Source organism: Anolis sagrei, chromosome 1, assembly GCF_037176765.1.
Source record: "Anolis sagrei isolate rAnoSag1 chromosome 1, rAnoSag1.mat, whole genome shotgun sequence".
NCBI lineage: Eukaryota > Metazoa > Chordata > Lepidosauria > Squamata > Dactyloidae > Anolis > Anolis sagrei.
Window position 1 is genome coordinate 59455700 of NC_090021.1, and position 274160 is coordinate 59729859.

General features: G+C 40.0%; 3 protein-coding genes across 10 annotated transcripts; 1 reads left to right on the plus strand and 2 right to left on the minus strand.

Moving 5' to 3' along the window:
* The first annotated feature begins 12612 nt into the window (after window positions 1-12612).
* On the plus strand, window positions 12613-54859 carry TARBP1 (TAR (HIV-1) RNA binding protein 1). The gene is made up of 30 exons (XM_060753840.2): window positions 12613-13487; window positions 18385-18482; window positions 19161-19230; window positions 19741-19889; window positions 21630-21682; window positions 22831-22928; window positions 26011-26146; window positions 27026-27122; window positions 27954-28043; window positions 36306-36441; window positions 37159-37258; window positions 38458-38633; window positions 39470-39567; window positions 40516-40677; window positions 41010-41188; window positions 42392-42641; window positions 42723-42911; window positions 43947-44146; window positions 44346-44417; window positions 46434-46554; window positions 46645-46755; window positions 48255-48404; window positions 48668-48754; window positions 49133-49329; window positions 50577-50658; window positions 51646-51817; window positions 52201-52392; window positions 52756-52880; window positions 54074-54210; window positions 54524-54859. The coding sequence occupies exons 1-30, from the start codon at window positions 12650-12652 to the stop codon at window positions 54687-54689; spliced, it is 4731 nt and encodes a 1576-aa protein (XP_060609823.2). The 5' UTR covers window positions 12613-12649; the 3' UTR covers window positions 54690-54859.
* Window positions 54860-55413: 554 nt separating this feature from the next.
* Window positions 55414-68837, minus strand: COA6 (cytochrome c oxidase assembly factor 6). 5 transcript variants are annotated; one of them, XM_060753841.2, is made up of 3 exons: window positions 68743-68837; window positions 56113-56264; window positions 55414-55762 (listed from the first exon to the last, which is right to left on the minus strand). In XM_060753841.2, exons 2-3 carry the CDS (start codon window positions 56254-56256, stop codon window positions 55670-55672), a joined length of 237 nt encoding a protein of 78 aa, XP_060609824.1. In that variant the 5' UTR covers window positions 56257-56264; window positions 68743-68837; the 3' UTR covers window positions 55414-55669. The 5 variants fall into 5 exon arrangements, with proteins under 5 accessions (XP_060609824.1, XP_067321243.1, XP_067321234.1 ...); XM_067465142.1 differs by lacking the exon at window positions 68743-68837 and adding an exon at window positions 68669-68727; XM_067465133.1 differs by lacking the exon at window positions 68743-68837 and adding an exon at window positions 68575-68662.
* A 9940-nt stretch (window positions 68838-78777) lies between these two features.
* SLC35F3 (solute carrier family 35 member F3) lies at window positions 78778-217721 on the minus strand. 4 transcript variants are annotated; one of them, XM_060753838.2, is made up of 8 exons: window positions 217326-217721; window positions 215465-215688; window positions 113003-113324; window positions 98344-98563; window positions 94408-94533; window positions 86837-87029; window positions 81559-81648; window positions 78778-80621 (listed from the first exon to the last, which is right to left on the minus strand). In XM_060753838.2, exons 1-8 carry the CDS (start codon window positions 217376-217378, stop codon window positions 80377-80379), a joined length of 1473 nt encoding a protein of 490 aa, XP_060609821.1. In that variant the 5' UTR covers window positions 217379-217721; the 3' UTR covers window positions 78778-80376. The 4 variants fall into 4 exon arrangements, with proteins under 4 accessions (XP_060609821.1, XP_067321270.1, XP_060609820.2 ...); XM_067465169.1 differs by lacking the exon at window positions 217326-217721 and adding an exon at window positions 216175-216438; XM_060753837.2 differs by lacking the exon at window positions 217326-217721 and having other exon boundaries at window positions 215465-215940.
* Between the last annotated feature and the right edge of the window lie 56439 nt (window positions 217722-274160).

Here is a 274160-nt window from a genome sequence, read left to right on the forward strand (position 1 = left end):
TCCAGTGTGCCTTCAATGAATGAACAACAATCCCCATCCTTGACCAAACCCTGCATAAAATGCCCTCGGATGCACTTTATTTCACCCTCCAGTGCAATTAAACCCCATTGTTTTGTCCCACCTAAACCTCCTTCCACACTACATTGCTCATCTCACCCAGTGTTTTAAACCCTTTAATCTTTGCAACTGGCCCTGTCCATTGTGTTCAATTATTATGGTTTTATATTGCAGTATGTGTTTACTTTGTATTGTTTTTTGTATTATTATTTTCATTATATTTTATTGCTGCATGTTTTATGTTGTATATTTGCTTTGTTGTAATTGTTGGGCTTGGCCTCATGTAAGCCTCCCCGAGTCCCCTTGGGGAGATGGTGGTGGGGTATAAATAAAGTATTATTATTATTATTATTATTATTATTATTATTATTATCTATTTTGTTGCTGTTATGGGCTATTAAATCAGCTTTGGCTCATGTAGACCCTCCAAAACATTATTATTAACTGCCTTGCTCAGGTCTTGCAAACATAAGGCTGTGTCTTTTTTTTCACAAATCAATCCAGCTGTATCCTTGGCTCTCTCTTTTCCTTGCACCTTCAGCTTCGTCTTTTCCAATCAGTTGTATTATTTTCACGAAACATCCAAAATACAATTAGCCTCAGTTCTGTCATTTTGCCTTCTATTGGGAGTGCAGACTTGACTTGCTCTAAATCTCATTCTTTTTTGCAGCCCATGCCATATGTAAAATTCCTCTCCAAATTATATTTCAGATGAGTTGATTTTTTTCTCTTATCAGCTTCTTTCTGTACATAGAAGTTGGAAATAAATACTGTGGTATGGATGAATCTGACTTTGATGTTCAATGACATATCTTTGCACTGAGGATCTTGTTCCTTCATTAATGCCCTGCCTAGTCTTATGCATTCTTGAGCATACTCTCCATTTCGATTGATTATAGATGCAAGATTGTGCCAGTGTTTACTCATTAAGATTATGGCATGAAAATTAGCCAGAGACCAGTATATTTCTGTCTATCACCAGTCTCTTCCTCATCTGTTTGTATACACAAAGTGACCTGTCCATCAGTGAGTGGATTGACATGTTCTCTATGCTCGGATGGCTATCTCTGCTACCAGAAGGTCATCTCTGAATCCATTGTTGAACTACCAACCAACCATCTAGGACTATCCACCAGAAACCAACATAACAAAAGGAATGGCTTGGCCAACTTCCATGAAGCCATTTATTTTAAAATGACAGAACAGCAAAAGCAGAAGAAAAGAAAAGAAAAGTGAGGAAAGGGAAAGGAAGGGAAGAAGAAGGAAAAGAAAGATTCTACATGAAACATAATTTGTTCCACTCAGGGATTGATTTATAAAATAGACTTTGGGAATACATAGTCCTGAATAATGCAGGTACTAACTTTTGCTTTGGGATTTAAACATTACTTTGGATTTGGTAAAAAAAAACAAACACCCTGGCATTAGTTAGCACTACAGATATCCCACCTGTGTAATACTTCTGCAACCAAGGCAGCATTTATCCACTCTACCTCTGCAATTGGGCAAAATGAGCATGTTCCTCACTTCAATATGTTGAGGTAAAAAAAAGAGCACCGTGGTTAGGAAAGAAGCTGGGTAGAGAAGCAAGGTTTTTATAGTCCTTTACAGATGTGGATTTGCTAAAGAGGCAGAAAGAAACTAATGTCTGGGTTGTAATCGAAACAGCTAATTTATCGATAGTCAACTATCATTAGAATATATTGGGATTCAGTATTGCACTAACGCCTGACCAATAGTGCAACAAGACTTACTTTCCTTGCCTTCTTCCCTACAATCCTCAGGGAGCTTCCAGATGGCCCTTTATCCCGGGAACATTTGATTTTAAAATGTAAAAGTTCCCGGGTCTCCATCCATTTTCTGGGGTGAGTGTCCAGATGTTCTCCCAAAACTTTCCAGGAGAACACTCTAACCATCTTCCCAAAAGCCCTTTAAAATAAAAGAATTTACCCGGCCTCCATTCGCGTGATGCCGGAGCTCTCCTAACATGTAGGAATGACGTGCCAGGAGAAGGGGGGGGGGGGGTAAAGGGATTTTCCTCCTCACCCCCCTTTCTTCTGGTGCATCATTCCTATGCACCAGGAGAATTCCAGTACCATGCAAATGGAGGCCAGGTAAGTTGTTTTATTTTGTAAAGGGCTTTGGGGGAGGGGGCTTGTGTTTTCATGATTTTCCAGACTAATTTAGGCTGGAAAATCATGGGACTACTGTCAACTGCCCCCTCCAAAGCCCAGAACTTTTGAGGGAGCTGCCCAGACAGTGAAAGTAATGGGTTTATCCCGCACCTTCCAAGAAGGAGTGGAATAAACCCACTAACAAATTAATTCACCACAAAACAGGGTTTTCTTAGTTTGTGGTGAATTAATTTGTGTTTCTCAGGAATGTCATCTGGACAGCCCCATTTTAATTGCAGGAACTCCCACATTAAAGGGACTGTCTTGATGGGCCCTCTCCAAACACCTTCTTTGGAAGGTTCTTCAGCAATCCATGAAGTTTACAGTCCAGTTTACAGAAGAAAGCTATTGCCTGCCAGGGAAAAGACTGCGGAGAGAGGGAGCAAATCAAACCTCCTTTGGGATGGTGTTCCAAAGCCTGGGAGCAGCCTCTGGGAAGAAATTGTGCCCCAAAGAGTGATGGGACTTAGGCAGACTTATATGGAGATATGGGTTTTCAGAAATTACCTGTTATATTTACATAATGCAACTCCCATTGAACCCTAATGTTCATGCACTGACCCAGCACACCGTGTTTCAAGAAATTCTTGAATAGCTTTTACAATATGACATCAAACTCCGGAGTGTAATGTGTAAGTCACCAAGGAGTTCTGGGAATCTTATCACACAATGCCAATATAACATTATTACTCCAGTTTAACTTTTATGGTAATATTCTGTGGAATGCTGGAGTTTGTAGCATAGTGAGAACAAAAAGCTCTCTGGTTGAGAATTCTAAATGTCCCTCCCTAAACTGCAAATCCCAGGATTCCATAGGATGTTGCCATAGTGTAATAACATTACTATGACAAGGTAACTTGATAAGACTCTATGTTATGATTTCCATAGAAATTGAAAAAAATGACATTTTAGTTTAGACAAGCATCCTAAACTCAAATTCTCAGAACGATTTAGTTACAAACAAGGTAACTGAACTTAGTTCCCACTGAAATCAATAGAACAAATCTATAATTGCTAAAGTCTCGTTGATTCCAAGGTGAACCAATTTCAACAAAGTCAGTCTGATATTATTTGGTAATTGCCATACCTGGGTTTGTCATGGATTTACAGCCTGCTGTTTATTGCCATTGCTTTACTGTATTAATGCTGTATCTTATTTTTAATAGATTATACATTAGTGAGAAGTGTAAAATGCAATTCTTTATATAGCATTTTTTCTTCAAATAGGAAATGTAGCTATTTCTATTAAAGAACTAAGAACTCCCCTTTGCCATGGAATGAAAAACATATTCCTGAACTCAAAAACATTTACTTTTAATATATGCATCAGATTGGTCAGCGTACTTTTGAATTCTGATGTAAAACAATGCACTTGCTGCAATCTTGAAGGTTATTACTTCCTGCGAAAAGGATCTGAATTATTCTTTGCTTCCTCCAGTAGATAATTCTCCTAAGGATGGGTTGAATTCACATAGCTTTGGAAATGCACATACCTAGGATTTCAGTTTTGACTTTCTACCTAGAAACAACCAGCCCAAGCAAAGCAAAAGGTCAAAAGAGAGTAGGAATTGTGTAAGAGGATATGGCACTGAAGGATGAGGTGAGACAAGTGTTTGGCCCTCCAGGAAGACATTGTGCAAAGGGATGAGTCTGGGGATCATGAAAACAATCTTTCAAACTTTGATCCTGTTTTAAATAACTGCATTCCTTTCTGTCTCTTCATATCTATCTATTTGCTGAGGATGATGACATTTTCCTGTTCCCCTTCATGGCATTTGCAGTCAAACTTGTGCATTGGTTTGAATTGCCTTATGTACGGGATGAAAGAGCTCTAGGTTGGCCCAATGTATCTTATTACACCTCATGCATGCAGATGTGAGTGACAGATGAGTATTACTTCCATGGGACATTAGTATTTGTAGTTAGGGACAGCAGGTGAGCTGCTTAGAAGTGTACAGGGTGAACTCAAGACATATAGCTAATCCTTCAACAACTATTGCCTGAGATGACTGCTTCCCTCTGCCTAATGGTGAAGTTAGCCCTGGCGCTATTGTGCCCTTTACTAATAACATAGAGTACATTTTAATGGCACAGTATACCTCCTATATCCACAGGGAATAAGTTCCTGGACTTTGCATAGACACACAAAACTGTGGATAATAGTGAACCCCATTGAACTGAAGGACTTCTGGACCAAGAATACTGTAGAGTTGTTTTGGTGGATCTAGGAAATGCCTAGAGGACATATTTTGCCAAATGTAGATATGTGAAAATGCAGATACTAGTTCCATGGATACAAGGGTTTCATTGCACATGATTTTTCTTCTGAAGAAAAGCTGAATGTGCTAAAAGGCACTTTCCTACACCCTTGGGAAAGAACTTGGAGAGTAAGCCTCATCCTACACCACTATTTCCCAATGTTTGGCCAAACCTGTGAGCGTGCCGTGACTAATCTATAACCAGTGCTGTCTTCCTAAGGTTTTTTTTTTTTTTTTGGAACGCCATCCATGAAGTTTCTTGTTGCAATACAAGTATTCAAAACAGGAATATTGTGCATATGAAGAAACTGGAGCACCCAAGAAATACTTTTTATAGCATCAAACAAAGACACATCTTTGATGCTAAAGCTATTCCATACTCAGTGAAGGAGGCTCTAAGTGATATTGGAATGAGTCAGAGGTTTGTAAGTTGGCAAGGCTCAATAGAAACTTTGCTGCTGTGTATAATGAGCCAACTGAGAGAATTAATCACTCGTTAAAGAGAAAGTGCTGCATTCCAGTCTGCTTTCTCAATGTGCATTGTAGGCAGATGTTTTTCAATGGCATAATCCTCTGTCAGACTGACACAAAACTCATGTATGCCTGCATCAATTAAAAAAATGCAGAGTAAAACTATTCATTGGGAGCAGAAGAAATGCAATGAATATTTGGGGCCTGCTATTTGAAGCATATAAGCCAAACTGATAATATGGAATTGATCCAATTTCAGTTCCCCACTGGGCTACTATAACTACATTATTCCTCATATATTACTGCCCCTCTGACAGATAATAATTGGAAGGGCAGGTGTCTGGCTCTCCACTGATTCCCAGAGCTTGTAAAAGTTACTTTTTTGGACTAAAACTCCTAAAATTCCTCAGCCTGCATGGCCAGTGATCCAGTCTACTTAGCAACCCTGGTCCATACTCTTTGGATACATCTACACTATAGAAGTAGTGTATATTGTTGTAGAACACAGAACACCCCCATCCTTATGATGTATAGTTCTCCAATGTAATGAATTATTTTCCTTCCTTTCTCTGCCAAACCTTTGCAACACCAGTAAAGGGAGAGATCAGCAGACAAACCAGCAGCCACAACCCTCTCTTTAAAACCCATTTTCATTTTATATCCCTTTATTAAAAATTTGCAGATGTGAGCTGATATGTATCAGTGCACGTTCAGACTGGATCAGACTGAGAGATGTCTGGCTGTAGCAACAGAGACTCAAAATGTGTACACTCATTCAAATTTCTTTATTTAACATCCAGGGCTTGATTACAGAAGATCACCACCTTTTGTCTCAAGACCTCTTGTCCTTGTTTTTTTCCAGGACCCTTCTTCATTGCCAAGGACTAAAACAATCAAGGACCCCAAGAGAGCTGCCGCTTCACAGCTGATGGGCATTACATCGTTTCTGGCCAGATTGCTAATGTGGCTTGCTTCACCTGGTGAGTGTGTTCTTCAATTGGGAACGTCAAGGTTTTGGCGTAATCACTCACCAGGCAGGGACACTCCATTTCCACGGTCCTAGTCTAAATTTGACCTCAGTATGATACCACTTTAACTGCCATGGCTCAATGCTATGGAATCCTCCAGCACTCTATAGCAGAGAAGGCTAAAGCACTTGTAAAGCTACAACTCACAGGATTCCATAGCATTGAGCCATGGCAGTTAATGTGGTTTCAAATTGCAGTAATTCTTACAGTATAGAGGCACCCTTAAATCCAGGGAAAGGACTCTGGCTGGTGGACGTACTTCTTTCATTCTTAAAGTTGAGCTAGCCTGGATCTAGCTTGAAGATAAAACAGTTTTGATCTGATAAAACATCAGAGAAAGAACAGGATATAAAAAGAGTAAAGAGACAATGTGCAGACATAAGATCTTGCTTAGTATTTAGGAACAGGCACATTGGAAACACACAGACAGTTTTATTTCTTTTAATGTCTTTACTTGTGCTTTGACTTTGACCCTTACTGAACATTTTCTTGGGTGGTCACAAATTTAACCAAATGACTAAAAATAGTTGTGCCTGTCAAGAGATTACTGCATACTTTGCTTTGGCATCAGGTTGCAAGCAACATTTATTCCAATTTCTCCTTATTTGTAAAAATGAAAGCCAAGTGAAGGCATGGGTAGACTAATATAGTATCATCACAGGGTGAGATCCTATCTATGTATGTGTGTATGTTTAGATATAGTGCAAAATAGTATTGAGACAGTGAAGTATGCACCATGGCTCTTCACCACTGTATGTCTTCATATGATGTTGTAACTGTATTGCATCTATTGCAAGCAAAAGGATCCAAATAGCAGACTGCTATAGTTACCAGTGCTTTGATGTTTATGAGCCCGAGCTAGTGATATTAAATGTACAAGCCAAAACTCACTGGGACAAGCCAAAACTCACTGTTCCTGCTTTATGAGCTATGAAGAACTTTAGGTGCTACTTCTTCCTCCGTCTTCCCATTCAAGTAGAAGACAGGGACAGCACAGATAAAATAGTAAGCCTACGTATAAAAAGAGCAAGTTATTTATTAAAGAAATTTCACATTATAAAAGCATGCCATGCATAACAAATAGAAAAACAGATTGTTGTTGGAGAAGATTCAGTTCCTGCTTCCCTGTATTTAAATAAAGTTATGTAGTAGTAGGGAGTGGAGGAAATAGACCGGGAGGTTTGTGTGTGTGTGTGCGCGCGCGCGCGAGCGTGCATGTGTTTTCTTCTCTTGCAACTGTGAAATGCAGAAGTGATAGCACCAACTGACTTTTTCTGTTGTTTACTAGGCATAACTGCAACAATATAAGGGGAGATGACATGCCCACATATATTACTATGTCTCCTTGGGCTAAAGGCATTAGGGGGCTGTGTTTTGCTCCACTGTAGTAGCACTTTATTTAGTACCCGAAACTAAAAATACGCAGACCTTGTTTTCTTTTTAAAAGTATTGTGTGCTTTCAAATAGATTTTCCCCAGAAGACAGAGTTCATGCAGAAAAGGTCATTTGCCAGGGAGTTTAGATTACAAATGGGACATTGAAAGAGGGCAACAATTTGAGATGATGAGAGTAATGGGTAAAATCCAGTATACTCTTGGCAGCAAAAAAATAAAAATAAAAAAATCCCCTCTCTTCCCCCAGACCTTTGTTTTTCCATTAAACTGGCTGCATGGATTTCCTGATCTGTCAGAGTTAGTTTTTTGGGTAACGACGAGTATTTCAACATTATTTCCTGCTGTTCTATCATAAAAATGGCACTAATACAAATATTGTACTGTCTGGAGGTCCATTATACAGACAAGTTTAAAAATTTTATATAGCCGGCTATCTTTGCAACTTCTTTTAAAAAGAGTATTTCAATATTACAGCCCATACAATAAGAATTTGATCTTGAAACCCATCTTGTCCAACCAGCTGCCATGCAGGAAAAACACAATCAAAGCATCCCCAAGAGATGGCCATCCAGCATCTGTTGGAAAGCTTCCAAAAGAGCTTTCGCCACACTCCTAGGTAGAGAGTTCCACTGTTGAAAAGCTCTCATGGTCAAGAAATTCTGCCTAATGTCCAGGTGGAATCTCTTTCTCTGTAATTTGAACCCATTACTCTAAGTTCTAGTTTCCATTGCAGCAGGAAGATAAGCCCACTCCCTCTTCTTTTCACGTCCTTTCAAATATTTAAACATGGCGATCGTGTCTCCTCTTAACCTTCTCTTCTGCAGGCTAAACATGTCCAGCTCTTTAAGCTGCTCCTCACAGAGATTCATAGTCTCCAGACCTTTGATCATTTTAATCGCCCTCCTTTGGACACGTTCCCGCTTGTCAATATCTCTCTGAAATTGTGGTGCCCAGAATGGGATTTGTCTTTATAAAGCATTTTTGAAGATTTCAAATACATTAGAATTCTGCTAGGTGGTCACGATGTCTTAGATCTTTTATTTTAAGGAACAGACATTTTTGAAAGGATTACTGCCAAACACTTAGTGTTGACTTTATATTGCTAAAGGGGGGGGGGGGGGGGGAATGAGAACAGAACAAATTTGATAGGAGCACCACCTGCTGTTCTGAGAGACACAGAACAAGCTCTTCTAATTTACACAAAAGAGACCTCAGAGGAAAATCGTGCCACAGATGTTTGGAGACAGATGCTGACCTCCTGTGCTTTTCTTTGAGGTCCCGCTGATCACTATGGAGTCATCTGGACCACATACTTAAAAAAACCTTTATGACAGAATTAATTCCCATTGGCAAGTGGAAAATCTCTTAATGTTGAAATTTATATAAGCAAAATTTAATTCTCTGTTTATACGTTTTCATAAAAAAAACACATCTATGCTTATGCCCAAACACTAATCAGGATCATATCTTCCCTAGATTACACTAGAATAATTGTACACTAAGGTTACTTTATCATATTACCAAATCAGCATTTATAATAATAAATCAGGACACTCAGAGGAAGTTAAATCCATCCAGAAAGAGGCAGACAACGGATATACACACAGTATTTCATAGAGGCAGATTCGGATTTGGATGTATATTTTTATCTCTATGATCCTCCTTGCACAATGTGGGAAATTCTAGAAGCCCCACACATGGTATATTATCTTCATTTCAGTTTTTGGTTCATTGAAATAGATATATTCTATCACATATCTCGACTTCTCAGGCTGGAATTTAAAGACAGAAATTCTGACAGTTCTACATGCCCAGTGATCATCAATTATCAAATAAACTCTGCTACCCTGATTAGGTTGTGATTATACCCCGATGGTCAGTGATCCTAAGAGGTCATGATCCATTATCCCCAATAGTTGGGTTGCTGTGAGTTTTCCAGGCTGTGCCCTGGGACCAATCCACACTGCCATTATACTTTGAAACTGCATTATACTGTTAGTATAGACTCGTATAATGTAGCCTCATATAATAGTCAACAAATAGTATGTTATGAGGAACTCTGAGTGTTTTGGACTAGTCGCCATGGCCAAATACAAGGAACTGTGGGAGTTCTTGTCCAGAATGTTGGCTGGGCAAAGACTTGCTCTATATAACCAACTTGGTGCAAAAAAATATAATTGGCTATATAGTATAGGCTTAGGCTAGGATCCTGGATCCCATTGGGACCTGTTCCTACTTTCATGCCAGTTATATTGATAACTACATGCCAGTGCACTGCGGTGGCTTGAGTGTTGGACTCTTTCAGCCTCAGAGGAAGATGAAGGCATGCCCCATCTGAACAAATCTTGCCAAGAGAATTCTGTGATGGAGTCACCTCAGAAATACCATAAATTAGAAGCAACTTGAAAGTGCAGAATAAATATGCATAACCGTTTGTAAAATGATAGTAACTCAAGAATCCTACTGGATTGGGGGAGGCGGGGAAGGCATCCTGTTTCCCATAGTGGCGTCTAGAGAATCCACAAGCAGTATAAGATGCCATCTGCCAGAAACTAACATTGTTTCTGCACAAATATTTAGAGCACAGCTATTCAAACTGTGTGTGGGGATACATTAATGTGTCAGCTACAGTCTGTGTGTCTTGTGAATGTAGCCGCCTTGGGTCTGCTGAGGGAAAGCCGGCATAGATATTCCTGAAATAAATAAAAATTTAAAAATCTTGGAAATGTCTATTATTATCATACAAAGCAACTCTTTTTCATGAGAGATGTTGTGTCCCTGTACATTTTATGTATGTATCCACATTTACGTTATGTGTCCATATCTCTTATAAGGGGTTGGTTGAACCTCTGGTTTGTTACTAAAACTGAATTACTGTGTTGCAAAATGATGCTTGTGTGTAAAGTGTGTCACTAACATGAAATGTTTGGAAAGCACAGATTTAAACTTCATTCTAAACAGTCACTGGACATGGAACATGGCTCCGGGTGCAATTCACTCAATTGTGGATGGTGGACTCTGTGGATATTGGAGATAGCAACCTTTTCAAGCCTCCTCTATTTAATGTTTTGTCTATTTATAATGTGTCGGTTTATTTCCTGAAGTGTATGTCTTTGGCTAGCCATTTTCTTAGTTCTATGTACTTCAAGCAGTGGGAGGGGCTGCAAACCATATGACTGGTTCAGTGACTGTTTAGAATACAGTTTAAAAGGATAACAGTTGAGGAATGACAGTTGAGGCTTGATACATAGTATAAAACCAAACAAAAGTAATAAAAACATAAGACATTTGTGTCTCCTAATTAAGAACATTATCCATCTTGTCGTCCAGTTGTTCTAAGTTCCTATGTCTTTTACATTGCATTTTCAAACAGCCAGGTCTTGTCTCTTTTCTGGAATGTTAAGAGGGAGGGGGCTGATCTAATGTCCCTAGGAAGGGTGTTCCATAGCTGAGGGACCACCATTGAGAAGGCCCCGTCTCTCATCCCTGCCAAACATATTTGTGACACAGGCGGGATCGAGAGCAGGGTCTCCCTGGATGATCTTAAAAGTCCTAGCAGGTTCATAAGGGAGATGTGTTCGGACAGGTAAGTTGGACCAGAACCCTTTACTTCCAATCTTTTACCTATTCCTTCTCTGGACAAGTATAGCTCCAACTAGTAAACAGTGCGATAGAATGGGAATGAGAAAAATCTGTCCTGCCAGATGCTGTTAAATTTATTTATTTATTTACCATATTTATATACCGGCTTTTTCAGCCCGAAGGTGACTCAAGGAGGTTTACAGTCAGCACAATTCGATGCCCCTAATAACATAAAATACAATTAAAACATTTAGCATATAATATAAAAACCATACAAAACCAATAAGCATAAATCCTCAGCATCTCCTTACTAAAATCATTTTCCAGTCACATCGTCCAGTCGTTCCGAAGATCTAGATTTGCCTGTTACACTGCTTGCTCAAAAAGCCAAGTTTTAACTTATTTACGAAATGTTAGGAGGGAGGGGGCTGATCTAAAGATGTCAACAGCTCATTCACTGCCACTTATGATTAAAACTAATAGGAGTTGCAGTCTAACCACACTCCTTCAGAAGCCACAAATCCCTCCTTCTCTTTATGGCCCCAAGAGAGATGCTGTGGGAGGAGATTGGCGATGCAGCTAAAGCAGGCCTGGGCAAACTTGGGCCCTCCCTCCAGGTCAGTGGTTCTCAACCTGGCTGCCAGAAATCCCAGCCAGTTTACCAGCTGTTAGGATTTCTGGGAGTTGAAGGCCAAAAACATCTGGAGACCCCAGGTTGAGAATCACTGCTCCAGTTGTTTTGGACTGCCAACTCCCACAATTTCTAAGAGGCAACCAGCTGTTAGGAATTGTGGGAATTGAAGTCCAAAACACCTGGAGGGAGGGCCCAAGGTGGTTCAGGCCTGGCCTACACCGAGCCTATAAGGCACTAGCTGTCCCCTGCCACGCGTTGCTGTGGCCCTGTCTGTTGATCTGGAAAATAAAGTAATGAGAAAGTGTTGGTTTCTAATATATGTAATTTCTTTATGTTTGTAGGTAAACAGTATTTTTTGCTGTTTCTTTGTCAGTGTTGATGTGGAGAGTGTCTGGTTTGCCCACCCTGGAACATGCAACATATCATTGTCCTTCTTTAAGGGTCCCTTTCAAATCTATTATACTATATCTCTCTGTGTGTGAATAATATCTATCTAACTGTCTGTCTATACCTATGGCTGGATGGCTATTTGTCAGGAGGACTTTGATTACGTTTTCTTGCCCTGATGAAGGGAGTTGGATTGGATGGGGTGTGGGTAGTCTGCCCCAATTCTGTCGTTTGTGGGGTTCAGAATGTTCTGTGAATGTTGTGGGGTTCAGGTGAACTGTGAATCTCAGTAACTACAACTCCCAAATGTCAAGGTCTATTTCCCCCAAACTCCATCTGTGTTCATATTTGGGCATATTGGTTGCTTGTGCCAAGTTTGGTGTGATTTCGTTCATTGGTTCTTTTGTTTTTAAGGTACTCATTATGCACAGAGCATAGATGGATGGATGGATTGATTACACGGCACTGTAGAAGAGGCACCAGCTTTCCCCGCGCTCTCTTTCGGGGGCAGAGGGAAGACACGGAAGAGCCGCCTAGCAACCGTCCGACCAATCACAGGGCTCCTACGTAAAGGGTGGGGTGGGAAGCGCGAGGCAGGAAGCAGATCGCGGCGGATGTTGACACTCGGCCACACGCTGGGCCCCGCCCCTTCCGGTCCCTCGCCATGGAGACGGTGCTGGCGGAGGCGCTGCTCTCGAAGTGCGCGGACTCGGGCGCCTTGCTGGCGGCGGTGTGCGGCCCAGGCGGGGCCTTGTCGGCTGAGCAGGCGGAGGCGCTGCGCTTCCTGCTCGAGCTCCGCGGAGGGGAAGGGCTCGCTCGGGAAGCAGCGCTGGGCCGATGCCTCCCGGCGCTGCTCGGCGATGGCGGGGAAGCCACGGAAGAGGAGCGCCGGCGGGTGGTGCGTGCCGCAGGCGGGGCCCTCCGGCGCTGCGCCTGCCTCTGCGGGGCCCCGTTGGCGGAGCAGCTGGCCCGTGAGGCCCTGGCGGCGGCGGGGGCGCAGGGAAGAGGCCGCCGGGGCGTGGAGGCCGTCGTGGAGGTCCTGTCCGCCGTGGCCGCTTCCCTGGAGGAGCCGGTGCTGCTGAGGGAGGCTGTGGAGGCCGCTCTGGGGCTTCTGTGGGGGCGAGGGGGCGAGGAGGAGTGGGAAGCCGCGCAGGTGGCCGGGCGGCTCCTGGCGGCCTTGGGGAGGAACGCCGCCGCGCTGGGCCTCGTGTGGGAAGGGCTGATGCAGCCGCCCCCGCAGGCCCCTCAACGGGCGAGGCGGGCCCTGCTGGCCCTGTGTGCCCTCTCCGACGCCGTGCTCCCGAAGGACGGAGCGGGGCCTACCCCCAGCCTCGACGCCCGGCGCTGCAGGGGCTTCTGGGAAGCGGTGCAGGAGGGGCTGACGGCCCGCGACGCCCTGGACAGGAAGAGGGCCCGCTACCTCCTCAAGCGCGCCGTGGACGCCTCCAGCCAAGGCCTCCTCCTCGGGGACTGCCCTGGCGCCCAGGAGCCCGAAGGAAGCGGTGGGTGGCCCTGCGGGCTTGCTTGAGGGGGCATCTGCACTGGAGAATTCACGCACCTTAATGCCTTCCTTTCCTTGTCTCCCTTCTCTAAAGAACTTAACATTACTACTTATGTGCCAGGCACAATGGGAAGTGGCTACCAATGTGAAATACCTCATGTGAAAGAAAGGAACCATGAAAATGACCAAAATCTGGCCAACAGTATTAAAAAAAACTCTCAAATTATAAAAGTAAATAAAGAATAACACTCAAAACACAGGGGAACTCCAGACAAGAAATAATCAGGGACAGCTAATCACCTCTCACCAAAGGATTCTTTGAGGCAGTAACAACCTACACCTAAAAACTGTCAGGGCATCAAATGCTAATCAAGGTGGCCAATTAAAGCATTCACACCTAGCTTAAACAGACAAGAGTTCTTTCTCCCACGTTGGACCTTCCACAGCTTTATAAATCCAATTTTCCAGTTTCCAACAAACCTTACAATCTCCTAAAAACTGTCAGGGCATCAAATGCTAATCAAGGTGGCCAATTAAAGCATTCACACCTAGCTTAAACAGACAAGAGTTCTTAATTGGCCATCTGTGGATGCTTGCCACAGATGCAGGAGAAACATCAGGAGAGAATGCTTCTAGAACATGGCCATTCAACCTGAGAAACCTACAGCAACCCAGTCATTCCGGCCATAAAAGCCTTCGACAATACATTTCAGTTGTGTTTATGCAAAAGAAAAGAAAAAGGCAGGGTGCTGCTTACAGTAGTTTGGCCACATGTAGTCCCATCAAAGGAATCACAGATATATAAACCTAATTTTCCTAGTTCCAACAGACCTCACAACCTCTGAGGATGCCTGCCATAGATGCAGGCGAAATGTCAGGAGATAATGCTTCTAGAACAGGGGTCCTCAAACTTTTAAACGAGGTTAGGTCACAGTCCCTCAAACTGTTGGAGGGGCCAGATTATAATTTAAAAAATAAACATGAATGAATGAATTCCTATGCACACTGCACATATCTTATTTGTAGTGCAAAAACACTTAATACAATACAATAATTAAAATAAGGAACAATTGTAACAAATATAAACTTATTAGTATTTCAATGGGAAGTGTGGGCCAGCTTTTAGCTGATGAGATAGGATGGTTGTTGTGTGCTTTCAAGTTGTTTCAGACCTAGATTGACCCTGAGCAAGTGCCAGGTAAATGACCTTGGAGGGCTGTATCTGGCCCTTAGTTTGAGGACCCCTGTTGTAGAACATGGCCATACAGCCCGAAAAACCTACAACAACCCAGCCCTCATATACAACTCACACAGTTAACCTACAGTCTGTCCTTCTCCCACATTGCCCATGATACAGGTTACATCCACATTATTATTACTGAAATAAGAGTCATCTAAAGCAAATTGAGACTAAAGACAAACCAAACATAATGTAATATAGTTTTACTGTATTATAGAAATAGCTTTTTAAGTCATAGAATCAATTGAGTTGGATGTGACCTCATAGGCCATCCTGTCCAACCCCTTGCCAAGAAGCAGGAAAATCACATTCAAAGCACCCCCAACAGAAGGAAGTACAGATGATTACAGATATTTGTAATCATCAAATTACAAATATCCAACTTACAAATGACTCTTAGTTAAGAACGAGGGTGAAACAATAGGAAGTGGGAGAAATCTACCCTTCAGAAGGGATATTTACTCCAGAAAGAGTTATCATGGGAAAAAGGTGTCATCACCAATGGGTGGAAAAAAGACTACATTTGGGGAGTCTAACCAGGTAGGTGCGGGAATACAGGTAGTCTCTAAGTTATGAGGAAAGAGTTATGGAGAAAAGGTGTCTCTGCTGAAATTTTATCACCAGTCATTATTTACACAGCAGGCCCAATTTTTCAAAATCCAATTATCACAGTGACAAAAAGTGTGAAATCTTCTGAGCAGGCACAGACAGCAAAACAAACACCACAGGGGTGTTAAACCTTCCCCATGCTATCAAAAGCTAAACCACATGTATGTATGTAGCTGGATATAGACTTTAAAATGTACATGTTCCAACTTACAAACAAATTCAACTTAAGAACAAACCTACAGAACCTATCTTGTTTATAATTTGGGGACTGCCTGTATGTAATTTTAGTTAAATGGCATTCCCTATAGTACACTTTTGTTACTTGCTTGGGAGTTTTAGTTAATTGAGGGTCTGTATTCAGTGGTCAAAATGTATTAGCAAGCAGAAATAAGCTGATCCCTCACCTCTCTTATATACGGCTACACTGTAATACTGCAGGTTGACGCCGCTTGAACTGCCACATCTCAAGGGTATGGAATCCCAAGAGTTATGTAGATTTAGGCAAATCTACACTCATTATATGGACAGTGTAGAGCAGGCATGGGCAAACTTTCTAACTTGGGGGCCACATGGCGGGCTGGAACAGGGTGCGTGGACCGGGAGGGAGGGGGTTCTACCCAAACCCCCTCCCTGCTCTTTCCTCCCATTCTATTTCTCTTTTGGAGGCAGAAAGTGAAGAAAAGATGGGACACATTTGGATCCCAAAAGGGTTAGCCTTCGTCAGGATGAGATATGGTGGATGGGGGAGAAAAAGTGTATAAATTAGACCTCATATTACCTACTTCTGATATATAATTCTAGAGCTGGATGAGACCCCCAAGGGCCATCCAGTTCAACCCCTTGCCATGCAGGAAGGCACAGTCAAAGCACTCCCGATAGCCTCTGTGGAAAAGCCTGCAGAGGAGACTCCACCACACTCCTAGGCAGCCTAGGCCACTCTCCAGCAGCTCTTACTCTCAGGAAGTTGTTAATCTTTTCACTGTAATCTCTTTCCCTGCCATTTGAACCCATTGCTCCCTTGTGCCCTGGTGTCTGGAGCATCAGAAAGTCAGTTTCCCCCTCCTCAATGGAACACCCTTTTAAATCTTGAAACATGGTTCTTGTCTTCCTTCTCTACCTTCTCTTCTCCCAGCTAAACATCCTCCAGGAGGAAGGAAAAATAGAAGGAAGGGAGGAAGAGATTGATGGATGGAAGGAGGGAAGGGAGAGGGAGGGAGGGACGGGAAGAATGACAAAAGGGAAGGACGGTAGCCAGAATTTCGATTCGGGGGGGGGGGGAGGCTGAGTGAAAGAGGGTCTACCCTAGCAAACCTTTTGTATCGTTACCCCAATACCCCCATGCATATGGGATATATTGAGTATTGTGATCAGATCATGATATGAATAAACATAACAGTTTAAATAATGCACCACTAAGGCCTTTTCGCGAACCACCATGAGAATTCCGGGGGGGGGGGGGGGCTGAAGCCCCTCATCCCCCCCCCCCCCACCCGGCTACATGCCTGGACAGAAGGAGAAAAGAGGGAAAAGGGGAAGGAAGGAAGGATGAAAGAGTGGAAGGGAAGGAGGAAAGAAAGAGAGAAGGCAGGAAGGATAGGATAGGATGGTGTGAGAGAAGAAGGCTTAAGAAAAGAGCCCAAGGGGCCACATCTAGTCCCCAGGCCTGGTTTTACCCATACCTGATGTAGAGCCATATATGAAACCGCATTATATGGTCAGTATAAAATCAAAGTACTGTCAGATTGCATTAATTTGATTATGTAGATACACTTAGTTATGAACTGGAAGCGAAATGTTTATCCAACAGGTCAGGGAATCAGGAATTTGAATTGGCTGAAAGTGGAACCCAGGTTATTTCATTTAGACTACTGAACAATGTAAATGGAGGCTCTCAGTTATCCAGAAATCTCAAGCAATCAGCAAAAGTTTATTGACTACCATTTAACTCTAATCACATACTGCATTCACAATGCTGCTTTTATAATACAGTACAACAGTAAAACTATTACATTAAATTAAGTTTATTTTGCTTTAATTTGCTTTTAATTACTCTTTTTTCAATAATAATAAAGTAGACATAACCTGCATTATGGGTGATGTGGGAGAAGAAGGTTTCATATTTGTAGTGGTTTCCCACTATGCTTGACATGAAAGCAATATGTCACATTGCCTGGGGAATGGGAGACGGAAATAAAGTAAGACCTCCATAGCCATAGGGGATAGAAGTTACTTGAAGTTATTTGAAGCTGTGAATATGACTGAACACCATTAAATTAATTGCTTGACTGCTGATCTCAGCATAACATAGTGTTGTGCTGGAGAATCTCAAGATTATTTCTCAAGGATTTGGCCCTACAGTGTGACTTTGTGGCAGTGTCCAGGCAGAGCATACTATAGAATTTTGCTGGAAAACGTAGCAAATGTATGGAGAAACAATTTTTCCAATGGGCATACGTAATTAAAATCATGGATATGGGTTCTGTGGTTACAGAGGTTTTACTATAATTGTTTCTGTATTTACAAAACCATGTGGGAGGGACAAGTTCATGCTGTTGTTCTTTTGAGGCGAACATTGTTTAGTCCTTCAAATGAGCATATTTATTTATTTATTTAAAACATTTATATTCCATGCTTCTCACTCCGAAAGGAGACTTGGGGCGGAGCACAGCATATACATGGCAAACATTCAATGCCGGGACATGAATTCATTATATGCATACATAAACATTAAAAACATTTGTCTCAATATTAATATACACATTAAAACTGCATGAAGTTCCCATGAGCTCCAGGCAGCATAACCTATGGTAAACAGTATTGGGAGCTGTCAAGGGCTGCACTTAGCCCAACTCTGACCTACATTAATACTTGCTGCCCACATGAGAGCAAGTATTTTGTCCATTAAAATTAGTTAAGTGTGGCTCGTGTTTTCAACATCTCATTCATGTTATGGTTTTGTTACTGTTCTCATGTTAGTGACCTTGTTATACATAGCATTTGTTACATTTTTCTAAGCATACAAAATTGTTTCTAATTTGCTGATCAACAGGACCTTATCTGTTTTGGTGGTGTACTGGAAAAAATGATCAACTTACTCAGTTTTGGGAAGATTACATTTTAATTTTGGAGATTCTGGAAGGAAACCAGGTAAAGATGCAACATTTTACAAATCGTAGCTAAAAGTCACTGCTGTTGACAGAAATACAGAAAATGAGAAGGCAGAAATCAGCAGGTGAAAATGCTGTTTTATTGCTGAACAGAAATTTTATCTGCTTTTAAATGTTTTGGCAGGCGCATAGTTACAGAGAGGGCAAAATTAGGGCTTTGCCCCCAGTGAGCATTTTGCCTTTCCCATGATATTTTTTTTCTTCAGCTCTCAAATTTCTAGAATTCTCAGAGAGTGAGGCAGGGAAACTTTTGAAAATTGTTCACATCTATAACTTTCATATTGGCATTCCTTTGGTAGTTGTTCCTGCTCTCTTTTTTGGATGCTCATTTCTGAATATATGGCTGAATATATTCAGAAATGCACGATGCTAGGAAGTTGATGACTGAAGTGAAATTTCATTGGGAGATGTTTGAATTCTTATTTTGAGGAGAGTGCACTTATTTTTAACTCATAACTACAGGCTTGTTTAATAGTATGCAAGTGGGGGGGGTCTCATTCTAAATGTAGACTTTTTGCACTTGATTGATACTAATAAAATAGATAGGCAAATTTGGAAATATGCCTATCTTTGTAACTCATTGTAGAGATCAATATATAGTTCATATGTTTTTATTTACAGAGTAAATTAATATACTTTTGTGTGTTTCCCTTTTTAGATTCATGTTATGAAACCAGTATTGCCTAAATTAAATAGTTTATATGAACATGCACTATCAGAACAAAAAGGTAAGTCTGTTTTGTTAGTTCCATTTAAGACATATATTTATTTTTTGGATTGCAAACTTTCTTTTTGGTTTGTTGTTTTTTTACCACAAGTAATCATTTACTAAGGAATGTTGGTGGTAGCATTTTGTGATATAAATATAAATTACATCAATGAATGGATTCCTAGAAAGTCTTGATGCCTGTTGACAACTAGTTTACACTGTTGCTAGCCAGATATTTGCTAGATTGTGGTGAATCATCAGGACTGCATTTTGTTAAACAACAAACATAATGCGTGCATCCAAGAATTGGTTTTCTTGCTATTCTTTTCTATAGAATTAGAGGTAATGGCACATGGCTACCACATGGAATGTGAAAATGTTTTTATATAATCACTAATTAAAATCTTGTGGTAATTGAATTATGATACATAGAGATAATATGTTCTTGCTTCTGTATTAAGTAAGAAACGTTGAGAGATAGCTAATACTCTGGTGCTAATGCACTTTTGCTCTTCTTTTTCTAACACAGATTGTTGGGTGTATCATCCATCATGGCACATGTGCATTTACAAACGGATGTTTGAGAGTGAAAACAAAACATTGGCAAAAGACGCTGTTGTTCACTTTCTTGAAATCTGGCAAACAAAATGTCTTCCCACATCACCAGGATTTTCAGAGGTACGATTTTCTTTCCCTTAATTTCTATTTGAACTCCTTTGTTTGCATACTGTGGAAGAAGAAGGGGAATTAAAATCTTTTTGACTTGATTTGACAAAGCCATTCAGACTTTAGGCCAAAATCACAAAAGTTATCCATGGGACAAATGAACAACATGCTCTGGAGACTTAAGGGGAACATGATGAAAATACACGAGTATTATTTGTCTTCATCTGGTGTGCATGCTGTCGCTTTTACTCTGATTATGAGGACAGGAGTGCACATAGTCTCCTGCTTATATTAAAATTTGCATATAAACTGGTATGAAGGGATTTTGGTAATGGATTGTCATTCATCTAGTAATACATATTTTTCCAATGAAGCTTATTGTATAGAGAATCATGGCAGCGCAAAAACCATTAATTGTGGAAAGAAGGTTAGGATTTGTTAATCACACACACCATCCTCATAAGGCTCATTCATTTTTGGAATGTGGGAAAATGAAGAGGGTTAGCATCTTACCTTTTATGATATTTGTAACTAACACTCACATTTTTAGAAGGTGGGAATAATCTGCTCAGTTTACCTCTATACAGAGTTGAGGAAATATATTTGCTTCTATTTATTTGGATACTCATAATTCGGTTAATTTTAAATTTTAAATCCCTTTATAACGTTTATAAACTTCATTCATAATTTAATCCATTCTTACTTTTTAGAAATACTTTTGCAGTTATTTTTAAATTATAGCTAAAGTTATTATTTTGTAAATGCAAACATACTGATCTATATAAATAAAAATGTAATGTTCGTTTGTGGGATTAACATCACTCAAAAACCACTGGACGAATTGCCGCCAAATTTGGCTACAAGACACCTACTAACTCAAGGAGTGACCATCACTAAAAAAAATTGATTTAGTCATTAGGGAGTTGTCATTGCTAGGATTTATAGTTCACCAAGACCATTTCGAACTCCACCAATGATGGAATTGAACTAAACATAGCACATAGGACTCCCATGACCAACAGAAAACACTAGAAGGGTTTGGTGGGCATTGGCCTTGAGCTTGGGAGTTGTAGTTCACCTATATCCAGAGGACTGTAGACTGAAACAATGATGGATCTGGACCAAATTGGCACAAATATTCCATATGCCCAAAAATGAACACAGATGGGGGGAATAAACCTTGACATTTGGGTGTTGTAGTTACTGGGATTTATAGTTCACCTACAATAAAAGAGCATTGTGAACCCCAACAACGACAGAATTGCAAACTTCCCACACAGAACCCCCATGACCAACAGAAAATACTTAAGGCCATTCAGTCCAACTCCCTTCATCAGGGCAAGAAAACATAATCAAAGCCCTTCTGACAAAGAGCCATCCAGCCATAGATATAGATAGATATATATGATTCACACACAAACACAGATATAGTATCATAGATTTGAAAGAGACCCCTAAAGAAGGACAATGATATGTTGCATGTTCCAGAGTAGGCAAACTAGACAAGCTCCACATCAACATTGACAAAGAAACAGCAAGAAATACTGTTTACCCACAAGCAGAAAGAAATTACATATATTAGAAACCAACATTTTATTTTCCAGCTCACCAGACTAGGCCACAGCAACGTGTGGCAGGGGATGGCTAGTACTTGATAAAAGATGAAAAGTGGGATAAAAATAAGACAAATATATAAATAAAATCATTATTGTCTACTGTTTTCTTTAATACAAATGCATTTTCTTTCTTTAGTTCGTTATTGGCCCTTTAATGGATGCCCTTTCTGAAAGTTCTCTTTATAACAGGTAATATATTATTTATTAAAAACAATGGATAGTTTCTTTAGATGTTAAAAGATAGCAGTCATAACTGCTGGTTGATGATAAAAAGAGAAAGGGTCCGAGTCATTTAATCTTGTATTCTGTTGGGGTAGAAGTCTTGATCATTAATTTAGGTAATCAGTGAACTTATTAGTTCAGGGTATGCTTGAGACTACCCTGGTTCTGATTCCCTGATACAGTGTTACATCCAGAAATAATTGTGTACAAGAAGGTTGATGGGAGAAAAGCAGGCTTCTGATCCTCTTCTTTAAAAGCTTTAATGTGCATTGAGAAGCCCTCGGTGCATAATTATATGGGAAAGCAAACTGACCAAAGTTAGAATGAAGACTTCTTCTCAGAAGGCCTCTTTTGAATACAGAAAGCATTTTTGGCTAATTTTTCAGTACTCCTCCTTGAACCTATTTCAGTCAGCTGGATCCTCTAACGTGGAAAAGGTTTATTTTGAAGGTGATGAGAAACTGCTGAGGAGAGGATAAGGCAGACCTTTGCATACATTTATTTCTAGATTCAAGATGTTAACGTTGTTGTTAATTATGTTAGCTTGCTTTGTAATACAAATATATGTATGAACACTATCTCTGATGTTTTACATCAGCTACTTAGTTACATATGCTATGTAATGTCATCTGGCCTGACCCCTCTCAAGCCCACCTTAAACAGCCAGCATCCACATCAGGCAAAGGAGATTGTTCGGCTGCTGATTGGAGTCCAAGGAGTATCATGTTTCTAGTCCTCTGCCACCAGCACACTATGCTGACATGACAAATTGTGACAGAGCCATGCTTCTGATTTTTGCTGGTGCTATGGGTGGGAAATGTAATTCACCTTGCACCTCAGTTGGAAGCTGAGCAGATCTTTGCCTAACACAGCTGCTGACTCTTAAGGTGGGCTTTGGAGGCAGTCATGTAGTCTTATTATAAGACTATAAAATCTGAACACAAGGGCAGTTGTAGATCTGTAACTCTGGATTCCAAGTCTGCTATTGCCTTTTTATAAAGTTGTTAGCAGCATACAGAATTATTTGTATGATTAACAATAAGCGGAACATTTTTAAACACTTGGGAGTCTCGGCTTCTAATTTTCACTACTGTTTTTTCTTTGGTTATTATCAGGTCACCAGGTCAAAATATAGGAACCTGTCCTCCATTAGGATTGAAACTGCAGGCATTCCTGGCTACATTCTTTACAAACCTTCCAGCAGAAGAAAAATGTATGTTAAGGATTTTGGTTTGAAATCACATGAAAACCCATTCTTCATGTTAGTCCTTATTCCATGCAATTTAAATGGGAAATTGGTCACAGGGAGGAAGCTGTCACTCGGATATCCATGTGGATTCTATATCTGCACCATGTGAAACCATCTCACTTAAGTTGTTAGTTTGTCTCAGTGTTATGTTTGACATTGAACATGTGTGCAGCAGGTGTTTATAACTGCTGTGTAGAAAGCTTTCTGGTTGCATTTCCCCCCAGAAAGATACTCTGCATTGATTGGACTGTCTGGACTCTGCTCCTGCTGTATAAACAGCTCCCCTGAATTCGGCATTGGTCTAAGACAGCAATGGTCTAAACCAGCCCTGAATTTAGTTGACTGTGTAAATGAATGCTCAATCTGACACTCTTGATACAGTGGTTGTTCCACCATACGCCTATAGCATCTGATTTGTTTTTCACTAGAACCATAACATTCACAACAGTTGAGAAAGGTAGGTATAGTATTTTGGAGCCAAGTAGAGCTGAGTACATGTTTAGCCCAATAATGTGTTTTCAGTACTGACACTCACTCACTCATAAAACTTTTCATGCATGTTCCAACTCTCAAGCAAGATTTATCTGGCTTGTAGAAAATAGTATTCTATAGGGCTGGGCAATTCGTTTCGTTAATTCGTAATTCGTTAAAAAATTCGTTATTTTTTGAATTACAAAACGATAACGAATCAGTCTGGAGCAATCTGGAGCAATTTTTAAAAAAAACGAATTTTTAAAGCTGTTTTGTAATTGTTTTGTAATTGTTTCGTTATTATTTCAGCTCCCAAAGCTCTGCGTATTGGTACTCCTTCTTGCCTCTAAGCCCAGCTGGCTGCATTTTTCTCGCTGGTTATAGAATGACATTCTGCTTATACTCAGAAATGATTTGGCATTTAAGGCTGCTTCACTTTTTTCTGCTCCTGCAAGAATAAATGCCCCTTAGGGATGGAGATCAAGATGCCCGCTCTGGGGAAGGGAGGAGGAAGGGTGGGGAGAAGCAGAGCCCCCGGGACTCGCCAGGAAGTTGAACCGGGGCCACTGGTTCCTCTCCTGCCTAGTTGCCCCTCTTTCGCCAGCATCGCCAGGAGGCACCAGAGACCCCCAGGGAAAGTGCTGGTCTTGACCTATAAAACCCTATACGGTTCCGGCCCAGTGTATTTAAAGTGCTGGTCTTGACCTATAAAACCCTATACGGTTCCGGCCCAGTGTATTTGTCCGAACGGATCTCCCTCTACATCCCACCTCGAAGTTTAAGATCTTCTGGGGAGGCCCTGCTCTCGACCCCGCCAGTCTCTCAAGCGAGGCTGGCGGGGACGAGGAGCAGGGCCTTCTCAGTGGCGGCCCCCCGCCTGTGGAACTCACTCCCTGGGGAGATTAGATCGGCGACCTCCCTCCTAACATTTAGGAAAAAACTAAAGACCTGGATGTGGGACCAAGCTTTTGGTCACTCTGACAATTAAATCAAGGACCTGGGAATAGACAAGACAAACGGAATAGAACGGACTTATGGACTCTGATATATGGACCCTGACATGAGATTGTTTTAGGTTTTAGGATTTTACTATGTACTGATGTTTTAATTTAAGTGTTGAATTGTTATTTTTTGTATTACTTGTTATGTGTTCGGGCATCTAATTGTGCCCTCCCCTGTAAGCCGCCCTGAGTCCCCCCCGGGGTGAGAAGGGCGGGGTATAAGTGAATGAAATAAATAAATAAAAAAAATAAAGCCTGGAAGAATCCCGAAAGCAAAACATGCCGTGAAGATGAGGGAGGAAGAGGAGGATGGGGAGGCGATGAACCTACCCGGAAAGCTTGGCGATCTTGACAAAGCTAAACACATCCATCCATGCAGCCGCCTGAGCTCTGCCCGCTCGCCTCGCTCGCCCTTCTCTCGCTCACTCCAGCAGCTCCATGCCTGGGAGAAGGCGGCTTGGCAGAGGGCAGCTCTCCTTCTCTTCCTTTCCCCAGCAGAAGAAGCAGAAGCAGCAGCAGCAAACCTTGGCGGGGACGGGAGCTGCTACCCCCCTCCGGCCAGTTGTTGGCCGTGCAACAACTCGCCGGAGGGGGGTAGCAGCTCCCGTCCCCGCCAAGGTTTGCTGCTGCTGCTTCTGCTTCTGCTTCTTCTGCTGGGGAAAGGAAGAGAAGGAGAGCTGCCCTCTGCCAAGCCGCCTTCTCCCAGGCATGGAGCTGCTGGAGTGAGCGAGAGAAGGGCGAGCGAGGCGAGCGGGCAGAGCTCAGGCGGCTGCATGGATGGATGTGTGTTTAGCTTTGTCAAGATCGCCAAGCTTTCCGGGTAGGTTCATCGCCTCTCCCGGCGGCCCCAAGAGAGGGGGAGAGAGAGGAAGAGAAGCCTGAAGCGTGGAGAGGAGGAGGAGGAGGAGGCAGCAGTAGAGGCAGCGACGACTCCTACCAGGGCTCCTGGTTTCAGGGCCGCGCGCGTGCGCGCTCCCGCTCTCCCTCTCTCTGCCAGGGCCAATTCGGGGTGACCCAAAGTGCCTGCCGGGCGAAGAAGGGAGCAAGTTGCACAACCGCGTCCGCCATTTTAACAAATTGATTCGTTAATAATAACGAATTTTCGTAAATACCGAACTTTTTGGGGGGAAAATTTTGTAATTATTTTAAATAACGAAACAAAAAAACACCCCAATTACAAAACGATTACAAAACCAAATTTTTGCGTTGTTACCCAGGCCTAGTATTCTAGTATTAGAAAATGATGGTAAAGTTGCATAACATAGTACCATTGTGAAGAATGTATTCTTCTGTCAGTATTGCAAGATAGTAACATAGCTCTTCCACTGGATGAGTTCATTGTCACAGTGTTTCTAGCAATTGTTTTCTGTACCATTTTTTCTCTGCTATTATGTACAGTTGTGTCAAACAAGTTGTCTGTTCAGGCCAGATTTAGTGAAAGGAACAGTTTGAGTTAAAGAATGTATTCCAAGTTTTTATTGGGGGGCATATTCTCTGCTATTTAATGTTTAAATTGTTTTATTTAATTGTTTTATATTTGTTATAAAATACATTTTTTAAAATTTCTTGTTAAGGTACTTTTTTGTTAAAGTTCATACAGAAGATGAGCAATAGACACTGGTGTGCTGTTCCCATTTTGTTTTTCTCCATGGCCTTGGCCCATATTCCACCATATAGAGCTCTGGATGTTGCAGGACTCTTAGCTCTGAGGTAACATTATCAGTTGTCTATATAAAATGTTCTAAGCCCTTGACTCATTATTTAATTTTTAAAAGTGTGTATTTGTAGGGATCTCTGCTCATATCTCACTGCTGCCTGCACTAAACATACGCTTAATGAATAATTCTGCCACTGCTACCAAATGTGAGGTTTCCACCATTTATGTGATTTTTCCACCATTGGAGAAACAAATCTGGGGCTTTCCATTGAAGCAATAACAAACATTACCCCAACTCTAGGGAATCTTCCTCAGCAATTCTAGCACTGTCGGATGTGTAAGTCTTGACAATTAACCCACCCAATGGCACAGCCTCATGGTGTTCTTTGCAAAAACTCAGTGTGAGGACTTTTTCTTCCTTGTCTTGTGTAGCACCAACTGTGGGTGTCAGTCAAGATGAGGATTTATACTACTTTAATCCCCAACACAGTCAGTGCTACCAATACTAACATCTTGTCTGAAACCAAACTCTCAGAATGATAATGATTCCAGAGGCCAGAAGTATATAAAAAGATTTTTTACAGAGATTAAACATAATGTAGCAAATTATTTATACATAACAATAAAAACATCATACTTGCTTCCTCAGACCCTTACTACTCACTTATCTCAACTGCTTTCTCTCACTACAACCCTAGTCTCCCGCAAAGTCCCCTTAAACTTTTTCAGCTGCATGATTCTCAAATCCATGATAAAAGGTGAACATACACCCCTCAAACTGACTGTCATTCACCAATTGTCCCTTGCAAATTTTAAAACACCCACCAATCAGCATTCCATTCACTTCATTTTCTCCCCCTCCTAACAGATCCTTATACAGCAATATGTTAATATGTAAACCCATAACATCTTAGTATTGTATCCATTTTCAGAGATGTTCTGCAGTGTACTATGATCACACATCAGATTCTCCTACGAGGAGCAGCCCAATGTTATCTCCTTCAAGCAGCCATACACTTGACAGATATAGTAAGTACTGTTATTTTGGACCATAATTAAATTATGTTTTAGAAAATGATTATATTCAATATAAATAATTTATTTTCTAAAGCTTTTATAAAAACGTTGCTATTTGTTACATTTAAAGATACAGAAATTTTAAAAAAGGGTCTAACCAGTGGAAGAGAGTTCCCCAGCCTGGGAGCAGCCATTGTGAAGGCTCCCTCCCATGTCCTCAGCAGATGTGTCTATGAAAGAAAGTCCTCCCTTGAAGATCTTAAACCTTGGACTAGCTGGTGTAGGGAGATATGGTCTCCTTATGCTGTGTTATTCTTATTGATCAATGGAAAGATCTCAGATTACTGCATTGTTCTTATCTTTTTGAAAATGAGTGTAGTGTGTGTCCTTATAATTGAGAATGAACGGAAGAATTGTGCCCTGAACATGTATAACAGCTTTCATTTCAGTATAGTCATTAAACAACTATTTTAGGTTCTCTTAGTTCTTTCAATAGAAAGAGAAATAGAAAACAAATACTCATGGTCAACTATCACTAGATTAGAAGGGGAAATACACACTGTTTTTTAAAAAGATTGAAATGGCCTTTCCCCCCATCTATGATGAAAAATTGATTAAGAAACATCTTTTTTCCACACTACAGTGCTTTACAAAATCTTAGTAATATACTTCAAAAATTAAGAATGACTGTGCTAACTTTAGACATTCACTCTACTTTCTCTGTGTTGGAAAAAGAAACAGACTTATACCTGATTTTTGTGAAATTTTTAAACTGACTATATGCTATGTTTAAGTGAAATACTGAAGACAATACTTGTTTTCTTGGTTTCTATTTTTTTTAAGGAGAAGGTGTCCCTTTCAGATATTTCAAATCTCATTGTATGTCTAAGACCAGAAGAATCATTAAGCAGAGGAACAACCCTGTGGAGAAAGGTAAGAGAAAAAATATAGAAGTTGACTAGAATCCTGTTGGTAATATGACTTGAGTATTACCAAGTCATATTACACACACACACGACTCGCACACACACGACTTCCGGTGAGCTGCGATGGAGGCAGGCTGGGCGTTTTGGGAGCTCCTGAAACGTCAACCTTTCAAGGCCGGCTGGTGGGCGTTGTAAGCCCCCCTCTCCTCGGCAAAGAAGCGGAGGGGAGCGCAGAGACCTCTTATACCCGGCAAACCCCAAATGGCACCCACCCCTCAAGGGTGAGGGTCAGTGGGTAGGCTGTGGTGAGGTCGTGCGAGCCGCGGGAAGGGGAGCAGGCTTGACGCTATTCAAGCCAGCATTCACTGCACATCCAGCTCGGATACCAGCGAAACAAGAGAAAAGAACAGAATGGCTGTGGTAAAAGACAGCCAAGAAAGTATGTGAGTACTCATTGCACCGCGGGGGTCATTTCCCTTGGGAAAGGCGCGTTTTTCATACAGAATACAATATAAAGGAGACCGCGACTCTCGGCCCATATTATCAAGATCTTTCCACCATCCATGGGAAAGTAAACTTCTTTGTTTTATCTCTTTATGTTGAAAGAAGGGGAACCGCAGTTAAAGTAATATAACTATATCCTCTCCGGCCGCACAGCCTTTGACGAGGTGGCGTATTACAGGATATCACATGTGGATTTCAAGGGAACAAAGAAAATAGTTTCTCAAGGGCTCAAAGGCTTAAGAGCCCACACGGAGCTAACGGGTTAACTTCTCCCCAAGCGGGAGTCAGCTGAAGGAGCAAACCTCACTCCTTGAACCAGTAACAATCTGTTAACAAATTGATCCCCAGTTAAAGTACCTTAGTGGGAATCCGCACAGGATTTTTAAAGAAACATCCAGCGCCGCTCGGGAAGCCGCCGGGAATACTCGCGCACACAACCCGGAAGCTCGGGAAGGGGGAGCGAAGGCGCATGCGCGGGAGGTAGGAAGTCAAGCAAAATACATCGCGAGACCCCAAGGCCCCGCAAACAGAGCTACCAAGGGGAGGAGGTGGTGAAGCGGAGAGAGGGAAAACCGCGGAAGGCCCCTCTCACCTCCCCGCCACAAATCCAGTACGTCAGACATCCCCGGACAACAGCGAACCCGAGGAGAAGAGAGATCTGGGCAAGAGTGTGAGAGGAAAGAAGTGGCGAAGAGCTGCAGCAAACAAGGATAAGAAGGAACGGGCGGAGGTGAAGCACTGCGTGAGGGAAAGGGGATAGGGGGAACGGAAGAAGGAGGGAAGAAGAAGGAGGGGGAGGAAGCAATAGGAGAGTAAACTGGGGTTTGTGAAGACCACTGCAAGTGAAAGAGACGGATTTTACGACATCTCCCGATACTTCCTCGACGAGAGGAATCGAAAGTGATCCAAAACCCCCACTCACCCCCCTCTTCAAAATCTTCCCCCGCCCTGACTCCACTTATCTTCCCTACTCTCATCCCTCCCCTCTCCCCAACCACCTTAGTGGAAAACAGTCCATACAGACGTAAAGAAGAACCCATTAAAGGACACCAAACAAGTAATAACAAAATAAAGCTAGATAAACAGGGGAAAAATTTAAGATTTAAAAATAATAATAATAATAATATTAATAACCCAAGCCAATCTGTGGGCCCTGTGCCACTCCAAGCCCATTCTAACAAAGACAGAGAAAGAAGCCCAATAACCGTGTCTAACCCAAAAATGATGACTCCTAAAACAAAGCTGGAGAAAACAGATAAGGAGAACAAAGAGAGTAAGGAAGTAAAAGATCTAAAAGAAATTAAAGACAACAAAGACTCCAAAAGCCAAGCAAGAAAGGGCTCATCAGCTGAAGATTCGATAAACAAAGAAATCTTGAAAGAGATCTTGAAGATTGCTGACAAACAAGACGAACTGAAGAAGGACCTTAAAAGAATCGAAACAAACCACGCAACGCAACAAAAAAACCTACAAGAAGAGCTACAACTGCTAAGGAAGGACCTCACCTCTGAAGTCTCCCTGATAAAAGATGAGATGAACAACATGGCCTCGGATATAAAAAAGATCAAAGAAGATAAGGGAAAAGCTGAGAAAGCCCACAAACAATTAGATGAGAAAATCAGTAAACTGGAATTGGAAATTACAAAGACTAAGGAACTGCAGGAAAGAATGGAGATGAAAGAACTAGAATCACAATTAAGATTCAGGAACATCACAGAAGAACCCAATGAAGATCTGAGGCAAATAATCGTCACTATGACTGCGGCCATGCTTAATAAAGACCAGAAGGAGGTAGATCTGGAGATCGATAGAACCTACCGAATCGCAACGAATTACTCAAAAAAAAATAAAACACCTAAAGACACAATAGTCCAGTTTACAAAGAAGAGGACTCGAGATGAAATATTGAAGATCAACAGCAATACGCCCCCTTACTACAAGGACAACAAAGTGACCATTATGAAAGAAGTTCCTCAATCAACGATAATCAAAAGAAAGAAATACTTCTTCTTAGTGGATGAATTAAGGAAAGCAAACATTAGGTTTAGATGGGAAAAACCAGAGGGATTGATGGTGTCTTACAAAGAACAAAAGTTTTGGTTGACAAGCGAGGAGAAAGCCTCCGACTTCTATAGAACCCTGATGAGCGACCAAGGAAGGACAGCTAGCGACCATAGACTGATTGGGGGCAGACAGATAAAACGACCTCTAAGCTCACCAGACAACGATAGACAACACGGACCCAAGGCAAAAGAATTTAAAACCAGGCAGACGGACAGTGGAAACGGATTTGGCGACTCAGGACTGAGCCATGAGGATCAAAATGGAAAAAATGATTGAATGTATGAAAGAAATAAAGATATTTTGTAACAATGTAAACGGTCTCAATTCGCCTGTTAAAAGGAAGAAACTGTTTAATAAAATTAAGAAAGGGAAATACGATCTGGTAGCCCTACAGGAGACCCATACGGCACAGAAACATTCAGTACACCTAGTAAACAGGGAACTAGGTAAAGAGTTTCACTCATTAGCAGGGGAAAAAAAAAGGGGAGTAATAATCTACGCAAGAGAGAGACTAGCCCCAGAACTAGCTTTTCGGGATTCAGACGGTAGGGTTGTCGGCATAAAAATAAAGCAGGGAAATAAAAATATCTTAGTTTGCAATCTATACGCCCCGAACGGCCCAAAAACAAAATTTTTAAAGAATTTGAACGAGCAACTCCAAGAATCACAGCATGATCATTTGATCCTGCTAGGTGACTTCAACGGAGTGGTCAACAATGCCTGGGATAAAAGCAAAGCGGTTAAAGACACCAAGGGGGATAAATGCAACTCGCTCCCATTAAAATTCTTACATCTTAAAGAAGAGTGGGACCTAGTGGATGCCTGGAGAACCCAAAACATAGAAGAGAGGGACTACACATTCTATTCTGGAAGGCATAATAGATGGTCCAGAATAGATATGGTTTGGGCCTCAAAAGCAATCAATCCACAGCTCTCTAGAATTAAAATTCTTCCTAGAGACCTATCTGATCACTGCGCCCTGGAATTTACTCTTAATCAGAGGGAAAAAACCTTCAGATGGCGTTTAGACGACAACCTACTTAAAGAAGAGAAAGACATAGATACAAATAAAAAACTGCTAAAAGAATACTTCGAACTAAATGATCTGCAAGACACTAATTCTATAACCCTGTGGGAAGCCTGTAAGGCCGTCATGAGGGGCCACCTCATTAAACAGAAGAGAAATATAAACAAAGTAAAAACCCAGAAACTCGAAGAGATCAACAGGGCGATAGAAAAAGCTGAACACCAACTCAAAAAAAATGTGGAAAACAAAAAAGCAAGAAAAGAACTAGACCAACTAAAGAAACAGAAATTCTCACTAGAAACAGAAGACCTGGCAAAACAACTACGGTCGATCAGACAGAAGGAATTCCTCCAAGCAAACAAACCAGGGAGATGGCTCGCCCGGAAGATCAGAAGGAAAAAACAAGAGAACTACGTTGTGAGAATTAAAACCAAAAAGGGCGAAGCCACATCGGATCCAGATATAATTAGAGAGTTCTACGACTACTATAATAATCTTTACAGCGAAGATAGAGTGAGCATGGATGAGATTACGTCATATTTGAGTGACCAGAAGCTGGAGAGGCTATCAGATCAGGAAAGAACGCTACTGAACAACGAAATATCAGAAGACGAAATCAAGAAAGCGATAAAAAGACTAAAATCATCAAAGGCACCTGGCCCGGACGGCTTTACGGCCGCTTTCTATAAGTCAATGTGCAACGAAATTACCCCTTACCTGAAGAAAGTCATGAATTTGGCCATGACGGACAAGGTGATCCCGGATTCCTGGAAAGCCGCGACAATCATAGTAATACCAAAGGAGAATACCGATCCAACGGAAGTGAAGAACTACAGACCCATATCTTTACTTAATCAAGATTATAAGATATTTACGTCAATTCTCAGCGAGAGACTGAAGACCTTTCTAAACAATTGGGTAGGAGAGGAACAATCGGGCTTCCTTCCAGGAAGACAAATGAAGGAAAATATAAGGAACATCATCGACCTAATTGAGTATTACGATTTCCACCACCAGAGGGAAGTAGCCTTCATGGCGGTCGACGCCGAGAAGGCGTTCGACAACGTACGCTGGGAGTTCTTTCAAGCGATTCTGAGGGAAATGGATTTTGGATATGGATTCACTAATGCGATCGAAGCTATATACAACACGCAGGAAGCTAGGCTTTGGATTAATGACTGTCCGTCCAACCATATAACAATAAGGAAGGGGACTAGACAGGGTTGCCCTCTCTCCCCCCTTATCTTTAATCTAACCCTGGAAATCCTGCTTAGGAATCTGAGAATAGACAAATCCCTGCCCCACTTGAGTGTAGGCAAAAAGGCTCTAAGGTTTAGAGCCTTCGCAGACGACTTGATCTGCGTAATAGAAGATCCAAGGAAACATGCCCAAACGTGGATATCAAAGATAGAGAGGTTCGGTAAACTGGCGGGCTTCAAGATCAACAGAGAAAAAACAAAAATCTTGACGAAAAACATAAACAAGAAGAACCAAGAAGAGCTTAAGAAAACTACAGGAATGACAATAGTCACAAAACTAAAGTATCTAGGCATTTACATCTCGGCAAACAATAGACAACTCTTCAAAAACAATTATGTTCCAGCCTGGGACAAAATGAAAAAGGACCTGAAGAACTGGTCCAACATCAACATCTCCTTGCTAGGTAGAATCAGCGTCATCAAAATGAATATTTTGCCCAGGTTTCTTTTCCTGTTCCAAAACCTACCGATAATTCAAAGTAAGACCCCATTCAATGAATGGAATAAAACGATTAGATCATTTATTTGGAAGGGGAAGAAACCCAGGATCAAACACCTTCATATGATTGACGCAACAAAAAGAGGGGGTCTTGGGTTACCCGACTTAAATTTGTACCATGATGCGTGTGGCATATCCTGGATCAAAGACTGGATTATGCTTGAAAAAGAGAAGATACTAGCCCTAGAGGGATTCAATTTGAGAAAAGGCTGGCATGCCTACCTATGGCTAGACCAAAGAAAAAAAGAAAAATCTTTTAACAATCATGCCATCAGGAGGCCCCTGCTGAAGATATGGGAAAAATACAAAAAAACCCTGTATCTGGGGAAAATTCCCATGTGGTTCTCGCCCTTAGAGGGCGAACAAAGGAGATTGCTCGGCTGGAGGAAATGGCCCACTTATAGAGCCGCAATCACCAAGAAGGAGGGCCTACTACAGCTGAGAACGAAAGAAGATCTAAGCAAGGAATTTAACTCATTTTCCTGGCTTCACTACCATCAGCTTAGAGACCACTACAACAGAGACCAAAAAATAGGCTTTATGGAAAAGGACCCGTTCTGGGAAAAAGTTTTAAGAAAAGAAAAGAAGACCACCACATCCATTTATAACCTACTCCTAGAATGGACAACAGAACAGGAAAAAGTCAAAGACTGCATGGTCAAATGGGCCAGGAACTTTGGAAGGACGATAAGTCTCCAGGAATGGGAACAGCTCTGGACGAAGAAGATCAAGTACACATACGCTATCGTATTAAAGGAGAATTGGTACAAAATGTTCCATCGCTGGTACATGACTCCCCAAAAAGTGGGCAAGATGTTCAAAACAGCGAACAACAAATGCTGGAAATGTGAAGAACAAGTCGGCACCTTCTTCCACCAATGGTGGTCATGCCCTGTTTCCCAGAAATTCTGGAAGAAAATAAATGGAATCTGTGAAAAAATACTCAATATCAAGATTAGAGAAAAAGCGGAATGTTATCTCCTGAGTTTATTTAAGGAAGAATGGAATCTGGGAGTCAACGAAGATATCCTACTTACCTTTCTCACAACCGCGGCAAGAATAGTCTTTGCCAGGAAGTGGAAATCGAAGGAGATCCCCACAGAACAGGAATGGTGGGAAAAAGTTCTGGAGATAAGAGATATGGACAGATTAACATATGCCCTGAGAGATGCAAATGGCCGCCCTCTAAAGAGGACGGACTGGCTCCCACTTGATAAATACCTAGGAATGGATTAGAACTCACGAGGGCCTGAGAGAAGAAATGCAATCAGGAATACAAAAGAGACAAAAGGGACTGACTACAGACAACAGTGTATAAAAAAGAAGAGATCCGGAAAACGCGGTGTAGATGGAGTCGGAAGTCATCCCCTCCCCCACACCCCCTGAACCCCCCCCCCCGCCCTCGCCTGCTTGTCCAATCATCTCTTCCTTCCCCCCCTCTCTTCCCACCCCCGTACTCCACCCTCCTATCCTTCCCCTTCTCCCTCCCCCCCTTTAGAAGCTTTTATAATATTGTATTGTATTGTAATATTGTATTGTACATTGTATTGTATCGTACTTTGTTCTTAATTCTTCTACTTCTCTTTCCCCCCTTCCTCTTTTTCCTACTTACCTTTTATACTTACAAGTGACTTTTTGTAACAACCTGAAAATTTAATAAAATTTATTAAAAAAAAAAAAATATTACACACACACACACACACCTTTTTTTTTATTATCTTGAACAAGGACATGGTCATTGTCTCTTTGATCAGTGTCCATATTATCTTTTAGAAGCTTTGTTTCAACTAACTGCTTAATTAAAATATATACCTTCCTTCATTATACTAGATTTAAGGACAGTATACAAAAAATAAAAATGCAGTACAGTTAAATCTGTGTAGCAGAATAGGTAGAGTAGTAATGCTTCCAGTCACACTGTATATTTTGCCTTTGTGTCAGGTGCTCAAAGGGAAAATATTGTAGTAATTGGATCCCCACTTTTCATGAGCGTGTTTCTTCATTGGGGATTCACAACAGAGGAGTCCCTTTAGGAAAAAAAAAAACTTGATGCATGTGGGTCATAAGCCATTTAGAGTTTTAAGGGAAACTACAATGGTCCCTCACTTATTGCGGGTGGACCGCCCACGATAAGTGAAATTCTACGATGTAGGGGTGCCCCCTCACCTTCCCTCCTCGCCCTCCTTACCTTCCTCTTCCTCATCGCCACATGGGGCTCTTGCCCTCGCTTATTTTTGCAATTTTTCGACACAAAATAGGAGGTTGAACCAATCCCTTATAAGAAATACGGGCACATTAAACTGCAATAACAAAATGTTTGAGTTCACAACATATTTTATGAAAATCTGTCATTTATATTTTTAAAATGCACATGATTTATTACTTATTTCACACACTCAGAGGTTTCTTGTCACATTCGTTTGACACACTTAAACACTTCAGATGGCACACCAATGTAGCGTGACACACTTTGGAAAGCTTTCTTGTAGAGGTTTTATATTGTACTTACTAAAATATCTGTACCATTTTCAGAGTCAACACACATGCTAATACAGCTAATTTATCACAATATTGGTCACAGAATCAAACTATATTGTGTTAGTAGAATTGTACTAGCTCATGTTTTGGTTTTCATGTCTCTTGCATCCTTTCCTAATGTCCTAGAAGAAAGGATGAGTTGAAATATTTATAATTAATAATATTAATAACATCATAGTAATGCACTTGGTTTTGAGCTGTGTACTGCCAAGTCAAATCTTAGTGCATATCTGAAAGAATTGCTGAATATTTGATTCAGAAGATTTTATTGTAATATGAAATGTTCTTTACTTGTAATTTGATAAATATAGCTGTCTCTGTTTTCTAAAATAAAACAGTATGGTGATGGATTGAAACATTCATTTTTTTCCCCTTTAGCTTTGCAATTGGTTGTGTGTAAATGACATGCATTTTCGAAAGCCTTTAAACTGTAGTCTGCCTCCAGACAAAACCAGATTGAGTGTTTATGTGCAATTTCTTTTGGAAGATTACCTTAAAACACCTGTGGCCGGTTGTAAGTAATACATAAGTATTATTATGTTGTAACTAATGATGTCTGTTAAAGCAGGAAATATATTCATAAAATAGTTGTTTTCCCATTTTTCAAAATTAAGTTATTTAAGCACTGCATGAAAAGTGTTTGTGAGTCTCTTTGACTGAGTGATACTGTATTGGAGTGATGTTTTGGGAATACTTTTATGTATGAAACTTACTTTGAAGTAAGGAGCCCCCGGTGGCGCAGTGGGTGAAATCCTTGTGCCAACAGGACTGCTAACCAACAGGTCAGCAGTTCGAATCCGGGAAGAGCAGGTTGAGCTCCCTCTGTCAGCTCCAGCTCCCCGTGCAGACACACGAGAGAAGCCTCTCACAAGGATGATAAATATGTTTTATCTCAGTTGCATTCATCCCATGGGATTACAGTTGTTTTTAACTCTTCGACTAGCAAAACCAATTTTGCAATTGCCAAGGTTTTTAAAACCCTTCATTCAATCAAATATAGAAATGATTTTGATTTTTCTCAAAATACTCCCATGTGGAGCTTAAAGGATTTTAATGTATTTAAAATATAGCACATAACTTGTAGGGTGAATAGTTGAGATGAATAACTGAGCCCCAGTCGAATTGGTGATGAAATAACAAAATGTATTATGAAATGGTGTATCTTAATCACATGTATTCAAACATAACCATGCAAATTTGCTTTTAACAACTAGTCTTTTTTTTTTTTTAGTAACAGAAAATTGCCTTCTGCCAGACTGGTCTGATGCAAAACTTATTGCTATAATGATTCTTCTGGCTGCAGATGTGGAAGATATGAAGAATGAATACAGGTAAATATAATTCAAAAACAGTTTACTCCACTCTTCAACCAAAGAGACTTTCAGATGCTCACTACTAAAGCCATAGAATTCAAAGACACAGCCATATTAACCCAGACGATCCAATGTTACAGCACCTTAACAACCTATTGAGCCAATGAATCACCAGCTTTTGTAGACTGTCTGCTTCCTCTAATAATGCATTGTAATAATGTGCTTCTGCCTTTAATCTTGCAGCCTAAGAGACACAATAGAGGGAAAAGGATTGGGTTGGAGGAGGTGTAAAGCAAACTTAAGTGATAGTTTATCATTCTGGAGTTCTTAATGGTGTTTTTCCTTCAAGGACAAAGGCTCCTTTCAGCTGTTGCTTCTCTTATCAGTGTAATGGGCCAGATTGATTTCTCCCTTGTCACAATGCTTTTCCTGGGTAGCAGGGAATGCATCCAGCCACAATCCTTGGTTCTTTAGTCATAAATGGGTATGTTTGTATGAATGTGCTTAAGATACTTTTATTTCTGTTGAATTCGTTACAGGATTCAGTCCACAAACCACATGAACAGACTTTCTGTATTATCCATGTGTATAAAGTATATAGAACAGTTAGAGCTCAATGACATCAGGCAAATGTTGCAAATAACAAAGAATCCTACATTATTTCCCCAGATTCTTATTGTATCATTTTTATAAAATCAGTATGTAAATAAGCTGGTTCTTAGCTTTGGAGTGGCACAATTTACAAACAGACTTATATGCAGGTATATAGATTTGAATGCTCTAAGAATCATTGGCATTTTGCATTTTTCATCAGTGTGTGTGTGTGTGGGGGGGGGGGGTATAAAGTAAATCATTTCGCAAGTACGTTTTATAACACAACAACTACATCCAACATGCAGTCAAATATATGCTGGGAGATGAGAATATTTTTGACCATATAGACTGGTGCTGATGGGACTTGAAAATATCTGAAGAGTATAACGTGTTGAGAAAAATTCTTGTAGATGAAATAAACAATTTTAATGGTGCCTCTGGGTTGCTTTTGCTTTAACAGATACACATTTTGCTTCCCCTCCCAAAATTTCTGTTGTAAACTTGGGAATGCCTTCTGCTTCATACTATATGGAAGGTACAAATGTGTATCCTCCATACTAATTTTAATGAACCCAGAAATCAAGATTTTAATGTCTCTGCTTTTAACATCTATTTTGTATTAGGGGCAATGTCAGAACAGAATGGGTTGAGTTGAAGTCCCTTCTAAATCCACTACTAGATGTCTTGCTCAAACTTGGCACTAATCCGTATATTTCAACACAAAAATCCGATAAAAGCTTACAGTTGCTATTGAAATTGCTACAGACTTGTTCAAGAAAACAATCCACTCTACAAATTGGTTAGTAGTACTTTCATTCTGCATGTTCAAAATTTCTTTCTGCAATTTTACTCCTCTCACTGGTAGAACAGAGCAGTGGGCAACTGAATAATGCAGCTAATTGTAACAATTGATATGGTAACAGTAATTCATGCTCAAGTCATAAGGTGGCAAAAGATTCCAGTAAGACATTAAACAGTCTTTAGCAAGCAGACATTTAGAGAGCTTTGGAATATGGGCAAGTAAATATGAATATTTCTCTTTACAATCAGGATGATTTAAAAAAATCAGTCTTTCTATTTTGACAGTAGACCCCAAAGCTGCTAGAGGTGTTAGATGTTGGGACTACAGAAATCATATTTCACTATTAATTTAAAAGTACACTATTAGAGAGTTTGGATGAAATCCTGCTTGCGCTGATGGAAGGCTAGTATCAGTCTGATTTGCAAAACAATCTTTCCAAATCTGCTCCAAGGGAGAATTGCTGGGGGTTTGGCAAGGGTGGGGGAAATCAATCGAGAATCAACCTTTGGATTCCATCAAATATGTTCTGGACTTAGTTTTGTATAATCTGCCAGATATATACTTTATTTTTTCAGTTCTAAGAAACAGTTTTTCCTATATAAACATCTCTAAAAATGATGTGTGTCTTTGTATTACAGGTGTATCTTACTGTTTTGTTGATGGTGGTATACTGAAATTAGGGTGTCTTACACTTGATGACATCTTACAATTGAAGAAATACAGTTTTTTTAACTATGCTTACTATTGTTCATTACATTCAGTGTGGTTTGCGTTTTGTAGCTTTGGGAGCAATATGCCCTTCTGGTATTTTAATACAATGTATTTTTGCACAGATGGGATAACAACATTTCTTCAAACAACATTTATGTCTGCCACAGAAAGTATTCTGCATTTTTTTCTCAGAAGACTTACTGCTCATGAATTAAACACAGTGAGTATTCACTTCAGACAAAAGCTATTGAAAAGCTATGCAGAACTTTGAGTTAATGTGTGGCAGCCTAAAAATAGGAGCTTGCAGTACTGAGTTGAAAATGGAGGGATTTTTTTAAATGTCAGGAGCAACTTGAGAAACCAAGTCACTTTTGGTGTGAGAGAATTGGCCATCTGCAAGGACATTGCCCAGGGGACTCCTCGGTGTTTTGATGTTTTACCATCCTTGTGGGAGGCTTCTTTCATGTCCCCGCATGGGGAGCTGGATCTGACAGAGGGATTCAGCTCCCCATGCTCTCCCCATGCTCAAACATCCGACCTATTGGTCTCCAGTCCTGCCAGCACAAGGGTTTAACCCATTGCGCCACCAGGGAATGGAGGGAATGAAGAGTTGTAATACTGGAGAGTCGTGCATATATTTTATCCCCAGATCACTTAGGCATGTTTTGTCAGAGCATCTGTGTTGGTCTACCAAAATAAAAGGAGTGGGGGAAAGCACCAGATCTTTGTTAGTAATCTATGAGGATTTCTGCAGAAGAGAACATTCAGAACTCCAGTGAAGTGCAGAGATATTTTTAATGACTCGGGGCTCATCTATACATACCTTAAAATGTGATGCCAGTCCTGAGTAGCAATACTCCAGACTGGCCCCTGGTACAGCTACACTGTCTCCATCCCATTGGGTGATTTGTTTATTCAGGTTTGACTTCTGGTCCATTTCAGAGTTTGGGGCCATTGTAGATAAGCCTTAAATGTGGTTTATCCTAAAAGGTGTCCATGTTATGTTTGAAGTGGAGGGTTGTCAGAAATCATTTTGATGTGACATGGATGCAGGCTGTTAATGGAGTCCATGGGGAGTCATGCATAAAGTGAGGGTTGTGTGTGTGTGTTGTTAGATTCTGGTTATAATAGTTTCATAAATATTTCGCTTTTGTACCTTCCTTTTCAGATTTCAGACCTGCAACGCTGTGATTTATATCTAGGAGTGTTGCTGGAGATAGCAAGCTTCTCTTCAGTCAATGGCTGGAGGAAAGGACCTTTTGTCTGCAGCTTTATCTCCTCTCTGATAAATGCCTCACTCTGCAATCTGCAGGAGATGTCCGATGAAAAGGTAATTATGAAAGTCCTAGTGCATGAAGTGCATGCTCAAATAACCTTTATGCACCATAGAAATAATTGCTTTGTGTAATGTATACTACTTTTGAAATGTTTATGTAACACTGGAATAAATGCAGTTTTCCTTTGTTAATAACCTGGCATTCTTCTATATAATGGAGAGAACCAAATAAATGTCATCATTGTTTCAGATTCGTTTACTAATTCTAATTTTGGGTGCGTGGATGTTCAGCTTATATGATTTTATTGATATACTTTCTAATTGTTTTTCTAATCATTTGAGGATACTCTACAAGGTTGAAATTATTTATATATCTTCAATTTTAGGACATAAAACTTGGAAAACAGATTCAGAAAGCAGTGAGCATTGCATCACTAAGCAAAGTTTGCGAAATTATTGATCAGAAGCCAGATCTTCAATTTCTACCATCTGTTAATGCCCTAAAAACAGCCATTTCCTGTATACAACTTGACTTAAAGAAACCTTCCTGTATGGAAAAAAGCAGGTATATATTTTCACATCTTTGGTCAACAAAGATTTAATGTATTTAAACATTCCAATATTCTAACTTTTTAACCTGCTGTCTTAAACTGCGACCGTACCTTGGGAAGTCTGACTTGGCCACGGTAGTCCACGCTCTGGTTACATCCCGCCTTGACTACTGCAACGCTCTCTACGTGGGGTTGCCTTTGAAGACGGCCCGGAAGCTCCAACTAGTCCAACGGGCGGCAGCCATGGTATTAACAGGAGCAGGACGCAGGGAGCATACAACTCCTCTGCTGTACCAGCTCCACTGGCTGCCGATTAGCTACCGAGCCCAATTCAAAGTGCTGGTTTTGACCTTTAAAGCCCTAAACGGTTCTGGCCGTGCATACCTATCCGAACGTATCTCGCCCTATCAGCCCACCAGGACCCTAAGATCTTCAGGAGAGGCCCTTCTCTCTATCCCACCTGCTTCACAGGTGCGGCTCGTGGGTACGAGAGATAGGGCCTTTTCTGTGGTGGCCCCCCGGCTTTGGAATGCCCTCCCTACTGAAATAAGATCAGCCACCTCGCTAATGGCATTTCGGAAAAAATTGAAAACTTGGATGTTCCAGCAAGTCTTTGGTTAACTTGACTTGACGATGTTTTGATCATGGATTAGCAATCTCGGACGACGAATTGGATTGTGATTTTAATCATGAGATGTTCTGGCCTGTATTGGTGGCCCAATACTATGTATGTATATGTATGTACTTTTAATATGTATTTTTATATTTTAACTTTATACCTAAATTGTGATATTGTAGTTTTAAATACGCTGTAAACCGCAATGAGTCGCCGTACAGGCTGAGATATTGGCGGTATATAAGTGTACCAAATAAATAAATAAATTAATTAATTATTACCTTAATCTTTTAAAATGCAGATTAACATAGACACTTCTTTATCTTTCTGACTTTCCAGTTCCTGATGTGTTCCTAGTAGGTAAGGACTTCAGTTAGGATTTAGCTACTGGTAATCCTGTGCTCAAAAAGACACTTATTTGGAATTTTACTTCCAGTAAATGTCTGTTGGCTTGTGCTGTAGATGATGTGCTGTTCATGGGTCTTATCTGTAATAAGATACTGAATTTAGTCTACTTTTCCTTTAGCATATTTTTAGTCTTCTTAATGTTTCTGTCAAAAATTATTTTCAGTGGACTAAAATAATTTTTTTACTTTTACAGTTCTCCAGAAGAGCCTGCACCTAATCAAGGATGGGGGAAAATAGTTGCACGATTTATACATGATCAATGGGCTTGTCTTAATTTTGTTCTGAATAATCAAAGCTTTTCTAAGGAACTGAATATGGAACAATTTTTGCACAGTGATGAAAAGTGTTTACAAATATTACAGTCTGCACTGGAAGCAATGACAGTTCTTCCTTCTGATCATGTTCTACCTGTATTTCATTGCATGAAAATACTAGTTCCCAAGGTAAATAGTGTAAATCTTGTATGATTTTATAATGTGGCTTTCGTTTTTTAAAATCTATTTTTCTTTTTTTCCTGTCTTTAGCTCCTGGAATCATCAGAATCTGTGTGCATACAGGCTTTTGATTTAGCATGGAAAATAATATTTTCTCTTAGCAACACACAGTTGATATTTTGGCCTAATTTAAAAGCTTTCGTTCAGTTTGTGTTTGATCCACAAGTTCTTGCTGTTGCTGCAAAGAATGCGAGCCAAGCATATTTAAAGATAAAAGAGGTAACAAAATTAAAACTTCTATTGTGTCTTTGTTTTTTTGTTTTTGTTTTTCTTGACAACATACAGAGGATTGTGGCTTAGTTTAGATGTACTATTTCTTTCCCTTACATGTAATTTATTTCCTTCACTCTGAAATGTGATTATATCAGGAATTATGATAATAGCTTCAAATCAAATCAGCCTATTAAGCAATATTTGAAAATTAGTTTAGTATCATGATTTATTCTGAAGCTGGAAAACAGATGAAAACTGATGCTTGATTAAATAGCTTGTGGTTTAATTGTGACTTGCCTTCATGGAAAAAGTGTATGGGAAAGGAGTTCCCTTATTTCTCCTCTCAACCTCTGAAAAAAATACCTGATTTTTTTTTCATAGTAATAATAAACCTTTGCATGGAAATGACTCCTAAGCTTCTAGATCCTATATTGTTTTTTTGGGCAGCTTTGGCTAAAAACTGAACTTGTCACAATTAGTAAAGAATTATATTTCACTTACTTGAAGCCAAGATAATTAGGCCCATATTGGAAGAAAGGCAGGATATAATAAATTAAACAATAAATATGTCCAAATGAATGAAATTCAAGGTTTTAAAAAAATAATACCTGAGAGAATACAGAAGGGAAATCTTGCACAGTGATAGTATGCAGCAAATGAAGTATTTATGTGATCTGTTTTTGTAGAACACTCACAATGTGTCTGCTGAAGGACCGCTTACTGATTAGTTTTTAAAGGTGCAAAAACTATCACAGATCCTCACTCATGCAACCAGAATACCCATTTTTCCCTTTCACGTTCTCCACATTCCCCAACTGTCTGGAATTGATGTGGATGTGATTTGATGTGGTACGAAAATATATACATAGCAGTGTGGTCCGAACCTGGACAGACACTGTCAGATACAACCCTTTAGCCACAATCCAAAGGAGCTTTTCAGTGGGAGAGAGGAGGGAGGAAGAACAGCCTTTTACATGATCTTGGATTGCAACTTGTACATTTGTCTTAGATGTCCATTATTTTTTCCACCTCTTCTCTCAGATCATGTTTCAGATAATCGAAATGTCTTCTACAAGAACTGGAGTCTTTAATGTGCTGATAAGTTATTGCTGTCACTCTTGGATATTTCCTACTTCTTGTGACACAAATGCTGCCGAAAATGCATTTTCCAATGCCAGCAATTATAATGAGCTTCTCATAGAGGCATGTCTGTTTGGAACAGTTTTCAGACGTGACCAAAGGTAAAAAACAACAACAACAAATAATCCCCAAAAACTCATATTTGTCTTATTTGTGTCATGTATGAACAATATTTGCTCTGGATTTTCATTGCTGAATTCTTGAACTATAACTGATGAATAATAATATCGGAGTGTGTGTAGTAAGGTCTTTAATTTTCCATCTTTCTCATTTCTCTTTTATACACAAATTAATATCAAGACTCATTCAGGAGGTGTCTGCTTTTGTAGAAAACCTGGGTGATGAATGTGCAGCAAATGTTGTTACAGAAAGGTCAGTGTTTTGTCACTTACTTGACATTAATTATACCTGCATCCTTTAGAGCATTCTATTTTGCAATTCCTCCCCTACATTTAATTGCATTCTACTTTGCTATTACCATTAGTATTCTACCTTGTAAATCCTATATTTACATATTTGGAAATATAGAATTTAAGCTTTGATCATTGTTAAATCCTGTCAGTGATATACATACATATTATTCTTTTATCCTTTTTATGTGGCTTTACATGTGCAATTGCTGCTTGGGATTGCTGGGGCAGTTGTTTATTTTTCCTTTTCCTTTTAGTCTATTGATCTTAACAATTTCAGATCCCACTACTTCTTGATTCAGCCTGTTGTACATTTGGTTCTTCTTTCATGGATGTAATCTTGGAGCATAAAATCCGCTAAATATTCAACTTCCCAATTTCTCTGGTCTTTTCAGCCCAACGCCACAGTTGCTTGGGTGCTGACTGTCACATATTTTATAATTTTATAATTTATGCCCTATTAATTCTTCGATTTCCTTCTTTACCCTGTTATAGCATTTTTGTACTTTATCCCAGTCCTACCACATATGCATATAGGAGTCAATTCCTTTACATCTGTGCCAGCATAATTTTTTTTATTGATTTAGTTAACGTGAGCGAATATAATTGGGGTTCTATACCATTTGGTCAATATTTTCTTAAACAACACATTTTCCTTTGTGTTTCTCAGGCCCTAATGCATTTAATTTTTTTGATTGAATTGATCCAGCGTTCAGTGTCTAATTTGTTCAAGTCCTCTTCCCATATCTCAGCCAATGTTTGTTTCAATTTAAATTGTTTTCCAACTAATTTCTTGTGTATGAAATTCACCAGGCCTTTCTCCTTTTCTAATTTCCACTTTAAATTGTGCTTTTCTAAATAAATATTTTTGGCTCCAAATTTATTTGCTTTCACAAAAGTGGAACTTGAGTTTTGTGCAGTACCATAATGCTTCTATTGTAAACTTACTTTAAAAAGAACAAAAGAGGAAAGTCACCTTTCCCCACCTTGCATGCTCTCCTCTGCAAGACAAAAGGCATTTGTGCCACTGTGGGCATATATGGACAAGGGAATAGCTTGAAATGGTGAATTGCGAGAAGTAGTGCCATAATGGAAAGAGCAGAGGAGATGATACTTCTTTTAGGTCCTTCCAAAATTGACTTTCTGATGGCTCCTTTTTTGTAAGAGTGAAGGTACAACACTCACATTGAGTTAACCCAGTTTTTTTAATTTTACTAACATGTTTAGGCTTATACTTGAGCATATAGGGTAGATGCCACCAGCCCCACTTTTCCTGAAATATTTAAAGGCATGTAATTGTCCTATACATCTAATTGGCACAGGGTGTCAAGTCATTTTTATTGAGGGCCTTATGATTGCCTTTAAAGGATTCAGCCCATGGGACTTGAGATTGACACACGTGTTCTAAAGTTGTGTGTATGTGCATGTGTAGACTAATTATACTAGAACCAGGATGTCTCACGCCCCTAAGTTCCCATTTAGTTTTCCATATAGGTACAGAAGAGGACCAGTTGGGAGACAGGAAAGTGCTCTGTTGGTGAATTCAGATGTAAAATATTCACATTCTTTGTGAAAGATTGGGAGCTGAATTTGTAATGTTCTTATCTACACTTAAAACACACACCATTTTTGCAGGTACATTTAATGAGTACCTGCAAAATGAGTATGCAAAATAAGTATGAATATGTTGTTTATATAAATGTATGCTGTTTGTTGTGGCACTATAGTATGCTTTTTGTGAGCTACCCCGAGTCTCTTCTGGGAGATGGTGGCGGGGTATAAATAAATAAATAAATAAATAAATAAATAATAATAATTAGTGCCTTATTCTGCAATTTTATGTATGTGTCATCCAATGAAAGCCCCACTGAATTCACTCTCGTATATGTGTTAGTATTGCAGCCTAAATCTTTAATGCTTAAGACCAAAAGCAGTGTAATATCTAATTCTTATGTATCAGTACTATAATGTATTACAGTATGAACAGAGATGACCATTATGTGAGAATTTGTGCCATCAAATTTCTCTGCTTGCTAGATGAGTCAAATACGCTGCACAAGGAATTCATAGAAGACTTTGTCATGAAGCTGCTTGATAAAGTAAGAGCAATAGTCCTCTTATTTTGATGGAAATTGAAACAATCCTATGTATCCTGAAGTATTCAACCTCAGTGTTTCTATTATCTGCAGGGTGAATTCATGTTGAAATCAAAAAGTCACTATTATGTGAATTCTTTACAACACAGAATTATAAACCGATTGTGGCAAACATTGCTGGTTCTATTTCCAAAACTCCATAAGGTACTGTCTTACATACAATTTGTTGTTAATTTTTAAGTTAAAATTGAGTATTTAGTGTCATAAAATGGAATACTTAATGCCATCAATATATGACAGCCCTTTTCATAATGTTCTTCTCTCTAATAACGAACTCAAGAGGATGAGTATCCCTCATTTCAAAAGCAAAATGTGGCCTGGGAAAGTGAGATAGTAGCTTCTATTGAGTTGTGGAACACATATTGTATATAGCAGTGGTTTTCAACCTGGGGTCTAAGAACCTCTGGGAATCACGATCCTGTTACCGGGGGGGAGGGGGGGGGGTGTCCAGGAAGGATTGAAGAAATATTGATTTTTTTTTTTGCTGTCAATCCTAAATAATATAAGTAGTAGTAGTAGTAGTGGAGCCCCCGGTGGCACAGGGGGTTAAACCGCTGAGCTGCTGAACTTGTTGACCAAAAGGTCGCAGGTCCAAATCCAGGGAGTGCCATGAACTTCCGCTGTCAGCACCAGCTTCTGCCAACCTAGCAGCTTGAAAACATGCAAATGTGAGTAGAGTAATAGGTACCGCTCCGGCAGGAAGGTAATGGTGCTCCATGCAGTCATGCCGGCCACATGACCTTGGAAGTGTATACGGACAACACTGGCTCTTCGACTTAGAAATGGAGATGAGCAGCAACCCCCAGAGTCGGACACGAATAGACTTAATGTCAAGGGAAAACCTTTACCTTTACCTTAGTAGTGTTAGTAATGTCATATGGAATCATTGTAATCAAAATATATATTACAATAGGAATGTGTGCATAAACACATTAATTTATATCCCCTTCTCTCAAAAATTGAAGGACCTTCATGAGAAAACTGAAGTAATTATTTTATGTAGTCCAGTGCCTTAAATCTTAAGTTAAGTTGTGGGGGTCTGCTGTCACAAAAGGCATTTAAAATGGGGTCTGTAGTGAAGAAAAGGTTGAGAACCACTGCTATATAGAACATGAAATCATGAATTACACTTTGTGTCTGTTCAGTGTCCCATCCTATACAGCACAATAGAAGGCCGCATTTGGAGTGTTGCCCACTTTTAGCAACTCTTCTCATCTCAAGAGGCTTGAGTGGCACTGTAGGGTTGTCTAGAACCATGAAATACACTTGTCTTTCAGGATAGAAATATAGTACAGTATTTTGTAGCAGATCCCACTTGCATGTCTGGAGTTTTGATCTGCCTTATCCTTTGAGCTTAGGATAGTGTGTATTTTCTAAAAACCCTGTGTTAAGGGGAAAAAGTATAGTGAAATTTTCAGCAGGTTTATTTTATCTAAATGTAAACCCAGTACAAGCCATTTATCAGACCTGGTTTTGCTACAGAATTAGATTTCTGATCTTACAATACTTCATTTGATTCAAGTTAGTAAAAAAGAAACCTCAAAATTAAATAGCATCTATAGCAGATTGTGTATTGTATGCATGTTTCCATACTGATGTCAATTTGCAGATTTCAACTGATTTGTAACCTGTGTTTTTTAAAGGACATTTTAACAAGCATTGTGGATAGGATTCTACAAGCTGGACATAGGAATAATCAAGCATCTGTAAAATATTTAATAGAATGGAATATCATTTTGATTCTGCACAAGTTTCCCCAGTTTCTTCAAAAATTCTGGGATTGCTTTAACCATGTGAGTAACTAATATGATTTTTAAAAGCATATCAGTTGCTTTAAAGATGCAAGTGATCAAGTTGCATTGATTTCTTTGCTTGAATGAGTAGCTTTAACTAATGTGCCTCCCTCCATTCAGTTTACATTGACACTGAGACTGTGCCATTAGAATTTTTGAGCTTCTGTATTTTGGAAACATAGATTATATCTAAATGTAATATTAAAAGTGTAATTAAAATAATTGAAATGACATACATGGGCCAATCTTGGTTTATTTTTCAGGGCGAAGACCAGCTTAAAACGAGCATTTGCACGTTTTTAGCAGTGCTGTCACATTTTGACATAATTCTCCAAAACGCACCTGAAAAGGCAAGTTCTTCTGCTTGAGTGTAATCTTATCTCCAGAAGTTACCAATATGTTGAATATAATTCTTTAAACAGAATAAGAAATACTTTTATTAAATAATAAATATGTTGTATAGCTTAACTTGTGTAAGCAAGTAGTTTGGGGGATTTTAATAGAAACTGTACTATAATAAAATACTGGCTTTGGGCAATAGGATGAAGGGTATATCTGATCTTTGACCTTAATATTGCTTCTTTGGTGATTGAGCATCTAGCTTTTCCATTGTTAAGTATATAAAATGCTTTATATTCAGAAATCAGCAGAATTCTACTTATCTGATTGCTTGTCTCATTTGTACAGATTAAGAATTATAGACTAAAGGATGCTTTTCTCTCTTTTAGACTCCAGCTTTGAAGAAAGCCCTTGTTGTTGTCCTACAGTGGTGTTTCCATCACAATTTTAGTGTTCGATTGTATGCTTTAATCGCTCTGAAGAAAATTTGGGGAATGTGCAAAGTATCATTTGTGAATGATTTCGAAGCTTTAGCTCCAGTTATTGAATGTAGTCTTAATCAGGCGGAAAGCATGCACGGATCAGGGTAAGTAGTACATATTTTGTTTAAAACGGGTCCTCAAACTAAGCCTGGGGGCCGGATACGGCCCTCCAAGGTCATTTACCCGGCCTTTGCTCAGGGTCAACCTAAGTCTTAAATGACTTGAAAGCACTCAACAACAACAACAATCCTATCTCATCAGCCAAAAGCAGGCCCACACTTTTCATTGAAATACTAATAAGCTTTATATGTATTAAAATAGTTCTTCATTTTAATTATCTTATTTGTTTTTGCACTACAAAAAAGATATGTGCAGTGTGCATAGGGATTGATTCGTGTTTTTTTCAAATTATAATCCGGCCCTCCAAAAGTTTGAGGGACTGTGACCTGGCCCTCTGTTTAAAAAGATTGTGGACCCCTGGTTTAAAATATAGTCATTACTTTTTGATGGTTATTAATATAGCAGTCATCCGACATTGGGGTGGGGGCAGTGTTCTAGACCACTAATGGATGAATCTAATAGTTTCAAAGAGTGCCTCTTTATTTCTGTGACCATTTTTGTCTTACCCGAGAGAGCATTTGAAAACAAGCTCAGCTCAGTAGCTACAGTTTAAGTTACTAAAATGTATGGGATTCTTTTAGCCAAGTGCATTCTTTTTCTGTAAATGAAGGAGTTGACTGTTTGCTGCTTGTTTTTAAATTTGGTTAAATTCTGTCATGATGGAAAAAGCAACCCTTCACTTCTGTGAATAAGGTGAGGAAGAAGCTTGATCCATTTGCCAGCAAGTCATTTACTACTAAGAACTACCAGCAGTAAAGTCTACCATTTTTCTGAAGAAATTAAACATGTTTTAAGACATTTCTACCTCTTGTCTTAATTATCAGTCAATTGGAGAGCAGCTAGGAAGGAACTAGATAAGATCCACAGGTGCAAAACTACATTGTTAAGTAGCAAAGTCAGGACCACCTACATTACAGTATTTCCAGGAAATCATATGTAGATCTTCAGCCTTTAATAATACATTATAGATACCTTTAACAGTAATGTTCTTACTTGGAGTGATATTATTATTTGTGTATGTGTGTGTTTGCTGTATGTATGTGTGTGTGTCTCTCTGTGTGTATATTTGTGTTCAAGTTCACTTTATTATGGTCAGTGACCTGCTCAAGACAAGAGGGACACAGTCCCATGCACACGCACACACACACACAATATTATATCATAATTGAACTTCAGCTTGTACTAATAGAGATTTTTTGGAAATGTTTCCTTATGACACTTCACTTTGCAGGAATGCTAAAAAGAATTGGCAACGTATCCAAAAGCACTTCTTCTTTGACAATTTCCATCCACTTAAGGACTACTGTCTTGAGGTATGTGCATAATATAGGAATTATTCAGAGTTTTTTAAAAGATGCTTTGAGATTGGTCCATTTATTTGTTATGTTGAGCATGCAGGTGTGATGATGGACTATACTTTAAAGTATTGATCCTGAGAGATCTGGCTTCAAATCTTCACTTAGTTATGAAGCTTATTGAGTCAGTTTCTGTCTCAAGCCTAACCTGTTTTATTTCAAAACATTGATTGCTGTGAAAGAAAAATGGAATAACCCTATTTAGTGATCTCTCTAAGGGAAAGTAGTAATGGTGGTGGTGGTTTTATAAAAATAAATCCCAAGAAAACTATAAAGGTAAATATTTTGTTGGAATTATTTTGTAGCTATTATGGATAGAAAGCTAAAGCTTTAAAATGAAATTCTTCAGATCTTATCATATGCCATGCCACATTTTCACTGCTTAAACTGAGGTACGTTGCCTTTGAATTAGCCTAATTAGGAGCATGCATGCTCTGCCAAAACATAAAACATTGTGACATTGCTGTATTCACTGTGTACTGTTGACAGTTGATTTTGTATCCTATGAACTTTAAAAAAGCTGCATTCTGTTTGTTGTGAATTATTTCTCAGATGAGTTCATCTTATTCTTATGTGGAGGATTTGAGGATTATACATCCCCTTAAATTTTCCTTCCTAAATCCTTGAACTCTGTTCCTATGCTTTTAAAGCCTGCTTCTACTTCTGGCTTTAAAAAAGAAAATGCACATCCATTGGTTGAAGTAGTATTTACTGCACGGAGTCTTTTGTAGTGTACACAGCTGAAATAATATTTTTCACAGGGAATGAAAAATTATGACTAAGACTATGCCTTGTAGGTATGTATTGTGAGCAAGCAGTTAAGATAAGATTAAATAGGCCCACCTGGCTACTACTAAATTCAGTGGGATCTAGGTTCATGTAAATATCAATTGAGAGAGATTTAGGCAAATACATTTCAATAGCAGTTGATGTTTTTCCTTGCAGACAATATTTTTCACCTTGCCACGTCTTTCAGAAATTGCTGAGGAGGAGTGGATCTCTCTCTCTAAGTTTAAAGCGTTCACAGACCTCCCACTGAGCTCAACCTTTCCATGTTCCAATTCTTGCACTGCACTTCTTGATCTAAAGCCAAGTGACTGGTGCCAGCAAGATAGAGGTAACTTCTGTTTATATTTTGTTCTTTGTTGTGTGCTGACTGTTTTACTGTTTCAATTTCATACATTCAGGCTAAAATGTTATATATTTTTTCAATGGTTTTATAATATCATGCTGAATGTTTTAATTGTATTTTTATGACTATATGGCATCAAATTGCTGCCAACTCTGTAAGCCGCCTTGAGTCGCCTCAGGGCTGAGAAAGGCGGACAACAAATACCATAAATAAAATAAACAGATAAATAAATAAATCTGTTGCATTTTTAAATTCTCATTCTTAAACAGAATAAAGAAAACATCTGTCCTAACCAATGTAAGTTCAGAAATTCTAGTGTTTTCAGGACACTATTTGTTATATTTAAATAACAAAGCTATCTCTTTCAGGTTTGAATTCATCCGAATCAAGTAATGAAAGAGAATGGACCGATGTTCAGAAAAAAATCATTCCCTGGAAGGACAGTACACCAGATTTGGATCTAGAGCTTGTATTTCAAGATCGGGCTTCTAAACTTTGCAAATCAAATAGTAAATTGATTGTAGTAGCTTCTCTCCTTGATAAACCCACCAATTTGGGAGGTAAGATTTTTAAAATATGTGTGTATGTGCCTTCAAGTCGCCTGATGACTTATGGCAGCCTCATACATTTCACAGAGTTTTCTTAGGGAAGGTATACTTGGGGGTGGTTTTCCCGGTTCCTTCTTCTGAAATTTCGCATACAGCACCTGGTATTCATTGAGAGTCTCCCATGTTGGCCTGATTTCATTTTCACAATCAGATTGGCTCTAGAGTCCTTTTAGGTGTTTAGATTTTGGCTTACAATCTTTTAAATACTGAACAGGATGCTAACCAATAGTAAATCATGCTGGGGGATTTGTGAATAATCTAGTTTTTAAGATAGTCATAGATCGAACATACTGAAAGTGTTCTGCTCATTTATAGGCTTGTGTCGTACATGTGAAATATTTGGTGTCTCTGCTCTAATCGTTGGCAGCATTCATTACATAAATGACAAACAATTTCAGTACCTCAGTGTTTCTGCTGAACAATGGCTTTCACTTCTTGAGGTGAGTAAATAAATGTTAATTAAATTGATTGCTATAGATACCTCAAATATCTGTTGCTAATTTCCATAAACATACCTGTCTGCTTTTTCGGTGAGGCTTTCTAATACTTTAATTTGATTATTTAAGTAGCATTAAATGTAATACAGTTCAAGTTAGCATTTTCCAATAGAATTCGAATTGTAACCAACCCTGTGCCCCTTATTGGGAGAAAGGCAAGATATGAAATAAATAAATAAATAAATAAATAGTTAAGATTCTCAGGTGTACATCTGAAGAAAAACATTGTGCTTAGGCCTAGCAGCAGATGAAAGGCCTACCTTCCATTCCAGCTGCCACTGCTGTACCTTTAGAGCAATTGTTCCCAACTTTTTTTTGTCCAGGAACCACTCTCAAACATTAGTACCAAAAGGGTTACAAATCAGTTTTTAATCAACTTTAGATTTGGTTTGGTTATTTGGGGTGCTGATTCAGAAAAGTGCATTGGATAGAGCACATCAGCTCTAGTTCCTGATACAGAACATATGCCATCCAGTAGTTGCCATCTGCTCGCCCACAGAAAACTATATTTAATAATCTAGCGCCTCGGATCTTATTTTAGGTCTCACGGCCCACAGGTTGGGAACCACTGCTTTAAAGGAAGTATAAAAGAGGCAGGCACATGGGTCCATTGGCCCTCAGTACCAGCAACAAATGAAAGACTGGTTTCTGCTGGACTTCATCTTTTTCCCCTCCACCCCCATTCCTTATGTTTTTGTGTCTTATTTAGGTTATAATCTTGAGGGCAGGAATCTGTGAAATCAACAATACATAAGCCTTAGGCTATTCTGAGAGCCTTTTGGGCTAAAGGGCAGGGTATAAAACTTTTTTAAAAAATAGCTGGGTGCTGTGGCTTATCAGGGGAAAGGGGCAGTGAGAGAAGGAAGGTTACTGGTTCATGCCTTGATTTGAGGTTTTAGAAATATTTCACTGACCTTTCTCAGAAGTTGAAGACATAGATCACCAGCTGATCCAGAATGATTTTTCTTTTGTTCATATTGATAAAATATAGTGGTGTGGCTGAATCAGTCTTCGCAAGGATTTAACTTATCAGCCTTTTGAAGAATCAAATCATGTTCTGATGTATGACACATCTGCAATATATTGATTTTTTAATTTTTAAAACATCTATACTCATCTCACTTTTTAATATGCAGGTTAAGCCATTTCAGCTTGTTGATTACTTGGAGCAGAAGAAAATTGAAGGCTACACTATAATAGGTGTTGAGCAAACAGCCAAGAGTTGCGATCTAACAGAATACAGCTTTCCAGAGAAATCTCTGCTGCTGCTTGGGTAAATGAGAAGAGCTTTCTTAGTCACGTTTTCCCAAATATCTGTTTCATAGTCAAAGCTGAGAACTGCACAGCTGGAACATGGAAAATGCTCGTTATGATACCCCAATTTGCTATAAGGCAAAAGGTTGCAATATTTTCTTTGGAGACGTTTCTTTTTGGTTAATGGAAAGACTGGGGGGAGTGTCTGCTTGCAGTAATGGAACCAGGTTCTTTCTGTACACAGTTATATTCTCTATATGGAATACTGTTACTTATTTGTGTGGTTCCTTAATGCTAACTGGAATGCGTATTTGTGGTTTTCTTCTGATCAGAAATGAACATGAAGGAATTCCTGCAAACCTGATCCAGCAGTTGGACACTTGCGTGGAAATTCCACAACAAGGAGTTATTCGGTCACTTAATGTCCATGTAAGTGGAGCTCTGCTTATTTGGGAATATACTCGGCAGCAGATTCTCAAAGAGAAGGAATCAAGATGAATGCCACAGTTCTTGTTAAAACTGCTGCTCTGATGGTGCTACAAAATCCAAGCAGTGATTATAAATATCACTCTTCATGCTTTATATTTTGTAAAACCCTTTTTAAAATAATGTAAATGCCTTAAATCATGACTGATTAAAATTATTCAATAAATGCCTTTTCAGTATGAGTTTCTTGGTGCTTCTCCTAATCTCATTCATGATGCTTCAAATCATAACCACTAGTTTTTCTGTGAGTGAGCTCAAATGACTGTAACACAGCAGCCTTTCACTCACTGGTGCAGAATTAATATGGAACTGAGGCAAGTGGTACTGTTCCTCTGCCTCTGCTGTGGTCTCACTCTGAACATAGTCAAAGATGTATTGGTTCCACATGGTTGCAGATGCCATATGAGGAGTTCATAAGAAGCCATCAGCTTAATATGATCTTGGACCTGAGATTTTAATGTTTGCATATGCCCAATTAATGAATCCCCCCCCCCCAACACACACAAATACATAAAATACTGGCTCAAGCTATATACATAAACTGTCAAAACAATACTGTAACCATAACAGCTGCTGTTTGATGAAGATTAAATTCAGTGGGTAAGTGTGCACACTCATTTGCTGTCTAGCAGAATTGTACAAACTATTCAGCTTTCTCTTTAAGAAAGTAATATCCAAGATGCACGAGAAAGCTCCAATAAGAGGGAAAGCAGTACAAAAGAAGAAAAGTAGTGGATTCTGAGCATTACTTAGTTTAATCGGCACACCTATTTATGCTGTATTCGTGGTGGCGAATTTTCAGTCATTATAGTGGGTGTGCCTCTTCGGCAAGCACTTTCAAGAAAGGTGAGCTTGAGCCTTCGTATCAATACCAGATAAACACATTGGCTTGCACTTTATTTAGATGCTGTCACTGTCCTTTACTGCTGTTGACACTCGAGGTTTCATGCTGCTGCTGCTGCTGCTTCTGCAACCTCCTTTGTGTCGAAGAGCTATGTCTTGGTTGTCTCTGAAGGCTGAAATTCTCCTGTTTCCAACTGTGCTTTATATTTTAAATAATCTCTTCTTCTATCAAAGTATTTAACCTGTTTTGAATAAGATCATTGTTAGAAAACCAGACTAAGCAGAATTCTAGTGTAACAAGAAAAACTGAAACCATCTTTGACTATTGTTTCATTAATAATTATATTAGTTATGTCTATATTGAACAGTTTACATGACTTCCTTAATTGTGAGATTACACATATATCAGAGGATTAAATCTACTATTTTATTTTTATTTTATTTATTTATATCCTGCTTGATCTCTCCCGAAAGTGGCTGAATTGCAATTGTGGCCAGTATCCTGTTCAGTTAGTACATGTGTCCTTCTATTCCATCCAAAAACCTCCCATATCTGGCAATTGTCACGCTTCAGGGTTCAAGTCCTACTTACCCACTGCTGTGGACATGCTTTTACAAAAGAGCACCTAAGCTTCTCACACTTAAATGCATCCTCCATACTTTCATCTAAGCACTTCCAATATTCATCCCGGGCTTCCCAGCACACCTTCCTTTCCTTCATTGATGGTGCTGACATTTCTGTCACTAGGAACAAAAAAAATATGCTTCCATTGACAATGATTTTTTTAGTATCTAGGAATATGTCTTCTAATAGTCTTTTTTAAACATTTGAAAACAATTTTGGACAATATGTTAGTGTCATCGTTCATTAATAAGAAAAGGTGCCTGACTGCTTAAAAATTACTGAGTTATAATACGTTATTAACAAATAAATTATTCATAAACAATTGGAAAAACAAATGTCAGAGGGTTTCATCAGAAATCAGAATCCTGAACTACTTTTTTCAGGTCCTGGCTTTTTGATTTAGAGGAGAACAGCTGGAGTTGGGTAAGTTGGCCTATCAGCAAAAAAAGTGGCAATACTAGAAAGACTAATAACCTCCAGTTTATTTTCTAACAGCAGCCTGTTCAGCATCTGCATTGAAATACACTGTACAAACTCTGCAGCAAGTGGCAAGAATCCATAAATGCTCTAAGGAATTCTGACCATGTCTGTCTGTTCTTGATCCCTGATTTGAAGCTTTGAGTTTTTCAGCTAAATTGGAGATACAACAACTCTTAAAGGATGCAATGCTCGTCTGTTTCACCTGCCACTATATTATTGCTTATTAATACATGGAGGGGCTAGGACTGGTGTGGAAATTATGCAATCCGCAGGGTGCTGACCTCTAGCTCCCATTACTCATCACAATTGGCTTTACTAGTCTACTGGGATCTGCAATCCAACATCTGGAAAGCCACATGATTCCTGCTGTTTGTCTTCATTTCACAGATTTTTAGGTCAATTAGAAATACTGATGTTTGAAGGATTCAAATTTTAATTAAAAATACAATTCAACTTTCCACATTTTTTAGTATTTTCTGCCTAAGATAACAAGGGCCCACAAAATGTTGATGAATTGGTGACTGGAATTTTAAGACTGCTCCCATTTAATACTTAACATTGCATTAGCAAACAGCATACTAAGCTGCACTGAAAAACAGAATCTCTACAAAAGCTTACAATCCATATTAAGCACCCAAGATAACATCAGATTGTCAGATATGTTTGTAAGAAGCTTGTAGGCATCTAATGCTAGGGATTTGCTACATTCTCCTTCCTTTTTAGCATTACTAGTCTGACAGATTATTTTACATGTGATCAATGTGAACTACTCAACTCTATAATTGAAAAAAAAGTGAATTTATATCCCTTCACTTAGGAAAAAAATAGGGAAGTACAAAAACTTCACTTGTTGCTGAACATACATCAGTGCTAGGTTCTACAGTGAATGGTGGTGGATACTGGGGACTCCAAAATCTGGAAGACTCCATGTTCCTTAGCCATTGCAGATTTATCCTGTCACAGAGAGCAAAATGAGGACCTGCAAAACATGAAGGGCCCACGCCATGGATGTCAGAGGCTGCCCCCCCCCCCCAATCTAGGTCAATCAGCTTGATAGGCTCAAAAGACACAGGTGTTTCTTGATCAAGCAGAGAAGAATATTTATTACAAGAAGTTTAGAGAAAACAAAGGACAACGGAAAATCCACACAGATGTGAGATGCCTTCTACTATCTATTATAGGTGGGAACATGGCTGACACGAGAACAATGGCTTATCTCAAGTAGCTGCTAGTATCATCTCATGATCTTTCTGCCTAAGGAGAAATTGACGCCTCTCTTTGATATAATTGCTCAAAGGGCAGGGATGTGGCTCAGTCTGCAGTTTCCTATTGACTAAATAAGGAGATATCACACAAAAGGCATCTTCTGTCCATGTGTTGATGACCCATCCCAGAAGAAAGTGCTCTTTGGGGTTGGAAACCTGCACAATCTTTTCTTAACTAGGCTAAGTCAAGCAAAATAGATGCCAAAAGGGTCAATTTTTTTATTAAGGTTCACACCTTGAAAAATGGAGGGTTTCCAACATATAACAGGGCAGAAGTTATAATTAATGATTTGGGTACCAAACCTTTTAGTATTAAGCAAGTAGTAAAATAGGGTTGCCCTCTTCCCCTGTACTATTTATATGCAACCAGGGAAGATGAGATATAAGGATTGGATGTGGACAACAAAATCAAAATCAGCCTATTTGAGGATGATATGCTTTTGACTGTCAGGAATCCAGATATTGTACTAGATCGGATTAAAGTACATAAAACAGTTTGAAAAATAACAAGTTTAAATATTAATTGTAAGAAAATGGGGGTACTGATAATAAACCTGGAAGGAAAGGATAAAGAGAAAATAGTGAATCAATCTAAGGTCAAGATTGAAAGCAATATTAGGTACTTGGGAGTCATGGTATCTATTAACTACTTAGAGTTTATAAAATTTAAATTTTGAAAGGTTATTCAGGGAAACTAAATCTTTCATTGACATTTTTTGAATGAAAGTATTATCTAAATTCAACTTTCTTTGTAATGTTACCCATTAAATTACCAATGTTTATTTTAAAAAATGGCAGAAAATAGTCAACCACCCCAGGAGTAATGGAACAAGAAGATGTACGCTAACGAGAGGCTTATGATAACATTTCTCAGAAATTAGGGGGATTGGGAATACCAGAGTTAAAAACTTACTATCAGACACATACAATAAAGGGAGTGTTTAGGTCCCTCTCAGAACCTAAATTAATCTGGCGGGAATTTAAAGGCATATGCTGTCCAGGAAATTATGGGGAAATGTTTTTAATATCAAAAATAGGTAAAGTTATTAAGGGATGTAAGAATAACCTGGCTAAAGATATTATGGAGATATTGATTGGTTTTAAAAATAAGCTATGGCCAGGAGTTTCTCCGCTAACTCCAATAGTTTTATTGGAGCATTTCCCAGAGTTAAAGTTAAAAAAAATTAGTGGAAAGTAAGGTTGCTTACCTGTAATCATGTTTCTTCTAGTGGTAACTGTGAAATTCACACCTGTGGTATTTCCCTGCGTACACGCAGCTGACTCGGATCTTTCTTGAAAGCTTTTCCTAATTAGGGACTCCAGCCCCGCCCATCTACTCCTAATAAAGCCAGGCAGCGGGGCTTGGAGCCTTAATTCCGTACCGCGAAAGACAGTCAGAGATAAAAGGCATGACAAAATGTGGGGAGGATGGGCGGGTTGTGTGAATTTCACAGTTACCACTAGAAGAAACATGATTACAGGTAAGCAACCTTACTTTCTTCTGCGTGGTACTGTGAAATCCACACCTGTGGTAGACTAGCGAGCAGTCCCACGGATGGCGGGTGTCATGCTAGTGCAGAAAAAAGTACCGCTCTCCCAAAAGCCGTCTCCTTCTTGGCAGCTAAATCCAATTTATAATGGGAGACAAAAGTATGCGGTGTTGACCATATGGCCACTCGACAGATATCATGCAGAGGCACACTGTGCAAAAAAAACCATGGAGGGTGCCAATGCTCTAGTGGAATGAGCATGGATCTGAACAGGTAAGTCCAGTCCTGCCATTTCGCAAACTAGCCGGATAGCTGCAACTATCCAGGTCGCCACCTCTGGGTAGAAACAGGAAGGCCCACAGTATCCCTACGGTACTTAACAAAAAGTCGTAGGGACTTCCGTAATGGAGCTGTGCGGTGGACATAAAAAGCAAGAGCCCTCCGCACATCAAGAAGGTGCAAAGACTGCTCCAGGGGAGTAGAAGGATTTGGAAATAAGGTTGGAAGGACAATGTCCTGAGACATATGAAACTATGATGCTGCCTTAGGGAAGAAGGAAATGTCTGTGCCCAGCATGACATCCTTATGAAATTTCAGGTAAGGACTATCGACTCAAGAGCCATAAGCTCGCTAGTGCGACAAGCAAAAGTAATAGGCACTAAAAATGCCGTTTTCCATGATAGATGGAACATGTCAGAAGTGACAATTGGCTCAAATGGTGGTTTCGTAAGGGCGGAAAGAACAATTTCCAACCTCCAAGGGGGGCACAGGCCTACTTGGGGCCAGAAATTTGTAAAGCCTTGCAGAAATCTCTTTACAAGAGGATCGGATAAAGGAGAGGGAAGAGAATGCTCGCTTCTAAACGAATCTATATTTGCCAGATTGACCTTCAAGAATGATAATGAGAGTCCTGAATCTGACAGAGAGATCAAAAAATCCAGGAGGAGGGAAGTGGAAGCAGACAGAGGCTGAACCCCTTGCTTTTGTGAAAAAATGCAAAAATGACACCACTTACAAATGTAACAATGTTTAGTGGCAGGGCTCAGGGCAAGGTCCAAAATGCCCTTTACTGGTTGAGAGAGGGCTGAGGCTGGAGCTGCCACGCCGTCAACCGGAACTGAGTGACCTGGGAGTACGGGACTGGGCTGTTGCCCATAGCCAGCAAGTCTGGTCTGAGTGGCAACTGAATGTAACAGCTGCCTGCAAGTTGGAGCAGAATGACAAACCATGGCTGGCGGGGCCACCATGGTGTGATGAGAATGCAATCTACTTGCTCTGCTTGAAGACGAGAGACCACGCTGGACAGCACTGGCAATAGTGGAAAGATGTACAGGAGGGTGGATGTCCAATCCAGGAGGAAGGCATCTCCCAACAGCCTGTCTGGTGGAGGTAAGACGTGCTCCAAAGAATTGGCACTTCATGTTGGCGGGAGAGGCAAACAAGTCCAGAAGGGGAGTTTGCCATCTGACAAAGAGTTCCCATGCCTGGGAAGGATGAAGGGACCATTAGTGGTCAGTATAAACTGTCTGACTAAGGGAGCCAGCAAGAGAGTTCTTGATGAATGGCACTGATGGTTATGGTATACCAGTCCCAGATTCTGATGATGAGGGCAAGCAAATCACAATCGTGGTGGTGGTGGTAAGCTGGACAATACTGTCCATGAGCAAATGACAGATAAGGTGCAGTGCCATTTCTACTGCGAGTAACTCCAAATAGTTGATGTGCTCCATGTCCTCTATGGCCGCCTAAGGACCATGGATGGTGTGACCCTTGAGGTGAGCTCACCACACTGAGAGGGAAGTGTCGGTTGCTAACATCGCCCACACAGAGATTGGAGCGATGAGTCCACTAGTTGAGAGACCTGTGGATGGCTAAAGGGACAATGACACATTCATTGGGCTCATCCTGCATGGGATGAAGTGCCCGAAGAAACCAATTCTGGAGAGGCCGAAGGTGCAAACAGGAGAAAGGAGTGGCAGCTGTGGTGAATGCCATGTGTCCCAAAAAGCACTGGACATCCTTGGCATGGATGTATGGCGTCTGCCAGACTCAAAGAGCTAATGAATGCAGATTCAGAAACCTGTCTTCTAGCAAGTAGGTCCTTGCATGCCAAGAGTCCAATACAGGCCCCATGAATTGGTTGTTTGGATAGGCTGAAGAAGAGATTTTACCTTGTTGATAAAAAGACCAAGCGTCTGCTATAAAAACAGAGTAAAGTGAATGTTCCTCTGTAGATACTCACAGGACTGTGCACCAGCAACCAGCCATAAATATAGGGGGAAACTACTACCCCGTGCACCCAGGGATGAGCCGGCATACAGCCATCTCCTTAGTAACACCTGTGGAGCTGTGGAGATACCAGAATGAAGAACTTGAAATGAAAAAACCTGACTGCTAGTAAAAAGTGACAAAAATCTACCGTCTTGTGGTCTAATACCACATGAAAAAAGGCATCCTTCAAATCAATGCTACTGAACCATGTCTTGCTGGATAACAGAGGAGGGATGGTTGGTAATGACAATACCTGAAATTTGCAATATGCAATATATGCATAAAATCCTGTAAGGTCCAAACCTGGCCAAAGCCCACTGCCTTTATTGGAAACCAAAAAACAGCTGGGGAAAAAGAAAAAGAAGGAAACATAGAAAGATGTAAAGAAGCTACTGCTCCTTTGAAACAAGTAATTACCTCCTGCTATAACACAGGAGGAGGAGTGGCCCGTAGAGTCCCTACTGGGGACAGTTTGAAAAATTCAATTGCATAAACATGCTCTGTAATCTCCAACACCCATGAGTGAGAAGAGATCTAATGCCATGCACCTAAAAATGATGAGGTGGAGCTCCAAAAACTGGAGCTGAAGGGTTGGAGGCTATGAAAGAAGAGAAAATGCATGCGAAAAAACTATTGGCCCTGATCTTCTTCTTTCCCTTTAGTTTGTTGTCACCCCTGGATAATTAAGCTGAGGGGCTGGCCACCACAATCTAGGCTAGATTGTGGTAAAAAGCCAAACTTAGAAGCAGGCTATGTTCTGCCATGGGCAGTTATCCTGCCATTGGTCTGCCTACTTTGGAGAGGGTAGAGGATCTACACATGCTGGTGGATGGCTGCTGCAACAGCAGCAAACACCTTAGTACTGTATCGGTGCTGTGCTTAGCCGTAGCGTTGTGATGAGAAGCTAAGGTGAGATACTACTGACAGAAAGCCCTTGGGATCTGTTGATGTTGTAGGGGAAGAAGATCCAAATAAGGTGCTGAGCTATGCCACAAGAGCACCTGAGAGGCTGCCAGACAAGCATGGTAATGAATCATGCAAGTAAATAGGCTAGCAGTGGGGTGGATCTTCTTATCACAGTGGATTAAACAACTTTGACCACAATAAAGTTCAGTTTAGTAGGCTTAACTAACCACTCTGCTGAAAAGGTGCGTATGCAGTAAAGTGCAGTTACAAACTTAGAAATTCCAGACACAGATACAGGAGTTGCCCTTTGTTTTTCTCCAAGCTTAAGCGAATATGGAAGTGCTGGGAGAACTGGGAGAACTGTACTTGGAGCTTGTTTCTGCTGTTGCTCAACTGAGAAAAGCAGATCCTCTAAGCAATCAAGGAGGAAAAATTAGGTAACACATCCCCTAAGGAAGCTGGGATGGAAAAGTCCTCCTCAAGAGTAGGAGAAATCTGCTACTCATAGGAGTCAGAATCTACATCAGACTCATTGACTGGTTGCAGCTGAAGGAAGCACCAGAATGAGCTTAGGAAAAAGTTTTAATAAACTCCTGAAAACCAAAAGAAGGGACTACAAATCCTTGAAAAGGAAAGGAGGGTGCAGTTTGCCTATGCAAAAGAGTAGCAACCTACCTGTTGAGGCATGGGCCAAGTGGAGATGGGGTCCAAAGACACAGTACTTACATTCTGAGCCGTCACTGAAGCTCCCAGCCAGCATGACGCAGAGGGAGGATAGTAGCCCGAAGGCCCCTCCAAGGAGTTATATTCCATGGGCTTAGACCCAAAGCCTTGGCAGCCATCACTCACACAGGTGGCGTGGCTGCCTTGAGCCTCCCCTCCCCTGAGGGGGGCAAAAACATGGCAGGAATTGTTGCAACCCAAAGGCCCCTCCAAGGCGTTATATGCCATGGGCGTGGAGGCAAAGCCTTGGCTAGCCATCACTCACACAGGTGGCGTGGCTGCCTTGAGCCTCCCCTCCCCTGAGGGGGGCAAATGCATGGCAGGAATTGTTGCAACCCAAAGGCCCCTCCAAGGCGTTATATGCCATGGGCGTGGAGGCAAGCCTTGGCTAGCCATCACTCACACAGGTGGCGTGGCTGCCTTGAGCCTCCCCTCCCCTGAGGGGGGCAAAAGCATGGCAGGGATCGTTGCAGCGTCCACTGCCTGCTGGGGTAAATGGGGCAGAGAAAGCACGGGCAGTGAGAGCAAGCTGTCCTTAAAAAAACAGAGACAGCTGAGAGGCGTGGCTGCAACCCAAAACAAAGTTATTGGCACAAAGCCACAGTGGCAGTTTGTTGCCACAAGCTCTACCAGTTCCTGGGTCTGGAAAGGGTGGTAGGCTGGTAAAAATCTTCTTCCCTCCTGCTTTCTGAGCGAGGGGAACAGAAGAAAAAGAAGGTAAGTTACTGCCCATTGCCAAAGGCAAAAAAGTCTGCGCCTCAGAGGACACGGCATTTTTTTTTTTTTTTTAGAGGGAGGGAGTGGGTTTGTCCTCCCACTAGCCTAAATAGGATAAACAAAGGTCCCAGAACAAAAGTTGGAATTGCTGTCTGTTAGAGTAGTCAAACTGGAGTCCTTGAGTCAAACCAATAGTTGTTTTAGGAGAGAACACCGAGTTGTTGCTGCTTTCGCGGACAAAAGGAATTAAGGCCCCAAGCCCCGCTGCCTGGCTTTATTAGGAGTAGATGGGCGGGGCTGGAGTCCCTAATTAGGAAAAGCTTTCAAGAAAGATCCGAGTCAGCTGCATGGACGCAGGGAAATACCACAGGTGTGGATTTCACAGTACCACGCAGAAGAAGCAGAAACTGCTCTTTCTTGGAAGGAATGGATACCAAATTCAAAGGGTAAATTTGACAAGTTGGCAGCAGCTATATAAATGGAAAAAGGACTCGTTAGGTAAAAACCTATGAAAAAAGGTAAAGGTAGTCCCCTGACATTAAGTCCAGTCATGTCTGACACTGGGGTGTGGTGCTCATCTCCATTTCTAAGCCGAAGAGCCAGTGTTGTCCGTAGTCACCTCCAAGGTCATGTGGCCGGCATGACTGCATGGAGCGCCGTTACCTTCCCGCCAGAGCGGTACCTATTGATCTACTCACATTTGCATGTTTTTGAACTGCTAGGTTGGCAGAAGCTAGGGCTGACAGCGGAAGCTCACGCCGCTCCCCGGAATCGAACCTGCGACCTTTCAATCAACAAGCTCAGCAGCTCAGTGCTTTAACCCACTGCGCCACCGGGGGTCCCGCAAAAAACTTATGTAGAGCTAAATAATTATGAAGAATGGCTATGTAAATTTAAAAAGCAAGAATTATCTGTGAAAGGGCTAATTAATATACAATGGGTTAGTTGATGAGGAAATAGGGTTGAACTTGTTAGAAAACGCATATGGGAAGGAGATCTAGGACCATTAATGAATCTTGACTGGAAAAGTGTACTAAAGTGAAGAGTGGTTAAGAATCTGTTGATAAGATTAAAATAAAATGTATATAAAGTCATACGGAGATGATATACCACACTTGTTAAATTACATCAGTTCTATAAGCACAGTATCCACTGCTGGAGATGTGGTATGCATGAAGGGACAGCTTTTCATTTATGGCGAGGATGTCCCCAGCTGAGGAATTTTTTGAACAAGATATTTAAGGAAATTGGTAATATTAAAAGACTAAAGATTGTCCCGATTGCTAGGTTAGCATTACAATTGGATGCCACAAAACTGAATTTAGAAATCGAAAAGTAAGAATTGGTGATTATTCTACTTACAGTGGTGAGGCTTATAACTGTAAGGAATTGAAAGATGGTAATCAATCTCAGGTTGGAAGCATGATATGGAACATAGCTTTAAATGACAAATTATCAATGGAAATGAGGATGCTTAGAGGGGAAATTAAAAGATCAGAATTTGATTAATATTGGCCAATTTTCATAGAATCATAGAATCAAAGAGTTGGAAGAGACCTCATGGGCCATCCAGTCCAACCCCCTGCCAAGAAGCAGGAATATTGCATTCAAATCACCCTTGACAGATGGCCACCCAGCCTCTGCTTAAAAGCTTCCAAAGAAGGAGCCTCCACCACACTCCGGGGCAGAGAGTTCCACTGTTGAACGGCTCTCACAGTCAGGAAGTTCTTCCTAATGTTCAGATGGAATCTCCTCTCTTGTAGTTTGAAGCCATTGTTCCGCGTCCTAGTCTCCAAGGAAGCAGAAAACAAGCTTGCTCCCTCCTCCCTGTGGCTTCATCTCACATATTTATACATGGCTATCATATCTCCTCTCAGCCTTCTCTTCTTCAGGCTAAACATGCCCAGTTCCCTAAGCCGCTCCTCATAGGGCTTGTTCTCCAGATCCTTGATCATTTTAGTCGCCCTCCTCTGGACACATTCCAGCTTGTCAATATCTCTCTTGAATTGTGGTGCCCAGAATTGGACACAATATTCCAGATGTGGTCTAACCAAAGCAGAATAGAGGGGTAGCATTACTTCCTTAGATCTAGACACTATGCTCCTATTGATGCAGGCCAAAATCCTTTCATTAAATACATCTTAGAGCGTGACAAGGGAAAACAATACAACCTCGTTGGACAGGAATTCTGGATATGGCATTTGTTTGTTTATGTATATATTGAAGGTGAAGGAAATGATACTTGTTCAGGCCTAGGTGGTGGGTCTAAGTGTTTGTAAAATAAACATTATTTTGTATATTGTTTATACAGAATGTTGTTAATCTAAGTGAGAAAAAGAAAGAAGGAAAAATTGAGGCATTTGGGTCAGAAATCAGTAGGTATATTTTGTATTTGCATAATACGTTCTAGGAAAGGAGTCCCACTCTACTCCCTGTATTTAAAATGTGTCAGGAAATAGATTACACTTTGTAACACGATTTTTGTTCCTGGGTCATAAATGTAATTTCCTAAACCATAGAAAAGGTTTATTAAACTGCAAAATCTTTGTTTCTGCAGGTCATCATGCAGCACATTTGGCTACAGTTTTCCAATGAATATCTCACAGAGTCTCAACCAATTCAATAACTCTTATAGAAGGCTTTCACTTGGTTGCTGTGAGTTTTCCGGGCTCTATGTTCCAGAAGCATTCTCTCCTGGAATTCCCCTGTTTTCTGAGTGTTGTTCTTTATTTACTGGTTTTAGAGTTTTTCAATATTAGTAGCCAGATTTTGTTCATTTTCATAGTTTCCTCCTTTCTGTTGAAATTGTTCACATGCTTAAATAAAGAACACTCAAAAATCAGGGGAATGCCAAACAAGAAACAATCAGTGCCAGCTAACACATTGCAACAAAGGATTCCCCCAGCCAGGCTTTATTTATTTATGATGTTTATATCCCATCCTTCTCACCCTGAAGGGGACTCAGAGCGGCTTACAAGTTATATGTACATACAACATATAATATTATTAGCATAGCACAATATTAGTATTATATATTACTATATATTTATCACTTTCTTTCCATTTTTATCCATGGGCCTCACTCTAATTAGATTACCATTTTATCATTTGTTTTTTTATTATGATTTTGTTATTTTCATTTCATTACTATGTTATTATTAAGTATTTTATTTGATGTTGTTTTGTTTATATGTACTTTTGCTCTATTGTCATTCATTTGGGCTTGGCCTCATATTAGCCGCCCTGAGTCCCTTCGGGGAGATGGTGGCAGGGTATAAATAAAGATTATTATTATTATTATTATTATTATTATTATATTGTACTATACCACTATAAAAGGTAAAGGTTGTCCCCTGACATTAAGTCCAGTCATGTCTGACTCTGGGGGTTGGTGCTCATCTCCATTTCTAAGCCGAAGAGCCAGTGTTGTCCATAGACAACTCCAAGGTCATGTGGCCAGCATAACTGCATGGAGCGCTGTTACCTTCCCACCAGAGCGGTACCTATTGATCTACTCACATTTGCATGTTTTCGAACTGCTAGGTTCACTATGCTGCAATATTATTAGTAATATTACATGTAATATATAATATACAATTGTTATATTGTATTATTACTAGTATTGTGATGGCACACCAGGAAGATCTAATGAGAAACCTAAATGTGTCTGGCTATTTTCCCAGTGACCATCGATATGCCCTAATTACTATAATTCCCCCAAAATAAAACTCTACAAACAAGAATAAGTTTAACAATTTTTTACTAAATAATCAAGGTGAATTACAACAATGTACAAAGGTGTGAATCTGAGGTAAAAAAACAACTATAATTTCTATGAGGTAAATACTCTATAAACTCTGGGGTATGTACTATCTAAACTATCTATCTATAACTATCTATCTATAGGGCAAATACAAACTATCTATCTATAAACTCTAAGGCAAATACTATCTATAAGGCAAATACGTGATTAGGATGGCCTGTTCAAATTGCTAGGCCAGACCAGACACTATCTGGCAACTATCTATAAGCTAAGACTAACAAAGAATGGGAAACGAAGTTCTATAACCAGCCCATTCTGGCTCTGAGTCAGAATGGGCTGCACCAACCGAACTCGGCCTCTAGGGGGAACCTAAGCTCTCCCCTAAACTTGGTAAAATGGAACAGTCCAACTGAGAAATAAACAGGCCGAGACATCACAAGTATTATATTGTATTATATTACATTATTATCAATATATGTATGTACAATATATTATTAGCACAGCACAATAATAGTATATTTTTATTTATATTATAGGCTTTGAAGCTGCCAGACTATTCAATGCTAATCAAGGTGACCAATTGTAATATTCACACTTGCCTCAAACAGACAAGAGTTCTTTCTCCCACCCTGGACATTCCACAGACATATAAACCCCTTTTTCCTAGTTTCCAACAGACCCTAAAACATCTGAGGATGCCTGCCATAGATGTGGGCGAAACGTCAGGAGAGAATGCTTCTGGAACATGGCCAGACAGCCCGGAAAACTCACAGCAACCCAATACAACATAGTTTGTGGCAGCCATAATAACTACCTTTATGGAGTAAGCACTGCACAATCAAAAAGGAAATAACTTTCAAACCAGAAACAGAAACTTTCCCCCCACATTTTGTTACATGGCGTTATACAATCTGAATGCAGAGTGCTCAATGGTGCTGCTGCCTCCGAAAGAGGGTCTCCCTCGACTGCCGCGTTCACTTACCGTCACACTTCCGCCTCCGCTTGCAATGCCCGGATGTAAGGCAAGCTGACCCATACCGGAAGCGTGCGGCTGCTCGAGCGGAAGCGTAAGTGCGAGGGGAAGAGAGAAGAGGACTCTGCGTTGCTCATTGCGCCTGCGCACCTCCTCAGCGGAAGCGTCGCTTGGTTGCTAAGAGACGCGCCAGCCTCCTCGTGCCCCTGTGATCCAATGGAAAAGGTTCAGGGAGTTCCTTAGGGCAATCCTTCCCTTCTCCAACCTCTCTCTTTGTGATCCTGCGCGGTCCTCTGACCCACCTGCTTGGAGAGAGGGTGTTAACTTCCATATAAGGCAATATCACGAATGAGAAGGTGTGTCTACACCAGGCCTGGGCAAACTTAGGGCCTTCAGGTGTTCCCAAGAGCCTCAGGCCCCTTCCTTTCCCCCCCTCAGCCACTTAAGCCTTTTGGACTGCGACTCCCACCATTCCTAACAACCCCAGGCCCTTCCTTCCCCCCTCAGCCACTTAAGCCTTTTGGACTCCAACTCCCATCATTCCTAACAGCCTGAGGCCCTTCCTTTCCTCCCTCAGACACTTAAGCCTTTTGGACTGCAACTCCCACCATTCCTAACAGCCTCAGGCCCCTTCCTTTTCCCCCTCAGCCATTTAAGCCTTTTGGACTGCAACTCCCATCATTCCTAACAGCCTCAGGCCCTTCCTTTCCTCCCTCAGCCACTTAAGCCTTTTGGACTGCAACTCCCATCATTCCTAACAGCCTCAGGCCCTTCCTTTTCCCCCTCAGCCCTTAAGCCTTTTGGATTTCAACTCCCACCATTCCTGACAGCCTCAGGCCCTTCCTTTCCCCCCTCAGCCACTTAAGCCTTTTGGACTGCAACTCCCATCATTCCTAACAGCCTCAGGCCCTCCCTTTCCCCCCTCAGCCCTTAAGCCTTTTGGACTGCAACTCCCACCATTCCTGACAGCCTCAGGCCCTTCCTTTCCCCCCTCAGCCACTTAAGCCTTTTGGACTGCAACTCCCATCATTCCTAACAGCCTCAGGCCCTTCCTTCCCCCCCTCAGCCACTTAAGCCTTTTGGACTGCAACTCCCACCATGCCTAACAGCCTCAGGCCCTTCCTTTTCCCCCTCAGCCCTTAAGCCTTTTGGACTGCAACTCCCATCATTCCTAACAGCCTCAGGCCCTTCCTTTTCCCCCTCAGCCCTTAAGCCTTTTGGATTTCAGCTCCCACCATTCCTGACAGCCTCAGGCCTTCCTTTCCCCCCTCAGCCACTTAAGCCTTTTGGACTGCAACTCCCACCATTCCTAACAGCCCCAGGCCCCATCCTTTCCCCCTCAGCCATTTAAGCCTTTTGGACTGCAACTCCCATCATTCCTAACAGCCTCAGGCCCTTCCTTTTCCCGCTCGGCCACTTAAGCCTTTTGGACTTCAACTCCCACCATTCCTAACAGTCTCAGGCCCCTTCCTTTTCTCCCTCAGCCATTTAAGTGGCTGAGTGGGAAAAGGAAAAGGCTTGAGACTTTTAGGAATGGTGGCAGTTGAAGTCCAAAACACCAGAAGGCCCCAAGTTTGCCCAGGCCCGGTGTATATGCATTTCAGTTCAAAATAGATGTCCCACACAGCAGCTGTTTATTAAGAATAGAAATTGTTATTTAGCTTCCTCAGTTTGGTCACAGATTCATATATCTATGGCTATCAAAAAGTCACGGTTTACACGATTGACAGATATCTTGACAGACTTGCAAGAAGCTAAGTGATTAAGTTTATTTCTGTGTCGCATGCATACTCTAGCCTGAGAACTACTGCTCTCATTACCTCTTCCATGTAAATAAGCATATGCTCCCAAAGGTAAAGATATTAAAGCAGGGGATCTTTTTAAGCTGAAGGTCTGACAAAATGGGAAGGCATGGGAGGGATCCCCTGACACTCCAATTTTATCTATACAGTGCCTTATTTGTGGAGGTTGTTTCCAAAAGGTACCAAATGTTAAAAACATTGAAAAATTACTTACAGGTGGTCGTGCAGTGTTGGCTTGGAATATTATATACAGGTCAAGGCTATCAAAATGTATCAAAACACTCTGGTACGCAGCTTGGAAAATGACATTTTATAGCAAAAGAATGTCTTTCCTCAGCACGTTTTTTCCTGGTTCCTGTAAAATTTGTTCAGGTCGATTTGTTAGCTTTTGGAAGCAAGCTTCACATTTAGAGATCATCTATGTAGAGTTAATGCGGTTTGATGCCACTTGAACTCCAATGACTTTGAAACCCTGGGAGCTGTAGTTTGGTGAGGCACTAATACTCTGGTAGAGAAGGCTAAAGACCTTGAAAACCTACAACTCCTGTGACCCCATAGCATTGAGCCTGGGCAGTTAACGTAATGCCAATCTGCATTAACACTACAGTGTAGATGCACCTTTAACCATTTAATACCAGCCATTTAATGCTGGTATTCAAAGCTCAAAGCTAGATTCTACCTGCAGCAGCCAGACAATATACTTCCACAAAAGTGGGAGTACTTAATGTGTATCAGTATTCTGGTTTGTGTATTCGCCATCTGGGCCTCAAACTGGTTCCAGATTTCCTATGTAAGCATCCCCTCATCAAAACCATTTTCTTCAATAGCTATTTGAAATACATTAAATGCTCAGTGTAGTTGGAGCCTAAAACACACATCTGCTCTAGTCATCCTAGTAATCATTTTTTCTTGCTGCATCCTCCTTGTATTTCAGACTCAATTATATCACTTAAAGAGAGAGCATGCTGTTGTTACGTTCTTACCTTGAAGCAGGTTGTTGAGTATTTGACAGTCTCAGGTGGCAGATATTAGAATAGCAGCTGTTCCTGGTCCATTCCCCCCTTTTGGATGATAAGAAGGGCATGTGCCACAAGATACCACCCAAACTAACCTAGTCCTCTCAGGTGTAGAGGAGGTATTAAAATAGAATGAATTGGTCAGGCTAGGCCAGTCCAATTCTGTATGAATTTGTTATTTGCCTCAGATAACAAAACATCTGGAGTTCAGCTTGGACATGATAACCTTTTGGTCTGTTTGGAAATCAAAGGGACTGATGCCTGGTATTGATTTGACATAAAAGGCTAATTTTGACATAGGTTAGTTTTGGGGCATGCAAGAATGGTAGATTTGCTCTCTAGAAGAGCAAGCTATGAACCTCGGGTATCTTTACTTTCTACTGGTGGCAAAATAAGAAGTAGTGACTTGTGTTTCTATGGGAACCAAGGCACTGCAGTTTTGAATTATCTCGAGTTCTCATAATATTTAAGTGAGGGCTTCTCTTACATGTTTGTGCCTCACTTTGGTAAGATGCTACATTTTGACTTTAGCTGATGCTAATATATTGCCCCTAATATATCTTTGAGTTTGAAAACATAATAAACAGGCAAAAATTAATCTAGGATAAGTAGCTGTATTTGACATTAACTACTTGCCAGTAGTTGTAATCTAGAGGATTGAAAAGAGGTATGACATAATCCCTTGGATATCTCAACCAATGTTTCCGGTTCTGCAGAATTGGCAAAGAACCAAGAATTGGTAAGGATTTTGTCAGAATTAGAAGAGAAAATTCTATTGGAATATTATTGCTATGAACCCCCACCAATGCCCACCCCGATTATACGTGTAAACAAATTTTGTGTCCTATAAATGCCATAAGCATCCAATGACTCATTCAAAATAAACCAAACCCAGGTAAAAATCCTTGAGCTCCCTGTAGTTCTTTCCACCACTGGGCTGTTTGGTGGTAACAATACATATTCTGACTGCAGCAGTGAAAAACAGAACGTGCGTCATGTATTGTTTTCAACAAAGATGTTCATATTTTAGTAAAGCTGAATGCAGAATATAACTGATTTAGCTTTTCATTACATGTAGCAAACCTCTCTCATTTTTCAGTAGTCATTGTGTTTCATTAGTATGAAAAGTGTTTCATTTGAGGGCAGCTTTGTTCTCATGTGTTTTTTGTGCGTAGTTCCTTTTGTAAAGTTGCATGCTGAGTTGCCAGTCTTCATGCTGAGCATTGCCTGTAGACAAAGATGTTCTTTAGATCCAATATCTTCTACAATCAGCACAAAGTGGAAAGGCTAGCCAAATACTTACAGGAAAACAAAGACGATAAGGTGGCTAACTTGAATCCTATGCAGGTTTGCTCAAAGGTAACTTGACCAGTTTCACTGAAAAATGGGTATTTTGTTCCCTTTGCAATTTTTGGTTTATCAAATAGATTTTTTGATGCTGATCACATAAATCACTTCAAAATTGTCACACCATGTAAGGTTTTTGAGAAACAGCCAATTTTCTGTTACAGTTATTGCAAAATTATGAAACATTTTATTTCTCAGCAGTAATTTGCATGATTTTTAAAAAGATTGCTCATATTTTTGACAGCCATATAACCAACATCATGTAACATGTAACAGAGACTCAGTCTGCTGAGATACCATCAAAATACATTTCAGATCATGTAGAAACGCTCGGGCATGTCAACTGCATGGACACTAGAAGATGAGAAGGTAGGTAATGATGGTGATCAGATGCAGTTGGAAGCTGATGCTGATCCTAACTTTGTGCTACCAACATCCAGCGATCCTTATTTAATATCTCAGGCAGAGCTGAACGATCTGGTCAGAGATTTATCGGTTTATCGAAGAGTCAGACAGAGCTGCTTGGATCAAGGCTGCAAGGACAGAATCATTTGTTATCTGGTATGAAAATCTCAACATTTCTCCACTGTGATGAAGATTTGACAAAATATTTTAGCCAAGTTGACAGTGTGACCTTTTGCTGTGACATCAATTGATTATTTTATGCTCTCTGACCAACAGAATGGTTTGTTGACTCATTCATCATAGAGCTGGAAGAGACCACATGGACCAGCTAATCCAACCCCCTGCCATGCAGGAAAAGCACAAAGTACTCCTGAGCGATCAATTTGAAGGCTCTTTTGCTATACAATGGCAATATTTACCTTTCTATACCTGTCAGACATGCTGTTCATATGAAAGAATCAGATGAGAATATGCAACTTCTGCTGAACTGCCTTCAATACTCAAAGCACAATTGAAATTTGTGTGATGACCTTAAGATAGTTGCAATTCTACTGGATCAGCAGCTTGGTTGCACAAAGTATTGCTGTTTCCTTTGCGAGTTGGATAGTCGAGCAAGAGATTTGCATTATATCAGCAAAGACTGGCCTCCCCACAATAAATTGATTCCATGGCAGAATGTTGCACATGGTTGATCCAAAGTAGATATTCCTTGCATTGAACTCGGACTAATAAGAATTTTTCTTAAGGCAATGAAAAGCAAAGTGAAGCCTTAATTTATCTGCAGCAGATAAGTGATGCAAAGATAAAAGAAGGTGCTTTCATTGGCCCACAGATTTGAGATGTGATGGAAGATAGCCACTTTGATGGTCTCCTACAGGATGCAGAACATGTTTTAAATGCAGAAATGTTTTAAATAAATAAATAAATAATGTTTGTAACTTTCTAGTTATGGGTTTTATATAATTATTTGAGAAAAGAGCACCTATATACCACTATCAATATTTTAGGTTATTTGCATGCAGGATTTGGGAACTGAATAACACGTTGCTGTGGTGGCAAGCAATGAATACACCCTAACCCCTGTGACACTCTTGTACTATATGTCAATGAGGAAAAAAGGAACTCTGCTCCACAGTTTCAAAGATAAGGACTGAAGTGCCTCACTGCATTGGTGCTACAACTGTTTTCTATATTTATTGAAATACAGTAAAATCCAAAATGGGCTAACAATTACAGTCATAAAGTCTGTGTGACTTATAAGGATAATGCAAGTTTTCTGCCTAAGGCCGGGAGTGAAGATAAGAGTTTCTGATTGAAGTGAAATATCCATGAGGGTGATGGGCTGCTGCAGAGAAGTGCTTGACTACTGTATATATTTTCCTAAAAGGTTTTACAAACCTCATTTTCTTTAGTGTAAACAAGAACAAGATAAGTGCCTAGTCCCGTCTACATCTAAACACTTTGAGGGAGCTGAAATGTGAACAGTTTTCCTTTGATCCTTGTGTGCACTTCATTTGGATTTATGTACACTTCAATAAGCAAATGGTTCACAGATTTCATCTGAACTATGCAGATTAATTCTGGCAGTTATCCTAGAAGGGTGGCTAAGCATTAGCTTAATTTGCATCCTAATAAGAATAAGAATAATATATGTGCACACTGGTCCATGTTGTTAGCTTGCTTTTTGGAATAAATGTCCAAGCTTTGAAATAGGAGCAAATAGAAAATCCACATTCAGCCTTTTTGTCTGTCATTGAGATCTTGCTGACTAATAGGATGTTACATAACTCATTTTTTCACATGGCTGAGTTAAATGTCCTGAGCAAGTCTATTTGTCTATGTGTGTTTTTCATGCATGCACATATTCCATCTAGCTTTTAATGTAAGGCATACCTAAGGGGAAAAGGAAGGGAATGAAACCTGTAGAAAAAATATTATGGTTATGGGATGATTGAGAGAGCATGCAATTTTCATGAGAGAGGCCCACACTCCACATAGATCTTACAATGATGGTGCTGCTTAAAAAGGAATCATCTTACTTTGCAAAATGTCAGCTCGGTCCTTTCCTTTGGGGTATATTACTGCAATGAGAAGTCACACAAGGTTTGGTCATTATGTTACTTGGACACCTCTGCATAATGGCACACATTGCAGAAGTACTAGATGAGGAGACTGGATACATCTCTGATGACAGAGACAAGATATCTTGGCTCCATGTTATCAAACCTGGGTTTGATCTCTGAAAACTTGTGATTTTTTAAATACTTTGCTTAGCGGGAAAGGCCAGTATAATATGTGAAAAACGCAGTCACCTGCACATTAATTTCATAGTGGACCTTATATTGAAGCCACTTAGCTAATGATAAAAGATATGCAAGAGAGAATTATATCCTTTAGACCAGAGCTAATAAAACTTTTCTACTCAGGGCCCCTCTTGTCACAAGATTTTTTTACGTGATCCCTGGCATATAAAATAGGTATAAAACCCAACCATTTACTGATACAAATCAGCATTCGGAAGACTTGCTAAACAGGCCGATTTTCCTTTTCCTTTCTGTGAAGTACAGCCGAAGTCCACTGTAAAGTCTGCACAACAGATTAGTGTAAATGTCTAAAACAGTCACTAGGTGATGTCCTTACCTTTGCCAATTTTTTCAGGACCTCAACATTGAGTTAAGGGAAGCCCATTTGTGGGTCAGGAACCACATCTTAAGAAGCAGCGCTAAAGACCACTTCTTCACAGTCTGATAAGGGGTAAACAGTTTTGGTCCTATCTGCCAAGACCTAGCACCATATTTGTGTGTATTGACTTCACCTGTTTGTTTATTTTGAGGAAAACAAGATTGTCACACAGAAGATGGAGCAGATCTAGATTTTGTGGCTCTAGAGGGCAGAATCAGATCACTGGATGTAAATTTTAGAGATTTTTTTTACAGAAACAACAGGAGAAACTCCCATTTCTATAGTGTAGACTGCCTTGAGAGCTTCTCTGCAGTACAGACTGGTTTAAAAAGCAACTGGTTCTCATTTGCTGGGAATATTTAAATAGAAATGGGATAGGCATCTCTCGTGGATGTGACAGTATTTGCCAGTGCATATTCTGCACTTAACATGCAGTTGGATGAGATGACCTCCAAGCTCCCAACTAATATTTCACAATCACCATATCTTATGTTAAGTTTCTGTGAAGTGTATACAGCATATTTTTACATAACCTTTTAAACATTAATTTCTACAGTTTTGCACATGGAACCTTTGGACTGTGTTTAAACCTTTCCATTATCGCTCTCCCATGGTTTTGAATCAAAATAGGTAGCTGTCAAAACAATGAATATTATTTAACATTTAGAATTTGGTGTGTGAGGTTGTGATCAATGCTCAACCATTACAGCCAGTGAAGCAGATCATAGTTAATTTTGACTGGATTGTACTCAGTCAGGTTTTAAATTTCTTTGGAAGTCCCCAGTGGATTGTAAGAATCACAAAACTAAAGAATGATATTGATAAAATGTGTACAGCCAGCTATGAACATTAGGAATCACTAAAACAACCTAGGAATATGAGGACAGATGAAGAGAGAATTTAATTAACTATATAATAATTATCATTTCATCATTCTCTAACTATCAAGTATCTAATGAGAGACTCAAGATAATTTATGTTAATTCATAATTTGATACTTTACTAAAGCTTTTAATTAATTACTTTTTAGATTGGCCACTCATTTCATCTTAGGCTGGCTATGAAATGGAAGGATTAGAGCTGTGTCAAGAAGAGAGTTTTCTTCTTTTGTTAACAGTGATCTATAGTGATCTGTAGAAAGCCTTAAATTAACAAAGGACATGCATAAATAAGGGTTCACGGCTATACTGTTTTCCTCCATGAGTGGGATGAAAGCCCCACTGACTTCAGTTTTGCACATCTGTACCGCCTAGGTTATTGAAACCACAGGTTGGTATTAGCCTTTAGAAGGCTAGATGTACAAGTTGAAAGTTTTATTTGAAGCATAAGAAGTTATGCTTATTATGGTTATAATGTGAGGAAATGACCTGAAGCATCAAAACATACAGGCGTCCCCCGGGGCAATGTCCTTGCAGACGGCCAATTCTCTCACACCAGAAGTGACTTGCAGTTTCTCAAGTCACTCCTGACACACACACAAAAACTTTGAAGCAAACAAAATCATGTGGACTAGGAGAAAAAAATGAGAACTGAAAATAGGTGCTAAAGCAGGGGTCCTCAAACTTTAAACAGAGGGCCAGGTCACACTCCCTCAAACTGTTGGAGGGCCAGGTTATAATTTGTGAAAAAATAGGAATGAATTCCTATGCACACAGCACATATCTTATTTGTAGTGCACAAAACACTTAAAAACAATACAATAATTAAAATGAAGAACCATTTTAACAAATATAAACTTATTAGTATTTCGGTGGGAAGTGTGGGCCTGCTTTTGCCTGATGAAATAGGATTGTTGTTGTTGTTGTGTGCTTTCAAGTAGTTTCAGACTTAGATTGACCCTGAGTGAGGGCTGAGTAAATGACCATGGAGGGCCGTATCCAGTCCCCAGGCCTTGTTTTGAGGACCCCTGTGTGAAACACATAGCACATTAGATGAATAGAGAGCTTCCGAAACAGGTAAGAGCAAAAACAGTAAGAGGGAGGAGTTACTTTAAAAATACAGTTAATACTCTGTATTCTCCTCTTTTCAGGGAGAGCATGGGGTGGGGAGTGATTCAATAGCACAATTTTAATGTACTTACTAGTCAGACAAACCAGAAGTTTCTGCGAAAGTTTAGAGAGTAAGAAGGAGTAAATATACTCAGGTTTTACTATTAATATACAAAAATAGAACTAAGTAAATGGTAGTTCCCCGGGGAAATCACAGAAAAAAAAGGGGGAAGTGGCATGGCATGTGTTCATGTTCCCAATCTGTATGGGAATGGGGGTGTTACATGACGAACATTATTTAATTGTGCAATTGAACAATTGTGTTATTATATAATTCTTTTTTTAAATCTCATTTATGGAGCAACAGGTGGAATAAATAGGATGGTGTTTCAAATGCAGAAAGCAAACACAGGAGTCACTAATACAACTGAAATTCTAATGTAGTAATGGTGCAAAAAATTATCCAGTTATTCTATTACTTCTCTGAGCAAGGAGAAATGGCCTGAATCAACTGATCAACACACCTCAGTGGCACTTTCCTCTACCCTGCATTTAATAACAACTTGGCCAGCAGATATATAAACCCTTTTTCCAACAGACCTCACCTCTGAGGATGCTTGCCATAGATGCAGGCGAAACGTCAGGAGAAATGCCTCTAGAACATGGCCATATAGCCCGAAAAAACCCACAAGAACTTGGCCAGTGGACGTTTTTCTATCTCTCATTGGTCGTTTTGCACAAGAAGGAAGATTCTCAAGTACAATGTTCATGTGACGACAGGAAGGCAGAGCAGAAGCCACTGACTTGGTATGAACTTTCTGTATTTTTATTAGTTTTGTCAAGCAGATAATTGAATCCAAAACTGATTCAATAAAAAGTCAAGAAGTGAACGCCACCCCCATCTGACACACAAAAATGCCACGGAGACAGCAGGTACCATTGGGATTATGGCAACATTTCAAAATAACTTTTTCTTTTTTTATGCAGCAATGTAAACTTCAAAAATAGTAAACTATAACATTTGCCATTTTCTTTGTACATTTCACATGGTCTATCACAGATAGAAATTTAATGGCAAACCTAAGTTGTAGAAGTAAACAGCTTGGTGCTTACAAGTTTTGTAAAAAGTGTTAGACAGATGGAAATCTCTTGTAAATGTCCTTTTAAAAAAAGGCTAACAGCAATGGAATAAAAGCAAGTGGCAATTCACCTCTTGGTCCTTAATATTCTTGCTATAGTACATATCATAAATTGTGTTCCTCTGTAAGTGGCTGCTAGCTTTTATTATGAATTTTTAAACAAGAATCTTAAAAAGAGGATGCGATTCTCCCCTCACTGACAGTAAGACAGTTCAGGAGGAGTTGAATCCACCTGAAAAGCCCATAGGAATGGGAAGCAAATCTCACTGTTGAAAAAGACCTTGTACTCTGCCCAAGTGTTCAGCACTCCCATTAATCTGTGGCTTAAAGCAGGCACTCATTGATTTCTTTGGGAGTTTCAAGAGCACTGTATCTGCAGAACACTCTCTTCACGTTGTAAGACCAACACAAGCAACTTGCAGTGTGACCTACTTCTACACAGACAGTGGACTAGAATTCTGTAAAAGGCACTATATATTTTCCCTTGCATGAGATTAAGCATGAATTGCAGTCATGCACAATTAAAGATTTGATGCACAATCCCCTGAGAACTTTCCCAGCACAAGCTCCATTGAGACGGATGGGAGGTGTACAGGAGCATCACTTGGACAGCTGCCATTCATGTCAATGGAGCTTTCACAAGAGAAATTCCTGGCTGATAGTGCCCTTGGTACCCTTGACTGCTTCCCCTCTCGTGCTTTAAGTGCAATACTTAGCATTTTGTCCTTGCTTTTGCTCTGGCACCAAGTGCAGTTAGCTTAACTAATCAATTTCCCTCCACCCCTCTCCTTTCTCCATTAATATCTTCTTTTGGTTTATTTGAAAACATTTATAATACAGCTCTGTTAAAAAATAAGCTTATAATAGCATAGCATCTCCCCCCCCTCTATTTTTATATATATATTTATATTATATATATCTGTAAATCACAGTGTGCGATGTGTCATTCATGTACCTAATGTTCAAAATATATGCTCTGCTTCTCATGATGACTAATCATTAAAACTCATATATGCAAATATTGTTCATTTATACATTACATTCATTTAAAAAGAGGGTTTTTTGCCTTTTCAAAGTGAAAGATTTGATGTGAAACAGTGCAAGCAATTTTGGACATGCTGAAACCCAGTGCTATGGGCTCAATTGTTATTATTATCAAAACTGTACATCTATGTACACTATGTATTGAACATATGTGCTTTGCAAGAAAAGACCTGTGAATCATAGCATTCAATGTTAAAAGTTTCCTTTAAAAAAGATAACATTAATGTGAAAATGATGACATGGATGGACGTGTTCTCCTGCTTTTATTTTGTAATCCAGAAACAATGTCTCCATTTCCTTCTGGGATCTCTTCCTTCTTTCGAACTTTGAGGCGTGTGAGGAGCTTTATTAACCATTCATCCCACTCTTCTGGTAAAAGGAGCAGGAGGAAACCCAGGCCAATGATGACTATGGCAATCACGCGGAAACTGTTGAAGTCAATGCCACTTGAGTAGTGATCCACAACTGTATGAAACATTAAACAGATATCATTAGTGGGAAGAAAGCCTATACTACAAAACACAATATCTGACAGCGAAAGTCCCCAAGCAAAACTAATGAAATTGAAGACCACTAGTTATACTCAAGTCTGATCATAAGCTTGAATGGACAGCTAGTTCCGGGATGGCCAAAGGATTTTTGAACAGTTAATGCCTCATATTTCAACCCCCCTTTAGTTTCAGAAGTAATTTGCTTGCAGGGCAACATAGTGGAGAGAATGTTGCTCATCTTAAGCCTGGCGAGTTATAGTCTAGTCAGTGTCCATTTGGATGCTTCAATTAAGTGGCAGCAATATTATTTCCAATGAGAACATGCGATTATAGTTTTAGTATACTATCAGTGTTGTCAAGATGTCTTAATCTATTATTAATATTTCAGTATACTATTAATTTTCTGCCTGGATTCTAAAACATTAAGGAGAGAAGCTCTTGAGAACACCATCCTAAAATTAGGATATGGTCCCTTATATCTTGTCTAGCTCAAAAACATGTATTTATTCGATCCATCTTACATTCATAAATAATTAAAGATGAGATTTTATTACTTAAAGGCTTTGCATACAGCCCAATGTATGGAGAAATTTCCCTGTTCTCTTTGCATTTAAGCAAGCAGAAATTGCACAGAAGGTTCTGTAATGGGCTCATAGATAATGAGAAAATAATGTTTGAAATAAAAGCACTTTAAAATGCTGTTTTTAAAGCATGTGTATAGACCAATGGTTTAATATTGTATAAACCAAGACAAATAAATTACTGTAATGATTATTATCACAAACCCTTTGTTGTTTAAAATACTATTAATCATCTGAAGGTATAATGTATCTCAATGTATACATTATTTGTATCTTAGTTTTAATATACACATACATGCCATTTAAATTCAAAAATAAAATAATTCCTACCAGCATTTACAGGTACACTTAGCACAATTCCAAGAGATATCAAAGTAGGATATGTAACTGCAATCCCAAAATTTAATAAAATATTGAATGCTGCAAAAAAGAAAAAAAATGGAATTAGCACTGCTGTGAAATTAAACTGTTTTGTCATGCAGTATATTCAGTGTAAGCAAAGAAGTTTGCTATCTCTAAGAGCAAGATTAAAATGTTACTGGAAATTTTCATTGAGAGTCCATAAAAGAGTAGACCTTTGTGTAGACCTTTGTGCTGGCCTAATATTGTGTAGACCTCTTGTGCCGGCCTTAATACTGTGTAGACCTCTGTGCTGGCCTCAATATTGTGTAGACCTCAATATTGTGTAGACCTCTTGTGCCGGCCTTAATATTGTGTAGACCTCTTGAGCTGGCCTCCTTTGGATTGATAGATATACAATAGACCAACGGTGCGGACCGCCGCTGTGTATACCACCTCCGGATGTCCCATCCGCTCTCAGACCAACCGTCTAGAGGAACATCTGAATCATAACAATTTTATTTAATTGCTGTTACCATCATCCTCGTAAGAGTGTGACTATATACCACTATCTCAACACACTCCTTGGTTGTCCTTACTGCTAAGTTGATATAAGAACGCAATAGCACTTTAAGGCGCCTGCTACTTGCTGCTAATTAACACTTGGCACTTACGCCCCCTTCCTTATCCCTCTATGCCGCACCTTAGCGAATGCTGAGACCCAGTTCCAGGTACCTACTGCACTTTAGATCTTGCACTTTATGTATGTGCCCAACGGCACGCAGTTGTGTTGTTAACTGAGTGGTACTACTGACTGTATCGCACTTAAGACTCTCGCACTCTCGCACTTTACAAACTGTCTAATGGGTGTGGCTGAAACGCCTCTACCATCTGAAGCTATTGTCATCCATGTGGCCCCCCACCCCCCTGTTGATACTGTCCCTGTTACTACTGGCTAGCGGAAAGGACAGGGGAGGAGCTGGGCTGGAGCCTACGGACAAAAACGGGGCCGGGAGGAGGGAGGAAGGGGAGAAAGGGTGTTGGCAGGGTCCAACAAATCAAACAACTGATGAAGCAGAAAATAAGACCTTGATATTGGATCGCGGCATGGAGGGGGGGAGGTGTTCCACTAGCCGAGGGGCCCCCATAGAGGTCGTGGTGGGAAGGAGGAGATGCGGAAGAAGGAGACCTCGAATTTGGCCTAATTCGGACCGCTTATCTAAATTAACAATTCCCAACCGGTCTCCTAAGGTAAATTGGTGTAACCAGGTGTGCGGGCCCTCGGGATTGAAGGTGGTGCTGCTGAACGCCAGATCTGTCAACGGAAAAACGACCTGGATTCAGGACCTAATCCTGGAGGAGCGGGCAGATCTGGCGTGCATTACGGAGACCTGGTTGGATGAAGCTGGAGGCGTAAATCTGACCCAGCTTTGCCCTCCAGGCTTCTCCGTACAGCACCAACCGAGATCCGGAGGACGGGGAGGCGGGGTCGCAGTAGTCTATAGAGATTCCATCCATCTGACCAGGAGCCCCATCCCGCAGACCACAAACTTTGAATGCGTCCACCTGAGGGTGGGTGACCGGGACAGAATAGGGATCCTGTTAGTGTACCGTCCACCTCGCTGCACTACAGTCTCCCTACCTGAGCTAGCGGGGGTGGTCTCGAGCCTGGCGTTGGAGTCCCAACGGCTTCTCGTGCTGGGGGACTTCAACATCCTTGCCGAGGCGACCCTCACGGGAGCGGCTCAGGACTTCATGTCCGCCATGGCAACCATGGGGCTGTCCCAACGAATAACTGGCCCCACCCACTGTGCTGGACATACATTGGACTTGGTTTTCTGCCAGGGATGGGAGCAGGGTGGCGGTGTGGAGGAGTTGTCCATCTCTCCGTTGCCATGGACTGACCACTTCCTGATCAGATTTAGACTCACTGCGCCCCCCAACCTCCGCAAAGGTGGAGGACCCATTAAGATGGTCCGCCCCAGGAGGCTTATGGATCCGAATGGATTCCTGACGGCTCTTGGGGACTTTCCCGCCACCTCGGCAGGTGACCATGTCGAGGCCTTGGTCGCTCTCTGGAATGGGGAGATGGCCAGGGCAATTGACATGATCGCTCCGGAACGTCCCCTCTCAAGTAACCGAGCTAAACCTTCTCCTTGGTTCACTGAGGAGTTGGCAGCGATGAAGCGAAGGAAGAGGGAACTAGAGAGCGTGTGGCGCTCGGACCCAAGCGAGCCAAATCGAGCACGGTTTGTGTCCTTTTTAAGGGCATATGCCGCGGCAATAAAAGCCGCAAAGAAAACTTTCTTTGCGGCCACTATTGCGTCTGCAAAAAACCGTCCGGCGGAGTTGTTTCGGATTGTCAGAGGTCTTTTGACTCCCACCACCCTAGGTGGGAGCCCTGACAATTCGGCCACGCGCTGTGAAGCATTTGCTCGGTTCTTTGCAGACAAAGTCGCTTTGATCCGTTCTGGGCTGGACACCACATTAAATGCAGTCTCTGTGGATGTGACACGAGCGCCTGCTTGTCCTATTTTGATGGATTCTTTTCAGCTTGTGAAGCCCGAGGATGTGGACAAGATACTTGGAGGAATGAGGCCCACCACGTCCATCCTAGACCCCTGCCCATCCTGGCTTCTGAGGGAGGCCAGAGGGGGATTGGCTGAGTGGGTAACGGTGGTGGTCAATGCCTCCCTTCGGGAAGGCAAGATTCCAGCGAGCCTAAAACAGGCTATTATAAAGCCGCTGTTGAAGAAACCATCACTGGACCCCACTAAATTTGACAACTTTCGGCCTGTTTCCAATCTTCCCTTTTTGGGCAAAGTCATGGAAAGCGTGGTGGCCTCACAACTCCAGGTATTCTTGAGAGACACGGATTATCTGGATCCGGCACAGTTTGGTTTCAGACCGGGACATGGTACCGAGACGGTCTTGGTCGCCTTAGTGGATGATCTGCGCCGGGAGCTAGACAGGGGGAGTGTGTCCCTGTTGGTGCTCCTGGACCTCTCAGCGGCCTTCGATATCGTCGACCACGGTATCCTTCTGGGGCGCCTTGCGGGAATGGGTCTTGGGGGCACTGCTTTGCAGTGGCTCCAGTCATTCCTGGAGGGTCGGACCCAGAAGGTGTTATTGGGGGACTCCTGTTCAACTCCGCAGCCTTTGACCTGTGGGGTTCCTCAGGGTTCTATCCTGTCCCCCATGCTGTTTAATATCTACATGAAGCCGCTGGGTGAGATCATCCGGAGTTTCGGGGTGCGGTGTCATCTGTACGCAGATGATGTCCAGCTCTGTCACTCCTTTCCACCTGCTACTAAGGAGGCTGTCGAAGTCCTGAACCGGTGCCTGGCCGCTGTAATGGTCTGGATGAGGGCGAATAAACTGAAATTAAATCCAGACAAGACAGAGGTACTCCTGGTCAGTCGCAAGGCCGAGCAGGGTATAGGGTTACAGCCTGTGCTGGATGGGGTCGCACTCCCCTTGAAGGCGCAGGTTCGCAGCTTGGGTGTGACCCTGGACTCATCGTTAAGCCTGGACCCCAGGTTTCAGCGGTGACCAGGGGAGCATTTGCACAGCTTCGGCTTGTGCGCCAGCTGCGCCCGTACCTTGGGAAGTCTGACTTGGCCACGGTGGTACATGCTCTGGTCACATCCCGTCTTGACTACTGCAACGCTCTCTACGTGGGGCTGCCCTTAAAGACGACCCGGAAGCTTCAGCTAGTCCAGCGCGCGGCAGCCATGTTGTTAACAGGAGCAGGACGCAGGGAGCATACAACGCCCTTGTTGTTCCAGCTCCATTGGCTGCCGATTTGCTACCGGGCCCAATTTAAGGTGCTGGTGTTATCCTACAAAGCCCTAAACGGTTCCGGCCCAAAATACCTTGCGGACCGCATCTCGGCCTACGAGCCCACGAGGACCTTGAGATCATCTGGGGAGGCCCTTCTCTCGATCCCGCCTGCCTCACAGGCACGTCTGGCGGGGACGAGAGAGAGGGCCTTCTCGGTGGTGGCCCCCCGGCTGTGGAACTCCCTCCCTGTTGACATTAGACAGGCCCCCTCCCTCATGGCCTTTCATAAGGGCCTGAAGACTTGGCTCTTTGAGCAGGCTTTCAATTAAGTGCTATGTTACTGGTAATGACAACCGGAATGAATTATGACTACGAGACTGACTATGATTCCATAATATGACGGAGCGGATTTTTAGTGTAATTTAGATGTTATGTATTAGTGATGTTAGTTGTTGTTCTGATTTCTTTTGTAAAGTGTCTTTTTGTACTGTACACCGCCGCGAGTCGCCCTAGGGCTGAGAGCGGCGGTTAATAAATGCAAGAAATAAATAAATAAATAATAAATAAAAGAGAGCCAGCAAGATGAGGTGGTTTGAGGACTGCACTACAACTCAGGAAACCACACTTCAAATCTCCACTCAGCCATGGAAATCCAGCCTCAAAAGAAGGCAAAGATAGAAAAACAAACAAAAAGGAAAGCCCCCTGAACAAATTTTGCCTTAGGGTCACCATAAATCAGAAGTTATTTGAAAGCACATAATAACAAGCCTATAAATGACTACCAGTCATGATAGCCCCCAGTGACGCAATGGGTTAAACCTTTGTGCTGGCAGGACTGAAGCCCAACAGGTTGGAATTTTGAATCCGGGGAGAGCGCGGATGAGCTCCCTCTGTCAGCTCCAGCTTTTCATGCAGGGACATGAGAGAAGCCTCCCACAATGATGGTAAAACATCAAAACATCTGTGTGTCCCCTGGGCAACTTCCTTGCAGATGGCCAATTCTCTCACACCAGAAGCAACTTGCAGTTTCTCAAGTCGCTCCTGACACGAAAAAAGATAGCTATCTGTATATCACTCCAAGGTTAACAGCACTTCTATACCTTTGAATCAGACCTTGGAAAAATTCCTTTTTGGATAATAATTCCTAGAATCTTCCAGCTAGTATGACCAGTGGAATTACTAAATGGACCTGTATTTTCAAAAAAGTAAATTGTTTAATCTGTTCGCTAGTCATGGGGAAAGAAATGTAGGTTGCCCTCATGTCCTGCCTTGAGGTTCCCCAGAGGTTTCCATATGGGAAATTGGATGTAGGATTTCGATGTGATCTAGCATTTTTCTCCTTTTAGGGGAAAGTTTTATTATTGGTGAAAGGCATTAGAAATGTCCAGCAGTTTAGTTGTTTGGCACCTTTCTGGATGACAGACTTATATTAGTCACGGTCATCAATTGTCTTGCTTATATCTGCTTATGAGGAACATTTACTTACTCAATAATAGGACTGAAAATCCACAAATGCTTCCCCAAGGAATGGCATCAAAAGAGCTCCAGTATTCAACTTTGGTAAAGTAAAGGATGACAGGTATACAGGTAACAAAAAGGATGTTGAAGACAGCCAAGACTGACAAAAATAAGGCAGCTTCCCCATATTTAGCACTGCCAAGGAGCAGCTTAAACAAAACCTGTAAGAGAAAAAGAAACATTTGAATCTGTTTAAAACATAAAGCATGACATTCCTAAAACAAGCTTATCCCATGTAATATATATTAATGGAAAAAGACTGTCAGTTTTGTGCCACAAAGCAGAGGCAAATTAGTCCTTTCTGAGTTCTGTAGGACAGGAAAATGGCCAAAGAAATCTTAACTTGCCTTAATCAGACCTTTCACTGTTTTCAAAATGTTCATAAGGAAAGAAATATTTTAGAGACAGAAATACAAAGAAATGTTATGCAAACAAATGGCAAACCTCATCTGGGTATAATAATGGACAAACTAGTACCAGTCTGCATTATAATGCTATAATATTGGTTTTCAATGTTATAATAAAATGTTTTATGAACTATTTCATTTACAATCTTAATAAGCAGGCCAACTATCCAGGTTGTTTCATAATCCAGTAACTACTTCAATAGCTAATACAATCTCTCTAACTATGTGAGCTAGTAATAAAACAGGAATAGTTTTCAAACAGATCAAAGCATCTACCATGAAGTGTGAATGGACACAGCAAGTCAAACTTAAATACTCTCAATTCTAAAGTTTAACTTTTTGACTGTTTCCAGTCATCTACAATGATTTGCAATAATTTTTTTTTTCATTCAAGGGCATCAGATCCCCTCTGATCTTGGAAGCTAAGCAGGGTCAGCCCTGGTTAGTAGTTGAATAAGGAACTACCAACAAAGACCAGGTACTGAAGGCTGTATTTCACAGGAAGGAACGGGCAAAACCACCTCTATTTCTTGTCTAAGAAAACCCTATGACTCGAGGGTACATAAATACTGAAGCCTTAAGTTGCTGCTAATATGCTTTCTGGGAAACATGGATTACACTTTTGCAGTTATTTTGATAGCAGCTCCCACTCAAGTTCATTTCATTTCAGTGAAACGCAAAAATTTAAGGGCTACAGACAAACTTAGTATCAACTAGAATTAATCAATTTAATGGATGTAATTTCTGTAAATGCTGACTTAACAAGTTTCCATTGATTCAGTGAGCCTTTTTTATTTGAAGAAGAAATTAAATTAAGAATCCTAGGCATACTTACTCTGAAGAAAATGTGGTTTTGATGGGATTGTTCTGAGTCAATGAGCTGGTGGCTTTTAGCTGCCATTGACATTTAACAAGGCTTGAGTTGTGATTACCCTTTCACATTGATTTTAATGCTGCCTAAATACAGCTCAGCACAGTTTGATGTGTTGTAAGATCAGAGTTTAACACAAGAATATTAACGCTTCTTTCAAATCTTTTGGAAGTTTTTGCAGGGGGATCTCAAGTGGGCTAACACAGCTGTGGAAAAGAATTGCCTTTCAGTGAGGATGTTAAATTCATTTCACTTTGGTAGGTTTCTATAATGAAAATTTCTTCCTCTTTGGTGGGGAATGGAGCAATTACACCTTCCACTGAATAGCTGCTGACAGGGGCTAAAAACCTTTACTCAAAAGCACTCAAAAGCCCATTGCCTATTATAGACCCTAGATTGCAAATGCCAATCCTTGTCAACTTCACAGGGTTACTACAGGACACTATTAAGAGTGGAAATGGATTTACTAAAAGTTGATGGGAGGAACTGAAAATTGTTGTGGCTGGATTATGCGTTTGCATAACTTAAGAGCTGGGAATCAGGTGGTTCTCCAGATACCGATGGTTTGCATATTCCAACAGCACTAGTCTCCATAAGTAGTGAGGAATGCGGTGAGCTACAGTCCAACATCTGGACTGCTACATGATTTATACCAATAGCACTATATCTGGAAAGGCATTCAGTGCGGTAGGGGGTGGGGTGGGATGGGTTAGGAGGAGATGAGGACATTGTTTCCTAAATGCCCTCCATATTTTAGCATTTCACTTCCACCTCCCCAGTACACCCCTGTAAGCACTCTTCTGACCTCTCCACCATTTACAATTGAGATTACATCACAGTCGTTATGACATATTTTATTTTTTAAAACATTTGCATCCATAATAGCTTATTTACAAAGCAAAACTGTAAAAAGGAATAAAGACACACAAAGGAAAAGTTACCAACTAAAATGTGGGTATTGTGCTATACACTCTATTATAAACCATTTAAATTGTTAGCCATTTACATTGTATAGTGGCTTTAGTGTTGTACTAGGACTCCGTGACACAAGGGTTCAGATATCCAGTCTGCCATAGAAATCCGCTGGATGACCTTTGGTAAGTAACACTCAGGCTCAGGGAAAGGCCATCACATACCACCTCTGAACAAATCTGGCCAAGAAATCCCTGGTAGTAGAGCCATAAGTTCGAAACATGTTGCAGGCATATGACAGCAACCTTAGACTGATCCATTCAGTCTCTGATTTACTGATCTAGAACCTGCGTGAATTGTGAATCTATGCAGACTTCATTTTTGATCACAGCTTGGAAAAGTTACTGGTATGTGTTACTACAGTGGTTCTCAACCTGTGTGTCCCCAGGAGTTTTGGCCTACAACTCCCAGAAATCCCAGACAGTTTGCCAGCAGTTCAGATTTCTGGGAGTTGAACGCCAAAACATCTAGGGACCCACAAGCTGAGAACCACTGTGTTACAGGTTTCAATTCTTTAGCCTGCATTGCTAGTGGTTGTGTTGGATAGAGGATTCTGGGATCTGTAGTCTGAAAAGTTTTTTTTTAACAATAATGAGGAACAACCAGTGCTTAGTAGAGCTGGCATTATATTGGTGTTTCATGGTGTTCACACTTATTCCTCCCTTAGTGTCACAATTGTCATGAAAAATAGTGCAAGACACTGACTAGCTGGGAATTATATGCCTCAATGTATTCTATTGAAACCATGCTGCTGAAACTATTCCTATTCAAATCATTTTATCTTAATCACAGTCAAAGACAGCTGTCTTTCACCACCCCCACTTTCACCTACAATGTTTTGTATCATGTTGGAATCACCTCATCTAGTTCAATACACATCACAGGTATAATGGGTTGATGCCATCACAATGACTATTAGAGATACAGATAATATATTTTGGAGACTTTGTTTATTTAATGTGATGACAAAGCATTGAATGCCATCATGAAGAACCATCTGCTGCTCTCGTGTACTTTTCAGATGACTTCTTTTAGGTCATGAAAGGAATGCTTTGCAAAGCTACTCTTATGGAATATTAATGCACAAATCAGCCTCTTTTTTGTTTTGGCAAGAAGCATGTTTAGTACAGTTGACTGCTCTCAGAAAGGTTGCTGGTGTACTAGTGTACCTTTACACAGTCAATGTATAAAGGTAGAAAACTTTCTCCCGGTCTGTTTTATTTTAATTCTCCTGGCAAAGTTTTCATTTAATGCAGGGAAGAGGAAAAACGAGTCACAGACAAAAGAGGCAGATCTGCAGACAGAACCGGCCTTTATTAACATGTTCATTAGGAGGACTCAGTTTTGGATCAGAAGGTTTCAGCACTGAATGTGAACTTCTCTTCCCTTGATGTCCACAAGCAAGCAGCAACAGAAAGACCGGGAATGGGAAAAGGTCAGAGGAAAGAGCCAGAGTCTATCAAACACAGAAGGACCTAGAGCTAAGGATTTAAGTTGCCAGCTAGTGGCAGACATTTCTTTTTCACTGAACACAGATGGAAACGCCTGTGTGTACACTATATTTATGTCTTACCTTTTGCTGCAGGCAAGAAAGAAAATAAACCTACTTTGCTGAAACTGTGACTGAACAGGTTCTCAATAGTTATCAGTTCCTGCTATTAATTACTAGTGATTCCATATAGCTTTTGTATCCTGAACAAATACAGTTATTACATTCTTTGAGTTACAAGTAAAGAGATCACAATGAATTGTATATACTTAGACCTACATGTTAGGGAGTCACAAAATGGGAAGAGAATATTTTTTGATTGGAGTAGATTGCTTAGGTAGAATCCTTGTCTTTTTTTTCTTTTTTCATTTTTAAGTGGTTTTATTACTTCTGGTTGAGAAACTCATAAAAATATGACTAAGGATTTTGTACAGAAGGTGCAAAATCCAGATGGAAACTGTAAAGGCTTACAAACTGCTGTGGTTTTGTGCCTTCAAGACATTATTGACTTCTGCCAACAGTAAAGCAAATATACCATGGGCTTTTCAGAGGTTATTTGCTGTTGCCTTCCTCAGAGGCTGAGAGAATGGTTTGTATAAGGTCACCCAGTAGTTTCTATGGCTTACTGAGGATTCGAATTCACTTCACTTCACTTCACTTTATTTCTTAATTAGTCGCTCTCCACCAAGGTGCTCTGAGCGACTTGCAATCTGAAATAGCATTTACACAATATAAAAACATTCAACATAAAAACATTTGCATCTCCCAGTCCAACACTCAAACCAATATACCCCACTGGCACTCTAATACTAATTCTTCAAAAAAAACCCACCACGACCTGGAAATAGTGGGGTTTATTTGAACAGCCATAGCAGCCTCCCTCATTCGTCATCTTCTCCTTTTCCCAAACAGAAGGAATCAACAATGTAAAAACATCATAGAGAGAATGGCCACTCTAAATGAGTTCAAGTCCCCAGGGCCAGATCAACTACACCAAGAGTATTGAAGGAACTAGAGGAAGTCATCTCGGAACCATTGGCAATCATCTTTGAGAGTTCTTGGAGAACAGGAGAAGTTCCAGCAGACTGGAGGAGGGCCAATGTGGTCCCAATCTTCAAGAAGGGAAAAAAGGATGACCCAAACAACTACCGTCCGGTCAGCCTCATGTTGATACCAGGCAAGATTCTGGAAAAGATTGTTAAGGAAGTGGTCTGCAAACACTTAGAAACAAATGCAGTCATTGCTAATAGTCAACACGAATTTATCAAAAACAAGTCATGCCAGACTAATCTGATCTCCTTTTTCGATAGAGTTACAACCTGGGTAGATGCGGGGAGGATGCCGTGGATGTAGTGTATCTGGATTTCAGTAAGGCCTTTGACAAGGTCCCCCATGACCTTCTGGCAAACAAACTAGTCCAATGTGGGCTAGGCAAAACTACGGTGAGGTGGATCTGTAATTGGTTAAATGGACGAACCCAGAGGGTGCTCACCAATGCTTCCTCTTCATCCTGGAAAGAAGTGATGAGCGGAGTGCCACAGGGTTCTGTCCTGGGCCTGGTCCTGTTCAACATCTTTATTAATGACTTGGATAAGGGGTTAGAGGGCATGATCATCAAGTTTTCAGATGACACCAAATTGGGAGGGATAGCCAATACTCCAGAGGACAGGAGCAGGATTCAAAACGATCTTAACAGATTAGAGAGATGGGCCAAAACTAACAAAATGAAGTTCAGCAGTGACAAATGCAAGATACTCCACTTAGGCAGAAAAAAAAGAAATTTAAAGATACAGAATGGGGGACGCTTGGCTTGAGAGCAGTATGTGTGAAAAAGATCTTGGAGTCCTCATGGACAAGTTAAACACGAGCCAACAATGTGATGCAGCAGCAAAAAAAGCCAATGGGGTTTTGGCCTGCATCAATAGGAGTATAGTGTCTAGATCTAGGGAAGTAATGCTACCCCTCTATTCTGCCTTGGTTAGACCACATCTGGAATATTGTGTCCAATTCTAGGCACCACAATTGAAGAGAGATATTGACAAGCTGGAAAGTGTCCAGAGGAGGGTGACTAAAATGATCAAGGGTCTGGAGAACAAGTCCTATGAGGAGCGGCACATTTAGCCTGAAGAAGAGAAGGCTGAGAGGAGACATGATAGGCATGTATAAATATGTGAGAGGAAGTCACAGGGAGCATGGAACAAGCTTGTTTTCTACTGCCCTGGAGACTAGGACACGGAACAATGGCTTCAAAGTACAAGAAAGGAGACTCCATCTGAACATTAGGAAGAATGGAGCCCCCGGTGGCGCAGTGGGTTAAACTCCTGTGCCGGCAGGACTGAAAACCAACAGGTTGCAGGTTTGAATCCGGGGAGAGGCAGATGAGCTCTCTCTATCAGCTCCAGCTCCTCATGCGGGGACATGAGAGAAGCCTCCTACAAGGATGATAAAACATCAAATCATCCGGGTGTCCCCTGGGCAACGTCCTTGCAGACAGCCAATTCTCTCACACCAGAAGCGACTTGCAGTTTCTCAGCTCATTCCTGACACGACAAAAAAAAAATTAGGAAGAACTTCCTGACTGTGAGAGCCGTTCAAGCAGTGGAACTCTCTGCCCCAGAGTGTGGTGGAGGCTCCTTCTTTGGAAGCTTTTAAACAGAGGCTGGATGGCCATCTGTTGGGGGTGCTTTGAATGCAATATTCCTGTTTCTTGGCAGGGGGTTGGACCGGATGGCCCATGAGGTCTCTTCCAACTCTATGATTCTATGAATGGTTAAGGAAATATCCTTCTGTCATATTTGTTTTCCTCCATATAAAATCCAGATTATCTACTTTGAACTGGATTATATGGCAATGTGGACTAATATAATCCACTTCTAAGAAAATAAGCAGGATTATCCATTACAATCTGGATTATATGGCAGTGTAGATCCAGCCACAGATGAACAGCCAATGAAGATGTCCTACTCCATATTCCAGGATGCTTTCCATGCAGCTATAGCAAATATTTCCCAAAACTTGAAAACCGTGAACAGTGCTATCTCACAAATAAAATAGAGAATGATGTAAGATGCCTCTAGGCAACCTTTTTTACAAGTATCCTGCCTCATTTGTGGATTTTCCCAAGAAATCTAGGTGGTGATGCTTTCAATTTGTAATTACTACATTTAACTGTCAACCTTTCTTCCATCTGGTTGTTGTTATTGCTGTTCGCCTTCAAGTTATTTGCAACTTATTGAGACCATAACATTACCCTATCACAATTTTTCTTGGCAAGATTTGTTCAGAGGGAATTTACCTTTGTCTTCCACTAAGACTAGGAGAATGTGACCTGCCCAAAGTCATCCAGTGAGTTTCCATGGTCAAATGGGGATTTAAACCCTGATTTCCCAAGTCATAGTCCAACACTGAAACCATTATACCATGCTGACTCTATGGTTTGCCACTCTTCTGGTTCCCCCTTCCCTTTCCTCATCTCTATCAAATGAAAAGCTGAAATAGCTACACAATGCTTTTGTTGGATAACACTAGGAGCCCTCCATCTGAAGTACCCAGACCACTGCAGGATGTGGCCCTCTATACTTCTGTCAGTACTTCTTCTTGCAGTAATTACTCTGGTGCCATTTGTAGTGCATTATAAGATGTGACAGCAAGTGTAATAGCATCTGTTATTGAACAGCAGTTTTATGTAAAACTTAGAGAAGATGTGGATGATTGGAAGAAATGAAGACACTCTAGAGCTCATTGGGAGCACAAAAGGCTGGGGTGGCCCCTACAGACTCACAAAGCTTGATTGTACTTACTTTGTAGAGAGCTGACATTGAGGCAGATGCCACAACAAGTGCTATTCCAATAACTGAATGGCTGTGGAAGCCATCAGCATAAGTCATCATGACTATCCCTGCAATAGCAAGTATAGCAGCCACAATCTGTTTGGATACAGAGAAACAATGTATTAGGGGTTTTTTAAAGATTGAAAGAAATATTTAAAACACACTGTTATACAGAAGGCACAATTTAATTTCTATCTCTTTAAAGACTGCAATCTATATATAAATTGTTATACACTATAAAAGGTTACACTCTACAGAACAAAGCCAAACTAAAAATGGCTAGTGAACAACTGCATTCATCCTAAGCCAAAGTGTCATCTTTTAAAAGTACAATTTTCATAGCATATATTCTTGGAACTTTTTGTGGCTATTAGCAGCATATTGATTTAAATACTGCAACTAGAAATGCATTATTTTTTTCCTTGAAATGATTCGGAATAGCCAAAGTTTCAATTACTAGTGGTTAGGAAATGGGAATGAGTGTAATGAAGTCTCTGATAGTTGTTTTAACTGTAACAGAATATGAATTACATTCTGGCGGGATGCAGGGGTTTAAACAAAACATCCCTCCCTGTACTAAACAATACTGTCCTGGCTGAAATAATGGCATAACTGACTAAAAGTCAACTTACTATGTCCTTATTTTGAAGAAAAACAAACAGATGACACATCTGCTACCTGCTTCACTGAATAAAAATAGTATAAATGACATGCCTAAACTGGTAATCAACAAAAACATGTCAGATCTGAATAGGATTGTAAGGGTGCACCTATACCATAGATTTAATGCAATTTGGCACCACTTTAAGTGGCATGACATCATGCTATAGGACCAAGAGAGTTGTAATTTTACCAGATATTGTGGGGTTTTCTGCTTCGATATTCTAGGTTATATGACTGTGTGGAAGAGCCCTCAGTCAGATTTAGCTATGTGTTGACAAGTAACAATTGACAATTCATTCAATGGATCAAGTGTGTTTGAGCGAAGCCTAGCGATGTTCCATGGTTTTAATGCAGAATGTATACTTGAATATGAGCAAGAACCTATGTCTGTGTTTCCTCAAATTGGTGCAGTATATATTACCCCTGACTCAGGGAGAGCCTGAACTAAGGTTGTCTTTCAGAAGAAGGACGGTAATCCAACTTTACAATGGCTGCTATAGCTTTCAATCAATCACAATTGGCACCATGATCCCAATAGACTTCAAGGAAACCTGGTTGCAAAAAGTGTAGCTTACAGCTAAAAAAAAAAGTCTTGTACTCAAACACTTTGCCTACTTAGGAAAACAATGTACCCTTTCTGCTTACATTCAGCACATATATGAGACAGTTCCTTGGGAGACAGCCTGAGCCATCATTGGTGCCTCTCACCTTAACTGAACGCTCAACATACTACAGAGCATCCCCATGAAATGTGATCTTAATATGCTGAGCAGCTTCTTTCTTCTGTAACCACAAACATTCAGTGTGCATTGATTTTTACATTCTAATGATATCCACTTTTTCTTAGGCGGGATTGTTTGAGAACTATGGATTTTCTGACAATTCAGTTTCTCTTGGTCTACACTGGAAAATAAGCAGAAATAAACTAGAGAGCGTAGACTCATAATCAGAATCTCTTTCCTAAACCATTGGCTGAACAGCAATGTTGAAAAAGGTTTGCTTAGTTTGGTTCTCTGGAAAATAATTTTCTCATGGGATTAGCGATGTCAATTGCTCTACTAATCTACATTCTTTGAAAAGTTTCTCGGAGTTACTTGTCAGAATATACTGAAAGACACAGACCAGAATCTATACAGACTTTTAGTTGGGACCTCTTGGGACTCAAATTTCCACCTTTCTTTTTCTAAGACTTTTGTGGTCAGGAAAAGAATGCATTTAAATAATAATAACTGGTCTGTGTGTGTAAAAATGGAAAATAGAGTTATGTGTATTTGTGGGAAATGTTATCATCTAACAATCATTAATACTGTTTGTGGTGACTTGAATCTTGACACACTTGTTATGTATCACACTGCACTTTCCTCTCATGTAGCCAACTATTTTACAATACTGTACGAGCTGTCTATTTTTGCTTAGATTTAGTCCTTTTTCACTCTTGTTTTGCATCTTTCTCTCTTTTGTATATTGCTGCTGTGTCCTGTATTATTATCTGCTGCAGTTTTATCAGTTCTGATGTAAGCTACCATGAGTTCAACAATCATGATGGTTGAGAAAAGTGAAAGCATCTGTTTATTTATTGCATTTATATCCCACCCTTCTCACTCTGAAGGGGACTCAGGGTGGCTCACAACAAAGGCACAACATATACTTTAAAATCACATAATTAAAACATATCACTCAAAACAATTACTTAAAATCACACAGTCCAAAAACATATTCCCGGAGCCATTCCGATTGTCATTTACAATATTAATTATTGCACTCAGAGATCATTGTTGTACTGGGAATCATTGTCCCACCACCATGTCTTTACTTTCTTCCTGAAGGTCAGTAGGGAGGGAGCTGATCTAATTTCCCTGGGAGGGAGTTCCATAGCTGAGGGGCCACCACCGAGAAGGCCCTGTCTCTCATCCCCACCAGTTACGTCTGTAAGGGGTGGGGTGGGGGTGGGATCAAGTGTAGGGCCTCCCTGGACAATCTTAACCTCCAAGATGGTTCATAGGGGGCAATACGTTTGGACAGGTAAGTTGTGCTGGAACTGTTTGCAATAAGCTTTCCTGACCCTCACCGTACAGTAATGCACTCCCAAGATCACAGTAGTCAGAAATATTTCTTCTCCTGATCTCTTCCCTACAAACCTCAGCAACTAATTCTTGAGGATTCCCAGGTCTTCAGAGCAGGGACTTGGAGGATGCACTTAGGACTGGAGGCTGCATTTGGGACTGGAAATGGCTTCCTATCCCTATTCTATTGATACAAAACAGTTTCTCCAGGAGATATCCCACCGATTTGGATCAGTATCACATAATATCACTCTGAAAATAGACACTTACATTAATTAATTTTTAGAATAAAGAAATTGTAACAATGTCTACAGGGATGGAGGAAAATGGGGCATGAGAGCCAAAATGTGGCTCAGAGACTTCCCCTACATGGCTACAGAAGCCCCTCCTGCCTCCCAAAAAGCTCCCCACTTTTGGTATTATTTTAGAGAAACTTTCACACCCCAAAATCACATCACAAACCTACCACTTCTAGCCTTTATCTCTACATACCTCTACACAGAGGTGGTCCTAGGTAATTTTCAACAGTAAGCAAACAGTATTTTGGAGCCCCCCTTCTCAACCAATCACTGATATATATTTTCTGTTCGTTGTGGGAGTTCTGTGTGCCATATTTGGTATTCCATCATTGGTGGAGTTCAGAATGCTCTTTGATTGTAGGTGAACTATACATCCCAGTAACTACAACTTGCATATGTCAAGGTCTATTTTTCTCCCAAGAGCGCCTCAAAAGTACCCCTGGGCAAAATCAACTATACTGCAAATGCTTACTTCGCGTAATGGGTTGAGCCGCCCCTGCCTCTACAATTCCAAATACCCATTTATTTCATTGTTTCTTGACCCAACATCAGACTGAATGAAGGCTGGAAAAAAATCCAAGATATGTTTTGCTGCAATCAGAAGCAGGTGCAGTTTACTGCAGTGTTGGCAAACATTGACCCCCTGATGCTAAACAGATTCCCATCTTTTTTTAATGGTAAGCCTCAATGACAATATTAGGAAATATATTAATTTGGAAACAAGCCTTCATATTCCTTAGAAATGACACAGAAAATACCACTTAAACTTAAATGCTGTGTATTATAACAATACCTTTCTATAGAGATGGAGTTGAAAATACTGAAATATGAGATGGGGAATAGTGACACTGGTTGATCTAAAGAGATAGCGAATCACTTACCCTCACTCCCATGAATCTGTCCCTGAGAACAATCCATGAAAGCAAGAACACGAAAGCTTTGTTGCAGCAGAACAACACGGAGACATCCGTAGTGTTTATTTTTTTTATTGCATGTAAGTACAGGTAGTTTGTGAGTATCCAAAGTACACCGAATGGTGCTGCCTTGGTAAAAAATGCCTTCAATGTCAAGCCATTGTCTCCAAAAAAACGGCAACATTCCCTAAACCAAAAAGAAAAAAAAAGGATGTTAGACACTGTAGGAATCATAATAATAAAAGAGTCCTGAAAGATAATCACATTTATTATCATCTAAACAGCAACTCCAATGTGGAACCTAACCAAAATGTAATCGGTATTGCTTTACACATCTAAAAAGTAATATTATGTTAATTTGTAAGATTGCAGCACTAGAGCCAGTACTGAAAAATAAAACATTGTAGCAATCTAATAAAGCTACCAAATCTCTTCCAATTCCTTCAAAACCCCAATAAAGTACCAGCTTCATAGTAAACATATTAGAAATACATTGCAAAGTATCTGGAAGAAGTAATTCACGTGGACTTCACTTAGTTCTGCTTTGTTCTGTAAATGCAACAACAGCTAATAGGTGAGATGAGGTTTCAAGAATGCAGGAACAAACAGTTCAGATGCTGAAGAAAAAATTACATCATTGTCACTGAACTGAATAAGTGCCAGATTTATGAAATATCCTCTTTTCGAATGTCCTGGTTATTGTTGCTTAGAATCTTGGCGATACAAGCCAAATTTTGTTAAGTGTATAGAAATGAACATGTCACAAAAGTACACATTAGATAATACTTAGGCAGCAGCTCACTAAAGGAAATTATATTCTACAATTATCTGAGAATATCTTAACACTGAGTTTATGGCTGCGTTAGTTGGAAATATCATTATGCATAATTTGCTTTAAATGATATAGTGAGTGTCCCTAGGAGAAAACAAAGGTATACCCCAAAGTTATCAACACATGGATTCCTCTTATCATTTGCCTATTTATTTAAAAAATCCATTAATAGCTTGATTTTTTAAATATCCTCCTGTGACAAACAGACTTCTTTCATTAGAAGCATCTATTCTAAATTTATTGTCCAATTAAATTATTCTGGATGACTTCATGCTCCATTATCACAGGATGTCTACGTCCTACACCATTGGTGAAATTATACTGTTTAGCTGGTATTGCACCACCTGACATCTGCCGGGAAGTAGCAGCCAATATTGAAAGGACCAAGGCAGTGACATCTCTGGGCTCCGGCCCATCCTCTGTTCAGATATCAACCAGCATGCCAATGCCTTAAAACAAGAAATAGTTTTCTAAGATCTACAGAGATATTCACAGGAACATCTCAGCAAGCGAGAGTCCAAAAGTGGCAGGATACAACCTGGACCTGAAAGAGAGACTCCCTCCTGGGCACACAGAAGACTGGTCGATTTGGAAAGTGCTGAACAGACTGCACTCTGGCACCATGAGATGCAGAGCCAACCTTAAGAAATGGGGTCACAAAGTAGAGTCCACAATATGTGAGTGTGGAGAAGAGCGAACCACAGACCACCTGTTACAATGCAGTCTGAGCCCTGCCACATGCACAATGGAGGACCTTCTTATAGCAACACCAGAGGCACTCCAAGTGGCCAGCTACTGGACAAAGGACATTTAGTATAATGCCAAGTTTTTTAAACTTTGTGTTTTTCAAAAACATTACAACTGTACCCTTGGTTCGCTTATGATATGATAAATAAACAAATATTATTCTGGATTTGTAAAACAGATAATGTTGGTTCATACTCATTTGGAGACTGCCTGTTCTGTGACAACCTTTCAATACCACTGGGGGGGGGGGGGGCAAGAATACGAGCACTTCTGTGTTCCTCAAAACTGAATGAAATTTGGGACGGGATGGGATGGAGGGAGGCCTCTTATGATAGAATTTACCTTCCCAAATTTCAGATAAATTGTCCTATAGAATAAATATTTTAATTTTTAAATGATTGAACCTATAGGATACCTACTCAGCCAATCCAAAACTAAGAAAACACAAAGCAGCACTATGATTACAGGATGTGTTTTGGGAGTGAGTGGGAACTCTTTTTAAAAGAAAGATGCAAAGCTCATTCAAATTTCTGAGTACTTTAGAAATCGATTCAGCCTTTTAAAATAACAAGTCATTTTGGCATTAAAGTATTACATTTAAGAATGGACAGATGGTTAAAAATCAATATATTTCAGAAAATCCAAGAGGGTAAGTAGTTCTTTAAATGTGTTGTGGGACCTGAAAGACCAAGACATTGCATCTTACAAAATGTGTTACTTAAAATGGCAAATAAAATGTGTTACCTAAAAACAGACACAATGTTTATTATTCCATGGCATTTCGATTTCTTCCCCTCCCATACCACCCGCAGATCTCAACAATACTTTCAGAAAACCAGATCTAAATGGTTCCCAAGACATCAGATGTACAAAAACCAAACATTTACTGGTAACAAATCAGCATTTGCAAAGCTTGCTAAACAGGCTGATTTCCCTTTTTATGAAATACAGCATGAACTTTTTTTTGAAGACCATCGGTTTTGCTTAGAAATTTTCAAAGAAGGTTTTAGATCCATTCTCATTTGGTAATGGATGAAGAAAGCAAGAATAGAAGCATGCTGGCTGGTATCAGACTAATATTAATGTCCGAAATCGCACAAAGATTACTTCATTGAAATGGGTTCAAAAGAATGGCAGAAACATTTCTTTTATACAGTATCTTGCATTTATAGCTGCTTAATTTCTTGCATGAAGAAGACATCCCAAGGTGCTCATATTGCAAAACACATGTCAGATAACATCTGTGATGATGTGCTTTATGGTATCAAGAGACATATTTATTCCTGTACTCAAAACAACCTCTTTGGTAAAATGTATGAAACCATTTAGACTTTGCAAACTGGTACCAAATGTACATGTACAAATGTGCAAGAAACTGCTTCCAACATAACAGGAGCTTCTCTACCCCAGAATCTTTTCACATTACACAGTCATTTGAGTTTTTTTTTTTTTACTATAAGCACATACCCTTTTGTAAGATGCAGTACCTTGCTAATGCTGGAGAAAAGAGAAAATGATGATTTGTATCTGAAGAGTAAAACAAAATAAAATAAAAATCAGTGACTCCAGAATGTCAGTGACTTTACAAGGCAGTCAATAGAAAGATGTCAAAGAAAACCAATGGGGGAAAGAACAGAAAATGGCAAAGGCTTCCTTGTTCAAACAGTCCTGAAAAAAATACTGCAGTGTAGGCAAGATGCCAACATCAGAGTAATAAGGCACACCAGCAGTCCCAATCAAACAACAGAGCATTGAAGTCAAAGCTTGGCACATTACTTTTTTATTATAACTCCCAGAATCCTCTCTCCAGCATTTGCTGATGGCTATGTTGCCTAGGGGACTCTGGGAGTTATAGTTTTAAAAAGAACCATTTCCAGACCTATACTCAAGTAAACAGCTGACCAATCATTCTTCTTGTGAAGACTGACATCCCTTTAGAAAAAATCATGCTTAATCTAGTTGCTCCAAAGCTGAACTAGCAAATTTCTTTATCCCCCTGACTTACTCCCTTCCTCTCTAAATAGTCCCAGCTAGATTGATAATAACAAAATCCTGGGAGGGTGAAAGAGAGCTATCAAAGAGAGATTGGAGAGAAAGGTTATTAGAATATACATAAATCACCAAGCTGTCCAGTGCACCTTGAAGTAAAAATAATAGTTTGTAAACAAATGGAGGCTGGTTTTTGTATATTTTGAAAGGAAGGCAAAATTGGATCTTAGGAAGCTGCAAGGAGAATAATTTAAGTAATCTACAATGGTAAGTATTATAGGGTAGAAGTAGTAACAGATGACAGATGACCTTCCAGCCTCTGTTTAAAAGCCTCGAAGGAAGGAGCTTCCAGCACATTCAAAGCCAGAGAGTTCCACTGCTGAACAGCTCTTACAGTCAGGAAGTTCTTTCTAATGTTCAAGTGCAATCTCCTGTCTTGTAATTTGAAGCCAGTGCTCCAAGTCTGAGTTTCCAGGGCAGCAAAAAACGTAAGTCTCTCCTCAACCTTCACTTCTGCAGGCTAAACATACACAGCTCTTTAAGACACTCCTCATAAGACATAATCTTCATATCTTTGATAATTTTAGTTGCCCTCCTCTTGACACATTCGAGCTTGTCAATATCCCTCTCGAATTGTGATGCCCAGAACGACACAGTGTTATTCCAGCTGAGATCTGACCAAAGCAGATGAGTTCCCTTGATCTAGGCACTATAATCCTTTTGATGCATCCCAAAAGATGAGGCTCGTGGGTCAGGAAGCATTCAACCAGCTACTGATGGCAAGAATATGTAGAATCGTATCTAATGATACAACTTATCTCAAGTCATAAGGATTTTCAGCTACTATGCACAGAGATGAAGAAAAAGGCTGAAGATGTACAACATTTCTAGTAGGAAGAGGGAATGCAAGAAACATGAATTAGATAAAGCTAGATATTGTAAAGTAAGAAATGGAACATATAAATATTGCAATACTTGGGCTACGCAAGCCAAAGTGGACATGAATGGGACATTTTAGTCTGATAACTAAACAGTGTTTTTACTTAAGAAATAAGAAATGAGATGTCATTAATTCTGAAATAAGATGTAGGAAATCAAGGGAAATAATGCAAAGTCTCACTGAGAAACATCAATAAGACTTCAGAGAAAATCAGGCAACACACTAGATGATCAATACAAAAACACAGAAGCAACACACTGAATAATTATATAACACAGATGAAAGGATAACACATTCACTTCAAGGAAGAATCTCAATTCCATAAAGTGGAATCTCCTTTCAAAGCACTTTGAAGAAATAAAGTATCAGGAACAGATGGCATACCAATAAAGCAGTTTCAAGTTATACAGACAAGGCCTATCCAAATTCTAAAACAAAACAATGGCCAACACACTGGATATGCTCCATATAGACTCAACTCCCAACATCCTGAATCAATCCTCCCAAATTCTGCCAGTAGTTACAGTTGGTCATGTTGCGTTTGTGTACCAGGTTTGGTCCAGATCCACAGTAAGTGGAGTTCACAGGATTCTGTGCCAGATGTGACTGATGTGGGTGAACTGCAACTTCCATAATCCTGAGTCCATCAACACATCCCCCAACCTCCCCCCCCCCCCAAAAGGAGAAACCTCCGGTATTTTCTGTTGATCACGGTGGGTCTGTTTGCCAAGTTTGGTCCAGGTTCATCGTCAGTGGGGTTCATAGGGCTCTCTGGATATGGCAGCCATCATGGAAACATCAATAGGCACATACATAGATACATACAAACATATTTTCATTTTTATTATATTCATAGATAGACAGATAGATAGACAGAAAGACAGATAGATAGATGATAGATAGATAGATGATAGATAGATAGATAAGGCTTTGCTGTATAGATTATTGAAACTATAGATAGCTCTAAAAGAAATAGGCATGCCACAACATTTGTGTGTCCTGTCTTGGAAAAATATAAGTTGCACTGTCAAGATATGATATGGAGAGTGGTTTCTAACTGGCAGTGGGAATCAGACAATGTGGTATTCTATCACCCTGTTTGATTTATATGCATAATATATACAACATGGGATGTAGAATTACATAAGATGAGAACTTGAACCCCCATTCAGGCATTGAAGCCTACTAGGTGACCTTGGGCAAATAACACTGTCTCTGCCTGAGAAGTAAACAAAGGTAGAGCCCTTCTGAATAAACCCTGTAAAGAAAACCCATGATAGATGCCTTATGGGCACTGTAAGGCAAAAGCAACTTGAAGGCATACATCAATAATGAGGAAGAAGGTGGATTGTTTCAATCAAGGAAGCCACAGTCCTGAGTTTGCCAGACCTGGGCAGGGCAGTTGATAATCTAGGGTCTTCCAAGGCTCTCATTCATAGGGTTGTCATACATCAGTGGGCACTTGACAGCAAACAACAAAAACAAAAATGTATTTTATTTTCACTGATGTGTCAAATTACCCTCCTGTTACATTCCTAATAGTGATGTGATTGCTGCTAGCAATTTTGAGTCAGCAATCTTGGCTTTCTTTTATGTGGATGTGTGCATGCTTGTATATATTTATGCCTTGTAAAAGAACCCCCACATACACAGTGGGAACCAAATTCATTAATTTCCCAGTTTGTACTTCTAAAGAGCCAAACCATACTCAAAGTTCTCCAGGTCATGACAGGCTTATATAGCCAAATGTCAGAGAAGGTCAAAGTCAACGGAGTCCACTTGTCATGCCGGGGCTGTATTAGCACCCATGCTGGTGACTGCAATTTCAAATAACTTCATTGTATCACAAACTACTGTGAAAGCCAAGTCAGAAATTATAGAACAGCCCAATTTCTGGCTAATTTGTTCCTCTAAACTGAGAAATCCCAGCCCACCTCCTTACCACAATACTAGCATAGTTGCTGAAGAGAATCTACCATTGAATGTAGTCTTAGTGTTTTCTATTATAAATGATGTTACCAGACAAAATTTAAAGAACGCATGTAATATATTAGTTAATCTAATTTATTTTTCTTAAGTGAACAATTTTAAAAATTGACATCAAAGTCCCATTTATTTTCAAGTGAGTTTGCTTAAAACTGCAATTCTCATGAGTTGAAAAGTCACAGTATATCAGTGGTGATTTGGACAGTGGTGACTGTCATACTTCATTTTATAAGATAATCTATTACTATAAATACTTCTTTCAGTTGTCGGTGTAAGAAACCCACACATAGCAGCAGATGGGCAGACTGTGACATCACCAGATTTTATGTAACTCAACCTCATTTGTTATTAGCAGGTTCTTCTTCTAGCATTTTAAGGATTGTCTTATTTATCTGAAACATTTTAACCTCATCTTTATGCAAAAAAAAAAAAAAAAGGCTTCCAGAGTGGTTGACAAAAATCTATTAACATAATCTAAAATACACAACACCAAGGAATTAGGAGACAGAAAACACAAACATTAATGTTCCTATGGTTGAAAGTGAAAGAGGCCAAAACTTGTTGAACTCTTGAAGACCGTATTTGAGAGTTAGTCTACCACAATTTTTTTCATCCTTTCCAGACAAGCGAAAACAATGTGAGATTGCTGATGTTATTGATACTGATAATTTAAGTGTCAGAAAGTCACAATGTATGGTTCCTATCAGTTTGTTCAGAGAAATTAGGCAGGCAATGATAAAAGGGGCATCTCCCTCGAATTCTACCCATCTCCCCAACATTGCATTCTTTTGTATTGTCGAAAGCTTTCATGGCCGGAATCACTGGGTTGTTGTAGGTTTTTTCGGGCTACGTGGCCATGGTCTAGAGGCCTCTAGACCATGGCCATATAGCCCGAAAAAACCTACAACAACCCATTGCACTCTTTTGTTCTGCAAATAACGTTAGTTTCAAGGTTACACTGCTTTGAAATGAAAACTTTACTCAAAAGTTGTTTTTTTAAGAATATTCATTTGATTACCATTTTACAATGGACTGCCTGAGACTGATTTGAGATTTGTATGGTTTTGTTAATAGTAAATCTTATAGCTATAATAAATACTTGAGTTACTCTAGGGCACCACAATTCAGTTGTCAAGTTGGAATGTATCTAGAGGAGAACAACTGAAATGATAAAGGTCAGGAAACTATGCCCTATGAGGAACAGCCGAGGGAACTGAGTATGTTTGGCCTGCAGAAGAGAAGGTTGAGAGAAGACATGACTGTCATGTTTAAATATTTTAAAAGATGTCATAACTAAGAGGGAGCAGGTTTGCTTTCTGTTGCCCTAGAGACTAGGACTTGGAGCAGTGGGTTCAAATTATAGGAAAGGAGATTCCACCTGAACATTAGGAAGAACTTCTTAAGAGCACGAGTTGTTCAACAGTGGAACTATCTGCTTTGGAGTATGATAGAAGCTCCTTCTTTGGAGACTTTCAAGTGGCACTATCTGTTGGGAGTGCAAGGCAGGGGGTTGGACTGGATGGCCCATGGGGTATTTTTCAACTCTATCATTCTATGATTTCCCTAAATCATGTGCTCTCTTTCTCTCTGACATACACACACACACACACACATATTTTTCCTGGCAGTGTTGAAAGTTTGCTTCTAGGAAGGCTTAAGATTCTTGTACATATCCATTATTAAATTGGCAGCATTTGGGAGATTACCTGTTCTAAATTATAGTGGGACAAAGCAGATAAAAACATCATGGTGTCGTTGACTGCCATTGACCCAAGGCACATCTACATGGGCAGGAAACCCTGGAGGATCGTGTGGACTGTAGTACTCAGCACCCATTCCTGGAATAGCTTCACTGTCCCCCTTCATCCTACTGAAGTGGTGGGATTGAGTCCTGAGTGCTGAACAGGACTGAACCCAGGCCTTCTGAATGGCCTCCCTTACCTTGGTGGTCCAGTCACCATCATTGCTGCAGCCATAGAGCTCCAAGAATCTCCTGGCCAAGCCTAGATGCCATTACTGACATTTGCAAGAAAGCTCAGCCCACTCTGAGAGGGAGGAGGAAAAGGAGGGGCAAGTATCCTTGCAAAGAGAAGTAATGGTGCCAAGGGATGGCTAGGAGCTCTTTGGAGCTCTTCTGATGCAGAACTAGTTAAACTGTTTACAGGATCCTGAAGTATGGAGAAGCTCCAGTGCACTCCATGACTTTGGCGAATATGGGGCAAAACTGTATTAAGCGTACTTGTCCCATGCTGAGGGCAAGAAGGGCTTGTGCATCATGTGGACACCATCAGGCTGATTCTGACCCAATCGAGTTTAAACATGCCATGTAGATATGCCCCCAGTTGTTCCAATGTCACAGAATAGATGAGAAGCCTGAAGCAAGCCAGTGAAGCACTAAGGAAGGAACAAGAGTCTTTAATGCTTGAACTTTTAGATCAATTAACACTTTCTGATATAGTAACCCATAGACCTTTAATGGTATCATCTGAAGCCAAATCTACTGACTAAGGCAAGTCATTTGCACCTTTTTAATTAACAGATACAGTCACTGGCTACAATGTATATAATATTTGCAAGAGGCCAGCGCAAGAAACTGTTTCCCAAATGTCACTGCGCCAAAGGTGAAGTCACCATGAAGACAAATGTTACAATCTTTTGTATTAAGCAGAAGAGTTGAAATGCCAAGGAAAGCTTCTGGGACATGAGTCACAATGGATGTCTGATGATGCCAGTACTGATGCTGCGGGTGAATATTGCTTCAGTTTGCTTGGCTGTTTTACAAGGCATAAAATTAATGCAGGTACAAATTTAATATTTTTGTTTGAAAAAATTCAAATAAATAGGATGAAGTAGTAGAATCAATAATATTTTTAAAAAGTGTATCCCATCTGAATTAGTATCAATGGGTGACAATTGAGAGTTCTAGTTCAAAAATCTTGGCAAATAGATAAGGGGAATATATATTTCATTGGAAATAGGGATCAATAGAAAAGGAAAATCCACACTAGAAAAAAATGAGATCAGAGATAGAGGATGCCTTTCAACTTCTCCGAAAACACCCATTGGCTGAAAATAAGATAAAATGGAAAGAGAAAAAACAACTGGAAGACAAAATCAAGGCCACAAAAAAAATCTATGAGTTAAAAATTATTACCAAATTAACTTGATTAATAATTTGAAAATACTGGCTAGCTCTAAAAACACAACAAGCCAGAAATAGAATTCTTGTATGCCAAAGTCCATCATCTACCTTTGAAACATGTACTTTTATCTCAAGAGCATTCAATTATTTATTTTTCAAGACTCTTATCCACTGGATTAAAGATTGTTTATGTCTATTATCCCACATCTCAGAATTTTTATGTCAGCACTTCACACTAATGGCTGAGTAGCACGAGTTCGCGCAATTAATCCTATCTTCTTCAGGGACAGATAATCAGGGAATGGTTGCGACTCTAATTGTTAATTACAGATCCACAACTACACAATTGGATTCAACATGGTCTTTGCAACCCTCATTGTAAAGTGACCTCCTTTACATAATTCTCTAGGTTTAGGAAAGTACACAGCTCTAGGTTTTGGAAAGTACACAATTACTTTTAATAAGAGCAACAAGGAAACATTCTGCTTGAACCCCCAGAGAATTGGTAAAATAATACCCTTTTCAGAGTCATAAAGACAGTTACGTCCACAAGATTTTTATCACAACTATAGAATACTCTGTTGAACTGGGTTCTAGTGCAAAGATTCTTATGCTACAAGAAGTCCTCAGTTTTGTAGAAACAACTTCCTTGCTCTTGTTGTGTTCAGACTAATACAATACACTTTCTAGCAGTGGTGGGAAAGTACAGCAGCAGGTTAAGTCCAAATACCAGGGCTGTTTTTGTGACTCTCAAGGCCTCGAAATTATTTTTCAATTTTTCTTAATTCTGTTTGAAATTGAATCCGTCTATCATGTGAGCATAGCGGTACAGTATTTATTTATTTAGCCTTAAGAAATACATAGAACCATTCATCCAGTCCAAGTGTTTATACTAGTTGTGGTGGCCGTTAGAGCTATGGTCTGTCTTACTTAAATTTTTTAGAACAAAACACACACTGTAGAGATTGGTATCATGTCTAATCTATTAAAGAAGATACTTTTAAAATCAGAATTAAATAAAGGCTTACAAAGCTTTATTAATTAGCTTGCATGAAGAACAAGGCACCCTTTCATAAGCCAGAGATTTACTTCACTACAATTACAATGCTGTTAGGCAGGATGGTCTTTTCAAGTAGAAAGGCATAATCCCCCAGTGTCAGAATAATTGGGTTTAGAGAGTTTACTGCAGGTTTACACTTATTTAAACACACAATGAAATCTGGGCCAGGGGTTGCGGGGGGAGCCAGTATCTGTAGAATAGAATAGAATAGAATAGAATAATAGAGTTGGAAGAGACCCCGTGAGCCATCCAGTCCAACTTCCTGCCAAGAAGCAGGAAAATCGCATTCAAAGCACCCCTGACAGATGGCCATTCAGCCTCTGTTTAAGAGCATCCAAAAAAGGAGCCTCCTCCACACTCCGGGGCAGAGAGTTCCACTGCTGAACAGCTCCCACAGTCGGGAAGTTCATCCTAATGTTCATGTGGAATCTCCTTTCTTGTAGTTTGAAGCCATTGTTCCGCGTCCTAGTCTCCAGGACAGCAGAAAACAAGCTTGCTCCCTCCTCCCTATGACTTCCCCTCACATATTTATACATGGCCATCATGCCTCCTCTCTGCCGTCTCTTCTGAATTTTGTTAGATTGTTATTATTATAAGATTGTTATTTATGCTATTTTATACTCAAAACTTAGGTCAGTCTCCTCCCAACCTGATGCAAGCTAAAATAAGCAAGTATTTATTTATTATTTATTTTCAACATTTATATCCCGTCCTTCTCAACCCCCGAGGGGGGGACTCAGGGGGGCTTACACCGGCAATAATTTGATGCCATCACACAACATAGCAATAAAACACAATTAAAACATCGATTAAAACATTAAATATAGATGGGCAATTAAAAACATTATTAACAATAATATGGCCACATCCAAGTTCGATTCAAAGTTGTAAGTAGCCAAATAATCCTAAATTAAGGAATTTATTAACATAGCCACATGATCACATCCAGAAGTCATATAGTCAATTAATGTATTGGTCACTTTCAAGATACCAAGAAAAATACTTCCATAAAATGATGTTAATATATCATGGTAATGCAGCTCATAAGGAGAAAGATGTTTTATTTAAAGAGTTTAAATTAGTTTTGAAAATTCTTTGGTAATTGTTCAGAGGCCATGGCTGTCCCCAAATAAAATCAGTGTGGTTCCTTGAAACTGAATTTTTAAGAAGTTATAAAAGAGAAACTGTTTCAATTTCATGCTGAAATTGTTCCCATCTACCAGAAAACAATGCTCTCAGACCTGGTTCTTCCAATGAGTCCAAATCGCAAGCGGGTGCATCAGTGAGTAGAATGTAAAACCAGGCATTGCAGCACTGTAATGCACTGACTCATGCACTCAGAACATTAAAAATAAATAAGAACCTTGTTCAAATAAATTCTTTCCCAGCTATGACCTCATAGGTCCCATCATCTAATCATGTATTTAAGATTTCTTAAAAGGTAGGAAGATTTTTTTGTCCGATATTGTTATCCAACTATGGATATGAAGGAGCTTTTCACTTCAAGGATCAATGCAACTTTTTGCCATTCATGTAGTTTTGTTCACTGAACAAGGGAGCCTATGTTTCTGTAGAGTCTGTCAAGAATTTTGGAACACTGCAGCAGTGCTATCTTCATTTGATTTTGCCTGAAGTACTGTATTATAGATCTGCCCCTTAATTTGGAATATTTTGGCATTCTGAATGTAATGCAAAATAGCTTTACAGACGAATATAAACTAGGGTCCTAAATCAGGGATTTCCTAGATTATGGTTTTCTGACATAGAAACCTTTTTCAGTTCTGAAAGCTAAAACATATTAGAAGAATGCTTAATGGACTTCTCAAAATAAGTGTAGAGCAGAGCTTGAAAATTTTGGGGGTGTTTGTATGACAATTCCTATGCTGGAGGAATTTTATTATTGTCAGCTACCTTCAACCTGACTTTGACTTATGGTGATTCTATGAAGGAGATCTCAAAAAGCCCAAATTGGGGGGGGGGGGGGCATTTGCCTATACATCTGCCAAGACAATGTAACGATCTCCTGTCCTGTGTTTACAAAAGTTGTAGGGTGCTCCAGAAAGTTGGCAGTGTAAATAGTTGGACAGAACTGGCCCCAACTGTTCACACTGTCACCCCTGGGCTCAGGTGGCCCACATAAGCTCTATCAGATCACCACCCTTACCATCCCCTTTTTGTCCTTGGCTTAGCTGCAACCATCAGATATGAAACTGCTAGTGGTTATTGCTTGTTGTGTCTACTGACGCTGGTCTTAGTGCCAACATGATCTGAGAAGAGACAAGAAAGAGCCATTCATCTTCCCCTCCCACATCCAGTATTCCTCTGGTGTTCCAGCCAGCATGAGTAGATGCAATGAGAAATGACCACCAGTAGTGTCATGACTGGTGATCACTGCCAAGTCAAGGACAAGGGGGGATGGTAAGGTTGGTGATCTGGTGATGCCAAACTAGGTTCAGTCCCATGCAGACTCCATGCAGCTGCTAGGCTGGTTCAGTGTCATGCAGTGTTTACACCTGCCAGCCACTGGACTAGTTTGGTGCCAATCCAGAGTATTCAACTCTGAAACAGCTCTGAGGTATGTAAAGAATATGTTCCAAGTCATGCTATCTTCAATAGCCCTGCTCAAGACTTTTATTCCAAAAAGTAACATGTGAAAGACCTAATTTGGAGGTACCCACATGGGCTGGTGGCAAAAAGATCAACCCTACAGATTGAAGTTACGTCTACCACCAGCTTGTAGCCTGCTAGGACGGTCAATACGACGCCATTACAACGTAATTTAAAATGTTTGCAAACTATAAAGATTGTTCAATAGATAAAAATTTCCCACAAATATTTTTTTTGAAACTCTAAGGCAGTGGTTCACAACCTGTGGGTCCCCAGATGTTTTGTTCTGGAAAACTGGCTGGGATTTCTGGGAGTTGTAGGCCGAAATACCTAGGGATGCCCAGATGGAGAACCACTGTTCTAAGGATTCAAAGGTGTAGGCTTACAGTGGATTCTCAATCAGCTATGGCAATAGGAACGGAAGTTCAGTTTTTTGGCACTTGGGACATGGAGCAATGGACCTTTCAATAGTCTAGGAAGGTAAAAGGTGAAAACTGTGGAAGACATCCAATCTACTCTTAGAACACAAAATATCAATAGTAAGTTCTGGCTTGCGTGTGGCACTGATACTCCCAATGTGACAGATACTTCGCTATACAATGTGGAAACTAGACCATAATGGCCAGTTAATTTATCTACAGTCACATAGATTAAAGCATAGGAATGCTAACATTCAAACACAACTAGCAACTCCTTAACATTTTCCTAATCCTTAAATTGATTTTCTATCCCTTTTTTCTTTTCAGAAACAATTTTTGATCTGCTAGGAAAAACAAATCTTTTAGCAAATACTTTCATAACAAATCTCAAAGCAGGCTATTAAAGTAGTGCAATTTTTCAATGAGATTTCCTATAAAGATAAAATCTTACCTTTTGCTTTGTATTGCTTGTGGCTGCCTAGTGATTAAACTTTTAAAAGAACATGCAACACAGCTCAGGGTGGTCGACCCAGGCAACCCTATTTATATTAAATTAGCAAAGTTCAACTCATATTCTCAACTCATATTTCCTGTGTTTTGCAATTGCAGTCTGACCTTCTTGAATGCTATAGAGTATTTGTTAGTGCACCCTGTATTTGTAGTATGGTTTCTTTTAAACAGCAATAATGCAGAAAACGTACTAGTGCAAACTAATTTACATTAATTCATTATCCATGTATTCCTTTGCTATTTCTCTATTTCTTTTGAATCTTTTCTTTCCCCCATTCCTACATCATGTTTATCTCAATTTGTGGTCATATTTTGGAATAGCCTGAAGGAGAATTGAATAAAGCCCCAAGAAAAGAACATATGACACATCACTGAAATTATGAACCTCCCTTACCTGTATCTTTGATGTGGATACTGTTTTACAGCTGACTTCCAAAGATGTCCAATGTAATACAAAGGAAAGAATAAAAAGTTCCAGTTTGTTGCAAACCAGGTCAAAGTGAAAGGTGCATCAAATTTTCTAAAGGTCAGTTTTGCTAGTTGGGTTGAAATTGACCACGATGAACAGACACCAAGCACTACCACTACACCCCAGAAAAATTTCTTAAGTTGAGTGACAGAGCATTTCCAGCAGCATCGGCTCCCTCTTCCACCAGCTTCCACCCCAGCCTGTGCCTGAGCTTCTGCTGGGGCTGGAGAATCATGGGAACGTTCATCTGGAAAAAAGAAAGAAAGGGAAAAACGACATGGATTTTAGAACTAAGAATGAATGCTCTGCAATCATATTGGAGCTACATTATGGATGGCACTGTATGCAGTAAATAATATAGTTTATAAACCTTCCTGAATTAGAACCAGTAATGTGGCTCTCTCCCCCCCCCCCCCCCCCCCAGTGAAACTGGAAGATTTCCCAGTGCTGTAAATAATATTATCTGATTTAGGCACATTTGGCTAAACATTATTTATTTATTTATTTGAAACATTTCTATCTCATCTTTCTCACCCCGGAGGGGACTCAATGCAGCTTTACATACAGGCAACAATTACATGCCTTAAAACACAATGTACACTTAAATAAATATTAAAATAGGATTTAAAAGTAAATCAAACACAATTAAAACATTTTAAAACAATACATTCATAGTTAAACATGTAATCCACGAGCATAATCTGGGTCATTCCAATGGTCATTGCACATTGTTCCAAGTCTATCTATTGCACACGTTCTCTAAAAACTTGGTCACAAAGCCACCTTTTCACTCTCTTGTGGAAGTTCAGGAGGAAGGGATTGATCTAATATCTCTGAGGAGGGAGTTCCACAGCTGGGGGGCCACCACTGAGAAGGCCCTATCTCTCATCTCCACCAAATGCACCTGCGAGGGAGGCGGGACTAAGAACAGGGCTTCCCTAGATGATCTTAAACTCTGTGGTGGTTCATAGAGGGAGATACATTCAAACATTAGATGCAAACATATTAATCACATTATATGGAAACTACTTTATAATAATATTTGTAATAAAACCAAGATATTGGCTCACATTAACAAAAAAAGGGGGGAGCTGTACTGATATCACTTTTGCCAAGTTTTTCTTGCTTTTGTTGAGATATTTCTACTATCTTCATTCACTCACTCACCCAACAGTCCAGACAACTATGGAAAATACAGACATGTGTGTGTGCATAAAGAGAGGGGGGGGGGGGGAGTCTTTCTGGAAACATATGGCATCAGAAGATTTCCCAGAAAATTTCTACTGCATGTCTCTGATTAGAACTATTTTGCAGAGCACACTGTGACATGAATGGCATAAGCCTGTAAATTGAGACTGGAACATTAATCAGCTAGGTTATTCTAGGAGTTGTAATAAAAAAAAACATTAAGCCACTTGGAAAAAGAAATCTGCATTTATAGGTCTGCATTTTTATAAGAAAACTTTATTTTTGCTCTTGAATTGGTTTTTGGAATGAACCAGAATCTCTCCACCATCATGGCCGTTCTACATCAGTGTGAGTTGTAGTAACAATGACATTTTCCAAGTTCTGGGGCCAACTCAGAATGTATACATCTGACTACAATGATAAAAAGAACACCCCCCCCCCCCGCAAAGTTGTCTCTGACAAGCATATACATTAAGAGGAAAACACTGGCTTGCTGCAAACAAGATCTGATGCAATGTTAAAACAGAAGTATTTTTGATAAATACGGAACGGTTTCAATAGTGGACTGATTCATTTTGATTCCTGTAATCCTATTTTTCCCAATACATCCAGAATAAGCAACTCTGAATATTTAGTACTTTAAAAACTGAAATAAAGAGGAATCCACACTAGTGTACCATGAATAAGAATATTATCATCAAGCCAACTTATAATTACAGCAAATACAGGGTCATGAGATATTTAGCTGTTTGGAAAATTATGTATGCTGTATTCAAATAGTCCCAAGACTGGAATACAAAATATAAAAGGTAAAGGTTTTCCCCTGACATTAAGTCCAGTCCACTTAAGTTAAGTCCAGTCGGGTGATGCTCATCTCCATTTCTAAACTGAAGAGCCGGTGTTGTCCAGAGACACCTCCAAGGTCATGTGGCCAGTATGATTGCATGGAGCACCCTTACCTTTCCACGGAAGCGGTACTTACAGATCTACTCACATTTGCATGTTTTTGAACTGCTAGGTTGGCAGGAGCTGGGCCTAACAGCAGGAGCTGTTTTCGAACCTGCGACTTTTCAGTCAGCAAGTTCAGCAGCTTGGCACTTTAACCCACTGTTCCACCAGGGCAAAATATAGATTATAAATAAATATAATTATGACATGCAAATAATATTATTATTATACACAGGTAGGCTTTGTAGGAAATACAATTCCAGAATGCTTGTGCAAACAATACGAGCAATAGACTTTACTGTTCTTCACCTATAATTTAGAATTTATACCCTTATGTACAGCTGAGTATTTTTAAAAAAATCATCAAAAGCACTCAGCCTACACAAGACAGACCCTTTAAGGACATAATGAGGTACTGCACCACTGTCCTGAAAATCAGCTGTATGTCAGTCAAAAAATGCAGAAGCATTTTGCACACATGCATTTCTGACATGCCACTTTTTGCACATACACCCTTAAGCCAAGTGTTAAATACAGTGACAAAGGTGTTTACACTGCAGAAATACTGTGACACACAATATGTCAAGTATCACTTTACTGTGAAAATGATCTCACACATCAAGGGTTGAATTCCAAGGATGCTCTTCTGATCTCTCTCTGGAAGGAATAGGCACATGCCAGCCAAATGATGCCTCTTCATTTGGGAGATGGTACACAGCTTCATAGTTTGTTACTATTTCCATATACGGTATATATTGACTACCCTTAAAATTCCCTTCTTTTTGCTACAATGTAAACAGCAAGTATAATCTGTTCTTACTAATCCACTTCCAATATTAAAAGTATAATTGGTCTCTCACATTTGCAGTCTTCAATTCTGAGGATCTGATTATTCACAGAGTTGATGAACATGTTCTCTGTAAGAATTGTTTGGTTTTCCAATATATTGCACTCACACTAAAGAATTTAGAGATTTCCACAGAGGTGTTTTTTCAAGATAAAAAAAAAAAGTGTGTGTGTTGGGGGGTGGTATTTGAGGTTTTTCCACTTTCATGGGGTCCTGTGCCCCTAACCCCTAACAAGCAGGGCTTGTCTAGACCAAGCCCCACAAAAGTCACCTTTTGCAAACTCTGATCAGAGGAGCCAATGAGAGATACAAAAATGGTGACAACAGAGACCCTCATACATTTAAGTAGCGACCTTCCTTGCAAGAGTAATTCAGTCCCCTATTCATACCTAAACCAACTAATAAGTCTATCAGAGTGTAATAAATAAGGTAAGGTAAGGTGGCAAAATCAAAGGAGTAGGAGGAGAGATTTAAAAAACCAAGGGAAGGATTCAATATGTGTGTGCATGCGTGCTTCTTGATGATGTCTGGTCACTCCTTGGATTTCACAGGGTTTTCTTAGGCCCCTTCTCCACTGCCCTACACCCAAGGATCTGATCCCAGATTATCTGCTTTTCCCAGAGTATGTGGTAGTGTATACTCATATAATCCCTAATTATCACAGCAGATAATTAGGGACCAGATCCTGGGGTATAGGGTAGTGTAGAAGGGCCTTAGACAAGTAAAAGTTATGTCACTCTGGAAGTTATATCTAATGCCATCTGAGCTGCACCTCCCACTATGATTCATTGCATTCAATTTCTCTTTGACTTGGCATCATTCCTGACTAACATTCTTGACAAACTATTCCAGGCCAGTTCTCAAACCTTGCTCTTATCTACATAGGCTTCTACTATGCAAAATACGTGGATATTTATGACAGCAGATAAGACCATACCATGCTGTGAAACAACCAGATTCTTCACTAGTTGATAGAAAAAAATGTACTCATGAGCAAGGTCTCCACAGTCTGAGGGACAATTCAGTCATGAAGCAGCAAAGACAAACACACTGTATTTTCTCTTGCATTTCATATTCACAGTTTTCCTAATAGTGGGGTTTTATGACTTACTGAATATTATATTTTATTTCTATTATACATTATGACAAAGATCCCATAGCAAGAAAAAGGTGCCACTTAAACATAGCAACAATCATTCGTGCTGGAAGCTCTGTGTGAGCCAAGAGCTGTGCACAGTAGGGAAAACAACAGCTTCTGTGCTATATATTCTGCTTTATTAAGGCACAGAAAAGCTGGCTAAACTATACCATTCACATCGTTTTCTGGAAGTATGCTGCTTAAAGCAGGGGAACTAAGACAGGCCTTACTTGCCAAAATAAACATACCTAAATTGGGGACTGAGCATCAATGCATCCTATGCCTTTCATAGAACCCCAACATTCATGATGCTATCCAACAAGCCAGAAATGGCTGCTCGGGAATAAAAAGAAACTCCTTTATAACCTTAGTCCCATTAAACTGCTGATTTACTTTCCAACCATTTTATCTCTGTGTCAAAACAATGGGCCCTTGAGATCTGCTGTGGTTTAGTTCCAGGATCTCCCATGAACAACATAATCTGTGGATCCTCAAGTCTTGTTATATAAAATAGAATAGCAAGATGGTGTACCTTACATACATTGCAATATTTTGGTGCTAAATTCATAAATACAGTAATTACTACATAACGTTACCATGTATTGAACTGCTCTTTCTGTCATTTGTTGCAAAGCATGTTGGTGCTTAATTTGTAAAATCATAACATAATTTGACATTTAATAGGCTTTTCCTTAATCCCTCCTTATTATCCAACATTTTTGTTCATCCAACATTCTGCCATCCCATTTATGTTGGATAAGTGAGACTCTACTGTACTGTTCAAAGTACTGTATATACTTTGAATTGAGAATAGCACTATCCATCATGAATTATGTACCCGATGAAGTAGACTCTGCAAAATCTTACAGTGCCAGAAAATATTGTTTAGTCTTTCTTAACTAAACTCTTAATTGTTTTTACTGCAATGAAATTAACATGCCAAATTCTCTAAAAAAATCTTCTGAAGTTGGTTTCGGGCTCATTATGAGATCAGTAAAAATGTGTAGTCCTCAATAAATCAGCAGTGGATATTTGATCAGGCTGATGGTAATTACTCTGTATAAATGTCTTGTCTTTATCCATGGTCAATTGAGTAGCTGCTGCATGTTTACAAAGAAGCAATTGTATAAGATAATTACTATGCCCTTCAAACTAAAAATAAAAGCACCAAAGTTAAAGAGTGGTTTTGCTGTGTTGATAAAATAGGTGGTGTTATTGTCATTTCAGAATATGGCAAAGGTTACATAGAAGAGCATACAAATATAATGAGTTACAAACACTCAGGTAAGAATCTCACAATAATAAAATAAAAGTTTGCCTGAATTATATTGGGAAATGAAATGGCCAATCTTCAAATGAGTTTAGGAGAGAATGAACAAATAAGAGGTATACAAAATGAATGCTGTACTTCAAATGAAGATGAAAATCACCAATAAAGGAGAAGCAATAAAGCTTTGAAGGTGATACAGGAATGCTCAAAAAGGAGGTAAACCATATTTTGCATGATGGTTTATAACATACAACAGAATAATAATAAGTGAATGTGTGAAGTCTTGGCTCTACCTTTTCTTCTTCTTTGCTTTAGTACCCTCTTTTTATAGGTTTTCCCAATAGCATAGATACCTTCCTTTGTATTAGTTTTTGGGTGGTGCATAAAAACTCCTAGAGGCCAGCCTTAGTTGGTCTATTCCATTTGCCTATATAGAGCTCCTTTGCTGGACTTTTCCTTTTTTCTGTAGCAGAGCTACAGTGAACAGAGCCTTGGGCATTGTCTGGAAATCCTAGGCCAAGCAATATAAAAACAGGCATCCTTAGCACCTGCATTCAGCAGTATTCTTATACCACCAGTCCCAGTGACAACAGAAGCTTTTGACCAGCTTAAGCTTCACAAGAAAGATTAAGCAGCTTATAAGCAACACCTTGTAAACTATCACTTTTCACCAGAGGAAGACTCAGAGAGATGACTGCAACCATCAAAAGTGCCTTTTGTAATGTATTGTTTTAAGTTAATGCTTTATTCATCTATTTTTAGTAAACTCATTTTGGTTATCTTTGCACTTTGTCTAAAGTGCTTCTCTGTGTTGAGGGTCTTAATCTTACCAGAAGGTATAAAGATAGCCCCTGATTAAAGCCAGACACTATAGTTTTTCCCAAAGGCTCAGGCGTGCCATCACAGAATGCATACCAAGAAGAAAATGTGCATTTTTAAAAAATCTAATGTTTCAGGAGTCTCTGGAAATCAGAAGCACAAACTCAATTTTATATGCATGCGCATGCATGTATGGCTGTCTCCACTGCTAGATGGGGCAAAAGGTAGTTATTTTTTCTTGCATAGTGCAACATGCTACTAATCTCAAACTAGGGCACCTAACTGCCAGTGTCTAGTATCAGGACGGGCAACTCTGGCAGGTCTGGGGGCCACTTTTTCACTTCTACGCACCTGCTATGGGGTGCACCTAGCTTGGAAGGAGTGCACAATGGCAAACAAGGGAGAAAAATATCACCGTTTCCATCTGGGTCTAGTGCTGTGTCTGCTGTGTACTCCCAAAGCAATACATCTGCTGCAGAGAGCTACAGGCTGAACTGTATTAGTCAGAGATACCACTTTGACAGCATTACAGGCTCCATCAACTGACTCAGCACTTCATCAGGAAAACCAGGCAACTGCTAAACCTGTCTGACTTTACAAAAAGTTAGTCCTCAGGAGGCTGGTCACCTCCCTTTGCTGCACTTTCTCATCGGAAGCTAGATGAGTGACGTTCTCAGAATATTGGACTTCAGGTTGTTCTTCATTAGCTTCTGGAAATCTCTCTAGTGTGTTTTAAAGATGTATTTTTTTCTGCATTTCAGTGAGTTGATCATTGGTAAATATATATGTTTGCATGCATTTTTAAATCCATGAATTATTATCTGCACATTTTATCAGATACATTTTTCAAGTGCGCAGATTTCCCAATGTAGACCATATCTGGACTGTTTCTATTTTCAGGTGGATTTAGCAATCAATAGATAAAATAAAAACCATTAAACTTGCAACTTGCACACCTTGGGATTCCTCACACATCCCAACTCTCTGTTCTAAAATGTTCCTTTCCAAAAACAGTTTCTTTTATGTCTGTTTTTAAAGGTGTAATGAGATTATTACACTGTTACCTCAGAGAAACCCACTTAGGTATTGTCACAAGACACGGTGCGTACTCTCTTCATTCCCTCCAGACTCGACATACCGTTTACAAAATCAGCAGTCTCTGTTTACGTTGTCAAAAGAGCTGCCAATTTTTTTTCTTGAAAAAGAAAACCAACCAAACCTGAAAATGTGAAACTTTCAGGATGGCCAGTACTATACTGAACATAAAGATAGAGGGTGACAAAAAGCTCATTTTGCCAGGAGACTTCCCAGTAAGGAAAAAAGGCCTTTGAAAATAAGAGGCTAATACTGATGAAACACATTCTTAGTTATTTATTACAGATCCACTGGAAACAATGCATATCTATATTCTTCCTCTTTAGTCTTGGTATTTAAACACATTTCTAAAGTAAATAAATGTAACCAAACATTTTATAACAACACATATCTGTTCAAAATGCAACTTTTGAATCTAAAAGTAAAAGCCAAAACCTCAGCAAATATTTGGGGGGGGGGGGGTTAACCCTGGGATGCATCCATATCTACAATGGGCTGCAGGAGAACTCTCTGGAGCAGATTTTGCCATATTTGTACCCAATAGCTGGACAGGAATTGTTCCTTATTCACAGGCAGAATTCTTCACTTGGAAGAGAACACCATTGCTTTTTACCTTCAGTCTCTGCCTCAGCAAAAACATGCCTAAGAGCAAGCTCCACACTTCCAAGTTTTCTGTTCTCCTTCTTTCTCTATCAACAGCCTTTCTAAAGAATGCCTCAATATGAATCAAGGAAGGAGCCCTTGGTGGTGCAATGGGTTAAACCCTTGTGCCAGCAGGACCGCTGACCAATAGGTCAGCAGTTTGAATCTGGGGAGAGTGGGCTGAGCTCCTTCTGTCAGCTCCAGCTCCCATTGCGGGAACATGAGAGAAGCCTTCCACAAGGATAGTAAAATATCAGACATCCAGGCATCCTCTGGGCAACGTCCTTGCAGACAGCCAATTCTCTCACACAGAAGCAACTTACAGTTTCTCAAGTTGCTCCTGACACAAAAAAATAAAACTGGAAAGAAGCAGCCAATCTCAAAAACTAGGTAGGTTCTGAGTTAAAGCTGACTTAGTTCCTATGGTTAGGTGGAAAGCATTTTTTTGATTAAAGGAATTTCATTAATGGCACTTAACATCTGCCAAATAAACAACCCAGATTCACCATGAAGGCAAATGGAACAAAACTCTGCACCTTCTGAAGATCTTTTGCTTTTTCCAAAGACTCCTTTAAGTCCTAAACAAGTGATCACAGAAACAAAAGGAGTGCTTAATTTGAATTATCACGGTCTACAGTGATATAGGGTAAGGGCTACAAGGAAACGGCTGCTCAGTGAATTTCGATAATTCAAATTAGGATTTCTTCATATATGAAATATTGGCCACTGATTACAATTACTGACTCACGAAACAAAATATCTTCTAATCACATTTATTTTTTGTTGACTATTTGAAAGTTTTATTTTCCACAAGCTGCCTCAATATGAATCAAGGAAGTGAGAATTAACAAATATTTCTAACAAAACAACAATAATAAATTATTTTATAAAAAAATAAATTAAATACCAAAGTAAGAATAACCCAAGAGACATTATTTCTGATCTCTATGTATGAGTGTGAAAACTGTACTGTGAACCAAGCAATCAGAAAAACCAACTGATTTATTACCTTCACACATCAACACCAACAAACCAAAGAAAATCTCTGAAAACCTGAATATCCTCAACCAGCCCTTGGAATTTAGGACAAGGGACATGATTACCATTTTTTAGATCCTATGACATTCCCTCTTACTCCTACAAGTATGATTAGTAATCTAAGGCTTTAATATCACTCTAATCCAGTCTGCATCTGACAAAATGTTACGCTGCCCCGTTCCTTTTTTTCTCCCCTGCCCTTTCTCCTTTCTTTTGAAATGTGGTGCTAGTTATATGTATATCACAGACAGATAAATGGATGACTCTCCTAAAGCAAATTGACCCTGAACACTCATTAGATGACTAAACTGAGGATGTCATACTTTGGATATATCATGAGAATGATATAACTCCAATACTGCAAAGTGGGAGGCAGTAGTAAAAGAAGAAGACTGCATTACGGATGGATTGATTCAATTAAGAAAACCACAGGCTTGCATTTGCAAGACTTGAGGAGAATAATAGATGACTGGGGAACCTGGACTCCTCTCATCATAAATCCAACTTCACTTGATGGCAAATCAGGATCATATAAAGAAATCCTAGGCAAGGAAAACCACCATCTATATACTTTTGGAGTTGAAGCATCAGGAAATGTGTGACTCGGCTAGTGATGTCAACCTCTACCACAGTTGGCTCCCAGATAATTTACTACATTCCATAATGTTGAGAACTAAAGATTCCCCACATTTATTTATTTATTAATGTCACCTCTATCCCGCCCATTTCAGTCCAAAGGTGACTCAGGGTGGCCTCTCTCTGTACAGGTTGTAGAGACACATTGCATACTTTTTGACAGTGACTTAGATAGATACTATCTACACAGTAAAGGTGGCAGCTATGCCACTTTGTAGACTGAAACTCCCATCAGTACTAGCCAGCATAAGCAAAGGTAAAGGTTTCCCCTCGACATTAAATCTAGTTGATTCTGACTCTGGAGGGTGGTGTTTATCTCCATTTCTGAGTCAAAGAGCTGGCGTTGTCCATAGACACTTCCTAGGTCATGTGGCTGGCATGACTGCATGGAGCACCGTTACCTTCCTGCCAGAGTGGTACCTATTGATTTACCCACATTTGCATGTTTTCAAACTGCTAGGTTGGTAGAAGCTGGAGCTATCAACGGGAGCTCACCCATCCCATGGATTCGAACTGCCAGTCTTCCAGTCAACAAGTTCAGCAACACAGTGGTTTAACCCACTGCACCACCACAGCCCCTACTAGCCATCATAATCAAGTGTAAACATGTCTGGAATTATAATGTAACAATACACAAATAGTCACATGATGCCCACTCTATTAGTCACATTCAGTGTCATTTATTATTTATTACAATGTAAAGCAATGCTTTACAGATTTTATAAGAAATGATGTTATAAGAACTGAAAGACAACCTGCTTTTCACAAGTAATTTTTCCTTGCAATGTACAACTACCGCAGAAGACTACTGTGCCTTTTAACACAGTTTTTCCCAACTTTGTTCACTCCAAGTATGTTGGATTGCCCCTAGAATCCTAACATTTGTGATAATTTTCCACTAAGGTAAAAAGGTTTGAAAACTAATACCTGGCAGTAGCGTCAAAGCTGGAAGTACCCACTCAAGACAGAATAGCATTAAAATACTAGGTACTCTATCCTTGCCAAGGAATAATCAGTCTATGTATAGCAAGTACAAATTTGGCAAGTAAGTACAAGGGAAAATAAAAGAGAGCATGTGATTGTCGGACAACTGCTCCTTTAAACCAAGGCTCTACAAATGATACATAAAGTACATCAGATGTGCACAGATGTTATGTTTCATACCCTGCTGGAGAGATGTACATATATGTCATGTAGGTTTTGCCTCTGTGATTACACTTTGCAACACAATTTGTTCCTGGGTTGTAAATAGCATTTCCTAATTGGTTCTGTCATAAAAGCATAGGAAATGTTTATTGAACTGTAAAACCTTTGTTTTTGTGGGACATCCTGCAGCATATTTTGCTCTACTTTTTCAATTAGTATCTCATTGAGTCTCAACCAATTCGGTATAGTTCCTGGCACCCACATAAACAAAGTTTCTGGAGTATAACAACTCCTTTCAAAGTAAGTACCACACAATTAAACAGGAATAACACTTTCAAACAGAAAATGTCTCAAGTTTTGTTACACAGAGTTATTGAACCTCCAGGCCCTGCAATCTTTATGTATCAGAAAGTTCTTGTCTCATTTTGCCCACTTCTGATTTAACTGGATATGACTTCAAATCAAAAGTGACATCTTCAAAACATTAAAAAAAACAAAACTCAAAATGTGCAGAAATTGAAAAATGCTCTTGATTGATAAGAGATTGCCAAAAGTTTAGTATATATTGGCTCATTGATCTCAGCACATTCTTGGCTATAATATTTCAAAACTTATCTTTCATATATCCCTAGCTTTTATTTTTCTCTATTTTACATTTTAAAAACCCTTTATAAAATCTGTTTTCCTGCTTTATAAATTTTTCATGCCTATCTTCCCCCAATTTTTTTAAACCTGTTTTCAACAAAGCTTATCCTCCCTTTTCACTCCTTTATTCCTATTTTAAAGCCAATGGAATTTTGGCCTGCATAAACAGGAGTACAGTGTCTAGATCCAGGGAAGTCATACTATCCGTCTATTCTGTTTTAGTCAGGACACACCTGGAATGCTGTGGCCAATTCTAGGTACCGCTATTGAAGGGAGAAGCTGACAAGCTGTAATGAGTCCAGAGGAGGGCAACTAAAATGACCAAGGGTCTGGAGAACAAGCCCTGTGAGGAGTGGCTTAAAGAGCTGGGTATGTTTAGCCTGCAGAAAAGAAGACTGAGAGGAGACATGATGGCTGTATATAAATATGTGGGGATAAAGTCATAGGGAGGGGAGAGCAAGCTTGTTTTCTGCTGCCCTGGACACTAGGACGTGGAACAACGGCTTCAAACTACAGGAAAGGAGATTCCACCTGAACATTAGGAATAACTTCCTAACAGTGAGAGCTGTTCAGCAGTGGAACTCCCTCCCAGAGTGTGGTGGAAGCTCTTTCTTTGGAGGCTTTTAAACAGAGGCCGAATGGCCATCTATTGGGGGTGCTTTGAATGTGATTTTCCTGCTTCTTGGCAGGGAGTTGGACTGGATGGCCCATGAGGTCTCTTCCAACTCTATTATTCTATTATAGATGAAGCAGTTCACTAACACATAACTTGACTAGAAAGGCCATAACACATATTCCTGACATGTTCAAGAAAAATAGGACAGACATTTTGGGTGGACACAATAGTATCAAGTTCTCCGTTTTTTAAAAGGGACAATGGGTGGAATAGACAACTGGGTGCTCTCTGTATATTTTGGACTTGAACATCTAGCAGCCCAATCAGCATGGGCAATTGGCTGGATGATGGGAGATGTAGTCCAAATGATCTGTACCTCCTAGATCACGGAAACAGGAAGGCAACAGATTGCTGCTCCAATCTAAGCCACAGTTCCATGTAGTCTTCCTGCGTGGCACATTCTAGTGCATCCAGTTAAGTTACCTCTGAACAAATCTATACAGAATTGAGATGCATTTCTGAACCTCTTTCTTGCCTTTTTTTTCTCCTTCTTCTTTCACCCATGACACACTTACCTTTATTTCTCCCATTCTCTTTGCAGTGTTTCCACCTCTATCGCTTCAAAACATAGTTTTAGAATGACTTTCAATTTTTCTTTTCCTCTTTCCTCTGCTTCTCCACATCTCCACACAAATATCCAACCACCCAATCACTTCCCTTTCATTTGCCTTTTGTCTCATTAACAGTCATTATGGCACATTCAGCTTCCTTCTGCCAGCAACCTGTTCTCCTGAACATAGCAGCACACCATGCAAACCTCCCCCGGACTCACTCCAGGGTTCCTTATTTTTCTATGCGCCACTACCTCTTCCCTGGGAATGACTGCACAATCTCTGAGAACAGCTAACTCCAGTTAACCATGTTGTTGCCTCAACTCAAGAGAGCATCCCTGTAAAGGACCAGGATGGTTGCCCAACTGAATAGCAACAAAGCTCCCTCAGCAACATAGACCGATGGTTTATGAGCTACCTGGCTTCTGAAAACATGGGTCAAGCAGCAATAACTACACTGTAGAATCACAGAGTTGGAAGAGAAAATGGTATTCAAAGCACCCCCCCCCCCCCCCCGACAGATGGCCATCCAGCCTCTGCTGAAAAGCCTCCAAAGAAGGAGCCTCCACCACACTCTGGGAAAGAAAGTTCCACTGCTGTCCTAGTCTCCAGGACAGCAGAACAAGCTTGCTCCCTCCTCCCTATGACTCTAGAATGAATGCAGTTTGACAACACTTGAACTGTCACAGCTCAAGGCGATGGAATGATGGGATTTGTAGCTTGGTGAGGCACCAGCGCTCTCTTTGGCAGAGAAAGACCTTGTCAAACTCCAACTCCCAGGACTCCATAGCATCAAACCATGGCAGTTCAGGTAGCATCAAACTGTGTTCATTCTACAGCGTAGAACAGGGGTGTCAAACTCATTTTCACCGAGGGCCACATCAGCCTTCAAAGGGCAATTGATTACGTACCCTGCTGGAGTGATGTATATATATGTCATGTAGGTTTTGCCTCTGTGATTACACTTTGCAACACAATTTTTGTTCCTTTTCCTAATTAGTTCTATCATAAAAACATTTTTATTGAGGGCCACATCAGCCTTCAAAGAGAAATTGATTGAATCCATGGCTGGAGAATCTGTGGATACAGAGGATCAACTATAATTTGTAGAGCATATAGTGGCTGGCACTCTTTCGTTTTGACTGAGTTTTGCTCCCCAGATGTTATTGAACAATAACTCCATTACTTTTGACTGTCTGGAGACAATGAGAATTGCAAAACAACAACACTTGTGGCTCTGAGGTTGGGGAAAGATCAAAGTACATTTTAAAGTCAGGTATCAACACGGTATTTTCTGTTGGTGATGGGGGCCCTATGTGGGAAGTTTGGCCCAATTCTATCGTTAGTGGGGTTCAGAATGTTCTTTGATTGTAGGTGAACTATAAATCCTAGCAACCACAACTCCCAAATGTCAAGGTCTTTTTCCCGCAAACTCCACCAGTGTTCACATTTGGGCATATGGAGTATTCGTGCCAAGTTTGGTCCAGAACCATCACTGTTTGAGTGCACAGTGTTCTCTGGATATAGGTGAACTCCAACTCCAAAACCCAAGGTCAATGCCCATCAAACCCTTCCAGTATTTTTTGTTGGTCGTGGGAGTTCTGTGTGCCAAGTTTGGCTCAATTCTATCGTTGGTGGAGTTCAGAATGCTCTTTGATTGTAGGTTAACTATAAATCCCAACAACTACAACTCCCAAATGATAAAATCAATGTCCCCAAACCACACCAGTATTCAAATTTGAGTGTATCAGCTATCTGTGCCAAATTTGATCCAGTGAATGAAAATACAATATTAGATATTTACATGACGATTCATAACAGTAGCAGAATTACATTTATGAAGTAGCAATGAAAATAATTTTATGTTTGGGGGGTCACCACAACATGAGGAACTGTATTAAGGGATCATGACAGTAGGAAGGTTGAGAACCACTGTGGTAGAGAGTAAGATATGTGCAGTGTGTATAGCAGGCTGGGGTAAACTTGGGCCCTCCAGGTATTTTGGACTTCAACTCTCCCCATTTCTAACCGCCTCAGGTCCCTTCCTCTCCCCCCTCAGCCACTAAAAGGCTGAGGGGGAAAAGGAAGGGGCCTGAGGCTGTTAATAATAGGGAGAGTGGAAGTCCAAAACACCTGGAGGGCTCAAGTTTGCCCAGGCCTGGTGTATAGGAGTAGCCGGCAAGACATCTCCCACAGAGACAGGTGGACTCCAGTGCCACCTCCTTTTCCCCATCGAAAAAGGAGGGAGGGAGACCCAAGGCTGCGCCAAGTGCTGAAGGTCTCTGAGAAACTGTGTGGTCTTCAAAACAAACTTGTTTGTGGGGCAGAAAGCGAGGGATTCCTTCCTGGCCCCATCCGGAGGGAGGGAGGGAAGGAGGGAGGTGGCATCCTGCAAAACATCCCTTCCCGGGCGGGGAAATCCGCATTGGCGGAAGCCTCCTTTCCTGAGAGTCAAGTCAAGCGTGGCCTGATCGCTCCCCCTTGCCTCCATCAGGAAGGAGGGCGAGCCAGACTGCAGCAAAGGAGAGAAAAGCAGCAAACAAGAGGAGAAAACAACTACATCTACACTGCTGAAGCAATGCAGTTTTGAGCCCACTTGGCTCACCCAATGCTATGGCATCATGAGTGTTAGTTTGATGAAGCAGAAGTCCCCGGTGGTGCAATGGGTTAAACCCTTGTGCCGGCAGGACTGAAGACGGACAGCTCCCAGGTTCAAATCCAGGGTGGGCATGGGTGAGCTCCCTCTGTCAGCTCCAGTCCCCCATGAGGGGACATGAGAAAAGCCTAATGTGGATGTTTTTGTTTAGATTTCTGTTACTATAGAATTCTGTCTGACTATGTGTAGTTTTATTTACTGATGTCAGGTTTAATTTATTGTTAAACCTCACATCAGTAAATATTAACTATTGTTATTTGTGGTGGGTTTCTGGGATTTTATGTTAGTATCATGTGTTTTATGTCGGCATTGAATATTTGTCATTAGAATCACAGAATCATAGTTGGAAGAGACCTCATGGGCCATCCAGTCCAACCCCCTGCCAAGAAGCAGGAAAACTGGATTCAAAGCATCCCTGACAGATGGCCATCCAGCCTCGATTTAAAAGCTTCCAAAGAAGGAGCCTCCACCACACTCCAGAATAGAGAGTTCCACTGCTGAACAGCTCTCACTGTTAGGAAGTTCTTCTTAATGTTCAGGTAGAATCTCTTTTCCTTTAGTTTGAAGCCATTTTTCTACGTCCTAGTCTCCAAGACAGCAGAAAACAAGCTTGCTCCCCCTCTCCCTATGACTTTCCCGCACATATTTATACATAGCCATCATGTCTCCTCTCAGCCTTCTTTTCTGCATGCTAAACATACCCAGCACTTTAAGCCACTCCTCATAGGGCTTGTTCTTCAGACTCTTAGTCATTTCTCAAGTCGCTCCTGACATGAAAAAAAATATATATAAACACAATTTTTCTAGTTCCAACAGACCTCACAACCTCTGAGGATGCTTGCCATAGATGCAGGCAAAACGTCAGGAGAGAATGCCTCTAGAACATGGCCATATAGAAAAAAACCTACAACAACTCTATATATAAATAGTTTGCTGAAGCATCAGCAGCACTCTCTGGCAGAGAGGTCTGACCAAAACTAGAACTAGCACAGAGCAATGGAAGTGGGGTCCAGGTGCATTCAGTCTAGAGCTGGTCCCAGGATTCCTCACAGAGAGGCATGGCAACTGAAAGTGGGGCCAAGCTCAAGACCCTGTCCCAGGAGTCTATCACCTAGAGCCATGACAACTGAAAGTGGTAGACAACTACACTCATTCTTCAGTGTACATGATGGGAGCTGGCTGCCTTCTTCCTTCACAGAGCTGCCTTCCCGACAAAGGGGCTGCACGGGATGCTCTCTCCCTCTCCCCCTCCCCTTACCTTCCACTTTGGTGAGGGTCAGCACGGGGCTGTTGCAGGCGCTGAGCGGGGCGACCCTGGCCGAGTGCTTCTTCATGGTGAGCCCCTTCTTCTTCCTCCTCTTCTTCCTCCTCCTCCTCCTCCTGTGCCGCCGGCCAGCGCCCCCCACCCGCTCCCCGCCGGGCGCCTACATCCTGACGCCGACTGCGGCTCCCTCAGCTCTCCTCCGGTCCTTCCTCCTCGCCCCGTCCCTTCTGCAGCGCCCGTCTCCTCGCCGCCTCCTCCGCCTCGCACGCGCCTTGCTGCAAACACAACGTCACCGCACAGGCCACGCCCCTTCCCCCTCCCCTCCTCCTCAGAGAGGGTCTCCATCCACACACACACACACACACTCCGCCCGCAGGCAAAGCCCACGACCCCGACTCACTACAGAAGTGGTTCTCAACCTTCCTAAGCCGCCTTGAGTCCCCCTCGGGGTAAGGAAAGGCGGGATATAAATAATTAAGGTAAATAAATAAACAATGTTGCCACCCCTTATTACAGTCCCTCATGTTGTGGTCATCATGTTGTTAGGAATGGGGAGAGTTGAAGTCCAAAACACCTGGAGGGCCCAAGTTTGCCCAGGCCTGCTAGACACACTGCACATATCTTACTCTCTACAACAGTAGGTCTCCACCTTCCTAATACTGCAACCCCTTAATGCAGTTCTTCATGTTGTGGTGACCCCCACAACCATAACATTATTTTCGTTGCTACTTCACAACTAATTTTGCCACTATTATGAATCGTCCTGTAAAATACCTGATATGCAGGATAGGTTTTCATTCGCTGGACCAAAGTTGGCGCAAACACTCAATACGCCCAAATTGGTGGAGTTGGGGGGGGGATTGGTTTTGTCATTTGGGAGTTGTAGTTGCTGGTTGGGGGGGGGGTTATTTTGTCATTTGGGAGTTGTAATTGCTGGGACGTATAGTTCACCTACAATCAAAGAGCATTCTGAACTCCACCAGTGATAGAACTGAACCAAGCTTGGTACACAGAACTCCCAAGAACAACAGAAAATACTGGAAAGGCCTGGTGGGCATTGACCTTGAGTTTTGGGTTTGTAGTTCACATACAGTACATCCAGACCCAAGCAATTATGTGGCCTCAAGCAATTATGGATCTAGACCAAACTTGGCACGAATATAAACACTGGTGGAGTTTGGGAAAAATAGTTTATATATCCATGGAATAATGTCTCTCCCCCAACACAGAATCAAGGAAAACTTCATACCAATACACACATATACAATACAGTAAGCCATCTAAATTATATATATATAATAAATTACTAGTAGAGTCTTGAAGAAGGTTTTTTTAAAAAAATTCCAACAGTCCCAGCAGTTAAAGTGATGCCAAACTGCACTGATTCTGCAGTACAGACGCACCCTCCTCCTTCATACAGAAAGGCTGGGTATAGGATTATACTGAAAAGCTACAATCCTGTACATATGATATTAACCTCATAGTCAACACCAAGCCGGAAGTCTCTTCCCAGGTAAAATTAGGAAGACCTAGCGGTCTCTGCTGCCTTTCTGTTTCATAGTAGGACTTACAGAAAGTGTGGGAGGTATCCAGTGTACATACACTCACTGTTTTACTCAGGTTTCCTAGAAAAGGATGAGATTCCCTTGAGGCTATCCAACCCCATCTCCCAAAGTTTAGCAGCAACTATTCAAAGAACATGTGGGTTGCATTCAGGCAATCTGAAAGCCCCCACCTCTCCATATCATTGAGTTGGAAGAGACCACAAGGACCATCCAGTCTCATAAGAACTATAGCGGGGGAGGGGGAGGGGTTCAACCCCCCCCCCTGAAATTTTTCAGGTTAAAAAAAAAACCTGGTTTACTCATGAATTTTAACTGTTTAACCAAATCCCCATGCTAAGTCTATGAGACGCAAAAAGTTAAGAGTCCCTCCAGAACTGCAAGCACTATCTCAAGCAAATATTGACAGTTTATTACTTGCAGCATTAGCCGATGTAGCGTAGCAACCAAGTTGGGGGGGGGGGTGTTGAATGCTCTCATTAAGGAGGCCAGACTTGGTGGAGGTGGTTGACAGGGGCAGAGCTGCAGGCTATTGAAGGCTGCTCTGCCCCCTGCTGTGCTCTTTGCTTCAGCGTGAGCTATGAGGCAGGTTTCAAATTCCCCCCCCCCCCAAATTTTCACCACCCCCCCTCAAATTTTTCTGGCTACGGCCTGGTTCCTGGCATGACTTCCATAACAGAAAATTTAGTAGTATATGTAGAAAGAAAAGGAATATGGACACATTCCTACATCATAAAAAGGGAGTTCAATATGCTTCAACAAACCCTTTTAAATAAAAAAAATATTAGCATGTGAAATAGACAACCTGGGATGCATCTACGCTGTAACATTAATGCAGTTTGATACTACTTCAACTGATATGGCTCAATGCTATGCAATCCTGGGATTTCTAGTTTGGTGAGGCACCAGCACCAAAAGAAGAAAGCTAAAGACCTTATAATACTAAAATGTACATGTCAGGAAAGACTTGCATAAGTTTTGAACCTTCTAGAGCAGTGGTTCTCAACCTGTGGGTACCCAGATGTTTTGGCCTTCAACTCCCAGCTATTCTAACAGCTGGTAAACTGGCTGGGATTTCTGGGAGTTGTAGGCCAAAACACCTGGGGACCCACAGGTTGATAACCAACCACTGTTCTAGAGCAGTCATGGGCAAACTTGGGCCCTCCGGGTGTTTTGGACTTGAACTTCTTTCTAGGTGTTTTGGACCTCAAAGGGGCCTGAGGCTGTTAGGAATTGTGGGAGTTGAAGTCCAAAACACCAGAAGGGCCCATGTTTGCCTATGACTGCTCTAGAGATTATTCCAAAATGCACCCATTGATTTTTTTTCTTTTAGCCTCCATTTCTTATGACTTTCATTTTGGTGACCAAACACTGCTGCAACCTGACATCAAAAGTCTGTGTTCCACTAGTCCTCCTTTGAAATCCTCTTAAGTGCCAGTGCTGGATTTTGCTGTTGCTTTAGAAAACCTTGAGGAAAAAATATCTTAAGGTAACAAATTCCAAAATTTAAGGTAACCACTAGATAAAAGAGATGGAGATGTAAAGCAAAAACCCCTACATATACTTGTATGTGCAAATAATTCCAATGTTTAAACTATTAGAAATGTTGCCCTGAGGCTGCAATTTTCTGAGAAGTGTTAGAGGAAAGGAACCGAAAATAATTTTGCCTATTTTTCTCTCTTTCTGGTCCCAAATCTTTCATACACTATTATGCCTTCTTTGATATTCCAGGCACATATTGATGAACCTGCGTTCAGAATTGACCAGCTTAGATGATTAAACTCTGTATCCCTTGTTTCTGCCATTTTTGTCAGTGCAGAGAATGGGATTTATTGTGTACACCTGAGGTAGTTTGCCATCCATAAAGCCCGTTTCCTGAAGGTTCTTCAAATCTACTGAAATATCTTGGTGGAACTCTAACAAAAACAAGACACATGGTGCTCTTCCAATTTCATCATATATTAGGTCGATATCAGTCACTGCTGAGATATTTGTTAGCTACTTAAGTGTTTGGCTTATCTCTGAATGAACTAAAATGGTTCATTTTATTTGCACAACCAGTTTCTAAGTGGCCATCATAAAATTTACGAACACAACCTGTTTATTTAAGAGTTTTAGAACAACTTAGGCTGCATCTACACTGTAGAAATAATTCAGTTTGATACCACTTGGCTCAACAACGCTATGGAATCATTGCAGTTGTAGTTTGGTAAGGCACCAGCAGAGAAGGCAAAGTAGTATCAAACTGCATTATTTCTACAGTGTAGACCAGACATGGGCAAACTTTGGGCCTCCAGGTGTTTTGGACTTCAACTCCCACAATTCCTAACAGCCTACTGGCCCAAAGTTTGCTCATGTCTGGTGTAGACACACCTATAGCTATTGCCCAAGTAGACTTCATGTCTCATGGGTCTCCTCCATGACATCTGTTGCCAGAAACACGTGATCCTCATGGTAAGATACTATGAAGACAGTGATTTGTATATATGTGGAACACAGAAACCAATCAATCATGCTGGCAAAACTAAATACATTTTATATGATGACATTCCACTGTAAAGGGTTTCAGCAGAAGCATATAAATCCCCTGGAAATGTGTGTTTTTATTATTGATAGTTTAAGGCAATTTTTAATATAGTTAAGTGTGTAGATCATTTAATTAAAATTTAGCAATAACTTTCTATATGTCTGACCAATTTTTAAAACATGTTTCTGCTTTAATTTTTACAGGACTTTTTTTTTGTAATTCCTTTTTTTATACACCCAAATCAGAACACAAAAAAACCCAAATACTTCGACATTGCTTTACACTTGCAATGGAGGAGTTTAAACTACATTAAAGTAGTTTTGGCAGTGGTTCCATTTGCATTCAAGGTCATTCTTTCTACATAAAGGAAAAATCCAGAGATAGCTTTCCTCAGCAGCTTCCAGTTAATAGAAATTTACTGGTGGCAGTCCTTTGTGCCTCTTCTCTACATCTGTCACCTCTCTCCCTAGTGTTTTGGTATTCAGAACAACATCTAAAAGTTAACAAAATAGCAAAAGAATGAAGCAGTGTTTCAATCAACATGCCAGAAAAGTTGGATTTTGTCAGAAAGAGGAATATTATTGCAGGGGCTGTTTTTTTATATATGCAGCAGATGCATTTGTTACCATTATGGGGTCACTGTGTTAACAGTTGTGAATTATGAACAGCCGTCCGGATCTTTGCGTAGATATAAATGAAACTTGTAAAAGAATATGTGGAAGAAAGGGATCTGGCTCCTTTCTAGGAAGAGTCATTTTAAGAGGACCGACAACAGGCATCAAGACAACTAGAGCTGCTAAAACTGTGACATTTTAATTTTAACAGCCTTATTATTAGGCTCCTTGGAGTTTACATACTACAATGGCATGCACTAGCATCAAAGATGGTTCCATGAAAGAAGAAATGGGGATATGAGGAAGCTTGAAGGAGGATCTCTCTCCCTCTCTCCCCCTCGCTCCCCCCCCTCTATATATAGTCGATCTTCCATATTCACAAATTGTGTATCTACAGATTCAACCATCTGCGGTTTGAAAATGCCCTCCTTCCCCCAAATCCAAAAAGCAAAACTTAATTTTGCCAGTTTGCTTTAGAATGATATCACTTTGAACTTTCAGGCCCCTTCTACACTGTGTTTATATCCCAGGATCTGATCTCAGGTTATTTACTTTGAACTGGATTATATCAGTCTCATATAATCTGGAACAGGTCCACAGCCAGGATTTTGATTCGGGGGGGAGGGGCTGAGTCTGAGTGAAAGAGGGTCTACCCTAGGAAACCTTTTGTATCGTTACCCCAATACCCTCATGCATATGAGATATATTGAGCATGGTGATCAGATCATGATATGAATAAACATAACAGTTTAAATAATGTACCAGTAAGGCCTTCTTGCGGACGACCATGAGAATTTCGGGGGGAGGGGGGCTGAAGCCCATCAAGCCCCCCCCCCCCCCCCCCGGCTACATGCTGATCTGGTATAAGCAGATAATTAGGACTCAGATCCTGGGATATAGGGCAATGTAGAGGGGGCCTCAGTGAGGCCCCTTCCACACAGCTGAATAAAATCCCACATTTTCTGCTTTGAACGGAGATAAATGCCAGTGTGGACTCAGATAACACAGTTCGAAGCAGATATTTTGGGATTTTCTGCCTTGATATCCTGGGATATAGGACTGTGTAGAAGGGACTGCCCTACAAATTAGGAAGACAGATGTATTATGACTTCTAATACTATCTCTTCAGGTCAGTAATGGTTTATATCTGGTACTCTGCATGCCAAAGGTCCCAGCCTTCATATTGCAGGCAATATTGTACTACCGTTTATCATAGGGTCATTCTACGCTGCCATATAATCCAGAATATCAAGGCAGATAATCCATGTTATCTGCTTTGAACTAGATTATCTGAGTCTATTCCGCCACAGTAGGGCAGTGCGTTAAATCACCAAGTAGCAGAACTTGCTAACTGAAAGGTTGGCAGTTTGAATCCACGGGCCAGGGTCAGCTCCCACTGTTAGCCCCAGCTTCTGCAAACCTAGCAGTTCAAAAACATGCAAATGTGAGTAGATCAATAGGTACCACTTCGGTGGGCAGATAACAGCGCTCTATGCAGTCATGCTAGCTATACGACCTAGGAGGCATCTGCGGACAACACCGGCTCTTTGGCTTAGAATTAGAGATGAGCACCACGCCCCAAAGTCGGACTCCACTAGACCAGTGGTTCTCAACCTGGGGTCCCCAGATGTTTTTGGCCTTCAACTCCCAGAAATCCTAACAGCTGGTAAACTGGCTGGCTAGCTAGGAAAGCTAGACTTAATGTGAAGAGGAAAGCTTTACCTTTACACTACCATATAATCCAGTTCAAAGCAGATAATCTAGTTTTTCTTCAGATGTGTAGAAGGGGACTTAGCCATCTCTCAACTATGTACCTAGGCACAAAAGCATGCCATGAGAAAAGACGGATGTAATTCATAGTCTTACACTTTTCTAATTGAAAATTTAAAATATTTAGGTTGCATACCTGAGTTAGAAAACAAGCATGGTTTAGGTAAGAGAAGCTTGGAAGTGATACACTGGTCAAAGTATGGCTAGCACATGTAGGGAGGGTCTCCCTTTATTACTATTTTCTTCATTTCCTTGTATAGTAGAGGGATAATAGAGTACCATAGTGATTCATGAAAAATCTCTTTGTCTTTGCTGAACAGGAGAAATAACAAGTGTTTACCAGTTCATGTTCATTTTTATTCTTAATTATGACAATTACTGTCCTTAGAAAACACTCCCATGCTTTTGTTCAAACAACATTGTATGTGAGTGTAGTCTGCTTACAAATATTGTCATTGCCATGAAATTATGCATTAATTTTGTGCTATTAATGAAATAAAAGCTACATATTAATGCAAAAATATTATCTAAAATGTTTTAGGTAAATGATTCTGAAAATGTATCCTTTAATAATTAGAAGTATGCATATTAGAAACCTGATATCAGTAAGTGATATATTTTTCTACATTAATATAGCTTTTCTTCTATTTATTAATGGGTGCACTGACAAAAGGCAGCCTGTGAAAGCTGCCAGTAATTCACACTTAATGAAAACTGAAGACAGTGCTATCAGTTCTCAATGTCTTTTCATATTCATATATTTGTTTCACACACAATATTTTATTCATGACTGATGTTCACTGTAATAATCTTACAAGGTAATCTCAGCAGAAAAAGTTCAAAAGGAAAAGTTTAAATTCTGTCTCTGATACTGCAACTGCATGTCTTTTGGAATTTGATATCATCAAATTACAAGCTAGAGCTTAAACTGAATTGCTATTCATCACTACGCTACAGTCACTGAATCAACTGCCAAATGGCTAATTAACACTTTATATGTTCCACTGAATAGGTCTATTTTAATTTGTAGTTTTAAGCCTACATTTCTTTTATGTTATTTAAAACACTTAAATAATTGACACCTAAAAAGTAGCTAGAAAAGTACTGTACAAACTGCAACGAGTAATTTAGTTGCAAAACTGGAAACTTGCAGATTTATCTGCTAAAGTAAGCAAAACCTGAATACTTTATAACCATAGTGTTATCCGAACAAGTGTAATGTACAGGAGATTGGACGGAAATAGTCTTCAAAGATGTATACAATAGTCCACATTTATAAGGTTTATGGCAGAGTTCTGCCCAGAAATTCTCAAGGCAAGCATGCAAATGTAGTCCAGAGGCAGTCCTAGGTCAACACATTCAACAATCAGCCAAACAAGATGGAGGCAAAAGGGTAACTCATAAGTCCATTTCAATATTCGGAAGCCACAATATCTCACTAACATGATTTCCAATATAGTCCATGATTCAAAATCCAGGGCACTGTCCATTTTTCAAGAATCAAGACACAGACTAAGAAGCTGCAACTCCCAACATCGACGTTGCTACCAACAACTAGCTATTCCAAGCTTCAGCTATTTATGCAAATCTCTCCTGCTGGTCCTTTTCTCAGCCAAACAACTTGATCTCCACACTTGATTCCCATCTGTTCTTATTTGTAGATGGTCTGGAATACTTAATTCAAAGTCTTACATCTCAAGGCCCTGATCCTGCCCTTGTTCTGTGCCTAGAAGAGTGATGTTTTTCATTGTCCACTTAGGGTTGATGTTGTTCCTGTTATGAAGTGGTAGGTTCTTCATTGTCTGGCTGTACATGCTGCTGCTCTGTATATGAGCCCAACTTGAATGCTGGGAGAAGTAATACTCCACCCACATCCTCATTGCCAGCACTTGCCATGACAGGTTAGGGTGGCAACCGGTGTTTGATGGGGTTACACAGGTCCGAAGCTTGGGGGTCCTCCTCGACTCAGCACTGACGCTTCATGCTCAGGTGTCAGCAGTAGCAGGGAGGGCCTTTGCACAGTTAAAACTTGTGCGCCAGCTGCGACCATACCTCGAGAAGTCTGACTTGACCAAGGTGGCCCATGCCTTAGTTAACTCAAGATTGGATTACTGTAATGCACTCTATGTAGGGCTGCCCTTGAAGATGGTTCGGAAACTACAGCTGGTGCAAAGGTCGGCTGCCAGATTGTTAACTGGAGCTAGTTACAGGGAGCGGTCAACCCTCCTGTTTAAACAGCTCCACTGTCTGCCGATGAGTTTCCAGTCTCAATTCAAGGTGCAAGTTATCACCTTTAAAGCTCTAAATGGTTCAGGACCCACCTACCTGCGTGTCCACCTCCTCCCCTACAAACCCACACGGTCCTTAAGATCTTCTGGGGATGCTCTTCTTTCGCTCCCGCCCCTGTCTCAGGCGCGGTTGGTGGGGATGAGAGAGAGGGCATTCTCCGTGGTGGCCCCCCGTCTCTGGAATTCTCTCCCTAGGGAGATTAGGCTGGCACCCTCCCTAACCATATTCCGCAAGGAATTAAAGACGTGGATGTTTTGTTGTGCTTTTGACTGATGACTCCTATGACAAACGATTTGTACTGTGACCTGAATTCATCATTTAATCCGAATTCCTATAGTACATCATTATTCATATATGTGTTAACTAAATTGATCCTGATCCTGTTTAATTGCTCTGTTTCCATGATATATCCTATGCCTTTAATGTTTCTATCCACCTTCCTGAATCATTTACCCTTTAATTAGCTCATATGTTGGCCTCTTTCCCCCTCCGAAATTGGCCTGCTGTTGCTTGATGCTTGTTTATTACTGTTATGTTATTTTGTGCTATTTTAATTTGTAACTTGCTGTTGTTTTGCTTTTAACTGTATGTTGCCTGGACTTGGCCCCATGTAAGCTGCCCCGAGTCCCCTTAGGGAGATGGAAGTGGGGTAGAAAAATAAAGTTGTTCTTCTTCTTCAAGGTCCACACAGAAGTGGAAAAACACAAAAATGAAAACTACAAACACCTGAGAGAACACTTCTCTGGGCATTTCTATTAAATCTGGCATGTCTCTGTAGAATTGTTTCAGAAGACCCAGGAATGTCTAGGTATTGTTTGGTTGCATATAGGGCACCATAGAGGCAGTGACAAGTACAGTAATCTGCTAGTAATCAAATCTGCAAATACTTAACTGCAAATGTGGAGGAATGGCTGTAAATGGAAATGCACTTTGTACTAAGAAATTAATAATGGCTATTCATAGAGCATATAAGAAGTGCAAGCATGCACAATTCTGAAATGAAACCAGCTGGCTCCAAGCTAATTCAGTATGCATAGCCACTGTCAGCTATCATTAGAAATATTAATTTTTATACATTAACTTCCCGTTCCTTCTCCATGTCTTGTCACAACTTTCCAGTCACAGCCTTCCCTATGATTCATAGAACAATAAGAATCATAGCGTTGTAAGACATTACAAAGGCCAACCAACCTCCTCCCTGCAAAGTGAGAGCACACAATCAAACCACTCCAAATAGATGGTCATCCAGCCTGTGCTTAAAAATGTCCAGAGAATGAGATTCCATCACACTCTGAAATAGTATTTCATTTCCTGTAGTTTGAATCCACTGTTTCATGTCAGTTTTTGGAGCAGCAGAAAATAATTTGCTCCATCTGTCAATATTTAAACATGGTTATCATGTCACATCTTAACCTTCTCTTCTGCAGACTAACTATATCCAGGTCCCTAAGCCACTTTTATTTAGTCGCCCTTCTCTGGTCATGTTCCAGTTTCTTAATCTCCTTCTTGAATTGTGGTGTCCAGAACTGGACACAGAATTCCAGACAAGGTCTGATCAGAACAGAGCAGAGTGGAACTATGACTTCCCAGGATTCAGACATTATTCTCCTATTGAAGCAGCCTATAATTACATTGAATCATACCTAGAATCATAGTTCTGTAAACATTGGTACATAAAATCTTGTATTAGACATCCAAATTCTAGCACAAGTCAAAAACTTGCCATATATATAAGGATGATGGCAACGTTTTGGGAAGACAGGAATCACACAGACAGTATGATTTTTCCTGTGCCTCCTTTGTGCATGACTCAGTAAGAAACACAGAATTGCAGTAGCAACAGCATTAGCTCTGACTGAATGCTTACAGAATATCTTAGTACCATGGTGCTTCAAAATATTAACTTATTATATAAAATCACTTTAGGAATTTGCACCAGCAAAATGGTCAACAAAACCAGCATATTATTTAAGGATCAATCTGTAGAATCAATTATCTCCTGGACATTCAGGAAAATGCACACACATAAGGCATCTGTGGGCGTGGAAATTTCAGGTATGAATTTGCTTCAGCACTGACAAAAACTCAATACTACAGTCAATAGAAAATCCAGCTTTGTTTTCAATCAGCATAAAAATTGGCTTACCTATAGGAACATATTGGAAATGATGCTTTCCTTAGCACCATCAGAATGGGTAAAATTTCATTTAAATCATTAACCAAATATTCAGGAATGGAAACAGATTATAATATTCACAAAATGTTTCAGTAAGCTTTTATCTTCTATAAAAAGTTATTGTGAAGCAGCATATACAGGCGAGTAGTCATACTACATTTTTATGGCACAATAAAATATGTTTATGTCAGAACATAGAAATACCTATTACAAAGTCTGAATTTTCTTACCCTTGGACTCTTTAAATGCAATGCGGTATGCCCTCTGCATCTGCAATAGAATTGCTAATTTGATTAAAATATTCTCTCTAGGAATTTCTATTTCCTTCAGTGTGACTTGGGTCAATTTTCTCCTGCTGTGCTGGAGGAGCTATATATTTCTAGAGAGAACACCTCAAGGAACTCTACATACTCCAATGCAACTCTATGTTCAGCTTCTAACAGAAGTTGATCGTAGCTCTATGCTAGAAGACCTAGCAATTTCTAGAGAGGTGTTCTCTCAGGGAAAAAAAATCCAGCAATTTCTTATTTGTAGTTCTTTTAATTTTCATGGGGGCCTGTGCCCCTAACCCCAGAGAATTGGGGGGGGGGCTGACTATACTAGCCAGACAGATGCTCACAGCAATTTCCAGTAAGCTGTCTGTGGCAAAGGCATTGCCTTGAGGGCTCAAACAGAGCAGTGGCATCACTAACGTTGGTGTCAACCAGTGCAGGGAAGGGAGGCACAACTTAGTTGCCAGAGCTCACAAAGCTCTGCTCTTTTTGGAAATCAGTCTGCCTTACCATCCTCAGGAGCCAACCAGTGGCCCGCAGCCTTCCTTTCCATTGGGCAGCAATGCCACAAGTTGGTTGGATGCTACCACTGCAGACAAGCAGGAAGACACACTAGATAGTAGTCCACGCCTTAGTCACATCCCATTTGGACTACTGCAATTGGAGGGAAGGATATTAGAGGCAAAGATGAAGTACTTTGGCCACAAAAATGCTTAGAGAAGACAATGATGCTGGGGAAAATGGAAGGGAAAGGGAAGAGGGGCCAACCAAGGGCAAGATGGATGGATAGTATCCTTGAAGTGACTGGCTTGACTCTGAAGGAGCTGGGGTGGTGACGGCCGACAGGGAGCTCTGGCATGGGCTGGTCCATGAGGTCACGAAGAGTCGGAAGTGACTGAACTCCCATGTTGCGGCAGCTCCATTGACTGCCAGTCTTCTTCCAGGCTAAATACAAAGTGCTGTTTATTACCTTTAAAGCCCTAAACAGCTCTGGTCCAGGCTATTTGATGAACCGCATTTCCCACTACAGACCAACTCAGACAGTGTGTTCATCGGAGGAGGCCCTGCTCTCGATCCCGTCCCCATCCCAAACGTGGCTGGTGGGAATGAGAGAAAGTGCCTTCTCTGTGTCTGCTCCCACCTCTAGAACTTCCTTGCCAAGGAATTAAAGATGACCCCTTCCCTCCCCGTCTTTAAGAAACAACTGAAGACATACTTTTGCTCACTGGCTTATGAGGAGGAAGAGGAATATATGGTAATACTGTCATTATGCCTCTGATTAATATCTGCCATCCATATCTGTCTCGTTTGCCTGCTAGATCAGTAGACATCTTGAGCAACAATCAATCTCATTTGTCCCCAAGGAACCCTGTTGGCTCTGGGAAACTGATGCATCTTTTTGATGTTTTGTTTCATGTTTGATATAATAGGTTGTTGTTTTCAATTTAATTTTAGTTTTTAAGTTGCAATTTTCTTTTATATGTTGGGTTGTCAATTTTCGTTATTATGTGTGTATTGCTTGTTATGTTCAGGCACTGAGTGTTTGCAGTTTATGACTGGAATCTGCCCTGAGTCCCTTTGGGGAGATAGAGTGGAATATAAATAAAGATGATGATGATGATGATGATGATGATGATGATGATGATTATAAAACTCTGGCTGTAGTCAGGAATATATATTTTTGTGCATGAGGTTTATGAGCTGTCTTCAAAACATAACTAACAGTCCTTTTTTGGTTCAGAATTCTTTAATTTTGGAATTCTCACATTCTAGAACTAAAGTATGAATATGAATATGAATAACAGCCGGAATTCTTCAAATGGAGGCCATGATTCCCCATCCCCAGCTCCATCATATTTTCTTGGTACTGGAAATCTTTTCTAAAGTGTTGCCAAGTACTTGGGAAAGCATAGACTTTCGGGTAGAATCCTATGGGGAGGATCCTTTGGAGACAACCATAGTCCATGTGTCTGTCTGTCTGTCTGTCTATCTATCTATCTATCTCAATGGATGAGGAACAGAACAACTGAGAAAAGCAAACTATTAATTGTGGCTACTATATCTGCATGCTCATTATAATCATATGTGCATTCATAAAAACTTATTGGTAATCATGATTCCCTGATGTGTTTTTAAAAGGAGAAGGTTTGAATGAGTTTCCATAAGAGAATTTCAATTAAGACTGTACTATACTTCTCACATACAAATGCACTACAAAAGATAATGGGAGTTACGTGTACTGGATGCCTATACATGCATTATAATCTTTATTACACAAACATGATGTTTTGTTGTAATAAAAGATCAGGTCTGATTAAAACAAAACAAAACACTGCATTGGTTACCAATTGAGCACCGGATCACTTTCAAAGTGATGGTACTCACCTTTAAGGCCTTGCATGGTCTGGGGCCAATGTATCTGAGGGATCGTCTCACCCCCTACCAACCCCAGAGATCCCTCCGCTCTGAGGACCAAGATCTATTGGAAGTTCCCAGTGTCAAGACCTTGCGTCTAATGGCAACCAGACGCAGAGCCTTCACAGTAGTGGCGCCATCAGTCTGGAATGCTCTGCCACCTGAAGTTCGTGCCCTGCGGGACCTACCAGCTTTCCGCAGGGCATGTAAGACATACCTGTTCCGACAGGCTTTTAATGTTTGATACTGTTGTTTTTAAATTGTTTTAAATTGCTTTTAAACTTTGTTAGATTTTAGCTATCCTTGTAAGCCGCTCCGAGCCCCAGGGGAGTGGCGGCATATAAGTTTAAATAATAAATAAATAAATAAATACCTTTTACACATGATAATGCACCATGTGTCACAAGTGCTCTGTGTAGCCAGGCCAATTAAAAAGACTAGAAAAAAACCTCATGTTGTTCCTGTTCTTTCTGATTTTATGTTGAAAATCCCTATATGTCTTGTTTATCCCAGAATATTGTTTACCAGCTCATTGTATGATTACAGCTTCTTTTAATAGCAGCTCTCCAGGTCAGTTTATTTTAACTCACTAAAAAATTAGAAAGAAGAAAATCTGGAATTTTTCAATCTAGATGCACTCTCATATATGTAATTTTGCTACTGTTGTGCTTTGTCAGTCTTTTTATTTCCACAAAAAGATATGTTTAGGAGGGAATAATGAAATAGCTGCTAAGGATCTTTTGATTGGTAATATCAGGAGCCATCAATCTGAAAGGAACCTAGTTTCGTCTCCATCAGTGAAAATGATTTCAGTTCTCAATTATTTCAATCATAGCTTTGCTGACTTATTGATTCGCTAGCAGACAAAAATGAAATGAACTGGAGAGAGGTTTATTTGGCACTTTGGCTTCAGATACATTATCAAATACTATTGCTGATTCTAATCACTGGGGAAATAAAGTCAAGGAAAAGAAAATCATCTACAGCAAATTTTCTGAGATTGAATTTAGAAACATAAATTATTATATCTTTCAGAAATTAATCTGATCCTGGCAACCCAAAGAATTACTGGATTCATAAACCCTGGAAGAACTATGATGAATCAAAATGGGTGACAAATGTGAACAGTTTTGATGTGTTTTAACCTTTATTTGCACTAGATAAGAAAAATGTGTCCTGGCAGATGCCACTGGACTGTAGTGACATGGGATATATGTCATTTAGGGCTATGGGATTTAGAAATCCAGCAACATTTAGTGACATGTCCTGTGGTATTCCCACCCATGGTTGATACATTACATGTCATTCATAGTATCTTTTGAAGAGCGAAAGAAAGCATGTTTTGTGGTTGAGGAAAGTTTAGCTGTACAAACATGAAGTTCATGCATTAGCAAGACTTTGTTGAAAAAAAAGTTAAAAGATAAAGAAGAACTTGTATGGTAACCTACTTGCTACTACAGCCATAACAAAGCAGGAAGCAATTGCATTTGTTGATAATGGTGAAATGAAGTATACTTATACAAGATGAGGAGAAATGGATATGATACTGGATATATTTTTGGCCAGAGAAAGAGTGACCATTTTTTTTGTTCATTTCTAAGCAACATGGAAAGATATAATTTAAGTTCTGATCCGAGCTACCAAATATCATTCTGTGTTACCAGAAGAAAGGGACTACACTTATATTTTGTACTCTACTCCTGTCTCTTTTGTTTCTCTCCTTAATCCCCTTTCTTTACTTCTCTTTCCCTTTCCTTGCAGTACTGGACCCTGGTGACTAGGTATTACTTAGACTACTATATAACTTCATGAATTAGGATGACTTAGTACTTAACTGGCCAGAAGGAACTTAGAATGATAAAATATAATATTAGGCTTGTGAACAGATCCATTTTGATCCATCTGGCTTGGTTGGACGACTGTAATGGCAAGGGCCCAGCCATCACAGTTTTCCGTCGGTAATGGGGCCACATTGCAGCCAATCACAGCTCCTCCCCCTCTCTTTCTGGAGCATGTGGTGCACAAAGAGGCTGCTGCCATGTGCTCCTCCTGACATAGGGTTTCCCTGTAACCCCTGCCTGTTGGGCCAATTGGAGAAGAACAACACCGTGACGTGTCTTAAACAAACTGTGTCCATTGAATGGAGTGACTGCCTCAATTGCTCTCAGTTGTGTCCTGGCTCTAGAGAGGTTCTTCAGTCCAACTGTCTAGCCGTTCACTCTCAGCTTTATTTTTTAGCTTGGTTTGGCCTGGCCTCTCTCTAGCATTGAATCTTATGATTTTCCTTGATTTTTCTTTATTTTCTTGATTCTTTTTATTTAGTGGTACTGGGAGTTGGGAAAGTGTGGGACAGTCGGTGGGTGGAGTGTGCGCACGTGTTTGGGGACCTGCTCTGAATTGCTAGGACTTAAAATAATATGCTCCAAAAACATGTTTTTTTCCCCAAATGTGGCTAGATTTCTCACAATAAATTTTGAAAATGTATTTTTCCCCCAGTGGATCATACAGGAGTGTTTTACTAATAAGGGGATAATCCTTCCTTGCTTGCTGCTGCTGCTGGCCTCTTCCATCTAGTATGTTTTGTGAGAACAAGAAGTTGCTTTGCTTGCTGTTTTTTATTAGCAAAGAATAAAGTATTATAGTGGGGCACTGGGCTGTGTGATGTGGAAGTACATCTTTGACATTTGGCAGGAAGGAATGGTGTCTTGTTGCTGCTCCTGGAGAAGTTACAGGATGAGGCCAGTGGGGGGGGGGGGGATACCTTTTGGGGAATTTTAAAAGATTTTATTTCTAGAAAGAAAATAAATTCCTAAAAATCAGGGGATAACCCAGACATTATGAAACTTGGTGGGGTAACAGTGGTAGATGTGTCCTCCAAGTGTGGTAATTTTCATCCTGATTGCCCTAAAATGATGGGAAAGGGAGCCTGGGAAGCCTGCCTAGAGCCACCAATGGGCTGGATCTAGCTGTATTTTATGGTAGCAGTCTGAAAATTGTCATCTGGTTGTTTTTGGGAGGCATGCAAAAATGGATATGGGGGTCTACCATATCCAGCAGAAACTGATCAAGGTTCAGCTGAAATGCGCAAGCCTATATAATATACCGAATAATCTATCTTTATTTGTTTTATTATTTATCCATGACTCTTAACTGTACTGTTTCTTCAACACACACATACTAGTCCTTATCTCCTTATGGCTTGTTCCTTATTATCTTATGCAACTATTTAATCACATCATTATTTCTCCAGCCTCTTTAAAATGCATAGTGGTTCAATAAGCCATCTAATTAATTGCAGTACAAAATGTGGGGACCATGCTCTTTTCTACTAGTTCAGTTTTACCAGCTGAAATGCAATTTCAAAGCATGATCCATTGACTTAATCAGCAAAGCTTTCTTTCCAACTCCCTGATGGTTAAAAAAAGAGCAGTAAAAAGAAGATCTAATTAGGCTGTTAAAATCCCTGATCTGTAGTAACTCAGATGTAATTTTGTTTCTTCAGTCCAGTCTATTTCTTGCTAAATGCAATAAGCAATTAATTGGCTCTGCCCTCAAAACATCGTTTTTCTCTTGATTTTCATTGGTGTGCTTTGGCATCCTACTATCATGCAAAGTATTATCTCACAAACCTAAAGCCTGTCTATGCCTGCTCTTCATATCAAGGCACACCCAGGAGATTAATTAATATATTTATACTCTCCCTTTTTCTATCTTTCATGTGTCTCTTAAGGTTTCTAACAATTATTAAACATTAAAGCCAATTTACCAAAAACATTTAAAACTAAAGAGCAGCATTAAAGCTGCAGCAATGCATTGTTGGGTGCCTTCAAGGTGTTTCTCATTTATAGTGACCCTAAGGTTCAGAAGGGCCTTGCCTTTGCCTTCTTGTGATGCTGGGAGAGTGTGAGCTGCCTCCAGAGGCTGTATGCAATCAAAAATAGACATGAAAAACAAAATGCTAAACTGTTTCTATTTACTTCAAGGGATGGTCTTTGGATTTAGCCAAATTTTAAATCAAATCAGGCTCATCTGGAGAGTTTCAAGAAACATCTGAACATGAACTGAGTTCAATTAAAGGTGACTCAATATTAATCTGGGCCTCATTCACAACATGGCTTCCAAATAATTTGCCCTAAGCTTCTTGTTTAAGAAAAATGCCATGACAGAGAGTGAGGAGGCAGAGGGGAGAATGTAGTTTTGTGACTGACAGCTGCAACTTCTCATCACAGTACATGGCTTTATCAGGACTCAGTTCCATGTTTTGAAATTGAGATGCTGAAATATATATTTACAGGTTCTAGTGTTCAGTCCTCTTTGTTTGGTCTTTCTTCTAGTAGCAGGAGTAGTGCATGAACTAGTGGAGTATGTAGTATTTATGGGAGTATAGACACAGTTCTATACTTCTGGACTTTTTGTACTTTAGGCAGTATTTGAGCAGATGCCTGAGTTGGGAGAAACTTGTATATGTTATCATCCTGAGCCCCTGCACCAATCCTTGCAAGGCTATGCTGGTTTAAAGCCTGATGTTTGTATGATATACAGGCTGTCCCCATCCACTCAAATATTGCCTCAAGTACAAAAAGTCCAGAAGTACAGAACTGTGTCTATACTCCCATAAATACTGCATACTCCACTAGTTCATGCAGTACTCCTGCTACTAGACTGGTTCTGAAGCTTTGTTCTCAAGCTTAATTTGTTTGTAAGTTGGAACAGGTACATTTTTAAAGTGTGACTCCAGCCAAATATATATTATATAGTTTAACTTTGAAAAGCATAGGGAAGGAGGATGATTCCCCCTCCTGGCAGGGTGCATCCTTATAGTTGTTATGAAGTTTCATGGCGTGTGGTACTCTGACACTAGACCGTTAAGGACTTCTTCGGTGGGCCAATGGGATGCCTCTGGAATAAACCAAATGAGGACTATATCTTCCTTCTCTTTCTCTTTTGGCAACCGGTAATGAAACGCATCCAGGTGCGCCAATAAAACTGGAACAGTATTGATGTTATATGACCTGCCAGGCAGGTTCCTGCCAGCTTTTTGTAGCTGTTTCATTTTGTAGCAATTGAGATTTCTGGATAATTTTGAAAGGCAATCTCACACACTGCAGTAACAAGTACTCAGATAATTCAACAAGTTCGTTGTTCAGACAGACAATAAGCTACTTTTGTAATGCCTTTTCAGCTTCAGTATTAGAGGAAAAGGCAGAAACAATACTCTTTAAAAATGGATTATTTTTCTTCATTGATTCCACTGCATGATCTCTCTTTTCCCCACAGCATGTAACAAACCTACATACGATAGCTTCAGCTGAATGAAAAGGAACAATGTTTTCCTATATATGTCCATTCAGAGATACCATATAAGTTTACTTCATGTACAAGTTGAGGACAGGATTTGAGGCCAAAATTATGGATTTTGATATGACCCAAGATAAGAAGCAGTCTATTGATCTGGAAAATAAAGTAATGAGAAAGTGTTTGTTTCTAATATATGTAATTTCTTTGTGCTTGTGGGTAAACAGTACTTCTTGCTGTTTCTTTGTCAGTGTTGATGTGGAGAGTGTCTGGTTTGCCCACCCTGGAACATGCAACATATCATTGTTCTTCTTTAAGGGTCCCTTTCAAATCTATGATATTATATCTCTCTATGTGTGAATCATATCTATCTATCTATATCTATGGCTGGATGGTTCTTTGTCAGGAGGGCTTTGACTACGTTTTCTTGCCCTGATGAAGGAAGTTGGAATGGATGGCCTTAAGTATTTTCTGTTTGTCATGGGGGTTCTGTGTGGGAAGTTTGCCCCGATTCTGTCGTTCGTGAGGTTCAGAATGCTCTTTGATTGTAGGTGAACTATAAATACTGGTAACTACAACTCCCAAATATCAAGGTCTTTCCCCCCCCCCCCCCCAAACTCCATCTGTGTTCATATTTGGGTGTATTGAGTGCTTGTGCCAAGTTTGGTCCAGATCCATCATTGTTTGAGTCCACAGTGCTCTCTGGATGTAGATGAACTACAACTCCCAAACTCAAGGTTAATGCCCACCAAACCCTTCCAGTATTTTCTGTTGGTCATGGGAGTTCTGTGTGCCAAGTTTGGTTCAATTCCATCGTTGATAGAGTTCAGAATGCTCTTTGATTGTAGGTGAACTATAAATCCCAGCAACTACAACTCCCAAATGACAAAATCATAATTTTTTGAGTGATGACCACTCCTTGTGTTGTGAGACGTTTTGTTGCCAAATTTGGTGTGATTTCGTTCATTGGTTCTTTTGTTTTTAAGGTACTCATTATGCACTGGGCATTTTTATATACATAGATGTAGTATGTTAAGAAACCATTGTTTCTGTTCAACCCATTGTTGATGGACTAGAGTTCATTGAATATAGTCCAGTTTTGATCTTTGTAGTATTTTTTTTTTGTAGTTCAAGGACTGTTGTTCTGAGGTCTGAGGTAGAATGCTCAGGAAGACTTAAGTGTTTTGCAACTTGTTTTTGTGTATTCCCATACCTAATGTCTGACTAGATCAGGATATACCAAGCCTAGTAAGGAATATTATTAAACATATAATGGAGTCCATATCAATGTGTATGTTCCACCCATGCATATGATGCAAACAGAGATATGGAACGAACAAATCTTAGATAATAGAACCTTATCACATTGTATTAATTATTTATCTTACTTACTGCCAGGAAATGTATGATATTACCAACAGTTACCTCATTGGGAAAAAAAATCTTATGCTCAATACAGTTAATATACTCCATACCTGTTTCAGGTCACTCTAGGCCATTCGCAAGTTAGCTTCTTGATAACCTACATATATAGGATATCTTTCCATCACCTGCATCACAGATCCCTCATTTCATAGACGTGTTTGGTCATTTCTTCCTAGCTATTCTTGGATTAACATATTGCTGTGCCATGTTTTGATGGATTTCAAGGACATGTATATAATTCAGATGGACTGTTGAAAGCTTTCATTAAAATATGATTCAGTTCTTTTTATTAGCTAAATATTGTGTCTCATTGTAAATCAGGAAGCATAGCTGATCACTGCAGAAGACGTCATTTGGAATTTTTGGAGGAGTGTTTAACAAGATGATTTCACTGAACTGCAGCAAATGACTTCTGGTTGCAATTATGCAAGATGTATTAAATTCAATTTACTATTCTATGACTAGTCAGAAAATTATGCAGGCAGACATTAATGTCAGGCAAAGAGTTAAAAGAGCAATACACTTAACATTGCTCGGTGAAATGAGAAATATAATTTTCTCTAACCAATATAGAGGTTACAATACGGGGATAATTTTATGTAAGGATACTAGCAGAAACAAGATAATATGTCTTCCTGGAAATATCATTGTGGTGAATAAACATAAATTCTTTCTGGGTCATTTTCTCTATCTCTAAAACAACATAATCTCATCAATAGATTTCATATCATCATTTAAATTTTATAACTGCTAGTTTTTATTTTTAAATTAAACTAGAAAAATATATAAATCTATTAGGAATTTCTGTCCCTTGGACCATACTATGTAACTGATCTGCAACACTCTTGACTTCTCTGTGTTTAAAATCACTTAAAGTTGATTTTGATAAGATTTTGATTTTGGTGCTGCATAGGAAAAGATAATCAGGTACATAAAGCATCACAGGCTATTTGACTCTTAACATTCAAGGGTTCCTTCTTTGCAAAACAACATCTACACAGTCCTCATATGGGTACAAAAACTGTTTAAATAAAATGTATTTAATCTTAAACATTTGGAGACAATATGTAGCTTTGTACTTCCATAAGGGAACCGCAAGAGATTCACAGAATCATAGAATAATAGAATTGGAAGAGATCACATGGGCCATCTAGTCCAATCCCCTGCAATGCTGGAATACACTCCAATGATGAATAATCACAGGGTTTTCACTTTCAGTTTTCACCCCAAATCTAGCTCTTGTAAAAATTACGATGAGATGAAATGTACAGTCACAGTTCTGTCCTTATGCGGAGTAAGAAATTAACTTAAGTAAAGGTAAAGGTTTTCCTCTGACATGAAATCCAGTCATGTCTGACTCTGGGGTGTGGTGCTCATCTCAATTTCTAAGCCGAAGAGCCGGCATTGTCCGTAGACATGTCCAAGGTACCGCTCCGGCGCCATTACCTTTCCGCCGGAGCGGTACCTATTGATCTACTCACATTTGCATGTTTTCGAACTGCTAGGTTGGCAGGAGCTGGGGCTACAAGTGGAAGCTCAAGCCACTCCCTGGGTTCGAACCTGTGACCTTTTGGTCAACAAGCTCAGCAGCTCAGCACTTTAACCCACTGTGCCACCGGGGGCTCCAGAAATTAACTTAGTTCCACAATATTTCATTATTTAGCCAATGAATCAAGTCACACAAAAGGTTTAATTTTTTCTTCTCTCTGCTCCTGGAAAATAATCTTCCTTGGTTGTTTTAAAGTCACTGTTTCCATCTCTCTTTGTAGGAACTGATCGTTGTTCCATTAAATTAAACTCAAGTTAGCAATGTAGCTGTAATGATGAAGAAGGAAGAGGAGGAGGAGGAGAAAGAAGAGGAAGAAGTTGATTTGTTGTTTCCCACCTCTCTTCACAGCTCAATGTGGGGTTATGCATTTATAACTCTCCTCCTATAATTGTAACAGAAAGATTATAGTCTGAGGTATTATTTGCCCCCCCCCCCCTTAATTGGAAGTTATACTTCCATCTAATGCAGATGACATCCATTTTTATTATATGCATATTGTATGATGGAGGTTTGTGGCTGAGACTGAATTATGCCAGCCCTTGAATCCTGAGATCAGCACCCCTATTCTGTTAAGGGAGGTTAGAGTGTTCTATGACAGTATTCTCATAAATAATATAAACATGAAATAATATATGATATTTGAAATACAGTATGACCTCTGTATCTGCTGGAGATATTTTCCAAGATACACCCCCCCCCCCCAAAAAAATACCTGAAACTGTGGATAATAGTAAATTAAGGTAGGATCTAGAGAAGTCCACAAACACTCCTAGAGAGATTTTTTAAAGAAAAAAAAGTATGAAAAATGCATTGTTTAGAAAGCATATTCTTATGGTGCCATCTTGTGTTCAAAGTCAATGTGCCGGTTTCCTGTGTTCTGAGTAATCTGCATTCTTCTCCTCAGTCTAATTTTCAGGCAGGCTTGCTATCCAATCTTTCAGACTAAAAGACAGGTATAAACAGAGAGCAATGCACAGTCTCTATCACTATCTAACCAAAAGCGCAACCAGGAATCCGAAAAAGTAACAAGGTGGCAAAAGCCTGAAACATATAATGTCTTTTGTATTGGTTTAAAGATAACCAGACACAAAATAAGGATGTTTCAAAAAGATGGACTGAATTTGAAATTGCTTTCACCCATGAATGAAAACTCCTGGATACTGCAGACTGAAAAACAAACAAGCAAACAAATACCGTGTATACTCAAGTATAAGTCAACCCGAAGATAAGCTGAGGCACCTAATTTTACCACAAAAACTGGGAAAACATATTGACTCGAGTATAAGTTAAGGGTGGGAAATGCAGCAGCTACTGCTAAATTTCAAAATAAAAATGGATACCAATAAAATTACATTAATGAAGGCATCAGTAGGTTAAATATTTTTTAATATTTACATAAAACTGTAATTTAAGATAAGACTGCCCAACTCTGATTAAACTTTTATTCTAACCTTCTGCAATGTAAATGTGCTTACGTATCCTTCCAATAATAATAGAATAAAATAATGAATGCAATAATAATACAATAATAGTGTAAAATAATGGAAATATAATAATGGTAATAATAGAGTCAAATAATAAATGTAATAATAAATAAAGGTAAAGGTAGAGATTTCCCCTGACATTAAGTCTAGTTGTGTCCAACTCTGGGAGGTGGTGCTCATCTCCATTTCTAAGCCAAAAAGCCGGTGTTGTCCATAGATACCTCCAAGGTCATCTGGCCAGCACGACTGCATGGAGCGCCAATATAACAATAACAATTACAATAATAAATAGAGTAAAATAATAAATGTAATAATAACAAGAAGTAAAATAATAAATGTAATAATAATAATAACAACAAATGTAATAAAATAATAATAATTACACAGTAAAATAATAAATAATCTTGACTCGAGGATAAGCTGAGGGGGACTTTTTCAGCCTAAAAAAAGGGCTGGAAAACTAGGTTTATACGTGAGTATATACAGTAAATGCATCTTAGAGCAAATGAAGCCAGAATTTTGTCTAGAAGCCAAGATGACTAAAAAGAGACTTCATAGTTTGGACATATCATGAGAAGACATGACTCGTTAGAAAAGAGAATCATTCTTGGTAAAACAGAAGGCAATAGAAAAAGAGGAAGAGACTGCATTACATAGGAATGGAATCAATTAAAGAAGCCACAGAGCTGTAGATAATAGGGGTGACTTTGAAGTCCCATAGGCCCATTCTACATTGCCATATGAAATCCATATTATCTGCTTTGAACTGAATTATATGGCATATAATCCAGTTCAAAGCAGATAATGTGAATTATTTGGATTTCGGATGAATCTGGTCCTCTATTTTTCTGAGCAATCTGTCAAATATCACACTTTTCCATTTATCCATATGCACAAGATTTATTTAAAAACTTCAAAAATGTGTGATCATTTTCCAACAAAAAAAACCCAGAAAAAGCTTGTATGAAAACTAGCTGTTCCCAAGAGCTTTTTACGGAAGAGGAAGTGTCAGCATAGATTAAAGAAACAGCGTGCCCTTTATAACCTGGACAGCTTTCATGGTAGTAAGCAGTATCCTTATATTAAAAAAAAAAAACTATTAACATCACAAATGCAGGAGGCTTGTGAGAAAGCTTCAGGGCTAGTTCACTGAAGTTAGAGCAATTACACAGGGAACCACAGATGTGACCTCATTTCATCTCCCAAACAGAATTGCCTTTCACGCACATTGTTCTTGTAACATGAAATACAGAACACACGCTGGAAAGTGGTCAGAACAGAGACTTTATCATCAGTTTTAATAAAAGAGGCTGATCCTCCACCTCTAAAACAACCCTTTCTTCACAGCCTGAATATTTAAAAAGGGAATGCAATATAATCACATATTGCAGAGTTAGATGAAATTATGGGCATTGTGTGAATTTTCTTTTATACTACTGGAGTTCAGTTAATTTGACAGGCAAAGTGGGAAGATGATAGGAATAAAAGAAGAATTAAAATCGTAGTGGGAACAGAGAGGTGTGAGTTTGGAGATGATACATATTAAATTTTATATATTGGGAAATTTAGGAAACAGAACTCTTCCTGAAATTTTACATCAGGCTCTTAACATTAATCCAGAGAAAAACTGCTGTTCTTTCAGAGTTAGCTCGACCCAAGGAAAGTCATGTTAAGTCAGATTAAATTGGATCTGCCCTGTACAGGGTTCAGACATCCGAGGTCTGATCTAAGGTAACACTGACAGAAATGGCCAGTATAGATGTGCCCAAAGTGGTGTCAAACTACATTACTTCTACAGTGTAGAGCCAGCTGAATCCTAACTAGAGGAGACCTATTGAATTGGTGGGATTTACAAGTACTATGTGCTGACATCTAACATTTGACAAGTCATTCAAGAATTAATTCATCGGATCTAATCTATGTGAAGTCAAGCCTAGGATGTTCAGTGTTATAGATGTAGAAAGCAGCTTTTAATATGAGAAAAGAGATTTTGCCACTGATTCAGGACAAGTTGTATTCATGTGTAGATGCACCCAAAAACAACAACAGTGAAGATTTATTGTTTTAAGAAGTCTGCCCTATAAATAACAAGCACTGAAACATAGTACATTCCCCACAGGCTCATGTACTGTTATGAGTAATCATTATTCTGTAAGATAGTACATCGATATTGTCCTCTTATTGTAAACATGATGCTGAGGAAGAGGAACTTGTCTAAGAACATCCAAGTTATTATATGGCGAGTTAAAGTCTGAACCAATATATTTTTAATACAAGAACTATAGGAAGAACTGCAGGAAGAAACATTATTAGAGTTATTACATCATTAGGCAACACACTACATATAGGATGGAGTTGCAAACAATGGAAGTTTCAAAACAATAAAATGAACTAACATTGATTTTGGAAGTGGGTAATTTCATCCATAGGGGTCAGTAATACTCCATCTGTGTAGTATGAAGTCCTGACTCATCCTGTTTCTCAGACAGACTCACATAACAATGAGTAAAAGGGTGGCATGTTCTGGTTGACAGAGACACACAAATTAAATACTCTGAATGAACAAAAGTCTATTTCCTACGATGATCAACAACCAATTTACTGGGGGACACAGCAGAGTGGTTCATACACAATCAATTTTAAATGGTGAATTTTAATACTGATTTTATTAGTGGATTTTAATTTGTATTTTAACTCTGTGTATCTTGTTGAATATATTTTAATATAGTTTTATCTCTTATTTTAATTATGTTGCACCCCACCTTGAACCGTAGGGAGGGGCAGGTAATAAACTCATTCTTATGATTTGATACATAACAAGATTAGTACACAGCAAACAAGATCACTTGTTTTTGTATTTCATTATATGTCAGACACTTCCCAAGTATCTAAAATTGTGTGATGTATTGGTGAATAATGCGTGCAGATCCGAGTAGGGTGGCCTTTTGCAGATGATAGGTGGTAATTGCTTTTAAGTGCAGGCCAAGGTCTTTAGGCACTGCACCCAGTGTGCCAATCACTTTACTGGCTTGTGCCAAAGTCATCATCATCATCATCATCATCATCATCATTATTTTACTGACACAAAAACACAGTATGTCACAGCAAACAAGATATATTTGCTGGATTTCGTATCACAAAATCACAAGTCAAACACTTCCCAAGTGTCTAGGACTGTGTGATGTATTTTTGAATGATGATCCAAGTAAGGATCTGTGTGCATCATTCAATTTTTGCAAATGTCAGATGGTGATATTATTATTATTATTATTATTATTATTATTATTATTATTATTTCCTTACATTCTTAATTTGTTATTAATGTTACTTCTTAAATACAGGTTGAGTATCCCTTACTCAGAATTGTATCCATTGTTGGTTGAGAAAGTGAAATCTTGCTTTCTCATATAATGGAGACTCATACAACGCAGTTTAATGTAGTGAAACTGAATTATATGGCAGTACAGATGGGTTCATATTTTTCAGCTTCTGAACCACTCTGAGAGTCAGGCCAGACAACACACTTAGCATGCGTTTAGCAAAGATTTACCCTGAGTTTTGAAAGATGTCAGTCTGTCTTAGCACATGGCATTCCTCATCTCGCACATGTATTTTGCATTTAGCATGGTTCCTTTTGTGATTGAAGTCTGGAAAATAAACACGTTTGATAGCTAGGCATATATCTCTGAAGACTATCCACTTGTGCAATGAAAATGTGTCAATTGCATGGAATACAGATTCCCTCTAAAGTCTAGTTTTACTTTGTTGAGATGTTCTGAAAACATCAAATCAGTCTGTGCACCACCTAACTCCCAAAGAACATGAAACTCAGAGTGTCTAAAAACAAAATTTGCACAAACAAAGTATTACTAAAGCATAACAGATTAATTAAACATTGAGTAAATTTAAAAGCACTTAAAACACAAGTAAAGCAAACAAAAAATCACTCACACAGCTAGCTACTCAGTATGTAATTTTTAAAAGAAAAAAACAAATAATAAAAGAGTAATACAACCTGCAAAGCTGATCAAAGTAGAATTTCAAAATCAGAAAACACCAAAGACATGGAGAACATTTGAGTCAACTAATTATTAGGAGAAAAGACATCACAGGCTCAGAATTTAGAGGAAAAAAAACCAAAAATGAGAGATTTTGACAGAAAAGCAGCAGCAACATGATGATGAAAGTTTTTAAAAGCACATCAAAGCAACCACAAGGGAAAAAGAACAAAAGGGTAACTCAGCAGATGTAATCATCATACCAGAAGCAGAGATGAGAGTCTTAGGCTGAATCTACATGACAGAGTTAATGCATGAAACAGCCCATGCCCTCAGATTCAGATCCTTCCTCTACTGAAATGTGCAACCAGTGATACTGAACCAATTTCTCTCAGTTTGAAATGGAACTATATGTAGTGAAGATAATAAATGAACAAAGCTACTACCTCAATAAAGTTAAGCTGTTGATATAAAATATATCAGGAACAGCTGTCTTTAGACACAGTATTTGTCGTAAAAATAGCGTTCCTTTGAATATAGTCATTTTGTTAAATATAAAGGAAAGTATATCTTAAGTTCTTTTATTGTAATTCTGTGCCTCGTTGCTCTTTCTCCTTTCTGACAACAGTACAGTGAACCCATAATGGGCTTTTCTTGGCAAGATTTGTTCAGCGGGGATTGGCCTCTGTGTCTTACCCAAGGTCACCCAGTGGGTTTCCAGGACTCAATGGGGTCTCCAGAGTTGTAGAAGCCCCCAGTGGTGCAGTGGGTTAAACCACTGAGCTGCTAAACTTGATGACTGAAAAGTCGCCAGTTCGAATCTGTGGAGTGAGCTCCCACTGTTAGTCCCAGCTTCTGTCAACCTAGCAGTTCGAAAACATGTAAATGTGAGTAGATCAATAAGTACTGCTCTGGTGGGAAGGTAAGGGTGCTCCATGCAGTCATGTCAGCCACATGACCTTGAAGGTGTCTATGGACAACACCAGTTCTTTGGCTTAAAAATGGAGATGAGCACCAACCCCCAGAGTCAGATATCAGGAAAAAATCTTTACCTCCAGAGTCGTAGTCCAATGCTGAAACCGCAACACCACACACTGGCATTACTACAAATATTCCTATACTTTAATTTCCACATAAAGCCTTAAACATGTCTGAATGTAACATTGAGAAGCAAAAGTGCTAAATACAATAACATTATTGAAAAAAAATGTTTCAATCCTACTTCTTCTGGAAAACCAAAATCACAGATGCCATGTGTTTTTTGGCAGCCAAATAAGTATTTAGTACACAGAGGGAAAGATTATTTTTATTTTTACTGCTGTGATGCAAAAGACACACAAAGTTGGCAAGGGATGAGCATGTTGTGTACATTGTATTGTCTGAACAACTTTCAGAAAGTTTCCTTTACCCCTGAACAACAGTAGGACTTATGTGTGCCACCTAAGGAGAAAGAAAGGAAACCTTTAACGTTTCTACTTGAAGACTGTGTTGTATTTTTGACAGTGGTAGATGAAGAGGAGGTTTAATTACAATATTCTTTAATTTGGAGCCTGAGATATGCTGAAGTTCCCACTAACCCATAGCAAATCACACTCTCTCAACCTCAGAAGAAGGAAACTTCTGAACAAATCTTATCAAGAAACTGCTATGATAGGGTCAATTTAAGGATCGCCATAGGTTGGAAATGAATTCAAGGCACACAACCACAACAACAATAGCGGCAGCAGGTTTAGTACATAAATGTGTCTTCCAGATATGTAGGAATCATTTTTTTGGCTGAGTATTTTTTGTGTGTGCTTTTAGATCTAGCTCTTTTTCTCCCTCATTACCAGCAACTAATATACTTTTTTTCATCCCCAACTGAATGTTCTAGTTCTAATACGAATAGACAGCGAAAGGCGGGGAGAGCAGGAAAGAGAGCTATAATTCATACAAGAGTTTAAAAAATAATTTGCAAAGGCTATTCACAGAGTCTATTATGTTTTTTTCTGCTTGATATGCTGATATACAGGAGGACGATAGTGGATGAGAGTCTAGGCCAGGGGTCCTCAAACTTTTTAAACAGAGGGCCAGGTCACAGTCCCACAAACTGTTGGAGGGCCAGATTATAATTTGAAAAAAAATGAATGAATTCCTATGCACACTGCACATATTTTATTTGTAGTACAAAGAACACTTAAAAACAATACAACAATTAAAATGAAGAACAATTTTAACAAATATAAACTTATTAGTATTTTAATGTGAAGTGTGGGCCTGCTTTTGGCTGATGAGATAGGATTGTTGCTGTTGTTGTGTGCTTTCAAGTCATTTCAGACTTAGGCTGACCCTGAGCAAGGGCCGGGTAAATGACCTTGGAGGGCCGTATCTGGCCCCAGGCCTTAGTTTGAGGACCCCTGGTCTAAATCTAGGGGGGGGGAGTAAATTATCTTGGAGGGCTGCATCTGGCCCACGAGCCTTAGTTTGAGGACTCCTGATTTAGATACTCTCTCAAAGCCTATTCAAAAGAGCATTTAATTTTTGACACCTATAAATCATGTCACATTAAGCAGCCTTGGAATACCTTAGTCAGAACTTTTTTCCCTAGCCTCATCTGATGCTCTACTTCAACAGAGCTATTAGTATAGAAGGAAACGGGAACATACTACTTAGAATATAATTTCTCAAGAAGTATGACTTTTATTTTCTGTTATTATCATAATAGAATATTGTTTATTCCATATTGAAATTAATATAGAAATACAGCTACAGTGTTTAATTTGACTTAACTGAAAGAGGAGGATCAAATATCATTTCAGAAGATGCTAACCAAGAATATTTAATCACTTGCAATTTAGCAGTCATCAGAAACATGTCACATTGTTTCAATTAAATATTCTCTTGCTTCTGAGTTTAGTTGCTTTTGAATTCTATGTTGGCTCTCATAGATCTCTTAGGGTTAATTCAGAAATTAAAATGAGAAGTTCAAACAAAAAATTGTGAACAATCTTTCTGACACTGTTTTTGTTTTGGTGACACTACTGGATTACAAAGGACAGAGATTCACATGATGACAGCTCCAAAACCAGGATCTTCCACACTGTTTGAAAGACTGTTTTTCAGTTAAAAGCCTTCCTTCACAACTGCAGTTTGCCTTGTGTACAAAAGAATGCAGATATAATGTGGTGATGCCTAATGTGGACCAGACACAGGAATCTCATCCATGCCTGGGCCACACTCGTTCCAAAATTCACTTCAGGACCCAAGTCCTACATTGCACAAAATCGAAGGAACATGGATTTCAGCATTACGCTGTAAGCAAGAAACAGAACAACCATGAGTGCTTTTCCTCTGTCTCTGAATGAGTCATCACCTATTTCAAATTTGTCTAACAGTTAAATTTCCCCATTTTTAGATGTAGAACATAATTATATTTACACTTAAGAAAAGACTTACAGTCTATATCCTAAGGCATTACTCCATGTAATGCTTGCCTGCGTGTAAAACAAAGTAAAAGATAAACTGTATAAATGCATGCATGATCAAGAGCACTGAAATTACAATATACACATGAATCTAGTGCTACAACTGAGCAACACTTAATTTATCTAATGTGGTGGAAGCAACATTTCTTAATTTATCTGGTGGAATGAAAAGACCTATTGTGACAGGAACTGGTGCTGCATTCAAGACCAACATTTTCATTCTCTCCTGGAAGCATGCTCTGTCCTAATAGCCAATGACTCACAGACTGGCTCCAATCCATGGGTCACCTCTCTGAGTAGCACTAGTATGGGGAGCAAGGAAACTTTTTAAGGGGAAAAACTGTCTGAATAATTATACCTAATGAGACACTGGGTTGCTGTGAGTTTGCCGGGCTGTATGGCCATGTTCCAGAAGCATTCTCTCTTGATGTTTTGCCTGCATTTATGGCAGGTATCCTCAGAGGTTGTGAGGTCTGTTGGAAACTAGGCAAGTGGGGTTTATATATCTGTGGACATTATATATAATGATCTGAATGGATCTGTAAACGCTGCTGTGAGAACACTTTCAAGGCAAGCACTCCATCCTCAGGTAGGAAAGTTCTGGATCTCAGAGTCAAGCATCACCCTTATAAATCAGATATACTAGAATCAACATAGAGATGACTGGTGGAGAAAAAGCAGGCCATCATCTAATTATATCGAAATTTAGGAAAATAGTTGAGTCTTGGGGATGGAAATGATTCTTACCCTATGTCTTCTTTTTCTTCTTAGCCTCCATTGCAGCCAAAGAAGAACATTTTTCTTTATGTCTTCCTAGGAATGAGAGGGACATGTCTAGGTTTTTGCACCCCAGAAATGAGCTTTGGTGTTTGTCAGATAATTGAGACAGAGGGCATCAGCTTTTCTGCTGAGGAAGGTTGAGTTAGCTCAACAAGTAATCTAGCTGGTGTGCCATCACCAAAGGGCTAGTGGGAGTAGATAGTATTTTCTTACAGGTTCCAAGGGCCATAGTCTGACGAGCTTTAAAACAGGAAGATTGATAATACTTCACTTGACAAAGGTCTGCAAAAACAGGGATGAATAAATTGCTTAGTAAGACCCTAGCAGAGAAGAAAATATACACGACCAATTGAATGTGGGACCTTTCTTAAAGAATCCTTTCAGAGCCATACACCCACTGATGAATGCTAGATTATAACTGCATTACCAGGATGCTAGCCTCTTTTCTGGGAAAGATAAAGTCTGGTTCAGTTAAAACTCACCCTCCTTTAGCAGAGTTCACAAGTAGAAGTGTTGTATCTTTTGGGTCTCTCTGAGACTAATTTTAGTACAGCAAGGCAAACACATTGACTGGTACATTGAAAGACATGTACACGCAAAACCTAAGACCAGGATAGATACAGGCAAGTTTCAAGAAGAAAAGTAGCTCAGCAGAGCCACCTTGTAGACAGACTCTTGTATGTGATTATTGACACATCTGAAAAATCCTCTAGTCCAGTGGTTCTCAACCTGGGGTCCCCAGATGTTTTTGGCCTTCAACTCCCAGAAATCCTAAAAGCTGGTAAACTGGCTGAGATTTTTGGGAGTTGTAGATCAAAAACATCTGGGGACCCCAGGTTGAGAACCATTGCTCTAGTCATATGGTGTGAATGTTTAAATACCTCCTCATAATGGGTGACTAAGCAAATGAGAAAATTCTAGAGACAGCACAGAAACCCTTACTGTAGAAGGCCCTATGGCTCTAATAGGATAAATGAGGGCTATGGGAGTTAAAGAAAATGCTTGGTTTCCAACAATGAGAAACATTGACCAACTTAATGGACAAAATGGAACTGGGTTTTTATGAGAAGCTATGGCTTATACACGTGTGCATGAGGGTATACCTAAGGTTATCCAAAGATCACAACATAGGCACAGAATGATTGACATGTGTGAACTGTAGTGGTTACGAGGAAGAATCTTGAGCTCTTATAGTAGAAGTAACATTTTGGGCTAAGGGAGAACACAATAAAACCCTTAAAAACCCTCTCCCTTTTGCAAGTTAAAATTGCACCAAAGCCATTGAAGAAGACACTATTTTGGCTTAGAGCTTGCCTACTTTACATACAAATATAGTTTTGACTTTTTATGCTATAATTCTAAAATATCTTCCTTTCTGTACTATATAAAAAAAGAATATTTTCAGCTATGATGTGGCTTCCCTTATCACCTGATTAACATACACTTTGGTTGAATCTACACTGCCAAATAATGCATTATATTGTCAGTGTATACCCCTATAATGCAGTTCAATGCAGTTCAAATTGCATTATATGGGTCTACACTGACCGTATAATGCAGTTCAACACTGACCATATAATGCAACCTTTGTTAGAAGAGGTTAGGGTTTTTGCTAGGTTACTTTCTATGTGTGTAAATAGTGCATACATAGAAAGTGACAATACGTATAATCACAACGGGCCCTGTCTTAAATGACTATCAATGTAATATAGTTTATTTAAAATCTGTCAAAACATAGCTTCACACAGTTATTTATTTTTTACGTAATTCCTTTTCCTAAATTCTATTTACAAGGATTCCCAAGATAAACACAATTAGATTCAACCCATCTGTTGCAACTGCAAATTCTCCCTTCACATTTAGAGAGTTCACTTTTCAAGTGAGATTAGAAGTAAGCCACATGGTGCTGGCTGAAAGGAGGGATCCTGCTCCTCTTCACACAAAGGAGTTATCAAATATTTCCTAAAACCATAAGTCTGTTTGAAGATTATTGAGTAATCGCAGCATGATGAAAAGGTGGTGGGGCTCACAAATATATGGCTACAAGTGGAGCCCACAAAAATGCCACCATGTATTTTGCTTTGTTTTTAGTTCTAGCCAGTCATGATCTTTTCAAGGATTCCTTGTGCTGCTCCACCCATTCATTCACCTGCCACAATCATTAGAATTGCAAGTCAGCCTAGCATGTTTAGGCCTCATTTGTGGTTTTAGGGGTCCCCTTTGAGTTTTGCCCCTAAGGAGAATCCTTCTTTTAAAAACCTTGAAGTTCACTCATGCCTCATATTCCGTCCTTTGTGCATAGATACCCATAGAGCCATTTTGGGGAACATTGCTGTTAAGACAGAGGATCCATATTTTTATCTTTTTACAAATGCCATTTTGCAGTCTGTTTTTTGTTATTGGAAAACCAAATTAAGGAAAGGATGGAGCATGGAGGGTCAGGGTGCACATACCTTTCTACAAAATGTACTGTTGGCATGTCTTTCGACAGCTGTCGCAAACATCCTCATCTGAGAGGGTGGCCAGCTCCTTTTAGATAATGTTATACAACTCAGAACACATTTTCTCTCTCTGCTAGAATCTATCACATAATTTCTTTACTGCCACCAGGTCTCTTACCAATTAATTCTACTCCAAAGAAGTGTACACTGTTATAGCTTCTTTGTGCGCAGTTTTTCCAACTAAACTGTCTTCAGAGCATTAACATGGCTCAAGCTGCTGGATGTATGGTGGTATAACAATTACTAAAATGCAGAAGAACATCTGGGTAGAGTATTTGAGCAAAAAAAAAGTTTTAGTGCAACACAAAACAATAAAGGCATCAACAATTGAAAAGGTAAAAGAAGCCATACAGAACTATAAATGGACATGATATGCCATTATGTACCTTGGCTCCAAAAGTAGTTTACAATGCACAGAGAGGTACAATATAAATGGATATATTTATTCTAGTAAATGATGTCTGAGTTGAAATTACAGACTTCTCTCTAGAGTGATGGGGCCAAAAAAGCTGCAGCTAAATTAATGTGCCAGCACACACTGGAGCTCTCATTCTTAAGATTTAGATTACGGAAACCAAAAGTTAGCAGAGAAGTGCTTTCTGGCTCTTCCAAAGCCCTCCAAAAATTACTTTTGGAATATCCTTGCAGTTCCTCTGTATTCAGATTTTGGGTTACCTGTAAATCTGAGAGCAGTCAATTGAGAAATTACTTATGAAACTGTTTTCTAGAAACATGAATGAAATATAATTACCAGGATAGATATCAGCCAGCACACCAATACCTTAAATCAAGAAATAGTTATCTAAGATCTACAGAGACATTTGCAGGAACACCAAAATGGCAGGCTAAAACCCGGAACCCCAAGCCATAACTGATACTGAATGAGACTACCTCCTGGGCACGCGGAAGACTGGCCATCTTGGAAGGCACTGAACAGACTGCGCTCTGGCACCATTAGATGCAGAGCCAAACTTAAGAAATGGGGCCACAAAGTGGAGTCCATGACATGCGAGTGTGGAGAAGAGCAAACCACAGGCCACCTACTATAATGCAGTCTGAGCCCTGCCACATGCACAATGGAGGACCTTCTTATACAACACCAGAGGCATTCCAAGTGGTCAGCTACTAGTCAAAAGACATTTAGTATAATGCCAAGTTTTAAACTTTGTGTTTTAAATACATCACAACTGTACCCTCAGTTCACTTCTGACACAATAAGCCAACCAGGAAAGGGCTGTTTTTCAACTATCACTGCTGACTAGGCATATTCAGTATGAGAAGGAGATTTTTTAAATAATTAGCTACAAGTGCCTTGTGCCCTTCTGCACAAAAAGGAGTTGGGTGGTGAAGAATGAATAGCATTTATTGGTTCAGACCTTGCCTTAAGGTAGGCCACTATTTTGAATTTAAGAGAGAGACGAACTTGCTGCCTGTCTGTTCAGTCACATATTGAACTCCGAGATGGAGAAAGATTTCAAGAGAACTATGCAATCTTTTATTCTTTACTAGACAGGCAAGTGGTTTGATAAATGACTCTTTTAATTCTTTCCGTTATACTTTGCTCCTGCTGACAAGTCAATAAAAATGTTGATCTCCTTTATCTTGAATAGGAAGAAAGAGTTTTTAATAGAATTGAAGATTGTGGCCAGAAGCACCACTGCCTGAGGTATACAGACAGTTCTTTTTCTCCCAATATAATTACTGTGAAAATGATTTTGATGCACCTCAAAATATGCTAAATCTGTTTACTTAGGACAAGGCAAATGTGTGTGTCACTTTATCTATTATAATCTCTCTCTCCCCTAACACTGGAGACTCAGGGGCATATAAAATTGAAACAAATACAGATAAAAGCACATACAATAATAGAGGTTGAAACATACAAAACTGTACTGTTAAAAAGCCTTTAAAAATCACATAAAACCACCTGCAATAAGTAAATAACCTTTGCCCCAAGGAACTCAGTGGCTGGAGAGGCAAGATTGGAAACAGGCCGAAAGTTGTCAAATTTAGTGGGGTCCAGTGATGGTTTCTTCAACAGCGGCTTTATAATAGCCTGTTTTAGGCTCGCTGGAATCTTGCCTTCCCGAAGGGAGGCATTAACCACCACCGTTACCCACTCAGCCAATCCCCCTCTGGCCTCCCTTAGAAGCCAGGATGGGCAGGGGTCTAGGATGGACGTGGTGGGTCTCATTCCTCCAAGTATCTTGTCCACATCCTCGGGCTTCACAAACTGAAAAGAATCCATCAAAATGGGACAAGCAGGCGCTCGTGTCACATCCACAGAGACTGCATTTAATGTGGCGTCCAGCCCAGAACGGATCAAAGCGACTTTGTCTGCAAAGAACCGAGCAAATGCTTCACAGCGCGTGGCCGAATTGTCAGGGCTCCCACCTGAGGTGGGAGTCAAAAGACCTCTGACAATCCGAAACAACTCCGCCGGACGGTTTTTTGCAGACGCAATAGTGGCCGCAAAGAAAGTTTTCTTTGCGGCTTTTATTGCCGCGGCATATGCCCTTAGAAAGGACACAAACCGTGCTCGATTTGGCTCGCTTGGGTCCGAGCGCCACACGCTCTCTAGTTCCCTCTTCCTTCGCTTCATCGCTGCCAACTCCTCAGTAAACCAAGGAGATGGTTTAGCTCGGTTACTTGAGAGGGGACGTTCCGGAGCGATCATGTCAATTGCCCTGGCCATCTCCCCATTCCAGAGAGCGACCAGGGCCTCGACATGGTCACCTACCGAGGTGGCGGGAAAGTCCCCAAGAGCCGTCAGGAATCCATTCGGATCCATAAGCCTCCTGGGGCGGACCATCTTAATGGGTCCTCCACCTTTGCGGAGGTTAGGGGGCGCAGTGAGTCTAAATCTGATCAGGAAGTGGTCGGTCCACGGCAACAGAGAGATGGACAACTCCTCCACACCGCCACCCTGCTCCCATCCCTGGCAGAAAACCAAGTCCAATGTATGTCCAGCACAGTGGGTGGGGCCAGTTATTCGTTGGGACAGCCCCATGGTTGCCATGACGGACATGAAGTCCTGAGCCGCTCCTGTGAGGGTCGCCTCGGCATGGATGTTGAAGTCCCCCAGCACGAGAAGCCATTGGGACTCCAACGCCAGGCTCGAGACCACCCCCGCTAGCTCAGGTAGGGAGACTGTAGTGCAGCGAGGTGGACGGTACACTAACAGAATCCCTACATATTCTCATATTGATAGCTAATGGCTGATCACTGAATCACTTTTTAAACCACCTGGTAGAAATTTAAGCTGGAACATGTTCTGTAAAAAAAAAAAACCTAATAAATATAAATGATTTGTTAAGTATTTCCAAAAATTTAGTTGGATAGAATGAAATACAATAATTTCTCTCTTTTCATCAGTTCATTGTTAACTTTAATGAGTAAATGATCCTGAAAATTTCCCAAGTTTTCAGAATGAGAAAATATGATTCTTTGTGGTAGTTGATTGGGGTGAATCTACAGTACCGTGTAATATAGTTTGGATCCCTCCCTTTCCCTCATACACTGTGAACCTTTTCCTCCCTTTCCCTCATACACAATTGTGTCCCTTTCCCCTTGTTTTTCTTCCTTTCCTCCTTCCTTCCTTCCTTCCTTCCTTCCTTCCTTCCCATTCTCTACCCCTCTTTCTCTTCCCTTCTTTTTCTTTCTTCTCTCACCACTTTGTACACTTTCCTCTTTCTTTCTTTTTTTCTCCCTTCCCTTCTTTTTTGTTTTCTTTTCTTCCTTTCTTCCCCTCACACCTTTCCCCATTTTCTTTGCCTTCCTTCTTTCTTTTTTCTTCATTGATTAGGATGGTCTGAATCAGGGGTCATCAAACTTTTTAAACAGAGGGCCAGGTCACAGTCCCTCAAACTGTTGGAGGGCTGGATTATAATTTGAAAAATACATGAATGAATTCCTAAGTACACTGCACATATCTTATTTGTAGTGCAAAAAACCTTTAAAACAATACAATAATTAAAATGAAGAACAATTTTAACAAATATAAACTTATTAGTATTTCAATGGGAAGTGTGGGCCTGCTTTTGGCTGATGAGATAGGGCTGTTGTTGTTGTTGTGTCCTTTCAAGTTGTTTCAGATGACTTGGAGGGCCGTATCTGGCCCCCGGGCCTTAGTTTGAGGACCCCTGGTCTAAAGGAAGTAATACACACTTCATCAACTTGGAAAAATATTAATACTGTATTATTGCACTATAGTGTATAATAGGACAAATGCTAGAGGGCTACAGAGCACCCAGTTGGAAATTAGATTATTAATGCTTTTCAGCACACTTGCACATTTGGGAGTAACAGTGCCAGCCCTGTGCAGCCTCAATATTGCTTTTTTTCTTTTAAGAGATTTAAGAAGGAGTCACGAAAGTTCAAATTTGGGGGAAGAAGGAACGGCACATTGAGTAATGTGAAAAAGTCCTATTCTTGTTTCAGGAAGTAACATACTCATTTTATTTCCTATAAATGAAATCATGTTCGGTAGCCATTACCACCAATAGGAATATGCTTTAAGTAATGTGTTTCATTATAGCATGTTACTTCCAGGCTTTGAGGATTTAGATTTTTTCCCCCCTGGGGAATCTTTTCTTTGACCTACTTAGATAGTTTACCCTTTTTGCCAAGAAGTGAATCAATTCAGGTTCATTTATACAAAGTATAATAAAGTATTGCAACTTGTATTTCCTCATATGCTGGTTTCTTGGGCAATGTATTCCATAGAGCACCCAGGTAAATTTTGGACAGAGAGCATGGGTTGCCAGATATGTAGCAGTGATGGATGACAGCCTCAAATCTTTTGAGGGAAAGAATGACATTCAGGATTTCTGACTAACTTAATGAAAGCAGGTAAATTATGAATAAGGAGGACCTTGGTATTTGTATACCTTGCTCAATGATACAGTATACAAGAATTGTTATGAGCAATGTCCAGCACAGGGGAGGCGGCAGAAAGCACTTTATATAAATACCTATAACTCCCCAAGACTTGCCTCGCTCTTCAGAAGAAGTTTAGATTTGGATCACAGTTAAAATCCAGAGATTACAGAGGTCATTTGGGATGAAGGAATTAGCAGCTGCAAATTGTTGCTTTTTTACTTCTTTGGCATGCTGTTTTAGAGGCATAAAGTATAAATCCTTCTTCAAGACCTTTTTTTAGTTGTTTTTTGATCCTAAAATCCCTGCTAGCAATTTTGTTGGATTTGGTGTTTTTTTAATACTATAAGTCTGCTTTAATGCCTCCTGAATTTTGCACTATTGCCATTTTTAAGCACTTTGTTGCTGTCTTTCCCTCAGAATCCTAAACACATCTGTTGCCGAAATCAAACATGATCAGTGGTATTATTTTGAAGAACATGCTTACTTTAAGTCCAAAACCACCTAATCATCATTTTTATCACACTATGGTCTAGAAAAATTTAACAATGATGACATCATTAATAAAAAGGGCCCATACCATCAGAAAATATGTAAACTAATACATTATCACTGTGCTTTGTTAATATTTATAAATCTATTATCAATTAGCCCTTTCTTCCATTCTTTCCTTCCCCTGTAAGAGTCAGATAAATTTAGAATTAAAAAAGCACCAGGTCTTCTGGACTAACATCTTGTTTGATAGACCAAGATCACTGGAAGATGGAGAAGAAATGCCATCAGAAATTCTCAGACACCACTGTACAGCTGGTGGATTGCAAATCTGTACAATGCTAAATCCATTCTAAGTTTCAGTTTTAATTTTCACTTATGTGTTAATGAATGTAGGTTCAGCACCTTGGATAGCTCCTGAAAAGTTCAGATAAAGCTGAAAGGTGCTTCATTGCTCTTCTGACATTGCATTGTACAGTGAGTTCTTTGACAACACATTCTGAAAGTACCTTTAATGGCTTCCTCTGAAAATGGCCAGTCATCAAAGGAAACCAGTTTGCAGATAGACATATGTAGCAAAACAGACACAATTGTAGCACAGAAGTCAAAGAGCTAAAAACCTTGTAGTAGGTTTCATGAACAAAGATAAGTTAGAGTCAGGAGCACATGAATGGAAAACACTAAAGCCAGAGATTTGGTCACACTTGGGACCAGAGTTTGGATCCAGAAGTTAGAGAACCGAGGTCCATGTGCAGACGATATGGTGAAAGGAAGCTGGTGATCTTGTTCCAAATACCGAAGGTTTGGAAAGATAAACCTACTCTGAGGAAACCTTTCTTGGACTGAGAAACCCAATCCAGAGGAAATCTTATATTAAGTTAGCCAGTACCCTGATGAATCTTTGGTCGCATAGCTTGGTTGAACTGATGAGCTGCTGCAGTATCACCTCTGGCCACTAGAAGGCTGCCACTGCAGGGACGACTGGGTTATTTATTCCTTTTGTTCACATGCTGCTTTAGCAGTGTAGCTAATAAGGTGGCTGTGGACTCCTGCTGGGTACATCTGAAAGAGTCTGCTTTCACATGGGTTTCTAATATTTGATAGCTGTAGTTTACTCAGAAATTGGAGTTTTGTCTCTTTTGTAGAAAATATATATTTTGGGTGTGTAAAGAAACATGTTCTCAATTGTACTACAAATGCTATCAGTATATGCACTTTTGTCTCCAGTCTTGTCATGTATCATGTTCTACAGTTGGTGGTAGTTGGTGGTGGCAGGCCTAGCAGTTGGTGATGGAAGGGTTAGTGTCTTAGTTTTAAAGGGTTGAGTAATCTGTAAGTAAGAGTTCACGGGTGAAAGCAATTAAGGGTGGAGGTATGCAAGAGATGAGTTGCAGCTGGGTGTTTCTGGATATAAGGAGCTAGTCTTGGGACTGATCTTCAGGACAAAAATATTCGTCTTATTTTGGTGGTAGATGCTGCTGGTTTCCCCCCAGGTTTGTGGATTTTCGGGATCCTGACCTGTCTTTTGAACCATTGGAACCCTGGAACCTTGAATCTCTGGACTGGCTTTTGACTACGGTATAAACTCTTGATCCCTGGACTTTGCTCACTGAACTCTCAGTGTTTGACCACTGGACTGGACCTTTTGACTACGGTGTTATCTTAAACCCACAACAGTGTTTGCTGTCAGTTTTTGTTTTATATTCTGTGGCTGAGTGCTATCTTTATGTTTTATCTTTTGGGCTATTAAAACAGCCAGACAGTACGTGCTGCTTTAATTAAATTGTTTGGTTCAACTCTGCCGGAATAATGACAGAGCCTTGGTATCGTGACAAGTCTCCCCATTTGCTGAGGTTTTGTGGACAAGTAGAAGGAACAAGGCTCTTTAAGTTATGGTGCTCACAACATGGCACACTATATGGAACACTTGAAGCCTTTCATGTCTGGCTCAAGTGTTAGGCCCACTTGAACCACTGCAAAGTCTAACAAAATTTCTTATGTTTCCCTCTTTCAAATGTTCCAGAGCAAAGACATGACACTTCTCAAGTTATTCCATAAAAGCTGGTGAAAGTGCTAGTGGAAATTGCATAAAAGGATCAAAGTACCATTGATGATATCCAGGGATAGCAAGTAATCACAGCACAAGTGGGTCCCAGTGTATCTGAAGTGAAAGAGTTTATTTTTAGCCCATGCTTTAAAAAAATAAATCGAAAATCTCCTTTTATGTAACCAACTAATACTTTACATCAAATACAAATTGAAGACAATCAATCAATTAACCTATGTGAAATGAATCACAGGTTTTATATCCAGTTCAGATGAAAATGCATATATTAAATGCATTTGCAAATGCTCAGATAATAATCTGCTTTGTATTAAAGCACATGCTTTACATATAAGCAGCCTCGTGAACCCTCTTTGCAAAGAAAAGATCACATCTGAAACATCTGGGAGAAACTGCTGGACAGCATCAAGTCAGTGACAACATCAAATTATTGACTGATTGCACTATGTGGATCTGGCTTGGTATAAGGCAGTTTCTTATGTTCTTCGCAGAGCCTGGAAAAATAGTTGTTTTGAACTAGGTTTCTCACAGTGTCCTGGATGGCCAGTGTCCATCCAGGACACTGGCCATGTTGACTGGGATATTGACTGGGATATTTTATATTCTCAAAAGAAAAAAATCTGAATTTCTATACTCATTAGAGTAGGTTCCTATATACCTCAACAAACATGTGTTTTTATGCTTCTGAAACATGAGGATTTCTGTAAGCCAGCATAAGTGAGCAAAGTACAGGGAAACAGACAGCTTTTGCATCAGTAATGCAGAGATAATTTTCCTCTGCAATTGCTAAAATTCAGTCTGCTGTTGTATATACTTTGTATTGTTCAGTCCCTTCATTTTCAACCATAAGGAGTCAACCCTAAAGAGATGCTATCATTGTATTTTCTTTACAATATTTATTTAAAGAAGGTTTTGCCTCTGAGACTGGGTGAATGTAACTTAACTTAAAATGTAACTTAGTTGGTTTCCACAATTGAGCAGAGATTCAAACCTGATCCCAAGAAGATCTAGGGTGCATTCCTCAATTTACTGAGGGAGGTGGAATCTCTGCTGGCACAGGGGAGTGGCCGAGGGTCCTCTGTCCCAAAGGCCACCCCAAAGTACAAGTTCCAGTGGGATAAGCCATGGCTGATAAAGTGACCACAGAATGCTATAACTTTGCAGTGTGGCTCCGCATAGAAAATAACATTCAAACTGCTGCACTTCACACTCTTTTGTATTAAATTCCATAGTGCAAAATCCACATTGTTTGAATGATTTTATTACAAACTAGCTGTACCCACCACGCATTGCTGTCGCTAATCTTCCCTCCCTATTTCTCTCCTTCTTTCTTTCTCTTTCCTTCCCTCCCTCTTTTCTTCCTTCCTTCTCTACCTCCTTCCTTCCTTCCCCTCCCTTTTTCTTTCTCTCCTTTCTTCCGTCTCTACCTATTCTTGGACTGTAACTCCCAGCAGCCCTCCTGATTGATCTGTCTACTTACTATATATCTTTATCTAATTTATATATCTTATCTATGTGGAGGATTGCTAGGAGTTGCAGTCCAGGAATAGGAAATAGGAAATATGTACAAATTTGGATGCTCTCAAAGAAATCCAAGGAGAAGCAAGCTTGCAGCTTGGAAGCAGTGCATTTGGAGCATCCTCCTCCCCTAAAGGATCTGGTCTAAGGGATGTTTGGAGCTGTCATTTTCACGCATGCACTGTATCATCATTTAGCTTTTTGGGGGTTTTAAGTCCTTTCCGCTGTTTTTGGGAGGGGTTTATGAGTGATGGTCACTAGGTCTGTTAAGGATGTAGTGTCCAAATTTCACATCAATTTGTCCAGTGGTTTTTGAGTTATGTTAATCCCACAAACAAACATCAGATTTTTATTTATATAAATTACATATTTCTTGTTTAGCTAATAATATTTTTTAAAATAAAGGGAAAATAATGATGATGTCTCCATGTGCTGTTTATACATTAGAATTAGGAATTATGAAAGGAAAGCTACAAACACTTCTAAAAAATATTGTTGGAGGCTTTCATGGCTGGAATCACAACCTCACAACTTCTGAGGATGCCTGCCATAGATGCAGGTGAAATGTCAGGAGAGAATGCTTCTAGAACATGGCCATATAGCACAAAAAACCTACAACAACTTCTAAAGAGTTTTTGTAACTTTTTGGTTGGCTTAAAATAAGTATAACCACAATATGGATTTTGGAATTTAGCATTTGTCTTACTGTTAGCGTGGGTACCCTGCATCTGTTGTCCATATTTAATATTTTATCATACCATATTACTGAAATATCTCAAAGTAAGCATCCTCCAGAGAAAGCGGAGTATATGAATTCACAGTATATAAAAGATTGAAAATGGCTTCATTTGAGTAGTGAATGAACCGATGCCAGTTTAAAATCAACTGAAGTTTTAGCCATTGTCTGTAGGATTACTTCAAATGAACTTTTCTAAATGTCGCGATGCAGGAGAAACAATAGTCTTGTGACACCAGAAAGAATAAGCTGCACAGTTGCTCTCCACAAAAGCCTATGATGACCAAAAACATCTTAGCATCGAAAGGTATCACAACACTGAGGTTGAAATCATCCATTTGGGAAATTTTTTATCTGAATTGTTATTGTGCCACATCTTTTTCTAAACAGAGGTGTTTATGGGAGTAATTCTACCTGATAGATAGATAGATAGATAGATAAGTAGTACAAAGAGGATGGGCCAATGAATTATGATGTCTGTGAAAGCTTTGAGAAATATTCTAAGTGTCAAGTTCATAATACTCCCACTATTCTTCAAGAAGATTCTGTTTCTCTAGTAACTCAAGCAACAATGCCAAAATGTAAATCTTCATCAAAAACATCAACTCACGCCAGCATACACCTACCACTTCACTCCAGGATCTTGAGTTCTAGATGAATCAGACTGACTTGTTTTCATGACTTATATGAGTTAATTTTAATTCTTATGTAGGTTTTTTTCATAAGAAGACATCTGTTCCCAGCAATATCAACACAACACAGTGCCTGCTGTATCAGGCTAATATGACAACTTGCAGTATTGCTCTGGTGTCTTGAAACTATATAGGGCAATAACAGCCATGCTTCTAAGCTATGACACTTCATACTACTCCCAGCTGGCCTGTGACAGCAGAGTGGATAATGGATGTGATGGGAGTAGATTGGAAACAATTCACCTTTGTAACATCTAAAATGCATTGTGATCTCCATAGAGTTCATGAAGATTTAGATGAACACAGTCTTATTTCAAGAGCTAGAATGGCCTAGTAGTTTCAATGTTGAACTATGATTCTGGAGATCAGAGTTCAATTCCCCTCATGGGAATTGAACTCTGGGCAACCTGGGGTGAATCACATATGCTCATCCCAGAAAACCTTGTGAAATGTTCCTCTTAGGGTTTGCCATAAGTATTCCTTTTGGATTGCTCACCTCTGTCTGAACCTCTTATGTTGGTGTAATCCCCTCTGATGGTATCATGTATGGCCCACACCATCCACTTTCCTAGTGATGCCACATTCACAATGAAGAAGGTGGGCTCACCTTTCGTGTGAATCTCATTTTGCACCGTCCAAAGTTACAACATTTCTCCAGAAATATATGAAAGGCTCACCCACAAAAATATTCCCAGTTGAGTGAGGCAGGAGAGTCCATGGTCAGGGGCTGGAGTGGGGGTTGGTTTTCGGGTTCAACATCTCCCCTACTCCCTGAAATTTCTCAAGTTAACCAAATCCCTATGCTAAGTCTAAGAGAAGCAAAAATTAGAGTTTCTCCAGAATTGCAAGCACCATCTACATGATGCAGTTTTATTTTTTATTGATCTGCACAGTGTGGTGGTGAGAACTAAAAGAGACTTCTTTCCAAACTGGACACCTTCTTTTAGCTGTTCTGAATGCTTAATTTGTAGTAACCATACACATCCTAAGAAAACTTCTGTCATCATTGCTTCAGTTTAACAAAACATTACAAACAGTAGATATGGACATTTTCTGTAACCTGCAACATGTTAACAGTCTCTTAGAAAAAGCCAGGGAGATGTGAACAGAAACTGAGAAAGAATTTCAGGAGATCTTTGACACAGTAAGATCTGTGGTGGAGTCTATGGGTGGAGAAGTTAGGATTCCTTATATTTGTTCAGAACAGACTTGTAAAAGCGACATCCAGGCATCTTCACCAACAGAATGTTATAGGCTAAATGTGTACATCCCATTTCTGGACTTTTTCTGCAGTCAACTTCAGGAAAGGTTTACAAGGCACAGGGAAGTAGTTCAGGAACTATAAGTGTTCCTCCCTTTTAATTGTTGCCTTTCAAAATCCAACTTGAACAAGTGCACAGAATTTTACAATGAATGCCTTCAAGATAAGGCACACTGATGGAAGAATCTGATCTGTGGTGTAGAAATGGAAAAAGATTACACCTGCAGAAAAAAAAAATCAAATGAACTGGAAGCAAATCTTGTCTGTGACAGACCATTTTTGCCTAATGTGAATAAACTTATTCAGATTTCTGCTACATTGCCAGTGTTAACAGCTACAAATGAAAGGTTGTTTTCAATTCTGAAACATTTGAACACATACATATGAAGCACAATGGGGCAAGAAAGACTGACTGGACTTACACTTTTGAGTGTCTACTGTAATTTATCGATGGAGCCTGATTTCTGGCAAAGTGTATTGACACAGTTTTCAAGTGTTTCTAACAGATGTTCTCGTATTCTTTTGTAACTACTAAATTACTAATTAAGGCCTCTTCCACACAGCTAATAATAATAATATTTTTAAAAAATATTATTAGCTAAACAAGAAATATGTAATTTATATAAATAAAAATCTAATGTTTGTTTGTGGGACTCATAACTCAAAAACCACTGGACAAATTGACATAAAAAAGGAAGAGGGGCCGTCCAAAGGCAAGATGGATGGATGGTATCCTTGAAGTGACTGGATTGACCTTGAAGGAACTGGGAGTGGTGACGACCGACAGGGAGCTCTGGCGTGGACTGGTCCATGAAGTCATGAAGAGTCAGAAACGACTGAACAAATGCACAACAACAACAACAACCACAAAGCTGTATAAAATTTGAACTGGATTATATGGTAGTGTGGATGCAGATAACCCAGTTCAAAGCAGATATTTTGGATTATCTGCCTTGATATTCTGGGTTATATGACTGTGGAGAAAGACCCTAAGAGTAATTTTCATTTTTTAAGACTTGAAATGTTGTAACTAAAGTAGAAATTTAATGTAATTAAGTCTATATACAAATATAGAATAAATAAAAAAAATTAAATTATTTTGTGTTGTGGACCTATTCTTCATGATTCACTTAAAATGTATTAAACCCCGCCCCCCCAATCCCAACAGCAATTTTTTTTCTGGCTACAGGCCTGTCTGGCAAAGTGTGCTGGAGATGTTCTGCTTCTTTCCCCTGTACCTTTTGCAGCTGCTCTAGAAGATTCAGCAGGGAATGTGCTGATTCTCCCTCCTTATGTGTATTCCTCACTTAGGAAGACTGTTAGAGAAGACACTGCAGAAAATCTCAGTTCTTATCAGTTGTTCTACAACTGTGTGGTCCCCTGGAGAGTAAATGTCATATAATGGCAAATCAAATCATCCCAGCCAAACCCACTTGGAATCACTAATTGCTGCTTCTTTTAGTCACCTTTTCTACCTAGAAAAGCTAAGCTCCGGTGTTTCATGCTTTAAACTTCTGTAAAATTTGTTTTAGACTGAGTAAAATTATTAAGTTTGTGGCCACTTTAGATATGTCAGAATGCATGCACTTCATCTCCAATAATTCCCTTAAGAGAACTGGCTCCACCATTTATCAATCACAATTTACACCACAACCCCATTGTTAAATAAGTATGCATTTTAAATGGCATAAGAAATGTCCAATATCTACAAAGAAGACTGTCATGAATCAGAAGTGCAGCCTATACATTTTGGTAACTTTATAATATGAAAGTACAATATATATAAAGCAGCTGTGTTAGGATATTGACGCCGCAGGTAACAGCTTATCAAAGCAGAAAAAGTCAAACGAGTCAAACTAAAATCCTACTATAATAATGTCAATATGAGTCACCTGATGTTTGCAATTCCAGCCCTACAATAACGCAGAAATTTTAATTTTTGTTGCTTTTGATTTATGTTTGAATATATATTTGCATGAGCAATATTCTAAAATATATAACCTGGACACAAAAAGACCACCAAATATAGTTTTAAGTAAAACTCAGCAATAATGGCCTCACTATTACAATTAAAACCCTTTTTGTCCTTTAGATAAAAAGCAAAATTAACTTGGGTTTTTTCACTGTAGTTGCCAGGCAACTATAGGCCTGTGAAACCTTGAAATGTAAAAAAATAATTTAGTTTGAGTCATTCTGATGTCGAGGGTCTGGCTCATTTGCACTTTTTAAAAGACAGGTATAATTAAAGACTGTTGTTAACTGAAAATAACTATTGATTTTAACACTGGCCACAGAGTAATATCACTGTTGAAGACAGAACAGGAAAAAAAACTATTTATTGACCTAGTTCAGACGATCACATCTTGACCTAATATATGCACATATGAGAAAGACTGTTGATGTTCTCCATTACTGCTTTTTTTGGGGGGGAGGGGGCAGGCTACAGTTAACCTTAAAAGTGTTCACATAATCACAATTTTCTCTTAATTCAAAGTCAGAAAACTCTGCTTACCAAGATTGACAGGACAAGACCTTAAACCATTATCAAATTAATGTCCTGGCTTGTTTCACATTTGGTAACTACGGTCCCTTTCTTCAGGAACAGTGAGAAAAATGGATGTCTAGGTGTCCGTAAGTATTGCTTAAAGAGAAATCTTCACAAATTGAAACATTAGCTTTTCATTTTGCTCAAACTACATATGGCGACGTACAGAGTCTTTTTTTTCCTTTTTTTAATGGGAAGAGAGGCGAACAGTTGTAGGCTCACATGATGCCTTCTTTCAAAAAGAATCAGTTCTTCACCATTAATCACAAAAGGGTATGATAATTTATAAACTAAATGGTTAGTCATTGCCATCAAGTCCACTTTGACTCATGGTGACCTCCAAGTCATCCTATCATCAACAGTTCTACTTATGTCTTACAGATTTGGGTCTGTGGTTTCCTTGACTAAATCCATCCATCTGGAATTGTGGCCTTCCTCCTTTCTTTCTTTCTTTCTTTCTTTCCTTCTTGCTGCTTTCTACCTTACCAAGCATTACTGTTTTTTCAAGGAGTCACATCATTTCATAATATGGCCAAATTCTCAATGTTGTCATCTTGGTTTTAAGGAGAGTTCAGAATTGATTTTCTTTGGGATCCATTTATTTTTCTTTTTAGCAATCCACAGTCTCTGTAGAAATCTTCAGCATCACAATTCAAGGGCCCTTCCACATAGCCCCATATCCCAGAATATCAAGGCAGAAAATCCCACATTATCTGCTTTGACCTGGGTTATCCACACTGCTATATATCCCAGTACAAATCAGATATTGTGGGATTTTCTGCCTTGGTATTCTTGGATATAGGGCTGTGTGAAAAGGGTCCCCAGTGAAATGAGTGTATTGTTGCAATTGTCTTTTTATTTTTACTTGGTTATGTAATGTGTATACATAACCAAGTGTTGTCATCTATTTGTCTGCATTGATGAATACCGTAATTCGCCTTGTCATCAAACAGTTGCATTCAAGGCTCTGTCCTTATTTCTGTCACCTTTTACTTTTGATTATTGTTTATCCTTAGCTTCTTTGATATTTTCACTCAATCATCCATTGAGGCTTCTCTTTCTCTTTGGCTGCAGATAGTGTCTTTTTACATTCCTCTCTGATAAAGTTCAGTCCAGAGCTCTTCCAACTTCCAGCCAATTAGTGTTAATAGTTCAAATATCTATAATCTATAAATCACACAGGGATGTTTGTCAGGTTGTGTTTTGGTACAACAGTTGGTTTAATGTTCTTCTTTAGGTTAACTCTAATTTTTGATATTAGCAGTTCATGAACTATGCTGCAATCTGCTTCTGTTTAATTACATATTTCTCATTTGTCTTCAATATGGTTACCCATTCAGGATTTTCCCAGGCCCGGAGGTTTCCAGATGACAACCTGAGATCTAAGGGTGGCCCTGGGGATATCATTATGAATTACACATTACTAACCACAGGGGCTCACAGCTTGTAATTCAAACGCATACACACATAACATTTTTTTTGTTCGGAAATTTGCTAGTGGATTATTTTTCTTGTATGCTTAGGGACATAGGATAAGGAACATGTAATAATAATAATAACAACAACAACAACAACAACAACTTTATTTATATTCCACCCTATCTCCCCAGAGGGACTCAGGGCGGATTCCAAACATAAAAGACAAACATTCAATGTCTGAACACAACAATGCACTCATAGGAACAAAATTTGGCAACCCAACATATACAACAAATTATGACTTAACAACTAAAATGAAATTAAAAACGCAACCTGTTATATCAGATATAAGAGAAAACATCAAACAGAAGCATCAATTTCCCAGTTCCTTGGGGCAAATAGATTGATCATTGCTAGCTTACTTGATTCTAGTCAGAAGGTAAATATAGATCAAGCAGAGGTTGAACCCTACACTAACTGTAAAGAAGGAGAAAGCTAACTAAGCAAATGCATACATTCCCCAGAGAGCTTTTGCAAACAGTAGCAACAAATTAATTAAAACTGTTATCAAGGTGATGTTCTATGAGTTGAGCCTGAGATTTTCACAAAGTCCTTTCCTCCTGCTTAGAGATGAGCACCCCAAAACTGGAGAATTTGTGCCTCATTTCTTGTCTGGAGCAGACCTATAAAAATTGGAGTCTTGAGGTCAAGCCTTGAGCTCCAGTAATTCTAGTCTATGGCTCCACTTTGAAAAAACGTAAAAAGTAGCTAACATGAGTCCTCTACAGAGTATCAGCCACCAAACTTTTTTTTCAATTTGTCAGAGCAATAAATGCTACAAAATAATAAACTAATCATCTACTCAAGATCAGTATTATTTAATCCATATAGGTTAAATTGTATTAATAATTCAGAATATGAATGTTGTTGGCTATGTGGGCTTAAAGACTACAAGTAAAATACTGAATTGAATCTAGTGAGAGTCGTGGGGTTACGGTACTTAAGGTTGTTTATGAAAATATCACATAATTTCTGACATCATGCCACAAACTGCATAAATTGTAAAAACAAAAAAACAAAAACAAAATCCTGGATATAACAACAAGGGTGTGATGTCAGGGATTCTATGCAGTCATAAAACTCCTAATCTTGTGGAAGTTACTCTATTACTCTGGTTAAGGAACCAGTACGCAAAAACACAATTGTAGTGTAGTGATTAACAAAACACAGAGATGTTTGTTCTTTGCCAAGTAAACAGAAAGTCTTTTCTTTCTTTGATGTTGCTGGATTCAAAGTGTATACTAAATATACACACTTTACAGCTCCTTCCTCACTATTCACAGCAGCAATTTCTCCAACACACTCTCCAAAGCACCATTCATGATCTTGGAAGCTAAGAAGGCTCAGACTGAGTTAGTACTTGGATGAGAGTCTATTTATTTATTTATTTATTTATTTACAGTATTTATACTCCAACCTTCTCACCATGAAGGGCACTCAGGGCAGATCACAGAACACAAATATGGCAAACATTAAATGCCGATCATACAATGACAAGACAGACAATGGATAGAGATATTTATATAGGCTTTCCCCCATCTTTCAGCATATTTGGAGGCTGTGCTCAGTTCCAGCCATAGGGGGTGCTGTTGCTCTATCTCCTTGCTGAAGAGCTTTTTTTGTTCATAAACTTTCCTCCTTTTCCTGATCGAAATGCCTTGCCTAAAATACCTCTCCGCTTAATGCATTTCCTCTTTATGTACTCACATTGATCTGCTAGGTGGGTAGGGAGCTGGGCTGCAGGTTAGGAGCTCACCCAGACCCAGCTTTGAACTGTCAACCTTTTGGTTGGCAAGATTTACAGCAGCTGGTGATTAACCTACTGTGCTAAAGCCGACCCTAATCCAATGCTACTAGGTAAGGTAAAGGTAAAGGTTTTCTCCTGACATTAAGACCAGTCATATCCGATTCTGGGGGTTGGTGCTCATTTCCATTTCTATGCTGAAGAGCCAGTGTTGTCCGTAGACACCTCCAAGGTCATGTGGCTGGCATGACTGCATGGAGCACCATTACCTCCCACAGGAGCAGTACCTACTGAACTACTTACATTTGCATGTTTTCGAACTGCTAAGTTGGCAGAAGCTGGGAATAACAGTGGGAGCTCACCCTGCTCCCTGGATTCGAACCTGCAACCTTTTGGTCAACAAGTGCAGCAGCTCAGTAGTTTAACCCACTGCGCCATCGGGGGCTCCCATGATACTAGGTGCTGTAGGCAATTTTTCAGAGAAAGGAAGTTATACCATCACTCCTGTATATTCTTTGCCTAAGAAAACCTTATGAGCTCTATGGGGTAACCATACATTGACAAACAACTTAAAGGCATAACAATAACAAGAAATGAACATAAGAAGAAGTGTGAGGACTGAGAACAAATGACTAACCACCACAGCATACTGTTCAGAAAAGGTGTGGATATCAATTGCACCACTTGCAGTACTCCCTTGCAAATGATTTACAGATCTAGCCTGCCTTGGATACTCAATGTGGCAATAGCCTTCCTCACTAGTGACTGTTGATGGCAATACTATAACTTAGCAGCTGGAGATGAATGCCCTACATTCCAGAGCATTATCCTAGCACTGTGTTCTTCCACACATCAGTACGCTCACATTGAGCTGCTCTACATAGCTCTTAAAAGTAACAATTGGTATAGCTAGTGGGAGAGAATACGAGACAATCTCTACAGAAACAAGAAACAAAGAAAAGCATTGTACTAAGGAAGCATATTGGACAGATATCACTGAGAGAACATTATGTTCTGGATAATACAATAACAATAGCAATTGCAATAATAACAGAAGAACAAATGAGGCACACTGTGTAATCAGTGCCTTTTTTGCATATTCCAATCAGTTCAAAAGTTTCCCAAATTTTCTGGTTATCTGGAATTTTGAGAAGGTCTTTTAAAATGGCTACCTTGCACTTAACGTCTACTCTTCAACATTTCATAGATGAGAGATGGCCCATGTGACCAAGCACCATGAGACTGTGGTCAACATTGGAAGTTATACCATCACTCCTGTATATTCTTTGCCTAAGAAAACCTTATGAGCTCTATGGGGTAACCATACATTGACAAACAACTTAAAGGCACACATGCACAGGCATAACAATAACAAGAAATGAACATAAGAAGAAGTGTGAGGACTGAGAACAGCGGTTCATGAGCAAAAGCGGTTCATGAGCAAAAGCATACAAGCTAGGAGATATTGTGGTGAATTGCTTTTGTGGTGTCTACTGGGAAGGGAAAGATTCGACCCCTCTCCTCTCCTAGCTTTTTACTTTTTGCACTCTGCATTCAGGCAGCAGTAGCTGAAATTTGGGAACGCAAGGGGAAAGTGAGGAGAGGAGAGAGGAATTGGGATGTTGTAAAAGAGGCTGAAAAAGTGGGATACCAATGATGATTTGGGACACTTGGAGAGTGTAATAGCAGGCCATTCCAATACAGAAAATAACTGATATGACAGATGTGGGCAATAACAATGCACTCACTTCCTAAAATGCAAACTAGTAAGACTAAACCAAAAGTACCATAATTTGCTAAAGAACCTAAATATAAAAAGCATGCAATCTACCATTTTCTATTCCAATGTCAATTTCTCAAAAGACAAACTAATTAGATTTATAAATAAGTAATGGCCACATGTGTGTTCTGAATTCCAGTTGCCAATTAATACACTTGATCCCATGAGCACATTTTACAGAAGGCAAAAATTAGGATGATCAAATACAAACAGGCAAAATGAACTCAAATACCTGATGAAAACTAAGGGAAAACACATCATACCACTCAAAAGCAAATTAATTTGCCCATTCAAAAAAAGGCAATGGCAGCAACCAGACACATCAATTGCTTAAAAAGTTGGTAGGATTTCCTTCTCTGGATGTCTTAAAAAGGGCTGGACAGCTTATGAGACACTGAGCAGGAAGGTGGACCTGACAATCCTTACAGCCCCTTTTATGATCCCATGTTTAGGCAAAAGGCACCCCAGCTGTAGTCCTTTTCAAATAATCATTGCAATTCCCTCTAGTCTCCTCTCAGGATAATTTCCCCATACTCAGAATACCCTTTCTCTTCTTTTCCGAAAGGGTATCCTGAGATGGGGAAATAATCCTGAGAGAAGACTAGAGGGAATTGCAATGATTATTTGGAAAGGACTACAGTAGAAGACAAGTGCTAGTCAACCATCAGAATGTCACCAGGTTGTGGTGCAGCTGGTTGGGAATCAGCTGCATTAAAATCACTACTGTCCGAAAGGTCATGAGTTCGAAGCCAGCTCGAGTTGGAGTAAGCTCCTGACCATTTGTCTATCTTGCTGAAGAACCTTGCAACCCCGAAGGACAGTTGCATCTGTCAAGTAGGAAATTCGCCTTCCGGCATAAGTATGGTAACTAATTTACGATACCATAACAATCTCCAGCAGCATGCAAAAGAATGAGGAAGTACTCAATCGGTGTCATAAATGGACAGTGAAGTGACAGCTCTCCTGGTGGCTGGAATTCAAGCATACCCTCATGAAGCTGGAAAGTTAAATAGCCTCTGTGTGTCTGTCTATATATGTTGCATGTCTATGACATTGAATGTTTGCCATGTATATGTGCATTGTGATCCGCCCTGAGCCCCCTGCGGGGTGAGAAGGGCAGAATATAAATACTGTAAATAAATAAATAAATAAATTCACGGAAATAAAAGTTATGCTGGAGGCCAGTGCTTCTTTTTCAGGCACGTCAGTTTCCCAGTTAAAATGAGAAAGAGCAAATAAAAAAGCAGGAAGGGGAGCTTTCCAGAGGCATTGAAGATAAGAGCAATTGTCCAAGAGAGAGTGATGCCTATGGGTGTTACATTAGGGAGAACGGTTCTACACAGTTAGCATGCATAAGTTCGTAAAAGAGAAATTCTGCGAGGGTGTTTTATTATTCATCCTTTCCCCTGCCCTCGCTCTGCACAATTTGAGGTAACCTCTTGTAACCTTGCCAGGGCACACTTAGAAGCAACCAATCAGTCGTTCTCAGCCGCATCAGGGAGCACACAGCAGTAAGCCAGTGGTCTTTATTAAGGCTGAAACATCATTATTCGTTAAATGTTCTGAGATGGCGAGGTGAGGACCAAGCATTTGAGCAAATGTTTTGGGAATCTCGTCTCTGTCTACCTTATGTCTCAATTGCTTAAGGCTTTAATGGCCTTTATTATTTTTTCAAATGCTGGCTCAAGCTATTTGCTTTAAGCACTTTTTTCTGCACCATTCCTTTCAACATCTGTGCAATGTACATCTAAAAGCAGTTAAAGCTCCTACTTTAAAAGAATAGATTTCTATTTGCACAATGGCCAAGGGAAATCTTTGACTGATGAAACTGCTATAAAACTCCCCGAGCTAGGTTATAAATATAATAACACTGTTGTGAATAAGAATGAATTTAAATGAGAAGCAATATCCTAATGATTAATTTCTAAAATGGGTTTCACTGAAGGTTCAGAAAGCTTGTTATAGTATGCTTTTTTCTCATTTGGAAATACACAGGTCACCTTCTCTTCTTTGGGATGAACACATTGTGTTCATTGGAGAAAATGCCATAGTTTCTAGAGGGAAATATATAAAGTTTGAATGTTTTGCATGGAAGTGCATCTCTAAATATTTATAAGCATATGACTGACTTCCCATGTATACACAATTACCATTCCCGCCTTCAGTCATTTTATATTTTATGTTTCCCTCAGAATTTGGACTTAAGGCAGCTTGCATCAAAATTAAGAGAGATACAGATTAGCAATACAATTACAAAAACATAAATCATTAATGTATTATTTATTTAAGGCATTGGTTTACCACGTCACAACTCATGCCCTTTATAAAATGTGGTACAAGTAAGAAGCAATGTGCCATAATACAAAAATAGGATTCAGTTAAAAATAATTTTAAAATACACTGCTTTTTTTTAAATCAAAAGAAATAAAAAGGCTTGCATGAATATTACAATTAAATGGTTATATATATATGCCTGAAAAGAACTGGGAAAATGACAACCCCAAATACATAAGAAATAATCCCATTGTTGGTGCTAACAAGAGTAAACCCAATGAATCAAAGGGGTATTTACCCTCATGTTGACTCACCATTTAACTGCTGGATCTACTCTAGCTGGGACTAGAGTCTAAAATCTCTTCTGACTATTAGGGTTGTGCACAGATCTCATTTTCTTCAGTACCTGCAGCACCTTAGGGAACATGTAACAGGAAGCTCCCTTCTGGTTCGAAAATCAGTTCAACACGAAAGCAAGTGGGAACCGACTCTGGCTCCTCACCTACTTTTCATGAACAGCTTCCAAGTACGCATGCCTGCCTGCAGCTGAGTGCTACCTTTGAAGTAAACTTGCCTCCTTTACTTGGAAATTACATGTGGCATGCCGGCCCAGAAAGCAAGCACATCCGACTGCAGCCAAGCACTTCCTCTGGAGTAAGAGAACTTGCCTCCTTACCTTGGAAAATGCATGTGGTGCACAAGCCCAGAAGGTACGCATGCCAGTCTGCAGCCAAGCACCTCCTTTGGAGTAAACTTGCCTCCTTACCTTGGAAAGTGCATGTGGTGCACAGTCCTAGAAAGCATGCATGTCTACCTGCAGCCGAGTACTTCCTCTAGAGTAAGAATAGGAACTTGCCTCCTTGCCTTGGAAAGCGTGTAGACCTGCCTACAGACAAGCGCCTCTCCTCTAGAGTAGAAACAGAGAAGAAGCCTCCTTAAGCATGCACCACCTCTCCTCTAGAGTAAAACAGCTTAAATACCTAAAATGATGGGAAAAGGAGCCTCAGAAGCTCCCCCCCCTTGAAAAAAAATGAGACAATAGAAAATGGATCTTTCGGCACCCCAGAGAGAAAACAGATATTTGCCCTCTCAATTTCAGGAGGCTCCCAAAAAAACTGATCGGGGCCCCCCACCGAAAGCCGGGACAAAAAGAGGTCAAGGTTTATGCGAAAGCACAACCCTACTAACTATAGAGTGACAGGTTTTACTACATGATTTGAGAGCTGGGTGTACTTAGACTTTAGAAGAATTCAAGCCCAAGGGCTTTGGGTTATAAGAAGCAACACATCTGAGATACGAAAGTTAAAGTCTGGAACCAGGCAGCCACATTGCAAATGCCTTGGGTGGAACGCCTCTCAGGACTGCAATAAAAGTCACCATAGCTCTGATAGAGCAGCTTTATACTTGGTACTAGTTATTATTTCCATGTGAGGACATAGGCAAACTGAATAGTGTCAACAATCCATTTTAAGAAGCACTGAACTGGGACTAGGTATGAAATAGTCTCCAAAGATGGAAGTGTAGGAGTCAATCAGTTCCCAGCTGGGCTATAGAATATTTTAGAAATGTGTCTTCCCCTGGGGAAGCAAGATATGGAGGACGCTGTGGCTGGAGATAAAAGCCAAACTTACTTGCCACTGTGCACATTATCTGAGTATGCTCCAGCTTATTGCCAGTTTGGTGATTGAACAGGCCCTTCTAATCAGAAGGAATGTTGTGATTGAGTACAGCTCAGATGGAATAGGGGCTACCAAAATGTTTGCCAAAATGCTTGTTCCCTATCTGCTATCATCATCATCATCATCAACAACTATCACTTGTGGCCAAGTATAATTGTCTTCCAAGGGTAGAGTCTTGGAAGTGGGTCCGTAAGTGACTACCAAGAGAGAAATGTGTGCCAAGCAAACTCTTGCCTCTCACCTGGAAATCTATGCCTTCATTGTGAATGGCCATGAGTATCCCTACTTCTAGGAGGTTCTGAATGATGAATTATACAGAAGAAAGTAACACAGAAAGCACAAAGAAAATATGGATATAATGAGGAAGTTGTTTGGTTCCTTATTCCTACATTTTTCCCCAATATGGAAACCAGAAATGGATAACCTTTATTCCAGCAAAGTGTGGCCAAAAATGCTTTGAGAAAAGTTCCAACATATTTTGTAAATTCATTCTCTTTTTAAGAATTTATTTTATTATGAATTATTTATTACTTTTATGATTATAAATATACTTTCTTAAGGCTACAATTTCTCAGCACTTAAAATATCATACACAATAATATGCCTTCAAAATGAACAGATTTAAGAAACACCATTTCTTAACTCAATACTCAGCTTATTTCTTCCAAGAGTTTATTTCCAATTGCAGATCTACTTTTGGAACAAATAAAGACAACACATCAAATTTAGGTAAACAATGTCTATTCACGTTTTAACATTTTTATTGCAAGAATAAATTATACAGGTATGATTTTGCTTGCACATGCATGGTACAGAGGTAAAATGAATTTGATAAATCTAGAATGAGTTTAACTGTAGTAACCAAGGCAACAAGAAGAAATAGAATAAACAAGTGGAATAGGCTGGGAAGATAAGCCATAGCCCCAGCAAATCTGTTCATACTGTGGGGTTATTGTAATGGTGGTATAATACATGAGTATCAGATATCACCATTGCTACAAATAAAATAAAGCAAAAAATACCCTAAAAGACTCCCTAAAACTAGAGTTTTTCCACTGATCATCTTAGCCATTATCAACTTTTTGCTGTATAGATTCTATTGCTTATAGCAGGAGTCCTTCTTAAAGCAAAAGTTTCTTGTGTGGAGCCCCAAGACATGTTTATATATTATATTATATATAATGTATATGGTATATACAATATACATTATTGTATATACAATATATATTATTTGTATGGGCAAACTTTTTGAGGCATTGTGCTTGAAAATTTGACATATGGGCTGAGCTAGTCACAGCTCATATGTCAAATGCACACTATGCACACTGCACATACCTTGTTTGTAGTGCAAAAGGGGAGAAAGAAAGAAAGAACAATACAATCTTTAAAACGAAGAACAATTTTAACCGACATAAACTTAACAGTATTTCAGTGGAAGCCCCCAGGGACCATCCAGTCCAACTTCCTTTTGCCATGCAGGAAAAACACAACCAAAGCACCCCCAACAGATGGTCACCCAGCCTTAAGAAGAAGAAGAAGAAGAAGAAGAAGAAGAAGAAGAAGAAGAAGAAGAAGAAGAAGCTGTTGTTGTATTAGGCTAGATATAAACTGCCATATAGTGCAGTTTGAATCTGCATTATATGGTCAGTGTAGATCCATATAATGCAGCTTAGCTGCATTGAACTGTATTATATGGGTCTACACCAGTGGTTCCCAACCTGTGGCCCATGGATCATCAGGTCCGCAAGAACTAAAATATGGTCCACGGCTTCACTGTTACTACACCATTGCAATAAGAGCAACTGGTCTCACAAAACCATCTTATAGTTCTGAAACTTATTAAATATGGGTTTCTGTGGGTGGGCAGAGGATGACTACTGCATGGTATATGTTCTGTGTCAGAAACTAGAGCTGATGTGGTCTCTCCAATGAATTTCGCTGAATTAAATAGCCAAACCAAATCTAAAGTTGATCAAAAACTAATACATATCCCTTTTGGTGCTAATGTTGGAGAGTGATCTCTGGTCAAAGTGATCCCTGGTCAAAAAAGGCTGGGAACCACTGGTCTATACTGACCATATAATGCAGATTCAAACTGCATTATATGGCAGTGGAGATCTAACCTTAGATCTACACTATTGGCAAATTTGTAAATATTTCCAAAGTAAGTTCCAAAGCTAGTCATAGCCTATGTGTTCATATATTAATGTGTAGAAAGATATAGGAATAGCAAAATGTGCTGGGTTTCATCCCTGGATTGCACAAGTATTTGTTTCATCAAGTTTCTAGTCCTCAATGAGACTAGAGATAGAGCCAAGCTCAGGGATTGCTTTCACCACATTCCTGTGCATGTTTCCTAAAAGGTTTCATATTTACTGGTAGCCACTATCTCATCTCCCATTTGATGATGTAGGAATGGAATTCTGTGAGGGAACTTCCTTTTAAGTTTAAATCGCCCTTGGAAGGTCATACAGTCTCCACCATGTTAGTTCTTCTGTTTTTTTCTCCCTGTGAGGATGCATTTTGCATCTCTGTAGGCAAAATGTAGCTGCATGGACTTTTTAAACCTTCTACCTCCTTTAGATGATGAGATTCAGGAAGTTAGTTAGCTCCAAGACTTTTCTATCAAGAATCCTCAGCTATCCTAAAGATTAAAAAGCGATTCCTGCTCACCACACATAAGTTTCTGCTCGTTATGGAGTTTGTTCCTAGTACTCTGCTATATTTTGGTGGAATTATCCTGAGGGTTATTTTTGAGCCTAACAGCTCAGATTCCCTAACAAAATTTCACTTGGAGTCTGCACAATTTTTGCCGTCTATTTTACCCTATATCCTAGGCCTCCTGAAGAAGACATCAAAACAGAAGTGTATTGTTGGTTTACAAAACAATCAACCTAGTCATCATTTTGGCCAAGCCCTATTTGATGAACACTGGCAGTCAAAAATAAAAGAAACTGCACCAAAATAAAGGAACCTAAACAAAAACAGAACTTACCTATTTAAACTAGTGTTTATAGATAAGACTCCCAGTAAACTGCATTTTCTGAGAAATTGAAACACAATAAAAATGGAAGACATGATGTTGACACACTACATTTCATTCTCTACATGTATCAGTTTTATAGTCTTAGTACAACACTTATCCTGAGGGGCTGTGAATGTTCTATATAATCCATATCTACACTGTGTTAGGAAGGTGCTGAATATGAACAAGGAAGATAAACTACAAGTTGCATATCTCTTATCCGAAATGCTCTATACCAGATGTTCTGTATTTTGGAATTTGTTTTGGATTTTGAAATACATATGATGGAGATAGAACCCAAGTCTAAGCAAAATGTATGTTTCATCTTGTAAACCTAGTCTGAAAGCCATTTTAAATCATATTTTAATAACTTGGTACCTAAAATAAAGTTTGTTTACATCTAACCATCAGAAAGCAAAGCCACCAACATGAACAATTTTGGATTTTGGATTTTTGGAGACAGGACACTTCACTTGTAGTGAGAACTCCAATATGAGGAAAGATCGCACCATTGGGATGGTTAGGCTTAGGATAAAAATGTGCATTATCTATATAAATAAAATGTAATGTTAGTTTGTGGGATTAACATAACTCAAAAACCACTGGACGAATTGACACCAAATTTGGACACAATACACTTATCAGGCCAATGAGTGACCACCACTCATAAAAACGCTGAAAAAACACAACAGAAGAGATTAAAAATCCAAAAAATAAAAAATACATTAGAATGCATATGCAAAACCACATATATTTATGCAAACACACATATATACACATATACACGCATAAACACACACACACATATATATACACACACACACAAAACACATATACACAGACTGGGTCATAGCAATGTGTGGCAGGGGACAGCTAGTATAGAAATAAATTCTTAGTTTCAAAACCTCACACACAATCTTCCCAAAGAAGTAGCATAGCAATAAACATGGATGCAACCACGGCATGCTAAAATAAACCAGGGTTTTTGCTATTGATTAATAAATCATCCGCCTAGTCAAAGCCATGGTATTCCCTGTAGTCACCTACGGATGTGAGAGCTGGACCTTAGGGAAGGCTGAGCGAAGGAAGATCGATGCTTTTGAGCTGTGGTGTTGGAGGAAAGTTCTGAGAGTGCCTTGGACTGCGAGAAGATCCAACCAGTCCATCCTCCAGGAAATAAAACCCGACAGCTCACTGGAGGGAAAGATACTAGAGACAAAGTTGAAGTACTTTGGCCACATCATGAGGAGACAGGAAAGCCTAGAGAAGACAATTATGCTGGGGAAAGTGGAAGGCAAAAGGAAGAGGGGCCGACCAAGGGCAAGATGGATGGATGGCATCCTTGAAGTGACTGGACTGACCTTGAGGGAGCTGGGGGTGGTAACGGCCGACAGGGAGCTCTGGCGTGGGCTGGTCCATGAGGTCACGAAGAGTCGGAGACGACTGAACGAATGAACAACAACAATAAATCATCAGCTATATTTACTGCATTAATAGTCATGATAAAATTGATAAGTCTAACTGGACAAATGGGCATACAGATCATATTTCTGATGGTTACAAAGAAATTGGATAGGAACACACCTTTAACTCCTTTACTCCATAACAGATATTTTGTGAATTTTTGTTGCTCTCGTAGACCTTGATACAGTGGGGGATTCTGTATGTGTCAGAGGGACTGAGTGCAATTCATCATGAGATGAAGCATAGGATCACTGAAGGCAGAAAGCTCAGAGCACAGACACCAACGTACAGACACATCAGCAGGCGATAACTACTAGTTCAAATGATCAGTGGAATGGAGAACTTGCAGAAATTTCAAGAGAAAGCCAAAACATGGAATTGCAATGATCAGAAATTCTTGACTCTTCCTGTGATATAGTTTTCAGAAATAATTTTGGAGGATTAAATGTTTGAATACTTTGTCTTCAACAGCTCATTCAAAATGAAAAAAAATGATTTCACAATAATTTTCTGGTTTTTTGGGGGGACCATTTATATTTCTAATTTTCACCATTCTTAACATTAACTAGAGATAATAGGAATTACAATTCAACAGCATCTTCAAGTGTAATTGTTACCCCATGCTCATCTGCATGCTCCTCAAAAGATCTTCTAAAATCCTATCATTAATCTGGCTTTGCAAAATAAAAGTGAACTGAAACCGTACCATTCTTCTTTATGATTATTTAAAAATGCATTCATGTGGCCTCTTCTGCTGAATATGGGTTATGTATTAGGATAACAAAATTCTGCTGCATGGAAGCACACCATTCTTCTTTTGGGAGAAAACTGAAGCGAAAGGGAATTGGGCAGTGTCTTTACTTCCTTACCTCCTTTCTGAGCATCAATCCTGAAGCCTCTTTGTTCATTCTCTTGCCTCAAACTACTGTACTATTCCTGCAAGCTTGAGCTACCCACCTGTACTTTTCCTTTGAAACTCATCTTTCATTCCATTCTTTATACATATCCCTTTTTTAAAAAATACCTCCTTAGGATTGCTATACAGCCACATTAGCTTTTCTGGATGTTCCTCATGTATCTCCTTCCATGAAACTGTTTGTGATAATGCTTTTTGCAACTTCTCTTTCAAAAACTCCTAGGACTTCATCAGACAGTTTTTTCCCTCTGTTTCTACACATTTCAAAGACATTTCAAAGATGGACTCTCACAGAGCCTATAAAACAACACAGGCTGCTTCTGGTGATTGCTTGTCTCTCCAGTGTGGGAATTCATCTCCACAGCATGTAGAAATGGGAGATTTTCTAAGCCAGACCCAAATGGACCACTCCATTGCATGTGCATAGACACACCTAAAAATTGGGATAGGAAGTGGTGGATTTCTCCGTTGCAGTCCATTTTATAAAGTGCCCTCTATGATCCTTCTGTGCATTAGTGGTTTAAAGACAGTGGAGCCCATTGAAAGAACTGTTTTACAAAGGGTGCTTGTCTCCTCTAGAGTAAGGAGCTTGAGAGGCAAAGGATCCCATTTAAGTGATGCCTTAAAAACAATGCAATCTAAAAATATGGCTGAGCTACAAGTGGGAGGAAGCGATCCTGTATGATGGGGGTAAATAAATTTTCTGTCTTGTTTGAAGACTGTACCCTATGAAACACCACAAAAAGATGATTATTCCTCCCGCTTTCCCCTCTTTGTGGGATGAAGTCCCTGTTCTTGTTTGGTGTCTTTTTCCTTCAGCATCTCTAGACAGGGGTTTCCACCCAGTATTCCCTTGAACTTCAGCTTTCCTGAATTCTAAGGTCTGTGTCTTCTTTGTCCTTTTACAGAGCTGTGGTCATTTCCCCCTAAAATAATGAGTATTTTTATTCCAGTGATCAGCTCCTCCCTATTAAGATCAAGACTAAGATTACCTTGTTCATTTCTCTTCCTTATGTAACAAGGAACACCAAGAATTTACCAGAGAGAATAGGCTTAGCAGAAAAGGGAGAAATATTTAGCACACCGAAAGGGGCAGCAGGAGAGATTAGAGGGCTTGCCCCACAGAAACTCTGGGGTTACCAGAGAGCATATGCTTAGCAGAATCAGTCTCCCATTAGATATCAAGGTAATTGAAATCTCCCATAATTACTAATTTTGCTTCTTTCTGAGGTTTGTCTCTGAAAAGCATCATCTACAACCTCTTCTTGATATGGTGGCCTGGAGTAAACGTCTACTGCCATTTTACATTTATTTATTTTTCCATTTATTTTACCAATATTCTCACAGCTGGTCAACTCTGATCATTGTCTTTGTCATATAATGCTATTCCCTACCCTTTTTCTGCCACATCTATTCTTTCTTAGTAGTTTATACTCTTTAATTGTAATATTCCAAACATGTGAGTCTTTTAAAAAAGTTTATCCATATTGTTACATAGTTTGGCTTTTATTATTTTTAATATAAACTACTTTAATGATGTAGTTTGAAAGAGATTAATAAAACTTTATTTTTAGAATCATGTTTATCTCAGGAACCATTTTTAGCTTCTCAGAAAACTGAAAGCTTAAAGGCAAAACAAATTCCTCCCATGTTTTGCTGGTAATCTTCCTAAAACATCTATTCATTATTCTAGATTATCCATGCAATCCAGATGATATGTGCATGGATGCACACACACATTTCCAGTCATATAACTTTATCCTGGATTGCAGGAACCCCTTGAACTGTTAATTTTTCATTAACATGAGAAAATATACAAGACTCCTTTTGCTCTCTGTTACTGATATTATTTCACTGTGACTGCATCTACATTGTAAAATAAATGAAATTGATACTACTTTAACTGTCTTGGCTCAGTGTTATAAAATCATGGAAGTTGTAGTTTCACAAGGTCTTCAGCATTCTCTGCCAAAGAGTGTTGATGCCTCATTAAACTATAATCCCAAGATTCCATAGCACTGAGCCCTGACAGTTGCAATTGAGTCAACTGCATTAACTCTGCAGCATAGATGCACTCTGGGTAATTTCTTAAATGATAGTGGTCATGTACATAGGTGTACACATCTATACATATCTCAGTATGTCTACAGACAACATCCCAATTGCCAGGTCTAATAAAGATGATTGTGTATGTGAAGTAGACTTCTGCACATGATATAATTTGTCTATCTAAGGAGTCATCTTGTATCATTATAGTACACATCCAATCCTTCTCTATGTAATACTAAAGTACTACCTATACCTAAAGTACAAGTATGTTGAATATTACTTATTAACTGAGTTCACTATAATTGTTGTCCCTTCTTGTAAAATGCAAGAGAAATACCAGTATAACATGTGGAGCTTTTTATATGTACAGTTTAAATGCATCTCATTGAGTATCTCACACTTGATTTGCACTATGGATTAATAATGTCACTGTGAAATTGGAAAGGGAAAGTAGATTATATTATATGGCCTAAATCCATTTGCTTCTACATGCTAGAGTAGGCCAATTGGGTCAGTGAGATTTATGTAAGTTGTTATGTTCCATCAAGTCAACTCCATCTTAGGGTTTTCTTGGGCCCCATCTACAAAGTCCTAAAAAGCAGTCTAGAAATGGATTCACCTGAAGTTTCCAAATGATGCCTCAGGTCAATCTAGTAATAACCCAGGGTTAACCTGGAAATCCAGGTTTACTCCAGGTGAAATAAATTCCTGGGAAGATGCAGACCTTCCAGGAAGATCCACATCTTTAAAGGTATGGGTTATGTGGGGACTGACTCTCAGGATCATCATCATGAACTTATTATCAGGATGCCAGCCACAATTCCTGTGTCTTTAAAATATTTCCATTTTTTTTGTCAGTAAAAACCTTTGTATATTGCACTTGGGTGCAACTCGAGAACATTGCTTCAGGTGATAACAAAAGACTATTGGTGTTATAGTCAAGCAACACCTAGAACTATAGTTCTCAACCTGTGGGTCCCCAGATGTTTCGACCTTCAACTCCCAGAAATCCTAACAGCTGGTAAACTGTCTGGGATTTCTGGGAGTTGTAGGCCAAAACACCTGGGAATCCACAGGCTGAGGACCACTGATCTAGAAAGACACAGATTCCTCCAATTCTCATTTAATGAAACAAATGAATAAATTAATATTTCATTACATTCAATCTGCCATCTCCCCCCCTCCCCCCTCTATCTATCTATCTATCTATCTATCTATCTATCTATCTAAAATATATTCCATAGAAAGACAACATGAAGTCAGGGGAAATATTATATAATTTTTACACATAGTTTTTCATGCTTGAAATAAACCATCACATCAGCTACCTCTACGCTATTTATGACTCTAATGAAACAGAAAACAGTGCTGGAATTCACAAAATAACAGAGACTGGATGAAAGGTTAACACTAGACATTTAATAGCCTACTGATTCAGTAGGAAAAGGCATTTTATTAGACTATTTCTTGGATTTCCATGTAAGTTAGGGGCAAAAGAGCATTGAATTCTTGCCATTAGTATGTTGTAAACTGCCTTGTGTCATCCCCCTCCCCCCTCCCCCCGGGAGGGGGGGGGGGAAAGAAGGGCAGTATATAAATATATTAAATAAATAAATAAATAAATAAATAAATGTTACAAGCAACTGAAGACTTTGCTGCTTCATTCAAGGCTTTCATGATCTAAAATACACATTTTCTCAAGTATATATTTATACGGCATGATCAAAGCCTCCTGTTGTTATTCAGTTCCAGAACAGTTTGTGCTTGACAAGACAAAATACAACCATCAAACTAAGAACTGATGAACTTGCATTTACACAATAACAATTAGCAGCATTCTGACACTTTACTTTGCTCTCGCTCCAAAACAGGCAATTTCCTTTTGGAAAGCAGGGTGTTTTGGGTTTTTTTAAAAAAAAAAAAAAAAAGAAGAAGTAGATTCCTTTTCAACACTACAGCTACTCTAATTATAGCATTACATCTGGAAACCAGTCTTTCAATTTCAAAACCGAAGCAAAGTTGCACTAACAATAAAATACCACTCAGAACAAGCTATTCTATGATCTTATCCTAATCAACGAATAGGTTGCATCCAATGTTGGATTTACACTACAATGAAATCAGTTCTCTTTATGAGTGGTGAAAGACCTGACTTCTGATGATTCTCTCCCTCACTTCAGATTTCCTATTTATTGCAGCTTTCCTACTGCTTCAGTAGATCCTCAATTCTCATACAGCTTTTTAGAGAACATGGGGAAATTATAAGTAGGAAAGTACTGTCCTTCACAAAACCAGAAATCCTTCCCTCTAATGTAAAAGCTTACAAAACTTCCACTTTTGATTATTTGAATATGTAGTGTAAACATAAGCTGCTATCCTGTTGTTCCTATCCTGAGTGCAGAGGTGATTCATTCAGCTCAGATGTCACAATGAACTGCTTTGGCCTGCCACCTCGTTTCTCCCTCAAGTTAAAATCATTTCTTGACTGCAGTTTCCCTGAAGGGTGGTTTAATGCGATGGTACTAAATTAGAAGTGGAGAGAACTGTGTCTTATCAGAGAGAGACCAACTGAAAGGGCAGCATTGCAGATTTGAACTGTGATCTCTGTTCTGCACTGTGCTGCCACACTCTTCCAGTGGTTTCCTGTACAACTGGCTCTCCATATCCATGAACTCCCCCTGTGTACAGATTCCAGAATCCAGATCTTCAAAATGCCCTGCCCCATTTCCCCCCAAAAATCGCACAGTTGGTGTCTGGGATTGAAGTACAACATCTACCAGTCACTTTTAACACATATAAAGGGCATCAGGTTGGACAGTAAATGTTTCCTTTGATATTAAGTCTAGTTGCGTCCGGCTGTTGTCCGTAGACACCTCCTAGCTAATGTGGCCAGTATGGCTGCATGGAGCGCCATTACCTTTCCACAGAAGCGGTACCTATTGATTTACTGCTAGGTTGTGGCTAACAGCAGGCGCTTACTCCACTCCCTGGATTCGAACCACTGACCTTTCTGTCAGCAAGTTCAGCAGCTCAGCAGTTTAACCTGCTATGCCACTGGGGGGGGGGATTTCTACTAAAACACGAGGGCTTAAATTGAAGTATTGCACCTAGCACAGGCATGTTTAATTCATGAGGATGTTGCAAGTCAACATTTATATTAGTTCTATGGATTCAATATATTTTCTTCATCTGTAACTAACAATATAGATTTATACATTACTCCTATGCAGCACACAGAAATTACATGACCTTCAGAGAAAGTATATTTAGCTTAGCCAAAATACAGACTACAACTGAAAATGAGTATGTCAAGGTTTTGCAAGATGTTGCCCCCCCCCCCCCCAATTGCAAATACCCAATCCATTGCACTACATTATTTCTTTTCTTGTTCTTTCATGGTGCAGCTTTTCAAAATATAATTATTCTGAATTAGGCTGCCTAAAACAGTCTTACAAAAAAAAAACCCCCAAAAAACAAAAACCCAACAGAAAACATAGGTCTGGTGAAACTTGTTTTAAATAACTCCCTCGTCACACTAGATAAAAAATCCACTTAAAATCCGGTTTCTGACTGCTGCAGAATTCTGGGGTTTGTAGTTTAGAAAGGAGACTTTAACAGCCTCAATAAACTACAAACCCCAGAAATCTGCAGGAGTCAGAAACTGGATTTTAAGTAGATTCATTCTCTAATGTGATGAAGTGGGTAGCCAGGAAGTTCATTGTTTGTTCTCCCTGCCTCCCAAATAAAAAACTGGCCTGCCTTTTCGACATGACTATAGAGTCAGGTCACAGACAAATTATCACCCAGATGTTTCTCATCATTCCAAACCATTGACCGTACTGACTACAGCTAATGGGATTTATACATTGATGGTCTCAGTTGAATAAGACTGCCATATATACATGCAAATATATTTCTATTTCTTCTGGTCTCAAAAAGCAACTTGATTTCAAGTTAAAAATTTAGAGCATTTCTGAGTCATAGAATCATAGAGTTGGAAGAGACCTGGTGGGCCATCCAGTCCAACCCCCTGCCAAGAAGCAGGAAGATAGCATTCAAAGCACCCCTGACAGATGGCCATCTAGCCTCTGCTTAAAAGCCTCCAAAGAAAGAGCTTCCACCACAGTCCAGGGCAGAGAGTTCCACTCCTGAATGGCTCTCACAGTCAGGAAGTTCTTCCTAATGTTCAGATGGGATCTCCTTTTTTGTAGTTTGAAGCCATTGTTCCGTGTCCTAGTTTCCAGGGAAGCAGAAAACAAGTTTGCTCCCTCCTCCCTATGACTTCCTCTCACATATTTATACATGGTTATCATGTCTCCTCTCTGCCTTCTTTTCTTCAGGCTAAACATGCTCAGCTCTTTAAGTCTCTCCTCATAAGGCTTGTTCACCAGAATCTTGATCATTTAAGTCACCCTCTTCTAGATACATTCCAGCTTGTCAACATCTCCCTTCAATTGTGGTGCCCAGAATTGGACACAGTATTCCAGATGTGGTCTAACATAAGCAGAATAGAGGGGTAGCATGAGTCTTCTACTACTGTTCAAGTAAAGAGTGGACTTTCAGACCTACTAGTTGTTAAACATTTTAATTATCTTTGTACAAGTATAAAAACTGGCTCCAATTATATAAAAGCAGATATAGAATGTTCAATGTATTGTCGAAGTCTTTCATGGCCGGAATCACTGGGTTGTTGCAAACCTCACAACCAATGAGGGTGCTTGTCACAGATGCAGGCGAAATGCCAGGAGAGAATTCTTCTAGAACATGGCCATACAGCCCGAAAAACCTGCAACAACCCAGATATAGAATGGTGTTGGGCTTATCAAAGAATCATATTTCCTTTGCTAAAAACTGTTGTTTAGAGCAATTACAGTTTATCATGCACCTGAGTACTGTAAAGGTTTGCAGGCTAATCTGGAAGTCTGGATAACAGAGCAAGACTAAGCAAATCCAACAAGCTTGAATTACATATGCATTCAAATGCTGAAAACACAGGCTCCTTCTACACTGCCATATAAAATCCAGATTATCTGCTTTGGACTGGATTATATGGCAGTGTAGACTCATACAATCCAGTTCAAAACAGATAATCTGGATTCTGAAACTGGATTATATGACAGGGTAGATCCAGCTTGAGACCAACTTGTTTTTCCAATATCCTGTATAGTTCTAAGAGGGCAGGTGACTTGCTCAGAGCTGTTCAGCAGTGGAATTCTCTGCCCTGGAGTGTGGTGGAGGCTCCTTCTTTTGAAGGTTTTAAACAGAGGCCAGATGGACATTTGTCGAGGGTGCTTTGAATGTGATTTTCGGGGATTGGACTGGATGGTCCACGAGGTCTCTTCCAACTCTATGATTCTATGATTCAGTGTTTCTCAAACTCTGCTCCTCCAGATGTTTTGGACTTCAGCTCCCACAATTCCTAACAGCTGGTAAACTGGCTGGGATTTCTAGGAGTTGAAGTTCAAAACACCTGGAGAAAAGTTTGAGAAACACTTATAACTGAATCCTCATATATCTGACTTGTATGTGTGTGCTCCTTCAAGTCACATTTTGACTTATAGCATACACATAAATTACACCAGATATTCTTAGGCTAGAAACACATAGGAGGTGGCTTTGCTAGTTTCTTCTCCTGAATTATAACCTACAGAATCTGGTATTTGTTGGAAATCCCCTATATATGGACTAAGCAAGGCTGATCCTGCTTATCTTCCTAGACAGGAACTGGTGCTTTTAGAATATTTAGGCCTGGGAAAATGCATTCTCTAGTGGTCTCAGCTTGAAAGATGTAGGTTTATTTCCAGACACCTAGCAGAGTGCTTCTGTGCTGTGTACTGCTGCCCATTCCAAATTACTATGATGTTTCTTTTCTCTTTTTTTAACTATTCTGATTAATGATAACAGTCTGCAACATTTACTTATTTCCATTTTAGTGAGATGATAAGCACAGAAAACATAAAAGCTGTCCTACAATTGGTTTGAGACCCTGTTTGCTCCATTCTTACTCTGATTGGTAGCAGCACTTCCAAGTTTTCCAAGCAAAATCTTCCCATCATTTTTGGCAAGCATCAGCCTTTTCAACAGGAGACACCGGGCAACTCTAATAATGTCTTCTGTCACTCAGCTGTATTTAATCCCTGTGGGAGATGAAAGGTAGAAATACAGCGCTTGCACTTTCCCCGGCACAGTTCCTAATTTGATTTGATTTTTCCTCAAAAACCCCAGTCAAAAATGAAAGCCAAGTAGAATGTGAAACAATTGCATGTTGAAATTGAGTTCTTCATTGCATGGACTACAGAGAGACCAAAAACAAAACAAAAAACAACAAAAAACCAAAAACCTAATTTAAAGCACCAGATAGTGAAAGGTAATGTAATGTACTATGTAGAAACTAGCAGTTTACTGGATCCCTCCCTCCTCTGAAATAAATTGCAATTAGGAAGAGAAAAGGTCAGTTCTTCAGTAGAGGTCATAATTACAAAACATTCTCACTGAGATGAGGAAAAACATACTGTCAATAAACAGGCAAAGCATAAGGGAAGTGAGAGATCCATTATGACTTGGGAGGTGAGGGATGGATCATGAAAATGATTTGGGAAGAAAAGATTAAATACACATACTCCTTCCTATGCAAGTAGCACATACAAATAAAATAAACTGGTATATTTCGGAATTCACCATGAGTTTTTCTTAAAACAAAAACACCAAGAAGCAAAAACTATCATCACTGTAATAATTTATTTTTATTTGCTTGGTTTTTAGACTATACACAAAGAACCTAACCAGAAAAGAAATAAGGAAAAGATATCAGCAAACGTTTCATACTAAGAAGAAAAATATGCTTTAGAAAAGTAGAGTAGAAGTATCTCCAGCACAGCTTCCACATAAAGCCCTAAAGTCGCTCCCTCTTTTGTCTTAGGGTGCATCTAAACTGCCATGACTTAACACAAGACAACATTTATTGTATCATCATGAATCTTACCAAACCACAGTTATAGGTAAAGGTAAAGGTTTTCCCCTGACATTAAGTCAAGTTGTTTCCAGCTCTGGGGGTTGGTGCTCATCTCCATTTCTAAGCCGAAGAGCTGGCATTGTCTGTAGACACCTCCAAAGTCATGTGACCAGCATGACTACATGAAGCGCTGTTACCTTCCCACCGGAGTGGTACCTATTGATCTACTCAGATTTGCATGTTTTTGAACTGCTAGGTTAGTAGAAGCTGGAGCTAACAGCTCCCCAGATTTGAACCTGTGACCTTTCGATCAGCAAGCTCAGCAGCTTAGCGATTTAACCCACTGCACCACCGGGGGCTACAACCACAGCTATACTTTTGCCCAAATTAACGTAAGTAGCTCCGGATTTGCTTCTTCTTCTTATTTATTTATTATTTACAGTATTTATATACCGCTTTTCTCACCGCTAGGGGGACTCAAAGTGGTTTACACATAGATAATGGCAAAAATTCAATGCCTTACAACTACAATAGTAAAACCACACTTTAAACATAAATCATATTAAAAAAAACAGTACATCACCAAATATCAAAAGTTATTAAAGCCTTAAAACAATCTCATCAGTCTTCTGTCCCACTCTCTCTGCCACTGCTGCTCCTGATTCCTCCTCCTTTTTTTTAATAAAACATTATTATTATAAAACATGCCCCCTTTTGAGCCTACATTTTTTAGGGGGAAAGTGTGTCCTTGGGCTCTTCAACACAGCCATAAAACAGACAATATCAAGGCAGAAAATCCCACAATATCTGCTTTGAACTGGGTTAACTGAATTCACATTGCCATATATTCCAGTTCAAAGCAGAACATGTGGGATTTTATTCAGCTCTGTGGAAGGAGCCCTAGAATCAATGAAATGTTGCATTTGCTTCCACAAAACCCCAATATAACTTTTGACTGATTAAAACCAGGACCTAACAGCACTAACTAATAAGACTAATAAGAATGTAATTTGGATTCTGTAAACTCATGTTTCACATTATGTTACTGATAAGGCAATGAGAAAAAGAAAGAAACAGAAGAACTGCATATACAGCAAACACACTTTCCTGTCTTTGATCCCCCTGGAATTTCTCCCATAACATCTGTCTCATTAACCTTTTTCATCCTCTTGTTTACCCTTTTGTCTGATTATTTATTCCCTAGCATGGCATTTCACTAACTAGAATTAGCCTGTTCAATATTCAGAGCCTTTATTAACATTTTCATTAACACTGCAAGCTTATGCAACTCAAAGGTGAGTCCCACTGTGGTCAATGGAACTTACTCCCAGGTTGTACTTATAAGCTTTCCCTTCACAGTAGCTCGCGATCTCTATTTAATGCATAAAATATACATCTTTTAAAACAGGTTTGAAATTATTTAAACAGAATTACTTAGTCATGTTTTAATAAATGCTTTAGGGTTATTTTTACTATGCAAACTTGTAATTTTAATTAAATTTTGAAGAGATTCCAGAATGCTATAAGCCTAAGGGATATATTTTACAAAAGAAATCAAAATGTGTTTTACAGGCATCCCTATATTGTAAAATAAAATCCAAAAAATATGGTCATACTTCAAAGTGGGTTAAATCATTTCTTCTTAGTCTGTTTTTATATTTACAGTTTGTTTATTGCAAAGAGAAAATAAATGTAATTCATTATTTGTAACTAATTATTTTCATCTTCTGGTAAAAAGAACTTCAACCACTGAAGCCAAAATCAAACTGTGACTAAATCAATTGATACATGCCAATCTTTTAGCAGAAATCTCAAATTTCAAAATTAGCCCCAAAAAAAGTTTTTTTATAGAAATGTTCCTCATTATGCATTGACATACGGGACTTTCCTGCTGTACTGAGAAGTGTTTAAATGGCTTTTCTTTTATTGATTCAATGACTGAAAAAATTGCAGTATAACCAACCTCATTAGAAAAAAATTGAGAGTAGCATTTCCCTTTTACAGAAGCTATTGTTCACTGTTCTTAAAGGAAAATGGCAATGACTGTTTGGTGACTGTACAAAGCTAAAAGGAAACTTAACTGCACATCCATTTTAAAATCATACATTAGGAAAACCAATCTTCTCCAGTAGTGTTCAAAATTGGAGGAAAGGAGTTTTTACAGTTGCCTAGAAACAAATATTCAGGTTATGGCACGGAGAGACAGAACATATATACAGAGATGCTGAAAGATATAGATATGCAAATTCTGGTGTATCTATATTTATTTATTCAATAATATTCTCTCTTGGGCATGGGGAAGTTGAAAGGGAACAGCAAAATTGTTTAAGTGTTTGCTTAGATGTAAGCTTCTAAGCAATTGTAGAGCAATTTTACATAAGCTTAAGAGACAGACAGAATAGTGTAGTGGTTTGAGGGGATTGACTTGTTGCTCAGTCATGGAAATGCAGTGGATGAACTCTTGGCAAGTCACATACTTTTAGCACAGAAAACCTAAGGCTAGGGTCACTTAAACATCACCATAAGTAAGAAATGATGTGAAGGCACAATAAAGCAACAAACAACAAAATCTTCACTTTGTAAAGTGAAGTCGCAGATAAAGTATGGTGAGTATTGCAGCCTAAGTTAAATCTTGGCTGGGCAATCATTTAAAAAAGCAGCAGGAAGTTCTACTTAACTTTACCAAAACAGGGCAAGCTGCTAATTAGATTATTCATTTCGATATCTCTTTAGGTTGATTCTGCTTTTCTAACACTCACTAAAGAGATCATGATTTAAAGTTGGAGAATGAGGCAGGAAAACACAGAGACCTTACAGCTTGAACAACATTACTCAAATAGGAATAAATTAAATTCCTGGTTATTATGCCTTGGCAGTGAGTCATTAATGTTACCATCATTGCCCTTTTGGGAATACTTTGTTCTTTTATAGGAAAATGTAAACAGTGATGATGTTTTGAAAGCTAGAAAGACACCCTCCACAAAAATATGCTACTGCATCCACTCACTTTCTATCCAGCTCCTCAAAAACCCAATTTGCTTTTCTTTCTCTTCCTCCCATTTTTGCTCAAAAGCTCAATACATGCATAGTGTATTCAAATGTCTATAAACATTGCAGGAATCCTCTCAGAAGTGTGACTGGTATCACCAATGAGAACGCAATGGTATATAGGGCATTCTAGCACTATAACACCATTTAACACTATTAGTAGAGCCCTAAAATACTCCTGAAGATTATAAGCCAGTGCAGGAGCTATACCTTACAGCACTTATGTTATAGCTGCTCTACAGCTATGTAATCCATAGTAGTGGCTTTGACTTTTCTGGATTTGATTCAAGTTTTTCCACCTAAGAATCTCTAGATTCTCCAATAAGATTATGTGGTCAACTTTAGATGGTCATTCACCATAAAGTCATGCTGGAGGACTTTGAGATTCCTAGGGAGATGTTCACTCTGACAAAACATATAGCATTTCCCCCACTTTTGCGGACTCATACACCCCAGTGTGAATGTGGAGGGCTGACTGTAATTCTAAGTGCTTCTGAAATGTTTTCCCAAAGCACTGTTTCCCCAAAGCACAAACACCTTCAACCTTCATGTTGTAGCATGGTCTACATTCTAAGAACCATATAAATGCCCAACACTCCCTAAATTCCTTTTAACTTAACACTGACAGCACCTTTGGATGGGGAGCATGCTATCCCCTATCTGCTGGAAAAGAACGTTCTGTTTCCTAGCAGATGAGGGGGTAACATCATGTATGTTTGGGATTTGCCAGTGTCACTTTGAATCAGGTAGAGGTGCTGCCATATGTATGCTTCGTTGAAGTTTTACCACCTGCTTTAGAGTACTCATCCCAAATGCAGCCGGGGCCAACTCAAACATGTCCAACCTATAATGCTTGACAAAGGTGGAGGGTTACTTCGAAGTAGCTGCTCTGCAGGTCTCCATCAGTAGATCAATGGCTTCAAACTACAAGAGAGGAGATTCCATCTGAACATTAGGAAGAACTTCCTGACTGTGAGAGCCGTTCAGCAGTGGAACTCTCTGCCCCGGAGTGTGGTGGAGGCTCCTTCTTTGGAAGCTTTTAAGCAGAGGCTGGATGGCCATTTGTCAGGGGTGATTTGAATGCAATATTCCTGCTTCTTGGCAGGGGGTTGGACTGGATGGCCCATGAGGTCTCTTCCAACTCTATGATTCTATGATTCTATCACTAGTGCCTAGTGCTGTCAAAGTGGATGCACTTCTGGTGGAGTGTGTCACTATGCTTTAAGGTAGTAACAAGTTCAGAGTCTAATAACAAGTTGTGATACAGTTCTTGATCCACCTGCTTACTGTAATCAATGCCTCATAGCCGTGTATGATTGTCTTCCCAGGGTAGTCTTGGTAGTAGGTCCGTAAGTACTCTAGCGGCCAGTTCTAGATCTGCATGTTCTTTTGCAATGAGGACACAGAATTCCAGAAGGAAGGCGATCGCAACAACAGTTTGCTTATACGCCTTCTCTTCGCATGTTTCTCTCTTTCACCCTCTATTCGAGCCTCTTCATAAAATGACTGGTAACAGCTGACCTTATGCTTGAGGGCCAGGGCTTCAAAGTTCTCAGGGTTTATTCCACATGTTTTAAGTTAGCTTTAAGACCATTTTAAAATCTCTTTTGCCATCCACTGAAATTCTGTTTTCTGTTCTTGGGCAAGCAGCCACCTGCTTAAAGTGGATGTTGACACTTATTTTATATTATTATTATTATTATTATTTGATTTTTATTTGATTTATTTTATTTATATGAAATTGGGACACAAAGCACAGTTCAGAACACAACTCTGCATGTGCGTGCATAAGTGCAGTTGTAATGTATCAAACATGGGATTTTCATAGGACAACATTCTCATACAGAGGTTTACATATTGATGAACTACAATTGCTTTGTGGTCTTGGGATATCAACAGAAAAAATGTATAATATCACACGGAACAACAGCATTAATATCTCAACTCCTACGTTACATTAAGTGCTACCAAACCAGCTTTTTGAAGAATGCCCACACATCATTATTTTTTATTGGGGGGGGGGGAGTTTTGAAATCAGTGAATTTGGGCTTAATGGGAATATGAAAAAGAAATACAAAGACATAATAAAGACAATATAGAAAAGAGCAGGAATGAATGAAATAAAGGACTAGTAGTATGCCTTTATTCAGTCTCTGACAGCTTGCACATCCTTGTTATTTCTAGGTAAGCTTTTCATTTTCCATATTACAGTCAGCAGCTTTATAGCAGTTGTTGAAAACACTGGTGTAATCAAGACAAAGACACATTGCAGAGATTGAGCAAGGATTTTATCAAGATAGAATCTTGACTGAAAGATACAAAAAGGACAAAAAAAAAGCCACTGAGGTGGCTTATTAGGAAAGTGGAACACACGAGAAAATGAATTTGGTTTGAGCATTGCTCCACTTCCTATAAGCTATACAATGTCTGAAAAAAATAATTTTTATGGATTAAACCAATTTATTATTGATTATGTTCATGTTTCCCTTTTCACTGGGGAAAATAGAGATTAACTGCATTCCGTGTCATACTTCAAATGTTTTTTTTACAAAGAGTTATTGTTTTTGCTGTAAAGTGAAAGAAAACAATGCTATAGTGTCTTTTCTAACAGTCTTGAAATTGTAGAGCAGTGTTTCTCAACCTGGGGGTCGCAACGAGGTGTCAGAGGGGTCGCAAACACCATCAAACAACACAGTATTTTCTGTTGGTGATGGGGGTTCTGTGTGGAAAGTCTGGCCCATTTCTATCATTGGTGGGGTTCAGAATGCTCTTTGATTGTAGGTGAACTTTAAATCCTAGTAACTACAATGCTATTTTCCCCAAAGTCCACCAGTATTTATATTTGGGGATTTTGAGTATTCATGACAAGGTTGGTCCAAATCCATCATTGCTTGAGTCCAGAGTACTCTCAGGGTGTAGGTGAACTACAACTCCAAAACTCAAGGTCAATGCCCACCAAATTTTTCCCGTGTTTTCTGTTGGTCCTTGGAGTTCTGTGTGCCAAGTTTGAGTCAATTCCATCGTTGGTGGAGTTCAGAATGCTCTTTCATTTTAGATTAACTATAAATCCCTGCAACTACAATTCCCAAATGACAAAATCAATGCTCCCCCAACCCCACCAGTATTCAAATTTGGGAGTATTAGGTATTTGTACCAAATTTGGTCCAGTGAATGAAAATACATTCTACATATCAGATATTTACATTATGATTCATAACAGTAGCAAAATTACAGTAATGAAGTAGAAACAAAAATAATTTTATGGTTGGGGGTCACCACAACAGGAGGAACTGTACTAAGGGGTCACAACATTAGAAAGGTTGAGAAACACTGTTCTAGAGTATCTAAGGCCAACATACAATACAAAATACAATAGAGCAATAACTCACTGAACCGTGTACTGCAAATGGTAGCAGGTCAGAATACCACAGAATTTAATTTCATTAATCCAACAAATCACAATCTTTACTTTGCTGAACCTAGATAGCCATCTCATTCACAAAATATTCACAAAATAATTCTTAGCCACCCTTTCTGAAGACCAAGACCCAGGGAAGTAAAACAAGCAAACACAGCATCTTCTCTGAACTGCAAGGTTCAATGGGAAAGAGGAACAAGCACCAAGTAAACAAACTAGCAAACGCCAAGAGAATCTTTGTGTCAATCATTTGGGTGATACACGAAGATTCTCTTGGTGTTTGCTAGTTCTACACTAACAAGTGCAACATTGTACCTGAAAGAGGCTGTTTAACAACAAACCTTTAGGATTATGCTGAAGTAATCTCATGACGCATCATTTTACATTATAAAATTAAGGGAGTCTAACACCACGTTAACTTCCATGACCCAGTACTGTGGAATCCTAGAAGTTCTAGTGTGGCAAGGCACAGAAGGCTAAGGACATTGTAAAAGTATATTGTCACAGAAAGCTAAGGACGTTGTAAAAGTACAATTCCATTTCACTGAACCATGGCAATGAAAGTGGTAAATTGCATGAATTATACAGCGTAGATACACTCTTAAAATGCAATACATACCAATTCTTTCAAGTAATTTTCTGTGGATGAGAACAGAATATGACTACAAAGATTGCTGCATTTTTCTTAACAGACATGTAAAAACACATACACACAAATAGCTTCAGTTTTTCGGCACAGTCTTCAACTATCATATTCATAGACAGATCAGCAGCTGGTTTACAAGCTACTTCCCAAAAGGTGGCAGATGTTTCATTCATAAACACAGGTGCTGACTGCTTATTTCTCTTATATGCACAACTCAACATTAGTTTTAGGCAGCATAAGAAGAGATTACTGGTCCAAAATAACTATTTACTACAGATAAGGTGAATATTTTTTATAAGAAAATCTCAAATTTCTGGTAAATGGACCACAGAAAGATTCATTGCCCTGCCTTCACCTCACTTTATTTGTTAGACAAACTAACAAATTAATGTCTTGTTGAAGGCTTTCATGGCTAGAATCACTAGGTTGTTGTGAGTTTTTTTAGGCTGTATGGCCATGTTCCAGAAGCATTCTCTCTAGAGGTTTTACCCACATCTATGGCAGGCATCCTCAGAGGTTGTGGGGTCACAATCTTTGAGGATGCCTACCATAGATTTGGGCAAAACATCAGGAGAGAATGCTTCTGGAACATGGCCATACAGCCTAAAAAAACTCACAGCAACCTAACAAATTAATGCTATGCTGTGTGCAAAACAGTTGAAATAGTGCATAGCAGAAAACTGATAGAAAATACACATATAATACCTTAAATCCTGACTCCAAAACCCAGGGTTAGGTAATGACACTCTTAAGATCAACCTAATATCCACAAAATTATGGAAAAATGGATTGTAATTATTTTAACATTTGATATTTTCAGTTTAAAGTCCCTGTTTTGAACTTCTAAAATTGGAAATCTAATTGGTTTTGACAACTCTTACTTAACTGTAGGTGTGTAAGGACACACTAGGCCTTTTATAAGACTTACTCAAAAAAATTCAATTAAACACACACACACACACACACACACACAAACTTGCTTTTGTTCATCCTGAAGGGATATTTTTGCTCTTTGACCTGTAGTCTGTCTACTAGAATAATGCTTTTTTTAACTGCAGGAAGCCTGACCAGTGTTGGAAGCAGATGGCTTTAGACTGTTGTTAATAAGTCACATATGTTGCCATTTACAGTATATAGGACAAACTCACAAACTAAATTCATTAGCACTCATCAAGCCAATCTCAAAGAAAACTGGCAATGGGTATGCTACTTCTATATCTTTTTGATCATTTCAACAGACTTAGACCAGTTAATGGAAATTTGCATAAGCATAATACTAACACCTCTCGGCTGTTTTCCCTTTGTCTATGTTTCCTTTTTCAGACTTCGCTATAAGTTCCTCTGAACCAGTAGTTCCCAACCTATTTTTTGACCAGGGACTACTTGACCAAGGACCACTTTGACAAAGGATCACTTAACCACGGACCACTTTGACCAAGGACCCCTCTCCAACATTAGTATGGAGGGTTATGAATCAGTTTTTGGTCAAATTTAGATATGGTTTGGTTATTTGGGGTGCTGGTTCAGAAAATTGCATTGGACAGACCACATCTGCTCTAGTTTCTGAGACAGAACATATGCCATCCAGTAGTCACCAACTGCTCGCCCAGAGAAAATCATATTTAATAATCTAGTGCTGATGAGGTTATAGTAATCTCTTGTGGGTAGTCAACCTCTCCCCTCCCAACATCCCTGTTGCCTTGGCACTATAAGAGGATTTCGTGAGACCATTCACTCTCATTGCTGTGAGGTTTTGAGGCAACAATGTAGTAATGGTAAGGCTGCGAACCCCTGCAGACCAGTGGTTCTTGCGGACCACTAGCGGTCCATGGACCATAGGTTGGGAACCACTACTCTAAACAGAATAGTGTTAGAGTCACAATATAGTCAGCAATGTTGCTTCTTTAAATGCAATCACGGTAGATGTAAATAAATGGAGGTCAGCTTACCCTCTCCTCCTAAAAAGGTCAAGGCATGGTTATCTGAAATTTCTATAACCAGCTGTCCAACTTCTACTGAAATCTGAATTGTCTTTTTCTGAAATGTTTCAAACAGCCTCAGTGTAAGTCTCAAAACATTATTGCTCTAAAGATAAATGGACTAAATGAAGCATGGCACAGGAAGTCTAGATTATCAATAAAAAATTTCCCAAAATTTACTTTCCAGTAGCAACATACCCATGACTGACAAAATCTGTCTCGACAATATAATAAATTATTTATGAAATGCATCTTTCCAAAATATAATTATATCTGGTAATTAATCCAAAAAAAACTGCAAGCTCCTCCTTGAAAGAAATTTCCAAAATCATATATCGTTGAAGTATTGGTGCAGAGTTCACACCGCAATTAAGTTTGGCTGCCATTAATTTCCAAAGAAAAACCTGAAATCCCAGCAGACACATTTTAATTGAAACGCCGACATGACCTTTCTCATTTCAGCAAGATGAGCCACAATGGCTCAACATGAAGTCAATTGGACTATTAGTCATCATGTCAAAAAGGAGCATTAACATCTATCCCAGAACCTGGCCCTCCCATTAGGGCCAATCTGGCAGAAACGCCAATAAAGAGATTTCTCTTAATGGGAAATAGGGCTATTCATAACACAAGGTGCTGCTCATTTTAAGGCTGAATGAACAAACCCTCCAAGGCAGTAATTACTACCGATGTACATAGGAAGGCATTTTCAGGAAAACTACTCACACTTACCTAAAAGTGTATTCTCTCAGGTGTCTTTCAGCATCATTTTTAATAAAATGTCAGTTTAATAACTCTACACACAATTCAGCATCCTTCCTTTGTATTACTATAGAATACATCTCCGATAGAAAACAAAGGGACTGGCATATCAGTAATTTATTAATTAACACACTGTATCATGAAAGCTACATCTTTACCTCAAGGCAGATTGGCATCACACAGAGACACTGGTATCTCTGAGATCAGTTAGAATTAATGCAGCTTGCACCATATGGACAGAAATTAAATATCAGCACATAGGGAATTCTCTTTTTTGATGTCAAGTTCAAGTCTATTTCAAACAGAAAATCCAGGAATGCATAAATGATAATAAAAATATATAAAACATCTACTCTTGAAAGAATGGTTATTGGTGACTATATTAAAATAAGGATATATATCAACCATGGGCCATGTAATAACCACACAAGTCATTTTTGAAATCCCCACAAAGGAAGTCATCATTTCCCATTTCATTTGGAGAAGTGGTTCTCAACCTTTTTTTGACCAGGGACCACTTGACCAGGGACTACTCTCCAACATTAGTACCAAAAGGGCTACGAATCAGTTTTTGGTCAACTTCAGATTTGGTTTGGTTATTTGGGGGTTGATTGAGAAAATTGCACTGGATAGATCACATCAGCTCTAGTTTCTGATACAGAACATATGTCATCTAATAGCTGCCATCTGCTCGCCCAAAAAAATCCCATATTTAATAATCTAGAGATTATGTGGTAGTAGTAATATTTCGTGGGCAGTCAGCCTCTCCCTTCCCAACATCTCCAATGCCTCAGTTCTATAAGAGAGTTTTATGAGACCAGTCGCTCTTGTTGCCACATGGTTTTGTGGCAATGGTGTCATAATGGTGAGGCAGCGGACCATTTTTTTTGCTCTTGTGGACCACTGGTGGTCCACAGACCACAGGTTGGGAATCACTGATTTGAGGGAATTGTTTTACTAATAGAGTGGGGGCACATACTTTTCCAGATGTTTTACATCCAGGAGAGACCATTTTCCAAACCAGGAACTGTGTTATTGTGATAGTGTATCTTGAACATATGGATAAGTCAAGTTATTCTTATGTCTACAACAGAAAACAGACCTTTACAACAATAACAACAACAACAACAACAAAACACATTTTAAAATGTACTGAAAAGGCTAAGCCTCTTTCTCTCAAAAGATAACTAAGGAAAATGCAATTCGCATATCTAAAAATAGCGTACAGGAGGAAGCTAACAGGCAAGGCCAAAAGGGGTTTTTGTGGGGGTGTGTGGTGAAAGAGATTGCATAAGGTGAGCTTGTCTCCACTGGGTTAAACCTTCCCGCCTCCAGATAGTCTTCTGAGAGAGTATGTTAGGTTAAGCTGTTGGGTCTAAAAATAAAGAATAGAACATTTTAAAAACTCCTGAATACTTGTGTAAATAATTTAAGATTATGAAAAAAAGCTGTTTTTCTTAATCCATAAAGAGCCAGCCACAGATGCAGGTGAAACATCAGGAGAAAATTCTGAACATGGCCATACAGCCCAGAAATCACACAACGCTCTAGTGATTCTGGCCGTGAAAGACTTTGCCAATACAAAGAACAAATGCCTTAGAAATGCCTCTTTTAAGAAAGAGTTCTGTAGTACAAGTCTACTTATTTGCAATCAGGGCTGTAAATTGCACCAGATAGAAAAGCAGCCATAGGTAGCATGCCTGACCCAAACCACAGGAGAGACAAAGAGGTATCAAAACCCACCAATCCCTTTAAGGAACTCCCAATCTTTAGTAAATGGATGGAGCAGTCTGCTGAAAGACTACATGAAGCAAGGATGTGCAATTTCAGTGAATCCGTAAGGCAATTCCTACTCCAAGACCTACCATGAGCCACATGAACACTGATCCGCAAAAAGCAAGTATAACATAATTAGAAAGACATTTCCGGTTTCAACCATCTCGCCACATTTTAAGAGCTTTTTCTTTTTACTAAACAAGGCACAGGCTGTGTGTCATTTCAAAGAAGTATTCATTTAGTATTATTCTGGGAGATGAAGAGGTTTTTGCGATATCAGGGCTGCAGAAAATACACACACATTGCATTCAAGAGGTCAATCAGTAACTATTTTTTCTAGTAGCCTTCTACTACTACTTTTACCTTCTGATCTGTGATGTTCAAAATTCATACAGACTCTTTCTCATCAGTCTCCTTTTTCAACTGTCTACTCCAACCTCTGCCTATTTATTTATTTGCCATATTTATATCTCACCCTTCTCACCCCGAAGGGGATGCACAGCAGCATACATAAAGGCACAATTAGATGTCATAGAATACATACAATACAGATCCTATGTGCCTATGTGTTTCTTTCAGACAAAACTCAGCTCTGTCACAATTAGATGCTAACTCCAGACTGGTTTCTTCTACACCAGCATGGAGTTATCTTCATCAGGACTGGATGCAAATTACATCATCATTTCCACTGCCCCAGTCTAGAAAACAGATGAGCAGTTACACGACTCAACTGACAAGATACATATCCACACAAAACATGTCTCAAAAGCATAGCTCATAATCACCATGTTTCCGTGCTTCAGAAAATGGTACCGCACATTTCTTTCCAGTGACTATAATAGGTGGAAGCACTAACCAAGAATTAATTCTTATACTCACAAGTAAACCAAGTTTGGAAAGAATCAATAGAATACATATTTTTGCTCAATTAAAGGGAGCCAAATCCCAGCAACAATGAGTTTCTCTAAGGACCCCATCAACCATCATTTATGATTTGCCTGCATTCAGATATAATCTATCATTTCTCTTCCAGCCCATTACTGCTGCCTGACATTGCTCAGGAGAGAACCTATGCTCCTAGATCATGACAGAGAAACAGAAGTAGGTGTCATCAGCATATTAATGACACTTCACTCCAAAGACTTGTACAATCTCAACTGGTGACTTCATGTAAATATTAAACACTGATGTGTATCATTCTCTAGGTCATTTTACGTGGAGCCAAATAAATACCTACTCAGGTATTTAATCTGAATGAAGCTCCAGAGAAATATTCATAATACAAGGTACTGCTCAAGCAAGCTGCACCATTACTGAATGTACAGCCTACAGGTTCATCCCCTTGGGACTTGGCATTTCCTGAACCAATATGTAGGAAGAAAGGAAAACAGATGCTCACAAAAGAGTTCAGAAATTGAAAATGAATACTTCAGATTCTTTTGAAAACAATTCCATACTTTCTGCAACCATCAGCCTTCAATATAGGTTTTTGTCAAACTTTGGGACCATGAAAACATGAACCATGAACAGTGTAGTGAGGTGAACCGTAATATATGTATATTTAAGATGCCAGTTGTTGTCAAGCAGCTGAGGGGGGAGGGGGGGGAGAAAGGGCCTGAGGCTGTTAGGAATGGTGGGAGTTGGAAGTCCAAAACACCTGAAGGGATGAACTTTGCCCAGGCCTATGCGAAAGCCATTTAGAAGATGACACAAATGTGTTACATTATACAACTGCGATACATTTGCCTGAATTATAACCAAAGATATATTTTTTGCTTGGAAAGGAAAACTTCCGTTGCCATTATTGTAATTACATATCCTCCCCCCCCCCAAACTTTTTTTAAAGGAAGGCTTTCTGTCAGAGTACAGTAACCCCCTTTTCTAGGCAGTGAGAAAGTTCCGCTGCTCACATCTTATATAAATGGGGATATAGCTCCCCCACATTGTCACAATGTTTTGAAACACCAGCCACACCAGCGCAGAAAGAGAGCAAACCCATCCACCTTCAGCTTCCCACCCACAACCTAAGATCTTTCCATCATCCTGGAACAGGATGATCAGCAGGGCTTTCATCAGGTGGAGAGGAAGAAAGAGAATTGAGGGAAAGGAGTGGAAGCAAATGGCTGATGGGCAAGGGTGGTTTCTGATCTGTTTTGATAACGCAAGGCACGAGATTCCATTTCCATGATCTGACACCTAAGACAGGACTGTCAGGGTTAATTCCAGAGTACAACTGTTCTCTTCTCCAGAGAACTTGAAAAGAGAATGTTTCCTTTACTGACAGATAGTTAATATGTGAGAAAGAGGATGATTATAGAGCAGGCATGGGCAAACTTTGGCCCTCCAGGTGTTTTGGACGTCAATTCCCACATAGATTAAGCAGCTAAGGGGGGAAAGGAAAGGGCCTGTGGCTGTTGGGAATTGTGGGAGTTGAAGTCCAAAATACCCTGAGAGAGGACCGAAGTTTGCCCATGTCTGTATAAAGAGAAAAGTGGGAGAGGAGAGGAAGGCAGAAAAGCAGAGCCTTACTTTTGTAGCTGGCCGCCCAGGGCTGGTAGCCATAATAGCCCGTGATGCGCAGGATCCTTTCCTCGATGGACGTGAGCCCCACTGAAGCGAGGTCCTCCACTGAACGGGACCATTTCAAATCCTCTTTGATGGCTTCATCCACCACCAGATACTTGAGCTGCCGGAGCTGAGGGCTGATGTCTGACAGCCGCCGAGGGCTGACATCGGGAGATCTCCTCATGCCACTAGGAAGCCAGGAGAGAGAGAAGGAGCAGAGGGGAAAGGCAAACGGGGTTATCATCAATGCCAGGAAGGAAGGAAGGAAGGGAGTCACAAGGTAGGAGCAGCAATGCAAGGAAAGGGCACGCTTTTCAGGCTCAACACACTCACACTGACAGGAGGGGATGGCAGAGCAGAGCAGAGCACAGCAGGGGGGAAACTGAGTGGGTGCATGACATAAAAGGGATGGGATTCCCTCCTCAGTGGTCCTAATATGCTCACCAGAGGAAAGAGGTCCCTCCCCAGAAGTCTTAATATACCAAGAAGGGTAAAGGTAAAGGTTTTCCCTGACATTAAGACTAGTCGTGCCTGTCTCTGGGGGGTGGTGCTCATCTCCATTCTAAGCCAAAGAGCTAGCATTGTCTGTAGACACCTCCTAGGTCAAGTGGCCAGCATGACTGCATGGATTGCTGTTACCTTCCTGCAGAAGCAGTACCTATTGATCTATTCACATTTGCATGTTTTCGAACTGCTAGGTTGGCAGAAGCTGGGGCTAACAACGGGAGCTCAGCCCGTCCCACGGATTAGAACCAACGACCTTCCGGTCAACAAGTTCAGCAGCTCAGCGGTTTAACCCGGGCTTAATGCACCTATGAAGGGAAAGAGGTCCCTCCTGAAAGGTTTTCATATTCCAAGAAGGGGGTCAGAAGTCCCTCAGAAGTCTTCATATGCCTGCAAAGGGAAAGAGGTCCCTCCTTACAACACTTAACATCCCCTAGAACAGGAGAGAAGGGAAAAGAAGTTCCTCCTCAGAGGTCTTAATATACCAAGAAGGAGTAAGAAGGTTTTAATACACCTACAAAGGGAAAAAGGTCCCTGCTGGGGGGTTTTCATATTCCAAGAAGGGGTCTTAATGTGTCTGCAAAGGGAAAGAGGTTGCTCTTCAGGTGCCTTAAGATACCAAAGAAGGGCAAGAGGTCCCCCCCCCCCTTACTTAACCTGCCCAGAGACGGGGAAAGAAGTTCCTCTTCCATGGTCTTAATATACCAAGTAGGAGTAAGGTGTCTCTCCTTAGAGGTCTTAATGGACTCGTTGTAGGAAAGAGGGGAAAGATGCCCTGCACAACGGTCTTAAAATACCAAAAAGGGACAAGAGGTTCCTCCTTACACTACTTGACATACTCAGAGAGGAGAGAAGGGGAAAGAAGTTCCTCCTCCGAGGTCTTAATATACCAAGTAGGGTGAGGAGTCTCTCCTCAGAGGTCTTAATGTGACCACAATAGGAAAGAGGGGAAAGAAGCCCTGCTCAAAGGTCTTAATATACCAAAAAGGGGCAGGAGGTCCCTCCTCGGAGGTCTTAACAGACTCCCCCAAACCCACCAACCGCCTCGCAAAAGCCTGCCTGGAGGGAGCTCCTAAAGACCATCCCAAGAGGGACGAGACAGAAAATGAGCCCCCAAACAACGGAATCCAGGAAGCGGGGAAGAGAAGAAGCCTTGGAGGGAGAAAAAAACTTTGGGGCAGAAGCCACGACGGAGGGGTCCTGCCGTTGCCCTCCCCTCCCTTCGGAGCGTCTCCACCCCGGACACAGAGACCTAGGGTTCCCTCCTGCCCCCCCCCCCCCCAACGCCCGCCCATTCTGCAAGGCATGGCAGGGCACTCACATGGCGATGGTCTTGCCCCTGGCCGTGCCGTTGGGGAACTCCCGGACCCCCATCGGGAAGAGCGGCGGCGGCGGCGGCGGGAGGGCTCCCAGGCTTCAAGGAAGGGGCAGGCGAGGGGCCGCCCCGCCGGTGGAGGGAGGGGACGGAGGGAGGGGAGGGCAAGGAGTTGCGGACGAACGGGCGGCGAGGGAGAGCCGCTGCCTGCATGCGAGCCCCGCGTCCTCCACCGCGAAGGCCAGGCGACGGGCTCCCCGTTGGAAAACCTGCCGCCGGTGCTGTCCTTGCCTTTGCGGCGGGTGAAGCGGCACAGAAGAGCCAACGCCGTCCCTGGCCCCGCTCTCCCGCTCTCTCTCTCGCTCGCTCTGGCTCCCTCTCACACACCGGCGCTCCCCTGTTCGAAAGCGCCGGCGCGTCCTTCCGTTCTCGGCCTGCAGGGGGAGCCCGCTCTCCTCTTCCACTGTGGTATCCGCCTGCTATGCGCAGAGGGGACCGGCAGGGGGCGCGCGGGAGCTCTTCGCCCACAAGCCAGGCATTCATAGGCTACAACTAAGGCTGGCTGCCAGTCACCCGGAGAATGAGGAGGCAGGAGGTTCCAGCCAGGTGAAGGGGCTGACAGGGCTTGGAGTTTACAACCCTTCTGGTTCTGTGCTTATATTTGTTCTTACATACAGGCTTATCATCTATCTATCTATCTATCTATCTATCTATCTTTGTGTTTTGTCTGCTTGTCTGTTTTGTTAAAAATGTAATACAAATGTCTGGTTGCTCCTGACACAATAAAATCTATCATCTATCTATCTATCTATCTATCTATCTATCTATCTATCTATCTATCTATCTATAAGGAGCCTTCTAACCAAGGTGAAAGAAGAAAGTGCAAAAGCTGGGTTGCAGTTAAACATAAAAAAAACCCAAGATTCTGCCAACCAGACTGATTGATAACTGGCAAATAGAGGGAGAAAACGTGGAGGCCATGACAGACTTTGTATTTCTAGGTGCAAAGATTACTGCAGATGCAGACTGTGGCCAGGAAATCAGAAGACGCTTACTTCTTGGGAGGAGAACAATGACCAATCTCGATAAGATAGTGAAGAATAGAGACATCACACTGGCAACAAAGATCCGCATAGTCAAAGCCATGGTATTCCCTGTAGTAACCTACGGATGTGAGAGCTGGACCATAAGGAAGGCTAAGTGAAGGAAGATAGATGCTTTTGAGCTGTGGTGTTGGAGGAAAGTTCTGAGAGTGCCTTGGACTGTGAGAAGATCCAACCAGTCCATACGTCAGGAAATAAAGCCCGACTGCTCATTGCAGGGAAGGATAGTAGAGGCCAAGATAAAGTACTTTGGTCATATCATGAGAAGAAAGAAAACCTTAGAGAAGACAATTATGCTGGGGAAAATGGAAGGAAAAGGGAAGAGGGGTCAAGGACCAGTACAATACTTGTGCCCATTGACAATACATTTGGCTCTCTTGGTAACTCACAAGGGAGTGGTGACCAATGGATCGTGGGCTGGCACCAGTCACTTTAGGTGGTACCACCTTAGTAAGTTTGACACATGCAGACACACACACATGCCCCAGGCCACACATGGCAACCTTTGGGTGACAAGGGCCATTTTATGCATTATGTGGAGTTTTCTGCATCTGGCTGCAGACCATTCTAAATGCCTGGAACAAAATATGCCTGTAAGGCATGTGTCTGCCACTCTTATAATTGACTGTTCTCTGTAAGTGAACATTAGGTTTGTGCATGAAAATGCCACACGAGAAAAGGACCCTCGGCCAGTAAAACAGAGCTAATCCAGGAAAAACTTTTTAACACATTGCTTGTCTCTCATAAACATTCTGTTATCTTGATAGCAGTGAGATCTCCAGGGTCCCATGTGATTTATGTCTCTTGCAGCACTGGAGTCAGTAGTACCAAGAAGATCCAAAAACTGGTGGAGAGAAGAAATCTCATAAAACTTCTTTATATACCTATTTATCACTGTATGAAGGTAACTCTCAAAAGTACGAATGACCTGAAAGTGTCATTTGGCAGCCTCTTTGTCTCAGATAGCCATCTACACATCAACTGCAAGAGCTTTTAGAATTGTTTCAGCAGAAATCTGAAAGCTGAGATGAGGCAGAGGCAAAGATCTGAATGCAGATGTGCTGAACTACTGCGTCCTTCATGAGACAAAGTCCATCAAAATGGTCAAGTGAAGAAAAAACACTTAGAGATGTTCTGCTCTTTGCCGAATATTCCCTTTTTTTCTTTCCTTCTTTGTTGTGTTTTTATTCCTCTGTAATGCACGACATGGCCTTGATGATGATGCATAAACATATCAATTCTCCTTTTCTGCCCTCATATTTGTAACCTGAAGTTGGGTCATTTTAAAATAGATATACATACATACATACATAAAGAATGTTTGTTCCATTAACTGTTAACTCAAAGGATAGGATTGATTATTGATTATGCTTTGAATGTGATTTTCCTGCTTCTTGGCAGGGGTTGAACTGGATGGCCCATGATGTCTCTTCCAACTCTATGATTTTATGATTAAGGCAGGACATTCATATTAAGAGAAATAAGAATGGTGAAATCAGAGTCATGGATATATCTCATATGAAAATAATCTAAATATTACACGCAGTCCCCAAGTTATGAAAAAGATAAGTTCTGTAGGTTTGTTCTTAAGTTGAATTTGTATGGAAGTCAGAACAGGAACATTTTTTAAGTGTGACTGCAGTCAAATATATGTATTTTTAGCTGTGGATAGCATTAGGTAAGGTGGTGTTTGTTTTGCTGTCTGTGCCCCTGTTCAGAAGATTTCCCCTAACTTTCTGTCCCTGTGATACCTGAATTTTGAAAAATGTGGCATGTTATGGGAACAAGGATTGGTGATAAAGCTTCAGTGCAGACACCTTTCCCCCATGATAACTCTTTCAGGAGTGAACTTCCCTTCTAAGAGGAAGATTTCTCTCACTTCCTGTTGTCTCACTCCCATTGTTGTTGCACATTCGTGCAGTCATTTCCGACTCTTCGTGACCTAATGAACCATTGGTGTGGAACACTAATGAGTCCACGCCAAAGCTCCCTGTCGGCCATCACCATCCCCAGCTCCTTCAAGGTCAATCCAGTCACTTCAAGAATGCCATCCATCCATCTTGCCCTTGGTCGGCCCCTCTTCCTTTTTCCTTCCATTTTTCCCATCATCATTGTCTTCTCTAAGCTTTCCTGTCTTCTCATGATATGGCCAAAGTACTTCATCTTGGCCTCTACTAACCTTCCCTCCAATGAGCAGTCAGGCTTTATTTCCTGAAGTATGGACTGGTTGGATCTTCTGGCAGTCCAAGGCACTCTCAGAATATTCCTCCAACACCACAGCTCAAAAGCATCTACCTTCCTATGGTCCAGCTCTCACATCTGTAGGTTTTTTTTTGTCGTGTCAGGAGTGCCTCCTGGTGTGAGAGAATTGGCCGTCTGCAAGGACGTTGCCCAGGGGACGCCTGGATGATTTTGATGTTTTATCATCCTTGTGGGAGGCTTCTCTCATGTCCCCGCATGAGGAGCTGGAGCTGATAGAGGGAGCTCATCCGCCTCTCCCCGGATTCGAACCTGCGACCTGTCGGTCTTCAGTCCTGCCGGCACAGGGGTTTTACCCACTGCGCCACCAGGGGCTCCCACATCTGTAGGTGACTGTGGGGAATACCATTGCTTTAACTATGTGGAGCTTCATTGCCAGTGTGATGTCTCTACTCTTCAATATTTTATTGAGATTGGTCATTGCTCTCCTCCCAACAAGTAGGTGTCTTCTGATTTCCTGGCCACAGTCTGCATCTGCAGTAATCTTTGCACCTAAAATTACAAAGTCTGTCACTGCCTCCACGTTTTCTCCCTCTATTTTCCACTTATCAATAATTCTTGTTGCCATAATCTTGGGTTTTTTTAATGTTTAGCTGCAACCCAGCTTTTGAGCTTTTTTCTTTCACCTTGAGTAGAAGGCTCCCATTCTTTACTATGACTCATATGTAAGTCGGATGTTTGTAACTCAGGGGCTGCTTGTGCATTAACATTGTAGTCATGCTTAATGTGTGGTTATTTTAACTACAGTAAGACCCTCTTACCTGCAAGCTTATTTTCTGTGGTTTCACTATAGGCCCGTCGCAAACTAGGTTTCTGCTGGAGAAATCCTTGCTAGCAAGTCCCTGACGTCATGAGCCTGCGCCTCTCTCCCCGCCCCTTTCTCCGCCCCTTTCTCTTTGCGAGCGTGGTTTTTCCTTTGCTAGGGCAGCATTGCCCGCATTTTCTCTCAGTTGAATTCAGCCAACTGAGAGAAAATGCGGGCAATGCTGCCCTAGCAAAGGAAAAACCACGCTCGCATGGAGAAAGGGGCAGAGAAAGGGGCGGGGTGAGAGGCGGAGTCTCGTGACGTCAGGGACATGCTGGCAAGGTTTTCTCTCGCAGGAACAGAGTTTGCGACGGCTCTAACAGCAGTCAACTCCAATCTGAAAATATTAAATAGCCCCCTACCTGCCCTGCACACCTTTTTTCCTATGGTTTTGTTTTCTATGATTTCAGCTGCCTAAAAACTTCTGAAAATATTACTGGATTATGGTTCAGTGTTATCTATAAATTCAGTCACCCACAGGAAGTCTTGCAACATGTTCTCCATTGATAAGAGGATCTATTTGTAGTAGAAATGGCAGCTGGGTAACAAATATTCTCAAAGATGGGCAACTGGAGCAGGCCTAAGGCCAATTTGCTATGCCAGAGACCTTACACAAGCCACACATATTCCCCAAAATGACAAATGCAGTTATTAAAAACTGGGTTTGTTTTTCTAAAAAGTTTTCAGCAACAGAGAGAGGTGTTGTCAAAGGCTTTCATGGCCAGAATTACAGAATTTCACCTTAGAGGTTGTGCGGTCTCAGATGCCTGCCATAGATGTGGGCAAAATGTCAGGAGAGAATGCTTCTGGAACATGGCTGTACAGCCCGGAAAACTCAGCAACCCCCCAGAGAGAGACCTTGCAACCTATTGAAAAGGTACATTTTCCAGCAGCTTCCAAATAAGACTGGAAAAAAGCAAAAATATTCAAATTGTCTACTGTAATGAGGGAGGCATCAATGGGCAACATCTTTAAAGACTGGGGATTTTAAAAAAATCTTACATCTAGAGAAAAAAAGGAAGATAATGCTTTTGAAGTCATTTAATCATTTTGTTGGAGTTAAGTAATATAGAGTAATATAGAAAATATACTGTCTTAGATCTGGAGGGTGGGAAGTCTTTTTTAAATGTTTTCACGTGGGGACAGGGGTTGTGAGGTTTAGGATAGTTGTAGTATCTAGGGTTGGAGGGTGTTCATTTATTTAGTTCATTTATTATAGTTTATTGATATAAGCTTTTCCCATTTTCCCCCATCTCCAACATCTTGAGGCTGTGCTCGACTCTGGCCACGGGGAGGTGAGGTCGCTCCATCTTTCATGCCGAGGAGGTTTTTGTTGTCCATACACAACCACTCTGATCAAATCGTCACCATGTTCTTATGGGTGCCTTTTATTACCTCCCCGTTTAAAGCAGTAGCTATTTATCGACTCACATTGTTGTTTTTTATCTGCTAGGTGAACAGAAGCAGGGATGATGCCCAAGAGCTCACCCTGACCTGGGCTTGGACTGTCAACCTTTCAACTGGCAAGATTTTCTGCAGCTGGCGGTTAACCCCTCTGTGCTAAACCCCAGCCCAGAACTTACTTGCCAGTTAGCCATAACTTACTTGCCATTTGAAGGAAGGTTTCAAACAAAAAACGAGCCAATTATTTAAATCAGGATCCTGGGTTGCCACCCTGATCTCCCCTTCACAGACCATAATGTAACATAAAGGACCACCATAGCTTAAATAGGGCCATATTTGGCCCTCAGATGGGAGATGTGGTAGAAAGAAGTCTCCCAACTGGTGGATCTGGCAGCAATAAAGCAGGAAGCAACTGGTGGATCTGGCAGCAATAAAGCAGGAAGCAAGGGGTGATGCATTGTACGTCTGATAAGAAATTCTCTGGGCCATGCCTTCCTTTTTCTTCATTTTGTTAGTCCTCTATTAAAAATGCAGTTATTTCCATTAATACTATAAACCAGGCACTGTAAATAATGTCTCCCGCTGCAGTGTATTTACTGCCTGGGGTGTGCACAACTTAATTGGCTTAAGAAAAGAAAAAAACCCAGTTTAGTTGGCATATTTGTCATTTGCTATAGGCTTTCAATATTTTCTTTGAACAATGAGGATAAACGGAATGTGGTAAGTTTATATAGATTATATTTTGACATTTAAATTCTCAAAAATACTCACTTTCCAGATTTCAGGGGTGGAAAGTTGTAAAATGCATTAATAATCACCACACAAAATAATCTCCCTTACAGCAGTGAACAGAAGAAAATAAGGCTAGCATAATTTTACTGTAAATTAAATTAACAAGCTGTACCTATATCATTTTTCATTTAGAGGTTCCTTGCAGTATGTAATTTACAAGTACCTTAAAAGACATTGAGCAAGAACCATCTTAGTTATCTTCCTAGTGAACATAGAAATAATATAACTTGGCTTGGTGTGTGGATATGGATCCGTTAATGACAATGTGTGGCATGGGAAAGACTTAAATAGGCAGCTTAAACTTGTTTGCTGGATCTCTGATCAGAATTTTGTTTTGACAGATGTAAATGAATAGCAGAAAAATAGTTACTTGAGTATGTCAGAGAACAGTGGAGGCTTTTTACCTCTGAATTTTTTGAATACCGTTCGAGACAATTGAGAGTTATTCTAGGCATAACATCTCTTTTTTGGAAGGCGTAGGATAAATCCACTGGACACCATTCCCAGAGTTTTCCGGACTAAATTAGTCTGGAAACCTGTGAGAATACCCACCTGACCCCCTTCCCCCACACCCCTAAAACCCTTTGAAAAGTAAAATAAACTTACTTGGCCTCCATTACAGTCTTGGAGCAGCTCTCCTGGCATGTAGTAATGACGTGCGAGAAGAGCGGGGGAGGAGGAAAATTGCTCCCCTTCCCCCGCTCTCCTAGTATGTCATTTCTACGTACTAGGAAAGGGGGTTAGTAACAGTCATTCCAAAGTTTGTCTTGACAACATGGTTGGCGTGTATGTATGTGTGTGTGCATATATATGTGTGTACACACACACACACACACATATTGTAGAAATACTTGTTTCCTTCCCGTCCAAGTCCAAAGGAGAGGTTTACTGAATCACTTGCAGTCCCTGTATTTCAAAGCCTCCAGGTTATTCATGTTCAAAAGAAAGCAAGATGCATCAGACAAAAACAAGAAAGCATAACTGAATCAGGTATTTGGTGCATACCAAATATGAGTCTGACTCAGAATATGATCCAAATTGAAAATAACGTGTCCAGGGACAATATGCATATGGTTGCATAAAGTACAACACAGAGTTGTCCAAATGTTTGCACTCAAACTTCAACCAGCAAAGGCACTATTAGTTATCCAATCACAACCTGAATTGCTACAATGATATATTTGGCAGTTGTGTGAAGTGATACTGCTGAGATTGAGGTGTGCTTGGACTCTTGTAAAAGCAGCCTGGTCTCACCTCTAGCTTTGAAGATCTGGCTGCCAGGTAACACAGACATGTCTGCTCTCTAAAGGCATCTTTCACTCAGGAAGAAAGCAGCCATTCCCAAAGATCATAGCAACATGGAATAAGCCTATCGGTATATTTCTTCACACTCCCAATTCTAAGTTAACACATATAGTCCAAACACGCATATGAAAAAAGGCCCATGAAACCAATAGAAGTTCTTTTCAAGTATTTGTGGAGAGGGAACACCCCAATGTCTCCTCAGGGGCAGCCATAACATAGGTTTGGGGGATGGATTTTTTGATTAACATTCTAGATTTAAGTATATAAAGTTAATGTGTTTAAGACTGAAGCACCTGGGTTCAATAGTCTTACTTTGTTAGATAATCATTTGATGTATGCCCTCCATATTAAATCATACCACCATATGTAGATTCTTTACACTGAGTCAAACTTCGTCTTCCTCCTCCTCTTCCTCTTCTATATCTTGTTTTTCTCCTGGAAGTCAAAGCTGCGAACAACATATAAAAAGTATACCTTGCAACCTCTGAGGATGCCTGCCATAAATGCGGGTGAAACATCAGGAGAGAAAGCTTCTGGAATATGGCCATACAGCCCGGCAAACTCACAGCAACCCAATAACATGCAATGATTTGGATTATGTGATTTTAATGTTTATACTAATATGTTTTAATTCTATGTCTAAATGTCTAAATGTTCCTTATGTTTTATGGTTTAATAATTTATATTTATATTTTTAATTTATAGTAACATGTTATTGTTTGTTTTGATGCTGTGTTTTTTGTACATGTATGTTTGGCCATTGAATTTTGCCATGATTATGTTGGAAACCACTTTATGTCTCCCCAGGGGTGAGAAAAGTGGTATATAAATGAATGAATGAATGAATGAATAAATAAATAAAAGCAGACAGCACCATCATAAACATAATCATATCTAATAAAAATTATAAAAACTGACATCAATGTAATTAGCAACTAACAAAAAACACAATTAAACATTCAATAAATTAAAACCCCATCTGGTATCAATTCTATTAGGTCATCTTTTAGGTCTATTGCTGGAGGTCCATTACAATTCAAACATTGCATATGATTGATCTGGCATTTTCAGTACTGTTGTTCTCCTTCAGGGCAGGCCTGTTTCCATAGGATTTTTTTTGTACTTGATTCCTAAACGATAGTAGGGAGGGACCGATTCTAATTTCTTTAGGAAGGGAGCTCCAGTGCCATGGAGCAACCACTGAAAACCTCTCTCTCATTCCCACAAACCATACTTGGGACAATGGTGGGACTGAGAGTAGGGCCTCTCTTGGTGATGTCAGGGCTCGTGTAGGTTCATAGGAGGAGATGGAGTCAGTTAAGTAGGCTGGGCCCAAACGGATTCATCTCATCACTGTCAATTTTCACTCAAGGACATCAGGTAAAGATCTCACACAACTTGCTACTTGAAACCTTTTAACTGGGGTTCATGGGCATTTGTTTTTTGAAACAAGCCATATATTCTGTCATGAAACTCCCTGTTCTAAGTAGCTGTTTTAATATGTGTGTAATTGAAGGAATATTTGCAGCATGCAAACAGAAGAAAATAAATTCTCAAAGAATTCTACATTTTATGAAAGCCCAATATATTTTAGAAAATTATTTCTTTCTTCAGGGCAATCTGAATATGTAAAATTTCCAGGGACCCCTGAATCAAATTATCTCCAAGGTCTAATTGTGATAAAATATAGGAATTCCATGAGTTTAACTCAACAGCATATATTGAACATCAGTTAAATAACTAATTTCATGCCCAGTAGCTTTCAAGCAATAAATGTGACCAACAGCTAATGAGTTTAGTGGCAAGTATTAAATTGCCAAGTTGACTCATAATATTTGAGGGCATGAGTCCAAATGTGCAGAGTATTTCAGCAGTCTATTGCTCTAACTTTGGATATTGTTGAACTAAAGTAACTATGTGAATTTTAAGAGTAAACAAGAATATCAATAACATGTAGACCTTCCGAACAGCTTAATTGAAAAAAACTCTGCATACTTTTGTCTGTACAGTAGATCCTTGATGTCTGTTAGGGTTTGATTCCAGGACCCCACCCCCATAGATACTAAAATCCATGGATGCTCAAGTCCAATTATGAACAATAGTGTAGTATAATGGTGCCCTGAGCCCTGTATAAAAGGATAAGCAACTTGAAGGAACCTGTGAAATGATAGGCGTCTGCAGCAGGGTATGCCACGCAGCAACACAGTATTCAGTACATGTTTTGCTTTTTGGAATTTTCCCCTTGAATATCTTCAAGCTGCAATTGTCTGAGCCCATGCATGCAGGATGGAAATGGACATGAATGATACTTCTCTTTCATGCCATACATTTCTCCCATCAGATTCATGGCTACTATCTCCCATGAGATCCTTCCTTAGATCTTCATTTTCTCTTGCTTGCAATAAGAGGAGGGAAAATGGTTCTCAAAATATCAAACAGCATTAGGTAAATGAATGACAGATCCAAGAATATACTAACCAACGTAGCCCATGAGCCCATATCATCATCCTGCCATTATTCAAGTATGGATTGCTTCCACATTCCACTATATTCATTCTCCTTAAAAGTAACTCCCCAGATTCTGTCTTTGAGTCAGTGACAGTCTTACACAGACTGGTAGGCATATGTGTGGTTTATGTAACCAAACCATTGGCTTATCTTAGTCCAAGGATCATAGACTACTGTGATTGACAATAGCTGGAAACTGTACTCAAGTGACGTCTCGTGTCCTGTGTTAAAGTGAATTATAGTCCTTCTCAACCTGCTTCATCAGAATTCTGCATAAATTTGATATTTACGAAATTTCCCTGTATCTGGTAATACACTTGAATATCTTATGACCTTGTCATATGGCGGACAATAAGAACCACTGGAGGGAAGAATATTAGAGGCAAAGATGAGGCACTTTGGCCACATAATGAGAAGACAGGAAAGCTTGGAGAAGATAATGATGCTGGGGAAAAGGAAGGGAAAAGGAAGAGGGGCTGACCAAGGGCAAGATGGATGGATGGTATCCTTGAAGTGACTGGCTTGACTTTGGAGGAACTGGGAGTGGCGATGGCCAACAGGGAGCTCTGACGTGAGCTGGTTCATGAGGTCATGAAGAGTCAGAAGCGACTGAATAAACAACAACCCGTGGACACCAAAAGTGTCCCACATCGCCATGGGGCATGGGGAAGCCGTCGCCCTATGCCCCACATTGCCAGGCTCCTCTGGCAGTTGGTTCCATGGGGGCAGAGAGGGGAAGAATGGTGCACATGTGGAACACATGGTGTCCCCCTCATGAAAATCAATGACAACACAGGAAGCCTCCTGTGTTGCCGCAGTGGCACGCCAATTCCACCCTCCTTCACCCACAGAGCTGGCACAACATCATCTGATGGGAGGCAGCCAGCTCCATAAGTGACCAGGGCTAGATTGGCGTTTGCTGCTGATTTTAGCCCTGTATGATGAGATCGTAAGACAGGATATCCTTTTATTTATGTTGTACTTTTAGCACTCTTCTACAATAGATAAACTGGAAACTTTTCAAGGTGTCCATATTAAAAGAGCTGTAAGGAACTTACTGAGCAGATTTTTGTTGATTTTTTATAATAAGGCAATTTTTCCTGTGTAAATTTAATTCTACTGGGACCGCACGGAAGCAGGTTCTTGATTCACAGAAAGTTCTTAATATTAGGCTTCCAGGAGCTGCCTGTACTGGAATTCTTAGAAGTGATATTTTCTTAGAAGTGAGATTCAGTGAAGGCTGTTCTAGTGAAATCTTTCTATTGTGAATTCTGAATAGGGATTCCAATTACTCCGTTATCTCATGGGGAAAAAAGTGTATCGGTAGCTGATTTTGCAAGAAGGAGTAATACATTTATGGAGGTACTCAGGTAGCTGAATGATTCATGGGGGTGGTTCTAATTATATAAGCACAGAGGTGCTTTTCAGAAGTTCTGAACTAATCTGCCTATTGTGATGGGTTCGTCATAGTACGGGTATTGCCACTTTCTTTTTTGGTAGGACTTGTGTCTTTGAAATGCATGTCAAGCAGAAATTCCATAGGGGAAGAGTTTCTCCTAATTGCATCATGATGCATCAAAGGCTTCAGATGTGATATTTCTGCCTTTGATAAGAAAATCTTACAATTACAAAGTCTGTAATAGGAGCAAAGATCGCAATTCTGATATACACACACTGTGGAAATGTTCATATATATTATTTTTCACTCTTCTCTATTCAAATATATTTTTAAAAATTAAGTAACCTTGAGGTATGCTAGAAGATTCTTCATAGAATAATTGAGATTGCACAGTTGTTCGTTCTAAAGCCCCAAGTATTTCTGTTCTGAAAAATACTATAAAGGTGGTGTGATGAATTAGAGGGCAGATCTAATGATAGACTTTTAAGATTGAAATCCACTCTTCCCACTGAAGTCCATTTATTCCATCACATTAAACTGGCTCTGGAGTGATGGAAGCACTCTGGAACTGGTTTTTAGATAGTACAGAGAGTTGTAGGAGACAGAGTGAAAGAATGCTTCTTCCCAACTATCAGTTAGATTGAGTCCAGAATCTCATTGTCCTTAGATTTACACCAGAATAATTCATCTTCCAGGAACATCCTTAATTTTTATACATTTTAGAGTAAACTTTTCTTATCATGTGTTTTGTATTTTAGGAAGGTATCTAGTTTCTCTACTGAGATTTGCATCATTTGTTTTTGAGTTAGATTTGGTAATTAAAATGTCCTTTTCTGTTATCACTGAATGGATCCTTCTGCCTGTCGAATAAATAAAAATGCCAAGATGCTTCATTAACATGCTTGGCACTGTGCTGGGTTGGCAACAGCATGATCTAGTGCTGCCAAAGGGCACAGGCCATGAAAATTTAGGAAGCTTTGCATCATATTTGTAAGATGTGAGACATGAATATAAAACCTTCTGTGAGGACCTTGACTCTAACGCAGTCTAAAGACACCCCCCCCCCCCTCACACACACCAATTTATTGTAAAGATGCTGAACAGGCAAAAGAAAAAAAGAAAAAAAGTTGGCACAGACAGCCACATCACACTGTAGTTGTTATTACATTTTGAAGCAGAAGTAACAAACCTTTAAGGGGATGATACCAGGGTCCAATGACCTGATGTAATCTGGTTCCTAATGGAAGTAATGGTGAAAGCTTCTTCAGCTAGAAGTTCAGATGGAGATCCAGTCTCACTTCTAACCTTTCCTGCAAAGTACAGCATGACCCCTGTATCCATGGAGTATCATTACTATGGAACAAGAAACTGGATAATAGAGAAACCTATTGCAATGAATGACTTCCACTGTATGTTATCATACAGTCTCACTGGAAGACCTAAAAAATTCCTAGAGAGGCATCTTATCTAGGAATTTGCAAGGGCCTCCAGAACATCTCTGATGGTTTCTAGCAGAAGCGTATCATAACCTGAAAGACCTAGGTAATTCTTAGAGTGGGTATATCTTGCCAGATGCATGTAGATGAAAACATGGTTACTGGGTATTCGGGTTGTACTGTACACTCTGTGGATGCTTCTGGGAACTGATACATTTCTCATCTCAGGACTGGAGTTTTTGGGAACAATAGCCAAAACCATAGCTTCCCTCACACACCCCCCCCCCTCCTGTATAGGGAAGGTAGAAGAGGACAAAAAGCACTTACTCTTCTAGGAGCCACCCAATTCGCAGTTTCAAGACCATACCATCTCCTGGAACTATTAGCTGGGTGCATGGCCCACTTGGCCTCTGCAGAGTAAGCATGAGAGAATTCTGTTTTCATTTTCAAATGGGTGTTTGGTGATAACAGTGAGAATTCACTTGCCTGCTAGTCAGAGGAAAACAGGAAAACCTGGAGAGGGTGTAGTACATGGAGAGGAAAGTGTTATGGAATCATGGCTATACTAGGAGCCCTCTTGCTGAAAATCAGTTTTGGTACATTTTCTTAAGCTATTAAAATGATCAAAATGCAGGTGTTGACGAAGCATCCAACCTCTCTTTGCTTGATTGGCATTGAAATCATGTTGTGAGCTGTATATAATAATACTAACTACTGGTGCATATTGAAAAGTATTGAAAGGAAATGAAATTTATTTTTAGTCACTACATTTTGAATTGTGCACCTGATTTCTCATCTTTCTACTAAAAAGTAAAGTCCATTAAGTTCAATGAGATGAACTTTCTACTAGCTGACTTACTCCAGTCTTATTTATTATACAGTGGGTCAGACATTGTAAAAAGTTTTCCAGAAGAAGAAATGTATGACCCGGTGCAATCTTAGGGCCACCATTTGCATTAGAATAGTAGTCAAAAGATGGAATAATGAAAGCAGGATTCATCAATATGTTTTTGCCCTTCTAATAGATGTTATTCTTTCCACACTCCTTGTGATAGTCTGTGAAAATAGATAATATTATTTCCTGATGTAGTTCCTTCCTTGATCAATGGTGAGAGTTGTTGAAAATATCTAGAGGGCATCCCAGCATTGGAGACACTGGCAAACAGTAAAACCAAATTGTAGATAGTCACAGATTAAAATGTAAACTGACTCTGTTGTCAAGCAATGTGTGGAGAAATGAAATCTGGTCGTTGTCCTCTTTACACATGCACACCATGATTCAATCCAAACATATGAAACAGACAAGTATATCTGAACTTGCGCTAGTCAAGTCCCACGTCAATGAATGATTGGCTCTTTCCTATATGTGCCCCTCAGTGTATAATTTAATTTCTTAAAACGTGCACTCCAGAGTAAGAAAATGGCATAATATGATATACAGACCCCCTTCCAGCTTTGCAGATAAATGTTTGTGCAGTAAAAAAAGCACTTTGGTTTGCAAATGCATTATGGAATGGGTATTCTGCATAACATATGTATCATCCTGATCTCAGCACTTTTACACAATTCAAAAATCAATTTCTCCATTTGGACCTCTTGATGTGATTGGAGCATTCAATCAACATAGCTCTCATTGTTATGTGATTCCATCTCCACTAAATCGTGGGTTTGCGGGCCCAGACTGTCTAAAAAGTTGAATGAAACACAGGTTGTTATCAATTTATTTATTTTATTTATCATGTCAGGAGCAACCAGACAGTTGTATTACATTTTTAACAAAACAAACAGACAAACAGACAAAACACAAAGTTTGCAAGCTTGGTAGTTGATTAAATGTCCTTTGACCAGTATCTGGCCACTTGGAGTGCCTCTGGTGTTGTCGCAAGGATGTCCTCCATTGTGCATGTAGCAGGGCTCAGGCTGCATTGCAGCAAGTGGTCAGTGGTTTGCTCTTCTCCAGATCTCGCAGATGCAGTGGATTCCACTTTGTAGCCCCATTTCTTAAGATTGGCTCTGCATCTCGTGGTGCCAGAGCGCAGTCTGTTCAGTGCCTTCCAAGTCACCCAAATTTCTGTGTGCCCAGCGGGGAGTCTCTTATTTGGTATCAGCCATTGGTTGAGGTTCTGGGTTTGAGCCTGCCACTTTTGGACTCTCGCTTGCTGAGGCGTTCCAGCGAGTGTCTCTGTAGATCTTAGAAAACTCTTTCTTGATTTAAGTCATTGACGTGCTGGCTGATACCCAAACAAGGGATGAGCTGGAGATGTCACTGCCTTGGTCCTTTCACTATTGGCTGCTATTTCCCGGCGGATGTCAGGTGGTGCAATACCGGCCAGACAGTATAATTTCTCCAGTGGTGTAGGGCACAGACACTCTGTGATAATGCGGCATGTGTCATTAAGAGCCACATCCACTGTTTTAGCGTGGTGAGATGTGTTCCACACTGGGCATGCATACTCAGCAGCAGAGTAGCATAGCGCAAGGGCAGATGTCTTCACTGTGTCTGGTTGTGATCCCCAGGATGTGTCAGTCAGCTTTCGTATGATATTGTTTCTAGCACCCACTTTTTGCTTGATATTCAGGCAGTGCTTCTTGTAGGTCAGATGTTATCAATGGCCAGATAGGATGTCAGTAGAGATAGCCCTCCAATGCAAATTCATTGAGTGCTTCACTCCACTCTTCCCAGTTCATTGTTAGGGGATTATATAAATTAAAGGAAAGGACCTAGATTGCATTCTAGCGGCAATTCATATGAAAGGTTACTATAAGAAGCAAGGGCGTGCATGCTCGCTATCTCTGTGGTGGAGCCGTAGCCCATATTTTATGTACTTGTTTTAATGAACTTGTTGATTGTTCTTATCATTATGATGGCACTGAATGGTGTTTGCCACCCTGAGTCCCCCCTCGAGCGTGAGAAGGGTGGGGTACAAGTATATGAAATAAATAAATAAATAAATAAATAAATACCTTTATACATTTCATAATTTAAGGGTCCGATTTCTCGGTATCATCATGATGAACCATATATCACAGGCTTTCCATACTTTCTATCATCACTGAATTCTTCAATTATGTAGGAAGAACAGATGAAGAACAAAGGCGTGAATCCCAGCAGGCCAAAAAGAAAAGAATGACCTGTGGCTAGAATAATAATGTTTTGTCTGGTTCAGTTGCTGCTTTGTAAGCTTAGCAGATTCTACATTCTAGTTATTTCCCCTTTATCAGGGAAGACACGGGGCTAATTCACATTTTAGGAGGCAAATTAATTTCTTCCTTTACAGCAAATAGATAGTGGCAAATACCATAAAGTATGCTACTAGAAATGCAGATCTGTAATTTACACAGTGAAATTTGCCAAGGAGCCATGGGCATCTGTGCAAGTCCACCGTTTGTTCCCATATGTTCACAAAACTGCATCTGCCTTTCCGTTTTCAGTAGCAAAAAATAAGGTTCACACAGTGAATATGCTTCCTGAGTAACATGTGATTCAGCAATGAAATGTGTAAATGTAAGAAATCAAGGCTCTGCTGATTTGTGAAGCCTTCCTTCCAAACCTGTTTTGGGGATAAGATTCAATGCTCTGGAAAGCTCTTATAAAACAAGCATTAAACCCAGTGTGGATTCATTACCCCAAGCTTGAAAGCCACCAGCTGTTACTCTGCAAAGTCAAATAACTCGAAAAAGTACTGCCTCTCAGTTTGACATTCACAACTTTGTGAGGTCAATTTCAGATCCAAGCTTGATTTTGAAGAAAACCAACCCTGATTTCAATGTGGGGGTTGTTAAACATACAAGTAGTTTATGAGAATGAGTGATAATTACTGGAATCAAAGGATAGTGTCACTCTTTTGAAGCTTCGATTTGCCTAGGAAGGAAATCTCACATCATTACTCAAAGGAGATTCTTCTAGAGAAAGGTTTGCCATGCAATCAATTCTGCCACAGTCGTGGAATTTTACAGGACATCCAAAGCCATTATTTTTAATTTGCAACCCTCCCATGCTTTTCTAACACTACTTCTATCATTTTTCATTCCACAAAAAATACTTTGAAGAGAGAAGAAGAGCTGCCCATTGGCATCAGATTGCAATACTAGGAGCCCTCTTTCCCAAAACACTCAGGATTGCCTTGCAATGCAAATAGCAACTTTGGAGGAGCGATTTCCATCAAGAGCACAGAAGAGGAGTGAAGGGATATAATTTCCTTACCTCAACTGGAATGATTTCAAAAACGATCAGCTACTCCCAACAGCTGTTGTTAACATTTAGAAGAGTGCATTATATTGGTAAAAGCATCTGAAATAAATTCTTTTCCATTTTTGTAATCTCCACTAAGTCACTGTCTGATGGACTACTTCAACAGCACGGGGTTTACTCATGAATGCCAAGCTTCTGAAAGATTTGATCAGTTCTGCCACCAATTAAGGAAACTTTTCTTAATTAATTGATCTCAAGCCATAAACATGCATATGAATTAAACAAAATTTGTTTTCAAGATATGCCTGTATTTTTTAACGGTCCATTGTACCATATGATTATTTTCTTATTATTGCAAGCCACCTTCTCTTTTTGTTGTTTTTTATTCATTCAGTCATTTCCAACTCATCGTGACCTCATTCAAAATGCTGGATTTAGCCTATATGGCCTTAAACGGTTCTGGCCCAGCTTACCTGTCTCAACACATCTCCTCCTATGAACCATCAATGAGATTAAGATCATTTGAGGAGGTCCTGCTCTCGGTCCTGCATCCATAACACGTGCGTCTGGTGGGAACAAGAGACAGGGCCTCTTCAGTGGTGGCCCCTCAGCTGTGGAACTTCATCCCCAGTGATATTAGAGCAATTCCCTCCCTTCTGGTCTTCAGAAGGAAAGTGAAAGCCTGGCTCTGGGGTCAAGCCTTTGGAGATTAATCTATAGTGGAATAATAGTCTCGAAATATGTACAACTGATTTTTGGAACGGCCTCGGATTATGATTGAGGATGGCATGATTTTAATAGTTAATGCAATGTTTTATATATTTAATGTGCATTTAATTTTAATTTTAATTTTTTAACTTAAGTCTATTCTAACTGGTTTGATTTTCTTGCAGTCCAAGGCATTCTCAGTATTTTCCTCCAATGTCGCAGTTCAAAAGTGTCTCTCTTCTATTGCTCAGCTTTCCTTATGGTCTAACTCTCACATCCATAGGTTACTGCAAGGAATACCATTATTTTAATTAGGCAGGTCTTCATTGCCAGTGTGATGTCCCTACTTTTAACTATTTTATCAAGATTGGTCATTGCTCTCCTCCCAAGAAGTAAATGTCTTCTGATTTCCTGGATGCAGTTTACATCTGCAGTAATCTTCAGGCCTAGCCATACAAAGTTGGTCATTGTCTCCACGTTTTCTCCCTCTGTTTCCCACTTATCAACCAGTCTGGTTGTCATAATCTTGGGTATTTTTTAATGTTTAACTGCAACCCACCTATTGCACTTTTTTCTTTCACCTTGGTTAGAAGGCTACTAAGCTCTTCCTCACTTTCAGCCATCAAAGTGGTATCATCTGCATATCTAAGGATATTAGTGTTTCATCCAGCAATTTTAACTCCAGCCTTGGATTCATCAAGCTCTGCACGTTGCATGACGTGTTCTGCATACAAGTTGAATAGGTAGGGTGAGAGTATACAACCCTGCCATACGCCTTTCCCAATCTTGAACCAGTTTGTTGTTTCGTGATCTGTTCTTACTGTTGCTACTTGGTCATTATACAGATTCCTCTGGAGACAGACAAGGTGACCTTCTATACTTTCTAGAAAGTTGAAATAAAAATCAATTAATAATAATCCTCAGAAACAGAAATATGCCTTTAAAAAAGATAATACATGCATATTTTAAAGTAGTTACTTCCTTGCTGGAAGATCCCCGCTTCCCGGTCCAATGTATCACAGAAAGAGAAATGCTTTTTCCAAGGCTGACCTTACTGAGTTGTGGTATTTTAAGCAGCTATATAAAATATATTGATCAGTATTTGGAAAAAGGGTTTTGTTTAATGAAGGCATCTTTGGAATAGATAAAAGATCCCAAATTACTGAATTCAGGACCCTGAGGAAAAATACTTTCTGTTCTCTGCAAAGCCTTTTTTGAAATGTGATAGTTAATCATTTCAGTTTCGGGGACCAAAAGAGTAGTTAATTACCATTTCATTGCAAATATAACTCTCGACATTTCCTTTACATAGTGCTTCATAACAAACTCACTTGTGCATATGGAAATACAGTTTAGGCATCCAAATAACAGGCTCAACCAAAGTTACCAAAAGAAGGCAAACATAGGAAATACAAGAGTTCTAGGTATGAACAATTTTCATTGTCTCACTTTCTGTGATGCTAGAAATTTGGAGACTGAAATAATTTTTCATTTGAGGAAGCAGCATTATTACAATGCCTTCTTTTTGAACAGCTACACACCAAACTGGGAAATTTTCAAAATGCCAAAATGTGGGGCTGACAATTTGGTTTCTCCTCTCCTCTCCCTCTTTTTTTTTTTTTTTTGAGTACCAAACAAGCACTCTGAATCCATTTTAATCATATCCCAGTTATCCCTATTGGCAGCAAGCTTTACACACCTGACGTTGCAATTTGGCATCATCTTGTCTTAACATTGGATTTCTAGCATCCAATTCAGTCTACATGAAAGAGTATGCTTTCCAGAGCCCCCGGTGGCGCAGTGGGTTAAACCCCTGTGCCGGCAGGACTGAAGACCGACAGGTCGCAGGTTCGATTCCGGGGAGAAGTGGATGAGCTCTCTCCATCAGCTCCAGCTCCTAATGCGGGGACATGAGAGAAGCCTCCCACAAGGATGATAAAACATCAAATCATCTGGGTGTCCCCTGGGCAACGTCCTTGCAGACGGCCAATTCTCTCACAACAGAAGCGACTTCAGCTCTTGACACAACAAAAAAAAAAAGCCCTCAAATAAGGGCTATTCCATGGTTGTTGTTATTGTATGCATTAAAGTCATTTTTGACTGGTATCACAGTTTTCTGGAGGTGAGTGTGTGACTCACACAAAATTACCCAGGCGGTTTTTACAACCAAGCAAGGAATCAAACCCTGGTCTCCAGCGCCGTCTAATTGTCAAAGGACTGACCATATTGTCATTCTGTCTGCACCAAAATATAGGCCACTGTGATTTTAACATCATTTCCTGATGAGGAAACCATACCAACTTTGAAGTTTATATGACACATTCTCTGCATTTTGGTTGGCCAATGAAAGTATCACTTTTTGTGGATTTTGTATTTCTTTGTATTTTCCTTATAATAAGGGACACTTGGAAATCCCACTGCCTCTTCCCCCCAATAATACTACTATATGTTTTTTCCCTTCAAATTTCTCATGGGGAAATGATTGGCATTGTATAAATCAAATGTCAGGCTAGATGGGACATGTTTTAACCTAGCATGGCTATTCTATTGTTCTTACCCACCTTCTAATGTCATACGCAAAATGGCCATACATACAAAAAGAATTAGACTGAATCTATACTTCCATTTAATGCAATTTCAGAATGCAGATTAACTGCATTGAACTGGATTACATGGCAGTGTAGACTCAGATAATCCAGTTCAATGCAGTTAATCTGGATTCTGAAACTTCATTATATGGTAGTGTAGTTATAGTAGTTCCACTTCAGTTTTTCTGGTATTGGCAGTGCTGATTATCTGGATATGGTAAGAAAGTGAACTTCAAGCTGTGTAGTAGTAATAGTAGTAGTAATAATAATCTATATTTATAGTTTGGCCCCACTCCCCGAAGGGATTCAGGGCAGTTTACACCCCAAAAGATAAACATTCAATGCCCAAACAAATGCAAACACATAAAAGTAATACAGCACAATACAAAATAATAACAATAGTGAGCTTATCACGTAAAGGAATTAACATAAAAATCAATGTTAAAATATCTATCATGATAAAAAACATCTATCATGATAAAAACAATTAAAATATATGAAAAATTGGCTGTTATAGTTGTCCTTTAAAATGTACCATGGTAGCCACGGGATAAAAGTCAGTCAGTCAGCTAACATTCCAACAAGATTAGTCTTGAGTGCCCTAGTCCTCCTCCTCCTCCTCCCCATATGCCAAAGTTCAGAGGTGCATTTTCAAGAGTTTTTTTTTTGAAGGACAGGAGGGTGGGGACCATTTTTATTTCTTTAGAGAGGGAGTTCCAGAGATAGGGAGCGATCATGGAGAAGGCCCCCTCTCTCGTTCCCACCAACCAAGCTTGTGACAGGGTGGGACTGAGAGCAGGGCCTCCTCCACTGATCACAGTGCTCGAGATGGTCTGTATAGGGAGATGCGATTTGACAAATAGCCTGGACCCAAACTGTTTAGGGCTTTATAGGTAACAACCAGCTGTCCCATCTCTCTCTTTTTTTCTAAACAGATGTATTTTTTATGGTTTGAAAAATTGAGGAAGATTTTTACAAGGAAGACCTCACAACCTCTGAGAATGTCTGCCATAGATACAGGTGAAACATCAGGAGAGAATGATTCTGGAACATGGCCATACAACCCAGAAAACTCATAACAGGCCAGTGAATTCTGGCCATGAAAACCTGAAGCAATACATCAAGGAAGAAGTTGTTGTAAAACACAGACTGTCCACAAACACAAAGCAATGTTTTCTCACCAATTCCATTTCATTCCATAAAGAAGATTGTAGGATTCCACTGCAATAGTGCCCTTTGCACATGGACTTTTAAAAGACCCCTAAAGGTAACAGAAGTTATGCAACTACTTTATCTCTTACAATGTTGCTGCTGCACATTTATTTGCATTACCTTATAGACTGACACTTTCAATGTTTGATGCATGGAATTAGTTACACACTTGAGTGATTTCTATCACCTCTGTTCAGCTTTTTGGCTGCATTGGGCCCAAAAGTCCAAATTATCTATAATATTTACCAGCTGGGACTATTTTGACATTTAAATCTCAGTGATTTCCGTACAAGGTTATTAAGCAATCCCCTAAAAATATAGATAGACTTGAAAGACTTCAATTTGGACTGTATTTTGCCCTTGTAATTTGTTGATGAAACCAGAATGGAAAACCAGTATTTTATACAGTAAATGGAAGACCACTAAGAGCTGTTAAGACTTATAAGAGTAGAGATGTTGTTTCTAATTAGGACTGACAGTTGGTCATATCTTTAGAGCAGTCTCAGTAAAGCCCTAAATCAAATGAAATAAATATGTCTTAAAATATTCTAGTCATAGTATGTCTAATATGCAGATCCCAAAATAAGGAAATAACATAAGGATTGTAACAAGACATTCTGTCTTTTTATAGCAAGACTGCAGCAGATAACAGATTGTTAAATAAACAATGAATGGTGATAAATTACCAGGCTCAGCAGTACATGCTGGGAAGTAAGGAGCAGTGGAACATTAAATCATCTTTCAGCTGAAGATACAGAACCTGGAGGCACACAGCTTAATAACAGTTCTGAATAGATACTGCCCCTGGCCTTTTTCATATTTAAGTTTGAGGGACTTTCACTCTAGCAAATTAAGATCCTTGAAAAGTAAATTAAAACCTGACTTCCTGTTCATCCTTCCCTCCTATTCTGAATATGAACAATAACTGAGATAGTATTATTCTCTTGGCACTGCCATTTCCTTCAGTCCAACAACTGAAAGGTGTTGAAATATAGGACAGCTGAAGAAAGGAAAATGTTTGCCCATTGTTGTTATCACTATCAGTAGTACCAGCAGCAGCAACTACCCTACCAGAATGCAAACTGCTTTTGTACCACTTTCTGAATTCTATGCAGACAATCATAAATGAATAAATTATTGAAGTAACACCGTGAAATAAGAGACCAGACAACAAAAATATGGAGCAAAGGGCCATTTATTGAGCTATTTAAACTGCAATCCTGTGCAGTAAAAACAAACCTGGTGGGAGCAACAAAGAAATTGGTTATGCTGGAGGACCAGATATCACCCAATGACTACCTCTTCATCTACCTCTAGGTGAACACCTGACACCAGGGGCAGGCCACTTAATGCAGAGTTTCTCAACCTGGGGGCTGGGATCCCTGGGGGGTGTCAGAGGGGTCACCAAAGACCATCAGAAAACACAGAATTTTCTGTTGATCAAGGGGGTGGGAAGTTTGGCCCAATTCTATCAGTGGGGTTCAGAATGCTCCTTGATTGTAGATGAACTATAGATCCCAGCAACAGCAACTCCCAAATTTCAAAGTCTATTTTCCCTAAACACTACCAGTGTTCACATTTTGGCATATTGAGTATTTGAGCCAAGTATGGTCCAGCTCCATCATTGTTTGAGTCCACAGTGCTCTCTGGATGTAGGTGAACTACAATCCCTTCCAATACTTTCTGTTGGTCATGGGAGATCTGTGTGGCAATGTTTGGTTCAATTCCATCATTGGTGGAGTTCAGAATGCTCTTTGATTGTAGGTGAACTATAAATCCCAGCAACTAAACTCCCAAATGACAAAATCAATACCCCCCCCCCCCCAAACCCCAGAAATATTCAAATTTGGGCATATCGGGTATTTGTGTCAATTTTGGTCCAGTGAATGAAAACACATCCTGCATATCAGATATTTACATTACGGTTTATAACAGAAGCAAAATTACAGTGATGAAGTAGCAATGAACAACATGAGGAACTATATTACGGGGTTGTGGCATTAGGAAGATTGAGAACCACTGATTTAATGGCTTGCTGGTCCAGATGGTCATTACTGGAAGACCATTCCAGGGGCACTCCTGAGCCCCAAAACTCTATAAGAGAAAGCGGGAACCCACTGGTCCAACCCCATGGGGGAAAGATCTCAAGATGTCCCCAAGCCCTGGAACTTAGAAGGACTATCCCAGATATCCCCCTTCAACCCCAAATTGAGGGTGCAAAGGTGAACACCAACAAAGTTCTTTCCCCAGTTCCTGCCATAGGAAGGTACGGGCATTCACCTAGTGCCTTTCCCACAACAATGCTAGGGCATCTTCAATATCCCGCTTCAGATTTATTATAAAAAATTGCCCACAATGGACAGGTGCACCCCATTGGGTCTGAAAAGCTCGGGCTTTCAAAAAACAATCTCGGGTGTTGCAAAAACTGACCACCAGCCTTGAACATTGCATTCCACAACTCTCTGTTCACTTTGTGTCTGGCCAAGTCTAAAGAATGGGGATTGCCCTCCCAGCTCCAAACCAAACGTGGCAGCAATGCACAATAAAGATATTTGGAGTGGGGCGAGGCTTTCTTTCTTCAAATAACAGTGGAAGAAGAGTATTCCAATGCCGGCCCTGTCTTCCCAACCATTCAACAATAAGGGAGTGGCCAAGGCCCAGCTGCGAGTTGAAATAGCTCTGACCAACCCCCTTCCCTGCCCAGTAGACCATACTGTGGTCATAGATCAGCATTCACCCTCTCTCAGAGCCGAATCTATGAACTAATAACTAATAATGTTGCCTCCCTTTCCTGAATATAACCCTTAAAGGCTTGGGAGCGCCATCTCCCAATCCGCTGAATCTCCTGAACCCCTAAACCCATGGCATGAGTTATGAAAGGTGCTCCAATTCTAAATGAGGGCATCCCAACTTTGCTTCTCATATGCCAAGGGCTTCCAAAGCTTTAGTGGTCACACTCCAAAACTGAAATTTAGTAATCGGCAGCCAGTTGCTATGGCAAAACAAATAACCTGGCGAACAACCCCTAACTTTCATGAAATTATGCATTGCAGTAACCAGACACACATCCCTAGAAGAAGAACTATTCCACACTATAGCATTACTCAGACCCCGCTGATCTGTTTTGGAAGACCATATGGTTAAGCTGGCTTGTTGTGGGAGCAACTGCAGATCTTGTAACATGAGGGCCTTGCCTGACTTGTCTGTGCGCGACATGGGCACCAATTCACTGATGCATAGTGTGCCCAAAAGGGCAGTTAACACTGCTACATGGAAGAGCAGTACTTCAAAGTGAGAGCTGCAAATTCAAACTCATGTCATACCCAGGTCCCTTAGTATGTCTGAAGCATGAGGAAAGGGCCAGCTGCTTAACCTCCTGCCCAGGCCCCTGGTCTTTCGGGGGGGGGGGGGGGGGCAGGGCGCTGGGCGCTTTAATTGCTTGTCTCCAGCCAAATCCTTTCACTGCTGGCAAGGCAAAACAATACAAATTTAAATCATATATAGCAGTAGTGGTTCAAGTGTTGGGTTATGTCTCTGGAGAACACAATTCAAATTCTTGTTCAGCCTTGAAAGTCCACTGGGTCAGTCGCACTCCCAGAACCTCAAGAAACCCCATGGTAGGTTTGGCTTAAGTTTCCATAAGAGAGAAATTACTTGAAAGTGCACAGCTATATATCTTGCTTTTTGTGCATATCACACACACAAAACAATATTATTATACTTATTTATACCCTGCTTTTTCTCACAAAGAGACTCAAAGCAGCTTACATTAAAAGCATTTCAATACAATTTTAAAACTCTTGTCTTACACCATTCTACATAGAGGAAGAAATTGTTCTTTTTTATTAGAATTAAGATACAGTACTCACATTGATCCATAGATAAGTCAACCCAAGTTTTTGAGGTTGATTTTTTAACTAAAATTTATAGACTTATATATGAGTATACAGGGCAGTGGTTCCCAACCTTTGGTCCTCCAGATGTTTTGGAATTCCAGGTGTTTTGTACCTCTGGGTGTTTTGGACCCCTGGTGACGCAGTAGGTTAAAGCACCGAGCTGCTGAATTTGCTGACTGAAAGGTCGCAGGTTTGAATCCGGGGAGCGACATGAGCTCCTGCTCTTAGCCCCAGTTTCTGCCAGCCTAGCAGTTTGAAAACATGCAGACGTGAGTAGATTAATAGGTACTGCTCCGGTGGAAAGACAATGGTACTCTATGCAGTCATGCTGGTCACATGACCTTGAAGGTGTCTACGGACAACATGTCTCTTCAGCTTAGAAAGGGAGATGAGCACCAACACAGAGAGTCAGACACGACTAGACTTAATGTCAGGGGAAAACATTTACCTTTAAACCTCTCACAATTCTAAACAGTTGGAAAACTGGCTGGGTTTTATGGAGTTGAAATCCAAAACAACTGGAGGACCAAAGGTTGGGAAGAACTAATATAATTCAAAATCCTGCTACTTTGTGCCATATGAAACGGGTCTCATCCTTATCCTTGACAACTGCAGCTTCTTTTCATTCCCTCTCTCTCCCTTTCTGAACTCCCTCTTTTATGGTTTCCCCACTTACTGGACCCACATTGGGGCTCTCATAGTCCAGCTGGGTATTGCTTTTCATGCTCAGCTAGAAGTAAAATTAAAGCTCTAATCCTAATCATCATTACTAAGCATGAGGTCCATGAATACAATTGTGCTGCAGAGCAAGAGCACCACAAGCACTTAATGTATTCCTATATCACCCAGCAGTGTCCACCTTCATGATCAAGACCTAATTATAATGTTAACTCAGAAGTTCTATTCAGCAAAACTCACTGCAACTTTAATTAGAAGTTTTCTTTTTGCTCCTTCTGTCTCATCTTCTTTAGTGTTCACCACAGCCTGAGCACTACTGATTACTGCTGCGTAATTTTCAGTCCATGCTGCCAATGTGATGAGTGTCATTAATATACTGTATTTATTCTCATAAATACATTTTATTTTTAGAAGAAAAATATTACTAAAACAACAAATAAAAATGTAAATAAGTAAAATTAGAGACCTTTATTCAGGAAACAAGAACTAAGTTGCCCCAGAGGAGATGCAGTATTTATCTACAATGTTCTAGATGCAAGGAATAAGAAATATAAAAGCAGAGGTTTCAGACTGTAAGCTTGTAATTAAAATTATGGAGGGCCTCTGCTGAATTTACACCCAAAAAAATAACAAGAGAAGATTCTTGATCAAGAAACTTTGGGAGATGCTTTGCCAGATAGCATTAGGATCATATTAAATGCCGTATGATAATGTAATTTAATTTCACTTCTTCCTAATTATTGGAAGCTGTTATGCACAATAAACCTTGAAAGCTTAGAAAGCATGATACCATAATTACATTTTCAAAGGGGACTTCACCACATATCAGGGCTGAAAAGCTATAAGAAATCAATGTATAAAAATTGACTTAATAAGCCACTACGCTGTGCTGATTTGGGTACTGGATGATGACTCTGTTGGCCAGGGTTCAAATCTCCTCTTGTTGATGGAAACCCTCTGGGTGACCTTGGGTAAGTCACACTCTCTCATCCTAAAAGCAAGGCAAAGGCGAGCCCCCTCTGAACACATCTTGCCAAGAAAACCATGTGACAGGTTTGCATTAAGGTTGGCATGTCAGTAAGATGCATGAAAGCGGTTTCATTGCCTGGATTATCTCAACAGAGTAAGTGAGTGAGTGAAGTAAGACAATTTTGTGCTCAAGAAGTAGTAACGTCAATGGGGAGGTTATTCTTATGTTATTAGATGTTACATTATTGCAAGTTTCAAGACAACATAGGGCTCCTGTGAGTTTTTCAAGCTGGAGTTTTTATTTCTTTACGGAGGGAGTTCCAGAGATGGGGAGTGATCACGGAGAAGGCCTCCTCTCTCATTCCCACCAAATGAGCTTGTGATGAAGATGGGACCGAGAACTGGGCCTCCTCCACTGACTGCAGTGCCCAAGATGGCCTGTATAGGGAGATGCAATTTGAGAAATAGCCTGGACCCTAGGACTTTATAGGTACCAACCAGCTTTCCCATCTCTCTCCTTTTTTCTAAACAGCTGTATTTTTTCTGGTTTGAAAAATCAAGGAAGACGTTGTTGTAAAACACAGACTGTCCACAAACAGAAAATAATGTTTTCTCACCAGCTCCATTTAATTCCATAAACAAGATTGTAGGATTCCACAGTCCTGTGAACATGGGCTTTTAAAAGACTCCTAAAGGCAACAGAAGTTATGCAACTACTTTATATCTTACAATGTTGCTGCTGCACATTTATTTACCTTATGGAAGAAAACTGATGTTTTCAATGTTTGATGCATGGAATTAGTTACACACTTGAGTGATTTCTATCACTTCTGAGTTGTAGGTTTTACGGGTTGTATGGCCATGTTCCATAAACATTCTCTCCTGACATTTCACCCACATCTACGGCAGGCATCCTCAGAGGTTGTAAGGTCATGAGGATACCTGCCATAGATGTGAGTGAAATGTCAGGAGAGAATGCTTCTGGAACATAGACATATAGCCTGGAAAACTCACAGCAACCCAGTGATTCCGGCTATGAAAGCCGACAATACATTGAGCATCTCTTCAAGGCAACATATTTTCATTTTGATTTTGTATTGTTGAAGGCTTTCATGGCTGGAATCACTAGATTGTTGTAGGTTGTTTTGGGCTGTATGGCCATGTTTTAAAAGCATTCTCTCCTGATGTTTTGCCTGCATCTATGGCAGGCATCCTCAGAGATTGTGAGGATGCCTGCCATAGATGCAGGCGAAACACCAGGAAAGAATAATTCTAGAACATGGCCATACAGCCTGAAAAACCTACACAACCCATTTTGATTTTGTTTTGTTTTGAAATCCATTTTTATTTTGCAGATTTTTTGGAGCTTCAGTTATATTTTGCTATTCTCCCAGGAAACTCTGACCTCTTGCCCCACACACCACATTGCTAAGAGACCGTAAATTGTATAGTGAATTTCTGTGACAGCCTGTTACCCAAACCCAGCACTTCAATCACTGCATCACAATTGAGATCAAAAGCAACAGGGAACAACAGTACAGCCAAAATTTCAAATAATATTTTAGATCTTAAATAAAATGGTTTTATTTCTCCAAACATACATCTTTACATAATCCTATTGAAGTCTATTTGTAATGAAGAATTTTGTTATTACATACTGTAAGTGTGAGTTTTGTCCCTGTGACATAACTGCTTCTTATAATCAGATTAATGTAGAATTAATATGGTGGTCCCTATCAACACCAAATATCACTATATTATCTGCCAAAATACTGAAGGCCAAGGCATTTTGTATTTAAAATATCAATATTTTGTCAGCACACCCAAGGGACCTGCATGTGTTTTAGCTATCTGCAAAATGACACATGCACTGATGTTGTGAAATCTATGTAAATTCTTAATGTTTTGGCTTTTAAGTGCATAACTGGATTTAGAAAAAGCTTCTGGTGGAAAACATCCCATAATTCTGAATTTCCAGGACTTGAGCAAGGCTCAATAATATGTGCTTCTCTGGATTTTGAAATGTCATGGGAAATCTGTTATGATTTGCCAAGGAGGCGGCGGAAGAGGCATGACAAGGCAAAAGCCAGTATCATTACGGGGAGCTTTTCAGTCTTTCATTCTCTGAACAACATCAAGGAAAGGTGACAAAGTGACATTTAGCAGAGCTTCTGCAAAAGAAACCTGAATAGTCTCATAACTATTCAGATCTTAATAAAGAAAGAAATATTGCATAGGTAGGAAGGAAGCCAGGGCAGGACATGTGACTGAATATTTTGGACCCTCTGAAACAGAGTTGTTTGAGAAGTATGTTTCTTGGGTTTTGGATCTCCCAAAACCGTCTTGTCTAGGAAACATGTTTCTTGAGTTTTCACTGATTGCAAAACAGACAGACACAGCAACCATTGTAAAAGCTATCATACTGTTGCAGACAGGTACTGACAACTACGCTGAAGTCTGACTCACACTCTCTCTGAGAGAGAATCAAATGCAAGCACTGCAAGCCAAATGTAACCTATAGTATGAATGATGGCCCTTTGAATATGCAATACCCCAACTGAAATATAAGCCCCAGAAAAATCCAGAAATTCCCTCTGTCCAGATAGAAGTGGAAATACTCTTTGAAACCATACTTATAGCTATGCTGAAATAACGTAATATATCAGAAATGCTACTAAATACTGAAATGTATGGATATGCTCTGCATGAAATGTAAACATTTCTTCAGCAGATATGAAATACATGATGTTCATTTACTACAAATATTGTGCAGGCTGAAATCCTTACTACTGAAATGTACCATGTGCTTTATCAGTATGGGAAATACTGCTATAATTATAAGAAATATGCCTAGAAAATAATGTCTGTGAATGATAAGGTACCTAGACTGAAAAGATTTATGTAATATGATGGAGTGTTACACAGAGTATGTAACTGGATGACCTAATGGTCTATTCAATAAATATATAAACTATAAAGCTGTATATGCATATTCCTGTAATACATGTTTCCTGAAATATTCTCATGGGAAATGTTGATGTTGATCTGTCTGCGATACAGTCTACAATTTAAAGCATCAGGCAAAGATCTTCAGTCCCTCTACAATCATGCCTATTTCAGAAATATTTTTAGATCCTGTCAGTCTGGGGGTCTTGTTAGGGCATGTAAAAAATCAGTTGGCGAATGTGTCAACTGTAAATGCAAAGTAGGAAGCTGATTGTTGGGCCACACCCAAGAGACTAGCTGAGCCTAGGAGTTTTGGCAACAGTTACATATTTAGGCTTTACCTGTTCAGCAGCTTCGAGAGAGAGGCAGTTCTTGCTTAATGAGCTGCTGGAAGAAGATCTTCCACATGGACACCCAAAAACCATTTGAATCTCTCTCAAAGAACATTGTGTGAGTCAATGCAACTGTTCACATAACAATATATATGTTGCTCTGCATTACAAAGAGTAAACTCCTTGTTCTTTACTGATCATCTGTGTGGTATATTTTCTTTCTCTGGCAAGACAGTGTGTGGTCTGGTAAAAATGTGAACTACATGTGATTTTCATTCTGCCACAAGTCTTTCACATACACAGTTATAGCTCTGTAGTTGCACTTTAACTGCCATGGCCTAAGGAAATTTGGGATGGGTAGTTTAGGGAGATACTAAACAATAACTTGGGTAGAGAATTTTAAATGTCCTAGCAGCTACAAATCGCAGGATTTCATAAGCTGAAACCTTGACAGGTAAAGTAGAATCATAATGGAATAATGGTGTGATTTGAAAGGACCTACTGGCCATAGTGGAGCCCCCGGTGGCGCAGTGGGTTAAAGCACTGAGCTGCTGAGCTTGTTGATCGAAAGGTCGCAGGTTCGATTCCGGGGAGCGGTGTGAGCTTCTGCTGTCAGCAGGGCCGTAGCCAGAAAATTTTTTTGGGGAGGGTTGAAAATTTCGGGGAGGGTTGAAAATTTCGGGGGGGGGAGGGGGTTGAAACCTGCCTCCTAGCTCACGCTGAAGCAAAAAGCACAGCAGGGGGCAGAGCAACCTTCAATAGCCTGCAGCTCCAACCCTGTCAACCACCTCCACCAAGTCTGGCCTCCTTAATGAGTTGCTTGGTCGCTTCAGTACATCAGCTATTGCTGCAAGTAATGACAGTGTGAATAAATTGTCAATATTTGCTTGAGATAGTGCTTACAGTTCTGGAGGGACTCTTAATTTTTTGCATCTCATAGACTTAGCATGGGGATTTGGTTAACCAGTTAAAATTCATGAGTAAACCAGGTTTTTTTAAAAAAATCTGAAACATTTCGGGGGGGGGGGTTGAACCCCTAAAACCACCCCCTCGCTACAGGCCTGGCTGTCAGCCCTAGCTTCTGCCAACCTAGCAGTTCGAAAACATGCAAAATGTGAGTAGATCAATAGGAATCAGCCGTCTACGAAGATGTTGCCCAGGGGACGCCCGGATGTCTTGCGATCCTGCGAGGAGGCTTCTCTCATGTCCCCCTATTGAAGAGGTATGATAGCCATGTATAAATGTGTGAGAGGAAGCCACAGGGAGGAGGGAGCAAGCTTGTTTTCTGCTTCCTTGGAGTCTAGGACGCGGAACAATGGCTTCAAACTACAAGAAAGGAGATTCCATCTGAACATGAGGAAGAACTTCCTGATTGTGAGAGCCGTTCAGCAGTGGAACTCTCTGCCCCGGAGTGTGGTGGAGGCTCCTTCTTTGGAAGCTTTTAAACAGGGGCTGGATGGCCATCTGTCAGGGGTGATTTGAATGCAATATTCCTGCTTTTTGGCAGGGGGTTGGACTGGATGGCCCATGAGGTCTCTTCCAACTCTTTGATTCTATGATTCTAGGTGAGGAAGTGAAGAACCTATTATGCTGTTTCATCCCTATCATAAATTGCCACCATGCCTCTTTACATAATTTAAAACATTTCATTCACATTCAGTCCTTTGGCAAAATAGAGAGGTAGAAAGAGGCAGTAGTTTTATGTAAAAAACAAACAAACACGCAAATGCTCTTTTTCAAAACACCAGTATTGTTTATTCATCATGTGTGTCATGTGCGGTAATCTATGATTCCTGTGTCCCACAGCAAATAACAATTTCCATCTCTACTCCAAAGTAAGTCCCACTGAGAAGAATCAAGCTGATTACCTGGCAAGTGAATACAGGACTGTATGCCTAGTGTTTCCGATTGTATTCTCATCAAATATGACTCATTTTCTAAAAGACTGAAGTTGAACATGGGATTTACCAGAGTAATGAAAACAGTCTGGCTGCCAGAGGCAATTTAAAGACCAGATAAAACCATCTCCTTTAGTTTAGGAGTGTAGTACCCTGAAATATTTGTTTCTAACCTCTAAGAAAGAAGCCGTATTTATGCTACTCCACTTATTTCTCTGTCAGGCAACCTGGAGAATGAGTCTTTCACGTCCTCCCAGAAACATTTCTAGATATGGGGATAACATATGCATGCTCTTCTGTCCAAACAAATCTAGAAATGGGACTAGACTGGCACTTAGGAGGTGGTTGAACTGAATCCCACCTCCCTGCCCCACCCCGTATTGGGGCTGGATTCACAAAAGTGTTGGAAAGGGTGGAGAATATTGGAAAGGCTTTGGCAATTGTTGTTTGCAAATGCAAGTGAGTGATTTACCAATAAGGAGAAGTAACTGAGGCAGCAACATGTGTTTTGTTGTTGTTGTTGTTGTTTATTCATTTAGTTGCTTCCAACTCTTTGTGACCTCATGGGCCAGCCCATGCCAGAGCTCCTTGTCGGTCATCACACACACCCCACCCCCCAGCTCCTTCAAAGTCAAGCCAGTCACTTCAAGGATGCCATCCATCCATGTTACCCTTGGTTGGCCCCTCTTCCTTTTTCCTTCTATTTTCCCCAGCATCATTGTCTTCTCTAAGCTTTATTGTCTTCTCATTATGTCACCAAATTACTTCATCTGTGCCTCAACTATCCCTCCCTCCAGTGAGCAGTCGGGCATTATTTCCTGAAGTATGGACTGGTTGAATCTTCTTGCGATCCAAGGCACTTTCAGAATTTTCCTCCAACCCCACAGTTCAAAAGCATCTATCTTCCTTTGCTCAGCCTTCCTTATGGTCCAGCTCTCACATCCATAGGTTACTATGGGGAATACCATTGCTTTAACTATGTGGATCTTTGTTGTCAGTGTGATGTCTCTACTCTTCACTAAATGCAGTTTGACACCACTTTTATTATCATGACACAATACCATGGAATTATGGGGGCTGTAGTTTTACAAGGTCTTTAGCCTTCTCTGCTAAAGAGTATTAGTGCTTCACCAGCTAAAACTTCTGGTATTCCATAGCTATTGGAGTTAAAGTGGTACAAAGCTGCATTAATTCTATAGTGCAATTGCACCCTCAGATGGTAGATGATGCAGAGGAGGAACTGAGTACAGGCAGTCCCTGAGTTACATCCAACTTACAAATGACTCATAGTTAAGAACAGGTGTGAGACAACAGGAAGTGAGAGAAATCTACCCCTAGGAAGGGAGATTAATTCCTGAAAGAGTTACCATGGGAAAAGTTGTGTCTCCACTAAAGTTTTATCACAGGGATAGAAGGAGAAATATTCTGAAGAGACAGCAAAACAAGCTTTGCTTGGATAGCATAGGGAAGGGTTAACACCCCTGAGGTGCTTTTATATAGGGGTAGTGGGGGTGGAGTTACACTTACAAAATGTATGTGTTCCATCTTGCATACAAATTCAACTTAAGAACAAGCCTACAGAACCTACCTTGTTCATAACTTAGGGACTGCCTGTATTGCCTCCTGGTTCTCAGAGAACAGAGTAGTATGTTCTTGACCAGTGGAATCTAAGCAGTTGTCTATGGACCAGTGAGATTGTTTAATGTATCCTAGACTTTTAAATATTATTATTACTGGATACACTATTCTAAGTTAGTTCAGTTGCTTTTATTGAATGGCACCCTGAGAACTTAGGATGCACAGAAGTGTGTGTGTGGAGAGAGAGAGGATAATGCTGTTGCCATCAGAGCAAGAATTTTCCTGAAGTGATGAAAATTATAGTAGTATTCAGTTGCTGGTTTTATCATTGGAAGGTCATCAATGAAGCAGAAATAAATTTAGCAAAAGTCAGCCTAACTTACTCACCCAGCTTTTACTGAACCACTGTAATTAGAGATCAAACTTCTCATCTGACACTTTGAGATTCCTGGCTTAATAATATATCACCCCATTGTCTTTATACCAGATAACAATACCTGTTTGTCATGCAATGTGTACATTATTAGAGTGGTCTAAACTAGATCTCAAAATGAAAGTATTAATGTGAACATCACTGACCCAGAGTGGATCTTCCTTGGTTGGTTGGGAACTTTAGAAATATATACTTGTTGAAGGTAATTGAAATTGGTTTGGTTTTTTAAAAATGATAAAAAGAGTGCTGGAAAAGACATTCGATTGGAGTGCTGTGCCTTTCTCTCTCTCTGATTTCCTACCCCCTCCATTTCCACCTGTTCAGACCAGGATGAGAATTACTGTCAGACTGCAACTCTTCATTATGGGTTATGTTATCAAGGGCTACTGGGAGATATAGTCAACAAGATCTGGAAGGCCACACTACATCCTGGTTAGATAGGCCTTCAATTTTCTTTTAAAGCTGTATGTTATCACATTTATGTTCTGAATTCTGTTGAAATTATTATTTTAAAACTTATTTTATTTTTTAAGCTTTTGTACTATGCATTGTTTTCACTTCCTTGGGGTCTCATACTGAGGGAATGGTGGAATATAAAACAAATGAACAAACAAACAATATTTATTATGTTTTCAGGGCTGCTTTTATGACTCTAGTTACAAATGGAAACATTTTCAGTCTAAGGGTTTATGTTTTCCTATGAAAATATTTATTTTGCACTTTCCAAGGCTATTAAAGTGCAACTAACCTCAGCAATCTATGCATTTAAAAAGCTTGGAGTGCATTTTGTCACACCGTACATGCATTCTAAAAATGTGCATAATTTTAAAAGTGTCTAAATAATCCTCACTAGCACACAGTATTAAGCAGCAGTGGTTCCCAACCTTTTTTTTTTTAACCAGGGACCACTTTGACCAGGGGCCACTCTCCAACATTAGTACCAAAAGGGTTACGAATTAGTTATTGGTCAACTTTAGATTCAGTTTTGTTATTTGGGGTGCTGATTCAGAAAATTGCATTGGATAAACTACATCAGCTCTAGTTTCCGATGCAAAACTTATGCCATCCAGTAGTCGCCATCTGCTCACCCAGAGAAAACCATATTTAATTATCTAGAGCTGATGTGGTAGTAGTGCCTTGGCACTTTAAGAGGGTTTTGCGAGACCAGTCTCTCTCATTGTTGCGTGGTTTCGAGGCAACAGACCACTGGTGGTCCATGGACCACAGGTTGGGAACCACTGCTATAGACAAATTCAAGTATGGAAAGTGAATAGCAACCCCCACCCCCACCCCAAAAAACCCTCAAAACAACCTTGAGACGGGTTAAGCATAATAGCAAGTTTCAAAGAAATATGATGAAAACAAAACTGGCACATTCTCACATCCAAATGCTGAGTGAGATTTTACTGAGGAACACTAAAGTTCCAGAAGGAAAACCAGCGATGTTTCTCCAGCAGAGCTAGGATTTCACTGATTTTCAAAATGGTCTTTAGAAGTGGCTGCAGCTGCAGGATAATCATCTCCCATAGCTGTCTTGGTTCGGTTGTTAAACTTGCCAGAGGGCTCTACTCAAAAACTTTGAAATCCATCTTTTAAAAGCCACAGAATAGCTTGTTAGCCAAGAAATGTTTCTATTTGTCAAAGATCCCTCTACAGCTCCATTCACAAATTTGAGAATCTTTCAGATAGAATGATCATATGCTGCTTGGTGCATGATAAAATCCTTTGTGAACAAAACAAAATACCCAGAACAGTGTTGTCATCTGTGCAGCAGAGGCAAATTTAAAACATGACCTGTTGAAGTAAACAACACCTGTATTTCTTAGTTCAATGGCTGGAGCATGTCAATTCTGCACGATGTTCCTTCACATTCCTGCTGCTAAGAGATCAGCTCCCCAGTCACTGCTAATCAACCAGTGAAAACAACCAGAGGTTTCTTCTTGCAACAGTTCATTACCCAACAACATGCCGATTTAATATTTCTTATACTGCTTGAAAAAATAGGCTGTTTTTCTCAGACTTTTAGACTTTCCCATCCTAGGGCCATTTTACACAGACACTATAATGCAATTCAAGGTTGTCTTAAGGTAGCAATGTCCACAAAACGTACTCCCGCAATGCACACTGCAATGCCCAATCAGAAACAGCACACTGAAATAAACACACTAAAAATTCTGATATAAGCCATAAAATACACAGCAGCTGATCATACAGAGCAGGAACCTGAGGCCAAAATGTGGAACATTTGTGAAGACAGGGCTGTTGCTGTAGCATTCCGGGAAAAAAGTTGGATGCAGAGCTTGACCAAAAGGTAAACATAAACCTCTCCTCAGAGAAAAAATAACAGTGTTTCCAAGAGAATGCTCACTTTTCTTTTGTTCTTCTGCTCTGCTTTCATCTAGCACTATTTCTTGATTCAAGGTGTTGGTGTGCCTTAAAATTTCTAAGATCTACAGAGATACTCACAGGAACACCTCAGCAAGCAAGAGTCCAAAGGTGGCAGGCTAAAACCCAGAACCTCAAGCCATGGCTGATATCAAATGAGAGACTCCCTCCTGGGCACACAGAAGACTGGGCAACTTAGAAGGTGCTGAACAGACTGCGCTCTGGCACCATGAGATGCAGAGCCAACCTTAAGAAATGGAGCCACAAAGTGGAGTCCACGACATGCAAGTGTGGAGAAGAGCAAACCACAGACCACCTACTACAATGCAACCTGAGCCCTGCCACATGCACAGTGGAGGACCTTCTTATAGCAACATCAAAGGCACTCCAACTGGCCAGCTATTGGTCAAAGGACATTTAGTAGAATGCCAAGTTTTTAAAGTTTTTAGAATGCCTAGTTTTTACAACTGTACCCTCAGTTTGCGTCTGATATGATAAATAAATAAAATCTAGCACCAATTCTTATTGAACAGGCTGCTTATCATGAACCAGTTCTCTTTCATTCAAGTACTGACTTCTCTGTACCTCTCAGTAATAGTCATATAGAGTTTTTGGCCCTTTGGGCATTTTAAACTACAGCTCTTTCACAGTCCCTTTTCATTAGCCATGCTGAGTGAGAGTGGTAAGAGAAACATCTTGATTTCCAGCCCTTGCTATCTGTATGGCAAGCACACAAGTTCAAAATCAGGGGTGTCAAACACATTTTCACTAAGGGCCACATCATCCTTATAGTTGCCTTCAATGGGCTGCTTGTAATTGTAAGACTGTATAAAGGTAACTATGTCCCCTGGCAATGAAAGTCATATAAAATGATGTGGTAGCCCAGATTCAGCCAGTGGCCATTGCATTTTATAGTCTTCTAAACCAGGCATGGACAAACTTCAGTCCTCCAGGTGTTTTGGACTTCAACTCTCACAATTCCTAACAGCCAGTAGGCTGTTAGGAATTGTGGGAGTTGAAGTCCAAAGCACCTGGAGGACCGAAGTTTGCCCATGCTTGTTCTAAACCGTTTAGCTGTTTCAACAGCAACCTGAGTGTTCTGATGCAGAATGAAAACTGCATATCACGACTTGCAGAATTTATAGGACTTTGTATATTTTCTTCAAATCATCTGTCAGGGGTGATTTGAATGCATTATTCCTGCTTCTTGGCAGGGGGCTGGACTGGATGGCCCATGAGGTCTCTTCCAACTCTTTGATTCTATGATTCTATGAGTCTATGAATCTGCCCAGCTTTGAAAATGTTCAAGACATACCCCAGTCATGTAGACTGGGGTATGTCTTTATTTCAGACAGGACTTTGTCCCCTAAATTAACACGTGAACATGTTGCACTGAGCCTGAACCAACTGCTTTTATGATGACTTCCCTCTTCACTGTGTTGCTGTTTTATTTTCTATCATTATAGTTGAAATATTGTTAGTCATATTTGATGGGAAAGGACGTGAATCTAACAAGTAAATAAAGGCCAAAAATGCATACATAGCTCTCAAAAAGCTGTGACTGTGTTCAAGTACACAATCCACTGTGGAAATGTCTGCATAGACATTTGACAGACAGCAATGGATATGTAAGTCTTTCTTTCCTTGCAGCCTGGTTCATGGCATATTTTGTGCTCTTGTGTTGCCAAGGAAATTACTGCCATTTCACTGCAAAGAAGGGAGAAAAGAGCTCAAAAATGTTTTATTTTATATAGAGGCTTTACTGGGTAGATGGCTAAAGTACTGGCTTATTTCTTTATTTTGAAAGGCCCTAGGATTTATAAAGTGCATCTTTTCTACCAAATGGAATACCTATCACTCATGGATTGAGAGCACACCTTATTATCCATAGACATAGAAAAGTAAACGTCCAACTCCAAACACTTCCTCCAGAGTATATATACAACAGTGTTTAAACATTTCCTCCACATGGTATAATACTGTTTCAGACAGCTGCTCAGATGTCACAAAAGCTGTAAATAATGTGAATGGCCTGAGTCAAATATTCCAGACTTCATAATCCGTGATTTATTAAGGAGCGGATGGAATGGAAAGGAGAGAGATTGAGCAACATTTCCCCTTCCTTCTGTTACATGCCATCTAGGGAAGTTACTAGCTTGCATTAGTGATTTTTTTTTCTATGTCAGGAGTGACTTGAGAAACTGCAAGTTGTTTTACACATCCATGCTCTTCCTGGATTTGAACCTCTGACCTGTCGGGACAAGGGTTTAACCCATTGCGCCATCGGGGGCTCCTTGCATTAGTGATAATTCCATGATATATCCGATTTGGCTTAAAATGTATTAGTACCAAGTATTAATTTGGAAAATTATATCATAGCCTTAATTATATCATACCCATGCTTAAAATGATTTTGCGTAATATCACTGAGTTGTTTTTGTGTGCCTTCAACTCATTTTGACCGACGGGCAAACATCACAGTTTTTTCTTGAAAATATTTATTCAGGAGTGGTTTGCCATAGCCTTTCTCTGAAGTTGAAAAAATGTGACTTGCCTAAGGTCACCCAGCGGGTTTCATGGCTGAGTGAGGATTTGAACCCTAGTCTCCAGAGTCCAATGGTCAAACCGCTAATACCACACAGCTTACAGTAGTTAATTTTCAACTGACCTCTACAAGCCCTCCTCCTGTTCCTTGTTATTCTTCTTCTCCTTTATTTCCTTACCATTCAGATATAGAAAATTCAGCTGGGATATATAAACGTTAGGCCTGGGTAACAACGCAAAAATTTGTTTCTAAAATCGATTTGTATTTGGGGGTTTTTTTTTGTTTCGATATTTAAAATAATTACAAAATTTTCCCTTAAAAAAGTTCGGTATTTACGAAATTTCGTTAATATTTACAAAACATTTTGTAAAGATGGCGCCCTTTTTTTTCAATATTTTTTAAATATTTTTTTAATTTAATTATTAATTTAGTAGAATATGGAGGAGAAATTATTATTAAGGAGGGAAGGCAGGCACTCACTCTGGCGGGCCCTCAAGCGCTGCCGCTGAGTCGGGCCCGGCTCCTCCGAAGCAATGCGAAATTGGGAGAAGGGCTCCCCAAAGGCCATCTAGCCCAGCCCTCCGCTAAGGAATTGGGAGAACGAAGCACAGCCCTCCGCTAAGGAATTGGGAGAATGAAGCACACCCACCGCAAAGGTGAGGAAGGAGGGACGGGCTGCCTTCCCGCTGAGGGTCGCTCGCCCTCTCGCTTGCCCTCTCGCTCGCCCTCTCGCTCGCCCTCTCGCTCGCTTGCTCAGCCGGCGCTTTCCCCGCCCTCTCCTCCTCCTCCTCCTCCTCCTCTTTCAGGCTCTGCCTCTGACTGGCTAAGAGAGGAGAGAGAGGAGAGCTCCCAGCAAGCATCGCCAGGCCATCTTACGTATTTCCGAAATGGACGGAAATACAAAATTTTTTGGCGCCTGCCGTTTCGATATTTAAAAACACTTCCGGGTTTAAAAATAAGTTTTGTAATCGTTTTGTAATTGCTAAAATTAACGAATATTTAACGAATTACAAAATTAACGAACGAAACCGCCCAGGCCTAATAAACGTACCGATCTGTGGGGAGGGGGGAAACAACAATTAAATAATATAATATAAACTAAGTAAGCATGGGAGGGTTTGTGGTGGCACAGCAGGTTAAACTGCTGAGTTGCTGAACTTGTTTACTGGAAGATTGGTGGTTCAAATCTGCGGGATGGGTGAGCTCCCATTGATAGCCCCAGTTTCTGCCAACCTAGCAGTTTGAAAAAATGCAAACGTGAGTAGATAAATAGGTACCATTCCAACAGGAAGATAGCGGCACTCCATTCAGTCATGCTGGCCACATGACCTAGGAGGTGTCTACGGACAACACCGACTCCTTGGTTTAGAAATGGAGATGGGCACCACCCTCCAGAGTCAGAACAGACTAGACTTAGTGTCAAGGGGAAACCTTTACCTTAAGTAAGCATGGTAACTATAAGGAGGTGCAGTGTAATCTTGCTCTAAATGTGACACAAACTGTTGTGAACTAAGCAATTCTCCCTCCCTTGTCAGTAGGAGCTGTAGTGGGCTTTTAGGATGCAAGTTATCACCACCTTATTACCACAAAAAAAATCTCCCTAGTCACTGGTGTAACTCGCATGGGATGTGTGGGGTTCCTGATCCACAGTCCATCCAAGCAGCCAAGAATTTTCTTAGATTGCCACCCGGTGTTCATGGTGTAGTACTACAATCGCAGCCCTACTTCCGAAGGCATTATCACACCATGCTGCTCTACCATCATAGTGAGTTTTGAGTCCCACTTTTGCCTCAGCCTTACTTCACAGCATCATTACATTCCCTCCCTCAAGGTCCTCAAGGAAATCTTTGGCAGAGAAGCACCAAACTAATTCTAGTGTTCATGGCAGTGGAGTGGCCATGATAAATTTTCTAGTAACCCCCTTCGAGCCCCTCTTCTGATTTCTGATTTTTTTATACCTATTATAACCTCATAATATTATAGGATATTCTATCATCGCACTGTCATAGTGCTATTATGGTTACAATTTTTAAAGCATTAGAAAAAACCAATCAGAAAATGAAGAATAGGCTCATTTTAGTAATGATGCTATTAATGGAGACACCCCCCCCCCCCAAACACACACACACAATGTGAATGACACTTTTAAAGGGCAAATGTGGCTTAAAGGGAGCCAGTCCTAACTCAGGAGGTTGTTAAAAGACAAAAGCATGTCTCTAAAGGGTTTTGGAGCAGAGATTGACTAGGTGTTGAACTGACACAGACAAAGTTTTGAGCAGATAAAGACTGGATTTGAGAAAGAAGGAATAACTACTTACGATTTTAGGGAGAATTTATTTTAAATATTATTTTTCTACTTCATTTAATAAGCCTATTTTTGCTGTTGTAAACCTGTCTCATTGTCAAGCCTAAACTGGAATCAGGCCATTGGCACCAAAACTTAAGAACCCCCACAACAATACAGACACAAGTCCACGTTTTAGGGGTTAACCTGAGTCTCAGTAACCCAATCCAACAAGGAAATAATAGACGATACAATGGGGGTGGGCGGGCAGGAATGGAGACAAAGAAAGTGACAGGTTTCCCTGGCTTGGAATTGGAGCCATCATCTGAGATCACATGCTTTTCTTCTTTGTTCTGGTTCCACTGTGATCTTTTGGAAATCTCAGGACTCTAGATAATGCCAAATGGAGAGTACATGATAATAAAATGAATAATATGAAATTCAGCTTTCAAATCTAATGTATGGTTTCACTTAGTATGAAGCTGTGCATCTACCCAATGAGACAATAGACATTGTAATTTCTATTCAATACCATCACATCTGACAAAGTGCTCACAGCACATGCCTTCCATTTGAGGATTAGATAACAACAAAAAAGAATATGCATCCTTTCATCATAAGATAAGGGGCAATCTTCATTGTTAGTTTGCCCAATAATTACTGTGCAATTCAGGAATACAAAGTATGCGGTAGAATAGGATAAATTATTGTCTGTTGCACACACATGAATGAGAATGAATGAGAGCAAGTGAATGCAGTGGTGCACAAGAGAATCGCAGAACTGAAACTAATGAAGGACAAATGGCTCTCAACCACTTTCAGTTTAGTCCAATGGAACTATCCAAGGTAAGAAACGATTTGCATGATTTGCTGCTGCTGTTTTTTGCCATCATGTTAGCTTTAAGGTATGGTAATAATCCCATGAGTGAGAGATCTCCAATAAACCTCAGGATTGGAGTATCATAGATGTGGATTCCTTGCTTGTATCAATCCACATGTATGCTGTTTTCCTCTTTTATTATTGTCTCCTACTTTACCAGATATGATTGACTTCTCTAATGAAGTCAATGTTGGTTTCCAGTGAAAGTTCAAGCTTGATTTGCTGTAGAATCCATTCATTTTGTCTTTTAGCAGGCCATGATATCTGTAGAGCTATCTTCTAGCATGAAATTTCACCTGAGTTGGTTCTTCTCCCATTGGCTTTCTTCATTATCCAGCTTTCATAAGTTATACATGGAAATACAATGGCACAGAGGACCCTGGCTTTGATATTAATTGTATATCTTTACAATTAAAAACTTCTTTCACAGCTATCTTTACAATTTCAGATTTTTGACTACAATTTCCATTTTGATTCTAGTCTTAATTTTGATTAATGGCTAAGTCAAGACATAGAACAGGGCTAGGCAATTTGTGGTCTACAGGTCACATGCCCCCCTCCCCCGGTAGCCATTTTTGTGGGGCTCCAATGGTTAAATGTTCTTTTATTCTGAGCCTAAATTGCCCCTCCTTGACTTTCTTGAGCATTTTTCCAGGTGTTCACTACTTTCTGCTAGTAGTACAGTTTCAATTGTTTTATTACAATTGTCATGCCTCCCCCCTATGAGTGTAACCCCACTTTCCATATGATACGTTCTGCATAAAATTTAATAGACACTGTAATAAAATGTAGCTTTGCTTAACATACTTGATTGGAAACATTTTGTCTTTCCATCCTGTGTCTCTTGTCCTGAGTATAGGTTACTCATCACAACAATCTCATCACAACAAAAAGTGGGTGCTAGAAACAATATCATACGAAAGCTGACTGGCACAACCTGGGGATCACAACCAGACACAGTGAAGACATCTGCCCTTGCTCTTTGCTGCTGCTGAGTATGCATGCCCAGTGTAGAACACATCTCACCACACTAAAACAGTGGATGTGGCTCTTAATGAGACATGCCGCATTATCACGGGGTGTCTGCGCCCTACACCACTGGAGAAATTACACTGTTTAGCTGGTGTTGCACCACCTGACATCCACTGGGAAGTAGCAGCCAATAGTGAAAGGACCAAGGCAGTGACATCTCCAGCTCATCACCTGTTTGGGTATCAGCCAGCACATCAACGACTTAAATCAAGAAATAGTTTTCTAAGATCTACAGAGACACTCGCTGGAACACCTCAGCAAGCGAGAGTCCAAAAGTGGCAGGCTCAAACCCAGAACCTCAACCAATGGCTGATACCAAATGAGAGACTCCCCCCTGGACACACAGAAGACTGGGCAACGTGGAAGGCGCTGAACAGACTGTGCTCTGGCACCACAAGATGCAGAGCCAATCTTAAGAAATGGAGCTACAAAGTGGAATCCACAACATGCGAGTGTGGAGAAGAGCAAACCACTGACCACCTGCTGCAATGCAACCTGAGCCCTGCTACATGCACAATGGAGGACCTTCTTGCGGCAACACCAGAAGCACTCCAAGTGGCCAGATACTGGTCAAAGGACATTTAATCAACTACCAAGCCTGTAAATTTTGTGCTTTGTCTGTTTGTTTGTTTTTGTTCCGTTAGAAATGTAATACAATTATCTGGTTGCCCCTGACATGATAAATAAATATCACAACAATCAAATGCTGTGGCATTCTATTTCTTCTGGAGTGATGCATGGTTTTTCATGATCCACAAAGGGTATTTGCTGTAGTAAAAAAAGAACTAGCTGATTATCTTCTGAATTTTTTTGCTGCATTCTGTTATCCAACACATGTTTGCAATAGGATGCCTAGTGCCTCTTCCTTCCCTAAACCCAGACTGGACATCTGGGTTTAGGGACTAAACGGAGGGCATTTATTGATCAAAGGTTTGGGATTCCAGGGTCTCTGAGTAAAGGGGTCCATCACATCAGGGTTCAAATCTTTGCTTGTCTATGGAAACCTTGGGCAAGTCACACACACTGGGCCTCAGAAGGCAATAGAAAACTTCATCTGAACAAGTCCTATATAAAGTATCATAGGATCACAGAGTTGGAAGATACCACAAGGGGCATCCAATTCAACCCCATGTCATGCATATAAGTGTGTTTGTGTGTGGATATACATATGTGTATAAATGTGCTAACTCATATTTATAGGGCATGAATGGCATGCAGAGAGCTCTACAGCGTACTATTAAGTGGTTGTGGTGTGGCCTCATCAGGAACACATAGTACCAACAGTCATGCCCAAGCACATCCTAGAATCATACTGTTGAAAGGGACTGTAAGAGCTATCTAGTCCAAACTCTTGTCATGAAAAAATACACAATAAAACTCTCTTGGGAAATAGACTTCCACCCCTTCTCCAAAGATGAAGATCCACAAACCTGTGTAACAGTCCAATCCAGTTGACTATTCTTACAATCTTCCCAATGTCTTGTAATTTGAATCCATTTGTTTTTGTCCCCATAGTGCATGTAAGAACCACCCATTCCAGAAGGACATCAGCATTAGTGTGGACATCCAACTTTCTCCATTGTGCCTGAAAGTACAGCGCAAGCTGTGTGGCTACATCCACAGATTTGTGCTATAGCCTTATACAACTGCTCTTGAGATTCCAGCATCTGCTTCTCAGCATCTGGTACCTGAGGTGCATGCCGCACTCAGCAAAATAAAAAGGCCAGACCAGCATATATCAACAATTAGAAAAGGCTAAGATTAATGCAGATTAACAGAAGCATTCGAGTATGGTAGACTAATGAGATCTCGCACATTCAAGTTGGCAAGGCAACTAGAAAACCACTTCTGTGAATACAGAAATGGGCAAATATATTGCTTTTTAATAATATCTTATTTTTCTACTTTTCATTGAAGAGCCTAAATTTCAAGATGCATCTTTGACATCTCGCTTTTTGTTCTTTTGGAACCTTTCAGAAATATTCCAGTTCTCATTTGAGCAATTAGATCTGTCAATGGCAAATCCTTCTCTTTATCGTAGAGTTTTGATTTTGGCAAGAAGCCACTAGCATTAACTGATGTTACTTAGTGAATGCCACTTACTACCTGTCAGTGATGCAATTTTGGCTGTCAAAAGCACTGAAAAGGTCAATATCAGATAAGTATTACTATATTCCCAATTCAAGTCTATTTTTATTTATAGTATGAAATTTTCTATAAGTACTCACTACTTATTTCTTTTCTGAGCACATTTATTTCCAAAACTAGACCATGACAACTGCTTTAGGCAGCATGTCAGAAAAGGGCAGCAAATTATTAGCTACTTGGGACTAGATATGATTATTGGTCTAAACCAGATTAAGCTCAACTAATCAATGGGAAGTTGCTAAATCAATGCTTATGTGCTGATTCCTTGGGTTACTCTGAAACTATCTGTTAGCTTTAATCTTTAATTTTTAATTTTTGTATTTTTACTGATATAGCTGAGTGGCAGTTCTTTTTCATATTTTTTGCCTCAAATCCAGGTTTGTACATCATCTCATGTAGCTTTGGCATTTTGAACTTAAACCTTTTTGGGATAGGCACTATATGCTGTCCTCCCATTAGCTCTAAATGTGTTGGCATCTCAAACCACCCAGAAGCTTTGTACATAAAACGCAGAGAGTCTGATTTGTAGTTTCATTTTTGGAAGATAGTTGTATCTGGAGCCAAAGATGAACTTGTCAACGTGTTACATACTGCATATTGTAATATGATTTCAATCTAATTAATTATTAACTTAGGAAATCCTCTATTACAACAGAATAAGTCATCAGCAATCTGAATACTGTGTTCATATTTTGAATGCCATGTTTAAATAATGTTACGGCGTAGAATCATAGAATCATAGAGTTGGAAGAGACCTCATGGGCCATCCAGTCCAACCCCCTGCCAAGAAGCAGGAAAATGGCATTCAAAGCACGCCCAACAGATGGCCATCCAGCCTCTGTTTAAAAGCCTCCAAAGAAGGAGCCTCCACCACACTCTGGGGCAGAGAGTTCCACTGCTGAATGGCTCTCACAGTCAGGAAGTTCTTCTTAATGTTCAGATGGAATCTCCTTTCTTGTAGCTTGAAGCCATTGTTCCACGTCTTAGTCTCCAGGGCAGCAGAAAACAAGCTTGCTTCCTTGATGTATGTTAGGCATGAACACTTCCTAAAATCGGAGTCTGCTTACTCCTACACTGGATTTCTGAGAGCCACACCTTTCCCCAGATTCCCACCTACCCTGATTTTTATTTTTGCTTTTAAAAAAGCGCACTTGGTCACAAACATGAAGTTTCACAGTATTTAAATTTCCATAATGTGGCAATTCAACCCGCTGTGTCACCAGGGAGATATATATATTCCTAAATAGTAGGCTTTATATTAAAACTGGAATTGAGGTACATTGCCATTTGATTCTCAGTATCTGTTCAATATTTTATTCCCATAGTTATAGATTTGCTTGATGGTAACTGCATATTTGACGTAGCCTAACCTGAGTAATCCCGTCAGTTTTAGTAATTTTAATCAATGGTAAGGGATAATGGGACTTGTGGCTTAACACTATTGAATTTGGGAAGTACTCATAACTTGGCTTTCTTCTAGGAATCTTCTATCAATGGACCTGCACTTTATGGCTAAGTTATTAAAACCACCTTTTCAAGCCAGGAAGCAAACTGGGATTCTGCAATCTTCAGTTAGTCTCTTTGACTCATTGTCTTTGGCCATGACATGTTAAATTGTTAGATTTAGATTGTACATGCCATTCTATGGTACATAAATTCTGATGTATGGCCTGCTCAAAAGCAATTGGCACATAGTGGTCATAGGAAACCCTTGGACTTTTTCACACACAGTCTCCAGGTTTGTACATCAGTTGTCTTGCATTAGCTTCACCTTTCAGCATATGTTGGGAAGGCTTGTTTTTCTACCAGTTTCTAATATGCATGATAAAAGCCAATACTGAACATGGTGGCAGGTGCAGGAAACTGGCTTGGCCATGCACAATCTAACAGATGGTTATGTTAATGAAGAGGAATATTTTTAGGATTACAGTTTTTGGGATGTATAAAATGAAGGATGCTTATTATTAATGTTATAAGACTTCCTATTCCTTCTGTTCTCAAAAAGGCAATGTGTTATTTACTATTTTTAACCCTTAGAACAGTTTTTTAAAACTAAATAATAGTTCATAATAACAAAGCATATATTATAATCCAATTATTGTTCCCTAAAAAGACACAAAACATACTAGAAGACAAATATTCATGAGGGGAATAAACTACTTACATTGTTTTCAGTTTCAGCTGAAAATCATTTTCCATGTCAAGGTGCAGCTGTTCATGTGGAATTGCTCCTTGGGTTGAAATGCAATCAGTCTGCCCTCAGACTTGTACAGGACAGTCATGGGGAAGCAGCTCAATCTTCTGTTGCTGCTGCAAAAAAAGAAAAATGGATGTAAAATGTTAACCATGCCACAGGGTCTGTTTTACAGACATGAAAAATGAACATAATGAGCTCTTATTTTCCCCAGCTGATTGCCATGAAGCAGTGTTTCTTATCCTGGGGGTCAGGACCACTGGGGGGGTCGTGAGGGGGTGTCAGAGAGGTCGCCAAAGACCATCAGAAAACACAGTATTTTCTGTTGGTCATGCGGGTTCTATTTTCTATTTTCCCCAAACTCCACCAGTGTTCTCATTTGGGCATATTGAGTATGGTCCAGATGCATTATTGTTTCAGTTTACGGTGCTCTCTGGATGTTTACAGTGCTCTCAGTTTACAGTGCTCTCTGGAACTGCAACTCCAAAGATCAAGCTCAATGCCCACCAAACCTTTCCAGTATTTTCTGTTCATCATGGAAGTTCTGCGTGCCAAGTCTGGTTCAATTCGTTTGTGGAGTTTAGAATGCTTTTTTATTGTAGGTGAACTATAAATCCCAAAAACTACAACTCGCAAATGACAAATCAATCCCCCCCTCCAACCCCACCAATATGAAACTTTGGGTATATTGGATATTTGTGCCAAATTTGGTCCAGTGAATGAAAATACATCCTGCATAACAGATATTTACAATTCAATTAATAACAGTAGATAAATTACAGTTATGAAGTAGCAACGATAATAATGTTATGGTTGGGGGTCACCACAACATAAGGAATTGTATTAAGGGGTAGTGTCATGAGGAAGGTTGAGAAAAACTGCCATGAAGGCCTTTAGTCACGGAATGGGCGATGTGGGCAACAGTCAGAGTAAGGAACTAAATGTAGGTGGGTAATGTCCTTTTTGTGCCAAAAATTTGCCACATCCCTGTTAATCCTACTTTAGGTACCCAGTAGGTAAGGTGAATTTTTTTAAGGATGTGAAATGCTAAACCTGATTGCATCTTTTCTGAATAAAGGTAGCCGCTTGATTCTTTTTTAATTGTAATGTCTCTCTGTCATGGAATCCGACAATTTGTAATTTGGGAGGTTCTTAGGATTCTCTGGTAGGATTTTCTGCTTATCTGCTCAGGTTTGGTTGCAATACTTCCTGTCAATATCAAAATCCATGAATGTGCAGATCCAGGCCCGTAGCCAGGATTTCATTTGGGGGGGGGGGGCTGAATTTTTTTCAGGGGGGGGGTTGAGGAGGGCTGAGTTTCGGGGGGGGGGGCTGAGTCTGAGTGAAAGAGGGTCTAGCCTAGCAAACCTTTTGTATCATTACCCCAATACACCTATGCATATGGGATATATTGAGTATGGTGATCAGATCATGATATGAATAAACATAACAGTTTAAATAATGCACCAGTAAGGCCTTTTCGCGAACCACCATGAGAATTTGGGGGGAGAGGGGGGGGCTGAAGCCCCTCAAGCCCCCCCCCCCCCCCCCGGCTACATGCCTGTGCAGATCCCATTATATATAGTGGCATAGCAAAGAGGTGTTACTTATGTAAAATGCAAAAATCAAGACTTCCTTATTGGAAAACTAGATATTTTCAAGACTTGGATGGTGGAATTTGTGGTTATGGAGGGCCAACTAAACAATATTTATTTTGTTTATTTACTTACTGTATTTATACCTCCTGGGTGGCAATCCAGCTCTTGACTTAAAAGGGTTCTCTGGCAATCTGTGAGATAATGGGTTCTAAAAAATTGAAACTATTAAAATTCAAAAAACAGTACTCTGAACTGAGCCTGTAAATGCAACCAATGCTGCTGGAACTGAACTGGTATAATTTGAGAATCAGGTTATCCAGCTCCAGCAATGGCTTGAGTGGCTAAGCTCTGTACCAGCAAAAGTTTCTAGTTGTCTTCAAAATTTCCCCCACAAGGAACATACAGTAGTTTAGATCTTATGAAATAGTCTCATTAGAAAAAAGAAATGAGTATAATTTTGCACACTGGTAAGTTAAAAAAAACAAACCTGTTTGGTGCCATGGTTTTTCCCCTTGTACTTATTTGCTGTCATTTTGCTCTAGGCAGGGATTCCTGATCATTTTCCAGAGTTAGGAAAACCAAGTAGAAATCCCATGATGAATGCAATACTATTATGTGGTAGGGGATAAACTAATCTTGATTTGGCTATGTCATCGTGTTATGGTATTGAAAGATCACTAAAAGTGCCAAAATATTGCATCCATCAGAGACATAGATAATCCCAGTGAGGAAATCATTATTTAGATGGTCATTTTCATCCTCTTTTAATTGACCATTAAATTAATTGATGAAATGTTTTTGTGTAGCTAAAATCTCCTTCTCATTTGAACTAGAAAATGCCTTGGTCCTTTGGTATATATATATACCAAAGTGTGTGTGTGTGTGAGAGAGAGATGGATAAGGCCAAAAAGCAACCCAAAGTTCAAAAAGAAAAATAAAGCAGACATAAGGCCAGAGTATATCCACTGGGTTTTGTGTATGCCATCAAATTTCATATTTTAAAGGCCATTGAATTCTGGCAGTAGATGAAGTTGATGTTGATGGAGCTGCCTTTAGAAAAGAAGAAAGAAAAGACTTGTGATGAGAACTGTATGTAAGGACAAGGCGGAAAAGAGTAGTGGTATGCTGCATGTAGCACCGAATTCTAAACAAAGAGAATATAATAATTAACTGTAATCAGAGCAGAGATGAAATGTAAAATGACAGCAGCATAAAGGATGATTGGTAAACCACAGGCTAATTATATAACACTTAACATTTTTTAATGCCAAGCTAAACAGCAGGCATCAGAACAGAGTGGGCAACCAGTAGGTTTCAGGAAAGAGCCTAATACTGAAAAATAAAAGAAAACTAGAAATGAGAGGAAAATTGGTATATAAAACAGAAAGTATAAGTCAGGGTGAATAACTTGCTGTTGGGCCAAAGTTTCCAACAGTCCTAGCCAGAGAAGCTAGGCCACTAGTTGTAAGATTTTAAACAGTTCAGTTGGGATCCTGTCATCTGCTGCCTTGTTATTAGCAATACTTTTTAAGGCCCATTCAACCTCACTCCTCAGGATGTCTGGTTCTAATTCACTCACCACACCATCAAAGCTATCCTTGACATTATTATCCTTCCTATACAGATCTTCTGTATAGTCTCACCAACTTCTCTTAATCTCTTCAGCTTCTGTTAAGACCCAGCTATCTTTGTTTTTGATCATGCCCATTTTTACCTGAAATTTACCTCTGATGTTTCTAATTTTTTGAAAAGAACTATTGTCTTTCCTATTCTATTGTCTTCTTCCACTTCCATGTGTTGCTTGCTTTAAAATAATTCCTTATATCTTCTGGCTAACCTCTGGAATTGTGCATTCAATTGGGCATATCTCCCCCTATCACTGTTTCCTTTTGCTTTCCTTCTTTATTGGACTACTTCCAGTGTCTCAGCAGACAACCATCTTGCCCTCTTGGTTTTCTTTTGTTGACTGCACAGGTAACCGAATCAGTTTATTGGCAGTATGCTTCTTCTTTTGACAATCAATCTCCCTAGAAGTTCACTGCTGTCAAAGGCGTCTAACACCTCTAAATCCTCAAGATGTTATGACTTCATGATTCCTCATAACATTTACGAGAGGCACAGCTGGGTTCAGCCGTGATGTTTCCTCTAGGTTTAGAATGACTCCGGAGAACAGCCCGTTCTTGACAGGTTTTGTTGACCTGATAAAGGCAAAGAGCTTTTATAAGATTTGAGCAGTCTGGAAAAATTATGATACTTATTTTGATGATGAATTCCAGAACCTGTCTCAACAGGCTAAGGGGTTTTGGGAGCTACAGTCCAGATATCTTTTCAAAGCTCTAGACTTCTAAGTGCATGCTTTGTACAATCTTATTACACCCATAGAGCACTTTCTCACACATAATGATTTATCTCCAGCTATAAATTGGACATTTTGCTTCATTGTTTGTACATTATTTACTTACTTATTTATTTATTTACAATATTTCTATCCCGCCTTTCTCAACCCGAAGGTGACTCTACTGTCAAAAGCTGATATGTAGAGCCAAAGCGGGCATTACATTAGTTGTAAGGAACATGGCTTTGTGGAAATAGAGAGGAGTTTTGCTGAAATGAAAAGATGAAACTATTAGTTGCTGTGAGTTTTCTGGGCTGTATGGCTCAGAAAACTCCAGCAAAGGATCACCGCCTTGCCGGGGCGCTGGAGCTTGAGCACCTCAATGATGTCATGAGCGAAACCATGAAGGGCCACCCAAGACGGGACGGTTGTGGCAGAGAGGTCAGACCAAGCATGATCCCTGGGGAAGGCAATGGCAAACCACTCCAGTATCCTTGCCAAGAAAACTAAATGGACCAGTACAACCAGAGATATGTCGGTATGCCATTGGAAGATGGGACTCCCAGGTCGGAAGATGGCCAAAATGCTACTGGGGAGGAGCAGAGGATAAGTTCAACTAGCCCCAGATGTGATGACGCAGCTAGCTCAAAGCCGAAAGGAAGGCTAGCGGCCGACGGTACTGGAGGCGAACGACGAATCCGATGCTCTAAAGATCAACACACCATAGGAACCTGGAATGTAAGATCTATGAGCCAGGGCAAATTGGATGTTGTTATTGGTGAGATGTCAAGACTAAAGATAGACATTCTGGGGGTCAGCGAACTGAAATGGACTGGAATGGGCCACTTCACATCAGATGACCACCAGATCTACTACTGTGGACAAGAGGAACATCGAAGAAATGGAGTAGCCTTCATAATTAATAAGAAATTCGCTAAAGCGGTGCTTGGATACAACCCAAAAAATGACAGAATGATCTCAATTCGAGTGCAAGGAAAGCCTTTCAACATCACAGTGATCCAAATATACGCCCCAACCACAGCTGCTGAAGAAGCAGAAGTAGATCAGTTCTATGAGGATCTGCAGGACCTACTGGATAATACACCAAAAAGAGACATTATTTTCATTACAGGAGACTGGAATGCCAAGGTGGGAAGTCAAATGACAACTGGGATCACAGGCAAGCATGGTCTGGGAGAACAAAATGAAGCGGGACGCAGGCTGATAGAATTCTGCCAGGAAAACTCGCTGTGTATAACGAATACTCTCTTCCAACAACCTAAAAGACGGCTTTATACATGGACCTCACCAGATGGTCAACACCGAAATCAGATTGACTACATCCTTTGCAGCCAAAGGTGGCGGACATCCATCCAGTCGGTGAAAACAAGACCTGGGGCTGACTGTAGCTCAGATCACGAACTTCTTATTGCTCAATTTAGAATAAAACTAAAGAGATCAGGGAAAATACACAGACCAGTTAGATATGATCTCACTAACATTCCTAGCGAATATACAGTGGAAGTGAAGAACAGATTTGAAGGACTAGATTTAGTAAACAGAGTCCCAGAAGAACTATGGACAGAAGTCCGAGACATTGTTCAGGAGGCGGCAACAAAGTACGTCCCAAAGAAAAAGAAAACCAAGAAGGCAAAATGGTTGTCTGCTGAGACACTGGAAGTAGCCCAAGAAAGGAGGAAAGCAAAAGGAAACAGGGATAAGGGGAGATATGCCCAGTTAAATGCGCAATTCCAGAGGTTAGCCAGAAAAGATAAGGAACTATTTTTAAATAAGCAATGCATGGAAGTGGAAGAAGACAACAGAATAGGAAGGACAAGAGACCTCTTCCAGAAAATTAGAAACATTGGAGGTAAATTTCAGGCAAAAATTGGTATGATAAGAAACAAAGATGGCAGGGACCTAACAGAAGCTGAAGAGATCAAGAGAAGGTGGCGAGACTATACAGAAGATCTGTATAGGAAGGATAACAATATTGAGGATAGTTTTGATGGTGTGGTGAATGAATTAGAACCAGACATCCTGAGGAGTGAGGTTGAATGGGCCTTAAGAAGCATTGCTAACAACAAGGCAGCAGGAGACGACGGGATCCCAGCTGAACTGTTTAAAATCTTAAAAGATGATGCTGTCAAGGTGATGCATGCCATTTGCCAGCAAATATGGAAAACACAAGAATGGCCATCAGACTGGAAAAAATCAACTTATATCCCCATACCAAAAAAGGGAAATGCGAAAGACTGCTCCAACTTCCGTACAGTGGCCCTTATTTCTCATGCCAGTAAGGTAATGCTCAAGATCCTGCAAGGAAGACTCCAGCAATACATGGAGCGAGAGTTGCCAGATGTTCAAGCTGGGTTCAGAAAAGGCAGAGGAACGAGAGACCAGATTGCCAATATCCGCTGGATAATGGAGAAAGGCAGGGAGTTTCAGAAAAACATCTACTTTTGCTTCATTGACTATTCTAAAGCCTTTGACTGTGTGGATCATAATAAATTGTGGCAAGTTCTTAGTGGGATGGGCATCCCAAGCCACCTTGTCTCTCTCCTGAGGAATCTGTACAAGGACCAAGTAGCAACAGTCAGAACTGACCACGGAACAACAGACTGGTTCAAGATTGGGAAAGGCGTACGGCAAGGCTGCATCCTCTCACCCAACCTTTTTAACTTGTATGCAGAACACATCATGCGATGTGCGGGGCTGGATGAATGCAAGGCTGGAGTGAAAATTGCTGGAAGAAACATTAACAACCTCAGATATGCAGATGACACCACCCTGATGGCCGAAAGCGAGGAGGAGCTGAGGAGCCTTCTAATCAAGGTGAAAGAAGAAAGCGCAAAAGCCGGGTTGCAGCTAAACGTCAAAAAAACCAAGATTATGGCAACAAGAATGATTGACAGCTGGAAAATAGAGGGAGAAACCGTGGAGGCCGTGACAGACTTTGTATTTCTAGGGGCAAAGATTACTGCAGATGCAGACTGTGGCCAGGAAATCAGAAGACGCTTACTTCTTGGGAGGAGAGCAATGTCCAGTCTCGATAAAATAGTGAAGAGTAGAGACATCAGACTAACAACAAAGATCCGCCTAGTCGAAGCCATGGTATTCCCTGTAGTCACCTACGGATGTGAGAGCTGGACCTTGGGGAAGGCTGAGCGAAGGAAGATCGATGCTTTTGAGCTGTGGTGTTGGAGGAAAGTGCTGAGAGTGCCTTGGACTGCGAGAAGATCCAACCAGTCCATCCTCCAGGAAATAAAGCCCGACTGCTCACTGGAGGGAAAGATACTAGAGACAAAGTTGAAGTACTTTGGCCACATCATGAGGAGACAGGAAAGCCTAGAGAAGACAATTATGCTGGGGAAAGTGGAAGGCAAAAGGAAGAGGGGCCGACCAAGGGCAAGATGGATGGATGGCATCCTTGAAGTGACTGGACTGACCTTGAGGGAGCTGGGGGTGGTAACGGCCGACAGGGAGCTCTGGCGTGGGCTGGTCCATGAGGTCACGAAGAGTCGGAGACGACTGAACGAATGAACAACAACAACATGGCTCAGAAACTCAGAGCAACCCAGTGATTCCAGCCCTGAAAGCCTTTGACAACACATGAAATTATTAGTGTTAGGATTGCCAGGTCAGGATTATACCAGACCCTAAGATTCCACTGTTAGAGCATGAGATTATGGGTTTTGATGTCACAGAAGGATACCACTATGACCTATAGGAAGTAGGTTTTAGTGATGCAACAGAGGGGCAGCGCTGATTTGTCACTAAGCACAGTGCATTAAGCATCAAACACAGTAGAAAAACATATGCAATTCAATTAAAAATATCACACCTAACAAATATAATGCACTCTTCTAACATTTAAGGCCACACTCTTGCCCTAAGATCCTTACCCTTGAAATGAGAATTGAAGAAGTGGGACAAGACCCCTAAGATCTAGCAACCCCAGTCCTGGTGGTGTTTAAATCCCACATTCCATCCAGCTACTAAGTGTATTTTAAAACATGTTTAATAATTGTATTCATTACATGCATGACACCAATCTCACGTCTTTGCTACCACCTGCTTGTGTATGTCACCTCTGGTTGATGCATCCTGAAATTGTAATAGCTTCCCCTTTTATTTGAAAACAGAAAGAGAGGAAATGCTAGCCATGCATATGTACCCAGTTTCATCTTTACTTCCACATCTTTGTGGAAGATGAAATAGCGAATGCACTCATATGTGTAAGTATTTACAGTGGGAGGAGGCATTAATGCCCCAGAACCTAATAAAGATAATTTAACTGCATTTATCTCCCTGCAAGATAATTAAAAGTTGTTGATGAACTATTTATTTATTTATCATGTCAGGAGTGAACTAAACACTTGTATTTTTTTTAAAAAGAAAAACACAAAGTTTGCAAACTTGGCATTCTATTAAATGTCCTTTGACCAGTAGCTGGCCACTTGTAGTGCCTCTGGTGTTGCTATAAGAAGGTCCTCTATTGTGCATGTGGCAGGGTTAGTAGGTGGTCTGTGGTAGGTGGTCTGTGGTTTGCTGTTGTTGAATCCATACTTGCATGTTGTGGATTCCACTTTGTAGCCCCATTTCTTAAGGTTGGCTCTGCATCTCGTGGTGACAGAGAGCAGTCTGTTCAGAGCCTTCCAAGTTGCCCAATTTTCTGTATGCCCAGGGGGGAGTCTCTTATTTAGTATCAGCCATTGATTGAGGTTCTAGGTTTTAACCTGCCACTTTTGGACTCTTGCTTCCTGATGTGTTCCAGTGAGTGTCTCTGTAGATCTTAGAAAACTATTTCTTGATTTAAGGCATTGGCATGCTGGGGATGGGCTGGAGATGTCACTGTCTTAGTCCTTTCACTATTGGTTGCTACTTCCCAGCAGATGTCAGGTGGTGCAATACCGGCTAAACAGTGTAATTTCTCCAATGGTGTAGGACACAGACACCCCATGATAATGCGGCATGTCTCATTAGAGCCACATCCACT

Excerpts from the sequence above, each read along its gene's own strand:
- TARBP1 (XM_060753840.2), top strand. The coding sequence starts at position 12,650 with ATGGAGACGGTGCTGGCGGAGGCGCTGCTCTCGAAGTGCGCGGACTCG. Across the intron at positions 48,405-48,667 it reads TCTGGGATTGCTTTAACCAT|GGCGAAGACCAGCTTAAAAC; the intron begins GTGAGTAACTAA and ends TTTATTTTTCAG. Across the intron at positions 52,881-54,073 it reads AATGGCTTTCACTTCTTGAG|GTTAAGCCATTTCAGCTTGT; the intron begins GTGAGTAAATAA and ends TTTAATATGCAG.
- SLC35F3 (XM_060753837.2), bottom strand. The coding sequence starts at position 215,744 with ATGATAACCCCGTTTGCCTTTCCCCTCTGCTCCTTCTCTCTCTCCTGG. Across the intron at positions 98,564-113,002 it reads TATCCACATCAAAGATACAG|GGAATGTTGCCGTTTTTTTG; the intron begins GTAAGGGAGGTT and ends TTTTTGGTTTAG. Across the intron at positions 81,649-86,836 it reads ATTTTCAGTCCTATTATTGA|CATTCAATATTTTATTAAAT; the intron begins GTAAGTAAATGT and ends TCTTTTTTGCAG.
- COA6 (XM_060753841.2), bottom strand. The coding sequence starts at position 56,256 with ATGTCAGCACCATCAATGAAGGAAAGGAAGGTGTGCTGGGAAGCCCGG. Across the intron at positions 55,763-56,112 it reads AAGCATGTCCACAGCAGTGG|GTTAAATACTTTGATAGAAG; the intron begins GTAAGTAGGACT and ends TATTCAAAACAG.